This window comes from Scophthalmus maximus, chromosome 17 (genome assembly GCF_022379125.1).
Source record: "Scophthalmus maximus strain ysfricsl-2021 chromosome 17, ASM2237912v1, whole genome shotgun sequence".
NCBI lineage: Eukaryota > Metazoa > Chordata > Actinopteri > Pleuronectiformes > Scophthalmidae > Scophthalmus > Scophthalmus maximus.
Genome location: NC_061531.1, coordinates 6,914,716 through 7,200,000, shown reverse-complemented (window position 1 = coordinate 7,200,000; position 285,285 = coordinate 6,914,716). Strand labels below are relative to the sequence as shown.

Here is a 285,285-nt window from a genome sequence, read left to right as displayed (position 1 = left end):
CCCGCCGGGGAGTGCGACCCCCAAAACTTTGGGCAGCAAGCGGACGAGCCGTCGCTGTACGCCGGCGCGGACTGGGGCCACCTGCGGCGCGCCGCGGAGCAGCTCCGGCAGACCGTGCTGCAGCAGCGGGAGCAGATATCGAGCGACCAGCGCACCATCCGGGCGCTGACGGGCAAACTGACCGAGTGCGAGAGGGGGCTGGGCGGCCTGTGGGGGGCGGCCGGCGCGGCGGAGGACACGCACCTGGCGCGGATCATGGTGCGGGACGGCCCGGCGTCGGGACCCGACGGCGGCCACCTGCTCACCGCCCGGGCCGTGGACGAGCTGGAGCAGGCGATCAGTCAGCTCAAGGAGCGCATCGAGAAGCTGGAGGTAGGTGAGGAGCGAAGACCCCCCGCGACACAACACCGGGCAGAGGCTTCGTGCGTCTGTGGTCCCATCGTGACGCGCCTCCCCGTCACGGGATGCTCCATCCACCCGGAGTCCTTATCGTCAGAGTAGTTCGTTTCTTCTTCACTCTTTAGGATTTTCCGGGTGAGCGCAAAGTTCCCGTGTTTTTGGTGAACTAGAACATCAGGCGAACGATACAGCAGTGGCATGTGAAGGATGGGGGGGGGCTCTTCCATTGTTTTTCCCACTCGTAGCATGTCACCTGTTAATGCGTTGAATAATGCACGAGTTGATTGCTCTTTGCAAGCCTGCTCACCTATCAAATGCAAGATGTAGGCTACAAGCAAAATTAAAAGAAAGAGTGAGGCAGGTAAACAGGGGGAGAGGAGGAGGGGGGGGAGGATAAAGAGGAGGGGGAGGGGGAGGGTAGTGGCAGCAGCAGCAGCAGCAGAGAGTATAACAGAGTAACATGAATCTTGGGGCTTATCTGACCAGAATCAGATGATGTATAACCTCAATTTTGCCTAACAAAAAAATCCATACATAATTAACGAAGAGCCCATATCAGTTGAAAGCACAGACTAGAGGCATACAGGATAGGATACTCACTCTCACTCCGTGGGGATTTAAGTAGGACGCGTCTGCACGGGGTCATTTTCTTCGAGGATGGTGCGCCACTCTTGTTCCACAGATCCACTGAGGGTTAGACAAAAAGCCCCGCCACGCGTCCATCCAACCTCCATGTTCTGGGCTGCGTTTCCTGTGACAGAATGGGATGGGAATGGATTTCACGGGTCTCCTGTGTGACATTTAAACACCACACCAGTGTGTTCTCCTCAGCCCCGGTTCTGCCTGTGTACAAGAGGTGCCGGGCCTACTTCAGTAACACAGTGTGGTGTTTACAACAGGTCCCTGTCTACATGGTGACTATGCACCAAAGGGCCCTCATCTGGGAATATTCAGGTCAAATAACCACGTCAAATTCTTGACTTTCCTCCTGCATCATGCATACACACTCCAGCCTGTGTGTGATGCCAAAAACAAGGTGATGTGCGACATAGTGGGCTGAGTGTGCACTCAGTGGTTTTTCCATTCGGTGGCGTACACCAGTTTGAGCAGCTACTGTAACATCAGTATGGTTTTCACCCGCGGCTCCGTCGCAGTAAGCACTCTGTAATATCATGGTGATCGTGATGATCCACCGCTCCGTGCTTGGCACAGGCTGGAATTTGAACTCAGGACCAATATCTTCCAGCCCAGCTACGCATCTTATTGTCTATGTCACTATTGTAACTTTTTTTTTTTTCAACTGAATGAAAGATGACCTTATTTGAATGGAACTACAGGTAATTGTGGGCATGAATAGGTGTAAACCAACTACAGCAACTTTTTGGGTCATGCAGCATCTGGAATTCTAATTCTATAATGAATCACTGCTGTGTGTAGGTTCCCTACACGGTTTGTTTTATTTAGCACCTCAAAGGGGAAAAATTGCATAAATTACAGTTTATAAGAATACTCCAATTATTTACACAAAAATACAAAGGACGTACAAATTTGATGACTCAAGAACTGTATTGGAGATATGGAGGGTAATGTAATGTGATGTAATGAGGAAGCTACGGATGACACAACAGGCTTCATGGTGACTAAAAATTTGACAAATGTTTGACATTTCTTTTGCTAATTTGATCTCAAAATGTAACTGGATAAATGTGTTCCTGGGGACTGCCATTTCAACTGGAAAACCTACAATGGGGAAAGATGAACTGAGGATTACATTTAGGATACTAACATTCATCATGTGTCTAATTGGGGACAACAATGACATGACCTCTGACCTCTTTGTGTTATCATTTCAGTGCATCATTTGTAGTACTTTAACATTGTAAGGTGATATTACTCTTTGTGTTATCATAAAAAAAAAGTGTAGCATATGTAGGGATGGTGCACATTATATGGGTTTTATGTTTTGTTCAGTGTCAAGTATGGGAATTAGGTTATCTGTTTTTATCCCCCTGGGATCTCCGTGTGTCTCTACCGCATGCTGTAAGACAATGCACTTGGTGGATTTACTCGACCACATATATTTTATAGGACTGTTGCAGAGTCTGTATTTCCCACATTTCTTCCCTTGTGGTTCGGGTATGTTTTTCAGTGAGGAATTATGTGGCTGAGCAGAGCAATTTGCTGTTGGCTGAAATAATTCATTATCTTGGCAGCCTTTCTGACTTTCAGTTATTTGTTGTGTTATACTGAATTGAAGAAAAAGAATCTCTGTAGACTTAAGAGGATTCAGTTTAAGCAAGATTTGCTCAGACCCAAAACTGCTTGTATTTAACACTTGGAACATCGATTTTGTTATGTTCCACGTGAAATGTGTCACCACAAGAGATTTAAAGTGGCTATAATTCCTATTTCTATGGTAACGGTGTATCCAATGACAATGCAATGTGACAACATGTAAGGGTTCGCTTATGAACCTACACTGATTTTGTACCAGGATCTGCAATTCCCCTTGGCTTTACAGAGCTTTACAGTTCCAGCCCATTGATTAGCTGTCGGGCCAACAACTTTGCATCTTGGTCCCCTCTCACAGCAACATTTTCGGCCACAGCAGGCAGCAGTTTTTTTTGTGAAAAAAGCTCTGAACAACTCAGCAGCGGAGCATTTGGCAGCTTGAGAGTCAAATATTTTCCACAGTAGTTAGAGGCCAAAAAGCTGAAAGATCTAAAAAAGAGTGTAAATTGAAATCAGCAGGGGACCAGACACAAGACACGAAGTGAATGTTAACTTTGCCTAAAGTGGCCAAAAAATTGGTTACTAAGTACTTAGTCATGCCACTCTATTTCTATTATATTTTCACAGAGATCTCACTATATTGTTAAAAGACGGCAAAATCACTAAATATAATCCAGGGTTGCATACTACAGAATCAGTTCCAAGCAATGCTTCAAGAGCATGGAAATGCTCTATAGAGTAGCCTAGCAAAAAGGAAGCACCGTTGAACTTAGTCTAGTACAAAGACTGAAAACAGTGGGAAACAGCTTAGCCTCGCTTTATACCAAGGTAGCAAAATCTACCTGCTCACACCTCTAAACTCACTAATCGACATGCAAAGAAATAATCGGCGTTGTCTGAACATAAACCTGGTATTACACCAAGGGATCATGTGTGGGACAAAGCAGCCTCACTGTGACAGCACCCAGCCAAGTAATAGTTCTGTCCATAGCCTCCAGTAAAACAAATTGGCAGATCCCAAAGTGGCGGACTACACCTTGAAGTAAAAACATAATAAAAAACCCATTTCAAATTAGCTCCTAGATGTATCCCCGGGCATATTGTAATGTTTCAGAGAAATCACTCATTAATTGGGTTTAATTTGGTCTCAGACAGCCCTGCAACCAACACATACTGGTAATAAACACTGCAAGCAAGTGGAGAGATAACTTCAGTATTTTCCTCAGACTGTAACACCCACCCTCTGAACCAGTCTCCATCTTTGGTCTCCCTCCTCTACAGTCGGACATTGGCCCATTTCCTCACAACCAGACGGACGGTAGCACCTCAGGAGTGCCAGAGGAAGGCGGGATGTCTGGTGGCCCAGAAAGGCTGGCTGTTCCTGGGCACACAGCTGGTGCTGACAGGCCCTGGAGCATGGACGACTTGGAGGGCGAGCTGGAGAGGAAGGTAGAGCTGCTGGAGAAAGAGAGAAAAGCCCTGAGGCTGGAAACGGAGAAACAAAGACAGGAAATCGACCAGGACATCAGTAAACTACACCATCGAATCTCGGGACTGGAGGAAGGTAAGAGAACCTATTAAAAAGAAAGTACAAAATGAAGAAAATAATCAGAATGTATAGGTATGTGTGGGTACATCTTGATTATTTAAAATGAATATAGGACAAAAATATACAGAGAAATTATAAGCGACTGTGATTAATCCGATTGCATTAACTACTAATGATGACAAATAATATTATTCGGATCTAGCGACCGGGGTTTTATTCTGATAAATTACTCATCAAAAAAATGATCAGAAAGACCATTGACAATGGATCAGTTTTGGACAACTTACTATTTTCTGCATTATCTACTGGCTTCCTCTTTTGCTCTTATATTGAATCCTGTCCCAGGTGTCTCGGGGCACTCCTTCCCAGAGGGCTACAGACTCTCCTTCCCAACGCGGACAAACTACATGTACGCTGTCGTGAAACACTCCATCCCAAAGCTGCGGGCCTTCACCCTCTGCCTGTGGCTGCGGCCCACAGAAGGAGGCATCGGGACGCCTCTGTCCTACGCCGTTCCTGAGCAGCCGAATGAACTGGCGCTGCTGCAAGGCCTGCACACCCCGACCGAGTTGCTCATCAATGACAAGGTGCCGCATCAGTCTGTGCTTTGGCTGCCGGGTGGTCTTTGAAACGCAATGTCAAAAGAGCGAGCATGTCCTGTGTATGAGTCATGACCTGTCTACTGCTTGGGTACAAATATTGTTTTGTTTATCACTGAATACACATTGGTCATATAACCTTTTCTTTTGTTGCTTTTGTTCTGCAACTTTAATTGAATTATATTGAAGATGCAAATTATCATAAATTAAATGGAGATATGTTTTTTCATAACCTGTATGTCCATCGTAAGTACTGACATTAATTTAAAATTATAGTTACATATTGCATTTTGACAAGTCTTAATATTTCAATTACAAAGAGATAAGGAGAAGAGTGTGTGTGCTTAAACTTTGGACCAAGTGTTGAGTGTCAATATTTTTATGTCAGCAATGTGCACAACATGTAGAATCAGGTGCATTAGGTGCAGTTAAGCAGCCACAGAAACCTCTATATCAGGAACTTGTAACAGTGAATCTATCTGTACTCACATATGTCTAGGAGCATTTTGTTTTGCAATATTTCAGTGTCTTTTAAATAAAAAAACAACAACATTAAGTATAGGATAAAAAAAAACAACCAGCTTCAGAGTGCCAACTGACCATAAAGATCCTGTGTGATCCTGTCCTTTAGAGGCTCATCCGCCTCTATTGGATTACAACAGCTGTAGTGTATATACAATCCATTCTAGCCTCAATTTGTTTTTTTTTACATCTATTTCAGAATATCAAGTGCCTGGAATTAGCATACACATAAGGACAACAAATCAAATGAAACAGCCAATTGAGCAGACAAGATACAAAGCCTAATTTGTGTGTTTAAATGACAAACTTCAGTCCCAACTTGACAGAACTGCAGGTTGGTGTGTAGTGCAGTGGCGTAAGGTATAATTCTATGAAGTTGTTATGGCAGTAGATGGCTGAAAGAAAAGCTGCGTGTCCTCGGAGGTAGCAGAATGTCTTTGTGACTGGGAACATGCTATCTTTGAACACACAGAGACTCTTGGCCCTGATCCCACTTGGCACTGACATGAGGTTAGTCAATCACAAGGGGACAGTCTTAAGTACAGGTGTGAATGTAGCTAAGACGCACGGAGGACGCACTGACATCCGACTGCTCACACCACATTCAGAGCTGGTGCAGGCCACAAATGGCCACATTTCTTTACGCAGTGTCTAAGTGTCCAGGTCCACATTGAAGAACCACCTGCTCAAATGGCGTGTGATACATGGTTTATGATCATTGAATGATAAGTGGAAGTACATTCTCATTCCTACTCATGAATTCTTACTCCTATATCTCTATGAGCTTTAAAGGCCCTATATCTATATCTCCTGAGATGTATCCCTATGGGTTGTTCAAGCCCTTGAGAGATATTGGAGATATAGGAGGGGTGTATCAAACATCTCGGGTGATTTTAGCTTTTCCTGGAATGTGCCAAGGAATATACCCAGGTATGAATAAGGCCAGAGAGATTTAAAAAAAAAAACATTCACGTGTGTGAAACTTGAAATCACTTGAACGCAAAAACATCTACTTTACCTGCATTTCTCTTTTGCTCTCTCCTTCCCTAGGTGGCGCAGTTACCTCTGAACCTAACCAGAGGCAGCTGGCAGCACATCTGCGTGAGCTGGAGCCAGAAGGGAGGAGCCTGGCAGGCCTACCAGGGGGGAAAGCTGAGGGGCGAGGGCCACGCACTGGCCGCCGGACACCACATCAGAGCCGGGGGAGTGCTCATTCTGGGGCAGGAGCAGGTAAATGCAGGAGGGAGTGAAAGACTGAATGAAAGAATTCAAGTTGAAGTTGTTAGTGGAAGGTACGGCAGTTTACTGCTGAATAAATATAATATGGTGTGACCTTCATACAACTGCAGACTACCACCTGCTACTGAGACTCTCTGTTCGCTTGCTGATTTCTCCATGAGATAAAACGAATATTGTAACCAAAATAATCAAGAAGACCACAGGCTTACAGGGGGAGAACCCTTTTCATATGAATATCCTTTAGTCCTACAATCCTTCTGGTAACCTTGTATCGGCCTTACCGCAGCTTTGACTCAGGCAGAAAAATGCTGAAGCTGAGTCTGTGTGTGTTTATGGAAGTATACGTTTCTCCCTCCGGTCGCCATGCTCCCTCTTCAGGTTTCTACCACCACCTAACAACACTTCTTTCCTCCAGGATTCCCTTGGTGGAGGATTTGATTCATCCCAGGCTTTGGTCGGAGAGTTGTCTCAGGCGGGCCTTTGGGACCGGGTCCTGTCCTCCGGTCAGGTGGCCAGCTTGGCTCGCTGCGGCAGAGTGACCCAGGGCAGCGTGGTCCCCTGGACTGAGGACGGAGTTGAGGTTTACGGCGGAGCCACCAGGCACCCGGGGGAGCCATGTAGTAAACACAGCAGGAGCTCTCAGTGACCAACGGTGACAGGCTTTGAGGAGAGGGGAGGTGAAGGACGGTTAGGAACAAAAAGCTATGGTTCCATCGGCCCAATATTCGCATTGCATCAGTTCTTATCAACTCTATGTGGCATGGACTGACAAGTATGTAAATATTGGAAAATGAATGGCATACATTCACACGACACAGTAGCGGCTTTGCACTGATGCAGTCCATCACGGGGCTACAATGGCGAATTGTGCAAGAAAACAAAATGGGATTTCCTCATGAACACAGCTATTGTATATGTGTGCTGTACGTCACATTGAAGAACATCTCGGTTAGGAGACTTGTTTCGGATTCAGGCTACCAGCCATCATCTCACCTTTAAAGGAATAATGCGCCACCAATAAATACCCTGATGCATAACCCCTTGTAATGTGGAGAATTAATGATACAGCATGTTATATGTGAGGTGATTGTAGGCACACTCTTGACAAGATAGGCACACAGCTTATAAGTGGAAAAGTTGTCATTCAACAGGCAAAACTGTGCAGAAATTAGCCCAAGTTGTAACAAATTCAATGCGATGAGTAAGCTGATGAGTACCTCCTCTACGGCCACCTGAAGTTGTGTCAAGCCAGCTGAAATCCCCCGATGAATGCAGTAGGGTCGGACTGGAGTTGACTAAGGGCTGTGAACGCTTTAGAGTTGGGAGACACGGTAAGGTGAGGAAAAAATGGGGAGAAAGTGGAGAGAATATTAAGTAGCTGGCAGACGGCAGCAAGGAGTGGATGACGAAAGAGAGGGGAAAGAGGGAGGACAGCGGCAAATACAGATGGATGGATCAGGCACTTGTTTGGAGTGACGCTACATATTGTTTTCACCTCTGCATGATGTGTCAATGTACCTGTAATGTCTTGCCCACTGCAATGTGTTGCTCGCAAGTCGCACAAAAGAGGACAGTGCCTCCACGCCTAGGAAGCTGTATTTGTGTTATGTGTATTCTATGAAGGCTCTTTTTCTCACTTAATGAGTTACTGAAGAAATCCAAATCTAAGACAAGACATCTATCCCCTAAGGAAAGCAGCTCCACTAGCAGAATGTTCGTCTTCTTCAGATGCACCTGCACATTTCCTGACAAGACTTTGCCCCATCTAGTATGTCACATTTAGAAAATCAAGGCCGCCGAGGAAACATCTGTCTTACTCTTACAGTAAACTTTGAATTATGGGAATTCGTGGTCTCGAATGCAGCCTTCACACACATAAGAATCTGTTACTCACACTCATTTTCACATTATATATGGACTGCCGTTTCGTACATGCAACCACTCGGTAATGTGGTGTTATAACTTGACAACCTGCGACCTCCAGCTTTTCCAACCTTCCTACGTTCCATGCAGGGGTCATACTGTGTGTTTGTGACACGTCAAGTTGCATCCACTATGTTTCTGATCATGTTTTGGGTTTTTTTTACTGCAAAAACATTTGGACAGTTATTCTCATCTGTTCTATGAGACATGGTGTTAAGGGCAGACTGTGCATTTCAAAAATTTCAAAAACACTGGCTCTCCCCATTGCATAAAAGAATGATCCTTAGTGGAAAGTGCCTGTCAGGGTGTTTGTGCCCATATAAACAGATCATCAAACGTATTATACTGATGAAAAATTCACACTGACAGATATTTTGAACTCATTAAGCATCCGTGTCTCTGCGAATCTCCCCGGTGATCCTTTTAAGATTTAAGGGGTTTGACAAAATGTTTGAAAGCACCGATGCAGGACTTGAGACGTCCGTGCAGTGCTGCCAAACCGATGCTGAATCAGGTCAAAATCATCTTGCTGTGCTTTGATGATGCCTCTGTTATGATCAATGTTATGCCTGGTGTCTGTTCAGCTCATGTCCGAGCGTTTTTTGGGGGCTTTTTGATAGTGTGGTGTAGCATATTTATGTTTATGATCATTGAAATTGAAAACTAAGCTTTTGAACTCTATCTGCAATGTTTGTCTTTTCTTACACGACTATTCTGTTTATTTTTTTTTTTTTACTATATGCATTGGTATGTGTTTCAAGTTGTTGTTTGCATAAATACTGTACGTCCGTGTCCTGTACGGTGTTGTATTGTTCCGAATACTGTATGTGTCGTGTATAAAACTCTTTAATAAAGTCCTAACTTTTAGATGTAAAGAATTGTCCTTTTCTTAGTGTCTATGAGCAAATTGCTTCAGGAAAAAAGCCATAAAGACTTAAAGGACTCCATAAGAGCCTCTCAGAGCTGCTCTTCTATTCAAGGTCAGACACAAACACACAACACACACAATGTCAACAGTTGTGATTGCAGTGCAGCAGTAACAAAGACCTATAGCCTGGGACCCAGACGAATTCTGGGAGCTATTTTAAATTTGCTCTGCGAGAATATGGTCTGGATCCCCTCTTGCTGGTCCAATCACAACAGATTATCTGATAATAGGCAGGGTTTAAACCACAACGCGGACCGAAGCGACTATTGTAAAACAACCAAGACTGCCGCTGATGAACGAGCATTTGACAAAGAGTACCCGATACTTTCACGTCTCCCACAAAAACGACCACACTCGTTCACAGACATTGTGGAATCATCACAACAGGCATCTCCTCTGTGCTCCAGTCTGTTGACATTTGCACGTCGTTAAACAGACGTCACATGATTCGTCTGCATCCGTTGGTACTGCTCTTGGAAATCGAAAATGAATCGAGATGACCCAGCTGTAAGACCAAACTTTCCCATAGTAAGAGTGCTTTCCAGGCTCAACAAGAAAAATACTTGTTTTTTTCAATGACAGAAACAAAGCATCCTTAGTGTCCTCTGTTCATTCTCATTCCACGCAAAACAAAAGGAGAGACTTCAAGGAGAAAATCCTGGAGGCTCGTCCCTGGGGAGCAGCCGGTGCGTAATACAGCATGAGATATTAGTAAATGAGGCATCTTGGAGACACAGTGAGTCATCTGTTGTGACTCGGCTGCTCACCTTGATGTTAGAAAGCAGTTCGCACTTCTGTAGCACATGTCTGAGAGGCGCAACGAGTTCAGGACCTTGGGTTTAACGAAAGTGGAACATTGACGGCATACCAAACTGTTACATTGACCTCACTATGTAAAGTGCCTTGTGACAATGTATGTTGTGATATGGCGCTATACAAATAAAATTGAATTGAAAATTGAATTGAATTACTGTACACAGTACAACGAAAACACTTGAAGCAAGAGAAGTTCCCCACGTGTGTTACAGTAAAGGGTCTGCACGGTCAGCTTCATGTGCATCTATGCCTTACAGACATAATTAAATCATCTCTGTTCTCTTTTATGTGCTTTTGACATTTTGATTGTTGGTATACCATGCATATGTCATATAACTACAAAGCAAGTAGTATGCAGAACAGAATGTAGATAATAGGTATATGTATGCCAAACATTTCGAGTTGTGTACAACATAATGAATGTAGGTTTGTATGTGGTCACATGCAACCACAAACATTTAATTTGTAAAAAATACTATTCCTTGGCCAGGAATGTTAATGTGACGGTTGCTTCTGGCGAAGAAACAGTGTGTATTACGTGAATTCCCATAACATGTCATATTAACTCTCAGCAGTGTGAGCCTCCAAAAAATTGCAGGTCTATTTTATTTGAATTGCATTAAATTGAATCTATCGTTGTATGGGGCGCGATCTCCATATCTCCACTTTGTCTGTATTACCACAGACACGTTTAATTCTCACTCGCATTCATTCTCCCGCCCCGCTGTCACCATCCCTTCTCACCCTCCTCTCATCTTCTCACTTCCCAGAGGCAGACCCCGCATCCTCCTCTCCGCTCCTTGTCGACTGCCACCTGCTCTTTTGCTCGGCCCCCGCATTCCTCATGTCTAATGTGGTGTCAATTTCTTTTATAATCATGTCTCAACATATACTCTGCATAAATTGTGTTTCTGGTATGTGGGAAAGACTGTTTATGACAGGTAATAATTAGCTGAGCCTGGAGTAGAAAAGCAGATGAAGGACGCGTGGTTTTCAAGGGGTTAATGAACAGCTGGTTTTATTAGGGGTAATAAGACATTTGGGCCAGGAAGAAGAATTCAATGAGGTGATAAGGCCTGGCTATTTAAGATGTCTTTTCCGTATGATCTGGGTCGGAGCTCTGAACCAGCTGAACAGACTGTTCAGCTACTCTTGACTTTGATTCAATTAAATATGACTTGTAGACAAACTTGTTATATTTGAATGGTTATTTGTTAATTTCTCGAGGAAATCCAGATTTCCACCACATCTGATATCTCAACCGCCCCCACAGCCAGGGCGCCATCAGCGTGTCTCTAGACGAAAAACAAGCCAAACAGACACGACACCTGCGCAGCATGAGGCTCTGGCTTTTTCAAGGTTGCTGTCACATATCGATCACTTTCACAGAGATGTTGGGGAATTGTGGGCAAATACTGGGGAGCGCTGGCGTGCAGGATTTGTCAGAACAAAAGCAAAGATGAGTAGGGATTTGAAAGCAAATCCATTTATCTATGCTTCTCCGCCTCGAGACATACTGTAAGTCATGTCAGCATCATTTTTTGACTCTTGATTTTCTCTCTGGGCCTTGAGCACACCGTGGCGATGAAACGATAAGCCGTCAAAGTGACTGATGGTGAAAAGGCAAAGTCGTACCAGCGCAGAGAGCGTACAGAACATTACAGCATTGTCTGTAATCCCTAATTAGTGTGGGTCAATCTGTTCAACTATTCCTGTGGATGAGACACGACTCAGCACCATTTGTTCACGCAATCCTCTCTTTTAGCAATGGACTTACAACTTGAGTCCGTCAGCGGCTCTCCAGCTCGTGCCAGACGGTCACAGTCAGCTGGCCGGTGTCACACAACTAAGATGTAAAGCGAGTCAAAGTCCTGCTAACCTCATTACTGTGTGTGAGAACCTGCTTACACAGACTGATGGGTTATAACCTCTGTTACTGACGCTGCCCCATTAACACCCAGTTCAAATATTCTTCACACTGTACAAAAAAGCAAAATGCAGGTGTTTATTAAAAAAGAAAATCACTTATCAAATTAAAAAATAACTTCAATTGCTAACACAGTGATGAATTCGCTCTCAACGTTTCTCAGAGGCAGCAAATGGAGTCGGAGAAGACACAAATACAATGTCTTCTTTTTCTGCTTTAGCAACTCAAAGAACGTCATCACACGCAGGAGTTGGTGACATTGCTTTTCCCTCTGAATCATAAAAAAACTAAAACGACAGTGAAGCGGCAGCCTGCAGCATCGAATGTGTGAAGGATATTAGACACAAGACACTGACAGTAATGGATACACTGGCTGCAGATGGGATTTAACCTATGACCTTCCAGTTTCTGTAAAAAAAACCCTCTATTGGTCACCAGGCCGACCATATTTAGCATTCAATACTTATCATCCACAGTCGGAGGATGATATGCCCTGTTGGATTACCATCCTTATCTAATCCATAAAGTTTCATCTAGGAATGGACACATAGTATAATCCCATATAATCCTAGGAGTGGATGGACCAACAAGCAGACGAGCATACTAGAAGAACGCTCAGGCAGTTCGTACAGTATGATGGGGGGAAAAAAGATGAAACTATCCATTAGACCTATTTATTATGTCACTGCATGTGCTATTCTGGTGTGGTATTTAATTCCCTTTTGACACAAAAGACTTAAATTTTGGTATTCAGTGTGTTCAAGATTCCCTCACAGTGAATCAGGGGTTAAATGTGCTTAATTTTGGGATTCAAAAGCTATATATATATATATATATATATATATATATAGCTTTGAATATATAGCTTTTGAAGCTATATATATATATATAGCTTTTGATACAGAAAATTAAGCAGATATTCAGCCCAGAGGCAGCTTCTGACTCTCCTTATCAGCTCCAGGGGAGTGGTCTGTTGATCGGAAATGTGCTGCTCTGTTGAATCTGACTTGGGAAACTACTAATTTACAGCCTCAGCAAATATTGATTAAAGTTTCCCATTGTAAATGAAATTATACATTTTCAGTTTAGTTTAAGTTTGATAAATATTTAATGCTCTACCAGTAGATATTGCAGTAGAGTCTAAAACTCTTTAACACAATAACAGTAAAAAAATCGCTTACTGCCCCTTTAAGGATTATAATTTACGTATGTGGTTCCGAATAGAATTCACAATACACTGACTCATCACTTTCCATTTTGAATGAGCCAGAATAGGTGATCCACCTACTCAGCCTCCACATGGCAGGGTACCAGAATCATTGCTCCTTATTACACACACACACCCACCCACACACACACACACACGCACACACACGCACGCACGCACGCACACACGCACGCACGCACGCACACGCACGCACACACGCACAGTCCAAAATGCCCGCAGAGGCTCCATCTGGACAGGAACAGGCTTTTCTCTTCCTCCGCCTTTGTCACCCACCTCACATGTCATATTCCTCTCTCGCTTATTCTCCCTGCCTTGTTAGTGCAGTGCTCATTCATATACATGCAGGTGGCCTTGTGTAACTCCAGTCCATGCACAAAGCGTGATTGTAACACAGCCAAATGCTGGTGGTTTTGTTTCCTGTGAAGCCACTTATGTTAAAAATGCTGAACCTGCTGAACAACAATACATGTTATTGATGGCAGAGAAAGCAACAGAGCAGACTCCTGGTTATTAGACATGTAGCATCATGGGTCATGATATTTAATTTCTATATTATCAGTATTATCATTCATCAGTTATAAACACAGCTACACACTGTACAGTATAGTTTATCCAACTGTGCATTTTAAATGGAAGTTTGGTTTTTTTTAGGCTTGTTTAACACCTGTCAATGTTAAAAAGGGTTTTATTAATTTGATGTTTTTTACTCATAATCATTCATACAACTACAGCACTGTGTGACAGATTACATAAAAGCTTTACCGGACCACTCCTTGTATATGTTTCATATGCAGCTATGGGCCCTCTTGGATCCATAATAGAGGATTGATCAGGTATTTCCACACTAACCTGATCCCTCCCTCACATTTACCTCCGCATCGCTCTCTCTCCCTCTCAGCCTTTTGTCTCACACTCCTTCCTTTTTCGACGGGGTGATCAGTGTGTCTGTGTGTTTGATTGTGTGAGAGTGTGTGTGTGTGTGTGTGTGTGTGTGTGCACGCGCCAGGACGCATCCTGACTTATTAAAGTGAGGTGTGGAGATGAATGAGAGGGGGAGCGACAGGATGAATGAAAAGGAAGGAGGGTGAGAAATGCAGTGACCACAGAGAAAGGGACATTTAAACTAGAGACGGCAGACCATGTTTGTTGGCCACTATTTCCTGTAATTAAAGTAAAAAAGCAAGTGTGTACCACGTGCCACTCACTGAAATATGAATGTGTTCTGCACACAGAAACTCTTCAACCATCTCGAAAACATTTCAAGGTTTCGAGAATAGACCTGTTTTAAAAATGTATCCGTCTGCGTGTTTTGTCCTCCAAATATTGTCTGAGCGAGCGCATGCCGTCGTGTTCTCTGAGGGCTTTTCATGCCATCTGCGGGAAATAATTTTTTCTGCTGGGTAGAAAGATATACACCATCACAGGTACGAGATACATGCGCGCGAGCGCGCACGCGCGCACGCACGCACACGCACAATTTGCAGTCTTGGCAATTTGCAGTCGCCCCCCCACCCCCGCCCCTCTGTCTCTCTCCACCCATGTCCTCTCGTCTCCTCATTATTTGAAAAGTAATGTGAAGGAAAAAGAAGTACATTAACAAACAAAGCTAGACTTTGGTCTGACTTGATGATCACAAGCATGTGTTAGCAGAACTAGCCATCATGAGCTCAAAATGCTGTACAGTCAATAGAAACACACCTCGACAATCCCACATGGTCAGTTTTTTGGTTTCTTTTTTTCTCTGCACACACACCTGTCTCTTCTTTATTTTCACATTGTTGAGTCAGTCTGAAGCTGTCATCAAAAAAACAATTTGTCAAGGTGAGGCCTGGAAAGTGAGTTTGCTTCCACACAGGGTGGTGGAGAAGTTGCAAGTTCGGTGAAATGATTAAGTAAGAAACAACCACAGCTGACCGCTGGGCACTATATCCCCCTACTGACTGTGCCTCGCTGCTGTGAGCTATGCAGTTCAAAGGCAAACGTATTGCTTCATCACAGACGGACCGCCCGCGGCTCTGCCTGTGAGCTGCGATGACCTCTGACCTATCCTATATCTCTGTGGTAATGACGCCTGTAGGGCTCTGCTGTGAAACAGGCCCCAAGGAACAGAGGTGGGCCGTGTGTCCTTTCTGAAATGGACCAGAACACGGAGGAATGAGACAGGACTGTGAACAACTGTAACAAGACTAAAATAATACTGTCGGCCTTTAGTTGAGCAGGGAAACGTTAGCAGGTGAACTGGTAAGCGGACACACAAGAGCAGAGGGACCACACCAAACTGTTTGGGCGCACACTTTACCACATGGGTGCAAATATCCCGAGCAGCGAAAAAGGAAAAGGAACGTCCAATGAATCCCAAAGAAATCCCCAGCTAGAGCTAAAACAAGTAAATTTAACATTTATTTTTCCTTTTTCTTTTTATGAAGTGCTTATCAAACCAGCATCACAACGTCACAAAGGATCTAGCAGCTATCATTCACTTTGAGTTGCGTCTTCAGCTATACATGCTCCCTGTAGCTCTGCTGCTGTCTCCTGTTTGGCACAGGACAGATAATGTTGGCATGCATATCTAGTTCAAATGATCAGGCTAAGGGTTCCCTTGATAAAGATGCACGATAAGGTTGCATATCAAGCTGTGGCTGTACTGTGCTCTACTGTATGCCTGCTTATGTATTAGCCTAAAGGGGCAAAAATGTTTTTCCAACAGAGGCAACAAAAGTTGTCCCATGTTTTTTTTCACCCAGGTATGGTGGTAACTATTAACATATATATGATATGGATTACTGTTATTACTATTTGTGTAGCTCTCCACCAACAGTAAGTTCAGATTGTGTGGTGCTGCTGTCCATTGAGCTGCAGCTTCACGAGGTCGGCACATGAACTGTGGGTCAAACTCCCAAAACAAACAAGCACACCATCGATTGAATTGCCCAATCGCATACAAACATCTATTACTCCTCTGCGAACATTGACAAAAATTGTGGTCCATCAGCTGTGTAAACCTTATGGACTGTCCATCATCAATATTTGGATACTGTGAAATGTAACAGAATAAACCTGATCATTATCAGTATGGTTTCAGTTTAAACCGTTTGGCTTGAGGTTGGGCTTTTTTGCACATCTTTGTCAGGTCCAATCTAGAAGTCAAGTCAATATTCATACTTGTACACTTAAATGTTATTAAATTGTTTGAAATTATACTTTTACTTCTGGCAGACAATTACTTGTACTTCTACATGAGCATGGAGATTGTGTTCTCCATATTCACCTCTGATCCCCAGGGAGAGTCAAGAGTCGGTACACTGATCCACGGCACTTACTGCTCTGCCTTGTAGTGGTTTCGGAGAATAGTAACAGGCCGTGCGCATATTTAAGAGGACCTTAAGGATGGTTTACGGGTGGGTGGTGTCTGACCGACTGTGGTGGGCCGTAAAAAAGCCAGAGCCAGTCTTTGTTCCCAGTCCAGCCAATGAACTGCTGCACGTCAAGTGAAATTAATCACGGCACAGACCCTCTTACATCCACACACAAAGGTGGTCGAGTTGAATTGAGACCCTTGTTCAGTAATCATTAAATACATTTGCACATTTTCTGTATCAAATGTGGTGTTTTTATGGCTGCAATAAAGTCAATGTGACAAATGTTCACAGGATTAAATCAATGGTAAATAGAACAGTCTTCATACAATTCATGCTGTGGTTGTGCTCTGGTTCACTCTTCCTAATGTTTTGCCCTTCTTTCCTTCCCTACTTCTTTCCTCCTTGCTAATTTCCCCCATTTGTACATTCATAGACACAACACAGATCCACCTAGCGTGGCCTCAGCCGATGACAGATTGTCTCATGGGGAGCGATGCGGGATTGGATTATCCCACAAGCTGTCACCTTGAAAATGGACGACAGGGGGGAATAAGGGGAGAGAGATGCACGACAGGTAATGAAAGATGAATGGAGTGAAGAGATGTAGATGGTGAGAGAGATTAGAATGACTCCGCTGGGAATACTAGACTTCTTGGAATACAGAGGGTGTTATATGATTTTCCATTCTAGTTTACGTGTTCTTTTTGTACATTATACACATTTGTGCGCGTACAAAGGAGTAAACGTGTCCACACCATCATCAAACACATTGTTGCTCCAAGCCTGGTTGGTATTCCACACGAGTTCCCTCCTTGAGGTCTCACTCCCCTCCAACATCTATCGCACCTCTCCTCTCCTCTCCTCCTTCCCTCGCTCATGTTTCACGTCTAGTTTCCGTCTGTTCCCCATTTGCATTCGTTCCTCTTCATCGTAATTTGTGCCCATTGCTCTCACCTGTTTTGCTCCATCACTCCTGTCTCTCCCTCTCTGTCTCTCTCTCCAGCCCCGCCCCCATCCCACCAACTGAAATATTCATGCTCGTATGTGGCGGGAGCGTAGCAGCAGCAGCAGCAGCCGAAGCCACAGGAGTCAATGCTTTCAAAGACTCCAAGGCCTCTGAGCTGACAGAGAGACAGAGAGAGAGAGAGAGAGAGAGATGGGATCGGGGGGAGCAGGCAGAAAGAAAGGCAGAAGAGGTGAATATGGAAAAAGAGCAGGTGAAAGAGAAGAACAGAGAGATTCGGAGGAGAGGGAGTCGGAGGATGAGTGAAAGACCAAGAAGCACCTCCGTTACATCAAACGCATGATGAAACAGTCTTTATGCATTTCACAGGCACACACACACACACACACACACACTTGCAAACAGATACTGTAGCTTAAACACGAAGAGACCGAGAACCACAGAGGTACAGCGCCTCTGACTTCAAACATCCGCTGACACATGATTAAACACTTCACTCTCTTTGTATTCAAGGCTCACGAGCACCTAAAAGAAAAAGAAACAACTCCTTTACACCCAGGCAAATAACACACACCTACAAGAAGGGGCACTCTGGTACGTGCACGCTTCACATGAACACAAGCATGCACACACACACGCACACACACGCACACACACACACGCACACACACGCACGCACACACACACACACACACACACACACACACACACACACACACACACACACACACACACACACACACACACACACACACACACACACACACACACACACACACACACACACACACACACACACACACACACACATTTAAGGACAGAGAGGCTTTCATCGGTCAACCCTTAATTCACATGTTCCAACTGGCCCCTGTGCGGCCCATTCACCCTCTAATGTACCAGATGTGATCTGGAATTCACTTTGTCTCATTATCCTGAGTTTGCACAACAGAGTCGCCGTCCGCGCAGCTGCTGGATGCGGCACACGCTCGCTCCAATTAGGTGCCAAACTCTGGGTTGTTTCCAAGCAACCTACATTAAGCCGCGACCGCTGCAGCGGCTTCGCAGCTCTGAAGGATGTGTTCACCCTTTGAACGGGAGGGCTTGAGTGTGTTTTGTGCGAAAATGTAGAAAGGGTGAGAGAGAAATTGAAAGCAACAGATTTCAAATATGCTATTATACTTGATCTCCTGCAAATCCTGCAAAACAAAAGCTCATCAGCACTGACAATGAGCGGATTCAATGGACTGGGGGGGGCTGGTGCCTTCCGATCAGAGCAGCTTTGGAAGAAAAAAAGAAGAGAATAAGCACCATCCCTCCTTTTGGTGCGTGTTGTTAGGCAGCTGAACCTGAAGTGACCTCTGATGAGAAAAAAATGGAGGGATCCATAACATATTACATTACATAACACCACAGTGTTAGTGATACTGTCCAAGGCTGAAAATAGTTGCAGACAAGTGTACTATTTGTTGCCGCTTGGGTCATGTTTGATTAAAAAAATCTGCAGTCTCATGCTTGAAAATATCGAGCCTCTATTAAAAATGTAACTACAGCTTTTGGCTGCTTTTAAACTTTTATGTCTTCAGTAGGAACCAACAAGCTTGGAGTTGATTGTCACGGTGAATCGATCCCTGACTTTTCCTAGTGAGCCACCAACATGTTCACATTAGTGGAAATGTTCCAACGACAAGGTTGTTACACACGCAGTCGTGTTCCATTTTAATTACATTGATGAGTCCTTATTTTATTTTATTTTTTTTAATGTGGTAAAATGTACGGCTAAAAATAGTTCCAAACACTGAAATACATCCAAACACATCAGGCACCCCTTAATTAATTATTAATTATCACAAGTGGCTCATCAGACTGTGAATCATTAAAACCATAGCTCCACTTACATCCAAAGATCATTTCAGGTTTACAACTCAAGAACCTTATTCTCAATATGTATCATCAAAAATTGGTGTTTCAAGCATTTAGTGTTTTCAGTTTTTACTCAATTTACCCAAATATTTTGTTTGTGTGTGTGTGTGTGTGTGTGTGTGTGTGTGCGCGCGCGTGCCTGTGCGTGAAAGACAGAAAATTACTTTCCTCACTTCCTGTCATGTACACAATCTGCTGGGAGAACAGTGAGCTCTGCGTGTGTCGCCTCATTTGTGACATTTACCAGTTGTGTACGTGTTATGACACACTTCCATTTCCTGCGTATAATCACACCACAGCATATTACTGCAGGTTTGGAAAAACATCAGCCAACTGGGACCCGCTGCGACATACATAATACATTCTCTCTCCGAGCAAACGTACCTAATTAACAGAAACACACTGTATCGTTGGCTAATTAACAGTATGTGAGAGAACGATTTTTCAAACCTCAGAGGACAGAACACTGACAAGTCAGAGAGAAGGATTTAAAGTCTTAGCTGGAGATATAATGGATGATTTATGATAAAAAAAGGGGGGGGGCTGATTCAAAGAAAGACATAAGGAAAGACTGTGTAGAAGAGATGAATATTTGATTTAATCCGGACTCCTTCAGAATATCAATTCATTACTCTGCATGTTTCTCCCTCTGCACCTTAATGTGCTGCCAAAATTCAAGTGTTTTTAACAGGAGATGCAGCTCACTCTTTTTGACACCTCTTTTATTTTCAGTGAGTATTAAAGCATTAATAATTAAAAAAAAAGAAAGAAAACAAGCTCCGTGAATTCCCGTAAAGGAACAAAAAGCACACTAAGCACATCCTTTCTAAACCAGGGGACCACATTATTTGGTCCCTAGAATAAAAGAAAAGAGAAAACGTGTAGACATGGGGGGGGGGGGGGATTACAACAAGACGGAGAAAAGGGAAAAAGATGGAGAAAATAATAAAAGGGTGATGCATAAAGGTGAAGGAATAATTTGAGGTGAGAAGATCAAGTGTGAAACATTAAGACAGCCTCCCCGAAGTTGTGTACATTTGCCTCGTGCCTCCAAAACAGTACTGACCTGTTGGGGGTGTTTTGTGGTGTTGGGACACTGGCAGCAGATACTTTGGGTCCTGTGGGATTTTTTGGCTGGGGGGCCTCCATGGATCTGGCTTCTTCCGGCGTATCCCACACGCTTGGTTGGACGGGGATCTGGGGAGTTTGGAGGCCTAGCCTTCCACCTGCACCCGTCTGAGTGTGGCGGCACGTTGTCCTGCTGGGTGAGGCTGCTGCCGGCTGGGAGTGCCACAGGAGGGGGTCCGCTTTCGGGTCCGGTCTGCAACAATGTTTAGGTTTGTGTCAAAGTAACACCCAGATGAATGTTAGGACCCGAGGTTTCCCTGCAGAACATTGCATTATAACGAGATAATGGATGTTATCAGTGGTTTTAATGTGGCCGCTGATCAGTGTAAAGCTGCCAAGAGCAACTGGTTAGCCTCGCATAGAGAATCATACTGATTCAAGTTTGGGTCTGCCTGAAGGTTTTTTTTCAAAGCTCACTAATTAACACAACGTGTTTGTTTTAAAAACCAACAGCTACAAATCTTGCATCTTGCAACAAAAATAAAATATTAAAAAAAACACTAAAAGCTAAATCAGCTAAAAGCTTATTTTTTGAATTACACAATTAACATATAATAAGTTAATAAGTGATATTAAATTATCTGGTAGCAGATCTTGTTAACTTAAAACAGGGCCAGGCTGCTTGTTTACCTCCGTTTCCAGTGTTTATGCTAAGCTAAGCTAACTAGGAGGGGGGTGGGGGAGAAATTCCATATTAAACATACAGACGTGACAGTGGTAACAATCTTCTCATCTTGGCATGAAAAGTGTACTTTCCTAAAATGTGGGAAAATAAATGATAAGTTAAAATTGACAAAAAGTGTATTTTTTGTACACATTTTTGGTTGTTGTGCTGCTCGACCTACCATACCTGTGTTAGGGTGATCATTTTGAGTGAGGGATATTGTGTCGGCTCTATCCACCATCTACCACTCCGGACTGCCTGCATTGATCCAGGCAGACGGAAAGACAACTGTGGGTCATGCAGACACAGGTCACCGCAACCACAACACGCCGGCCCTCTCACTTCTGTTTGGATTGAACGACAACAAACAAACACACCGATGCAATCTTCCTGGAAAAGAAATAAAAAGCGGTAGAAATGCTGCGCGTGATTGACTGTGTCCCGTGAACAGGGGACAGGGAGCGGAGGAGAGAGAAGGGGAAAAGGAAAATCAGGTCTTGAAGGGAAAGAGATGTAAGTAATTCCCCCAACCTGCAGGTCCACATGGGGGTTCAATAATGTATTGATTTTCTTAGTGCTTCTTTCTTTCAGAATTTAATGCAAAAGATTATCTGCCAGTTTGTTGCTTCCATAATGGACTGCTGTGAATACATGTACGGGGACCTGTCTCTCCATCTGTCCCCCTGTCTGTCTGTTACAGCCTGAATCAGTCAACGGAGTGTTGAGCGTCGTCTCACCGGATGATGATGTGCAGGACAACGGCAGTCGGGGGTCGGCTGTAGCGCTCTGTAATTTACTATCTTCACGGTGTACTTGTTCCTAAATATCCCCCTATTACGTCCCAGTCATGTTAAAACAGAGGAGACGGTGCAGGTGTTAAACTGCGTCCTGATGATCACGAAACTGCTGATGTTATTCTGGTAATATGGGAGCTGCGATGAGGTAACGGCATTCGCTCCGCTGGGCTGTGTGAGTGGCGTCAGCTCGTTTGACTGTTAGACATTTTTGGGAACTACAGTAAAGGATCCAGCTATCGTGGCTCCCATACTAAGTGTGGAAGCGGTGACAGCAGCTGGTGATGGTCAGAGGAACCGTTTCTCCAAATGAGTCTGCCTTTGTCAAATTTGTCTTATTCTGTCCACTCCTGTATGTGAGTATTATAGGAACGCAGGGAGCTGAACCTGTTTGGTAGTGAACAGGTTCCAAGTGTTGCTAGTGTGCGTTTGGATTTTTAATGGCTGTCTCTGTTGTTCCTTCCTGCAGCATGGTGAGGCAGAAGCTGGGCCGACCCACCGGCTCCATCTATCTGGCTCTGGCGTGTCTGTCGCTCACTATACATCTCCTTCTGGCATGTTTTTGTCTCGCTGTCCTCCAGACGGTCTACGTCCTTCCCAACTCCTCATCCACATCCATTCCAAGAACTGATACCGAGCACCGTCAGTCCGTTTCCCGCTCCTCTTCCTCTGATGACTCCTCCTCACACAAACTGCCAACGGGCCCCCAGAATGGCGTTCTTCACAAACTGAATGCGGACACAACACACAGTAAAGGGAAATACCCATTCGACGGGGCCACGGAGAGGGAAGGGAAACTGATTGGAGCTGGAGAAGTGATTGCAAAGGCCAAGCGTCCTTCTACACTGGGGGCCCTGTTCAATCACCCTCTGTACAACCTGCCACGGCCAGAGCTGCACGGAGACGACTGGCTACTGAGGGTGAGGGCAAAGGAAGATGCAAGGGATACAGGGAGTGAGGAGGAAGAGGGGGAGGATGACCTTAACAATGACAGTCAGTGGTGAGTGAAACTCATTGAGAAAAACGCCTCTATGGGTGACAATGTTAGTCTGTCCACTACTTGTCCACGACTTTGATCCAGATGAAAATATCTATTCATCTTCCTTTCATTCTACATTTTTCTCTAATTTTCCGAAGGAAATATTGCATTTCACTTCATCCACAGTTTAGAAAATATGATGTATTAATAGATTAATACTTGAATGGTATTCCCATAGGTGGCTTACACTCTAGGTGGTATGTTGCTTTGGTTTGCTTTATCTGGAACATAAACACATTTTCATTACACATTTTTACCAACGATTCTGCCTACTGTCACCTCCACTTCCTTCCTCTCCTGAAGGCAGAGTGCCAGTCAGGAGGAAGGCTATGACCGAGTCGCTTGGACGAGCGACGCGGGGACCCACCCTCCCTGGCTACGCTTTCACCTGGGCATCTCTCGCTGGGAGCTGTACGACAGGAAGGATCCCGACCTGGCCCAGCTGACTCACTATTTGGCAACGCAACGTGTCCTCGGTGCCGGTGAGCAAATTGGGGGAGGGCGGGGCTGACAGATGTGGGGACGGGGCGAGTTAGAGTTAAAAGGTACAAGAAGCAAAGGAGAAACGTTAGAAGAGGACGCACAGTGAGGGTGGAGGATTGCCAGTTATTTTATTGCTTTCCCTTTTTTTTTTTATCTCTCTGTTCCTACAAATTTGAAATTCCTGCCAAGCAGAATTTCACTGGCACTGGGTAATGAAACAGAAATGATAGTGCAGACATGATTCTTTATATATACAGCATATACAGTGGGACATGATTTTTAAAAATATATTTCAGTGAGGCCACCTTCCCATTCTGTACATCTCTACACAGGCCTTGCAACAAACCAACTCATTAACTATGAGAAATATCTGGATCAGTATTCTGTGCCACACCTAGGCCTTCTGGAAACTGACCTCGTCTTTCCCCGGAATCGTCCCAGCAGAACAAGGGTCTAATTTGAGTATAATTAATCAGCTTCCATTTGGTTTAACCCAGCTACAACTTCGAAAAAATGCCGGTTTCTCATTTTTAACTCTGATTCATATTCATACGCACAAGTGAAGCTGTGAGAGCGCCAGAGGCTAAATGTGTAATGAAGTATTTACTGGTGTTTTCGCTCGACAAAGCTCTTATTTAGAAAAGGTAAGATCAGATTTTTGAGAAACACATCCGTGTGGGCACTCACTGGTGTTTTTACACAGGGCGAAAGAACAAACCCAGAAGGGTTCAGCACAATGTCTGACGACCCACAAACCCCTTCAGTCGCAAAGTGAGAATTTGGAAAAGGAATAAATGCAAACAGAGAGGAGGCGTGTGCAATTTGTATAAGACTGCATCTAATGGATGGACACAATTAAATGAGGAATATATTGTAGTCTAAAAAATCACTGCAGCAAACACTCAATGCAGCATGGCATACTCACTCAGACACAGACACAGACACCGGTGCTTACACAAAAAACAGAAGTAAAAGCAAAAGCAAAGTGTGATTCTAAACAGCAGACAAATGTCTAGTTCAAATGATCTCTCCGTAGTAGGGTCATAGATATAATCCTCCCACAAACTTGTCGTTGTTATCAGAACACCTACGCACCTACGCACGCGCACACACACACACACACACACACACACACACACACACACACACACACACACACACACAAAGACACACACACACAAAGACACACACTTGCTGGATGCACACTCACACACATAAACACACATCTTCACTTGCATCAGCACATGCACACGCTCAATCGGTGTTTGTTCTTCTCAGACGCCCTGTCTCCATGTTCAGCACGCTGCAGAATGAAGAATGAATAATTGAGATTTGTTTCAGACTTTGCAAATTAATCTCTAATCGCAGCTACAGGCGGATTTTTGTGCCATCCCCAGTATTTCTTCGAGGTTAACGCATATTTTAATAAGAATTATAAAACAGGTATGATGAATAAATATGAGAGAATTGAATTAGGGACGGCACGATCCAGCTGCCCCACGACCCATAAAGCGGTATAGATAATGGATGTATTTCTGTGTTTTGATTGATTATTTCCAGGACTTGCTCCTTCCTGCAGGGCATGCAACAAAAAAATCAGTTTCATTGTCTGAATGTCTCAAATCTAGCTTGTTCACAATAATAATGATAATCAATAATTGAAATAGTGAGGTTTTATTCATCCCCATTACCTAGTTGTCTGGAGTGTGAATGAGGTGGATCAACTGTGTTGAAAGAATGAAAACAAACAGATCTCAGTGGAGGTAAAAATGAGGCAAAAATAATTTGCAGTCCAGCTGATGTCATATTGATTTCCCTGTTCATGAGCTGCGGGGGCAAAATTGCTTCAAGCATGACAAAAATATTCCTTGGTTTAACATAGTGGTAACAGGCTGTGCAACAACTTCCGTGAAGTCAGATGAATAAAATGCTGCATTTAAACTTTGAATAATGTATATATCGCGGTAATGTCTACGATGGAGGGTGCAGTGGTAGTTATTGTAGTTGATGTTGAACTCTCTGAGGAGAGATGGGTGAAAAGGATTGCACTGAACGCCCAGTGCAGTAGTAGAAGTCTGGCGATTGTCAGAAACTCACAAGGTCACCAAATGTGTTCGGCTGTTTTTGTTTTTGCCTTTTTCAAAGTAAAAGTCTACGGGCCATTTGTGAAACGAACATTCGAGGCTGAGTGCCACACACAGGACAGAGAAGTGAGAAAGTTCTCAAAGATGGATCAGCCTCATCCTTCAGTTTAACCGTTGACATCTCATTGTTTTTCTGATGAATATGTTTGTGTAATGTGTATATCTTCTGATTGCATATGGAAGCATGAAGGAAATGTGTAATGCATGATCCTGTCCATCTCTTTGTTTTATCAATGCACTATCTCTATCCATTGCCTGCTTGTCGTTCAGTTCAGAAGACAGGGGGCACCCAGCTCAAACTGCTCATATCGTTCCCAAACCACGGACAAGCTCTGCTCAAACCAATGAAGTAAGACCCCACTGTCCTGACACTGACTGACAATAACAGACTGTGTTTAGCAGTGTGTGTGTGTGTGTGTGTGTGTGTGTGTGTGTGTGTGTGTCTCTTTTTCATAAGCCAACCCGGTACAGCAAGGCAAACTTTTACCTCAACACTTTACGTGCATCAGCAAATAGCCTCAAGCACTTGTGCTCCTCTGTGTGTGTTTGTTTGTTTGTACAGACAGTCCAGAGATGCAGAGACGGACGTGAACCTCTTCTACTTCTCAGACTTTGAGAGACACAACGCAGAGATCGCTGCCTTTCACCTTGACAGGTACAGATGGTTGTACGCCCTGTCAGCAGGCGGCCGGCACCCTGCTGGGTATAGACAGACCTCTCGGGAACCAACAGGTCACTGCTACGACACCAGAATCATTCATTCATGAAGCTTCGCTGCTGCTTATCTCAGGGATATGAGCAAAGAGTGAAGAGCTTCATTTAGCACCTGAAGCTTTACTGAGAGAAAATCACTAGGAAGTGCAGACATTCAACCATGATGTACAGACGTCTTCTGCACTGTTATAGTTCTCATTAATTCTGTCTTTCACCATTTCTTTTTTTTTTTGTATCTTTCTTATGTTAACGTTGGTCTCTGTTCGCATGTCTCCATCCTGTTCTGTGTCTCAGATTGCTGGGCTTCAACAGGATCCCTCCGGTGGTCGGTCGACTCATCAACGTCACCGCAGAGATCCGAGAGATTACCACCGACCGTAGGCTTTCTCGGACCTTCTTCACTTCCCCGGGTGTGTGTGTGTGTGTGTGTGTGTGTGTGTGAGAGAGAGAAAGTGAATGTGAATGTGAGTGATGCACTCTTGCACGCGTTTCCTTTGGATTTTGCTCCTTCACAAAGGAGTTTGCATTAGTTACTGCAAATAACATGTAACTAAACAGCTCTCCCTCTCTCTCTCCCTCTCCCTCTAGTGGGGAACGTGTGTTTCTACGGACAGTGTGAGTATTACTGTTCATCAGAGCATCCGGTGTGCGGCCGGCCACATGCACTGGAGGTGTCCCTGGCTGCCATGCTGCCCGACCTCACCCTCGCTCCCCGCAGGTCCTGGAGGTCACCATGGAGACGATCCTACAGCCGCACCAAGCTGGCACAGTGGGTTCACTGTCTGTCTCACTTAATACTGAAACATATCACTTTACACTCAAAATACTGCTAACTGTATGAATTACTTTATCATGTATTGTTTTATTGTATTGTGACTTATTTGATAGTGGGGGACTTGTATTTGAAATGAGTGTTCGTAGTAAGTGTACACTGCCCTCTAGTGGTCTGAAGGACTCGGTTATAACTACTTGGAATAAATAGAAAAATTGAGGTCTGTCAGTACAATTAAATCCCATAAAACACTTGAGATTTAACGTGCAATTTTATTTCCAAGCAAGAACTTGTGTGCGTGGATTGAGGTTAATCTAATAAACTCCCTGTCAGGAGGCCTTTGGAACACAGCACAACAATGGGGAAATGAAAATTTGACAACAGTAAAATAACATTAAATTATTAAAGGGCTGCACAAGGGCGTGAAAGTGCAAGACTTTCACTCGCATTTTTGATGAGTGACATTTACTTTTACCATTTAATAACAAAATGGATTGAAATGAAAACTATTTATTACACATGAATCTTTGCTTATTTTACTAACTCCTCATTAGATATATAGTTATGAGTCACCTGCTTAGTTAAAGTGTTCCTCACCGACTGCTCTGTTGTTCCCAGGTGGCAGAAAGACCCGTCCTACTGTGACACAGTCAAACAGACGCCTCCTTACAACCACGGCACCAGACTGGTGGATCTCATAGACATGGCTGTACTGGACTTCCTCATGGGTCAGTCTCGACTTTTTAAACTCAACCCGCTAGTAGGTTGGTTTGCAGTACAAAGGGGGGACTTTCCTATCTTTCCCGCTGTAAGAGCAGGAGCAGGTGAAAAGAAAATTTGTATTAAATTTGTACTATCTTGTGAGTAATTGCAGTGAAAAGTTTAAAGTTTACGTTTAACGAGAATGATTTTCCCATGGTGAATGCTTTTCATTCCAAGGCAACATGGACAGACATCACTATGAGACGTTTGAGAAGTTTGGCAATGACACTTTTCTGCTGCATCTGGATAACGGCCGGGGGTGAGTAGTCTCTTGACTCATGTCGGCTCAGTCGGTTACGGTAGAAACCACCATGGCGAAAGCCATTTTTATCAAGTGTTGAATCTTGTGTCACAAATCATGTTTATCTGACAAACAATAGAGATCATTCTGCAGGCAACAGCAACATCTGTTTCATATCTAACTCTGTTGTTTGTCGTTGTGGCAGCATTTTATTTAAGTGGCTCTCTGTGGACAATTTTTTTTTCCAGGTTTGGGCGTCACTCTCGGGATGAGCCGACCATTCTTGCTCCCCTGCAACAGTGTTGCAGGTAAACAACAACAACAATAAATGACTCACAAATGTCAAAGTGACAAATTGGAGAAACAAATAGAAAGAAAGTTCCAAAGTGTGGTGCAGAAAACAAAAAAACTCAGTGGATAGTATGTACAATTAGAGGGACCCAGAGTGGTTGGGGGTGACAAATATCAGTTATCAAATTCTCACTTACTTGTTCCATCCAGCAGCACCTCAGATTCTTTTTGACCTTGTTCTCCAACCCCCCGTTGTAGGATTCGTCGCTCCACTCTCCTCCGCCTGCGCCTCTTGTCCCGCCCTGGCTTCCGTCTCAGTGACGCCATGCGAGAGTCACTGGCTCAGGATCCCCTGGCGGGCGTGGCCCCCCTCCTGTCCGAACCACACCTCTCTGCTCTGGACCGCCGCCTTGCAGCTGTCCTGCGGGTGGTGCGGACCTGTCAGGATCAGCACAGTGATGTCACTTACAACGACTTGGAAGGATACAATGAAGAATATGATCAACAGCCTGACTGAGGAAAAAATAAATTAGAAATCTCTATCATTTAAAATGCAAGTGGTGCATCATCATTTGTAACAAAAAAAAAAGATTGGAAACCTATTCAAACCTTGTAAACTGTATATAAAGGTGGACAATATGGCAGCTCTCCAAAAGTGAAGGTAAAACATCTTGATCGCCCCCTGGTGGCTGGCTGCTCTAGTTTCAACATTTTGCTTTTTTTTCGGGCCCTTACAAGTTTCTTACGAACAAATATGAATAAAATGGTTCAACTCAATGCATACTGAGTCAATATAATAAAGTGAGTGTGGGGTGCAAAAGTTGCAACCCAGTGACGTCACCCACAGTTTTGTAACTATTGTTTTCAAGCCTGGAGTTTAGCTTTTTGGCCAGCGCCATGTTGTTTTTTTAAACACCTGCAACCCAATTCATTCCGTGTTTTATCAGCTATTTCACTCTAAATTGGACCATGATTTTTTTTAAAAAGGAACACCGTGCTGTATTGAAGAAGACTTGAAACTACAGATTGAGACCATAAACTCCTCAGGCAAATGTTTACTGACGTTATGAATCAGGTGAGAAGTAGGGTCATTCATATATGTCAACAATGTGCTGCTGGAGGGGCTGCAGAAGAGGTGCAGCAACGCCCCCTGCCGCCGCTCACCTCAACTGCGATTTTTACAACACAAGTACTTTCACTTTCCAAACGTCACTTGAAGGAGGAACCGAGAACGTGGGGGGGGGTTCAGATCCACAAGAGAAGCTTTGAACTGTCATAAAAGGCACCATCTTTGAATCTGGCAACTTCCTGATGTTTTGATTTCGATCACATACCGTGCACATCCTGTCGATCGTTTGTAGGGTTTTGTTTTTGTGTGTGTTGTGGTTGCTGTTTTTTAACAGTCCTCCGACCAGCGATGGACCCGATGGACTTCCTGGAGTCCAAGGAGCTGCTGCAGTTCTTCCACTGTCACAAAACAGAGATGTCCTGCATGGAGAACCCGCACACGTTCCTCAGGCAGCTCCGCGACCACAACCTGATCCCGGAGGACAGGTACGAGGTGAGCGGCGGACGTTTCCCATTGGCCCTCCTCGCACACCGCCACTTCCGCATGCGGCTCCCGCTCAAACCGAACGCTGAGGTGGGAGCGGGAAATGCGCGGGGAGAGGCGGCGTATGGTGTTTGTCAGGGCTCACAAGAAAAGTGACTGTAGAGATATTTTTAACACATGCTATCCGTATATGGATCACAAAAATCATTTATCAGAAAGCCCAGCATTAGACAGGGCTGGATTCGTCCACAAAGGGGCCCTGGGCAAAAAGATGTAGGCCCTTGTGATGTATGATGATGATCACTCTGAATTATTAGGGCTTATTTTCACAATAGATTAATCTGTCTATTATTTTCTCGATTAATCTATCAGTTGATTGGTTCATAAAATGTCGTGAAAAATTGTCGATCGTGTTGTCCAAACCCTGAGATTATGTTTTGTTTTGTCCGCACATCAAATATATTCAGTTTACTGTCATAGAGGAGCAAAGAAACCAGAAAATATTCACATTGAAGGAGCTGAAATCAGAGAATATTGACTTTCTTCCCCATAAAAACTACATGAACCAAGTAATCAATTATCCAAATCGTTGGCAATTCATTTAGTGATTGATTACATATCGATTCATCAATTTACTGTTGCAGCTCTATAAATTATTTAAAAAATACTTCTTGCTATTTACTCATATCGCAGTTTTCAATTATTAATTTCTCAATTAAATGATTATAATTATTATTCACTGATGAATTGAACTATGATCAACATTACACTACAACCATCACTCAGCCCACAGTCCAGAACTAATTGGTTTGAATGTGAACTGATACTATACTGTATTGAATGAATCGTGACAATTAATCATGATTTACAGTTAAGGCCATGTTATCGTAGTCCGCCACTTGATTTTCTCGATACGTTTGTGTGTGCGTACATTTGTGTGGGTGTGTTTGTGTGTGTGTGTGCAGAAGGTGAGTCGCATGAAGAGTAAAGAGAACTTGAAGAAAGGACTTTATGGTGTTCTGGACTGGTTGGAGAGAGAGCGATCGCAGCACATCCACCTGTTCTGGAGATGTGCCCTCAAGGAGACCATGATGAGCCTCTATCCAGCCCTGCGCCTGCTGCGCAATAGACTCATGGACGGTCAGACTCGGTTTTAGGTTTTTTTATGTTCAACACTGATCTGCGTATGATTCTGCTCACTGTTGATTTTTTTTCTTTTCTTTTTCCATTCACATTATTTTCGTACAAGTGTTTCAAATTGGAACATGCACGCTTCAGGTTTATAAATCTCTGCTTGCATGATGATCACACATATTCTCGGCTTTTAACATTTGAATCACTGCAAAAACTGTGCAGCTGAGCAGAAAGCCTGATTGACGATTTCTCAACAAACAGTCATGAGAGTTGCTCTCGCGTCATTCTTTCACGTACCACAACCTGTAAAGGGGTAGTTGTTTGTTTTGGTGTGTTTCCTGTTAGTCAGTATAAAGCTGGCCTTTAATGTGATTTGCAGGGTCTTTCCAATTTGACACACAACTGCCTGAGAAGGTGGAAAAAGACAAAGAGAAGGAAAAAAGTAAAAGGAAGGAGCCTTCCGTAGATGAGGAGGAAGAGGAGGAGCAGGTGAGCTCAGTGAAAAAGAAGAGAAAACAGAGGAGGAGTGTGTGTGACAACGAGGAGGAGCAGCAGCCCGGTCCATCATCTCAGTTGACTCAAGGTCGGAGGAAAAAGGCCGGCAAAATATTATTCTGCAAGTAACCTCCTTCTTATGTCTTGCTTCTGTAAAACACGACTGAATATTGCCTGAGAGTTTGACTGCCGTAAAGTGCACTATTACTTTGAGAACAATGTTCCTCCTTCGCAGTTTGTTACACTGTCTAAGTTGTTTTGCAACACATTCACCCGCTTTGTGGCAGAAACGGCAAGTGAGCCAGAAGTGAAAGATGAATAATCTTGTTTTCAAATTTCCCAGATTCTCCCTTGAAGAAGGGAGAGAAGAGTGACCTTTGGAACTGGCCCATTTATAGGTTTCAGCTGCCTGTGACCTGCGGTAGCCAGGAGGGGACCCTGTGCAGAGAGAAACTGGCCAAAGGTCAGAGGGACAAATTCAAACTCACTGACTGAAGTGACTGAAAATGGAATACTGTTACCATATCCTGATCTAAAAAGAATAAGAATATAATTGATTACATTTAATTTGATGTATTTTTGGATGAAACTACAGGCAGAGATTTTGCTTCTGATTGATGATGATGACGTGTATTCTTCATCACAGCAGAGTGTTTGTGTTTCAGGGGAGAAGTGCATTCTGTCCCAGAAACAGTGGTTTACTCCCAGTGAGTTTGAGAGGTTCGCAGGGAAGCAAAGCTCAAAGAACTGGAAGTTGAGCATTCAGTGTCAGGGTACCCCGGTGGGAAAACTTATAAAGGTTTGTTGCAAAGTAATTTTGATTTTAGAATATACATGTATCACTTCACATGTGAAAATGCTTTTTTTGTTCTTTTTTTTTTTACCCAATTTCAATTCAGGAAGGGCACCTGAAATTAGCAAGCTACAAAGGACGGCATGAAAGAAAACCAAGACAGGTGAAAATGAACAAATAGATCAACTCTGACTCAGTATCATCTTGTTTTACTTTTCCTCATCTGGACCATTTCCCCCCCCCCCCAGGCCAAGAGATCCCTGTTCCCATCGGGTCATGATCCAACAGGTTTGCACTAGTGTAAAACACTGATTATAGATAACCATGGTTGCATTTTTGATAGACATGAGAGTATCTGTTTCCTCACGTCAAATATTAAAACATGAAAATGTTTGTCATTAGAGCAAAACTGGCAGCCATGGAACCATGTTTTCCCTGGGCAGCAGTACATCAATGACTATGAATTTCCCAAATTGGGATCTATGAAAATTTGAGCTTCATATGTACATATTTAAGTGGGAAAAAATGCGTTGTGAGTGTCTTAATTTACTAATGTAGAAGAAATGGGGATAAAATGGCCTAAGATTTACCTCTTCTTTTTATTAGTGTCTGAGGGAGACGAAGAAGATGGTGGTGGTGATGACGATGATGATGATGATGATGAGGATGTGGAAAACCAGGGGGACCAGGTTTCTTCTAGCGACAAAGAGAATACCACAGGTGCTGGTTCCTATGAAGATAGCTTTATAACAACAAGAGAAGAAGTTACTGTAGATGTGAATCGTATTCCTGAGTCATGCAGCAATGTTTGTTTTAATCATACTCTCGCTGTGTGTCCACAGCAGATGAAGAGAGCGGGGAACAGTCGGAGCAGGAGCCAGAAGCGAATCAAGTCTTCAAGGTTACATGTGGCAACATAGCTGGGACCTTACACAAAAAACGATTTGGATCAGGTAATGTGGTGCAACAGGAAAAGTACGGTTGGTCACCAAAGTCGTGAGAACTCATCCTCTTGGAACCATCGATGTCTGTATGGAATTTAAATGGAAACTCATATGATGGTTGCTTGGATATTTCTCTCCGGACCAAAGTGGTGGACCAACTGACACGCCTACAGTCATGGTCGATAGCATGGCCATAAGAAGTTGTGTGTATCTGGACATCTTGTGTAGTAGTGTGTAATGCTCTGATATAAACCAACCGAACCCAGCATGAGGTGTCCCCTCCGATATTTCTTCCCCCGCCAGGGACTTGTGGAAAGTGTATTCGCACGGAGACAAGCTGGTTGAACCCCGTGGAGTTTATGATTATGGCATCAGTTCAGACAGACGCCACCTGGAGGAACGACATCATGTGTGAAGGACGACCACTCAGTGCTCTCATAGAGGTAATGTGTGTTTGCATTAATGACACTATTTCATGAATTTGTGTTCTAGCTCCTAGAATAAGTTTAACTGTAGCTAATGAGCGAGCCACAGGATTTGGTAAGTCTAAAAGATCAGAACTATGAAACAAAGAGGAAGAGGATGTCGATTTGTCTATTTCAGGCAAACGTCTTGAGGATCCACTCACTGCTGTGTAAGTGCAGACTGTGCAAGCCAGATATTACAGATCTGGTAAGTTCTTTTGATCAGTCACATGGATCTTTGCTCTGAATGAACATTATACAGAACCTTGTGTCTCTCAAAATGAGCTACAGTAAAACTCTGCACCTTCTGGTCTGTGAAAAGCTTAGATGTTTATGAACAAGGAAACCTTCTTCATACCAGTGGTCCAGCAGCCGTGCAGGAGGTTGAAACATGTTTTTCGCTGTCATTCACTCTATGTCCTGGCAGGAGGATGATAAAAATGATGACGAGTGTTGCGTCTGCAAAGAGGGAGTAGCAGTCCTAGTGGAGTGTGAAAACTGCCCTCGCTCCTTCCACCAGAAGTGTCACCTGCCGCATGTAGACGACGCCATTCTGGGGTGAGACATTAAACAAAACTTGTTTGTCACTTTGCTTTCTTCTCTCAAGTGCTATTTGCTGTTTGGTGTTTTTTTTTTTTACGTGTGTGTGTGTTATTAGTTTTAGCAAAGGTGAAGATTTTCAACCCATATGCTAATCTACTTCTATATTCTGAAGACAGTGCTCCCTACTTACATGTTTAATTCACTAGCCTCAGACATTTAAAGCTGCACTTATCAGTATTTTTACTGATGAGCAATTGATCAAATGATTTCATTTGGTGTACATAGTGACTGAGCAACAGAAGATTTCAACCAAACTCAGAAAATTGAGTGCCAGCTTAGTGTCTTTCAGCTCATTGTTTTTGACATTAAGGACCCACAATGTCGCTGTTTTGGTTCACTGTCGCTGCCCCGCACCGGCCTTTTGTCCAGTCACAGCTGTGACTGCCAACTGCTTTAACACACTGTGCGTCACCTGCCATCAGCAGACGGACAAAGTTAGCGACCAGCTTACGAATAAAATGGAACATATAGCAGCTAAAGAGCCAAATATTTCCCTCAGGAGTTTCAGTAGAGACCAAAAACAGAGCTAAAAGAGGGTGAACATTGAGCACGCCTCTGAATGAAAGCTAATGTGTCTTCTGGATGAGGAAATAAACAACTGTTTGCTAACACATTGGCCTTATCGATTATATAATGTTATGTTTACAGTCTGTACTCATTAAAAGTGGAGGCAGCAGAAGCAGCTTGAATCAGATCATGCCCTTTCCTAAATTTTCAAATATTTTACATTTACTTAAATTACACATTCTACAATCCCAAGATTGTATAAGTCTAATTTGTATATACTCTCTTTAACAGTGTTTTCAAAAAACAGTATCACACTGTGGAAACGGAACAAACGCATATTTTTTTGGAGTTTTATATTTACCTCAATTCATGTTACACTAGCCCTTAGACTGATGTGTGTTGTGTGTGTGTGTGTGTGAGTGCAGGGACGACAGACCATGGTTGTGTACCTTCTGCGTTACCAATCAAGAGTGGCGTTGCTGTGTCGCGTTGGAAATGGAAGCAGCCCTGTCCCGCCACATCTCAGGACACATGCTGGTGAGCACACTGTGTAACTCTCTGTCGACGTCTGTCTGCGTGTACAGTATCTTCATCTCCGCCACATTGCTGTCACTCATCCATCTTTTTTCTGACATCAACAGGAATGTCATTATCTCCTCCTGTGTCTGTACAGTGCTGATGAGAAACAAATATTCGCATTAAACCCGAGCCTCTACGTAAGTCTCTCTCTCCGCTGTTCCATACGACTGCTTACTGTCTTTCTATTCATGGAAAAGTACAATCAGTAACTCTCATGCAAATATTCAAATAATCAAAATATTATCTGGCTATTGAGGGAATCACACTGTTGATAGGTCTTCTTTTTACGGCGTGGTAGTCTAAAACAACCAAAGGTGTTGTTGCGTGTTGAACATTTCATTCATTTTTGTTCGGCACAGTTGGAAAATTACTCCACTGCAGTCGAGACGCCGATGTGGCTGGGCAATGTAGCAGGCAAACTCCAGAAGAAAGAATACCAAACGGTTGGAGATTTTGTGTCAGACGTCCAACTCATATTCAGCAACTGTGCCTCGTACAACCGAGTAAGAACCTGTCGTGGAAAACCTCTAACTTCTAAACCTCTGAATTTTCAAAGTTGAGATCCATTTTTGTACGGAGCCGTTGTAGTGACACGGACTGTTGTGTTTCTTTTTGCAGGCCAATCCCGAACTCCTTGCCATGGGCGACAGACTGAACAAGTTATTTAACAAAGAATTTAAAAAAGTGTTCAACATCAGTGAACAGAGTGCTGACTGAAAAACTGTGTTCAGTTTTCAAACTCAGTAGCTATAGGCGAAAATACTTACAAGTTGCCAGTGATCATGTTATGTTGGGTTTTGTGACTTGTCCCTCGTATTAATAAAAATAACTTGGGGGTCTTTTACATGTATTAAGTCTAAAATTATCCAACTTGCCTGGCAAGCCCATTCATTTTGTAATAATTAACATATAAAGTACACACTTTGAAAGTGAAACCTTTTGTTTATTGATGTATGTATCCCCTTACAACCCTACTCGCACCTAGAGATCCTTTACGCTGTTCCAGATTCTCAGCTGGAGACTAAGGGGGCCTCGATTTCTGCTACCGACTTACGCGGACGAAAACGCCTCCGTACACAATCGGATGGCAACGAATCATGTGACGTCCGATGAGCGATGCGAAAATGTCAACCTAGCGGAGCGTGCAGAGAGGAGATGCCTGTGATGATGGTTCCACAATGTGTGTGAACTGGTGTTGCCGTTTTTGTTGGTAAGATTTGAAAAATATCGGGTACTTTTAGTCAAATACTCAGCGGCAGCTGTGGCTGTTTACAAAAGTCACTTCTCTCCACGGCATAAACCCCCGGGTCAGCATCTTTTCTTTAAATCACAGCTTTAAACATACTTTTATCGTTGAAATTCTAGTTTTTGTTATTGTGTTTGAATTTCTGTGGGTTAGGGTGTATTTTTCCTTTTTTGACTGTGCCTTTATGTTATTTTTAGGTGTTTTTTCACTTTGTAAGCACTTTTGCAACTTTGTTTTGAGAAGTGCTCTATAAAGACGTTATTCGTATTATTTTATTGGTCCTTACAGATAACTCCCTAATTACTACTTCTCTCGCACGTCAACGTTGGACGTTAGACACAGAAGTTCACGACTGAAAACATCTTGCTCCCGTTGACCTGGTGCGTAGGTGCACGGGTGCAACACTGAAAAAATAAAGACAGTGCTCAGTTGGAATATACCTCAAATTCCTTAATTCCAGTCAAGTGCCGCTTGCTTCTTTTGTCACAACAAATGGTAGTTGGGGTTTAAACTGAGCTTCTCTTTCCGCAAAATGTCCCCGTTTTATTAAATGATAAGTGTGCATAATACGGGGAGTCTATTTGCGCGCCTCAGGTGACGTCACGGTCGCCGGCAGCGAATCTGCGCAGGGGGCTGCGCAGAGCGGCTGCGCAGCCGTCAGCCGCTCTGCGCAGCCGTCAGCCGAGGTGGACAGCGCAGCCATTTCCCCCGCGGCCCCTCGCGTGAAACCAACACACACGGGGGCCCGGCGTGTGTCCATCACGCACCCAACTGAGCCGTCGTGCAGGGGTGGGGTGGGGCGGGGGGGGTGACTCGAGCAGACGAACTCCGCGTCACCGACTGAATAATCCGCCGATCACCGAACGTCCCCCCCTCCGAACCAACGCCTGCGCAGACGGACGCGCGGGCCCCTCCACCCTGCCCGCTGGGCTCATGTCGTCGTCCGCGTCTCAGCCATGGAGGGGAACCTGCGAGGAGGCCTCGCGACAGTGCATGTGAAAACTGAGGCGGTGGATGAGAACACGTCTGCGCCGGTTGTGAGCAGCCGGGGTCCGCCTGCATGCGGAGGAGGAGGAGGAGGAGGGGACCAGACTGCAGAGGAGCTGGATGACACGGAGCTGCAGGAGGCAGCCGCGACCACTACCCCCGTGCTGCTGTGTGAGCTGATCCGTGACCACGTAGACGTGGCTCCATCTGCATTGCTTTACAAGTGCTGAAATGAGATAAGTCATCAAGTGTCCGATGGTCCGTTTCCATAATGTTTGAACACGTTTTCGATGTTGTCTGATCATCAGATCCTGTGAGCACTGACCGCTTCTTCACCACATCAGCAGATGGGAAAACTTACCTGAAGATAGCCCCAGGTATATATATTCGATTGTTGTCATGTGAGCTGCAGCTGAAATCTTTAGTTCATGGATCAGTTGGCCTCCAACTATAAATAACAACAACAAGTTATGCATGCACTTATGCGCTTGATCATCTGAAAATATGATCAGATCTCCATGTAAGCAGCAATAACTAACTAACTAAAATCCTTGTATTGTTCTTTTCATATTAAATTCTTCGTCCACAAATTCGGTGTCACAAAACATCCCACTAGACTTACAAAAATACTGGAGAGATGCAGGGTGATCGACAATGACTCCAGGGCAACAGGCCAAAGACATGACGGAATCACAGGAGCTGGTGAACATCTCTGTTTGTGAGTCTGCCAACAACAACAACAACACAAATCTGACCACGTTGTCTGTGGCAGGACACCCATCAGCTGCTCCTCAACAAATGACATGACCGCTTCGGAGCTCACTCCACAACACAACCAGGGACGGGTTTGGTGGACAGGTGACACCAGGGCACAAACAGGGCACTATAGGCAAGGTGTACATTAAGTGCCCTTAAAAAACCAACATGAAAACATCATCACGATGGTGAAGTACAGGGTGAAGGGCAACATCGTGATTTCTAGCTGCTTTGCTGCCTCTGGGCCTGGACAGCTCTACGTCGTCAAGGTGAAAATACATTCCCGAGATCATTGAGGTGTCTCTCCCAGGATCTAAAGTCAGGTCGGGCTGTCCGCCAGCCGGAGCTCAGTAGAAGCCGGATGATGCAGCACGACAACGTTGCTGAACATCAATGTAAATCTGCAGCAGACTTACTTTGCACAGAGATGATGATAACCCTTTTGGAGGGGCTCAGTCGGAGCCAAGACCTCGAACCAATAGAGACGCGGAGCGGAGCGAGACGTCGACACCAGATGTCACATCAGGTCTGAGCTGCAGCTGCCGGAGGAGCTTGTTGGAGGTTGTTGCTGCCAAATGAAGTTTGACCAGTTATTTCATGCAAGAGTTCACTTACTAACGGATAATAGCTGTGAGAATGTTTAATGGGTAGATTCAAAAAAGACAAAATATTTGAATTATTTTTGTTGTTAGCTGTGTTCGTCTCCACTTGTGACTTGGGTGGAGATCAGATCACATTTCATTACCAATAGATGCAGGAAACCAGGATACTTAGGGTTCACTTATTCCTGGCCAAATATTCTCAGGCTCTCAAATTAGAGGATTTCCTGCTCATTTTGCAAATTGTTGTTGCAAACAGTGCATATTTTTGGTTATTTTAGAGTTATTTTAATGCTTCGTAAACTAAACAATTAAACAATGAAGAAGAAAATTTGCAGATTATTAGGTGATGAAAATAAAAGTTAGGTGCAGCCCTAAATGGGTTAGGACTTGCAACAATTTGTATCATCAATTAATTGTTAATTTATTAATTTATTATTACTTTATCGCTAGTTATTACATTATTGGTTTCTACAGGCCCCACAATTCCAGTTTCGGTTGGGCCCTATAATAATAATAATATTAAATATTCCCACCATATTTAATTTTAATTTTTGGGTTCTTCTGATATTATTAATGAATATTTGAACAGCTGATCTGCTTCGTATGGATAACATGTCTGGGGTTTGATCAGATTTTATCGACAGCAACCAAACCACCCACCGACTGTCAACAGATTCGGATTGAAACGTTGCTCCATCCTGAATGGAGCGCAGAAGAATGTGACATCATCTCTTTTTTTAAATTAAGCCCCACCCTATTCAAACCAGTGAGACGAGCACAGAGAAAGACTGAAACAAAAAAAACATCTTCATGTGAAATTACTCAAACTGTTTTAACTTGAGCAAAACATAGTGTTGTATTCATTTCTATAATCAGAATCAATTCCGTTCTTCCCCAGCATCAGTGATGTCACCTGCACCTTCAGAAAAGATGCTTCCCTCCGGCTCAGATTTCTCCTCCAAAGCCGTCTTGTGTCTGATCGAGGCCGTCGGGCGCCGCTGGGGCCTGTATGAGACTCGGGAACGCTCGCAACTCTTCCAGAGCGTCCAGGAGGAGATGGCCTCAAAGGGCCACGTGCTTCCTGTGGAAAAGATCCGCCGCAAGTGGAACAACCTTATCGTCACGTACAAGAGGGTGAAAGACCGCAGCCGCGAGACGGGACACGCGAAAACTTCCTGGGAGTTCTTTGACGTGAGTCTAAAGCTACTTTCAGGCATGCACTGAAGTCTGGACATAATCTGGAACGTTTCCCGCCAGTTAGAGTGAGCCCATTTTTTTTTGAGATTACAGCAGGAAAATCTCAGAAAGAGTGTGTGGACGTGTTTTTGACTGTACAAAATGATGGACATGATGGTCATGTCCTGCCTCCTGCTGCTCTAAGCCACAGAACGTTTTTCCTGTTGACTGAATGGAATAAGGTTCGGACCGACTTTTCCGGACATTTTCCGTAGAGCAATTTATTAAAAGAAAAAAAAAGTTACGATCGACAACCTAGAATCATAGAACCAGTGTTCACAGTAAGTTAAAACCAGTGCTCTGTGCTTTCGTTGGTTCTTGTTTAGCAAATGATTTGTGTCCTACTCCTCATCCCTTTCTTTGTATCTGTCATTTCTCGCTCTAGTTGATGGACGCCACGCTCTGTGACACCGTTGGCACTCAGATCGTCAACAACAAAAGAAACAAAGGTGGCAGCACCGCCTCCACGCTGCCCTGTCCTTTGGCCAAAATCGCAGCAAAACCACAGCTTCCACAGCCCACCACCCTCGTCCGCCCTAATGGTGACTTTGCTCTGCGGGGTGCTTTGGAGTCAGCAGGTCAAGGAGCCAGTAGCACAGCTGCCATGACCTCAGTGGCTCCAGCGACCATTAACCCAACAAACGCTCCAGAGGTCAAGCCCCTGATCGTCCTTAACGGTGACATTGTTTCGACCAGTATTCATCCCGCCACCATTGTGCCATCTCCATCTTTCATCTCCTCACCTTGTTTGACAGAAACGGCCTCGACCTCTCCTTCCCTCGGCTCATCCGGTGGCACAGACCTCAACACATCGCGCTTCGCGGGCCGCACAGCCCCGTCCTTCTCATCAGGTGTCATACCTTTTCGTCTTAGCACGGCGCCAGTTGGCAACAGTCCAAATCTCCTCGGCCTCTCGTCCTCTTTCCCCCCAATGTCCTCCTGTCTCACTTCTTCCGCTGCCACCTCGTTACCTGCAACAAACATGACAGGGGGCGAAGCGCAGGACCGGAGAGGAAACGAGGAGCAGAGCAGCGCAGCTTTGCTCCAGGAGATCCTGAAGCGTCAGGAGGAGCAGGCCTACCTGGACCGAGTGGCTCGCCGCAGGGTCGAAGCCCGGGAGAAGAGGCGCGAGAGGAGGGAGGTGCGCATGGCAGAGTCCCTCGGGAGGATCGCCACCGCCCTGGAGCTGCTCTCCTCCAAACAGGACACGGTCATTGCGCTCCTGCAGAGACTGGCCGATCGCAAGTGATGTCGGGCGAAAGGCTGGAAAACAGGAGCTTTTTTTTTTTTACTATCCTCAGATCACGCTCGTGAAAACGGCCTGATATTCAGGCATAATGGAAATGAAGATTTAAACATTTGAACTCCTCACTTTTGTAAATTACGACTAGGTGAAACTATATGTTATTGTTACATGTTTTCAATTTGAATACATGCACTGCGTTAACAGCTAATAAAAGCATTCTCCTGAAATGCACAGTTAATGAGTATACATAAAGAAGTATTGTATTCTAAAATTTAATTCAATGGTATAAATTCTCAGATCCCTGAAACTACCATTACCACAATGTAAAAGCACTCCTTTAAAAGTATACGACCAGCGGAATTTACTGTTTCAGAAGTAAAATTTCTTACAGTACAGTTTAATTATAACAATTTGTTTTAAGATGCAACATAACAGATTTTGTCCTAGGCTTAATTCCATCATTGCCCCTGGTGTTTCCACAACCTGTGCTCACATCAACCTGGGAACAAGTTTTGTTTTCTGGCATGAAAAAATATTACACAATTAGCACAAAACATGGACAATTGAATATCAAAATCATCACATTAGAAAAAATGAAATAAAAAAACTGATGTGCTATAACAGCTACAAGAAAGCCAGGAAAGATTAAGCGGGCATTAAACACATTTTAAGATGCTTTATTCCTTGGCCCCAGATTACAGCGAAGTATTCTTGTCTTGGTCTTGAATCTATAAAGATTTGAACTTGATACACTGCCTCTGGTATTGAGGCTGAATTTCTCCCACCTGCTTAAAATAACTTCAAACGTCTTTCATCTTGAGGACAAAATTGGGATGCCATCGTTGAGTTAGGTTCACAGAACTGTCACCTGCCGACGTGACTCAAGTCTGAGGGGGAGTTTTCACCGCTTGGTTTTTGTGCTACTGTAAGGGTCCAACACAAGAACTGGCAGCACAGTCCGAATAACACTGGACCAGGCAGGATGTTAAAGCTTTTCCTGTCCAACAAATGCACTTTCCTGGCTAGACGTCATGTTCTTCACTGTACTTTGCCCAGAAGCGCCGGCTAGACTGTTATCAACAATGCAGCCCAGTTACGTAAATACATGATGAAACTACAGATGTTCCCACTATCTTCGGATTCCTGACGAGAATTTGATCCAAATAAGACTCAGTCTCATCTGAGTGCACAAGAAGCCTGTTAACCGACAGCCACCTGCTGAATCTTCACAACGAGACATACGCGGCATTCAATAGTTGTAGCTGGTTGAGGTACAAGTAGTTTTACCCAACTTATAAACAGGTGTACGTTTAGTTCAGTGGCACCCAACATAGGGCTCAGGCCCCCATCAAGAGTCACATGAAAAACTCTGGAGGGTCATGAGATGATTAATGTGAGACAGAAGAAAAATGTCTGCATCTCTACCAGTATTGATGTTTTTTTTCTCCAACCTTTTATCTATTTAAGGGGGGGAAATGTGTCTTTAGTGGAACTGATCTGGATCTCAGACATTGTACTTTGTCACGGTAAAAAAAAAAAACTATAGTCAGAAGCTGTGGCACCGGTCACATTCTCTCTAACAGGACATCTTCAAAATCAAATATCCTCTAGATGGCAGTTTTGATCAATGTTTTATATGACTAAATGAACAAAGCCATAGTCTGTAGTCAGTCTATAAATAGACACTGAGTTACTGTGAAAAGTTTTGTATCCCTACTTCAAATCCTTGTCAAAGGCAAAAGTTTTACGGCACAATACTTTCCTGTCTGCAAAAATCTTGCAGTCAAGTTTTAAGACTCTTTCACCAGTTTACTGACTTCAGGGGCATTTACCACCCAAACTTTCAGTTTCAATCAACTCAGGATAAACAACTTGTTCTACGGGGCACTGCAGCAAGAAGGGAGCTGGCGAGAGAACTGATCTGATCTGAGCAAAGACACTTAACAAAGGCCAGACCAAAGTTCTCTGTAAGTCAGAAAACAGCTCTGTTAGTATTTCACAACAGCTCTGTTGTGAAATACTTCCCTTCCATTATAAATCATGTCTTGCTTTTGTCTTGGTGGCATTACTCTTTTGCTTTCCCTTGCTAATGCAAATTGAAAAAGATTTGGCGTATGAACATATTAATATGGAAAAGTAAATTGTGTCAATTTGACAGTAAAACCTTCAGAAACAGTCCTATAGGAGTAAGTGAAACGTGACCTATACACTCTTCTTCTTCTGACCCCAGTTTGGCGCATCAATATGAAAAAAAATAGCATAAAAGAAAAATAGATTGTTAAAAATAGAAGATTTTGGAGCAATACCTGGAATATGACATCCTGAAATATTTTTTAAAGACCTATGTACGCTGCTGACTAATGGTTAAATGGTTATCGCCCCATTGTGAAATATACACTATCATATACTGCGTCATACACCACATTCAGTGTATCAACCTGTGCTGTCAGCAAGAACAGCGTAAAAGAAATGAATCTTAGTAAAATGTTTCTCTTTTGTCAGATCCGAAAGAGCCCCTGAGGATCATGCTTCTTGGGAAGAGTGGAGCCGGCAAGAGCTCGAGCGGGAACACAATCCTCGGTCGAAAGGTGTTTAACTCAGAGCTGAAGCTGGAGAATGTGACTCTGATTTGTGATAAGGCAGAGGGGACAGTCGGGGACATGAAAGTTGCTGTGATCGACACGCCAGGGTTTTTTGAGACAACGCAACAAGGAGGAAATTGTCAGGGAAATTATGAGGTGTGTCAAACTGCAGGAATCGGGCCCTCACGCCTTTGTATATGTAGTCCCTGTGGGAAGGCTGACTCAGGAGGATCTAAACACCAACGGACTGATCCAAGCAAAGTTTGGTCCTAAAGTGTGGGACTACACCATTGTGCTGTTCACCCATGGGGATCGTCTGGGAGGGAAAAATTAAATGACATCATTACTAAGAGCGATGACATCCTCCGCAACTTCCTGCGCAAGTGTGGTGGGGGCTTCCACGTCTTCAACGACAAAGACGTAAGTGAACTGGACCAGGTGACAGGCTTTGTTTAAAGATCGAGACCCTGTTGGCCCTGAACGGGGGGGAAACATTACGAAACAAATCTGTATTCCAAGAAGGAGAGGGAGATCAGGCAAAAACACGAGAGCATCCTGTCAGAGAGAAGTGATGCGATCAGGGCCGATGAGGAGAACCTGAGGAAGCGTTACAAGGGCGACGACCTGTACAAGAACATGAAGCTGCTGTGGAGAAAAGAGGATGAGAACTAAATTAATTACTAAATTAATAATAATAATGATAATCGATCAATTGGTTCAAAATTCTCTTATTTCAGCTCCTTAAATGGGAATATTTTGTGGTTTCTTTGCTCCTCTATGACAGTAGACTGAATATATTTGATGTGCGGACAAAATATAACATCATCTTGGAGTTTTGGGAAACGGGGTGGACATTTTCAGGTATCACACGCGTTGCTGCTGGGACTGGCTTTCATTTGTATTTGCATTTTCTCTGAGCAATTGATCAATTTTTTCAGAAAAACACCTGGGTTTTCTAAGAAGAATAAATAGGTGTGCTTTGACGGATGCAGTCATTTGCCAGAAATTACTCAACTCTATGATGGATGTTCATTGAATATTTTGATTTTACTGGATTCAAAGAAGAAAATTACTAGATGGGTTGTGACCCATGAGTGATAAAACATAAAAAAACAAACATTTATGTGATACTTTTCCTTTTCCTCTTATTATAATCTAATTAATTCAAGGTTACAACTTGTTTTACGTTTACCGTTTCCTTTATTTAAGTTTAAATTGTCTTGAAGACATTCATTCCTTTGTTCCTTATCAAAGATTTTTCCTGTTTGGTTTTTTCCTGTTCACATTTTGTTTCAAAGCTGTCTGGCCCCACCCCCAGCTGTGTACTTCATCATTTCTAAGAAGTAGAGTGTCACGCTACAAACATGACAAGGACTGTAGACACGTGTCAATCACTAATGTAAATAAACAGTCTGGAAATGCATCACTATTGAAATCTTTTGTGATGTCTTATCTGATTTTACAACTGTTAGACATGTTAGTCTCAGTAAGAGGAAAAAATTCAGAATATGAAAATATGACATATTAGCCAAGAAACTAAAGATACAGCCGAAAGCCTAAGTACTTGGACAGTTACCACTTTCAATTCAAAAATATGCAAAACTAAATAATCCGTAAGACTCTCACCTGTGGTCATGAGCTCTGTGTAGTTACTGAAAGGACGAGATCGCGAACACAAGCGGCCGAAATGAGCTTTCTCTGTAGGGCTCAGCCTCAGCGATAGGGTGAGGAGTTCTGACATGCGGAGGGAGCTCGGAGTAGAGCCGCTGCTCCCTTGTGTCGCGAGGTGTCGGTGGAGGTGGTTGGGGCATCTCGTCAGGATGTCACCTGGGCACCTTCCTTTGGAGGTTTACCAGCTGGGAGAAGACCTAGAGGCAGACCCCGAAACATGCTGGAGGGACTACATATCCCATTTGGCCAGGGAACGGCCTCGGGATCCTCCAGGAGGAGCTGGAAAGCGTGGCTGATGATGTCTGGATCACCCTGCTTAGCCAGCTGCCTCCGCTACCCTATCCTGGATAAACGGAAGAAAATAGGTGGATGGATACTTCTTTATTTCCCCTAGTTATACTCTTCTTGTTCTTTGTTCTGCTTCCGTTGAGATTTGTTAATGAAAACATAAAATGCTCTGCACAGCTTCACACAAGTATGACTTAGTTATAAAGCAAGACACTGCATTCTGTCTCAAGGCGGAGGAGAAAACTAGGTGGCATCTGAGTCATACTCTAAATGATCCATCTGCTGTGTACTGCCAATGAATTTCTCAAATTGCCTTACAAGACTTACAAGCAAGGTTTATTACCAGCTGTGACACAGAATACATATCCTCATGTTGTACAAGTGTATTTACAGTTTAAATCTGAGAGGTTAAACAGCGCTACAGTTGCTAGTCTGTCATATCTTCTTCTTCCTCTTCATCATTTTCCTCCTCCACCTCATCTTCATCAAAGTATTTATCCTCAGCGTCTCTGCTGACAATGTCCAAGTTGTCATAGTCCGGGTTCTCATCCACCTCACTGTAATGGACACACAAACACAAGGAGTCCCGTTACTACAGATGCTTAAAAACCCTCTGCACACGATTCTCTTAATTACTACTGAAGACGTTAGGTTCGCTGAGCGAGTCCTTTCTTTTCTGCAGTTGCTGCGACCTAAACATTGTCATTCATTCACTATTAGTTACCATGTTATGTCTTCACTACACCGACTAGTTCAATCTCTTTTTTTTTATTAGACAAAATTCTATGGTGTTAACACCAGCATCTGCAATGTGTTAACATTTAGATTTTGCCATTCATAACTTTTCTTCCATTGGTATCATTGAACACTGGATTTCAGAAATATATCACCCTAATGAACCCTAATGATGTAACATAAACATAACATTTTCCAAATTCCTGCTCATTTTAGTCACTTAATTAATAGCCACAAATGTCCTGATCAGGATTTAGTAGATGTCTTATTCATACTTCACTTCTGACAACTGTTTCTTCAACCAAAACTAGCTCTAAGCTTGTTAATACACCATCCAGTGTCTGCTTAGAATAGAAGCAGCCTTCATCCAGCAGATAATCTTATGTCCAAGTATAAAGGCCCAGTCTGAGGTGGAGTGACTCACCTGTAATTGAAATCTTTGTCTTTGCCATCTAGGAAGCGCTGGTGCATCTGACTGATGAACTCCTCCCTGAGCAGAGACTTCTCCTCAGAGGTAGGCTCCCATTCCTTCCCATGGACTCTATTATCTTCAGTTCGAACACACACAGAGAGAGAGAGACATGCTGAGAAAAATCAGAGAGATAAAAAGCAGTGAGAGCAACTTCCGCGTCAACCGTAACCCCCTCTCACCATCGTCTTCTTCGTCCTCCTCCTCCTCCAGTGCACCCTCCTCTCTCTCCTGCTCCTCCTGCAGACGACTTTGGATGAGCCGCTCCTGGTAGGAGTTAAGGAGGAGGTGCGCGAGACCCCCGGCACCGCCTGCCGGTGCCCCTGGTTCCCCCGCTTCGCCTTCCAACATGGCATCCTGGGAGCGCTCCAGCACCTGAGGGAATTAGTCAGAAGATAACAAATTTAAAGAGAAACCTCTCATAGGCTGAACTGAATTTAGATATTACAAAATAAAACTCACCTCCTCGTCGGTCAGGTATTGGCCAATATATTGCTCGTACAGTAGCGGCTCCCTGATTCGCATCTGTTCTTCACTGAAATACTGTCCCTCTAGGAGACGAGGTAGAGCAGAGGATCAGAGGAACACAGTTTCAGTTAAACCCACAGTCAATGTATGTTATCAGGATAAGTAAAAACCAAAACTAGCTGCATGACACCACTACAGGCAAGTGGAGCCCCTACCTTTCTGCAGGGCTCTGAGGGCAGCGTAGCGCTGGTTTCGGACCCTGGTCCTGTTCGTACATCCTGCAGCTCGTCTCTGTATCACTGTGCAGTAATGTTGAGCTCTAGGGTCTGGGCTGACGTGGGCAAACGCCAACAGGTGCTGAGGCTTCAGGCAGGCCTGGGAATGCAAGAAAGGGATTAGGATCAAGCCTGGTGCTAACACTACAGAAGCTTTTCAACTGTGTTTTGTTTTAGTATTCATTTTTTTGTCTGGAAATTGCTTATATGGCCGATGACAGGACAGCATGTGGTGGAAACGGTAAGGACAGTTAAACTGACACTCCAGTATAAATAATACCTTCTTTGCACTAGTACACAAGTATCCAAAGCTCATAGATCCAATATTTGGTGTGTTCATACCTGATGCTGTTGGGGTCTAATCGATTTGATTGTAAAGCCCTTGTAAAGATTGTAAAGATTAGTGGCTGCGAAGGGGGCTTTATTTAAAGAACGGTGCTCGCTTGCTGTGTGCACATACATGATACCTCTCCAGGAACACCAGCGGCCGGCTTCTGTACTGATGCAGGAGCTCCTCTCGGCGCTGCTCCAGGGTCAGCTCAGCGTCTCCTATCTGTTGGCTCTTCACGGGGCTCCCACTCAAGGCTATGGTTTCAACCATGGCGTCTACGCAACTGGACTCCGCCTGGTTCGAGTACTGAACGACACAGAAATGGGCAGGACGACGAAACAAAACTATGAGCTCAGGATGACGACTGTCAGGCGAGCAGCATCAGCGCACACCGGGCGGATATTTGCATTGCACGTTGATAAAAACAGAGCTGCTGATCTCACCGGAGCGTCATGCGGCGGCTGCTCGGTGTCTGTGCGGCTCTTGAAGTCACATCTCTGGGACCGTGTCCAGGGCTCCTCCGGTAATCTGCCCTCGTCTTCGCTCTCACACGGACTCCGTTGTGTTTCAACGGCAGGTTCGATTTCTCCCCACATTCTGTAAACGTGTCAACCGGTTAGCTGACGTGTTTCCAGTGGCTCTGTGTGAATCGCTATGGTTGACTGACTGCAACGTCAAGCTAGCTAACGTTTATCACCGTTGTCAGATGTTCTCAAACTTAACGTTACTGCAGCGAATGCACTGTCACTGTTGACACTGACGAGACATTTTCGATTTAATATTAACTTTCTCCCATGAAAATGTAAATAGATGACTTTACATCTGGTTAGCCTAATGTTTTGCCGCCATGTTGGTTCGTCATTGTTAACGACCCCCCTCCTCTGCAGCCGGAACAATGGTTCCGCCTGGTCGCCTGATTTTGTCGTCCTCTGGTGGTAGATTTGACCATTTGTTATTTATTTATTTTAAGTTTATGTATGCGTGTGAACAGAATACGATAATTAGAACAAATCAACTAATAAAAGGTGCTTTCAAACAAACAGCAGTCAAAAAAAGCATAAACGTTTGGTTTATAACGTGGTAAATATATCTGCTATGTACATCTAAAAAACACAACTATGCGAGATGTCACCACACTTGGTTATTTTGTGTCAGTGATGATTAGTTTTAGTACATTACTGATTGAAAGTAGTGACAATATTACAATAAAACCTTCTGCCTCCTGACTTTTGGACTCCACTGTAAATACAAGATTTGATCAAAAATGCCTGGATGTTGTTGCGGGGCTTTCAACTTTTATTTAAGTTCATTCCATCTGTGCTGGCAGATAAAGAGCAGCCAGACATGTATTGTTTGTTTTTTTAATTTTTAAATTTCAAGTAACCCACACGTGGAAGTAAGTTGAGAGTGCGTCCTCTCATCGTGAGACAGGTGACCCGGTCGGTGTGAACGTGGACGGGACACACCCCAACAGAAACGAACTTCGTTTGCACCGCTGCACCTCCCGCCTCGGTTCGTCAAGCGGAGGGAGTAAACAAGAGACACACAATGATACCGGAAGGTGGAGCGAACTCCCTTTCAAAACAATTGCAGCGCGTGCTCCCTCAGCCTGTCCCCCCCGTCGCGGCAGCGGTTGAGACGTTTATTTCGAAAGTTGTAAACAGGATATGCGCGTGTTTTCACCCCTGGGTTTCCTTCGCCGGTGTGTCGCAGTCGCACGAACTCGTCGCGCTCGTCGTGTCGGTCGGAGTTGGGCAGTGGACTGGGCTCCGCGCGGGGAACGAGAGGTAGAACAGTACCGAGGTACGTGTTCACAGCGGAGCTGGCGTCTGACTGCGCGACGCCGACGCACTTGCAGCGGGATGCTCTTGTCTTGCGGACCATTACTTTTAGGCAGTTGCTCTAGCAGGATGCTTTTTTTCTTTTCTTTTTTTTTTTACACAACCGTTAATCATTTCGTCTAGTTTAAGTCGAAAGATGAAAGAGAAACGGGGCCTGAATTGTATGCAAATGTGTTTAGTTTTTTCAGTTCCTAACTCTGGCTGTAGCCAAAGTTCTGACTTCCTTCCTCTGAGCTGACCACAACATCACACCTCTTCAAACTGACTATGGACCAAACGCAGAGTGTTTTATGTTGTCGTCATACATGCTGAGCACACAGTGTTGGTTCTAGGAACATCTCAGTCACAAAAGCGCAATTACAAAGAGAGAACTTTTATTTTGAAATGTAAGATTGCCTTTTTTTTAAATTTATTTTTTTCTGGAGCTTTTCGTAAAATGAAAAATGAAAAACACCATCTGTTTGCACAGAGCCTTCCTGTTCTCATTCAAAAACATGACAGGGGGATGGGTCTGATCGGAGCGTGTGCTCCACCTGTGTGTTTACACATCCCTGCCTCATCTTTTCCTGTTGTTCACTAGGTTCTTAGAGCAAGTGGATCCAGTGAGATGGAAAATCGCCGGGGGCTTGTGCTGACGAAGACCAGGTATGTAATGACCAACTGGCCTAAATCATGATGGATTTCCAGTGAACGTGCAGGGTTGCTGCTTTCTAGTTTGCGAGTATTCGCTTGGCCACTGACAAAGCTGCAGAAGGCCATGTCAAGTTCTCCTTTTGGAGTCGACGCACAGAATGGACAGCACTCAATACATTTTTTACGTTCCAGCACAAACGCACTGGCATATTCTGGATCTAAATTAAGCCAATGTCGCCCCTCCAGTCTCGCCGCGTGATGTCATATTAATGTAGTTTGAAGCACGATGGACAAGTCTCTGTGAGAAGTCTGTGTTCAGTGTGTTCTCCTGCGCTGAAATCAGACTCGTGCTGTGCCGTGGCCACGTTTCACATCACTACGGTCGAGGGGCTGAAATGAGTCCCAGACCTGCTTCGGTGGACCCAAAATAACAGCTGCAGCTTTTTTAACGATGCTGTCACCTAAAGCGAGAGACTGTCTCTAATTTGGATCATTAGCCACACCATGTTGCAAACAAAGTCTTTTAATCCCCAGAGGGAACAATGGGTTGACGCTGAGACACGCTAAAGCCATTTCTGGTCCAAACCAAGCAAGAAAATTGGTTAAATAACTGTCCTGGAGGATGACTCACTCCGTACAGCCTTTCTGTTTATCAACACTGTTGAACCAAGTTCAATGGGTAATTCGGGGCTGTGAGCCAGGACAGTTCCTCCGTGTGCAAAATGTCTGGCACGTCTTCATTTTTCACAAAAGACGTGATCTACTTTTACTTTCCCTAGACCAAGAGAGCTTAAGAAAGATGAAGAGTGAACAGTTACACAAGCTGGGTAACCAGTGCCGCATCAAATGGTGAACACAGGTGCATTGTGAAGCATTAACATTGTAACATTGTATAATATAATATATGTTTTATTTGCATTGATTGCAATGGTACTTACATAGCATTAATCTGTTAAACTGCATAAAAGTATGATTTTATTTGTCTCAGTCATTCTGTCTTTCTAGTGACGCTACAGTTGTGGGGGTGTGGCTATAACAGAGAACTTTCCTTTTAAAATGGTGGCGACTGCAGCTTCCACATTTTATGGCGACAAGGGAGAGTGATCCTTTTTTTTTTTGCAGATAGTGAGTTTCTGTTGCCAATGATAAAATGGAGTCTTAGCTGCAGTGTTATTCACAATTGTTTTTCCAGAAATGTACTGTAATTCTAACCCTTTAAAAATGACTTTCATACACAGTCCTTAGTAGTGGACAGCAGGACTATCTAACTCCTGTTTTTAACTGATCTCTTGTTCTTTAGGAAGCAGAGGGCTGAGCGAGGCAAAGAGGGTTTTACTCAGAGCTGCTGAGGGAGTCAGAGTGTCAGAAGGTGAGGCGGAGTAGGGCCAGACAGTCGTGACCGGTGACGACACCTGCAGTCCATTCTGGTGAAGAAGCAATGTGTCAGTTAGGGCTCTGACGTTAATAGGTTTCACAGATAGGCCTGCCACGATTACTACTTTTTGTCGGGTGATGTGTTGTCCCAGAAATGAACAATATTATTGTCATTTTTAAGACCATTTTTTGAGTCATGTCATCTGGTAGTCAGCCACTGCTTTCTTCTCCTACACACTTCTCCTTGATTTGTGTCACTGCTCGGAGAAATGTTTTGCCCTAACTGCAAATCTTCAAGCAGGTAACACCACAGTTAATGAGCTGCGCCTCCGACAGAGCGGATGAGAGGATAGAAGCAGCGCGACTGGCTTATGTCAACAAACAAAATAGTTACTATCTAGGTCAATATAATGATGAGTTCATGTTCACGTATCACAAGCTGAGTCTGTAACGTGATTATAATGACAGACCTACTTTCAGCATCTATAAAGGGAAATGAGAGGCACACAAACACACACGGTTAGTGCGCTTTGACATTATTTTCAAAGATCTTGTGTTTGAAGTTATCAGTTTACAAGTTAACATTGTCCTGCAAAGTACTTTCCTCCAAAACTGGGGTTGAAACTTAATCGGCAAAGAAAGGAGACTTGTAGTTGAATGCACTGTTAGCAACAGCAATATTAATTATACAAATGAACAGGTTAAACAGGTTCAGCTTGTTTCCCTTGCATGCATGTGTGTTCAGTCATGAGCGATTATCCCCCGTGTGTGTGAATTCAGACATCGAGGGATTTCCTTTCTCCTCCGAGTGGCCCGTGGTTAATTAAATTACGTGTTGCCGCGGACAGTGTTGTGTGTATCCTTTTTGTTGTGTTTTGTTTTCAGAGTGGTGGACACCAGGGTGTCCGTTTCCTCTGTTATGCCTTCACTGTTAACTCCAGGCTCATGTAAAGAGGAATGAGTCATTCAGACAGAGAGTGAGCGAGAGAGTGAGATGGAGGGAAAGAGAGAGAACATTGATTATGAGAGGCAGAACTAAATGGAGGTTAATATACTTTATGCTACAAGGTGATTTCTCTTGGCCTTGAGATTTGTGTGTTTATGTGTTCCTTTGCTTTCGTAGGTCTGTCTACAAGGCTTACTCTCGTGCTCTGGTAACCATGGAGACAAAGTTTGGAGAAAGACCAAACGCAGATGCCTGCAGCCCCCAGAGCGAAGCGGTGGCCAATGAGCTGCAAGAGTTGTCCCTGCAGCCCGCCTCTAGCCTCCTGCCAATCACAAAGAGGAGGAGCGGTAAGTTGCACCCCCCCCCCACAAGTACCAAAATAAAAATGCTTTTTGCTGAAGCAAATGAATCACGTTTGTCTGTCGGGTACAAAGACACGACGATGAAACATGATTCCAATCCATTAGATTCCTCTGCCTGGCTGTGAGGTTCCATTTCTCTGTATTTCAAGGAACTGTGGAGAAGATGTGTCAAGCAGAGGGAGGATGGTTGTTTGGGTGAAAAGTTTTTTTTTTTTAAGTATCTGTTGAGGCGCTGACTGAGAGTTTACATTTCAGACATGCTAGGTTTCCCTTTGCGATACCTCACTATAAACAGCAAGTGCTGCCGTCTAAGTGCACCCACTCCAATCTGAGAAAAACACACAATATTTCACTGAATTGCACTTTATAAAAAGATGGTTTAATAACACAACTAACTTACTCAACCTGAGTAAAACAAAAATTACAAATTTGAGGTACTTGGTATTGTTTAACTCTGATCGACTTGAAACAGTTTTTGCTTGGGAGGATTTTACAGCTGCAGCTGCTACTTGGAGCTTTTTCACAACTTGCTTCAGCTCGCTAGAAGAAGTGGAGTTAGTCAACTTTCAACTTGTGTGGCAGATTTGTTTTTCTCTAGACTGTGGTCAAGATATATGGATTGCATTTCACGTGGCTGAGATACAATCCCATTTCGAGCCAGACCAGACCACCTTCAAATGTTGGAGACAACATTAAATCTTCCTTCAACTTTTTAAATTTTTTTAAAGGTGCATGTCTCCACCTCCTGCCCAACAAAAGTACTACAACCCAGCATTTTATTTGTAAGACAGAAACAAATTTAAATCCATGGTGTCTGGTATATCAGTTCATGAACTAAATATCTGACTTAAGCAATAGACCTACCAATTTCATTAATCAGCCTTGAATACGCCCTGTGTGTGTGTGTGTGTGTGTGTGTGTGTGTGTGTGTGTGTGTGTGTGTGTGTGTGTGTGTGTGTGTGTGTGTGTGTGTGTGTGTGTGTGTGTGTGTGTGTGTGTGTGTGTGTGTGTGTGTGTGTGTGTGTTAGTGTGTGTGCGTGCGTGCGTGCGTGCGTGCGTGCGTGTAACCCTAGACCCCGTGTGCACAGATAAAGAGGCTCTGGATATAGCGATGTGGCCAGCTGGTCCTGCTATTTAAACCAGTTAGAGCCAGTATACAGGTTAAGAGGAAAGAGAGATGTAATGTCAGAGGAGGGGTCGGTTAGGGTTAGGGAAGTAAAGAATAGGTATTGGCTGAGGAAATGGGGAAAACTTTGGGGGCAGGGGTATTTAAGATGAACAAAAGTAGAATATGAGATTCAAAATCTCCTGATGAACAAATTGCTGTATGCTGGAGGGGCACTGGGCCAGTGGGCCAGGCACATCATTATCAATGTGCTCACAATCTGAAAAACCTTGAAGGAAAGACATTCAGCGCACGTGCCAAGACAATATGGTTCCGTTATTTTTCATAGTTTGCAGGAAAAGTGAGATGGACCTGATTTATTCTGACAATCTGAGTGCTATGGTCCAAGTGCATATTGAAATGGTGAAATGCTTGTTGATTTCAAGATTATAAAGAACTTTGTCAGACAGAGAAAAGGAGTGTTTATGTGCAGAAACATGATCATTGAACAGCACATGCGTGATAACTCCACCAGGGGTCAGAGGAGTTGGGGTTGGAGATAATTCGACACTTGTTTACAGCTTTCTCTCATTTTAGGAAGAGCTTAGGTTGTGGTAGGTGATGAGATGAGGCAGATGTGTAGCAATTAATAAGATCAATAGCCTTAGTTTAGTTAGGAAGCAAAGGGTTTTAATGGAGTTTCAAAACTGCTTCTCTACAACAACCAAACATTTCAACCCCTGGCTTTGATATAACTGTATCCAGCAACCAGTAGCATGAGCCGAATGTCTTGAATCAAAGAATAACTAATCCTCCGTGAGCTGTAACCTCACAGCCAAATTTTAATTTCCTTGGATTTTGAGCAGGGGTCGTTGGGGCTCCCTCTGAAGTGCCGAGTCAGGTTTTTAAGGAACACATGCTGACATGTACTTTACAGCAGCTGCCTGTGGCAGTGACCTTTTTCACTGACCTCCAGTCTCGTCATTTCCTCTCAGTGACAAAACAGCGAATGCTTTTAATAGATCCCTGAACTACCTCCGCACGCATGACAGGGAATATCGATGAAGTCATTGCCAAACATGTTGTGGGTTCATGTAGTTACACACGAGGGCCTGGAAGAGTCGTGGTTTGCTTTGTACAGGGTTCATTGATCATGGTCTGGTTGTTGCCGGGCCTTGATATTAAATTCCTTGTGTATATCACAACTGATTGCTTTATAAGCCATGCTACTGTAGCAGTTAGGCTGGAGAAATGGCAGATCAGTTGCATGGTCCATCACTTTGGTTCCCTTTGAAATACCTCATCAGCTGCTCAATAGATTTTCACAAAACTTTGTACAAACATTTATGGTCCCTCATGGATGAATGCCAAATACTTTGGTGATCCTAAACTTTTTCTTAGTGCCCCAATGAGGAGGACATTTGTGGCGAAATGTTGGATGGACTTGCGTGAAGTGTTGCTATGCTACCATTTGTCACAGGAGCGGTGGCCTCGAACATCTGTCTTAGATCGGACCTGGAATAGGGTTATTCTCTATTTTATGAATAGTTTCCTAAAATGTTCAAGAAATTTCCTGCAAAAGATATAATTAAGTACAAAATGCATGGGGGGAAAAGTGGTCCATAAAAAAAGATGATTGTTTCCAATTAACTCCTAGCATGTCATTGTAGCTCACACTCTTTCCCAGTATTAATGAATAATGAATGCATATTTACTCATTTAATTTATCCCTTCAGTTAATTCCATATTACATAGTTTTGTATCAGGAAACAACATACGTTGGACATTATTTGGTTTAAAACTTGGAAAATAAGGTGCTATAATAAAACAAGGAATTCTGTGGCACCAGCTCAGTTTTGCATGTAAGGTAAAAAAAAATGATGGAGACGTTGGAAGTAAAACGTTTGACTTTGGGAACCATAGTCCTGACTAAATCAAGATTCACTTACACAAATAACTCCTCTTTGGATCACATGGTGACAGTTGGGTCAACTCTATGATGGCTGAGCGGATACAGTTCACTGCAGTAGACCACTAGATTTGGTTGAAAGTCTGGAAGAAGCAAGTGACCTTTAGCTACCCTTTTCTTTCAAATGCTGTATGATAATTTAATGTTCATCACATGTTTCAGCCCCACCTGAAAACAGAAGATGTTCCAATATTGACCTTGGCTGAGCCTAAACTTTTTTAGTGGAGATAACGTCATCCCTCCAAACCAGAACGCTGGGATCTGTATCTGTTTATAAATAAACAGCGATTAACATCTGCCTCCAGTGATGCAGCAAGACTATAAGCTCCGTGGGTGGAAGTGAGAAAGAGAGTGATGGAGATTTACAGTCCACTTGGAGCCCTTAGCAATTTGTTAGTGTTTGTAAAGTGTGTCCTCATATCAGTCGTAAATGTTGAGATAAAGGCCGTGACCGAATCAGATTTATGCATACGGAAAAGGAGGTACACATTTTTAGATGCAGTTTTACTCTCACTTCCGCATATATTATAAGCCATGCATGGGTTTGCACAGAGATTTTGTACATAGACACACACTTTCTGAGAAAAAAGAATTGCACACCAAACATCCAAACACACACACACGCACGCAGCAAAGCAGGATAATCCCTGCCAGCATTTTGGTTATGACCTTATCTGAAATAATGGCAGATCAGAGCCCTGATTTATTTCCCCCTCTCTCTTGTCTGACTGAGGAGCGATTTGCCCGGGGACAGCACATCTTGCATATCGACACACTCGGTGCCAAGAAATGCACGCACAGACACACACCATCTTGCATATTCAACACAAACACGTTTGCAGAGTGTCATCCGAGTCGGTCACCGATATCTTTTGTTTTTAAAGCACTGCCGTCACCGCATAATTATTCTTCATCAACAGAACTTGAACATGACAAGCACTCTGATGCTAATGGACAGATGAGATGAGCGCACTTTTTTCACCTTGAAAGGGGCCCTCTCTCACCTTTTGATGTCATGTCATATTATCCGATGTCAGCCAGGACAGAGCCTTAATAATGGAGATGAATGTAAGTATGAATGGATGGGAGCAGGTCTTCTTCACTGACAGGCAGGCAGGACGAGGAGGAGAGGGTGAGGCTGAAAGAGAAACATAAAGGCTGTTTCAATGCAGGCTCACATCACTGACTTGCAGAAAGAGAACAGATCAGGTGGTGGTTGATGGGTGTTGCAGTTTTTTTCCAGGTAGAATACCCCGTGGCTGTAGGTACTCAGATTATTAATATTTGCCAAATGCAAAAACAAAGTCAATAGAGGGTTTTTCTTCGAGGCATGTTTGCTTAATTGACAACCTACAGGTGACAGGAATCGGGAAAGGAAGTCTGATGATAAAAAACAAAGACAATGCTGAAAACTTAAGTCGATAGGGACATGACTGTCTTGACCAAATTTGATGGCACTGCTTCCAAACATTGTCGAGACTTTTTTCTTTTACGAAAAACCTCAAAACGTCAACCTCATGGTGCCACTATAGATTTAAGCGATCAGGATTCCTCATCTGAGCACCATGAGTATGTGCAGTAAATTTCATCACAGTCCATTCCAATAGTTATCAAGAAAAAGTCTTCAGGAATCAAACCCAATCATAAATGTCTGTACATTTCATCCACTTGTTAATGTGGTATTTCAGTCTGGACCAAAGTGGTAACAAACGGACATTGCCATCCATATTTAGCAAAGGCAAGACTAGGCAAGTTTATTTGTATAGCACATTTCAACAGCAAGACAATTCCAAGATACAAAATGCGTCATGGCGGATTGTACAAGCAACACGAGACAATACAGAAAAGAAGCGTTACAGTGCAGTTTAAGAAATGAGTAATTATTTGATGTATTAAAAGGCAGTGATAAACAGAAAAGTCTTCAGCATTGATTTGCAGCAGCAGTACCAGGGTCTTTTTTTACAGTTGACTATGTCTTTCGATCATGTCATGAGACCATGTCTTTGGGAAGAACATAGTATGTTGGTGTTTTTACAGCACATGCTTCTCATATCTTTCACAGCAAAGTTGCCCCCAATCGAAGTTTGAGGCCTCGTCATCAGTTTTTCCCTGTGGAGGGGAGGTCATGCGAGTCATTAGATGAGGATCCATGGACCGGCAGTTGGGCGAGTCTGTTCTCTATTGTATGTTCAGTTGTTTGGGAGGTTTGATATTAACTCTCCCTTCCGCAGCTGTCCCCGGCCGTGTCCTGCACTGAACAGGAGGAGTTGATGATAATGTAGGCCAGCCAGGGTTCCTCCCTTTACTCCTCTTCCTATATTCCAGGGAAATTGTTTACTCTTGAGCTTTGCTCCAAGAGAGTTCCAGGAAGGACTGCCCACAGCCGCCCCGTTTCTTGGCAGTCTTTGTTGGTGCTTGTGAGATGTGGGTGAGCATTGCTCCTGTCCACAGTTTCGAGTCCATAGTAAAGTGGTGTCATTTCCACACAGTCCGTTCTACTCCACGTTCACTTCTGACTGGTGAGTTTTAGTTTCCAGCGCTGCATAACAATGGTCCAAAAACTGTACAAACTGAAATATCAATGGCCCAAAAGTGGCATTCAATATTTGCACCTTAGACGAACTGATACCACCGCAGCGAGTCCCTTCTACTTTATCCTCTTACCTGGTGTCCTCATTTAAACATCAGATAATGTTCCACCAGCAGCTGTTATCCTTCATGTTTTTGGTCCAGCTTTCCCTGCAGTTTCATTTGTCTTACAGTCTGTAACACCTTCCAGCTTAGACATTTTAGAACCACAACAACGGCTCAACCGGGGTCCCCGTCATTTGTCACCTTCTGGAGAACACGTGTGACTCGAGAATGTGAGCAGCGGCTCAGACCACAACCTGCCCTAAGTTCCTCCTAAGGCTTACTGAGCTGTTCATGCGCGAGGAGCTGCTGCCTATCTGACGTCAACGTCCATCTCTGTGCATCCGTAGGGCTGTGCCTTCTGGAGAAATGTCTCGTCGCTGAGTCAAGCTACATTTCTAGAGCGACGACGCCACCATCACAGCAAACACATAAAAACCCTTCGTTTTAATAGACAGACTTCGGACAGGGTTAGGAGGAGGATAAAAACACAAGAGTTAGACAGGTGGTAAAGAGCCAAAACCAAAGAAAACCAGCAGGCAGAAGAGAGAGCGGAGTGTCACCAGCTGTTTTTGCTGTTTGTGTGTCTAATGATTTTAGGCCTGAGGGCGTGATGGTCGAGAGGTGCCCCCACAGGTGCGTGTCAACCACACCGAGCTCAGATCAGTGGTGTAAAGTGAGAGGAATTTGGCGAGGAGTAAAGGGCCCCGGCTCAGAACGTGTGTGTGTGTGTGTGTGTGTGTGTGTGTGTGTGTGTGTGTGTGTGTGTGTGTGTGTGTGTGTGTGTGTGTGTGTGTGTGTGTGTGTGTGTGTGTGTGTGTGTGTGTGTGTGTGTGTGTGTGTGTGTGTGTGTGTGTGTGTGTGTGTGTGTGTGTTTGTGCGCGCTCGTGTGCGCCTGTTTGTGTCTGTCAATGGCTGAATGACTGAGCACAGCAACAGCTGTGACGGACTACTTGATCACAGACCCGCCGACACTTGACGCACACACATGAACATGCGCACATGCACCTCAGTCAGTCCTGAAGCTGCAGTTAAAGCTGTGCAGCAGCTCTGATAGCTTTGTGTTCTCACAGCCTTTTTTCGTTTTGTTTGACCACCTTTATAGAGGCCACCTGCAATGTTTTGACTCTGTCTAATTAAGGAGTTTTGCAAAAGAAGTGGGTGGAAACGCCTGTTTCAGACGAGAAGGGAGAATCTCTTTTGAGGATCTTCGATTCCAGAAACGTTTGCAGAACCCTTGCTCAGAAGAACTTTTCTTCATTTCACTTGATATAACTCTATCCAGCACCTTGGCCGCCGTCAAAGAGGACCACCTTGTGGATGTACGGACTGGCAACAGCTCGGGCCGACCACCGGCACCGCCTTCCTCTCGTTCTTGTTTCATGGACGTCTTGTTCAGAATTATAGTTTGACCACGCTCGCCATGCTGGAACACCTGCCCTGTGTCGGCATTGACCCTGCCCCATTCAGGCCCCAGCCAATCAGCAGCAACATGGACGAGAGAGCCATGCGGTTCGAGTTAGAGCGCCAGGCCTGTCAGAGTCTCAGACAAGGTGAGATACCTGCACACATGAGCAGTTATATAGTCACACCTCCACACATGCAGTGCTTTAAAAATGTATTGTGACCACATCCACAGTTCAAAGCAAAAATGCCGTTATTTGCCAAAATGTGCACTCGTGATATTTGTAGGTTTCTGTCAAAGAAAACCCAACTACTTCAGTTTTCTAATGGAAAGGCGCTCTTCAGAGTGTCATTCAGGTTTATTTTGTGGGCTGAGGTGTTAAGTGGATCAAATTATCTGCAAATGGCTGGATTACAGTTGGGGCTCAGCCAGCCTGGGCACACACACATGAACTCACCAACCTGTGGACTGTAGCGCCAAGGGCCTCGCACCGGAGTAGCTGGACAGAGAGCAGTGTGGACCGATTTAGGAGAGCTCAAACTCCAAGAGGCTTCCAGAGAAGGGTAGTGACATGGATGAGCCGACCCCTAAAACTAAGATTTAAAGAGTAATTTTTTCATTGAAACGTTTTGAAATTATAGCTGAAACTCTTCCATGGCCTCTGGTTTTGTTCTGATATGTTTAAGTGAAAGTATATACATGGAAGCAGGTGTGTGTTTAACAGAATTTTTCAGTAAGCCTTTATTTTTAAAGCATGCCTTTCACAGAGATACCTTATTACAGTTAAGCTTGGGACAAACCTGAAGACTACGCTCGACAAACCATGAAGATTATTTCCAACAACTTGAACAGATTTTTTTTTGTCAGGAAGGAGAATAAACCTTACAACTAATTAAATGCACTGGACAGCCCTCTGAAATATTGTTCACTGATGACTGAATTTCTGCCAGTGTACAAACCGTGTGAAAATGCCGGCTGTTGCATGTACGTGTAGCAAAACAAACATGGACGGCAACCAGCAGCTTGCACTGTTTATATGCAATGACATTTGTGCTGCAAAGGCCAAAAAAGGAGAGACATTTTTTGGGGAGTTTGGGTGAGGTCCAGGGTCAACTGTAAAGTCTACAGAGGGAAATGGAGGTGAGCGAACTTTGTAAAACAAAGCTGATATCGGTTGCCAACCATGTTTTGAATAATCTCTATGAGAACATCAGGTGGCAACGGGATCTGAAGATTGAAGATTATAGTCTTTACATGTCACACAAAAAAGACCTGAGCCAGACTGGAACAACCCACGTCCATCTTGGTCCGTTCAGTCATCACAGTTGTCCCTTAGTGGGAGACTGAAACAGATAAATTATTGACATAGTGACAGAATTTTAACCATGATGAGCTGGGACTCGGTCAAATCTATTGATTTGCCGTCAATCAAATGTGTCTCTTTCTTTCTTCAGAGTGAACTTGTTCATTTGAACGGTCTTTACTTTGTGTCAGCAATTTACAGTCGAGATCCTTTTAATTCATCCGGCTGTCCAGGGGGGTTAAGTTCCAAGCGGTTACAACGTGGTACACAAATAGAAAACTGAGTAGGAGAGAAAGGGGGAAATAGGGAGGAGGACCACAGGTTGGGGGGAGAAACGTAACGTTACAGTAAGTGCTGTATTACAGTATGAAAAAGGGCTGAGAACAGAAACACCGGCAAAATACTGCAATTGTAGAAACAGGCAGCTGAGGAATGATGACGATAAAGTAGAAGGGGCAGTAAGCGATCTTAATCCAATACACGTTTTGTAAAAATGCAAATATTTCCATTACAAAATGTTGGTTATTCGGCTCGGTCCTGGCTCTGTAGATTGAACATATAAAAAGAAGTGGTGCGGACCGCACCACACAACACCGCGAGTGCAGCTTGTAAACATCCCTCGCCGACAACTTACGCTTCGACCCGGAGCCCAGTCTGCGTGGAGCTGCTGCTGAGTGAAGAGCACACTTGCTGTTGGGGAGTCACATTTTGAGCAATGAGCACACCTTCCCAGAATAGATTCTGTATCGGCACATGGCATCGCCTGCCTGTCATCTCTTGGCACATCATTGTTTGCCTCGAAAACAAGTGATTTGTTGTTGTGCGCCCGCACGTGTTTCGGGGGCATAGTGAGCGAGCCGGGGCATGTTTTTCGTGATTGTGTGTGTATAATCACTGCACGGGCATAAGTGGAGGTATTCAAATGTTTATTCATTGTGCGCTCCTGTGTATGTTTGTGTGTGTCTGCAAATATGATGCATGCTTGTAATGAGAATCTGTCTTATTGTTTGTATTGTTGTCGGCTGGAGCCAGTTAAATCTTTCCTGCTGCCAAGGTGTGAAACTGCACCAGCCTGCATCAGCCACGTCCTCATCGCCGATATCAAAGGAATACAAATGTTGTTTTTTTTTATCTCAGGCTATACCTGTAGGACACAGAGTGGCTGTCTGCGGATTCGCCGACAGAGTCTGCTCTAATGATTTCCAACGCGGTGGTCGGGAAATGTGGGCAATACTCAAACACTCCACAAATCTTTTCTGTTGTGCAGAAAACCAAAAGCCACAAAGAGTTTAGAACTAATGTGGATGAATGAAAAAGAAAGAGATGGAAGGTTCATGACTAAGGAATAAATGAATGATTGACACTAGATTGTTTCTTTAGTTGTCGGGAGAGAAACCAACAGAAAAGAGGACAGCCACAAAGAGATGTTGTATCTGCTTGTGTCGAGATGGAAAGAGGATCAGTGATATAGTAATTTTATGCATTCAAACTTTGTGACCAAATGACCATGTGTAATGTGCGGAGTCGCTCATAGTGACAAACACACAGAGACATGATCACCCGACACTGCACCTCCAGCTCTACTGAGAGTTTTTGGTGTCTTTCAGCTCATTGTTTTGGTTTTTCGAGCTGAGATTTGGGGATTTGGTTCACTCTCACTGCTCTCATCTGTGTCATTTTTTGGGGGTCGCAGTTTTCAGGTAAAGAGCTCCACATCACACTACCTCTACAGCGCCAAACTGCAGACAGACAAAGTTGATAACTAGCTGGTGAGCACTGTGAAGCATTTAGCTGGTGGAGTGCTAATGGACGAAAACAAAGCGAAAGGGGAGAGTGAGACGTTTGGTTTCCATCCGGTGACCAGGAACACGAGTCCAAATTAATACCAGTGTTGTATGAATAAGCAACTGTTTGGTAACACATCAGCTGCACCAACTTCATAAGGTGATACCATATCAGTGTTGTGTTTTTTTGCTTGTTGCCTCCAGGTAACGTAAAAAAAGGGTTAGTACTGAAAAACACTTTTTCAGGCCTAATCCTTATACAAATAATTTGTACTACTTGTACTGAGTAACTTATCTGGTCCATGAAGCTCTTTACTGGGAACAATTCCTAAAAAATAATTATTAGTTTTTCATCAACTCGACTGCTGATCAAGTGACACCATGTCTCCGACCATGTTGTGGGAACCCTGTGCTGAGGAAAGAGGAGCTACAGTTTGAATGTCATTGGGTATGAACTCTGTACTTTTGTTCACACCTTGCGAGACCTTGAAAAAAAGGCAGTTTCTGACATCAGAGGCGAGGGAGGTGCACATACAGGAAATTAGGAGCAGCCTCGTCGAACGTAACCGTGTAAAATCTTTAACGCACACCCATACGTGCACTATTTTACCCTCAGCATCACCTCAGCCACCACAGCTCGGCAGTGCTGAGGTGTGAGCTAATACAGCGACTGCACATGGTCAGGGTGTGGGAGAAAGAGCCCTCTGCCCAAGATGTTTCTCCAGACGCTGTGTTGTGTTACACTTTAATGCTGATTTCATGACCCAGATTGAGCTGCAAGCTCGGTCCCCAGACTTTGTGTAAAAATGTGAGCTCGGCTGAGACAGAACAAGTTGTCTGACTTTTCTGGGCAGACTCCAAAATGCAAATGCCAATTAGCTTGAGGAGTTTAGCGATGTTTTTGTTATGTTTGATGAGGCCGAATTCATGCCTGTGGCATAAATAATTAAAATTGATTAAAAAAAAGCAGGATAGTTAAACTTATCTTCAGCTGTGCATGTATATCTATTTCCTTTATCTGTCTGTGTGTGTGTGTGTGTGTGTGTGTGTGTGTGTGTGTGTGTGTGTGTGTGTGTGTGCGGCCACTTGATCGAACACTTGAAACAGGAAACTGTCGGTGTGTGTCTCTTTCTGTCTGTTTCTCTTCCCTTTGTGAGGTGTGACACTAACTTTTGTTCGCCTTCTGACAGAGGACCACATGTCTGATCTCTAGCAGCTAACAGGGTAGATAAATACCTCTTGGTAGAGCAGTACAGCATTATTACTTGCTTCCATTTTAAATTCACAGGCTTTTATTTGTTTGTTTTTTAAAACTTGCATCCAAGTCATGAGCAGTGTCACCACTTCTGTAGCTTTCTGTGCCTGGCAACTGACGGAGGGATGATATATTTCGAATCTGATGATGCTCTCCATTCGTTGTGCAGTAACCGACTTTTGTTTCTTCTTTTTTTCCCCCGTATCTGTCTTGGTGCTCAGTTCTCCAGCTGAAGCTACAACAGAGGAGGACCAGAGCAGAGTTGATCAACCAGGGAATCATGCCGCGTAAGTAGACACTAATATATTATACAGAATAATAATAGTTACTATGTAAAAGATGCCTGATGTAAAAATTGTAAATGACTTATTAGTATACCACAACTAAAAAAAATGAATGAATTCATTCATTTTTTTCAGAATTTGAAGACAGTGTGATAATGACAGGAAGTATTCATTATTATATAATGAGGGGGTCACATTTCCACATTGTATTTAAATTGTAGATTTAAAGAAAGGTAAAGTTGGTCTTTCCAGCCTTTGACCACATAAAGACTGAGTTGAAGCTATTACTGCAATGGTCCGACCTTTTTTGATAAATCACCTCATGTACAATTTTGTTTATAAAACGGCACAAAATTGTTAAAATGCGTTCCACATCGCACACATTGAAGCCTATATTAGGCAACCATCAGGACAATTCCCAAAGACAATCAGATTACCAAAAATGACTATAACATTTAATATGACTGGAGTTTCAAATTAATTATCTACTATAAAATGTTATCACCCACCCAAGTGGAAAATGGACTTTGCCTCAACAAAACATAAAAAGCAGCATAAGAACATTCAACCTATAAAACAAGCAGCATTCTGTCCAGAACACCTAAGTATAGGGATCACACACAAAAAAAGCACCTCTCAGTATAATGCAACACAATTCAACATTCCCCAAAACGACAATTGAGATTAGTTAAAACCTCCATAAACACACAACTTGGACTGAACACGCACCCTTCATGAAGGGAGGATTTGTCGACGGGCCTCTGTATGAACTTGTATCAGTTTCGACTGGGTCTATCTATTGAGTTAGACACCAAGTTGTTTTTTTCAATCAGTCAGCACTATCATTGCCTGTGAGAATCTACTGTGCCGCTCTAGTTTTTAGCCTCATCGTGGTCTACACAACAGTTTCTGAAGTGATTTGGATTGTGGTTGAGACGATGCCAGCGTCTCCCGACAGACAGGCAGTTTCAGTCTTCACGGTTGGGTGAAGCGTGATCATACAACAGCCATCACCAACATCCGTCGACTGCTTTTTATCTGATCTAAGGGTTTCTCCTTGTACCGTCAAACGCAAACTGTTTAGACACTTTCCATTACAGGTTTTTTAGTTCTGCATACGTATATTCCTTTGAGCCCACACAAATTCACTTTTGTGAGATTCATTCAACAGATCCTGTTTCTGTAGGCACATGGTTTTCTGTGAAAGAGAATAATTGACCTGCAAAAATCGATGCTTGTAATCCCATGTTGTTTTAGGCTTGGGGCAGCTCACTTAAGTACACAAATGCTGAAGTTGGTTGTTGACCCCACAGAAGTCTCACAGGGTATTCATTTTCAATTTTTCATAGGTCGACACAGGAAGTGTGCTGCACTGTGCGTCTTATCTGCTAGTATTTACTCATATCTGTTCTTGTGGTGAATGCTTCAGTAAGCTGCCTTCCCCTTGCTATCGCAGGGGTATTTTCTGTTCTGCATCACAAATGCATAAACACATTATTTCCCCTGTCCTATATATATATATAACCAATGCATTACAATAAGCGGCTCTTATCTTTGTACACAGGCAGCATGAATAATGAGCATGGCTCAGACCTCAACTGGTTGGAGAGCTACATTCAAATGAAAAGATGCAAAATAAAATTTGACCAACGTTAACAATGAGACAAACTGTACCATTGAGTATCTTATTATCTGTGAGCACATGTGGGTGTGGAGAGAGAGAGAGAGAGTCTTGTTGTGACCAGAGGAAGTGTTATCACAGCTTTTGTCTGTCTGGAGTTTCCAGACAGACAAAAATGTTTGGTTTCAGGGACAAATAGGATGAGGATCATACGACTGATTGAGAAAGTAGGCTGCACGTTGCTTTCATCAGGCAAAGACTAAACCTCAACTCTTGGGCCCTGTGGTGTGATGTCATGTTGTTATTGACCGTAGTATTGAAAGCCACTGTACTAATCCTGCATTCATATCACATCAGAGTGACCCTAATTACTGATAACACCCTTGTAAATTGTGTTGAAGTCATCGTCTGAGTTGTTATCAGGATTGGGAAAGTCAAGTTTTTTTCTGAATTGCCCGTCACATACGACTTTATGCTAAAAGTCTGTGCCGGCAAAATCTATTGCTCAAGGTAATTAAACGCTGAAATCGAACAGATGTATTGCCACATTTGAACAAGCACGGTAGCTGTCGCTCAACATTTTTTACACTTCAATTCAAACGAGTGAGCTTCAGCAAAGCAAGTCAATTCGCTTGCTTGGTAGTTGGATGCTCTTTGAATAAATGCAGCTAACATTTGTGCATTTCTGTTTTTTTGTTAGTGCTTTATAATTACGACAGCTTGAAGATGCATTAATGATCAAGAAGCAAAAAAGGACAAGAGGACTTCCATCTTGATTATGTAAAGGCTCGCAAGTCGTACGCACTCAAGTCTTGACCATCATACTCCCCTTCTACACCAACCTAGTGAAAGTTTAGGTTGGAGGTTAGAAATGCATTAAGGGGTACTTCCTCAATTTAGCATTGATTCCTTTAACACTGTCAAAATCATGGTGGACTTTTTCCAGAGAACCAGAGATATCTTTTTTTTAGTTCATGCATTCTTCGTCCTTCATAACCTGGCACCTACATTTCCCACAATACAGCGTGACTGCGTACAGTTTGGTCAGATAATAATAAATATTCTCTCCTCCTCTTTTCCCATACCCCCGGCCTCAGACTAATTCGCTTCTTACATATGATTCAGGTCCCAATTCCACTCTCCCCATTCTGCCTTTCACTGACAGTCCACCTGCATACATATTACCCTCTTTCTCGACAATTTCAAGCTAGAAGAATGTTTCGGCAAAAATAAACAGCTGATCTGTTGGTCATGAAAGTAAAATACAGACGGGAGGGTTTTAAGCACAAGCAAGTTAGTTAAAACAAAATGCAAAAGAACAATTCGGGACAAGACTCAACGTGAAAAGACAAGCATGGCTAGAGGAAGTGATGCTGTTCTCAGAGTTTAAAGGTCGAGCATGCTGGTTAACTTTAGCAAGGTGGCGATAAGCCATGATGGAGCCACTCATGCACATAATGGGGTCTTTTCTCTCTGACCTCATCCCAGCAATCTCTATTTCCTCTCCTTCATTTGCCCTTCGGTCTGTTGTTCCATTTCTCTTCCAGCTGCCTTTCTCCATTTATCTCCTCTCCCCGTCTTCCCTCCCCGTCTTCCCCTCGATCCGTTTTCTGATTCCCCGTCTTCTTCCTATCCATTTCGATCATTCTCACTTTTGCCCCGGCTTTCAAAACCTCACCCGGTGCTCATCCATCCATCCGTGACTTCCTCCATTCCACCAATCATTTCCTGTGAAGCCGAATGACCGGCAGGTTCCTACACCCTCAAGGAGGCCACATAACCCCCCCGTGGATGGGTGAGGGGTCTGAGGGGGTTGATGTCCCCGGGGCGGGCAGGAGTGAGTGTGTACCAGCAGTGTGACAGTGCTCAGCGACGTGAACTGAGGCTTGAGCAGGTACCAGCAGTCTGGCCCCAGGGTTGCTAGTCTAATCACACCACTGATGTGTATGTGCAGCCCCTGCGTGTGCTTGCGTGCGTGCGTGTGTGTGCGCGCAGTGCTGCACAACACATTTGCTTTGTTTTAATTTGTGATCTGGTGCTCATCAATGGAAACATGCGTTGAATTCGGTGGAGGTTCGGTATATAAAAATGGACGTAGTCACAGGTTTCGGAAAATGAAGCCAATGTGGAAGTGCCTGGAGCCTGTAATCTCTGGAGTGACCAGCAGATGGCGACTCGCTGGTTCGGAAAAAGGAAGTCTGTTGCTATAGAAGTCTATGAGAAAAATGACTTATTGAGGGCACCAAATTGCACACACTCATAAATATCATTCCTCCCAATATGCCTGATTCTTTTCCTCAAGGATACATGCATCCTTCCCTGGGAAATTGGTGAAAAATGTCACAAACAATCTTGCAATATTAAAGAAAGTGGGGAAAAAAATTTGCACCCTTTTGTCCGGATCCGCGCCAAATTTAATGGGTTTCTATCTTGGCCCATGTCCCTTCCTTCCATCAAGCTACAAACAGACAGGGGCACAAACATGACCTCTTTGGCGGAGGCTAACGGAATAGACACATGCTTTTTGGCAATGAATTAAATCTCGTTGCCTTCAAGTACAAATCATCCAAAAAGTAATGGATTATCATCTGATTTAGTGCATATGGGCGTAGTTTTCTTTTTGCCAAGAAGAGATCATAATTACTTTGCTTTAGCCGGGAGTGATGCGGGATGAGTTGTGTTCACCACTGTGCTGAATATTTGTCAGATATTGCACTTGCCGCATGTTGGGGTAGTTGTGGGTCACCCTGGACAATACTTTCAGACTTCAGCCATGACTTTATTGTAAAAAGTGTCATCTACAATAAATGTAAACAGATCTGATTAAGTTTGATATAGGCCATTTTAATTCTGGTGTGTCCAAAGAGAGGCAAAAAATTTAGTTTGAAATAGTAGGCTTGCTGTAGTTGCCAAAGTTGCACAAAACTTAATGTAACATGTTATTTCCGTACACAAATATACAACAGGACAGTAAAGTATGCACAAGGGTCGGACCTAGATGTTGTGACGTTTTATTATTCATTCAGTCCCCCACAAGAACGCTTTCAACCTGCTCTTACTTTAGCTGCATATGTGGTGCTGCAGTCGTCTTCATGAAAGTGCTTCTTTCCCGGGTGTTTGGTTCTTTTCTGCGACAGTGTTTTCCATATGCTTTGAAGAACGACAGAGGCATGGGTGGCATTTAAAGTAGTAGCAACAAAAGCAAGGCAACTCGAGGCATTTCTCCTCACCTTGAAATGTCTACTTTGTGTCTTGGGAGAGCTGATTTATGCCCAGATGGCAGTAAACGTTTTCAGCCCTTCACGTATCTACTTGACTCTGTAATCCACCTGCAGAAAGATGGTAAAAAGTATCGTTGAGCAGATCAAATCTTAAATTGTCTTTACACAAGGCAGGTTTTGGAAGTGTCACTCAATCATTCAGAATTTTATTTCAATGGTCAATGAACAAGGTTGATTTTCCTGTGTACTCTGCTTCCTTATAAACTGCCTGAATATGTATTATTACATGTCATGCTACATTATTTAACAGTTCGAGATTCTCTTTTCTATTCAGCCATAACGAAGCAAAACCATAATGTCTGTGCTGATATGCTGAATTTAACTCAGCATGCTGGTGTCACCACCACCCTTTTGGGTTTTAGTTTTCCAGTAATCCCTGGGTTTTTGCATAATCGCAGGGCTGCAGGAAGTCTTGCTTGAGTAATTTGTGAATCCTCAACATATTCCATAAATTCCACTTCTTAAGAGAGGTCCCTTGCACTGGAGTACATCTCATTCATTTTCTTCCTTGACCTTGTGATTTTTCACCTTTTACACATTTCATTCTATGGCTCATGAGCATGTGCAGTGACAGTTAGTACACACTGAAGTGGCTCTCAGATGTGAGAAAGGAAGAGATTTGGCAATATAAGAGCAATATTCTGCACCATCAGTGAACCTTTTCAGACTGAACTGAAACTGAACCGAAGAGGCAAAGATGCCATTCAAATCATTCATTTGGCTCTCCATTTCCCCTCAGTGGACTCAATGTACACACACAACCATGTTAATGCTCTCTCTCTTTCTTTCTTCCTCTTCCTCAAGCTCTGAAAAGTTCAGCTGCCTTCCACGAACAGAGACGGAGCTTGGAACGAGCTCGGGTGAGTACGACGTCCCCAAATCGATCAAGCTCAAAACAAATCAAAATCAGCATGCACAGTGATTCTCTGCCCCGGCCTTGTCTCATGTCACACCTCAACAGTGACTCTTGAACAATGGTGTGATAGGGATAAGACTGCAAAAGAAAAAGAGAAGCCTCAATAAGGACATGTGCACAGAAAATGGATATTCTTTATTGGACTTGGAAAATTTGCAAATTATAGGCCTAAAAGTATTTACTACATCATTCTTCTTGTACTAGAGAGATTAGACTTTTGGACAAGGCTTTATTTATTTCCACATACTGAATCACCTGGCTGTAACACATGAACACTATGTGTGTAAAAACTATTGAGTAAACAGTTCAGTTATCCGGTTTAAAATAGTTAATGGCGCAGAGTAAAGGATAAATAAACGAGTTGGCTAAATGCAATGCCTGAACTGTAGCTTAAAGTAACAGCTGAAGTAGGCAGCTGCAATTTGAAAATGAATTGAAATAGATAAAGAAATGGGTAATTTAAATGTTTGGACTAGCTCGTAAAGGATTAACTGTCAAAATATGTAACTAGTAATAGATCATTGGTTAAATGAGTTAAACAGTTTCACAGTGGAACTGATGAGCTGGTATTGGATGAGCAGTTGAAATAGTTCGCTAAACGTTACACGTTGACAGCCAAACGTCATGGGTATATAGTCAAAACCGATAGCTCAATGTATGGATGAATGGATAATATATAATGGGTAATAAAAAGCGAAAATGAATGGATAAAGAAAACCCATTGAAAAAGTTTGCTAAACGCACGGGTTGACTAAGGCGAGGGATATTGGAGCTAATACAAAGCCTTGTTTTTGATCCACTCCCATTTGTCCTGATTATCTCTCTCGCACACACACACACACAACACACACACACACACACACACAACACACACACACACACAACACACACATCAGACAGAGTGAACATCAGAATTGTCATGGGCTTTCCCTTTTTTCCGTCAGAAGGTTTTCTCACGAGCTTGCAGATGAGCCGACCTCGGTCAGTCACTCAGACAGATGGCAGAGAGCGTTAGAGAGAAAAATAGGTCATTAATTAGTGAAAAGAAACTAGCTTACAGTGTTTGCCTTGCCTAGAAACAAGGCTTTGTTACATATGCACCCGTGGAAACCCTGAACCCTAGAGTCGCCCCACATAATGAATCCCAAATTAACGCCCGTTGGAGTACTTGAAGAAAAACAGGTATTGGCCGTAAAAAGAGGTCAGGGAGATGACGTGTTAGTGAGAAAACTAACTATATGTGGTTTGTTGCTTTCTCCAGACTGAAGACTATCTAAAGAGGAAGATCAGGAGTCGGCCGGTGCGATCCGAACTGATCAGGATGCACATCCTGGAGGGTGAGCGCTACAGATTGCTCCTTCCGTTCTGGAGCTCAGGCCAGTTTGACCAATAACCAACCAAGGATGCCAGCACACAGTTCAAATGTTCCATCACTTGTGTCTTGCATGCTTTCAGAGACGTCAGCGGAGCCGTCGCTGCAGGCCAGGCAGCTGCAGCTGAAGAAAGCTCGCCTCGCTGATGATCTGAATGATAAGATCTCCCATCGGCCGGGGCCCATGGAGCTGATCCACAAAAACATCCTGCCGGTTCACTCCAGCATTAAGCAGGTCATAGGTAAGCGCCGTCAGCAGCTAGGTGGAGTAGCTGCACCTTAGTTGTAGCAGCAGTCCTACAGTTTCTTTTCTCCCAGCCTTTTGCTCATATACACACAAGATATTTTGAGTTCATTCTGCCATTTTGTCCAATTAGATAAACTGGTAACTTGGACTCTGCTGTGTAAAGGAGACCGACATTGTCAGTTATTGATGGGTGATATAACTGTGAGGTACATATACAGCTGGACCGCAGTTAACTCCTCTCACGATGACTTCAGACCGGTGGAGACAATTATGATCTTAACATAAGTTATATTAGACAATCGTTGAAGCTAGGGGCTCCATCTCATTTTGATGTACGGTCCCTTTCAGCAGGTCATCTGATTAACCTGTTGACCTTCACTACAGGAGTTATATTCAGGAGTTTTCTTCAGTCCACAGTGACTATATTTAAATAATTTTGTTTCTTCTGTCTCTGGGAAGAGGCCTTATTCCATGTCAGTGCTATCGTATCATTTTCGAAAAGTTAGGCCTGAAAGCCGTCGATAATCTGTATGTTTGATGTTGAATCAAATGAGGCTATGGCGAACTGAAAGAAGAATGAATCTAGTACTTATTATGATTAAGTGGCTGAAAAATATGACTTTAAATAAAGACTCATATTGTTCCATACTGCCAGGGATAGTTTCCTAGCATGTCAGCTTGATTTCGTAGTGGCCAGTCATCTGTCAGATTGCTTTGGAGCTTTCCTGCCCCTTCGCTGGCCAAAAAAAAATCTGAAATCCTCTTTCAATAGCAGGGGAGGGTAAATATAATATTGTTATAAAATTCAAATGTGTAATATATCACAGCACACCCACACTCTGAGGCTCCTGACAGGATGTCTCGCTCGCTCCTCTCCTCCAGCTTTTGAGAACATACTGATGTTCCCTCTCCGACGCCTCAGCTGTGCTGGCCACGTGCACAGACATGCGCCCACAAGGATAAACACACATTTACATCCAATAGGCACACTTGCAACACGTCACACACCTGAATGTGCATTGCCTCAAACACACTGCTGGGGGTGTAGAAAGGTTAAACTGGGATACAGTAAATCATGCATGCCCTCTCATCTCAGCTCGACAGATGCAAAGTAAAGACACCTCCTCCTTCTCCGCTGTCAGCTTTGAATAGCCACAGTGTCTGTTAACAGAGCACATCATATTTTACGAGAAGAATGTTGTACCCATGTCTAAATGAGTTTTTCATTACAACTTTAATCTATAAAAGAAACAATCTCACTTTAATTGTATACCCTTAGTCTAGTGCCAGTGTTGTCACGTATTAGAGGACGAGATCAGAAACAGCAGGTCCGGCTGCTTGATCGATGTGCAGAGGGAAGAATGCTGAGATTCAATAAGATTCAGTGTCAGTGGATTATCCATCACTGTCAGCATGTCACAACAAGCACAATTGCATTACCGCCTCTCATAGTAGGAGCACTGGGAGTAACACAGAGTTGACATGCAGAACATCAACGCACACAGAGCATGACACACAGACGCACACCGGCACATCAGTGGGGGAGATATCACATTATTGGATCAGGGGGTATTAAATCAACCCCATGTTGTCTTCTTCATCATCGCCCGCTGATGGTAAATTAATGGCCAGTGGTGTATTTTACATCACGTCTGCTGCAGCCAATGGCATCTCCTGTCATTAGATAACACACATCCAGCAGCGAAAAGAAAAGTCTCTCTTTAAGTCCAGGGGATCCTAGCAGGTATCTTTACTCCTTAATCCCTGTAAAGACTCATAAGTCTGCCTAGTAATGAATTGATTATATGATATACCTTAGGGGGAAATTATCAGGAGAACCACAGCTGTGATTCTTTTCTACGCATATTTGCATACTTTTCCTTTACATACATTTGAGTTTTTATTTTGTACCATTTTATAAAGAGAATCCTCAGCAGCGCAGGAGGCTACAAGGGTGGGATAGGGACAAAGAAAAGAACCGTGACATAATAAACAGTTAATGCATTCATAGCTTAAATGACACAACCGATCCTCATGCAATTCTCTGCATGACGACGCTCCTCAGAGAGTCGCCATCTGTCTCATAGAAACTGGTATGAATGAGGTGGCTGGATTTATGTGGCTGCGCTGAAAGCGAATTTTAGATGAATGCAAGCCATCACAGAGATAAAGCTTGGCTTATCCTGGCCACACCACGGACAAAAGGGAAGATATCATCTCCTCCTATATACACATCGACTTTCATGGACATGACGTTAATGCAGACAGGGCCAGGTTTTTTTTAAGTTGCTCCGCAGCTGCCTTCGCAGTCTGCGTAGGGATAAACGCGCCGGTTGACATTTCTGGAGCAGACACTGGGGAATAAGCTTGCCGTAGTATTTCACAAAGTCAGATGAGCATTAACACACACATGCAGTGGTGCGTGGATGATTCTCTCTGGGGATAATTTGGAGTGATTTTGAGGCTGTCCGCAGTGCATCAGCTCATGGATTCTGGATTTACACCTATTAACACAGGTGCCAAAAACTTGGTGCACGTGAACGGCCGTTTTGAAGCCTCGAGTTTAGCATTTTTGCCAGCGCCATCTTGTTTTTTTAAAAACCAGTAGTAACCATATTTGGAGGACTGGGGGGGCTGACGGAGTGCCCATCCACTGCACGTCGACCTCCTCATCCATCTGCACCAATTGGACTGTGCTAGCTGTCAATCCCACGGCATCCATGCCCCACTACATACAGTGCTTCATCGTCTAATTTAAGTGGGATCATGCTGTATTGGACTTGAAATTAGCGATTGAGACCATAAACTCCTCAGGGAAATGTTTACTTATGGTAGAAATCCAGTGAGAATTAAAGTCGTTTTCTCAGATTTATATAGAAACTCTATATAAGAGTCACCCTCTGCTGGTCATTCCAGAGAATACAGGTTTTATACACTTCCCACATTTGCTTCAATTTCCAGAAGTCTACGTCCATGTTAGTCTATATGTGTGACCTGTCATTGCACACACACTCAGGCAAGTGTTTTCATATTTTAATTTGCCTAGTTCTTTCCTTTCTCCCTCTCCCCTCTCTCAGAGACACAGTTTCCAAAGGCTTCGGGCAATAACTCCTCATGTGACGAGGACAGCAATGACAGTCTGTCTCCAGAACAGTCAGTGGGACAGGAGTCACCTCTTGGCATGGGACCTCTGCCCTCTCCACCAGAGACGTTGGCTGAGAGCAGTACCCCCTCCCCTACACAGGTACAGTAGGAATCCTCTGCAGAAAAGACGGCAACGTGAGTGTCGTGTTCAAGATTGTAAAACTGGAGTTCAGAGATTGCAAAAGGGGAATTCAGTGTGTCATCTCACTGCTGGGGACTATTTAGTTGGATGTTCATCCTATGAAATGATACTGTGCCACACTTTAAAGGCCCTGGTGAAGCTGTCAGTGGAAAATGAAGCTCAGCCTGAGTATGTTTTAATCTGCTCCACCAGGTTCCTCCTTCAGCTCCTCTCCTCCCACCTCTCTCTGGAACCTCCCCCGAGTTGAAGCTGTCCAATGGGACGGTAACACTTTCCGCCCAGAGGATGGGTGTTACCTCTCAGAGTAAGGTGAGAGACATGTCTCATTGAAGGTCAAAGAGTTAAGGTTTAGCAGTGCTTGAATAATCCATCATTTGTCTGTGCTCAGATTTAAAGATGCTCTAATCAATATTTTTGTATTGATAATGGAACAAATCCTGGAAGTTTAACGTGACAGGCGGCTCCAGCTGCAGAAGTCAGCTCTGGTAAAACCATGTTAGACTAACTACTATAGCATCAAACAGCAGACAGACATAGTTAGTGACTAGCTGGCAAACAAAGATTAGAGAAGTAAATCTCTCCAGCAAAAGTAGAACAAATATGGACCATGGGCATTCATCAGGTGACCACAAACAGCTTGCTGCCCTGCCCTCGAGTGGTAAAAAAATAATTGACACAGCTTTAAAGTCCGTCATAATAAAAATACACGTTTACAATTATCAACATTTCTCCTTCTTTTTTAGTCCCATTCTAAACCATACTCTGACCGCTCCGCCCAGAGACACAAGAAACCCAAGGACAACAAGCCAAAGGTAGATTTTTTGCTTCTGTGTTTAAAATACTGTTGCTTTTACTAGAACAAGTAAGAAAAACACTAACACTAGTATTCTGATGAGCCAGCACATCTAAATGCAAGAGGAAACACATATAAGCCTTAGAATCAGCAATTTTCAGTTGTAAAATAATGATTTGTGCAATGTGTTGCATTCCAGATAAAGAAGTTAAAGTACCACCAGTATATCCCCCCTGACCAGAAAGGGGATAAGGAGCCTCTTCTCCATCTGGACTCATCTTATGCCAAAATCCTGCAGCAGCAGCAGCTCTTCCTGCAGCTCCAGATCCTCAGTCAGCAGCAGCAGCACTACAACTACCACGCCATCCTGCCCGCACCGCCCAAGTGAGTGCGGATGTTTTCTCTGGAAGCATGTACACTGAATGAGCCAGGAAACAGGAAAACAAAGCCACTCCTTCAACTCTTTGAGGTTGGAGGAGTTTCATGTCGACTTAATCTCAAGGAAACAGGGGAGCAGTTTGTTTGACAGTCAGAATTCAAGTTTGTGCAAAGTGTTCATTCGCATTTACTTTAAAAAGTCAGAAGAGATCAATATCCCTTTTCCTGCCTCTCTTCTCGACAGACTTGAGAAAAACCAGCAGCCATCTTCCACCTCCAATTCCATCACCGCCTCTTCCCCACCTCGACCTCTTGTTGCCCCCTCTAGCCAGGGCAGTCACAGCAGTCAAAGTTCTGCTGCTTTAGTTGGGACCAAGCCAGTGACTCTACCTCCAAACCTGGATGAGATGAAGGTTAGATCATAATCCCTCATCATGTCTTGTGTCTCATTCTCATGATGTGAGCAGCACCGGTAATGGTCAGACATCACCCATGCTATAATCCATTTTCAGTGTAAGAATCAGCACAGTGTGTGAATCGACAGCTCTCTCTGCTTCGCTTTTGGAGTAACTGGTGGATAAAACTTGATTTATTCAAAAGATCCTGTCATTGTAAAGTTGATAGAGAGAGACAGTGGTGGATTATTCTGTCTTTTTGTTTTCTCTCCTCTTTCTCCTGTGATATTTTTCTCTCATTTTTCTCTTCATCCCTTTACCCGTACACACTCTTGTCCTTCAATCTCAATTTCTCTTCTACTCCGTCTTCTGTCAGGTGGTGGAACTGAAGTCCCAGTTGAAGTTGCGCAGCTTGCCCGTGTCCGGCACCAAAAACGGCCTCATCGAGAGGCTGAGGACCTACCAGGAACTGAATGGAGGCGGTGACACTACCTCCTCTCCAACAGCAGGGGGTATCGCAGGGCCGGGGGCTGCAGGAACAGGAAGATCCTCCCAAGCTGCTGCAGCCGCCACCACCACCGACAACACATCACAACAGCAACAGTTTCGGTGCCGCCAGACATCCTCTCTGACAAGTCAGCTAGGTGACTGCAGATTACTGATGTTCTCCACTGGGCCCCCACTTATAGAGAGTGCATGTCTTTTTTGTTTATAATTAAACACAATCCCAGAATGATGTATTAGTCAAGGGAGTTCCCTCTGCAGCTGTTATTGCATATACACGAGCCCTAGTTGAGTGTGAATTGCTGATGAGGAACAAGCGTGTTCATTTGATTTCTTGTGGATACATTAGTTGTTAAAGAACAACTAAAATGTGGAAAAGTAAATAGACAAAGTGTGATTTTTTTTTTTTGTGTTGTCCGTCCAAATGTCAAATCACTCATTCTTTGATCTCTGTATGACTGATGCAGGTAGCACTGCCACTCCACCTTCAGCCTCTCCTCAGCAGCTTGTGACCTGCAGTGGCTTAGTCTCATCACCGGCCGTCTTCTCCCCCCTCTCTGACCGCCCGCCGGCCACCAGCAGCCCAGAGGATTCCAGCTTCTGCAGCGATCCTTCGGGGGAAATGGTGGGAACACGCTTCGTTGTCATGTGTCAAATTAACCTCGGAAGCATACTGACGGTCATTATTCATCCAACACTTTTGAATATGGCTTTTGAAACACTCGTAAACTGCCAGGTTATCACACAAGGAATGCGGTGAGCATTCGGTCTTGCACGTTCTATTAAGATCCGCTTAAACCATAACATAAAACCCAAATCTTTAATGTTACCTTTAACACAATGCCTTAAAAAAGAGACTTATTGTTATTAATTGTAAAATGTATGTGGGATGAAAGTGTGCCATTTTTGATAAAACAGTGCTGAAATTGTGAATTGCTGGATGAGGTCTTATAGTCTCATACATATATTCATTGATATATTTTAAACAGTAATTAATATGAATTTAATATGCATCACTTTAAAAGTGATCTCAGTTGTGTCTTAATAAGTAGCACAGGCAAGTGCATTTAAGTGTAGTCATGTATAATTTAAGTTGTTCTACTTTTGTACCTACAATACACTAAGTACAACCCTTTTTTTAAAAAAATGTTTTGAAACAGAGGAGTTTGAGTACAGATATCAAAACATTACCATTTTAGCCATATTAGTGCTGTGGCTCTTTGGTCAGTCCACCTGACTGAAATATGTCAACAAATATTGGATGTATTACCAAGCTCAATCAAGCCCTCGCACTTAAGTTTTTGTGTTGTTGTGTGTTTTTTTATTAGGTTTTCCCTTCATAATGAATTTTTTCTTCCTTTCTTTCTTTCCGTCTAGATGAGGTCACCTGTCACACAGTCGAACCTTCAGCTGTGTCCAGGTGCTCGGCTTCAAACTGATATCAAAGAAGAGGTCTCATGCTCCACCCCAGCTCCCTGCCAGTTCTCTTCAAAGCCGCCAGCCTCTCTGCAGAAACACTGCCTGGTCTCATCAGCTGCCCCCAACACTAAAACCGCCGCTCCATCACAGACTATTGACAAAGACAAGATGCTGCGGGAGAAAGACAAGCAGATAGAGGAGTTGACCATGATGCTGAGGCAGAAGCAGAGGCTGGTGGATGTGCTGAGGATGCAGCTGGAGCACGGCAAGAGAGTTTCGGAGCCAGTGGTTCTTGTAAGAGTGAAGCAAGAACCTCCTGATAAGCCCGGTGTACCTCTCTCGTGCGGCCAGCCCCCATTTCTCCTTCAAACATCGTGCGTCATGGATGCCACTAAGTTTGCCGTCAAACAGGAGGTCATCCAGACAGAGGACGTTGTGCCTGAGACAACTATGCAGTCAGTGAACTCTCGTGGATTACCGCGGCCCTGCAACCAAACTCAGGAGGCACAGGAGCAGATCCAGCTGCACACGAAGCCACAGAAAGAACAACACGACGGTCTCCAGCAGAGCCCTCTGCAGCTGGCCCAGCAGCAGGCCATACAGAAACTCTTGCTGCAGCAGCAGCAAAACATCCAGAGGTGTAACCAGGTGCTGGAAAATCAACAGAACCTGCAGAGACTGTCTCAGCAGAGAAAGAAGAAATCTCACAAACAGCAGCTCAAACTGCAGCAGCAGGAGCAACTGTTGCAGTCGCAGCAGATGCAGCTGAAGCAACAGATTCTAATGAAACAACAACAAAAAATGCTGTTTCAGCAGCAAATGAAGCGGCAGCAACCGACTAAACAACCACAGCAAATCCAGATACAGACCGAGATACATTTGACGCAGCACCCGGTGCAAACGCAACAGAAACAACAGGTGCCGCAGCAGCAGTCGCCACAGGTAACTTTCGAAAGAGGCGTCAGATAATGCTGCATGTTGTTGTTTTTAATGGCAGTGGACATGCGACGGAATCTGTATACGGACACATTAATGAATTAAATGTGCACAAATCAAGATTCTTCCTCTAAAAGTCAGTTTTGCACAGGTGTCTCAAGAGTACATCAAAGAGCAGTCAGGCTCGGCCCCCTCGTTCCCGCCCTGGTCAGACTCCACCCCGGCCCTGGTCACTGACGGCAACGGCAACCACTTCCTGATTGCACTGAGCAATCACCTCACTGAGAACCAAAGAGCTGACACACCCGAGACAACCAATCCAATCACTCTCCAGGTACGTCAACTCACTTAGAGTAGTGCACTTGCTTAATCTTTTTAGAATAAAGCCAGATCCCAAAAAAGAAAAGAAAAATGAACGTCAAAATGTGCATGTGGCCTTCCTTGTATGATGCTATAATAGTATTATCATAGGTTAAACACAATCTCCAGCATTCAAGTTTAATTGTATGATGTATTGTATTTTTGCACTGTAGTGTGTGAATTCCAAGGCTGATTCATAAAAAGCTATTTTCTGTTAGACTTTTAAAAAAATCATATATATATATATATATATATATATATATATATATTATATTCATTATTTTACATTTTACTAACCACAAGGTTTCAATTTTTTTTCTTGTATCAGCGACTACAGTCAACTGTCACAAAGCTGCCAGGCTGTAACCCTGTGCAGCTGCTCAGAGCCGACAGTCAGTCCGATCAGAGCGAGCACATGGGAGTTCAAAAACAACAGAACACAGAGGTTAGAATTAAATCAAGACGTGGGGTGGTATGACATCGCGTTGAGTAGAATTATTCAACAGAAAATAACGGGAGGATATATAAAGAAAGATAAGATAAAACTGTATGATGGTATGGAAAAGTATTATTATTTACTGACATACATCCTCAACATAATGTATAAAGATTTAAGAAAGGGTAATGCCACAGAACTTGCAGTCAACATCTTTCAATGGGAGCATCCACATTGACCACAGTGAGGTCTGTGTTAACAAGGAAAGCAGGAAGGACACGTTCAGGTGTCATTTTTTTTTTTTTCAATGCTTCGGCTGCAATAAACAAAGTTCAATTCACCTCTGTTGTTTTCGGGTTGACATTTTTTTGCGGTTTAAGTGGACTGACCTTTAAAAAAAATTCCAGATGGGTCATTTCTGCCGCCACCACCACCACTAGAAAGCCACTAAAACAACAGATGTGAAGCCTTAAATCAATGGACTGAGACAGATTTTAAAGGTTGATACCATCTTGTTTACATACTGGATGGAAACATGAAGCCCGGGGCCTGTTTTCACATCACAAGTGCGACAACGGGGAAACTCTGCTCATGCCCCCATGAACATGAGAGAGACAGCGTTAGAGAGAACCGCTTCAGCGAGTCTGTGGAAATTAACGTCTTCTGCTGTGTCATACAACGACAGCGGTCCTTGATAAGAGTGCCTGACACTTGTCCGATGCTGATTATTATTGCTTTGCTAATTGCTACAGCGACATCCTCCATTACTATGATTCATGTCGTCAGCGGAGGAGGAACAAAGACGCCGTCGCAGCCGGGCTAATTGAGATGTGCAGTACAGTGTCTCACGTGGGCTGCAGGTGTGCTGGTGCTCTTGGTCTTCCGGGCAAAGCCAAAAGTCAAGACGGAACACTTTATGCTGATTGCACATATTCCTTTAATCAGCAGTGTTTCCTCTTAACTCCTCCAATGACATTTTTAAATACTGGGCTGGTAGTGATCTGAAAAAAAATGTGCCTGCAAAGAGAGTCCAAGGTGGAGAATGAACATTTTGGGGCTTCTAATTGTTCTACTGTAGGCCCAGAATAGGCGACCTCAGGGATCTGTAGACGAACCACAGCAGGGAGCTGCTCAGTGTGTAACTGCACCGCCCAGTCTGCAGCCTTTCCTAAAGGACCAGGAGGCCGCTCCCTCATGGAAACACACCTCATCACCCTGCTCCCAAACTGTAAGTAATCTACTCATGACATGGAGAATCCTTCAATGGACAAAAAAAATCTAACTTTTTCCCATTTTCTGGCTTTGGAAAGTGAATGAAAACTCTCGTTCTGTTTCCCTCATGTCCCGTAGGAGGTCTGCTCTAGCCTGGACGTCTTGTTCAGTCCTCTGTCTCCGGCTTCCAATCAGACAGCTGCCTCTTCACCCGATAACAAAGTACGATGGGAGCACTGCATGCTCTCAATGCGTCACTGCACACACAAGCTATTTTCCTCAATACCTTTTTTACTCACAAGGCTGCAAAGTGAATCAAGTGTTTGTGATCCAAAATGTGAGATTTTAACTGCCTCACACCACGTCACATCAAATGCTCATGTCACGTAGTAGGAGTATGTCTTATATGGATGCGCATACAGACTTGAAGGGTCATGCTTTTCTTTCTGTGTGTGTGTGTCCTCAGGATACAGAGCATGAAGATGATTTCATCGACATCATCTTGCAGACAGGAGGTGAGATGCAATAACGTTGTCCGGTCCATTTGTTATCATAATTATTTATCACACCGGGGCTGAGCCGCCGCCACCGCATCATTTTGACATTTTAAGACTCTTGCGTTTCTCCTTATAGAAATGTCAGCCCCCTTCCACGCGGCACCTGACTCATCACTGGACCGTCTCGATCCCAGCTCCTGCGCCTCCTCCCCACTCCAGCTGTTGCTATCTCCCCCTGTCCCGCCCAGCTGTGACACCCACCAGCCCGCTCCCGAGGTGCAGTCCGAGCTTCGGGCTCTGGCGGTCACCACGGAAGAGGTGCAGTGCCTCGGTAGCGCCGGAGGCGGACGCCTGGAGGACTTTCTCGAAAGCACTATGGGCAAGCCTCTCCTGGGGGTCGAGCCTGGAGGTCTGTTGACTTTGATCGATGACCTCCACAGCCAAATGCTGTGCACCCCCAGCATTCTGGACAACGCGCCGTCTCCCATGGACACCTTCGACATGGGGGCTGAGGGGGAGCACGGCCTGGACAGTATGGATTGGTTGGACCTCACTTTGGGGAGAGAGCGGGGAGGGGAAAGCCCCTCGCTGTCGCCCCTGGGCCCCCAAACACCTCCTAGTGCCTTTTCCACAGACTTCCTGGACAGTTCTGACCTGCAGATACACTGGGACTCCTGCCTATAGCCTACCACGGTTACACACAAACACAAACATGTAAGCGATTGCTGATGTATCAGTAGTCGATTAGAGCACTCTCTCTGCATCTTCGAACACACTGGTTTATTGAATCCTCAGGCACTTTGACCTTTATTTTATCTACACACTGCAGTATTGACTTCAGTGCATACAAATATTAGGCAGGTCCTATATCTGTTCTGTGCTCTTCAGTTTTGTCGACACTAGAGAGGGACTTCTGTGGTCTTGGACCCAATAGGTGCTGAGGCGTTCCTAAAATGGGCCATGTACCTGTCACTTACATGAATGAAATTAATCTTTCCTCTGTCACAGACAACATGGAAAGGTTGAGCGGTTTATGTGACCTTTGTCGAATTAGAATGCAAAGTCCTTCTTAGCTGCCCTTTAATCCATGATTTACCACTGCAGGAAGAGATATAGGGTAATCAATAACCAAAGTAAAGGTGAGAGGTGAGTGATTTTCCAGCAACATATTAGTAAATAAGGTGGAGTAGCAAGGTTGTTTGCCCTCCGCTGCTTCATGGCCATTATTTTGAAATATTAAAAATATTGAGCAGTTGTTTTTTTCCTACAGAAAGAAAGCAAGCTGTGGAAACAGTGGGAGAACTGCACAGCATCGTCCTGTATTCTAATGTATGAATTTTCATGATTTTAGGTTATTCTTTAAGATAAAAAATACATTAAGTAAAAAGGAAAACTATTCAAGGATGGGGTCTAATTAAGTCCTTGATTATTTCATGCACAACACAACTTCCTCTAAACAAATCTCTTTAAAATGTTTTATGCAACCGACGACTCGCCAGTATGCTCTGGGAATTATTAAAGAGCATGCATTAGGTACTGAATCCTGCAGACGAGGAATACCAAATAAACTTAAATGATCCAATTTACTTTGCAAAATTACAAAGAGATTTTTTTCAGATCATTTTTAACGTTTCTTTTAAATTGCACTTTGATGGCAGCTGTCTTAACTTTTCCTTTGCCGCAATGCTTCTTTACAGTATGTACGTTGTAAAAACATACTCACATTTTTGTGAGTGTCTATGGCATGAAGCCCTCTGAATGTAAAGGTGGGAGTAAAGTCTATGCATTACTGCACCTTACTTAACTACACAGCCTGATGTAGACTGTACATCCATATTTACAATGCTGCATGTTCACATATGCCAGGTTTTCTGTGGTCATTGTGGATGCTTTAGTCTTAAAAAACTGCCATACTGTAGTTTCTTTCTCATCCCATTGGCACTTAATGGATAAATGCACATATAATACAAAAGGGAAGGGAAACTCCTGCAGCTTAATAACGTCTTGAGACATGATTTATAGTAAGATGAAATGCCTTCATACTGAGGCATTTGTAGTAATTTTCTTGTTCATTTTAATGGTGATAGTTGTGTCATGTACTGTATCAGTACCAGAGCCAGTGGGGCTAAAGAAACATTTTATTTCCCTCCCTGAGATTTTTCAGTGCTGCACTATACCAGTTTAGACACTGAAAACAGAAGATACATTTGTTTGTATAGTTTTTCTAAACATATATACCAGAGTGTAATACTCTGTATTTCGAATGTTCTGTGACAATTATCAGTTTTGCGACTCATACACAAGCTCATTTTTGATTCACACCATCTTTTGCATTTATAATTTTACACTTTTATGTGTAAAATCATTGTTAAAGCTACAGTGTGTAATATTTAGAGGAACTTATTCACAGAATAGGTGCGCCACCATAAAGTGTCCCCTGTCGGGTTGTGGTTTGCGGCTTTAAATTAAAGAAAGAAATTGGTTTAAGTGGTGGCCATATTTCATCAGCCAATCACCGGTTTTACTGGTAAATTTGAAATGTGACGGATGCAAATTGTCACAACTTAAAGTCCAAAATGTTTCAGTGTTGTGCTCTCTAATGGTTTGTGTGGTTCACTCTGTGGAGTTGTGCTTACTTCAGGTTTTATTGTTTGTACAACAGCCTGCCTTCTTTTCTGACTTTGCTCGTACTCTCTGCTTAAAGGAACACACTGTTACTACTGTGCAACAAAAACTATGAACAGTTACACTGTAAAAAAAAAAAAAAGCTCACTGAAGCTGGTATCTTTCTTCATTTGATTTTCGTAATAAAATGATATTTCACGATAGTGTTTGTTAAATAGTCCGGTACTGAGTGACGAGCCTTGGCTAAATACGGCATATCATTATTACTTCAGCTTTTTCAAAACCCCTGTTCTGCCAGGACTGTTTTTATGTGGAGCTTGCATGATGTCCCAATGTGCTCTGGCTTCCTCCAACAGTCCAAAGACGGGCGTGAATGGTAAAGCTAGTGTTTTATTTTCTGCTGTATTAGTCTGAATAAAGACATCCGACATTTTGGGGTAAACTGCTGGGACTTTTAGTGCACGTAAAGTGTAAGTACTTCTTTTCTTTAAAAAAAGGGGTGGGGGGATTATAAAAGGAAGAAAAGACAAGAAAAGTATGGTGTAACACCGTGACAATACTGAGATAGATATAAATGCGACATGTGCTGCCAAGTATGGATAATAGTGATTATATCTCCTATCGTGTGCGTGTCTCAAAGATGAGGATTAGAGTACTTTATGAGATGTTCATTTGTCTGTCCGTCTGTCAAGCACAGCAGAAAGTCGGTCACTGAGATGAAAATGAAGGCCGAGTTCAAGGAGTCATCACGTAACAATGAAGTATGACCACAAACAGAGGCCCTTTGTTTTGTTTGATGGTCCACAGCATGCCGTAACACAAGAAAAGCTAATGACATTGAACTACAAAGCTGAACATAATGGTATGCTTATGTGCATAGTTGTGTTTATCTTCACACCCACACACACTCATGCCACCATAGGCCCCAAGAAGAGCAGTGTTGTTTCTATAACTTTAGAATGCACTGATTTACAGTAGTTTCACCCCTAACTCCAATCACATCTCACCTCCCCTGGACCCTATCTTCAACATTTACCTAAAACTAATCTTACCCTAACTTTAAACAGAGTCTTCACTTTGAAATGTTTTGATTTGAGTTATGGCTAGTTGCTTTTCGGTCTGGTGAATGTGTAAAAATATTCATGTCCCAACAACATGAGTACAACGCACACACGCAAACACAATGTTCTTTGAGCAGGAGGATGACTGTGACTGTAGTGTTGTAAAAAAAAATACACAAAAAATTGTCGCAGGTGGGCGGAAAAGTAGATGGTTACAGCTCTGGGGAGAGGGTGCACGCACACACGCATTTGGTTAATGTTTCGGTGGGAGGCGGAGAAGCCCACTGTGGAATAGATGTTGGCCTGGCATCCTCTGCTCCCCTCCATTAGCAGCTACAGAGTTGTTATCAGCCAATCATCCGCCTCCCTTACATGCCCACCCATATCCTGTGTGTGTCACACTTGTGTGTGTGTGTGTGTGTGTGCGTGCGTGCGTGCGTGCGTGCGTGCGTGCGTGCGTGCGTGCGTGCGTGTGCGTGCGTGCGTGTAAATCCAGTGTACTGATGCTGGACCGGGAGAGTTTTGCATTTCGACAGCCTGAAATCATTCTGCAGATACTTTGATGCATCTGAGGACAACAGTGGGGGTTCTGCCTGTGGCGTGGAACATTTGCAAACACAAACACACACACGCACACACACACAAAGAAACACATGTATGCACAATTAGAATCAGAATAATTTTTTAAGTTCACAAATATATGCATGATTTATAACTCAAGGGGGAAAACTGTTAAATCTAAAGGATGCGGTGCATAGTTTAAGTAAAGAAACGGTTTTCATGCTGTAATGATTCATCCTATTTTTTAAGAGTGATTTGAAAATCCTTTCCTTTTATGATTCTGTACATTATAAATATAGTGATGTGAATCTGCATTTTAGGATGATATTTTATGATATATTGTATCCTGATTATATTTATTCATATGTTTTTTTTTCTTCTGTTGAGCAAATCTCTATTCATCAATGTAGAGTTTGTATAGACACAATGGTTGTTACTGCTGATGCTAGACTACTGTCTCTTACCACTGAGGAAGCATCATAACCCCAAGAGCTATTTAGTACTTGGATGATATTACTGGAGCTTCAGCAGCAGGGGGAAACTGATCGATATAGAATTAGAGAAACATCCTGGTTTGGATTATTGTAACAGTGAACTTGTTAGAATCAGCCATTGACATCTACGGTAACAACGTGCAAATGAAGTGCACAAACTCTGAGCGGAATTTCGCAGATTTACACAAACTCACCTAGTTGGTTTGTTTCATTTACACTGATGGCAAAAAGTTGTCACTCCGACTCCGGCGCTGACCAAAATAACCGAGTCCGCATTAAGACACACGACAGCCACACTCGTCGTCTTGTCGTGATGCCTGAGCCAAGCACACAAGCACCTACAGTCACAGAGCGCCCAGTGCATGAGATGGTGCGTGGCGCTGCTGCACTTCCTGATTAGATGTGACAGTCTTTTGAAAGCTGGGATTATTTCAGACCCAACATCACGACACCTCCACTGTGGATGAGAGGCCGGAATTAATTTGTTGTTCGCAAGGGGGTAAGAATATCTGCCTTCCGCAGCAGAGATGACGGATGGAGGAGAAGAAGAGGCGAACAGCAGTGTGGAGGTACGACATGTATTCTTACTTAGTGAGACCTACAAGGTCAAAGCAGTCTCACTCCAGATGACAGACAATGTGCTAAATGTGGACCATTCTTATGGAAACCTGCCGTGATGAAATCTTCACGCACGCACGCACGCACGCACGCACACACACACACACACACACACACACACACACACACACACACACACACACACACACACACACACACACACACACACACACACACACACACACACACACACACACACACACACACACACACACACACACACACACACACACACACAAAAACACACGCACACGCTTGACACATACAGTACGTATTTGTACATTAGTGGTATTGGCTCCCTCGGGGTCTTGAGATGACGTCGCCATTTAGTAGGGCCTCGCATGTTCAAGGGGCGGAAACGATGCACTGAGATCACGAGCGAGAATGGCTGATTCACAGTGTTTTAATGAATGGATTTCGGGATTCCCCCACTGACTCACATCTTTCGCCTTAACGTTGTATAGAGCCATGTGGACACAATTACAAGACGGGCACATCACATGAAGACGATGCCTTTACTGCCCTATCCGCATGAACACACAACGGAATGCAGCAGCGGTGTGTGTGTGGATTATGGTGATCTGCAGAGGTAGTAGCAAGGAAATAAAACCAAAATCATATATATAATGATTGGCTACTAATGTGTTGCCACCTCTCATCCAAACCGATGAGCTCCAGTGCATCCATTGCAATAAAGCTTCTGTGGCTCTGTCTAATTGGCCTATCTAATAGCTGACTGGTTGATACACTGCAGGCTTCATTTGGCCGTGACCGAGGGATGAATCAAATGCATTGTTACAATAACATCAGGATCAGTGACGATAGAGAGCATCCTCAGTGCAGACAAGCACTAAATTGTGTCATTAGCAACTGCATTGGTAGCCAAAGTTTGCAAGTCAATATGAGTTTCCTGTTATGGTTTTGCACACACACACACACACACACACACACACACACACACACACACACACACACACACACACACACACACACACACACACACACACACACACACACACACACACACACACACACACACACACACACACACACACACACACACACACACACACACACACACACACACACACACACACACACACAGGACATGAGGATAACTTTTCCGCCTGCAGCCACCAGCAAAACCTGACCAGACCTCGTTGGACACTGAAGGTCCACGGGTACAACGCCAACAAATCCCAGGAGGACAAACCGCCAACAGAAGATCGGAGTTGTTAACTAGTGTCTACCTTCGTCCCCCTGCCGCACGGAGGAACGCACTGACAAAACGGAACGACGCTGAGGGGAAACGCTGACATCACGTCAAGACACACAAAGGGAACAAAGAAAACACAGTTAGGAACAGTGCGACGGAGAGAGACAAGCTGCGAGAGCATTCGGGAGGAGGTGAACGGGGATCAGGAGAAAAGGGAGGATGTGCGTGCGTGTGTGTGTGTGTGTGTGTGTGTGTGTGTGAGACGTGGAGAGAGAGAGAGGGGAAGAAGACGGAGAGGTGAAGAGCAAGAGAGTGGAACAGAAATAGCTGCGCCCCATTATCATCACCTCTACCTGTCTGGCTGTCACACCTCTAATTACTGCTGCCACATCGCTGCATATAGTACACAATGATAGAATAGTGTGTGTGTGTGTGTGTGTGTGTGTGTGTGTGATGTGTGCATGTGTCTGTCCTTGTGCAGATGTAATGTGAACGGTGTATATGTACAGGAGGTGTGTGTGTGTGTGTGTGTGTGTATGTGTGTGTGTGTCCCTCCCCCCGTTTTTCTTCCTTTGCGAGACTGTTTCTGCGCCCAGAGTCGCTGTGTTTCCTTGCCTGTAGTTATTTTTGCGCTCTCTCTCGTGTGTGCACGCGTGAGTGTGTGTGGGGGATTATACCGCTCCTGTTAACCACCTGGAGAGAGAAGCTTAAGGAGAATCTAATCCCTGCCTTAATGTGACAGCAGCATTTTCTGTGAAACTACCATCATTATTAAAACTGTTGAGCCTCAGTGTGTGCGTGTGTGCGTGTGTGTGTGTGTGTGTGTGTGTGTGTGTGTGCAGGAGTGTTTAAGCAGACTAAACGCATGCAGACACACACATACACTGTTGTAAGCACACATTTTGCAGGAAGATACAGTAAGTGTGACTTCATGTGTCGTCTTAAGCAAACTGTGAGCAGCCGATGTAGGTCAGGCATATTGCAAACTGAGTGTCTGACTTATGCGTGAAACCAAATGTGGGGATTATACAGAGACAGTAGCAAGCCACTGCACACACACATACACACACACACACACACGCGCACATTTACACGTAAAGGGTCTTTTAAATCTAGGTCAGCCTGGTGGTGGAGACAGGACTGACCTTTTCCCGCGCACACACCTTACCTGACCAAAACTACAGGCATGAAAATGAAACGAGGTTAAGGATAAGTGGACATGAGTTCCAGCCGGGTTTGTGTCTAACATGTCTACCTCCAACCGACCGCGTTAGATTCAGTGTCCTCTGGGAGAACTCCTTACGTCGACATGTCCTTACCATCAATCTCCATTTCTGTCTCTGTGTAAACTGCAGAGGCAGCATCATATGGCCCCTGACAGCTTCCGTACTTTCTCCCTCTGCTCAACAAAACTGCTGGACCCTTGCCAGAGAGAGAGAGAGAGAGAGAGGCAGCATTGTTGCACTGATGCACAGTTTTCCTTGTCAGGGTCTCTCCCAGGTTTACTGTGTGTGTAAACTCATAAATTGTGCGTCCGTCTCTCCTTTGGCTGCATGCGAATTGGCTTCTGTGATGTGCGTCTGTACTGTAAAATGTGTTGGATGACATCGTCAGATAATCCTGCCAAGGGAGAGTACCGATACTTAATGTAAAAATCCTTGATTTCGAGTAAAAGTCAGTTATTAGTACTTGCTAAATGATGTACAAATATAAACACATCGCACAGTGTATGACATCATTATATTATGATTACCTAAACATCAATGTCAATATTAACAGTTGGGCTGTTTTAGTCCTGTGGTTCACAGGTTGTCAACACTGAGACACAGGTTTTTGTGTCTTGAGTATTTCTAAAGTAATCCAAGAAGTTTCGAGGGTGAATAACTCTTCAGTGGAACTACCAACAATTCGTACACGTGTGAAATGTCAGGGACTTTCGCAAGGTGCCAAACCGCGATTAAATAAAGGTGATGACACGGCTGAGACATGATTTTCCCGTCGCAGACGCACAAACGATAAGGAATATTGCATACATCGTGCAAATGTATGTGGCGACAAAAAATGCCAATTATACAGGTACTGGTGCTGATTTCTTTTCTTAAATGGAAAAATATCAGAAAACGACAACTGTGGTTACAGACAATGTGGGGTTTTGAAGCCCCTTTAAGTCTGTAGACCTGATTATACCTGACGAATAGATTATGACGATTATTTGCACATTGGACACAAAACAAACTGATCTGCAGTGAAACTAGGTGGGATGTTCTTCACCTTGCGATCAATGCTCCTTTTTTTGCATGATTGACCGGATTGATTACAGAGATTCCTCCCTAGAGCAGCTTTATGTTCAACTTTAGTTTTTCAAATGGGTGCTACCTCAAACTTTATTAGGATATGTATTCCTTCTGCACCCTCTCTCTCTATTTTATCCTTTTCAGAGTCACTGCATGAGCCGCCCTATCTGTCATGTGACGACAGCTCAGAGTTGGAAGACGTACGACTCCGGTGTTACCTGACCTGACTCATGTGGAGAGGAACACATGACCCCCCCCAAAGTCAAAGGAGCAGAAGGAGGACAGAGGAAGAAAAAAGAAGAAAATACAATCGAGTGACTACTGTTAATATCACTCTCTTTCGAGGAATTTTGGACAAAAACATTCTGTCTACCTCGTGACTCTTTCCCCGAGCCTTGGGCCGACGCTGTGGCGTCCTGCTGGCCACATCCTCGTTTTCTCCCACTGCAGCTCCGTCGCCGTTCCCCCATCGGAGAGCAAACTTAAATGATCACAGAAGCCAAACCTGTCGGCCCGCGCTGTTTGAAAACCCTCCGGCATGATCAATGAGTCAGATACTTTCCCCCGTGTACTCCGAGTCGAGCACATTAGGAGGCCTTTGTGATATTCCCAGAAGAGGAGTGAAGATCAAGGCGCAGAGCTTATCCTCCTCCTGTTCAGCAACCGCACATTTCCCCTGACAACAGACGGAGGGTGGAGTTCAAATCTTAATATTCTCTCTCTGATCTCGCCTTCCTCCATACAGGCCAAAGTTTTATGTGCTGCCCACAGAACCGCAAATTTCACATCGTTAAAAACTGCATGCAAACACATCAGCAGTTGTGAGTGTGGTTTGGTTTTCGTGTGTGTGTGTGTGTGTGTGTGTGTTTATCCTGTACTTGTCCACACTGTCCATTCTGCCCTCAGGGAAAGGGAAAGCTAAAAGGTCAAGCAGCAACTTAATGAGGTCAGCTTCACACACTGGCTGCACACAGACGCACACACACACGTCCAGCACAACACATTTTGCAGATGGCACATTCAATATCACATCGTGTCAGACCTGTGTATCTGTCTTCTGCAGCATCTGTCAGACTTTCTCGTCTTGTATGATTTCCCACGTCCCTCTCCGTGTCTCATTTCCGACATCTCATGCGTTTTCTCAGCCTCTCTCCACATTTGATTAAACCTGTGCATTGAGATAATGTAAGTTGTGGTCATGCAATGCAAATGAAATTGAATTGAATTGATTTTCATCAATAACGTAACAACCAAATAAGGCTGTGCAGTGAAAAGTACAATATTTTCATTTATAAAGGAGCCGCAGTACACCAGTGGAGGGTAGTAATCCACATCTCTGGTGCATTCACCTTTGTTATAACTCTGTGACCGTTCATCTGTTTTTACTGATGGATTATTTTTGCTACGTGCTGCTCGGGCCACTTGAATATTTCTGTCTTGACAGCTGTTTTATCACCGTCTGGCTAGAAGGATGTCGCAAATCAAACAAGTCAATATGTGAATACACCATGCATCAAACCTGGACTTTAACGCCCCTTAATTCTTTTAGTCATCTTAACATTTTCTTCACATCTGCCACTTAAAATAGTATTGTTTCATGATATAAAATCCTCATCTAAACAAGTATGTAACTCTATAACCAGCATTCATTACGTTTTTTCTTCTTTAAAAACTAGCGAACACACAACAATATTATATTAAAAGGACAAAAAAAAGAGGTGAAATAATATATGGAGATGGATTATACATCACAATGAAGAAAGAGATGAGAAGAAACTAGAGCGAAAGGAGAGAGAATTTCATTTTAGCGCAAAACTCTTCTTCAGGCTACATGTTTTTTGCTTGCAACAGGAAAAGGTGAAGGAGAAATATGCATGCACACGCACTTACACACACACACACACACAGACACACTCACACACACAAGTGTTCAGAGAGTGTCTCCTTTCTTCCCCTCCCTTTTTCATTTCATTATAATATTGCACATTTTGTATATTTTCACGTGTGATGTTGACAGATAAGGCTTCATCAACAAACAAACAGGGTAGCTAATTTAAATCCTTTTGTTGGAGATAAGACAGAATACTGTCGGTGCTGGGAAACGTTTGGTTTGAGGAGGGAGGAGAGCATTAGCGAATCCAACCGAGCAGGGTCAGAGTCACGGCGCTGGATCGAGTCGGAGGGAGCGCAACGAAATCACTTATCAGAAAATTGAGCGAGAATCACCTAATTAGAGACTGGGAACCTTTGAGGTCATTCTTTGCATACAGAGGCCTCTTGTACACACACAGACAGACAGACAGTAACGAATCCTTCATGCTTTCTCAGCTCTTCTTTAACATGATGCGTGTCTGTGCCGGTGGATTGACCGCCCAGTGCCAGCACCATCTTGGTTGCACATCCAGCTTCACCTGTGACCTGCACCGGTTGGATGGCACTACACGGTATCCATGCCCCAATGCATACAGGGTTTTATCATATCTATCTTTCATCTATTTCACTTGAAATGAGACCATCATTTACCGAATGAACATGATGCTGTGTTGAAGAAGACTTGAAACTAGCGATTGAGACCATAACCCTTCAGGGAAATATTTACTGAAGTTATAAATCAAGTAAGAATTATGAGTCATTTTCTCTTAAACTTCTACAGTAACTGACTTCTTTTTGCAGCCAGTGGACTCGCCCTCTGCTGGCCATTCCAGAGATCACAGGTTTTAGGCACTTCCGCATCAGCGTCACTTACCCAGAGTTGGGTAACTCAAGGGGTTGACCAATCACAACAAAGTGGGCCCACTGGCCAATCAGAGCAGACAGGGCCCTCGGCGGGAGGGGGGCCTTAAAGAGACAGGAGCTAAAACAGACTGTTTGTGTGATTCAGACAGGGGAGCTGCAGGCACGGACAGTATGAGGAAAGTGATGCTTCTTCTGAACATTGGAGCACATAGATTTTTCAATTAATAACCCAAATGAATATTATGAACCTGAATATTAGCATAATATGTCTCCTTTAATCGCATCTCCCAAGCCCCAGTTTTGTAATGTGGAGAGAAAGTGTGTGCTCACGTACCTTTCAGTTCACTGAAATATGGTCAATTGTTTTTGTCTATTGATTAATAGAGAAATTGTAATCGCAGCAATGATAGTGACAAATGGAGTCTCCACTACGGCGGCGTTCTTTACCTCCTCAGCACGTAGGGCAGAATATATGGCCTATGGAACGCCCCACTGCAAGTGCAGTCTGTGTAGATTGCCTGCACAGAATTGATTTCCAATACATGTGTCAGCAGAGACGGGGGAATCTGTGCCAGGCGCAACGCTGTTTAACCAGCGAGCACATTGTCAGATCTACCACAGATACGAGCATATGAATACAGGGCAGGCAATGATCCAGCACATTAGCAGGAAGTAATATTTTGCTTTGGGTTTTTTTGTGGATATAGTGTCCCATGTAACTACAGTGTGTTTAAGTGTGTTTAAACTGATGTGGGGGAAAATTTATTTGTGTACTTGGATTGTCATCAGTTATCACTGCACTCCTTTTGTATTTTCAAAGACGCTCACGTGGGCAGCTCGCTCTTTAAAGTAACCAACTGCTTTTGCTCGGATGCGTGATCCTCTCTCGGTCTTTCCAGTGCTTTCTCCTCCTGCTCCTTATCGTGATTAACACCACAGCTTTGTAATGTTGCTAATGCTGGCCTGAGAACTGCTGCCGTCATGTTATAAATGAGGGAAGTCTACGCCTACAAGGAAAGAGACAAAACCGGATCACTAAACAATACCCATCGGCATCCCCGAGTTGGTTTTACCTCTACGTAGTCTATGTGAAACAACATGACATATTGCCATGAACACGTGATAATATGTCAACGGCACGAATCACATTTAAAGCCACTTGACAGCAAAGTAAAAGTTTTCTACTACTATGTATTCTGAGCAACATATCACAGTTAATTCCAAACTGGATGTAATCTTCCCTCATTTCACAGCACGCGCTCCTTGCCCCTCGCTCCTTTGTTCGTGCTAATAGGAAACTACCGACGTGGTAATTACCTTGCAGACTGGGATGCTGTTATTCTAGAGAAATCTCTTCATGGTAGATAAATACAGTGGCGGGATGATGACATCCATTTCCGCCAAAGAAACGTGAACAATGGGAAGGGCATCGAGTCAGTCCTGTAGGCAGCAGCTCATGAAATGGTTTGGTCTGGACAGGTGGCATCTGTGAGGCCCTTACAGCAGAACAACAATCCAACCATTACCTCCAAGAGCAAGTCTGTCATAATAGTGAAAACCCACAAAATAATAACAGTGTCACGGGCTTGAGACACCAGTAAATTGTGCAGCAGCCTCTAATATAAATCACGTTCGTCAGCCCGAGTCTGGATTTCAGCCGCCTCGCTCCCTGCTCCCCCGCCGGCCTGCTCGACATCACCACCCTCGGTCCTCATCCCCTTCCCCCGAAGGTTTCATTAGACCTTGGTGTCTGCATTCTGGGTCCAGAATACGCTTGGGTATTTCTAAACCTGGGCGCCGTTTCCCCCATGTTTTTGCATCTAAATGATTAATGGGAACAAACATGTTTGGAATGGGTCCAGTGTTGCGCGAGAACGCTTTAACCGGCGACTGCAAAACAGCAGGAGTGTAATTTTACTGGGCATTTGTCAAAGTACTAATGCGGCCGGCGCGGACAAAATAACTTAAGCTTACAACATTACCTCCAATTTGTCTGTCTGCCCCTGTGTAAGCATTTTTCCGCAGGAAAAAAAGGGCTTTGGTGTAGTAATTCCTCCTCTACTCTCCCGGTCAGAATGGTCGCTGCAAATGCCACGATCTGCAGGGCACAGGCAGGAGCGCTTTCTGGTCCGTAAGTAGCACGACTGGCCACAGCGTCAGCTTGTCCCTGTCAGGCGGCTTTGCGAAGTGTGGTGCGAAAAATTAGCTGAGTGAGATAACACTTAATGTACGCCAACTCTGTGGAGTTACTCCACTCTCCGCAGGTGGCTCTCTGCAGCAAAGACGAGCCCTTTAGTGGACATATACTTTGACGTGGACTAATGCAACCGTTTTATACCGCTGGTAGCGTTCTACTCACTTTTGGACCAATTCCCATCATTTTTGTGTCTATTAATCGTTAGATACAAATAGATGGGGAAATGGGGTACAGGTTTAGAAACAGCCCTATGTTAAATCTGTGCCCCAACCTGCCGTTCAACCTGCCACTGATCTTTGTTAGAGGAGCTCAACCATTGTAGTGTGTTATGAACATTTATTTCTACGTTATAGATTTTAAAGAAGCTATTTAAAGTTATATTAAAAACTAATCAGCTTGAGCTGGTGCATGAAAGAAAAGGAGACTGAATTGGTCGCTGCCCGGAATGGCTTGTAGTTAATATTATCTTATCGTCTAACCTTCAACTGGAACAAGAGAAAGTGTCAGGAATTACAGCAAAAATATATAGTGAGATCCATCCCATCAGCACATTCTTCATCAGCTCTTACCGATGATAACAGACACTTCACGTACGTTCAACTATTTTTAATTGGCTTCTCTTAATATTCGAATGCGTGTCATGTCCGGGAACCAGAGCTGGGACTAACAGTTCTACACGACAGACGCAGATTCAACAGACACAAAGCAAAATGCAAATGGCATGCAAGTGAATCACCGCACATCGACAAGCAATAAAACTGAACGCACAAACATGCCCATGCATGCATAGACACATGCACACGCACGCAGGCATCGCACGCACGCATGCAGGCATCGCACGCACACACACACACACACACACACACACACACACACACACACACACACACACACACACACACACACACACACACACACACACACACACACACACACACACACACACACACACACACACACACACACACACACACACACACACACACACACGCACACACACGCACACACACGCGCACACACACACGCACACACACGCACACACACACACACACACACACACACACACATGCATTTCTCCTGCATATGCCAATGCGGCATACAACCTGTGAGAAATGCTGACACAGTGTGTGGTGCGGGGGGTGGGGATGGTAATAAGGGGGGAGTGGGGCCAAGCTACGTGAAAACACTCATCAAAGCCATTAGTATCGGTGTGACCCCATTGGCTGCCGTGACAACAAAAGCTGAGCTTGCAACGATCACAGCCCTGCAACGGCACAAAGAGGGAGGAAAAGAAACGGGCGCACGGCGTTACAGCCACAGCACGTTAACACGCGGCTTATGTCACACCACACTCAAATAAAAGAGGAAAAATTGAAAGGTTCAAACAGACTGGACCAGTTGGAAGCCACACTGAACTAAAAAAACAACAACGAAGGAACACAGATTAAAAAGGCAACTAATTTAAAATGGTCTTTCTCCGGCGAAGTGATCTGTAGGTGGCGACCACACAACATTCGGGCAATGAGGTCTTTTTACCTCGACACTTTGACCCCGTTGTCACCAGGCAGTAACATCCGACCTGAGTGATCAGCTCCATTCTCGACACGAGTGATAACAGTCATTGCCTTTCCACCGTGCGGACCACCACCACCATCATCTGTGTACAATGCTCCTATGAATGATGCGTGTGGCTTATCCAGTTCTCCCGCTCCTCCAGTAGCCATGACTACGAGCCGCTTCCACATCCGTTAACATGCCCCGTTCACGTGAACACACAACTTCCTTCGACATCTCCATAAAAATTTGCAACTAATCCGTGGATCACATGCCTGATCTGTCAAATTCTGTCAACTTTCCCCTCACACAGAGGGCATCAGTTGAGGAGGCTGTCCCTAATGTGGCCAAAAGTCACATACACGTTCTCACTGCTATTACAATGTGGACACATGCGGCTTTAACCACCACCGAATGTGGTTTTAGAGATCCGATTTCAATGCGTCCTGAAAATGTTTTCACCTGTACTTAGAGCAGTCCACTTGTGATCGGATCCCTCAGGACGGATGTTACCGCAAGGCGCAAACAGGGTCTTTTTGTTTAAGCTCCCATGGCTGGGGTCTTTTTTCTCCCCACTTTACAGAGGAGTCCCCTTGAACTCAGTTCTGCCCAGATCAGTAGATCAGTCACGGTTCTCTGCAGCAGCTTTGGCCGTCCAAAGGGCTGTCAATCACAGCACACAGGTGACAGAGTGAGAAGGGAATGAGATCATCAATTGAGTGGTTTACTTTACTTGTACTTTCCTTTGAGTTCCAGTTATCCTCCAAGTCCCTGGTGTGGATTTAAGAAGGGGGGGGGGGGTCCTTTTGTCCTCAGCACAGGTCTCTCTCCACCCTGGGCTCTGAAACATACAGGTGCAGCTCATCATGCACATGCTCATCACTAATCCCTCAAATGCTGTCTGGTATGTTAATCGCCACACTCTTCAGGGTGCTTTCAAATGCACTGCAAACTGTAGGACATACCAATGACTTAATTTAAAGTGACACATAGAAGGTGTTTGTGCTGGTTATTTGTCCATTACATGACACTTGTACACAACGTATGAGTTAAGCAAGAGTAAAGTGATGTGAAGTCATAGATCAGTTTTATTTTGTTGTTTTTTACATTTTCAACCAGTGACCAGTTTCCTTGAAAGATGAACCGATCATAAATACTTCTTGACGGCTATTTATTCACATCAGCGTTTGCTGAGTTCACAGTTCTTGAGGTATCTCATTGAGACTTATCCTGTTGTATTCACAGACGTTGACCCAGATTCCATGGCAACCCAAAGGCTGAGGATCAAAGTGATGGATTCGCAGACACAGTGCCATGCCTCTAGCGCGGCTGAAAAGATGAGACTTAGGGAAACGTAGGGAGGTTCGAGGAAGAAGTGTGCGATGTCAGACTGATAATCGTGTGTTTTGTGTGTTGAAGGGAGGTGAAAAAAGAGTGAGAAAGAAGGGTGAGGTGCAGTGTCTATAATTAGCAGTGGAGGTAATTTTTTTTTCCGTTTGTGGGGGATGGGAGGGGCAGGGTGGCTTTGAGAGAGCTTTCCTAGTAAACCTACCCAAATTGCAACATTGTAAGCTGTGTGTGTGTGTGTGTGTGTGTGTGTGTGTGTGTGTGTGTGTGAGCTCACCTCTTACCAATTCACGCCCAAGAAATGTCCACTGGCTTTGTCCCATGGCTGGGACGCATCACATTACAACGCTCATTATTCAGGAGCTGACCTTATCAGTCTGTGATTTATTGCTGACTCCAGTACAGTATTATTATCACCTCCCTCCAATCTCGCAGATTTGGTGGCCTGGCAACTCTGTATCTCCTCAGCCTTATTTAATGAGGGATCTGAGTCTGCGGATGAACAACAGCAGAGACGAAAATGGTGTGCGTGTGTGTGCGTGTGTGTGTGTGGGCTGAATCAGGGTCCTGCAGTCTGCGCCCACCTTAAGTCACCTGAACTGAAGCAACCCGCTATGTTTTTAATGAGTGGTAACATGACAGTGCAGTAAACTGGTCTGCATGTCTGCAGCAAGAAGTGTACACAGACACCTGTCAGTATCTGGTGCCGATCGTTTCAGCATCAGACTTTTGTTGAGTTCTGTGCAGCTCGACCAGTGCAATGCTTTAAATCAAAACTAGTGACCAATCAGTCAACCTTAAAAACATTATGGAATGAATACAAATGACTTCAACAAAACTTCACATATAGGTAACTGTCATGTGTCATGGGATCCATCTTTAAATAGAGGCATTGTCATCAGTGACCTACACTACTAATATTAAATTATATTATGTCAAACAAGTGTTTTGGGTCACCAGTTGTTAAAATTCAGCAGCTTTAAATTTTATTTTATTACATTACTTCAGTTTATTGAAAGGATTTGTACACCAGTTCCACATGATGTGAATTACTTTTTTTATTGAGGAATACACAAATTTATCAGACATAATAGTTAATCTCCAAAAGACACACAGGAATGGATTAAACGGATTATTAATGTTTATTTTGATTACTGTTTTTTCATGTACATTTACTTTTTCAGTCTGAAAACAGTCCTCATCGCCCTGCCGAAGAACTTGCGGATCCTCCTCAGGCGGCTCTTTCCTTTGACAGGTGCACATACATCAGCTGACCCATCAGGAGTCGACGTCTCCGCGGCCGGATCACTTCTGGCTGCATCTCGGCATACAGCTGGTTCCCCTTCAGCTGCGCCACCTTCAGCTCCAACAGATGCTGCTCCATCAGGCAGGTTTGTACAGTCTCCATTGGTGCAAGCCGAGGCCGAGACTGGAAAGGATGGCTGGAAGACCCTCAACTTGGAGCTTCTCCTCAGCCTCGTCGTCACGTTGTCTTTCCCGAGAGTCATCTGTCCTGCAGACCGCTACCTCTCCAACTGAGACTATTTCAACTGAATCAGGCAGGCTTGTGATGTCATTGAAGACGGGAGCTGCAGAGTCTTTGCTATTTGGACGTGTGATGTTATTGCCCTCTGAGTCATCCATCTGGCAGTCCGTCATTGTTTTAAATGACGTGTACACACTGAGTAAAAATTACAAGAAAATTCATGACTTAATCAATCCATTCATCCAATGATGCATCTATCCAACTTTACGAATACCAAAACACAGCCACTTACTACGAGCTGGGTCTTCTTTCCTTTTCCAGGTGGACCATGGAGAGAAAAGGGTGCGCCAAGGCACCGGTAGGAGTGCTCCTCCGCTCAGGGTCCATTTGCAGCAGACCTTTAAGGAGGCTGACAAATGTGATGCGGTCGGCCATCTCAATGTACTCCTGCACCATTGGGTAGATCTGGATTTGAAACAAAGATAATTAATTCATCTCATTCCTCTCTCAGCAACAGAATTTGAATCCATTTTTCAGAAATGGATCACTTACTGTAACCAGCTTATCCAGGGGACAGACTTTCCAAATTGGTTCTGGGACTTTTCCAGTTTCCTGCTGGTATTCCAACGGGGTCTGCGAGAACAGAATATATATAAAATACTTTACTCCTAAATGTGTTGACCATTTAAATCTGTCGTCTGATTAGGAGATCCAATATCATCAACAGCTCAGAAAAGAAAAACAAGGCTGAAATACCTTCAGTAACCATTTAGGGTGGTCCCAGTGCCGGTTCTCCTTAAAGAAAGTCCTGGTGAAATATCCCTCACTGAGGAGGTCGTAATCAGGTTGGCCCAGTACATCGACTATGCTCCTCACCTGGAGAGAAAATATAAAGAATCACATCAGCCAACTTCCAATTGCAAGACTTTGGCTGGGGCAGTATGTTAAAAGCTGTGCACTCAAATCTAAATATATTAAGTTCTTACCATCTGATACTCGCAGCATATCCCAAACATGTGTTCGCTGATGAACAGGAATGCGAGAACACAGCCGAGAGCCCAAATGTCAATTGCCGTGGAGATGGGGAGGCCCAGGATGATTTCAGGTGCCCTGTTTGTAGAGTACAAAATCCACAAGAGCTATTAAGCACATTGTCAATTTCAAAATTTGTATTGAAGGCTGACACAACTAGACGATTTACCGCCACCACACGGAACTGCAAACATGTTACAAGATGAGCTCTGAAGATTGAACCTACCTATAACCCAGAGTCTGCATGGTCATCCCACGTCCCATTTCCGAGGTCATACGTGACAAGCCAAAATCTATAAGTTTGACTCTGAAGGGCTGGTCCTCATGGTTGACCAGCATGATATTGTCTGGCTTCAGGTCACAGTGGATTACTCCAAGTCCCCTCAGAGCATCTATGGCTTTCAGCAACTGCGGGGAGAGAAAAAGAAATGTAAAATCCTGAGTACACTGCACATACCTATTTATTTCTTATATATAATACATTACTTGTACATTGCCACGTAGGGTTTACCTGGTGTGCTATCGGGCGTATCTCACCGACAGACAGTGGCTGATACTGTCTGTCTGCGAATAACTGGATAAGATTCCGGTCTAGCTTCTCAAACGCTAGACAGGTATGTCCTTTGTGCGTGAACTGCTCAAAGTAATGCACGACGTTCGTCTTCACTGGGTCGAGAGCGCTCAGGACGTCCAGCATGTTGATCTGTGAGAGGGAACATAGATAAGCGACGGCATGGTGTCTGCAGTTCATTTACTAAATCACAGAAAATGTCCTTACCAAAACAACTGTATTAAAATGACATGAATGATTTACCTCTCTTTTCGTGTTAAAGCCCTCCTCAGTTTTGAAAATCTTGAGGGCCATGTCCTGTGCCGTGATCAAATTCATACACAGGGCAACTTCGCCAAATTGTCCTTCACCCATGAAGTCCAAGATCAGGTAGCAACTCGAGCTGATGTTCAGAAGGTCGCCATTTTCGACCTCTATTTCCTCTATCTCCCTTGTTTCTGTGAGAAGGGATGAGAAAGTGTGAAGGTCACAACATGTAGTCAGTGGGGCTCATTAAGTCAACATGATACAAACATACAGCTGAGGCATTCACTCTGTCCATGTCAGTAAATGTTTGGTTCCTATTCTGTGACCGCATGAAGACAGGTAACATGTCAAACACTGAATGTAGCATCATGAATATTTCACTGAGCGATATTCACAAAGATTAAAAAGAGTGAAGTCGTCTGCATTAGAAAACATCAGATCAAACATCAGATCATGCATTAAATGTTATCAGGTCACTATTGTAGTATGTTTCCAAAATTGATAATCTGTAAAGTAAGTCGGAGCTTCAACTGTCAAATAAACATAGTGGAGAAGAGACTTTACTCTGTGTACCTACAATTTATTCTACTTTATACTACAATTCAAACTACAAACATGCGATTAATAACTGTCATGCTGTGCTTGCTTGCAGATTTCTTACCTTGTTTATCTGCTGTTAAACGGTCTGCCATTCTTCAGTTGACTGCTACTCAAATGAATCTGTAGAATTCTAGATGACATCATGAGGCTGTGATCTTTTGCAACATTCTAATGTTTTGTTTTAAACTGAAATAATGAGGGACAGTCACGTGACGGTTTGTTTCTGTGTTGTGTGTGTGTGAGTGTGCGTGCGCGCATGTGTGCACACGTGTGTGTGTGTGTGTGTGTGTGTGTGTGTGTGTGTGTGTGTGTGTGTGTGTGTGCTTTTTATTGTGAAAAACATCATTTTTAAGTCACAAAAGTTTTTTGGTGTTTTTTATGATATCAAATCAAAATAATTTTATAGATATCATTTTTTTTCCCTCCAAACTTCTCATTTGGCACCTCGATCTTAGCAGGACGTCATCATTTGCCAGTGCCTTAAAAATATATTTACAAAAACTGAGGTGTTTTCTCATCTGACAACACAAGTAACCAAAGCAGTTGACTGTTATTATAGGAATCTGTAGGTTTGTAAATGACATCATGCAGCTGTGATCTTTTGCAACATTCTAATGTTTTGTTTTAAACTGAAATAATGAAGGACGATCACGTTTCTATGCTGTTGATCTTTCTCTATCGAAACGGTAACATGCACTGTGCAGAAGAGAAAACACTACATACTGTGAACGCAGCCATTTATCATTTGCTTTTGCTAAATGAACCAATGATGCACCAGTTTTCCTCTGTTGCATGTCTCGGTGCTAAACCAACAAAATGTGTAGGTGTGTGTGTGTGTGTGTGTGTGTGTGTGTGCGTGTACGATGGCTGCTGGTTGAGGACGAGCACCGTGCATGACTCCATGCAGTCAGCTGGAGGAATTGATGGTCAGTCCGGCCTGATGTTACACAACCCGCGAGAGAGGGCGGACTCAAAGGAATCCCCCAGTGTTTCCCCGGGAGGCTTTTTTACTTCAGCGGTGTTGTGTGTCAGAGTAGCACTCCCGTCTGATGAGGGGAATCAATGACAACTGAAGCCCGTGAACTCTGCTATATTTGTCTTTCCTCTCAGAAATTCGCAAGCTGCGAGGAGAGAGAGTGAGATCTCTGAGCCGTCGAACTGCTTTGCTGATGAGCGAGACAAAGGTATGGGTGGAAGTCTGTTGGCTTTTTTCTTTTTTTTGACAAACCGACTGTGATGCAGAGGAAAAATACACAAACACAACCTACGTTTTGCTTTCTTGAGCAGAAAGTTGCCAGACTATGAATGAAAGCGACAATAGTGCAGCGTTATGCCTCGACGCAGAACGTGTATTGTTAGTCCTGACGCTCAGTTGGGTTGGTTCACAAACCAACACTCGCCTCTCAACTTGATGTCTACAACACCAGGCCTCAGGCCTAGGTACAGTAGGCTGCATGCAGAGAAGGTGTTGGTGAGTTTAAAGCAATCTTTTTTTTATATTATTGGATTCATTCTGATGTATTGAACCATAAATTACATAAATAAAAGAAGAGAAAAGAATCAAGCGAATTAAACCCCAAAGATAGAATAAATAAATAGGTAAATAAACAAGGTTCTACTTGTTTCACCTTCAAAAGCCAGCTACCCCATCCTCTCCTCCTTCATTGTCTTGGTTTCCATGGAGATGACTGTACTGTTACTTGAGGGCCACCAACCATGGCGGGGGCACGGAGGGCAAGAGGGTGCGCCGCCTCCTCAGGTTGAGTCAGGAAGAGAAGAAGAAAACAGAACATGGCACTGAGCCCCGTCTCAGCTGCTTCTTTCTTTCTTTTTTTGCTTTGCAGGGCCAAGTGGGTCCAAATAGAATAATCATCAAGAGATATATGGGGGGGGGACAGCTCAGAGAGCTAAAGGCAAAAGTATGGACACACATCCATTGCAGAGTAAGTGGACCTTGTAATGACCTACAAATGCCGTAACGCAGAATAATGCACATACTCTGACAAACAACAAATGTCAGAGGCTGTCATGACTACCTCATGACTGAGGTATCCTTATATGTAATCACAACTGTACTGCAGACCAGACCAGAGCAGGAGAGTATGGAGCACTGTGTCAGCTACTTTGCGGATGTATTCTCTGTTTGTTTCTCCTGCATCCAGGTCCTGCAGCAGGACTTTCTGACTGATGACAGATAATCAATCTCCACCCACGGAATATGAAACTTGCTATTTATGTTGTGATTTCTCAGGGAACCTCAGACATCTAACATCCTCACCGCTGAGGTCATTCCCTCGAAGGAAGAAAAAGACCCGATTCACTCATTTCATTAATATTATCGCTCCACCTTAATCAGATGGACATTTATATTGTGGGAATTTTATTCCTTTTTGCTGGGTGTTAGGTGAAAAAGCAATTATTATTTTTTTCAAAACAAATCAAGCACAACAGTTTTTGCCTAGCACTATCCAAAATGTAAAACTTTTCAGATGAAGCATTGGTGAAACACGTTAAACCCTACTAACTTTGTTGATCCTCTCACTGCCATCAACTTGGCGTTATCGTACAGCTGCACGGACTGCCATGACATTTGGCACAGACCGAGAAACTGCTGTCAAATCTGTGATCTTCAATTTTTTTTTACAATCATTTATGATAATCCACACCGTCTTGTAACACCACACAGGCGCCCTCATTACCGACTCCACAGATTGCCACACTCCATTGTGTTTCTCATTTGCCTTCTCTTCACATTATGATTATTGTTAAAAACAAATGAGCTTATTATTAGCCTTTATGAAACGGATAGCTCAAATCAAGCGATCTGATTGGCTCATGGCCGTGTTATGACGAGCGTATACAGCGGCTATGACGTTGAATCAGTTTGCACAGGTCGGTATCATTTGGCGACTGAGGAAGTAACGACGTAAGTAGACGAGAGTAGCGACGGATTGAAGTTAAGAAAACTTGCTGGAGAATCCAGCTACCGGAACGTTACAGTGTGTTGCATAGCAACCGTCGTGCACTGTGCAGGCAGCCAGGAGGGACTCCTTTTTTGTTATAAAAGTGCATTTTTGACGAAATAAAGCCTCAGCTGTACTGGGATTTGTCCTCCAATAGGATCATTTCCTTTGTTCGTGAAGATGTTCACGTTGATGAGGCTAAATTAATATTGATAAACATGGCCATTTAATGTCTCTTTACTGAAGCGTTTCATCCAAAATTCCGTATCCAATCAATTTTCACACCGCTTCATATTGCACAAAGTATTGCCCAGAGGAGAGAGGAGAGGAGGGGGATGTGTGATGAAGAAGTCCCGTGACGCTCGTTGAGTGCACTGTTTTCAGCCGCATAAATTGAAGTGATTGCACCGAGTCTGTAGCATCAATACCTTCAAAAGTGTGTGTGTGTGTGTGTGTGTGTGCGTGTGTGAGCGTGCGTGTGCCTTTGTGTGTGAAAACAAAAGCACGAACCACTTTCTGAACGAGCCCGCCTCATGTGCACTGACCCATTCACTCACACCCACCTGGTTATGTTGGCTGTAAAGCAGCCAGGGGAAAGTCCTGGTGTGAGAGCAAGGGAAATGAGACGGCTTTTCAAAAATCAATGAGGATATCAACAAGTGCTCCGCGTCTCCCCCGTCTGAACTTCAATTCCGAGAAAGAAATATTGAAAAACCCTTGAGTCTCCCTTAAAATTGAGGCACGCTTCTCTTATTGATGCGGGGGTAAAACTGCCTAAGGGCGGCGGCTTTCAGCGCCGCGTGGATTAACAAAGAAAAGAACAAACTTAGTAAGTCACACAAATGTGCAATGCAGTTGCACAAGTCCAAAGAAGACTTGTACTGTAAATATCAGCGGGAGGGCTGCACTTCTGTCTCTTGATGCTGCGGCAGAGACAACACAGAGACCGAAAGGGAAAGATAGAAGAGGGAAAACAAAGAGAGAAGACGCATTTAATTGCTAATTAATAGGATAATGTTTGGGCTGTAACAAACTGTAAAGCCTTATGGGACCTCGACAGTGGCTCCTTATGGCGCTGCCTTTAAACTGCCTTTGGAACACTAATTAATTCACACCCTGCTGCTAATTAATTTGCCACCGCTTATTAAACTGAAAGGCACCTTCCCTCCACCCGGTCCCCTCCGTCCCGCAGCTCGGCGCCCCTGTGCGGTTTCCTCCTTCTTTTGTGCTGTTGCCTCCCGTGATCCAGCAGCTCATCCAGCGAGCCCGAGCGCCTGCCTTCCCCACAGTGTCTTCACGGCTGACAGCTGATGCTATTATTGTGCCATACGCCCCGAGCTAAAAGTGAAACATCTTGCTATTTGTACCTTTAAATGGTTTCACCAGCAGGGGGATTGTTAGCAGGATGTCAAATATAATCACCCTCCGAATCCCAACGCCCCACTTCGCCCCACGTCTCCCACGCAGACAATCACTGCGATGTTTGTGGCACACGGCTCCCACAACCGTGCATTTATATAATCGAGCAATATTTTTGATAAAAAAACCCACTGCTAATCTCTGTTCTTTTGATGACTCACGACTTTTCACCACAATCCACAATGTGCTTCACCTTCATGCCTGTAATCTTTCCGTCAGACATCGTCACCGGGTGTCTTGCATCAGAAGCGCTGCACTGCAGCTGAACTGCGGGGTCGGAAGAGAGAGAGAGAGAAAGAACCTTGCACAGGAACCTTGGAGCGCGGCCGCTGATTTGTGCTTGTGCCATACGTCGACGCGATGAGTCAGTACGGCAGATGCATGGCAGTGATGTGTGATTCCGTCCTCGCGTGGATGAGTAGCAGTATGAGTGTAGGTCCCCGTGTGCACATGCTGGCCCCATGACCCCCTCCTCAATAACTCTGTCATGGAAATGCATCGCATGTCAATTCGACCAAGGCCCCACGTCCCCACGGGAATGAACGTGCACGACAGTTCAATCTAATGTGAACTCAAATGAACCCAGCTGAATTTAGAGTGAGTTGTGTGCATGCAGCGCGGTTTTCATTCCAACCAGTTAGTAGATATTGATATACAGTATAATGAGCAGCCACAGAGCTCTTCACTCAGTACACAGACACACAGCACAGCCCGGGGTTATCTTAACCCCGCGTTAATGGCTGGCTGAGGGTGTCTGACACAGACATTAATCCATGGTAAACTGTCAACTCCGGTCAGACAATTCTCGTGGACATGTTTTTATTTTTATTTATTTATTTTGCAAATAATCCTTTAATCTGTTTCACCCAGCAAACAGATTTTATTATTTTGAATGTTTTCCCAGTGTGAGGTGCACTAACTACAGGTATTATGAACAACTGAATGCCACTCTGTGTAATAAGGATGTGCAGAATAACACTTTTAGTTGAAATATACTTCATAACATATTTACTGTCAAAGACTGTGACCCAGACACTCCACCGTTCCTGTCGCTGTGGCACCGGAGATACTGTAGAGCGCGTTGGCTCCTAATTAGAAGGCCGGTGGTTCGATTCCCCAGCTCCTCCAATCTACATGTGGGAGTGGCCTTGGGCAAGATGCTGAACGACCAAAATTGCCACTGACGGCTGTGCCAGAAGTGTGTGAATGAGTTTATATATATATATATATAGTTTAATTTTTTTGTGTGTAGAGCACCTTGTAACTGTGTTTTGAAATTTGCTACATAAATAACATTCATTATCATTGAATGCACTGAATCAAATTTTCCTCATGACTGTTTCCTCTCGTCTTGTGGCTCTGACACGTTTAACATCTCTTTGACCCGACGGAATCACACAAGACACAACGTCGCCACAGTTTGTTCGCCCATGTAATTGAAACTGTATCACAGTTGTTGGAGCCCATCTTCAAAGTAAGCGGTCTTCCAGAGGGATGCGTGTGGTGCTTCCCTGTGCTTTAAATATCCGTCCACTTAAATCAGCAACAATTATGATGACGATGATTACGATGATAAAGGATTGTTCCCCAGTTCTCTTGGGCCACGATGTGATTATATTACCAATGACAAAGATAATGAAAGTCACACTATCGATTACGGATGAGATAAACCTTTACGGTCTTGGTGTAAAATGTAGGGGCCGAGAGAGAGAGAGAGAGAGAGAGAGAGAGAGAGAGAGAGAGTGTGTGTGTGTGTGTGTGTGTGTGTGAGTGTGTGTGTCAGACAGTCAGACACACACAGTGTGTAAAGTGTCATTACAGACATTACAATGACCTTGTGAGGGTCATTAGTGTTAATATGACTTGAGGGGTTAACTGGATGCAAAGAGAGATTAAGTGTGTGTGTGTGAGTGCGCGCGCGTGTTGCACGTGCTTGTGTATTAATGAGTTCCCCACAGACATTTGCCATTGAATTTTTTACTGCAAGTGGATGTTAGCAAAACCAGACGTCCACAGCATCAATGCACCTTCACATACTGCATATAGACACGTCACGTGGTGCGAGTGTGAAAACTGACAGTGGGTACGTGTGATCAGATAACGAGATCTGGGGGGGCTATATAAAGATGTGTCGAGTACATTCGCTCGTTTGGTAGATGCTTTTAACTAAAGTGACTTAAGGTACATCCATACTATGGCTTTTATCGAGAATGGGTATAGGGTCAGCACCTAAACCGCCAATGGCAAAAAAAGGATGCTGAGGGTACTGTGCTCTAGAGAGAAACTGCATTGCCACTGATAGAGTAAAATCGTCTTTAGAGAACCAGTGTAACTAGTTTATTTTCCAGTGTAACATCAGACTATACAACCAGCACTGCTTCCGGAAGACCGCATGCACCAAATTCGGGGGCTGCACTACAAATCCACTCAGGTGTTTCTTCATTTAACTGTGCAAGACTCATATGTTTCTACTTCTACTTCCCCGTTTGCGGCTGTAACACAGAAAATGTTCCCATAGAGGGACTATCGTAACTTATCGCATCTCATTTGTAGCCTCTGTTGCTAGACTACAAGTATTGTGCTTGTCCAGTTTAACCCGCAGGAGTTTTTCCGAAGGCGTAGCATTCTCCTGCCACAGAGGAAATAAATTCATGACGAGTGACAAGTAGAGATTTTTAGCATCTCCCCAGCATCTGCAGCAGTGGAACCGGGAGGAAAAGCTGTCAAACCGCCAAGAGTTACGGCTGTCCCCGGATGATGATCAGCTCCAAAAGGCTGAAAGTCTGAAAAATGTTGACTGTCAAGAGAAAATAACGGTGCAAGAGTGAGAAAGAGGGTGAGAGGGGGACTCGACTCACAACAGGTACTCACTCAGCTGATCAAGTGGTCACGGCAACTGTGAGCTGTCCACAGACAGTCCAACAAACAAAATCTGTCAGATGGTTACTGCAGGATGACTCCATCCACTACAGGTCTTGTTTTAACTTGATTCTTTTTTTGTGGCACAGTGAAAAGTATTTCTTCAGAACATAGCATTGCTTTTCTTTTTGCTAATGAGCGTACAACATAAAAAAAACCCTGTGTTGTATTGTTATAAATGTTATAATGACAATGGACATTTGCTGCAGTTTAGTGTGACAGTGACGATCTGCTTGAACACACATTCAAAATAATTCAAAATTCAAATGGTAACATTGAAGGTGGAGGGGGAGGTTTATTTTCTGGTTGCAAGCAGCATTTCAGTGTTCACACTTTGTTGTGAGATTGACAGTATAAATCAGATGCTGAACTATTAATATAAACCTACACCGTTTTTTGGGGTTGTTGTTGACATCCTGGGTGACTTAGTTATTCTTTGTATGTGACAACACTTAATCCCACCTACATGAAAATGATACTATCCCGCTCTAATGTAGAGCTTTAATGCCTCTGCAGCACCAACTTCCATATTAATCGAACCTGATATGTTTTTGGCCTTGTGCAGAGTAAATGGACTCTGGCATTGTAACCTTAAACAAACCCGTGCGCGTGGTAACCGCCGGCGGGGGTCAGATTGAATGTCGAGGTGCTGCCGTGTTGTAGAGCAGGTCAATTACAGCCACTCAGTGAAGGTTCAGTGTCACGCTCTGAGAGAATGAAAGAAAAAAAGGATCCACTCTCATGGTAAGTCTAGGAATATTATCAGATGTACAGCTTCGATTTTTAAAGCTGAAAAGTGGCACTTGAGCTATAATAGGACCACTGATGAAGAGTTATCGTGACAAGTCATAAACCCATCTCTGAGCCCTTATTGGATGATGTCATAATTGACTGTCAATTAAAGCTAATAGTGGGGAACATCGACTTTCCCATCTAATCTTTGATTCAGATCGTGTGAGATCATGTGAAGAGAGATCTTGTGATGAGCTTATTTCAGAGGAGCTTTGAAATTTGAAATGGATAACGGGGTACAGCAACTGCAGCGGGCTTTGATGATGGCGAGGAAAGAAATGTATCTGTCACTGTAAGTGAGCTCCTGTTGGCTGACACCTTTTTGGAATAAAAAGACAAAAGGAAACTACACCTTGTTGCAGTTTAATCAGTTAGAAAAGAAAGGGAAAAGGATGCAGCGTGTTGTCAACATCAGGGATTTACCAGGACCACAGAATAATTTGTGGTTCCAATAAACACACTGTGCTTCCTTCATAACAAACATGGGGACTGTGGACGAGGTTCTGATGATGTATATCTTGAGAAAGGGGCCACGGTGGCCTGCGTTGTAAACGGCGGTGGTGGAAATGTTTGTAGTTTCTTACCAGCTCGCAAAGTCTCTCCTCAAAAACTTCTGCCATTGATGACATTTCTTCCTCCTGTGGGACACAGGAAAAAGAAAGGACGTTAAAGCCCCAGTGTGTCATTTTCTTTTACTTTTCTGGCAGCATCTGGTGGTAAAATTGCAAACCACAAACAACTGTGCATCCGACGGGGGACACTTTATGGTGGTGCGCTGCTAATTCCATTTCCGGCTTTCCCACAGCGCTGGGAACATACATTGGTTCTTTGTTGCAGGTGATTATACATACATGAACACACAATAATGGACAATATATTCAATTTCTGTGAATACGTTCTTCTAAATATTACACTCTGTAGCTTTAAGGTAAGACAGTAACTGTAGGTTGATCAAACAGGTTTTAAAAAAGTATTTTAAGTTCAGAAAAACAAAATCTCAATAGGGGGCAGATCAGAATTGTTCTAGGTCAAGAGAATCCAGGTGGGCTTCCTCTGTCTCCTGAGATGGTTAGCAGGAGAACGTCTCCTCTCACTTTGTCAAGTGAAGAGGAGGACAAGATCTTCATCAGAGGATGTTAGTGAATCCATTATTCTTACTGAAAAAGGAGCTGGCACAAATCCATTCAAACATTTTAGCAAACATGTGTTGGAAGTGTCCGGAAACTTGTAATGCAATCGGTACGAGTAGTTTTATCAATGGTCTTATTAGTGACATGTCTGGTTAGTGAAGGCCTTTGTGGTTGTTCTCTCACCGCACAGACCCAACGAGGGTCTATGTCTGAACAATAAGAAACACACACACTTTGGAGGCAAAGTATGAAGACCACATTTGCTAATTATGCACATATGGTGACTAAAACAGGGCTGTCTGACTGAATAATGAATGTTGGACCTCTCACAATAAATATTTGAATAGACACTATGAATTATTTTGGCCAATTTTGAATATTTCAATGTTCAAACTGTAAAATAAACCATTAAACATTCTCACATCTCCCCCCTAAAGAGGATCCAGTAACTCAAGCATTGCCATAATCCTCCATGACTCAACTCTTTCCTTTGAAGGAGTTTAAAGAATCAAAGAGGAAGCCCCGACTTTGAAACTGCCATCTCAGTGTGAACATTTTAGATTAGATCAAGAAAAATATCCCCCCAGAAGCAATCTGCTCTCCAATATATGTCACGTATTTACACGCTGGGGGAATATATGGGATTTTTCTCTAGTTTACAGCCCTTCACCAAAGCTTAAGGCCGCTCGTGGGCTCTTCATGGCGTGGAGGTAATCAACTGCACAAGTTAGAATGTGTTTCTGTAAGTGTGATGAGCAGTAAATACAGAGCCGGATAAACAGCTCCGGGCTGGAGCGCTGTGAGATGTATGGTGATGTCATCGGCGGTACAAGACCAAATATGAGTCATCCTCAAGTCTAGGAGCCTCGGTGATGACAACATTGGCCCCTCAAGTAGGCTAATCCGCTAACATGCACAAATTCAAACTGCGCAAGCACAGAGACGGCTTTAAATCAAGTGTACGAATCACTTTGAATGAACAAGAGATGAATTACGAAAATACCACCTGTGTGAATAGATGCGATAATTCACACCATACACGTTGTAGCTCAAATGAAACACTAATTGAGACGGTTTTCCACATCCATGCATGTGTGTGCAGGCCCAGGAAACTGAGCTGCAATAAAGGTCATCTGGATTTTACAAATCCGCTTTGTGTCAAAACACTTGAGCAGGGGGAGACAGAGGGAGCACATGAGACCAGAAGTCAGGGGGCGTGTGCACATCAGCATGGTCTGCTCACTGCAACTCCAAACAGTGCTTTGTTTCTTTTTGTCCTTTATTTTTCTCTCCATTCCCTTCTCTCCAGCATGGATTAGTATTATTGAACAGACCGTCCTCTGTCGCAAAATTTTTGTCTTTTATTCTTGGCAGTAAAATGACTACAAGAGGAGGTAAAAACAAGACAACAACCCGAAACATCTATAAAAAAAAAAAGCTAAATGACTACCATGCAAAAAGGATACGGACACAAAATGAGACTCAAAACAACTGTAAAGACATAAAACAACTCCAAAGAGAAGTAAAAACACACAAAAAACTATGACCATTAACACAAAAAGAGATGCAAAACAACACTAAATGAAGCAAAAATATCAAAAACACGCATAACTACTGACCAAAAACAAAAAACAACTTCAAAACAACAGCAGGATTTTTTAACTGCATCTGTGCCTTATAATCCATCCATATCTGATGCATGTGCACCTGCTTTTTATTCCCCACTTTTCCCTCATCCCCTTCCCTGCCTTCATTTTCCCCAGATCATGAACCCCACCTCCGCCGGTCTTTGTTCACCTTCCGATGACCTTCATATCTTCCTCGCAAACGCACCCGCGCTCACTCACGCTCTTCTCCGACATCATCTCTCCATTTGGTCCCGCTTTCTGAGGCACAAGTGAGGACGGATCTCGTCTCTGACTGGCTGATTGAGTTACTGCCGCTCTCCCCCGTTGACACACAGATGCACACAGCGGATTGGCTTCGCGGGGAACTGAGACTGCATTGGGGCTGAAACAGAGACCGACAGTCGACAAAAAAACCACGGACCTCCCACAGAGACGCATGTGGGATAATCCTCTTGTCGATGTCTGCTGGCTGACTGCACCACGACTTTAGCTGGTGGCTCCTTGGGCTTCTTTGGTGCCGTGGTTTGCTGATCGGTTGCTCTCTCTCAAGATTTGTGTGCTAACTGCCACCAGTGTTACTGTAGTCACAACACCCATTATCAGGCCCATTATCAGAGATGCATTGAGGTCTGGACATTCTCCTGAACTTCGCCGGAAGGGGCTGTACTGTATGTGAGAACGCAAATCTCCTCAAATGAGCTTTTCCTTTCAAAATTTCAGGGGAAAATCTGAGTGACTGATGTTGGAATACAGTGGGAAAATCTCCAGAGATTACCCCGCGGGCAAATGGCCACGTTGAAGACTTCAAAGAAAAACGCTGCTCTCCGCAGCAGAGTCATCTTCATGTCCGGCCTCCTGCATTGCTCTGATCAGATACCACAGAATGTTCCGGAAAAGTTCAGGAAAACATCCGCACTTCTGTGCATGTCTGGAAAACAGCTACAGGAACAAGACTAAAGTTAAAACATCTGGTCAAGAAGAAGAGGCGATCTTTAAACGAAGAGCTCTTGTCACGAAGACAAGTTACGTCTTAAGGCAGATGTAGTTCATTTCTCCGTCAACCAACCAAACTCTCCATGTTGTTCGGGGGTACGTTCTTGTCTCCATACTCGACAATGGCATGTGTTGCTTTGTTCATTTTGCGTATCAACGTGGATTGTCGGGGTCTGCTCTGTTGGGTCAACTGCACCCCTCTCTGAATCCTTGGCCAGATTTGAACGGGGACGTTGCCCGCTCTTGGACGATGCCTTAAGAGTTAGAAATGAATGAGACAGGTCGTTTGGTTTTAACAGAGAGGAAGACATGAAGCCCACATGAATGTAAAACTGTTCATGAAATTTTAAAAAACAGAAAGCTATTGACAAAAAATGTATTCGATATTTTTCATGCACTTTCAAGACGGTCGCTAACTTCAGCTCATCAGTCTCCTCTCCACTTTCGAATTACTGAGGCGCCCAATATTGGATAACTCTCAATATCTGTGTTCAAGCATTCATCCGGCACCGAGTCGGACCAAAACTGACGATGATCACTGAGCGTGAGCCCTACAGAATGTTGAACTGGGAGCTGCATCCACACGTCAATGTTCTAACGAGGTTAAACCTGTTTCCTCTTTGTTTTCACCGGCTGCCTCTGCCGCCACGTCAACCACATCCCCTCTTCGCCTTCGCTGCATCCTCTCCTCGGCGTGTCTACATTCCTCCCCCCCCCATCTTCAAATCCTCTCGTCGAACTATCTCCTGTGGCTCTCAGATTACAGCATATGTGCCACGCCTGTCACTCCAGGTTGCCTCGTGGCTTTTTCTCGCTCCCTTTCACTTGCGATAGCTGCTCGTCTCTCCTGTACTCTCGGCCCGTCGCTCACTATAGATTAGTTCAGCGTGGAGGAGGAGGTTGGAGCTCCGTCAGGGTAAGTCAGACGAGTCCATGACAGAATTCGGAGAAGAGGTGGGGTGGGGTGGGGTGAGGGAATGCAAAATATGGGATGGAGATGAAATAATCTATAGGAGAGAGTTAAACTGTGTAAGTAGTGGAGTAAATATATACTAATTGGAAAGAAAAGATGAAAGCAAAGGAAGCAAGGGGTTAACGAAATAGATCAAGTGGTAAAGTTATATTAGAACAAAGCTCTTGGATGTCATCTATTGGGTTTTTTCTATATAATTCACTGCCCTGCTCAGTATCATCCCGAATCATTGCACTCCTACAACCTCGCCCATGACTGCAGGGACAAGAAAGCGTATAACTGCCAATGACACACACACACACACACACACAGACACACACACACACACACACACACTGGGCACTTACGTACATGGCTGCCGGGACACAGGTCGTTCTTCAGTGGCTGATCAAGTCAAAGTTTAACATGATGGGAAAAAGAAAATCTCTAATTTCTATCACCGTGAAACTGTCTCAGTTGATTATGTACATTAAGACCCCCTTTTTTGTATTTGCGAGTTTTATGAAATGTATGCATATGATGCATTATCTCATCTCAATATGCACTTTCCAGAAGAGAAGTGTCATCTTTGTTAAATAGGTTCAAAAAGCTTGAATATATTGTTTCATTAGATAGTAGAGATATTAGAGCAGAATGTGTTTATTTTATAAGTTTATGTGCGTGTTTATTTTTTTATATATATATGAATGATATATGAAGAAACCCCTCAGCTAAAAGCCTTCGTTATATCGAAAGGCATACAACTGGAAAGTGTGTTTTATCATGTGCCGATCGACCCCAGCCCCCCCAGCTGGGGGGACTTATTCCCCGCAGTGGCACTTTTTGTGCTGTGATCCATCTTAGTCTGTAACCTTCTCAGCTTTCCCTCTTCCTCAATCAAGAAGAACACAAAGAGCTCACCCTGTCCATTCCTCACGTCAGACCAAAACAGAAACGGCCCCGTTGTGAAAGGAGAGCCAGGCTCCAACCTCACTGGAAGACCACGTGGCTCAGTTTGACGGAGAGACTTGAAGTTCCCGTTGCAGACTTTTCATTTTTATTTTGGAGTGGATAACGTTGGAGTGGAGTTATACTCTGTGCGTCTAACGTATACTGTAGTATGGTGCATATCATGTCCCTCTTTCCCCGTGTCGGTTCGTATTTTACCCCACAACAAACGTCCTACCACGGGCGGATCAATGACTGCTGCTAATGTACTTAAGTATTGATGATTCCTTTTTAGCCGTCCGTTAACCTGCCTATCCAGTATCGCCAGTCAGCTATACAGATAGACATTTAGTTTGATGACGGGAAACAGGAGACTTACTTCACCTGTCAACATTTCTGCTTAACCCGTCAGCCGCTGAGCCAAGACGCCGACAAACCCGAAGACATACCAAGATGTTACTATATGTGTTCACGACTCTGGGTAACTCATGAACCAAGCTCACTGGTCAGACAGAGAGTTACATGAAACCTTGATTCCTGAAGCTTCTTTTCAAGCCAAACAAAATGACAAATGTCGTCCTGTGACTGTGACATTTGTACACTTTTGGGACATTCCTGTTGGATGCACAAGACAGACAGCAGAAGAATAGACAGGAGGTCAGGAAGCGTGCAGGAAAGTAAAGGAACCGTCCAAAAACAAGCAGGAGGTCAAAACAGGAAGACAAAAACTGTCATGGGAGGTAGGGAGGCTACAGCTCGGACGCTCAACATACACTGGCAGAATGTAAGTGGAAATGGACTCGAACGAATACCAGGGGGAAGTAAGACGAGTGAGGAACAGGTGAGTGGTTGGGTGGGGGCTGGATTGGGGCGCGTGCTGGGGTCGGGGGGCAGGTGGGAGAGGCAGGGCAGACCTCTTGGCTAAGGCAGCAGAGAAATCGAGACGTCCAGTGAGCAGAATTTGTATCTGTCACTGTCCAACAACAATCCACTAGTGGCGGCTTATTAAACCTTTAAGGATGAACATCTGTAGGTCCTAACGTGTTAAGTGATGATGCAGAATGAATGAATCACTGAACGAACTGCGACATTCGCGACATACGCCCTGACGCACTTGGCCAACGCCTTCAAGGGAATTTAGCCTGAGAGGCTTGGACGGAGTACAAACAGTGAGCAGAGATGAGCTGCAGGGAGAACAGCAACAAAAGAAAATGTGGCTCAGACACAGCGGATGCCTGTGCTGAGCGTGAGTGTGTGTGAGCGAGTGAAAATGAAAACTGAGTGAGGAGACAAGAGAGAGAGATTTAGAAGAAAAGGGGAGATTGTGAGAGAAATTAAAATTAAAAAAAATCTGCCATGCCCAAAAAAAAGTTTGGAAAATCAATGTTGAGGTTTCAGTCACTGAAAAACAGAACAAACTATCAATACCAATAAATATGAATGACTTTTCTCTGATGAGGGTCTGAGCATGAACACCCAGAGGTCACCCAAAGGCTCTACACATTATTAGTGTTTCAAATCTAGTTTATATTCAACATTTCACCTTGGATCTTTCAAAATCCATACCATAGTCTGTACCTCTCTTCAGTCATACATTTAATATTATTCTCTGAACAATATCCCCCCACTCTTTCTAATACTGTCACTTTCCCATGAGATAGCTTTTCCTTTCCCCCCCTCCTACCTGTCTGCAGTTCCTTCCTATCTCTATCTTCCTCCCACTCCCTGTCCCTCTGTCACTTCCTATTCCTCTGCTATCCTTGTGTTTTTTAATCCCCCCCTTCCCCCCTCCCTTCCCTGAGATAATTCCTCTCCTTCTTCCCTACTCCCTGCTCCTCTCTTTGGCAGCCGCTCCGATGTCCTCCTCTCTCCTCCCCTCCCTCTCTCCTTGCCTTCCTCTTCCTCCCTTTCCATCTCACTCTCACTCCCTCAATCCCTCTTCCTCTCCATCCATCCATCCATCGCTTAGCTCTCTGCCTTTCCCTCTCTCCCTCCTTAAAACACCCCCGTTGGACTGCAGCACCACACATGTTCCAGACGTGCTTACACAAAGACGAGGATGTGCAGGCGCATTAGCTCAGTTATTACGCACGGGCAAAAATACAAGCCACACATGCACGCACATACACATACGCGCACACACACACAAACACACACACACACACACACACACACACATGCATGTACAGATAAACATAGGAACATGCACCACACATGCATGCTGCCGCTCTGTCAGCACTAATGCTCTCATTTGTTGGACTGCCAGGCATTTTGGGGAAGGAAAGTAGCACAGAGGAGATAGAAGAAGCAGAGAGAGAGAGAGAGAGAGAGAGAGAGAGAGAGAGAGAGAGGGAGTCAGGGAAAGGATGAAAAGAGAAGAGAAGAGAGAGGATGAGAGCTGAGAGAAAAAGAGTGAAAAAAAGAATGTAGAGAACAGGAGAGGGGAGGCAGCCAAAGCAAAAGAAAAAGGTTGGATGGACAAAATGAAAACAGACATGAATGGATAAAAAAAACAACAGAGCAGACGATGGAGCTGAGACGGACAGGGAACATGAAGGAAAAAGGACAAGGAGACATAGTGAGGAGCCAAAAAGAAAACACAAACTGAGAGGAGAGAGTGATCAGTGACACATGATGATGGAGAGAGGAGGGTGAAAGAGAGAGTCAGCATGCGCTCATTTACTCACAAAAGATGTGTGTGTGTGTGTGTGAGAGAGAGAGAGAGAGAGAGAGAGAGGAGGAGGGAGCGAGAGAGGGAGGAGTGAGTTGGGAGAGGGAGGAGTGAGAGAAAGAGAGAGAGAGAGAGAGAGAGAGAGAGACATTGTCATCCCGTCCTGGCAGAGAACAGCAGCAGCAGCAAGAGCAGCAGCAGCAGCGGACGAGATTCAGACGCTCTGAGCAGGGCAGAGCGGCGGCCGCGAGGAAAACAAGGGAATACAACTGACGAAGAAGCGGCAACAAAGGAGGCGAGGATGGAATGAAAACAACAAGAACTACAAAAAAGCATTTTACTGCTTTCTACTTGCTCGTCCCACTTCTGTTTGGAGCATCCCACAAGCAGAGCACCAGTGAAAACACATACATATGATATATATATAAAATTCCTATACATATATATCAAATTATGCCTGTTTTCAGAGAAGCCGCAGCCGGACAAGGACTGAATTGACAGTAAAGTGAATCGATTGCATGCGACATTTGGGGGGAGATAATGTGCAGCATTTGCTTGAAAACTGTTGCATATTAATGCCCTGAGATTTTTTCAGTACGGGGTGGGGGGGGGGGAGAAAAATACATTGATGCCAATGGAAAATTGGATTTGAAAGACTGGCAGGAGAGTTGTTGAAGCAACAACAATATCAACAACAACAACAACAACAACAACAACGCTGCAGACAGTCCTGTATTTCCAAAGGGGGCTTCTTTTGAAAACAGGATTCATTTTCTGATCTGCCCTCGGTGCCACGCTGCTGTTCGGCTGTCGCATCGCCACTTGTCTTTGTCTCCCGCATGCGCTCGGGGAGTATTATTCCCCGCTGCGAGTGCGCTGCTGAAAGTGCAGAGGGCAGTCCACGGGCTCCCTGACCCCCCCCCCCCCCCCCCCGAGCTGATATTTCCCACAGGGCATGAGAGGAGAGGGTGAGGTAAGTAGTCGGAGAGAAGAGAGAAAGAGGCAGGGAGATTAAGGCGAGGGTAGATTGAGATTAAGACCTAAGAGACATAATCAAGAACTGAGCCAAAAAGCAGAGAGGAGAACAGAAGCATCAAAGAACAATCCGTTGTGTGGGACTCTTCCTCTGGTTAAGTAATTCCACCTCTTCTCTGTCTCTCTCTCTCTTTTTAACAGCTTCTGTTGGACGCAGCAGCACTAAGACATTTAGATTAGAGTTTCAGTATCACAACTGCAGCCCCTCCCCTCCCCTCTCTCTTCCCCCTCCCCTCTCCTCTCCCTTTCGTCTGAGCGACTTGGAGGGCAGGACTGAGCCGGGTGATAGACAGTAGTACCCAGCTGCATGGTGTCCTGGGTCTGTTCGAGACCCCGGGATCCACAGGAGGAGAAAAGGAGGGGTTTCAGTGGAGTGTGGCGCGGAGCGGCGGCGGCGGCAGCAACAGGAGCCCTCCACACGGCGAAGCACAGAAAAGCCATTGGATGCCTTGGGTGTCGCTTAAGACCTACAGAGTGACACTGACAGAGCACTGTCATCAGGGGGATTTGAGCTGTGTGGGAATGTGTGTGTGTGTGAGAGTGTGTGTGTGTGTGTGTGAGTGTGTGAGTGCGTGAGGTGCAAGAGGGACGCCTTTGGACAGAGGTCCCCATAGGACCTCAGCTAGACAAGAGACTGGAGTAATGTTTTAAAAGAGTAGTGAGCAGCAGTTTTTACCTGTTGGGTTAAAAGCTGAATATTCATTATCACTCACAAAGGCATCGGGGAACTGAAAGACCGTAACTGCACTTCTCAAAGAGGGAGTAACGCTCACCAAAAGTGGATCAAGGTGGCAGTGAAAAGATGCCCACCACCAAAATCAAAAAGCTTCCTTTGAACTGTGACCCCGAGAGTTGGAGGATGATAGACGCAAGTTGAGCCCGGAGAAGAAGAATTGGAAAAACACTGCACACAATTGTTTTTTTCCACCCCTGGACCCTTTTTGACTCCAGACTTGAGCATTAGAGTTGTTATCCACTCGGGAATATGAGTCCATCTCCGGAGTGAAAAGCTTCTCACGCGGGGAGCCTGTGACAATCTGCGAGTTTGAGAGGAATCTGTGGTGTCTTTGCTGCCGGTGCCGTCAGGAACTCCGAGTTCTCTCTCTCTTTTCACGGATTATTCATCCACTCGGCGGGGGGATCTTATTGCTGGAAATGCCAGAGGCAAGTTAATTCGTAGGTAAGGCACCCTTCTCGACTGCATCCCATCCAAGCCACTGGATTTGGATTTGTCTACAACCGCCTCTGCTGTGCGCTCATGACACATGGCTTTGTAAAAGGTGACATTTTCCTGAATTTTAGAAATATGCAATTGCTTTGATACAGGCACACACACATGATCACACACACACACACACACAGCTACACACATACAGTAGATTGCCGGGGACCTTGATGTGTCTGTGCACGTGAGCGCCTGCTCACAAGGGACTCATTCACTCCAATTAGAGGCATGTTGAGATGGGAGATTGATTTCTTTCAATCACTTGTTCCTCTGCCCTTGAACAACAATTCAGTTTTCTGTAACTGTGCGCTGTAATAGCTCCCACAGCACTAATTAAATGCTGTTTTATTTCTCTCCCAGGCATAAATATAGACTAAACCCATGCTACATGTCCTAAGTGTTATCGCAGTGTTTTCTAATAACTAAAATATTGATTCATTGACTATGATTTGAAGCTCTGGTCATATTTAACTTTCTATTTCTTTGTTGTTGTTGTTTTTTTCATACCTAGGAGCTTAAATTTGGGCCTGTAATTAACAATTACACATCCGCTCTGAGCCATCACAAGACACTGGATTAAGTTCAAGATGGCCGCCTCCGTGCATCCGCTCCTGATAAGCCTGGCGCTGGCCGTCCTCCTGGGCTTGACGTCTCTGGGTGGACTGAGCTCCCGGCCGTCGGGTCAGGCCATGGCCCAGCTTTTCACCAACAACCAGACAGAGCCCTCTACGGTGCCAGAGGCCGCCCTGGCTACGCCCACACCAGACACTGAGGACCAAACGCTTCCAACCAGCGGTAACCGATGCTGGGGTTATTACGACGTCATGGGCCAGTGGGACCCGCCGTTCAACTGCAACGCAGGTATCTACTTGTTCTGCTGTGGCTCCTGCTTCTACCGCTTCTGCTGCCAGTTCAAAATTCACAGTTTGGACCAGACGTCCTGCTCCAACTATGACACGCCAGTGTGGGCAAACACCGGGAAGCCAGCGGCGCCCGTCACGGAGGTCCACGAGGAACCCGACCGGGACCGGACACACATGATCGTGTATATTATCTGTGGAGTGGTGGCCATCATGGTGTTGGTCGGTATTTTCACTAAACTCGGCCTGGAGAAAAGTCAGGGAGGACAGACGGACATGACCAACTCCAGGTAGGAACTGAGAGATGTGCATGGAGGATTTTTGATGTAGATTACTGATATTGATATTGGGCAGGTAAGGGAGTGATCATTAATTGGTAGGTAATGGGTGTGATCATAATTAGGAGTTAGCTTAGCATTAAGACTGGAAACAGAGGAAAGAGCCTGGCTCTATCCAGCGTTAACAAAAATCTTCCAACCAACACCTCTGAATCGTTCTAATAAACATGTTCTATATGACTCATAGAAAAAAACACAAGATGGAGATTTACAAGCAAGTGTTTTTGCTATGTGTCCTACCTAACGCCCTTGTAACACAGGATTACTGTATGTACTGTTTACATGTTTACATTTCTGCGACTGAGGTGATACCATGTTAGTTAGACAGAGCTGCGGTTGGTGTTTCGCCCTTTCCCAGTGCTAATGCTAAGATGAGCTAACTGACTGCTGATTCCATCTACAGTACATGTTTATCAGATATCAATCCTCTGATCTAACTCTTGTCTTCCTTATCTATTTTGTCATTGTAAAAAAAAAAGAGAGAAGAGGATGAGTCCTTGGTGCCTGAGATTCAATTGGTTCATTTAAAAACACATGTAAAAAGCTCATTACACTTCAGACCAGCTTCTTAATTAATCTATCAGTCAGGGATGGGCAAGTTAACTATATGACTCATGACAAAAAAATTGTTACATCACTCCCCTAATTACTCAACAGCAAACATAATCTGTTACTCCATATATGACTTTCATTACTCTGCGTCATTAGTGACTGCACACAGCGCCCCGTTTGAAGTCAGGTCTGCATTTTCAAGTTAGTGTGTCTGTGTGCACGTGTGAGTAAATGCCTGCATGCGTGAACGTACCTGTGCGTACTTTTCTGCATATGTTCGAGAAGGTCAGTGGCCGGGTAATGAAGCAGATGTCTGAGTCGAGGCGAGGTGATAATGGGTGTGATGTCTGTTTGAAGCCATGAGGGAGCAGTGGACATAGTGACAGAGAGGAGGAGAGCCAGAGAGGGGAAGGGGTGGAGGTCAGGCACTGGGATGCAGATTCAAAAGGACAGATGTCAGGTGATGGAGGGGGAGGGATTTGGGGAGGGGGGTATGCAGTGTTGTGTTTTCTATGTATCCGTATAGGCTGTTTCACATTGATGGCTGATTGATCGCTGGGACACAACGATGACTTTCGCAGTGTGCGGCCTCCAGTGAACAATGAGAAGGGAGAGGACAGTTTTTTGGGAGGGTGGGATATTGAGCGGATCTCACTGGAGTGCAGCCAACGGCTAATTCTAGTACAGGGAACAGGGGAGTGTGCTCTGTGTTGGGGAACTGGAGTGTGTGAGTGGCCGGCCTATTAGGTGTTAAGAGTCGGGCAATGGGGGCTCCTTTAAAATCCTGTCAGCGCCGGATCTCCTCTCACCTTTCCAAGGGAGGATGAGGAGCAGTAGAGCAGGAGCAGGAGGAGGAGAGCAGAGGACAACGGTAATGTTTATACTGCACTGAGACAACCGTTTCACAATGAAATCTGGAAACCCTTTGGACATTTTATCGCCTGAATAAAACAAATGTGCGGATTTTTAATACCAGAATCAAGGGGTTGCTTTGGAGATATTTCTGATTTGTCGTTAGTCATCTTCGCCAGATCACCAGATGAACATGGTACTGTCGAGAGAATTTTCAAAATGTGTCTTGAAGTTTCCCAGAGGTGACGCCTCCAATCAGTTTGCTGGCATCTGTCCCACTGAAGAGTCCAGACACCGAAACTCTACCCGCTTGACCGTTCACTCTGACCTTCCTGAATGATAACAGCTTTTCTTTTCTTTTAATGACATAGACAATGATATGAATGAGATGGGGAATCGATATTAGAATTTTCCGCCAACTTTCTAATCAAGTAGGAAAGATAATGTAACCAAATTCAAAATGCGATTTCTTGACAAACAAAGTCATGTTTTAGTAGAAAGACTTCAAGACATGGTGTCACGTGGATTAATATAATGGAAATATGTGTGCGTGGAAATGCCCTGACATGAAACCTATTTTGACATTTTGGAAATACAGTTGCACTTTACTCGAGTGTTTCCATTTTTATTGTGCTTTAAACTTCTTCTTCTTTGTTGCTTTGAAGGTGAAGATTGTGAATGAAAACAAACATATAATCAGCTAGAAATATGACACGCTTTTGAAAACCTCCCAACACTATCTGTGCTAGTTCAAAGTAGCTCCACCTTGACCGGTTGTAATGTTTAATTGCTGTGTGCACAGTGATGCATCAGCAATAATAATCCTGTAGTATAATGCACCACTCCTGGAAGAGTGCTGCATTAAGAGTTTGACATTTTGAGTACTTAGGATCTCACAGGTTACACTGTAGTCGGCTACTTTACTTTATTAAAGGATCTCGACGCTTGTTGCATCGCTGCATTTCAAAATCAAGATTTGTTGCCTACAGCAAATCAATTTGTTTAATGGTCGTGTTTCAGCATGAGCGAAAAATCCAGATTTAATCCCCGGGTTTTATTGAACTGCTTCATAAACCAGGAGAGTGTTTTTATGTTTAACACATGGGAATGAAAGCGGCGTCTGAGACAAGACTGACGACCACAAGGTGGGGGAAAGGAGGAACATGCTACGGTTTGGTCGAGCAGGACCCAAAATGCCACCTGGCGTAGTCAGACTAATACTCAAATACGTATCAGTCTGGGACCTCTCGGTTCATTTTCGATTTCCCAGAGGCGTTACCAAACGGACACATACCAATCATGCGACGTCTGTTTATCGACGCCAAAAATGTCAACAGACTGGAGCACAGACGAGATTCCACAATGTCTGCGAACCAGTGTTGCCGTGTTTGTGGGAGAAATTTGAAAATATCGGTTACTTTAAGTCAAATGCTCGTTCGTCAGCGGCAGCCTTGGTTGTTTTCAGAAGTCGCCTGCGTCCGCGTCGTGGTATAAACCCCGCCCATTATCAGATAATCGGTCGTGATTGGACCGGCGAGTTTTTTCTGCCAAAGGAAATCACTTCTCAATGGAGGGGATCCAGACCGTACTCTGGCAGAGCAAATTTCAATGGGCTCCCAGAATTTGTCTGGGTCCCGGGTTACCAAACTGCAGGTTATAGGGGGGAAAAGGTATTTAATAACAGGAAAATAAGACCAGACCACTAGTCTTTAAAACAAAATCCAAAGATCAGAAGACCGCAAAACTTAATTAAAGAACGTGGACACAAGGTACTGAGGTGGGGCCACACTGGACTACACAGAGATAAACTGAGGATCCAACAAGAACAAAGGGACGCACAAAGACCATGTACACACAAGAGGGCACAGGTTACAAGACACAAGTGAGACTCATTAGGAACAGGAGCAGACGATCCCAGTTACAGAAAACCAGGGTGCGGTTGAGTTTTCAAATTGGCTTAGGAAGTTTCCTAAATCTTGACGTGACCGGGAAGTATTTGATCAGCACCATGATAAGAGCTGATTCTCTAAATGTATGGGATGGGAGCTTCAATGCTTCCTTTCCTATCTCCTTAAGCATAGGTCCACTGGAGCCTCCTATGTGAGAGTAAGGAGATATAGAAGCCCCACAATTCATTGCGGCAGCGATATTTAACGTGACACGCCATGCACCAGCATAAACGATTCAATCCAAAGTAGAAGTAGAGGAAGTAGAAGAGTATGAATATGACCCAGAAGAGACGCACGTCATCATGTCAGTTACTGTTACATACGAATCATTTACATCTGATGTCCGACGGTGGTAAAACACTGAAACATGCTGATGGGGCCGCTGCTGTTATTTGCTGTTATTAGAGAAATGTGTAGTTTCACCACGGCAGACCCACGTCAATAACATCCGCCGCCGCGTGATGACGTAGTATAGTGAAAGTCGAGTCGGATTCTCTGAGCAGCGCTGTCGGCTTTTCCTAAGTCCCATCAGACCTTTCCTTGGCCTCATGACGTTTTCCACTGAGGCCAAGGAATAGTGAATAGGAAGGACAATTCAACCTCACCCCCTGGCACAGGAGCACGGGAAGTGAATTACAAAAAAAACCCAACAGGAAATACAAATCTCCAAAATGCACAGAACACAAGGGATCACAAGAAAATAACTAAAACATAGACACACAAGGAAGGGGGCAAACACAGAAATCAGTCCACAGAGAAACAAAAGGTCTATAAAGAGTTCTCAAAGTTCATAAGAGTTTCAAACAAGAAACAAAGGTCTTGGTCCTAGCGGACCATGACAGAACGAGGAGATGGGGGGAATACTGTAGAAGGAAAGACAGGGAACAAAGGGAAGAAAGAGGGCTACACTGGGGAGAATGAACACTGAGATGCTGGTGGATTCATTTTACTCCGACATCTGTTTACACCTGTTGAAGCGGCTTTGTGAGGGAGGATAGCACAAGAGCTTACCACTGTAGTCATGTGACCAGAGCCCAGAGACCGTGAAAGGACAGTTCGCTGAAGCATCGAGAGACGGGAGATATGAGGACAGGGGGAGACATTTAGGAGAGTAGAAGGTGCTGATGGGTGAAGGGCTAGGCTGTTATAAATATGCTGATTCGCCAGTGACAGCTGTGGATGACTGGTCAGCTCTGTGATCAGGCAGCGTGGATAATGATTGTCTGAACAAGTCTGTCATAAGGGTTTCAAAGACAGTTTACCTCTGCGGGGCCTTTGTTGGACACATTTGGGGGTTGCCCCAAACTTCAGGGGGTTGTCCCTGACACCCAAATGCCAAATTCAGTTGCCTAAAATGTGGATGAGCAATAAAATAAAGATGTCTGTGAATTTGCCAGTGAAAGACAAAACCACCAAAGCCATATGTTTCTGCATATGAGCCCAGGTGGAATTGTTTTTTACATCAATGCAAGAGGGTCACATTTTAAATTTCATTCTCAACCCGAATACATTTGACGGCGGGACACTTTCCCCCCGGCAGCGTGCGGGACAGTGCATGCGAGTCTATGTGCAGTCGTGTGTGTGTGTGTGTGTGTGTTTGTGCCCTTTGTGTGTGTGTGTGTGCGTGTGTGTGTGTGTGTGCGTGTGTGTGTGTGTGCGTGTGTGTGTGTGTGTGTGTGTGTGTGTGTTTGTGCCCTGTGTGTGTGTGTGTGTGTGTGTGTGTGTGTGTGTGTGTGTGTGTGTGTGTGTGTGTGTGCGTGTGTGTGTGTGCGTGCACTCAACAAATAAATCCAGCCAGAAAGCTGCTAAGGTGGTATTGCGCCGCAACCCTGGGTCAGGCAATCACAACAGGCAAAGGCACAATGATGCCTATCGCACGTGCACACGTGTGCACGCGCACACAAGCGGAGCTCTCATTATAGCCGCACATACGCCGCCCCTCCCCTGCCCCCTCCGTCACACCACTTCGCATCTCCCAAGTGGCTGTTTGTGTTTTGCTCTCAGTCTGTCTGCGGAAACCGCTGCAAAGCAAAATTAAAAATTAATTATATCCTTTGAAACACGATACAGCTGTGGGAATTAATCTGGCAAATCACGTTTTTTTTCTGGCTAACGAGGGCTCCGCTCATGATGTTATTGACTGCAGCTTCTCTGAAAGAAAAGAGGGAGGGAGGGGGGGGGGGCATAGATGAGAACATGCATGGTGCATTAAAAAGGTTACTATTAACGCGCAAGTTTAAAGCTGACATTTTGCATCAGTGAGTCTGCGAACGATGAAGAAATGAACGGCACTAACTCAGGAGCAGCGCGATCGCGGAGGCCCTGCTGTGAGACCACCGTGCGCAATGCAGCTGTAATAATCAGAGCCAGAGCAATTACGGTGTGGGCCAATAAATATTCTGCACAGACACGTACAGCATTACTGAAAACATAGCAGTTGGTGCATTGAGCAGACTTAAAGACACTATGATGGTACTTAACACCCAAAAGCACAAATAATCCAGTTTTTACCAGCGCAAGCATCAGGTCAGCACAAACAGGTGACGACACTTTTGCTTTTGTTTGGATTGAAAAACTGTAAATGCTGCACTCGGCTAAATAATACATTTCATATAATATACAACATTTAGCTCATCGTGGTGGGGCCGGTATTAAAATTTATGGAGGTTTGGTACTAACGGAGACAGATTATCAATGACAGTATTAAGTTTGGTACCTTCATCGGTGACCTCATCAACTCAACTGATAATGTCTGTAATATCACAGGGATTATGGCGAGACATTAGGCAGCTCAAGTGCATTTGTGCTTTGGTTTGGTGGGACAAGTGACTGCTTCAGACCTAAATTTATATACACACACACACACACACACACACACACACACACACACACACACACAAACACACAGCATCACATCCCTCTCATTCCATTTTAAACAGAATGGTACCACTTATCATAAGTTAATTCCTCTGAAAGCGCCCTCCGTTCAAGGGCACAAACGACTGAACGACCCACTGGGGATCTACACGTCCGTTTCCCATCGGCCATTCTCTTCCTTCGCTGTGTTGTGTTTCACCAAACGCTGCTTTCTATTTCCGTTATTGTACGGCCACAGCGGCCACATCGCTGGAGACAGGTGTTCAGAGCCAAGACATGGACATGTGCACACGCAAGGTGAACGTCTCACCGTGAGCTGTTTGGTCCAAATTAAGGCTTTTTTAATGTGGCTGGTTTTGTGTGTGTGCGTGCATGTGTCATAGCTTGACAATGGAGAGCTTCACTTGCCTTTTTCATCTAGAACAGGAGTTATCACACAGCACAGAGACATGCCGATTAAAACTGTCTAACACAAAGTGAAGCAAATTACTAAAAAGCAGATCAAACATTTCCTCAAATTGACTTTGCACATCACAAGGAAACTCATCACTAATGTATACGACGTGTCTTCGGGCTTCGGAGCCGATTCCACCTCTACTGTTTCGAGCCGTTGCTTCAACAAGCGGTTCATCTGCCCTCTCAAGCTGAATTCCTCTGCCCGTGCTTAATCTGTACCCAAAATAAACTCTTTGATGCTACTGCACAGTAACAAAAAAAAAAATAGACTCAAGACTCCCAGAGTGCAAAATTAACTCAAACCAGCAAGTTATTATTATTCCTTTATCATTATTTTTTTGTTTGTGCCTTTCATTATAGCCCCTGTGCACATCCAGTCTCAGGGTGATAATTGCAAATGTTGAATGAACATGGGCTTTATTTCCGTGCCATCACAACGTGCTGAAAATTTCACTGCCGACTGCGCTTTGCCAAGTATCTCTACTTTTTAAAAAACACACTCCAAGTGCCAAAGTTCACTTTGGCACTTGGAGAGTCATTGAAACACACATTTCCAGCTCTAGTGCGCGCACACACAAACACACACACACACACACACACACACGCAGTGCAGTCGCTAAGCTGACTGTTGGCTTTCAGCCAGCCTGAAAGTTTTCTTTCACACACTTTACTTGTTGGATCACACACATCAAAATAACGGCTTTAAACCATGTGAACTGGCTCTGTGGAGGTAAACACCTCGGAGAAGCAGCAGCGGCGCCGCGCTCTTGGATGTGAGGCTGCTAATCTGTTGCCACAGTGGCTTCACACCACATCAGCTGATCTCCATACTTTTGTTGCTATTCCTGAGCACTGCATCTATTTCTTCCTCCTTCCTTCCGTTCGTGTGTCCCTTTATTTTTCTCTCCTGTTTATTCACCGTCTTTCTCCTCTGTTCTCTTCTGCGGTCCCTGTGCACAAAACACTGCGTCTGCCAAAACGCTGGCTAAAAAGTATGCATGGCAGATGGCTAAATTTTCAAAAAAAGAAATGACCCGATATTTAGCATTTTTTATGAGTATTTGTATAATCCCTGTAGGCACTTTATGCACATTTTTAAGGCCGAGAAAATTGGAAGGCAAAATAAATGATACAATCTTAATGTATTTGACAAAATGTTCATTAAAACTCAATAAAAATCATCAAAACATACCAATATTTCTAAGGAATGTGTGCACTTAATCATAAGTATTATAAACTGAATTTCAAAAGCCGAGGTTGCCCCAGGAGACTACTTGTTAGAGAAAAAGAGAACAGGATGTCATTGTGATTCTCATTTTTACGGTTACTTTTAATATACAAACTGTATTGAATTCAGCTCATGAATGGTTTTGGAGATTTGAAAATATGCTAGAATTGTTCCTGTATGTAGAGAAAAATCCTGCAAAAAAGTCATCATTACTGCTCAGGATTAAATGATTCTGTCCTCAATGTCTTTTCCTCACCAAAAGCAACAAGCTCTTACCCCTCCAACATCTTCCCTTCCTTTCATCACAGGAACATTTAAAAAAATGCTACTGCCACACTTGCACTTGCACGTCTCCTTTCTTTGACTTAAATTTAATTTCATGCCAAGGCAGGCAAAAAAAAAAACATCCAAGAAGTCATGCCTCCTCTTCATCTTCATATTTCTTCTTCTCAATCAGATTTCCATCAAACCCCGCACACCCAAAGCGCAGTTGTCCGATCGGGCTTTGGCTGATTGGATTGGATCAAACCTTTGAACAAACATGATTTGTTCAAAAGAGAGTCTGAAATTGTCTCACATCTCGTGATCTAGTTTTGGTTTTGATCTGGATTGGAAACTACAGTGTGTGTTTGTTCGATACCTTTTAGCAGGATTGCCTTTGACAGCTTTGATCCAAAAATATTAGGATCATGCTGATCCCATCAGAAGGTTATAGATTCATGGTTGAGTTCAAGAGCCAAATGGTATAAAACTCCAAAGTGGGTTACAGTAATATAAAATGAATAACACCAAACAGCTGTCAATATTTGTGGATGTTAAAAAGGCAATGTAGGACGGGAGGCAACATTTTTGAAATTTATATTTTCATCTGCATCCAGTCTATTAAAAGCTTTGCAAACTCTGGAGAACTGAGTGAACTGTGACTGGGTTGCTTTGTGAGTGTGTGTGTGTGTGTGTTAAGTCTCCTGTACATTGAGTTTAGGGACATGCCACTGAACGTGGACTCCATTTTCACTCCAGTGATCCTGGTAATGGTCTTGTCCCAGCGTGAGACTGACGCTGGCTCCAAGTTGTCCTGACAGAAAATCAACTGCTTAAATGTCGCTGTTTGCTGGAGCGCAAAGCAACAAGCACTATACCAATGTCTCTAGCTGGTCAACTCACCACTGACTCAGCTTTCATGTATCTATCTATCTTTCCATCCATCCATCCATCTATCTATCTATCCATCTATCTATCCATCCATCTATCCATCTATCTATCTATCTATCCATGCATCCATCCATCTATCTATCTATCTATATATCTATCTATCCATGCATCCATCCATCTTTCTATCTATCTATTTATTTATCCATGCATCCATCCATCTATATTCATTGCCATCTCTCAGATATGCATCTCTTAATTTCTTCGCAATCTGCCCTTTGGTGTCTGGGAACGTTTAAACAACACTTCAGCGTACAACCTTGCTTCCTTGCTCGATGCAGCATTGCAGATTTACCATATTGCCATCTCTGTCTTTTCCCGCTCATTTGATGCTGCGGGGAAACAGAAGGTAAAAAAACAGCGTTTTCTTGTGCTACTTTTTTTATTCAGTCTAACTTAATACTGTTAAAGCTACAGTGTGTAATAATAAGAAGAACTTATTCACATAAATTGAATATATTGTCCATAACTATGTGTTCGTATATGTATAATCACCGATGTTTAGGTTGAATAGTTATATAGTTACATGAGGTGGACCCGACCTCCGCGTGAGTCGCAATGTTTGCTACGTCATGTTGAATACGGTTGGTGCACAAAACGGTCCAGTATACATCGCATTTGCGTTGAATTTTCAGCTCTGCCGGAGAATCGAAATGGAATCAGCGGTGCGCTACCATAAAGTGTCCCCTCTCGGGTACTCAGTTGGTTGCGGTTGGCAACTTTACCATCTAATGCCGCCAGAAAAGTAAAAAGATTACACCTCAGCTCATATCTCTGAAAACCATCACATCTAAAATAAAGCTTAAACTTTACATGCAGATGAAACAAGAAAAGGAAGGATTCTCCCACCGTCTGGCCCTACTCCTTTCCTCTGCAGTCCAAAAAAGTAATTACCCCGCTCGCTCGTATTGCCCAAACCATCATACGTGTTCAGCATTGTGGAACAGAAATGAAACAAAAGAGGAGGACGAGTGTTGATGACTGAAAACTCCGAGCGGGGGAACAAGATGGCACAGCGAGGAGGAATTCACTTCTTTACTCTGCTCTTGACTTTCATCCCTCACCGTTGGCGTTCTGTTTGCTTTTCATACTCGTAGGCTTGTGCTCGTCTCATTCCCCGTTGGCTTCTTCCTTTGTCTCCTTTCTCTATTGATCCCGTCATCCGTCTCCCTGCTCCTTCTCCCAATCTGTCACGTTTATTTCCCCAACATTTTTTGTGTATTGTGACGTATGATGCCAAAGCAAAAAGCAACCAGACACATCGATGCAGCAGTCTAATGATCAAATTAAGAGCTGAACGCCACATGTCTAGTCAGGTCAAACCTTCCTACTCTGTCCATACCACCCACCCATACGACAACAAATGTATTTTAATCATGTCACTGGACATGTGCTTTCGACAGTTAATGGATAAGCCTTCCCTTCATTGTCGCCCTCTTTTCCTTCTTTTTTCTCACCAACACTGACAAGCACTTGCACGTATACACAGACTCGAGTTGCGACAGGCTGCAGAGTGCAGTTCCTGTTCTGAGGCCAAAGCTCCACTCTACTTTCTCAGAGCTCAGCCCGAAAATCAAAGTTATTTATCTTCCTCTCAGACGAGCTCAACGACAGAGAGGGGGAGACGAGAAAAATGTTCTTGCTGGTTCTCTCTCTAACTGTAACTAAGTACATTTACTCAAATACTGAGGTATTTTCTTTCTTTTGTCATGTCACTTTACACGTCTACTTTACTAAATTTCAGTGGTGGATATCTTTTTTCAGGGGCACTGCAACAGGGTAGGCAAAGCAGCCAATTGCCTGGGGCCCCCGAGCTGAGAGGGGGCCCCCCCACGAACGACTGTGTCCACAGCAATGACAATTTTGTGAGAACCCCCTTGAATTGAATTCCCTGTACCGAGACCCCTGGTTCAATGTAGGAGATGTAAAAGATCCCTTTTGCATGTGGCCCCCAAGTTCCTTGGAACACCCGACCCCTTTTAATATCTGGCAGCTTTAATTACTTCTCAAATTAGGATATTTGCATACAAAACACATGTAGAATTTATGAAATAGAATACTCAATTATAAATTAAACTAAGGAAAAATGCATTCAGGTGTAAAGCTGAAGCCATTAGCTTATGGCATTGCTCTTTTTACCTGAATAAAGGAATCGCTGCCTCTTCGTGCTCTACATCACACCAGAGGCGAAGGAGTGTCCTTGGCTATTTAAGAATATTTTATGTCAAAGTGTGACGCTATGAATATTATAATCTATTTGACAAATTTTGGTTTTTATTCTCTCAGTTTGTCAGTGACCAAAGGAAGAAAAAGGCTTGACCAGAAACATGATCAGTGTGATCCTACATTATTTTATTTTTTTCATTGCAAAAAGAAACAAAATAGTATAGTTGCTGACATCCAGCCTTGACTGAGTGTGCAACTGTTTTGGCATTTTAGTCTCCGTTTGTCTGTGGCAGCAAGAAAAAAAAGCATAATGGTTCAATTCAGTCAATGCATTTTAATCTTGTTTGTGTAAAAGATAAATGCAATTTGTGAAGTGACAGCTTTGAGTGGTTTCTCCCCGACACTAATCTGTTTTGAGGGGAGGATTTATAATAGACTTTTCAAATGACTCCCCGTAAAAAAAATAAAAGAAATAACATTCTGTACATACAAAATCGTCAAAGTATTCCGGTGAGAGATTTCTGCTCTGTTCGGTGATGATTCAATGACACACAACAGCAAATGGATAGTTGATTGTTTTCTCCTTCTCGCAGAATGTTATTACTGCTCCGCGGCGGCTAAATGAGGGTTTATTCTGTCGGCTGTTGGTCTAATGCATGTCATATCGATGAGACTGGACCCTGGGGGGCACTGGGCCCATAATCAATAGAGCTGCTGCATAGGATTTTTGTCGTCTTCTCCTCAACACACACACACACACACACACATACAGAGGTTCTTTCACTGTCACTTAAAAATGCAATTGTTGTTGTCTGTGCTGAATTTTATCTCAAGAAAAATATGCCTATCCCCCCGCCGCCCCCCCGAACAGTTGTATAACTTCGTGGCCCCCCTTGAGTGCTACCATCCAACCTTTAGTCCTATTTCACTGATAACTCCGTGTATATATTTGAAAACACAACTATCAGTTGAGTTTATTTCGCATGTCAACCAAAAAAGTGTCAGTTCACACGTACATTAAGTGTTCAATAATCTAAAGCCCCTTGTCCTTACAGAAGGAGCAGGGGGGGGGGGGGGGGGGGGGGGGCTGTGTCTCTACAGTCTGTGTCCTGAACCAGGGCTCGCTCTTTGCACTCTGGATTGATAATACTGTGTTTGAGCCACAATGAAAATCAATCAGGATTCAGCCCTGCGGTTACAACGCATGATGACACTATTGTAGTACACGAGAGCCACTGCCGCTGCAGGAGTTGTGGGGCGCCGCTGCTGCTGTCGGTGGAGAAAAGCAGCGCGTATGAAATTGGATATGTTGCCTATACCTGAATTGGTCTTTTGGAAGCCTCCCATTATCACTGGAGCCGTGCCCAGTTTTCTAACACTCCTGTCTGTCAACGCTTTCCAAGTTTTAATTTCCATTTCGTCTTACTGCTGTCTCAATGTTGCAGATTTGATGTCAAGCACTGTTTCAATTACTGGTTTTTGCACCACCAGTAAATCATGTCTTATTTGTTGTGTAATCACTGCAGCAATTATGTAATAACACCAAATATGACAAAATAATAGTGAGACACGAGGGGTTTTTCAATGTTAAAAAATACGGCACGTCCTTAGTGAATGAAAAGATGGCCGCAAATTTCATGTTTTAATGACTGAAACACAGTTTTTAAAGTGAGAGATGCGGGAAACTTATCAAGACTGCACTTTTGCAGTCATAAAAACTGGCATTAGGTTTCAATGTGAATTGTAGTGCCCACACACACACACACACACACACACACACACACATGCACTCTCTCAAACATACGCACACTCACATTTGGCAGCAGTGAAGCAGTCGATATGTGTGTTCTAATTATACTGATGTTGTATCAGCGTTTCAATGTCAGCATGACGCAACACTGACGCTGGCCAAGGGAACCCTGTCACTGCGAGAAAGAGAGGAAGAAAGAAAGAAAGAAAGGAAAGATAGGCAAATAAATGGACGAGGGAGCGAGTGAAGAGCAGAGAGAGACAAGGAGATGTTGATGTTTTGCCCTTGAGCTGCCGCGGAAAACGATGTGGGGCAACTGCGAAATAACACAGACTGGATGGAAAATGACGGGGGGGAACCTCGATTTCTTATCTCTGCTTGACAGCCTAGATGGTCAAAATACAGCTCAACTTATCCGTCCACTCCTCCCTCTCTCCAGACATTAGATTTTCAATCCATCATCTTCATCCCCGTCTTGCACATCCTCCCCCTGCTTCCCTTTCCTCCCCCTCGTCCCCTCCTCAGTGGCCTTCCTCATTAACACAGAATATTTGTATGTACAGCCATGACTGTGGACACACCCTGTGGCTCTGAGTCACCGACCATATATTGTCCGTGTGCTTTTTAACACGCGTGTGCTTGTCTAAACGCCAGGGTGAAATACTTAAACCCGCCGTACACAGCCGAGTAAACAGACGGCCGAGACCACCCTCTCTAACTGGTCATCACCAGGATCTGTTTCCCCTCGGGCTCGCTTGGCAGGCTGCTCTGAAGGGTCGCAAACATAGACATTACATGCCGCGTCGACTGCAGATCCCTACCTCGGAACATTCAGAAGGCCAGCGCCGGAGGACCGGAGGGCTGAACAACAAACATAATCTTCAAAGAGCACGTCTGGGACACACTGAGGCGGCAGAGTATTAGGCTGTTCGGAAAATAACTGGCAAGTAGAGTGGGAAGTGTTTCTCACTCTGCATCCACACGGATATATTTTGGTTTTGAAACAATTTCTGTTTCCGTTGTTAGCCCTCAGGAATAATCTCAGTCCATATTAACCCACCCGAGGACGCATAACACACGCGGGTTCACGTACACTGGGCATGCGTGTGCCAGGGTTAACAGGAAGAGGACTGCATATTTGCGGTTGGTTTGTTCGCTGCAGAAAATACTACAAACGAGGGCAGCAATAGGGAATAGTAAGGATTTCGTTTCCTGGACCGATGGCGAGGTGGAACTGTTTGTGACAGTAAGGGTTCGCATCGCTTGTAATTCGTTTTCCATGTTGTTTTCACCACTGATAGTCGAGACGACTGATTAGACCCGATCAGGAGGGGAAAGTGTGTGTCTACATCATTGTGTCTGAAAGTCTCAGTTTCTACCCGTCAAGACGCAAACGCAATCGCGGACTTTTCCAACTGAAATGGATGCCCGCTACATTTGCTTTAGGTGGCCTCAGACCACGGGGAAGCCGTTTCTTTCTTAACTACCTCCACTGAGGAGGTTATGTTTTCCCTCCTGTCCGTTACAGTAGTTGGTTGGTTGATCGGTTTGATTTTCAGCTGGATAATACAAAAACTGCAGAATGGATATCCACAAAAATTTGATGGAAGGACGGGACATGGGCCAAAAAAAAGAAAGAAAAAATCATTACATTTCAGCATAGATCCGAACAAAGGGGCAGTTCCAGGAATTCTCAAACAGTTTAACATTACAACATATATATTATTATTATTACTAGTATAAGTATTATTATCTATAATAAAGGGAAGGTTTATCCATTAAATGACGAAAACACATGTCCAGTGACATGATTAAAATACATTTGTTGTCGTATGGGTGGGTGGTATGGACAGAGTAGGAAGGTTTGACCTGACTAGACATGTGGCGTTCAGCTCTTAATTTGATCATTAGACTGCTGCATCGATGTGTCTGGTTGCTTTTTGCTTTGGCATCATACGTCACAATACACATATTCTTTTCTAATATGCCTAAAAAATGTTGGGGAAAATAAACGGGACCGATTGGGAGAAAGAGCAGGGAGACGGATGACGGGATCAATAGAGAAAGGAGACAAAGGAAGAAGCCAACGGGGAATGAGACGAGCACAAAAAATACATTTTCACCAGTGTTGCAGGTATGGATGTATGGATCTTGATGAGAAGAATTTACATTAAACAGGAAGTTTGCTGTTGCCATGGATTCTTTGAGTTAAAGCTTTTCAATCCGTATTCGTTAACACTTTGGACAATTGAAATTTTGCCAAATTAGCTGTTAGTAGCTCCTGTTTAATCTGAGCCCATGGGCGTCCAGACGACTGTCACCGATTCATCGCCGATTACTTTGATAGTGAAGAAAACATAAAAATGCAATACAAGCAGCGTTTCTGGACTCTGGAAAGGACTCTGGAAAGGAGTAATTGTGCAATTCGGCACTATGCATTTTAAAATGCCTTAAACCACGAGGTGTGTGTCATAGCCGCTGTTTCTGCTCCAACTGCCAATTAACTGGAAGTAAAATTCAAAGCACCAGTGTGTTTTTAACCCTCTGTGTTCGCGAGAAACTTGGCAGTGGTAAGCACGCTGAAGAATATCCGCTCGGGTACGAAGGCTACAGAGTAGACAGTCAGGTATTTACTGAGGCTGATGTGATACAAGCACTCTACTGCTCGGGGAAACAAAAGTCGCTTCATGTGCACTGTTCATTCTTGTCTTTTGTCCTCGGGGATGGAATAAAAACACTGGTTACCATTAGTCCCCATGACCAAATAGCTCCTGTCCTGTTTCCCAGTGCTCAGCTGCGTCGTTTAACCATATACGGGGTCTTCATGCTCCCTATGAAAGTGGAGCACGAAGGCGAAGAGACGCGGTTACATAACACGGGACGAGATGGAGAGTTTGGGGCGGGGGGGAGAAACAGAGAGCTTCAGGGGGGAGAGCAGAGAGCAGGCAGAGAAAATAAATGTGAGATAAGCTCACAGACGTGAAAAGAGAGAGAAGGTAATGACAAACAAAGACACGCAAGAAAGAAAAAGAAACAGGAGCAACCAAACCTGTGGCAACCACATCTACCTGATTAAGGTCCGTCATGCTCAGAAGAAACTGCTGTCGGCTGTTGGTGGCAGATTAGATATGAACCACAAGTTGTAGCGGAAAAATCAGACACTTCCAATATCCGACATGACCACGAGCCATTATTCTCCTCACCACAACAGGTCGCATGTTAAAAAAACTGCTTTAGGTTCTTGAAGACACGTCAGTTGACAACCTATTTCCATGACGGAAATATGAGGTTCTTGAAAACAAGCACTTGACAGAATGAATTACTGTTTTTTGTGTGTGAATAAATCTAAAAATCGTTCTTTACTTCTCTCCTCTCCTCGTTCATAACCCTCTTTTCTTGTCTGCTCACTTCCTTTTGACCCTCGTCGGCTCGTGCCCTTGCTACACTCATTCATCAGTCTGTTGGTGTGAAATGTACATAGCGACATTTACATTCCAGCCACATGGTTCCCCTCCTCCCTACTTTTGTACAAAATGACTGCGATAAATCTTAAGAGAGAGGAGGATCGCTGTATGTGCCGCATACATATTGTGGTAGAAAGGCCGAAGACGGCAAACCCGATGTTCTGCTGTTTTTTCGACGGGGTGTAACCGCCAACGCTGCAGCTCTGGCTGAAATGGCTGCGTCACGCAACCCACGGCGGTGACGGGAGTTTAATATTCTGAGTAGAAACTGGATGCAAAGCAACCTAATGAAATTGTGGCATTTTTTGAAAACGCAATCCAAAATTGATGTTGGAAAATGACGGGAAATGGGAGAAAATAAAGAGGGTAATGACGTGACAGCAAGGTTGAAAGATAAAAGAGTTCATTTGGAGTTTATGATAGGCTAAAGATGAATGTAGGCCAACATTCATTTTGCATGAGTTTATTATTTTCGACAAACGTTTGAGCTGCTGGCAAGGTACTTTGAATTTCTGCCTCCGTTATAGTTGTATGCAACAACCAAACGCGCTGTTCGGATAAAGGACCGGTCCATTGTCAATGTGTGCGCGCGTGTGTGTGTGAGAGAAAAAGAGAGAAAAATAGAGAGAGAGGGTGGGGTTGAGCTACCGAAATCAATACGCTGCCTACAGCTCCACAATAAACTAAGATTTCACCTGTTTTAAATTGAAACGTATAAATATAAGAAACATATAAATCACAGAAAATGGAAAATCAATATGTGGCAATCATCCTTCATACTGTGGCAGGACGCCACAAATATATACATTTATGGGAAACCCTGAGAAAAGTACAAATGTTTGTGGTTTGTTTGGAAACTGTAGTTGAGTAGGCGGCCCTTCGGTGTAGCCAATTGCGATCACATTGCTTAACATGCCACATGTGTAATGGGATCTCAAATGCTTTCTCAGTGTGTGTGTATGTGTGTGTGTGTGTGTCCAAAATCCTACTGCGGTTTTATTGATTATGGGCCCCCTGTACCCCCCAGAGTCCATTCTCCAACAAACACCAACAAACCGACAAAATAAACCCCATTTAGCTGTCGCCACGGAACAGTCATAACATTCTGTGAGAAGAAAAAACACAACTATCAACTATCTGCTTGCTGTGTCATATAGAAGTAGTAGTTGAAATGTCCTTAAATAGTGAACGAAAACCGTTTCTAGCAAGATTTGAAACCAGTCAGTTATTTATTCCTGTAAAGTGAAGGCACCATCATTTAATTTTTAAATCATAATCCAGTTAAGAGAATGACAAGCTTTTCATTAAGTCTCATTAAGTATCTAGCTATTAGCTACATGGCTCGGGTGCATTACAATATTTGGTTTAAGCTTGGTTGTGTTAACGTCTGTGTTACCTCTCATTCTGTTGCAGTAGGAAATGTAATTTACAAAAAGCATGTTAAGTGAGCATTTACTCTATTTTGTGAAAGTATGTATCAAATACATGTGTTAAACATTGACTTGTTGAATATCACCATCATTACCATCACGGCAAAGGCCAAGGCAGTTTTCCATTGCAGACGCTCCCTGTCTTCTTCCTCATTGACTTGTATCTTCTTTCTTCTATCTACGCTAATGGAAGATGCTTTTTCTATTTCATTTTTTTTAAAAGGCACTTTCGCCCTTCTGACACCCCCCCAACATGTCTAAGAGAAGAAATAAAAAAAAAAAAAGGCAGAGCAGCTAGGGTCCCTGCATCACAATCAGAGCACTACGCAATTGAAGTACTACACTCCACTCACATAACATACCTGCTGCTGTGAGAGAGCGGGGACGATAGTTACACGCAGTTTCAGTCCCGGAACGCGAGCAGAGCAGGAAACGGGAGGGCAGAACAACTCACTGTGCCACAGCGATGAGAGAGGAGGAAGATATCACGTGGCGCACAGCAAGCACATGTACGCACACACACACACATACACACACACAGAGTTGGCAGAGCAGGCGGGGATGGTCATTACACACTGTGGCGGTCCAAAAACCTCATGCTATTAAGTTTGAAGAGAGCCTATGGGCATAAAACAGCCTGCAGTAGTAGGCCACAACATTTTCAAATGGTTTATTGTGTTTTCATGTACGAAAAAAGATCCAAAATGAACACTGTGAGGATGATGATGATGATTATGATGATGATGATACTCTCAGCAGTTTTTTGCTAAAACAACAAAACCTTTGCCCACGTTTGGTAGTGCCACACAGGTCGTAATGAGCTGCTTGAACAAATGACCCTATGTGGTCGTTTTTTCGATAGAGGAAAGTCTCATATAAGTGGTTTCCACTGTATCAGTCAATTTGAGATTGAATAGGGACGAGCAGTAAATCCTGTGTTTTACATTTTGTTCTGCAAAATAGTTATGGCTATGTGTCGGGAGAGTGCAGCCTGTCTGTGTATGTGTGTGTGTGTGTGCTGTGCCCTCATCCCTACATGTGTATAGGCATTCCTTTACGCAAGCACATACTGTAAGCGTGCAACATATAATTAACGGCTTTCCGTTGTTTACGTCCCCTCTGTGAGTGTGTCTGTAGTTACCTCCATCCATCTCTAAGTGATGAGCGTCCCACCAGCTAAGCTCACGCTAGTATCTCTGGTCATTAAGTGGATTTATGGCCGTTCCTTTTTCTTTGAGAGCTATAGGAACCTTTTGGAAGACGACCAATCAATGCTCGTTCTCCCTACACATCTGCCCCACCTGATTTCATTATGGAGAGGGGGAGGTAACCACAACGTGAAGGGGGAAGTGAACACAGCACACACATGCATTGTTGGAATTCGATGGTGAGGGAAAATGATAAATCAAATTTGAAGAAAAAGCATTTAATAAAATGTCTATTATTGCAGTTCTACCACTGGGCGGATGAGGATTTGAAAGAGTTGAAGAAGAGTTTGCACACTATGATATAAACTGCAGGAGTATAAAAAAACAAAAAAGCACACAATTATTGTTGGACACTTTAACCACTACAGTGCAAAGGGGGGAAATGTACTAAATTTGTAGACTTGCAGTAAATAAACAGGACTATTTCACCTCTATAAGAATCAAATATCAGCAAATACTGTAGCAATAGCCCTTATAGGGCACATACACACACACACACACACACACACACACACACACACACACACACACACACACACACACACACACACACACACACACACACACACACAGCCACATATGCCACATATGCCACATATGCCACTCGTCAACAACAGCAAGCAGTACCTGCAATATTATTGGTTGTATTGCTTCAAAGCACGTACTTCCCAGATAACATTGAATGGTTAATGGTCCTTATTATGGTAAAAAAAACAAAACTAACACATCAGCCAAGGATGAAGGCAGATTTATTTGTGTGGCCATTTCCGGTGTGCAACACTTTGCTTCAACACTCTGACAAATTAGAGTTGCACTTAAATTTAGTAAGAGTCCTCAGTTTAATGGAATCTAGCTGTTACTGTTCCACAACAGCTCTGCTACATGTTATTTCTAGTGTTATTTATATCGTGTGCACCAATCAAATCAATCCAGGGACACGTGGATGATTTTGGTGTCATCCAAGATGATTTTCACGTCTTGAAGCAAAAAGGGTTGGCCGGAAGGTAACAGTATATTCCTTTAAATTGTCGGTACAAAGACGGGCCTGCAGGTAACTGCAAGTGTGCATGAACACAAAGCGATAATTCAGTGAGGGGGGGCGGTGGTGGTGGTGGTGGTGGGGGTTGGGAAGGCGGCTGGGGAGTGGAGGGCGTGTTCCTGAGAAGACGCTACAAGTGTGTGCGCTTACATGTGTGTGTCTGTGTGCGTGTAAGTGAATCAGAGGGCAGTTTGTCATGTTGCTGCTCCACAGCCCTGATCCGAGCTGACAGGTGAAGCTAAGCGCAGCTAAACAGCACACGTAACAGAGGGCGAGAGAGAGAGGGAGGGAGGGGGAGAGAGAGAGGCAGTCAGGAGGCAGCGGAGATAAGGGGAGACCATTAGAGCAACAAAAAAAAGAAAAGAGGGAGATGAGGAAAGAGGGATGGACACAAAGTCAGTGAAAAGGAGAAAATAGAGGGATGGGGAGATTGTCGTCCGAGTTTGAATTTGCCATCACAGAGGAACGAGAATGAAAAACAAGCAGCGGGCACAAGAGGGAAGAGAGTGAGTGTGAATTTGAGCCAAATGGAAAGCTCCGAAAATGAGGAGATTTAGATCAACTGCTGAAAGACATTGAGTAATTGGCATTTAAATAAAAACAGACAACTGAGCGAGTTAATTTTTCATATCACCACTCCATTAATCTATCGCGCCGCGCCCCGATGAAGCAGCATCGTGGACGAGCGTAGGCATCGAGTTTTGTTTAAAAGGAAACCTCCTGATTTAAGGACACGAAAAATTACACGAATCACCGTTATTGTCCGCTGAATATTAAGTGGTTGGGGAAAAGGGTCAAAAAAGGCTGGAAAGGCAGAGAGTGGAAAAGGTAGGGGAGAGAGGCAGATGTGCCACAGCGGAAAGAAAAAGGTTGCAAATGGAAAGAAAAGTGTTCAACTAATCCAAAGAAATACACCATGTATAATCTTTAAAATATACAGCAATTGAGGGATTGGGGGATGAACGCGGACGGAGGTAAAAAGTGAAACAGCACCAGTGAAACGGACAGCTCTGAGGAATAATATACATTAGAGATGATGTGGAAGAAGACAGAGGTTGAGTGATTGGGTCGGTGGGAGGTGCAGAGACGGTGGGAGGGAGAAAGACGGACAGAGATCTGAGTGGGGATGGACGTTTAGACGCAGTCGAGACGGACAGGTTGATAGATTAGAGTCAGCGATGTGATCCATCCAGTAGGTATACGCATTCGCTGGCGTGAAGGGAAAAGCCGAGCTCAGCCTCGTCGCACAAGTGTGTGTGTGTGTGTGTGTGTGTGTGTGTGTGTGTGTGTGTGTGTGTGTGTGTGTGTGTGTGCGTGTGTGTGTGTGTGAGCGCATGCCTGCGGTTGATTTCATGACAAATGGGGAACAGGAATTGGCAGTGAGAGTTTCTTATACATTAGTATATTATACTGCACTGTCAAGATACGCTTGCACTCTCTTTCTGTGTGTGTGTGTGTGTGTGTGTGTGTGTGTGTGTGTGTGTGTGTGTGTGTGTGTGTGTGTGTGTGTGTGTGTGTGTGTGTGTGTGTGTGTGCGTGTGTTTGTGTGTGTGTGTGTTTGTGTATGTGTGGACCCTGTGACACACTACATATTGCACATGGATTTGATTTGTGTGTGTATTAGGGCTGAACTTTGAACTGAATGCAGTGTGAGGGGATTATGTGTGAATATCTGTGAGCTAAACACAGGTTGACTCCTGGCTCCCACTTCTGTTGCGCTGCAACGCAAAGCCGTTTTTGTGTGTGTGTGTGTGTGTGTGTGTGTGCGCTCGTTGCATTTCATTGCATTGGATCAAATTTATTGTACCGCTTTGTGCTGATGGATAAATTGTATTTTCATCACCACGATATGAACTTATCACAAAAGATTGGCTCAAATGGATGGATAGGTGAAAACGTATTTACTTCCACACGACATTAATTTACAAATGGTTTTTAACACTATTATTAACACTGAGGTGCAGTACCTGAAGCAGAAAACGAAAAAGCTATGCTAAATGTTCTCTACCACGTTTGTTGCCCTTTACTATCAAGCTGAAGCCTCCTCGTCTGTCGGTCAGGTTGCTTCTGTCACCTGACAAAATAACACACTGATCCACTACGACACGAGCAGTGGAGAAAAAAACATTCGTGGCTTAGTCGACCACTATGGCTGACTCCGTACACGCTGTAAGCAACTGAGAAAATTATTCAGGTGTCTTGTTAAGTAGCTACTTGTATCCACTTTATTTTGACTGCCATCCTGATTGGGAAAATCACTTAATTAGTCTAATTACCAAACACACACACACACACAAGACATTGAGCATCCGTGTCACCCTGGTAGAGAGAGGGATGAAGAAGAAGAGTTGGCTGGATGGTGAGGGGGGAAGATGGGGGAGTAAGGGAAGAAGATGATGGAGTGAGGAAGGGAGTGGGGAAGGTTACAGGGTTAAGAGAACAGGGGAGGGGCTTACTCATTTCTTCTTTTCCTTCCCTTTTCCTCTCTCGCCTTCCTTTCCTTCTTCTCGGGTTTCTCTTTTCATCCTTCTCTGCCCTTCTTTTCCTCTTAAGCTTCACCTTCTCCTTACGTTTTCTGAGCGAGCTCCTACAAAGAAAGACAGCATCAATTTACCATTTTTATCGATAAAATGCTGAATCTTGCCCTGGAATAAGCGGAAATAATCAGACTGGTCGTGGTTAAAAATGAAAATGATCAGCTGAGGTGATGCAGCTTGAAGCTTCATGTTGTTCAGTGTCCGGGGGCTTGATGTTTGAGCAGCCCCCTCTTCGTTATTTTTCCGTCTTGCCAGGCCCTGTGCTTTCTGGACGCTCGCCTCCTTTGCAGCCAACTCACACTTCAGCTGGTCTTCCAGGGCTTTGAGATTTTCTTGGCTCTCTGATCTCTGTTTCCTTCTGATGCAGCAGGGGCTGAGCTCTCCTCGAGCTCTGCCTCAGAACCCTTCCTCTCATTCATCATTTTAAAGATCAGATCGTCCTTTTCCAGGAAGACGGGTCTCACATCCCTGCAGACGTTTTAGTACTGTCCACTCTGCCTCGTTCAATTACCCCCCTTTATTTTTCATTGGGCTTGGCTGAGCTTTTTTTGTTTTCTTTGTTTTACAGTGAAAACATTCTTTCCGTTTGTTCTTCTGAAGATCAGATCATCAATTTTACCTTCCTGTCTAGTTTGTCCTGCAGAGATCTGAGCTCAGTGGCGATCTCATCCTGCCTTACAAACCACCAGCTCTCCAGAGCCTTAAAGCCTAAAAGTCCACTGGCCTTCGTCTCCATCTCCCGGGTCTCTGTGGTCTCTCGAGCTCTTCCTCTTCCTCGTCCTTGATTTTTCCTCTCATTATTTTTCGTCTGGCTCTTGCTGATTCTAGAGACTCCATTAGTTTATTCTTTTCCTGCTCCCAGTTCACATCCGCGGTGGCCATCTGCTCCTTCAGAGCCGCCATTTCTGAGACGAAGCTTCTTGTTCAGTGTTTCAGCTTCCAGAAGGGCTTTTCTGAGAGCATGAACGAGTCTGCTGGGAGTCTACTGGGTCTTTTCGATTCTGGCTATTATGGGCAGCGTCTTCAACCTGCTGAAATACACCACTGAAATACACTGCAATACAAGTACATGCAAGAGGTAGAAAAATGCAGCCCCATCCCGACATTGGATACATACAAAAGACAGTTGATTCCCTTATCTTACACACACACAAAGTGTTGCTAAAGCTGGGTTCAGTCTGCAGGAGTTTTAAAAACCTGACCCATTTTAAAATCGGGTTGCATCACGCACCAGAAGGAGAATCTTGGCAGATATTCTTTCTCCCTAATCTCGAACATGCACAAAATACCAATTGTGAAAATAATGGCACATCACTTATTATTAAGATTATCGCTCCAGAGCGGTCGACGCAGCGCCTCGCGTCACTGGATCGGGTTTTTTCGATCGCCCCCCCGAAATTGCTGAAGTCTGAGCCCACCTTAAGCGTGCCATTTTTAGACCCATGTTGTTTCAACAGCAAATGCTCCTCCGTCTGAGCGCCAACAGGCGTGTTGATCTTAAGAAAGAGGTGTGGTCAAGCGCATTGGTACCTTGAGGTAGCGGAAGATGATTGTGTAATTGACAGACAAAGACTTTGTCTGGGGTCCGTGGCATTGCTTTTTCATAAAGGTGACATATTATGCTCGTATTCAGGTTCATACTTTTAATTAGGGTTAACACTTGAAAAGGTTTACATGCTCTAATGTTCAGAAAAGGCATCAGTGCTCTCATACTGCCCATTCCTGCAGCAAAACACTGAAAAAGAGACCTTTGCATAATATGTCACTTTTAATACCTGGCAAATGTGTGAGTAAAATAGCAATTTACCAAGTTGCAACCACACCTGACATTTAAAGGAAATGGGACTAGGCACGTCTGATTAGTTTGTTGCATGTTTCGCTGAAAAACATATCCATTATTTGGAGAGAGAGTTCAACCTTTTTGAGCCATGCACTTTGCAAAATGTGCTTTACACCATGTGCTTGGGTCATTGAAATAGCCCCAGTGGTAGTTCACCTTCGTTAATTCACACAATAAGATTTGCTGTAGCCAATTACATGTTTAAAGAGCACTGTAAAGCTACTTATTCTTTAGCATACTGTTACAAGAGTGTAGCTAAATTCAACTTTATGCCAGAGTGGCATCTTCATACTGCACTGCACTGTGCAAAAAAACATTTAATTTGGCATGTTTTTTTCTTAGAATAACAAATCATGGAGCTTAATCATCACATCAAAGTAAACTGTCGCCAGTTTTCTTTCGAATTGCAAAAGAGCCATAACTCTCACACAATATTTTGTCATTTAAATTACAGTGACTCAGTAGATGAGGTGAAATATGCACAACAATAACCAATTCAATCAACAACAACCAAAGTCAGTCCTTTGTTGTTATCAATTCATCAGTGCTGCCCATGACACGTTTACAGGTTGTGCAGTGGGTGCATCCATAAAAAGCAGAACTGATTATTCATCACTCATGTTTAAGGAGTGGATGGTTGAGATGTTGATGCTTTTGTATAATATAAAATAGTCATTCTGAACTAGTTTTGGATACATGTACTTTTTTATTCAAGTACAAGCTACTTTATAGTCTCAACACTCACACCGTGAGTTTTTAAAAAACAACTAAATAAACAAATATTTCGCAATACATAATGAATTATTTAAGAAACAGCCGCAAGCTGCATCACATAATGGCTGCGTACAGTACATCACAGATGCACAAATTCTACTGTATTCCATTCTGTTTGATTAAGACCTCTAACAACTTCTCCCACAGGCTCCGCAAAGACCGGTCGGGCTGATTTGACAGAAATAGATATCTAATAAAATGGATCGATAACCTCTCTGTCTATTGCGCTGTAATGATGGATGATGGCGAGATGAGAGCATGCTGAGTACTTGTACGAAATCAATAGCGTCAAAGGCTTCGCGGGGTGATAGATATTTGGCAGACAAACGTGTGCGTATGTGTCTGTGTGTGTAGGTGTATTCATGCATGGGTTATGTGTGCGTCACACTGATGAATGTTTGAGAACAAATCCCTTGAGGAGAATTAATCGTGTGTGTGTGTGTGTGTGTGTTTGGTTTCTAAAATAAAGACAGCCCAAAATAATGAGTGCAGGCAGTGACTCAGAGGTTGACATATGGTATTTTTTCTGTGACATCATCTTCAGCAGCACCACAGCTTTAGCACTGAGACCCTGCCAGCGACTGGTTCCAACATGCTGGCTGTGATTTTTCTTTTTCTACTTAGATGCCTGTTTCGAGTTCTCTCTCTGTATATGGCGATACATTAAATTAGAGATGAAACGATAAGACGATCAACAGAGGGACATTCAGCCACTATTTCCATAATGCCGCCACTGTCGAATCAAAGTTGACACGAAGACGAAGTTAATTAATGCTAACCCTATGTTTAGTTTCCATCTTCTGCAAATTGCACACCTACAGTACATACGACTGTGCCCTTATTGTATTTCCTTATATTACAAAAATTACCCATCATTGTAATCTTAATTTTAGATATAAGAATATATTTTAATAAGAAGCCTAACCAGCAGGTTGTGGCGCGGACCCCATCGCAATAGGATATTACCATACATTATCAAATTAAAACGACCACCGTTGAAACAGTCTGAAGCATCAATGAGCACTGTCCACACTCCACAGAAGTTACTGTAAATAACCTGGTTTCACCGAAACTTAGTTAGAACTGGAAAATGCGTCTTGGATGAGAGGTGTCCAGTCCAGTTGCTCCTGGTTCCCTTAATTTTAGTTTTTCAATTACAATGATGTTTTCAATTAAAAAAAAAAACAATTGGTCCCAACTTGGCTCCGTATTACACATACAAACAAACACAATGAGAGACGACAAAGAAACACAAACAGGCTCTGGCATGGTAGGCACCCGGCCATGCCAAGGGACATTATTTGGCAGATGTCAGCTCTAATAGGAGTATGGCAGTGTGGGAAACAGACCCAGGCTCTGTACCAAGCCTACAAGGGTGCACTATCTGGCAGCTAAAACGTATCAGCATGTCTGCTGTGTGTGTGTGTGTGTGTGTGTGTGTGTGTGTGTGTGTGTGTGTGTGTGTGTGTGTGTGTGTGTGTGTATGTGTTTGTGTGTGTGTGTGTGTGTGTGTGTGTGTGTGTGTGTGTGTGTATGTGTTTGTGTGTGTGTGTGTGTGTGTGTGTGTGTGTATGTGTGTGTGTGTGTGTGTGTGTATGTGTGTGTGTGTGTGTGTCTGTGTGTGTGTGTACACACATGTATCAGTGCGTGGATGTTTATGTGTCAGAGTGATTGGTGTATCAGACCCCATCCGAGACAAAGCTTGCCACCACTTGTGCCACAACAGTGCCCATTTAGCCTACTATCTGGGATCTGTGTGTGCGTGTGTGTGTGTGTGTGTGTTTGTGTGTGTGAGAGAGAGAGAGTGAATTACTGATAAAGAGAGACTTCAAGCGCTGGGTCGGTCGTTTCATAACACCACAAGACAAAGAGAGGGATGGAGAGATAAAGAGACGAAGAGACTAAACTTACACGGCACGTAAACACACACACACACACACACACACACACACACACACGCACACATGCTACATCTGAATATCTTAATCTGGCGTCAGGCTTTATTTCACATTCTGGTTCAAACTCATTCTCCTTCGGAGGCAACAGTTTCTCAACAATGATTATGGACCTCATCTTAATTTACATAACAATCACACAATCTGCAGAACTGCTCATTGCAACAGACTTGGGGAAAAAATGAATTGTTGTTGTACTTAATCCTGACACATTAGTGAAGTGAATAAAAACAAAACACTCAAGTAAACAGAACGTAATATTCCCCAAGTGGGCGGATGGTCAGATTGTTTGGTCAAAAGGCCATAATGGAGTTGTGCTGTTGATTTGGAGTGCCTGATTTTTAATTACAGTAAAAGTGAAATATGTTGAAGAGGTGCAGAGAGCACATCCCCCCTGCCTGGCTAATTTGCTTATTTTGAAATTCACTTCCCGTGCCCCTCAGGAGTTTTTGAGCTATCCCTTGTTTCCACACACAGACCCCCATGCCAATGCAATCCCCACCCACTGTAACCTCTCCAAATTACCACCCATGAGAATTAAAGTGAGTCACTCCCCGCGTGGCATCAGATAACTCCCTCTGGGCACGACTGTAGGTAGGAGACCAGCAGCGGCGTCGGTTCTGTTTGGCATGCGCAAGTCGGTGCGAGCGGCATCCGTATTGCTGCGTGTGTAGGTTGGTCGGGTCACACAACTGTGCTGTTAAATTGTGCAGCGTTACACACAATTTTTCCGCATTACTGTTTTGAAAAACAGCGGGGTTGTATCTCTATCCTCGCTTCCACACTCGGTCACAGGGCCCTAGAATCATCCGAGGGGTGCCCCATAATGTAAACTAACCTGCTGTGACAGTGAGGAGTGACTCAGCAACGAAATACTGTGTTATGCACCCAGGGGAGTGGATGTGTTTGTGTGTGAAGAACAATAGTGAATGTCTTATCACATGGCCGTGGGATCTTTTCCCGCTTTGACTTCGGCTCAAAATGCTCTTTGACAATTCGAAAAACAAAAGTGCTAATTCAGGCAAAGGTTGTGCTACTCTACCAAAACACAAACTATGGATGCGGTGATTTTGGTTTCGGTGTTTGGCTGCATTAATACAACATTTCACTGCGGGAGCTGTGCGGTAGAGCACGATGTGTGGTGTCGGACAGCCTTGACAAGTGTGTCTACTGTAACGCTTGGAAATTAAAATCCGTCGCAGTCCACTTGCAACGTTCTCATTGCAAATGAAGACTTTTCATGCAGTTGAATGAGAGAGCAAGTGAGTGAATGTCCGTCATGCTGGACTCCTGATCACCTTTAAGAGTTCTGCTGTGTTGCGGACAACATTTAATGTGTTTTCAGACACTTTAATATAAAAGTGTCACATGCATTAGTTCGGGAAAACAGCTGACCCATTCCAAAACAAATAAATATGAGTTGCTACAACGATTCACAATGTGAAACTGATTCCATCAGTAACAACAGTCACCACTTTCCTGCTGAGTCTCTCTTTTTTGACCAATATTGCTTTCATACTTTATTTAACAGCAGTTTTTCTATACTGTACTTGTGACCGATATTAAGCGACCATAACAAAACTCGAAAGTCCATGATGTCTCTGTTTTTTCATCATTTACATTACAGCCAACCTCTAAAGGACAGGCTGAAAGACTTTTAATGTCATCATTTTTGAAACAGTGTGGAGTTAATGAAAAGGCCTGACGCTTGACATAACCCTTGTCGTACTGATTAGTGCTGTAGACAAAAGGTTAATTGTACAGAATTTATCAGGACAGCAGGTAATGGGGATGCACAGTTAAAGCAATTTCCTCAACCAAGTCGGCCACCATGTTAACAATTAATACTCAATAATCATTTGTACAATACAGTGGTCTTTTTCCTGTAATGAGATTATTGTTTAAAGCAACATTACACAACAATTGCACCTTCAAATATCACACTCCCGTTAGAAGTGTATGTGAAACGCTCTACAGCACAATGTCCCACACCACCAACAATAAGAAGAAGCCAACTTAGCATTCTCTGTATAGTATCAGAGGCGGAGAGATTCGTTCCCCACATCTAAAGTCAACCAAACACCAGAAACAACTACCAACTAATGTCCATTTTGTCATGGATCACCAACACTGGGACCTGAACAATGTTGTATTCGTTTGCCTTCTGGTGAACCACTCATCTGTCTGGTGAAACAAGGAATGCTCAGCTTTCATTCACGCACAGACATGAACAATCTGAACTCCCACTTTACCGTATTTCCCCTGACACTTTCGACACCCTAGAACAACATACCCTGTCATAAAAAGTCTTCTTCGTGTACAATCTCTTCTGCTTCCGTCCGATTGAAATTGGAGGGGAGATCTCAATAAAGACTTCCTTGAACTGCCACAGCCCAACCAGGCGCCGCGTGTTCAGAGGGTCCATGCTGACTGGATATCAGAGGCTGATTGTTTCTCCCATGGACGTCTGAATGATCACTAATTGCGCCCGATCGAAAAGGTTCCACAGTGGTAGATGGCCGACTCCATTTGAAGCAATTAGCACAGGTATTAAACAGCTCCACTGCTCAGTCAGTGGGCCCATGCAGACTTTTAATTTGTCACTGTTATCAGTTGGAGCCGCACCACGGCTGCTGCCTATTTTTTAGTTGTGTGTGTGTGTGTGTGTGTGTGTGTTTTATCAAATCAAATTTTGGGGGATACCAGGTACGCAGTTTTTTGTGTTTTCTATTTCTGCAATGTCTCAGTCGGGATAAAGCTGAGCATGTGCTGCTTTGAGCCTGTCAAATCGCCTGGAGATGTTTCTTTGGAGTTTTTTCCAGTACTTCCACCAATCCTCGCAGGAATTAAACCCTCTGTGCTGGATATTTACTGCCCTCTGTTAAATAGTTTTTGTTTGAGAGTTTGTGAAAAGTACAGTCTCTGAACGTCGGCTTTTGTTCATTATTTAATTCATATCCTGCAACGCAGGGGAATGCAAACCTCGTGAAATCCCTTAAAGGGGCACTATTGTGCTCATTCCAGCTCTATATTCTTATTTTTGGACTCCACTGATTCATAGTTAGGAATCCTCATTCATGTCAAACTGCCTGTTATGCAGCCATTCAGTTAACTCAGGCCTTACCAGGCCACCTTAAAAAGCCAACTTTTTGTAACTGATTGGCCAAAGAGCTGGACGCACTTGTCTCATCGACTAACCAGTGTGGAGGTTCTAAGAGCAAACTGCCAAACGAGTAACAGAAGATAATCCATCCGTTAATGTTTGAGCCAAAATCTGATCTGGAACACGAGAGTGGACAAGCACTAACATCTGCAGCAACAAATATTACAGTGCAACATAAGTAAATATTAAGCCAATCACCTGCTTTTTGTGGGACATAACAGTATGTTTAGTCTTTTAATCACAACATATATTTTTTTCTATTTTTGCCCCTGGTACGTCCTGGAGAATTCGTTAAAATAAAGACTCAAGTCGAAAACATCTGCTGTCAGGGAATACAAAGGCTAATAAAATGCTATTTCTATAATTATGTGTATGCCTCTAATACAAAAAAAACATGCAATATGCATGGACAGAAAGAGAGTGGATGCTACTGTACTTTAAGGGTCAAAATGAAAGGTAACACGACAGAGTAATTCATGACACTTAAATATAAAACATTAAAATTTTCTTATTCCTGCAGGTCAACCCTTCTGTGAGAAATAACTTTATGGATTATGGATATTACTTTATTACTTTGTAATATCCATAATTCTGTCAGCCGCGAGCCAGCTAGCAAAGCCTTTGTGCTCTGCAATCCTTGCAGCAGAATCCCTTCCAAGCCAAGTCATTAAAGGTGCACCACAGTGGTTTGGTATTGCATGTCTATATACAGCAGATGCGGGACTCGTCTCACGCAGACGTTCATCTAATCAAATGGACCGAATCGAAGCATCGGAGGCAGAGATATACTGATTTTTTATTCCCTTCTATGGGTCAAGCTCAAGAAACACTGAATCCATTTCTCAAAGCAAATTAAGGGAAGGCCCCGTCTCCCCCTGATGTCAAAGCAAGTTTTTCAATATAACAACAGAGGATAAAGCGTGACTGTTTAAGGCAAACTGTTTTAAAAGGAATGAGGATTGAAGTGGGAGCACTGGGGTGTCAGGAGTAACTGTGGCCATGGCAAATGGTGTGTGTGCGCTTGCTGGGCTGGTACTGTGCCCTGATGTCACAGTGCCCTGCATGATCTAATATCGCAAGTTGGAAGAGTTTATGTGACAGTTTCCTGAAGGAGGGCAAGAGAGAAGTGGGGGGAGGGCTAATAATACTAAGAAAGAGAGAGAGAAAGAAAGAAAGAAAGCCGGAGAACATAGGAATTGGGCTAAAGGGTAAGAAGCTGAGAGACGGACCAGACACAATGATGAGAGATTGCGAGAGAGGCGGAATGAGAGGGCTGAGAGGAGAAGAAAGGCAGAGATGCAGGGTCGAGGAAGCGATAACAGCGAAAGATAAAAGGCTCGTAGCAACATAAATGACAAAGGGCGAGAGATAACAGGAGTGGGGGGGTCGAGTCGGACGCGGAAAGTTGAGGGGATAAGACAGCCGGGATTAGAGGAGGAGAGAGAGAAGATGTTCCTCGGGAGATGGATGGTATAGAGAACAACAAATACCCAGCAATAGCGCTCTTAAGTATTCTGGAGGGGTGAAATCGAGAGAGACGCGGGGTGGTTGGGAGAGGGGGGAGGGGGGACGGGAGGGGGACGGAGACACAGCTTCAGCTCACTCTATTACCACGGAGAGTGAGAAGGGGGAGAGTGGAAGACAAATGAAGTAGTGGCATGGATGTGGACAGATATTAATGAGATGAGAGAGAGAGAATGGATTGGCTGGCAGGCAGAAAACGCAAAGGTCAATTGAGATGTGTGGGTACAGTGTGTGTGTTCTTTACGAAGTCCTGTCGATATTATCCATTCCTTGGAAGCCTTTTGAGTGCATGTTGTTTTTGTATACAGTAGGTGTATGTTTAAACGGTCCGTACCCTAATTTCCCCGTGGAAACAACTTCTTTAAATTCTGTCAAATTTCAAGGTATGTGGGTTCTACTGTGGAAATAAATTACACTTCTGACATTTTATAGATTTACACACTTTTTTGGGGGGACAGAAGAGATTACTTATCAATCCCAGCAAGACTCTAATTTAAAATAAACGTTTTGCCGAACATTAATTTGTCCTGGAGAGGTCTTGCTGAGCTGAAAGCCTTTTCATCAACACCCCTGCTTCACACCGACGCCGGGGAGCTGCCCAGAGCACAACCACAGTCGACCGGCACGTCGCTGTGCAGCTCCACTGGAGCAGCTGAATATTGCTTAATGGCACCTTCGCAGTGAGAGGCGCGGCGAGGGAAAAGGGGAAGGAGTACCAGTTTAATTTCTTTTTCTTTCTTTTTTCCCCCACCTTGCCTGATCCTTTCGATTGTGTGCTATACTGTGGAGTTGCAGTGGAGTCTGCTCCCTGGCTGGTGGAAGGCCACGTCTTTTAGGCTCCACACCTCCAGGTTTTACCGTCGCACGTCGTACACTTGTAGTTGTCCAAACTTCATCCAAGATAATCCGGATGACCCCCGTCACCGTTTTCTCAAACTTGACGGAGACAGAGAACACATTATACAACTGTTTTTTACAAGTTGAGATGGTCTCCACGTATTGAGTCGATTGATTTCGATGTGTCCACCTAAGTAGTGACATATTATTATTATTATTATTATTATTATTATTATATGATGGAGTGTCAAAAGTCATCATAGCAATGTCAGTGTGTACCAATGTACCAATTTCCATTTGGTGTTTATACTATTTTGTGTACAAATGATACAAAAACAAAAAAGGAAAAATGGAATGTAAATTATACTTAGTGCCGATTGCAGGTCTACTGTTTGGTGTTGCGTTATATTTTGCTGGTGTTATATTTTCCCCCCTTTATTTTAAGTCCTTGTCAATAGGTGCAAACAGTGGAAAGTTTAAAGAACCAATTCCAGACGTTGGAGTCAACAGTGAAAATATGAGCAGATTTAAGTGCAGCATGTGTGGTGTCATTTTAGGCTCTTCATTTTTGTCTCGTCATCGTTAGTCTGTCTGTTTGTCTTACGGAATGTCATTCAGGCAGTTTTAATCCAGTTTTGTTTAAATTTGGCAAATTGGCTGTGCTAGGGTCAGGACCTTCGCTATTGATTTATTGTGTTTATATATTTATTTCATTTTTTCAAATCCATCAAGGGTCAAGGTCACAGCATGCAATTAAAGTGTTTTTGCCTACTGCATGGGGAATACGTGGAATTGTCTTTAATTCAGTTACAGATTCATAAACATCTACACACATAGACATAATAAGCAATTTACCACGTGAGTGGTGATATGGGAAAACTATGGGGTGTAGCATTTCTCTGAGGGCATTTCGAGTTACAGCTAACCATGTTAAAAAGGAAAAGAGGAGGGATGTTTACTGTGGCAATTAAACTGTGATTACCACGGATGAAACCGCCACTTATATGCAAAGCACCTTTGTCCTCCACCATCCTGCACAGGCTGTGTGGATCCACTTGAACTGAGAGGTCTCTTTTACAGTCTGTTAATGTAAGAACAACAACTCAGAATTTCAACAATGAATGATACACCACAGACGAATAGTCATTCCGACCTTAGGTAACACGCAAAACCTTAAAAACATTATATGCACACTGACAACATAGCCATGACTCTCTTTGAATTCGGTGAGCTACTCCATACGACCCCTAGCCACTACACAACCAAGGAGCCTTGGTTGGGAGTAACTGAGCTCAACATTTTATAACATTTCAGTTGAATACAATCTGCCCAGTAGCTTTTATCTGACACAAGACACAGTCGATCCCCGTTTACTTGCTGCAGGGTCTGTGTGCTGGCGAAGAGGTAAGTCTACAAGCTGGAAGACCGTTTCCTGCCTGCGTTCCACTTTTGTGGAGGCAACGAGAACTTGTTCAAAAGGCATCAAACAATAAGAGAAACCAGGGGGAAGTTGTTTTATATATATATATATATATATATATATATATATACAGAGGTATAAATGATTGACGTGCCCAGTTAGCAAATATCCAGAGACTCTTCCTTTTTCATCCTCCATTCCGCTGCCTTGGATCAACTCTGTTTGGGTTTGTTTTTGTAGGTGTTGAAAAATCTTGTTTCAAACCGTTTTTGGTGCTCAGGTTGAGCGATTAAAGATGAAGGCTGATTTGATACGTTAAATGCTTATGAATAATGGATTTTCACCATACATCGGTATAAATATGTGCATCTTTTTATCATCTTCCTTACTCTCTCCCAACTCTTTCCCATCACATCTAACACTCTCCCTTCAGTCCCCCTTCTCTTTTCTGTCATTTACCTTTACCTTTATGTGTTACTTTGCGTGAGTACACTTCTACAAAAAAAAAAAAGTTCTACAATCTACTCTGCAGGAAGTTGTAAGTGTGTCTTTTCTCCTCCCCCCCAGGACTCTGACCGAGCTTATGAAGCAGCCAGGGGAGGCAGGAGTAGTGGACGGACCCGGGGTTCATCATCCCATCGGCACCAACGGCATCTCGGCCAGAGCTCTGCGCTCCAACAATGGTCAGTCCCCAGTTTGCGTCTGTGTATGTGTACACACGAGTTTGCATGAAAACTGAGCTGATGTAAACTGGTGGCTTTTAAGGTTGCGTCACTCAAACACAAATCAGCTACAGGTTGTGTCCAATTGGGTGAGTAGTATAGCCTTCTTTTTTATTTACAGTTTTTGGCTGGTGACACTGACATTTATTCAAACCAAATCATTTATGTGACTATAATTAATACTAGTTCACATAAGGTTTACTGTAATTATTAATTTTAGCTAACTATTAACCATATATCAGTATCTTGAAACTAAATACATTTCAACTGTTCATACATTGATTTTAATTTGTGAATATGTTTACATTTAGTGTACTGTAGTTCAAATGTATAATCCATTCATAATTTAGAAAACTATTTATTGAACACCCACTCTTACTTTTTAGACTTGCTCACTTGCTAATTGGTTTTCACACGCTCAATGTTATCAGGTGTTACAGCTGTATTTCTATTTTAATCTAAATCATCATCATAATCTCACAATTATTTCCACAATCTCTCCACAAATTAACTGCAGAAGTGCCCCCCTTGGGTGCGAGTACCCCCTGGTTGGGATTCACTGTCTTAGAGTGACACTACAAACTGAGAGTAATTCAGAGACAAGGAGGTGGATTAATTGAGAGAACTGGGGCAGAGCCTTAATCTCCACTGGGAGACGCCATCAAGACCCCAAAAATGTACATAAATCCTCCATCAGTACTCTTCCTGTCACACACACACACACACACACACACACACACACACACACACACACACACACACACACACACACACACACACGTGTCATCGAGGAGGTGCAGGGACAGACAGGTCATTTTTAATCAAGATGTAATTAGCCATGCTCCAGCACCAAAACCACAGAGGGAGCACTGTGTGACCCATCTGGCCCCTTCTTTAGATGCACTGCCCACACACACACACACACACACACACACACACACACACACACACACACACACACACACACACACACACACACACACACACACACACACACACACACACACACACAGTGCACACATGTGCATGCTCAACATAACCAAGTGCGTCTTAAGTGTGTTGAGACTCAAATTAGTGTACATACAGTATTTCCTGGGGTCTCTTTTGTGACAAGAGTGATGGCATGTTTTCAAGGACAATGATCCCCGTTGCCTCACAATTTCATCCTCCTCATTAGGCACAGCAGAAAAAATGCGAGCCGTCCCTTTCGTCCGGTTGTATCTGTAACACGCTTCACTCGTGTTACTCCGTGTAGTAGATGAAGGGGCTTTATCGTAGACCACTTAAGATCAAGTTACTCACCAGCCCTGTCCAGAAAGCCAATGCGATATCAATTACCACAACTAAAATGCACATATACCGTCAAAGATACCAAATGCTCTGGCTCATAAAAGATGTATTCAAGGGTAGAAGTTTTTTTTTTTTCTCCTTTTCTTTGAAACACAGGCATGCAATTACACGTGCAGCATTTATCCACACGTACGGCCAAAAAGGAAATTGCCGCGGCTTATCCCTTTTACTTTCATCTTCCCACCATTGCAATAAACAAGTTTTTGGCCTCTTTTTCACCCTGCGCTGTTCTTATTAGCACTCTGCTGTTTTCTGCATCGCTTTTCCTCGCTCCTTCCATCTCTTCCCCTGCTATTAAACCGATCCCCCCACCCCCCTTTTTTTACTTACTCTGCTTTCTCACATTGCTTTGTCTTGGTATTTTTTTGTAACCGTCAACATCGTTATATAATCAGACTTTATGAGCCATGCCCATGCATTCCAGTACTCACAGGCGATAGAAGCATTTTTCTAGCTCTTTAATATTTAGTGCATGTGAGATAGTTGATGGGGTCTTTTTCATGTAATGTGAATGAGCCACAGAGGATAAGTCAGATATATATTTCTCATTTTTGGTTGTATCAACGAAACACCAGAAGAGAGAGTGAGAGAGACGTTAAATAAGGGATGACCGAGGCAGACATATGGAGGAGGAAGTCTCGGCATGTGTTGGGGGGATGAATGGGGGAACAGGGTCATGACATCCGGGACAATGGGACGAAGCCACCCTGATCCTGCTGCGTCAGCAGTCTACACATAATCACCTCTTAATTAAACACTTTTAATCCTCCCGGCCAATTAGAGAGAGAGGGAGAGACAGAGAGACGGGGGGGGGGGAGTGATGAGGCTGAGTGAACCAGACAGAGAGCAACAAGAGAGGATGGTAGGGTATAAATGTTAATGAATTGTTTACTACTTTACAGTACATGGCAAAAAAAAAATGTTTTTACAGAGGCGGTAAATGGTTGTCAAAACTGTTCTCCTTCTTCATGATTTGAACTTTTGGGTTCATCCAAAAGACTTTCCAGGCAGTATGGCAAAATAATCGACTTTCTCCTCTTGGTCCATTATTGTGTCTGGATTCAAACTCACAGTCAAGGCCTTCCTTAAAAGATACGTTTATCATCCCCCAGAAATCAATCAACCGCGCCGAATTGTTCAAAATACGGCTGCAACCACATTCCCATCACCCTCAGCTGCACGATGCGTTCAGGGGCTAATTGGCGAATATAATAAAATGATGACTTCGGTAAATATAACGCTGTACCTTCTGAACATCACAATGTTAGGATGCTGACACATAAAGCACCATGTACCTTTAAACACCTTGTATCTAGCCTGATGCTTCACCTGCATGTTCACATTTACACCTCTTTTTCTGCCCTTCCCAGTTTGTTCCTCTGTTTCTATAGAGTGAATTATTAAACTGAAGGTACATTTGTGGTGCACTGCAGTATTAAACAAAATTACAATTATTTACCCCAAACTTGTGGATGTATATAAGAGTGGTTCTCATCGCATCGTATTCATTAGTCCAACGTGCTGACTTCAACGCGCTTTGGTTCGAGATGCCCGAGTTCGAGAGCAGCGAGAGTCATGAGCTGATTAGGATGCAAATAGACCGAACAAGTCTTGAGCCCACGTCCTAATGAAGTCAGCAGCCAAATCCTCATGTTTCCTCCCTGGGAAAAAAAAATGTTATCTGCCTTCCACTTCTCTCCTGCACTCATTTTTTCAAGGCAGATATATTTTTTAATACCATGTAAGAGCATGAACGGACTAAGGCATAAAAGTGGTGTGGTGTGAAGTCAAAAGGCTGAGAGATGGAGAGGGAGGAGAGAGAGGGAGATGGGATGGCACATGGAGGAAAGGTATTGAGGTCACACGGCAGTTACAATGACGGAATCGGTGGAACGGGAAGACAGGAGATTTTGCGCGGTTACAAATGACACCTGATATTGTGGAGAGCGAAGTGAGGACGAGGAAGCTGCGGGGAGAAAGTTATTGAACACAGTCAAAGGATGAGGTCACGGGGAGTGGAGGGAGACCGGAGGTAGGAAATAAAAATGAGATGAGGTCAAAGGGGACATGCTTTAACAGTGACAACACTGAGGTGGGGAAGAAGGGGAGGCACCGCAAGCAAGGCAGGGGAGGAGAAGGATAGAGACAAGAGATGGAAGGGATGTGATGATGATGATGATGATGATGAGTGGTGGGTGTGTCCGACCCAAAGAGGAGAGACTGAGGAGTATGACAATGGTGGATAATGAGGAAAAGAGGGAGGACAGAACCAAAAAGAGAGAGAAAGCGTGTGTCGGAGAGAGAGAGAGCCAGAGCACAAGCAAAGGAACGGAAGAGGAATAAAAGAGCGAGAGAAAGCTGGAGAAACAAAAAAAAAAGGCAGGAATAGAGAGAACGGATAGAAGAGACAACACGCTGCTAGCTGCGAGGGGGACAGCTGGTCAGTTGCTGCTCCGCTCTGTTCTGGTGTGGAGATCTGCCCCGAGGGCGATCAGGCCGCGCGCGCAGGCACACTCGCACACACACACACATGCACACACACACACGCACGCACGCACACACACACACACACACACACACACACACACACAGACAGACACACACACACACACGCACACATACTGTACGCAGATGGTTGCATGTATGAAAAATTGCCCGCGTTACCTGAGTACAACACAGGCTGGCATACGTGTTTCACAAAGCGGTGAAGGAAATGTGGAGGATATGTCATAGCGGATGTCAACCGTGCAAACGCTGCTTCTAATCGTGTTTCTCCGGCTGCGGCGCAGGGAAAGCACAGAAGCTCGTCTTTCTCTGTTCGGTCAAATCCCGCGTCGGGTGATTTCAGCCCCGCCGACAGCAGCGGGGGAATCTGATGGGGGAACTTCATCTTTGCCTGTATAACAGCTGTTTTAAAATTGACCACGATAAAGTCGAACGTACAACAAGTTTGGCAAATCGCCTGTGAAGTGTAACTAACATTTGTAAGCATCCTCTCACAGCTGCTGTAATTTCCTTTTTTTTTTTTTTTTTTCTCATCATGACGGATGTTTGTGCGACCTGTCACCAGAAGGCCAATAAAGTTAGATTCTGTAATTGTGAAGTCCCCCCCTCCCTACCCCCCTTTAAATGCGCTTTTCATTTTATGAGCGCCTCCTCCCCATGAATAATGCAGGACGTGTACAGTGCAGGAGCTGCCGAGGACTACGCGGGTGTTGAAACAGCACAAACAAGAAGTGAGGTTTAGCGAGACAACGCCAGCGAGCAGAGCTAGATCGCTTTCTGAGCAGCGTTGCAGAAGTTAAATCAGGTGTTCCTACCAAACTGGTAGGAACTCCTGATTTCCAAAGGGGAATGTAGATCTGACAAACAAAAGTCTGCACATAATCTAAGGTTTGTGTGCTTGCTGTATCCCCCTTTTCTAGGCTGCATGACTATGATGTCTCCAGTCAGTAGTCTCCTCTAATCTCTCAAATGAGTTCAGGTTCTTTCCTTACACTTAAAGTGGAAATTAAACAACTGTTTGGCGTAAACTTGTCATTATGATGTTAAAATTGATTGCATGGTGTAAAGGAGATACCATCCGCGCTAATATTGGTCCCAAATACACCTTGCTGTGACCGTGTAAGTCTCTTGGCCACCAGGACACAAAAAAGAAAAGAAAAAAACGCAACGTTCTCCTGGTAACTATCCAGTAACAGAAAATGGCAGACGTTGGAACAGCTGAATTAACAATAACAGCTCAACCCCGCAAGTGAAAAGGAACCCAATTGACAGAGGAACAAAAGCAGGTGAAGGAGGAGAGAGATAGAAAGAAGAGATAGAACGAGACGGGCGTTCAATCCGTGGAGAGAGCTCCGGGACTGGAGAGGCTTCAAAAACGACCTGCAGTTTGTGGATCAGTATAAAGTAACACAACCAGCCGACCACTACAGGACGTTTATCTCGAGGTTATTTGTTCAAATTGTGATTGTTATGATCGTAAGATGCTAAGAAAATCTGACATGGATAACAATGAAAACATAACCAAACATAACTCCATAACTACCATTTAAAACCCATTTAATAATGACACCTTAGGCTGTGTCATGTGTATTCCATGTGTAGTTTTTATGTAGTTCTCACCAGTAAGCTTCAAACGACCCGATGCCTCTCTGTTATGGAAGGAGAAGGATCGAGGGGAGGTGTCTGTGAGCTCGGCTGACTCCACTGTAGGCCGCTGGTAGGGAAGGATTTGCATTTGTGGGGCATAATTTGCATGTTGCCGGCCTGCGAGAGGGAGAAATAAAAAACATCAGAGTGAGGGGGGGGGGGGCTGAGATCGATGGAAATGGAAGAGGTGGAGCAGGAGGAAAAGAGAGAGAGGGAGAGAGTGAAGGGATGTGCGTTTGATGCAGAGCGGGAGCAGAGGAGGGAGACGGGATCGGTGTGACATTGAAATCAAAACAAGGAAATGAGTATCATGGGAGGCTGCAGGACGAGTGTTAAGTGAAAAGACGCACTATATAGGCAGGGGGTTTGGTGCGCGTCTGTCTGTCTGTCTGTGTGTGTGTGTGTGTGTGTGTGTGTGTGTGTGTGTGTGTGTGTGTGCGTGCACGCAGGAGTGTGACAGAGTGTTTGTTTACATCTGTGTGCCCTTGATTTCAGCGGATCGTCTCCAGAGTGCCACACAGGGCCAGTGCCAATTATATCTGCATTGACACCCCACCAGAGACAGAGAGGGAGAGAGAGGGAGGGGGAGAGGGGGAGAGAGGGAGAGAGAGAGAGAGAGAGAAACAGAGCAAACATGCATTAAGAATGTGTTAGTATACTGTACATGTGTGTATGAGTGTTTGTTCATACAAGCACGAAAACAGGCAGTCAACCATAAACGTACTGTACAGTCTGTACATCAGGTGGCCAACTTGTCAAATAATGCAGCTGTAGTTTTTTAACCTTAACGTCTGAATGACTGACAGGAGTATTGCCGCGCGTCTCTTCGTTTTTTTGTTTTTTTACCTATATCGCTCACGGGGACCAGAATTGACCTCGCGCGACCTTCTGATGGCCGCCGTGGCCTCTGACTGACCCCCAACCGCCCCGGCCTCGTCCGACCAGATTTAGTATCGCGGAGTAACACATTTCATGGGATCACATGCGGGGATGTGTTGAGCCAGACTTGGCAGCTGGCAATACATCAGCCCAGATGCCAGTGTGTGATGCGATGCCAGCGCCCGTTCGCCTTAAATGTAACTGTAAACAAGTAGCAGCCACCCAGAACGTGGGGTTGACGCCAGTGCAGAAGAGCAAATACAGTCGTTTCTTTTATAAATCCATGCTCAGAAAAGCTGAGATGACTCTGACTGAGGGAGGGAACTGTTTATCGTACCAGCTCATATGGTTTTCTTATGGGCAGTAAGTCACACTGCACTTCTGTTTTGCTGTTAGACTCCACGCCAACCCCGTTCACTCACCCCGACACGATGAGCTGGTTTAGTAATCTCCTTCTCCCAATCTCTGTTTCCTCTTTCTCCCATTTCAACCCTTTTCATTTCATGTCATTTTGAATATTTTGGACCCTTTTATATAAGTTTGACTTGAGTTTCTTCCTCTGGGTCCTAGTTCCTTTCTCCAAAACCTTCACACGAGCCTTGAAATAATAAATTACTGTCCGACAGAGGAGAACTATGAGTATACATTTCCCTCCTCTGCGTCAATTTCAAACTCTTTCTCTCCCCCCTCGGGCCAAACTATCTCTCTAACCCCCTCCTCCACTCCAACTATTGACATCCAAAACACCCACGGAAAGTTCCTTGGTCCCAGATTCGTCGGAGTTGCGGTTATCTGCATTTCTCTTGATGGTTTGTCACGTCACAGAAAAGTCTCTCTCTCTTTGGAAGTGGTTTGTGATACCCGTCTTGAATTTTGAGTTTCAAAAAGGGATTTGAAACCTTCTCCGAAGGTGGAAACAACACTAGAAGCCAGATAGACAGCTGTACCAGTCTCAAGAGACATACAGATTGTTGTTGGTAAATCTGGTGCAAATGTGGCTGATAATTCTGCGGCGCTTCGCAGTCTCTTCTCCGGTCTCAGCCTTCCCTTCTCCGGTTCCCTCTCCTTAGCCGCCAATCTCCTCTTATCTTCTGCCCTCTTTCTGCTCACAGCCCCGCTTCCCTCGAGGTCCCTCTCTGTCACTCTCTCCACTTTTTTTCTTTCTTTCTGCCCTTCTCCGCCCTCTTACTCCCTTTCATTCTGTAAATCATAGCCCGAGTGTCCGCAGACGGGGCCGCCTGATCCCACATTTTCCCACTGAACTCTAAAGCCGCCGCAGAAGATGATCACAGAGCTACACCAAATAGACCTGATGTTCCTTTTGGTGGTTCCAGGAGTTCAAGAGTCGAGTTGCAATGAGTCGAAAGCAAACTGTCGGAGCCGCGGGGACAAGACGGGCGGGCGCAGTGATGAAGAATACGGCGAGAAAAACAAAGATGAAAACTGTGAGCAGTCAGTAGAACTAATAAAGTAATGCTTTACCTAATTTCATATAAAAATAAATAAAACTATTATGATTAAAATGAAGAGAGGACACGGCATTGCAACAGAATAAAATACAAACCTATAAATACAGATTTTTAAACAAACATTCAGGACATTAAGTCACTCCAGCGACTGAAGGCACACGGATGGACCCGCTCTATTCATCTCAGTTCTGTGAAGATGTGTCACGACTGACGAAAGTCAACCGGCTCTCACAGAAGGGAAATATCCGGAATAGGCTTATTAGTAAACCAGGGCAGCGGCAGATTACAGTTTTAGCGAGCCGCCAAAAACAATGACTACGAACAAGACACAGGCAGACACAGTCGGAACGGCTTTTAAAGTGGGCACATACGATAGGCGTTCTGACAGAAATATTGACTCAAGGACAAACAGAGAAGCCGGTCTTTAGAAACACAGGAGTAAATACTGTAAGTTGAAATGCCTATTATGTACAAAACAGCACCAATTTATGTCTGGGATTTTATTTTCTGATTCACTCAATTATTATTACAGATTAATTCATTTGTGTTTTTTTGCGGCCAACTGCTTTTTCTTCTGATATTCTTCTCCGGTCAGTTCACAAGACATCATGGAGCTGCCTTTAATGCACAGGGCTGCTTTGAGCGAAACGCTGAAGTCAGCCGACACGGCCACAATGAAAATTAGCACCAAGCACAAAGTGGCGCGGCGGACACTTAGTCTCGGACAACATGAACGTTACATGACCCCGTGATGGCGCTCATGTGGAAAATGAACAGGGTCTCTTGTAATTTTTTTTCTTACAACAGACCCTGGAAGGTGCAGCAGAAGACGTTTGTGGTGACAAACATACGCAGCATGCGTGAGGGATTGCAGTGTGTCTTCAGGCATATGTGTCGAAATGTGTGTTTGTGTGTGTGGGTTCATTGATCCAGTGCGGTGCGGGGGATGTTTTCTGTAAGTCGTTTGAAGGACACCAGACCTGCCTCTGTAGCCCCACGCATCAAGCAATCATGACAGCCCCCTCCCCTGCACGCACGCCCACACACACACACGCACGCACGCACACACGCACGCACGCACGCACGCACAGCCATTATTGATGGACAACTTAGAAATTGCAGCCCAATAGAGACAAATGACGGTGCACATTGGCAAGACATTGTTATGGTGTACACTTTGTGTGTGTGTTCGTTGAGACGCTATATTGGAGACGTCAAGAGAGGCTGTGGGAGGTTTGTTGTGTGTCACCTCGTCCGCCTCTGGCCAGCCCCAGGTTCGACCGATATGGATTGACACATTTTTAAGCATTTGACCTTAAAAACACAGTGCAGGGAAGGTGTGTGTGTGTGTGTGTGTGGGTGTGTGTGGGTGTGCGTGAGCAAAGACTGTCAATGTTTTTTTTATTATTCTGGGCACCACTGTGTGAGCAAGCAGGGGGTGGTATTAATGTGGATTTCCATGGATGTGGAAAGTGTGTGAATGTACGTGTGTGTGTGTGATTGTGTGTGTGTGTGTGTGTGTGTGTGATTGTGTGTGCGCGCGTGTGTGCGTGTGTGTTGGATACTGATATGAGCCGCTGCTGAGCCCCTGTGCGAGGTGCAGTGCTTCGCTGTACATTAAATGTCCAGGATTAGCCTCGACTGCTGCAAGCTCGCTGATGTTGTCACTGTTATGGAGCGACTGGGAGGGAACAGGCTCCATTTTGGCTCTGTTATTCAGTCGTAATGAGGCATAACCCCTCTCACAGAGGACTAAGCGGTTTCCAGGTTAAAGCGCCAGGCCAATAGCACTTGTGCCGACTACAAGGGCGGGAGATGCAGAGGATGAGGGCGGGAGACAGAGAGCAAAAGTATGCCAGGGGAAAAATACATTTACAGTAAGCATGGTCATTGTAGTAAGTATTACAATTCTAAGTTCATGAGGTGTCTGAGAAAGGCCGAGCTAAAATCCTACGGGACTTCCAGAGTGAGAAAACCGGTTGATGGCTAACCAACCGGACATTGTGGACATTCTGGTGTTCAGAAGCAGGCATTAGTGACAGACGAATCCCTCGCGACAGCAACATCAAGAAGATGGAAACCCTGGAACCTCGAAACCTTACCAAGGGCTGAATGAGGAGCTAGAGAAGTTGTGGAGAGTGAAGGCAGCGGAAACAACAAGTTCAAGATTAACCTTAAGTAATCCCTGTTGAGTTTTCTTGGAATCAGTTAGATTTACATTGATTTGCACGCGCCAAAATTCAGACCGAGACTCCTTGCAGCCAAACAGACGTGTCCTTCTTCCGAAGTGTATTTTTAATCCAGAGCTGTTAACGTCCATGTTAACTGGCTTGCAGACTTTATTCTTCCCTATCTTTGTTTGCACATTTCCACCACTTGTGGTGCAGTACGAATCAGTACGTGTACGCCCTGTGAAACAGGGACCTGCTCTCAGGGAAACAGCACCGTAGTGCTGGTAGAGGTCAACAACTCAACAGGGAACCTTTAAAACGGCCATAAAAGAATGATGTGCTGTTTAAATATTGTGCATGTGCTGTGCAAAACTGCAAAGGATGGTACACATACTGTCGTTGAGAAGAGCCAGTTTGTCACAGTACCACCTTTATTAATTTGGGTAAATAACCAAACTGTGAAATAAAAGTTCTGATGACAATGGGTCAAAACAACTCCTGGTGGTGGGTAGTTTTCTGCCCATGCGTACCGGGTCAACTCATTTTGTGTTAACTCTCTAATGACTCAAGTTGGGTTACCATTGAGCAGGTGATTGTTTGTGTGTGTAATCTAAATTATAAAAAAGCACATTGAAGAAACTATCAAGCACAAAACCACCTCAGCGCGACAGCAATGTCTCCTGGTGATTACCCATCCCGTCGCTCCACTTATTTATTTATCTTTCGCTCCGCTCTACCCTTAGAATCTGTACACGTGTCCTGTCATGTTCCCTGTCAACCGGAGCAATTTTCTATAATCAAACCAGCAATCTCGTACAAGCGCAGTCTCACGGCTACAAGCTTGAAGATGGCATCAGATTACGGGAAGGACATTGTATCTCCACGAAGGAGCTTAAGAGACGAGACACTGGTTGTTTTTCGTTTCAATTTTCCTCCCTTTGGGCAAATAGACTGCGTCGCTCAGCGTAAGGCTTGGTCCCGCTGTCGCGGAGCGCTTTAGTCGGAAGATTGGCAAATGACCTGTTAGAGCGAGATCAAAGGTGCCAGGTTTTCACAGGACATGACTGACTCATTAGCACAGCTTCACAAGGGAAATCCAATATCAAGTAACCGAGGAGGATTTGCCTTTGATAACGATGTATCCTTGTGTCAGCGAAGGTTTCTCCTAAATAGCTTTAATAGACGGTAGTTATCACTAAAGGACAAGTGTCTGAGCTGCGTGAGTGTGTGTGTGTGTGTGTGTGTGTGTGTGTGTGTGTGTGTGCGTGCGTGCGTGCGTGCGTGCGTGCGTGTCCAAGCTAAGCCAAATGATAGTGTAACATATCTGATTAAAATCAGTCTTACAACGGAAAGCTGGAGGTCTTGGAAATCAGCATGGAAGTCTTTGGCACACACACACACACACACACACACACACATATAGAAGAACAAGGAACCGCAATGTGCCCTACACAACTCAAGAGTCACAAACACACAAACTCCTGCCTGCACACGGCACGAACAATGACAACTCATGAAAATGACACATACAGTACATTCTCCCTCTTTTTTCCTTTCTGGTCACGCGCGCGTGCGTACAACGTACGATGCCACATCACATCACGTCACTTCAGAGAGCGTGTTTAACCTAATCCCACTCAACCATGCGCGAGCCTCAGAGGGAGAGTCAGGTCTGTTATGACAGCCGATGTGGTGTGTGACGGCCATGGGGGTTTAGAGAGCACCGACCAGCAGTCTGCTTTTAATACACACACACGCACACGCACACACGCGCACACACACACACACACACACACACACACGGACACACACACACGGACACACACACACACACACACACACGGACACACACGGACACACACGGACACACACACACACACACACACACACAACAAAGACCTGTGCAGGCTGAGAGGAGAGGCAGACATGTGGACAGACAGGAGAGAGGCCAAACAGACGAGACTGCAAGGCAAACCGGGTGACTAACTGTGTGGCTCATTTCCATATCACTAACCTGTGTGCAGACGCACATGAGAACTGCAGCTCCTACGTCCGATCACATTAGTCCCATTAAAAAGCCTCACAGGGAGATGTGCTGTGTGCAGTCTCACTGCCCTCCGTCGTTCACCTGTGGGGAGATAACAGCGTTGAGACGGAGGCCTGCATGGGAGGAAGGAGTCGTATCTACCATTTTGAGAATCAGAACAATCATCTCTGTGAATATTAGAAAAAAACTGATTCTCAGCGTTAAGCGTGGCATCAAATAGAAATAAAAAATAACTTAAAATAATGTTCCTCAGCTAGTTACTTATTTCACTGCATTTTCCTTGGACACTTCAGTATCACAAAAACATTAAGTTTAATGTAAGGACTGTGGGAATGATTAATAAGCTGTATTACAGTAAAAGGTTGCTGCTGCAATGTGGCCAAAAGAGACTTCAAACGTCAAAAAAAAAACGAACTTTGCTGTTTCTGTATTTCTCTGCTTTTAAGAAGCAATATTGGATTTTGTTCAGTAGTGACATGGACACTAGAGTAGTTACATCAATCATGTGTGTGTGTGTGTGTGTGTGTGTGTGTGTGTAAGACAAGGTGAGATTGTCATGTAACAAAGTGAAACCGTATACCACTGCCAGTACACTGCTGCGTAAGTGACAGATAACATATATGTAAAGGCAGCGGAAGGAGAGAAGTGATCCCACTCTCCCATTCTCTTTCTCACTGTCACACACACACACACACACCCACAGTCATATTTTTGTCTTAATTGAATCATTAATCCACAAACATTAACACAATCCCCCCTGTTGGATGTCATTCAACCCAGTGGGCAGGGGGCGAAGCCGTCCTCATTCCAACCCTCTCGCCATATGTTGCACCACACTGCTGCGATCCCAGCCTGCCAATTACTAGATTCACAACGCAAGGACAAATCAATGCATCATCTATACGTCACATTGAACTGATCTGGGTCCGGACGCTGTCGGGATAATGAGCGGCTGGAAGCGACCTTGTGTTCACACCTGACACACTGACGCGCTGCGATGCTGCCAATTTGTCCATGTTGTGATTAATTCTAATTTTTTCAGAAAAACACTCTTGAATCCAGACACCTCTGAGGGAAAGAGGCAATCAAAATTAACTTGATTAATGGCGGCGGTGATGTCATTGCTTTGTATGTTTGCCTTATTGCTGCTCAGGGAGCTCAGGGCACATCTGCTCTGAAACACTGTGCAACGCTGTTGTTCTGTATCGCGCTCTCGAGAAGACAGAACATGAATCACACTGACATTGAATGAGAAACACCATATCTATCAAATATACATACTCATATTATATGTATGGAGCTTGGTCATTTTGTAGGGCTCTGGCAGTGCTCCTCCCGTTCCTCCTCAAACAAAGGAGCAGATGCCGTTCCTGCTGCCCTTCTGTCCTTATAACTTGTATATATTAGGTGGAAATAGATGCGTTTTCACATTTTCATGAAGTTCATTCAAGTTTTTTTTTTATATCAGCGTGGAACGTGCATAACATATGTGACCGTCTTTAGCACGTGATATCTGGACTCAGACGTGTCAGCCATGTCTTTAACGTTTGTAGCTGTACATTCTTGCAGTGGTGAAAGAAGTATTTAGTTGATTTAAAAGTGCCAGTGCATTCATGTAAAATACCTATAACGCCCTGCGAAAAAAAACTTGCCCAGTGGCTAATCACAAAGTAAATCTGAGCAGTTGTGAGATGAGGAATACGAGAATATTGTAAATACATATACACATATGGACTTTTCCCTATTATTTGATTTATTTTTTCTTCAAATATTGGATAATTTTACCCCTTTGGCCCCTAGTAGACAGTTGGTTATTCAAAGTTATTCTTTTGGGGAACTGCTAACAACTCATAAACCTTTGAAACATAACAAGGGGCAATATGCAGGCACTGCTAACATTACATTACCTCTCTGAGAAATGTAATGGAGCAAAAAATACAATATTTAGCCCCTGAAATGCATCAGAGTAAAAATACAAGGTAGCATAGTTAGGAAACACTCAAGTAAAATATTAGGCCCACAAACGTATATTTAAGTACAGTGCTTGAGTACATATACTTCTTTTATTTAATTGTACACGCCAGAGTAAAGTATAATTTCATTATTATATTATAATAGTTTTATTATGTGATGTGTCTTTGAATTATATAAAAGTCAATCATGCGCCTCCTCCAGTCTGCTGTGCTCAGTTGTATCAACTCACATTCAAGTGTGTAACTACGACTACTGTATGGTTTGAAAATAGTCACTTACTACAATGGCCAATGTTATTTGTGCTGGCTCCAAGTAGGTTGTAGTAGTTGGCGGGGGGGGGGGGCGGGGGAAACAACCTGTAAACACACACATGGACAATTGATTTGAACTCAGTCGCACAACAGAAAACAGCACTGTTGCTGCTGGAACACTGGGACAGAGGATTTGTTAATTTTTAATAATAAGACCATATCCAATGTGCACTGAGGCGTCCCTGCTTGTGCGTGTGTGCGTGGCAAGAAAAGAGCGGGCAGGTGGAAGAGAGAGACAATAAATAAATCACAGACAGACAGATGACAAGATAGCGAGAGACAGCACGACGTGCACAGGGTGGAAAAGGTTGCAGGAAGTGACAGAGAGATAACAGCGGTGGAGGGAAAAAGAAAAGAGATGTTGAAGAATAGTGGGGGAATGAGATAATCAGACGGACGGAGAGGGGAGGGAGACAAGAGGAGAAGACTGTTCCCTGGCGACACGGTGATATCGATCTTAGCTTGTTGCAGAGAGAGAGAGTTTCTCTGAGATCAGGGTGAGCGCTGACAGAGCCATCACAATGCATTATGGGGGATCAAAGAGGGGCCAGCGTTGGCCACTGTGCAAGCGCTGACGCTTTTTTGGTGGGGGGGGGGGAACAGGAGGAGGAAACACACACTGCTAAACAGGATTTTCAATCACAACCTGTCATTCGCTGTGGCATCTCAATCGTTCACCACGGCACAGGAGGGACGGAGGGGGGAGGAGGACTGGAGGTGGCGAGGGCGAACATGTGAGAGTGGAAAGAAAATCGGAGCGCGAGAGCTGAAGTAAAGGAGCTAAGATTCCAAAAATGAAGAGATATTGGAGAGAAAGTGCAATGTGGCAGCACGCTGTGTGCGCGCGTGTGTGAAAGATGGATGTGTGTGTGTGTGTGTGTGTGTGTGTGTGTGCGTGCGACAGATGGAAGCAATAGGGTGACGATGAGGTGAGAAACACGGTGGGAGTAAGGGAGTGAAACTTGGAAGAGGGAGTGAGAAGGACGAGAGGCGGAGAAGAGTGCAGTAGCTTCAAATAAAGAATAGTCTGTTCGTGTTTACGCCTGAAAGTGAAACGTCTCCATCGCGGCCCTCGTCTCCTCTCACTCCTCCTCCCGCTCTCATCTCTCGCGCCTGGCTTTCGCTCTTTATTTTCTCTCCTGTCTCCGTCTATCCCTCCACAAAGTGTGTGAAATGTCACTGGACAGCTTACATGTGCTGGCTGCAGAGTGAGAGAAATGTCAAGCAGCATAAAACTGCTGATGCATTTCATTACATGCATGGGACGTGTATGGAAAACACTGTTGTATGGTTTTTGAGGCTGAAATAAAAGCAACTGAGGAGAGAGGTTATTAAATTAACATGATATTAATGTTGGTTTTGGACTAAGGACGAGCATTAAGGTTCGCCAGGCAGCAGAGACAGTGAGTAAAAATATTAACTCGTTTTTTTAATCTGCTAAAAGTCCTAACATGTACCTCACAAATGGTGAATGGGTGGATGCATAGTGTGTGTGTGTGTGTGTGTGTGTGTGTGTGTACGTAGCGCAGACACGTGGCTCAGTGCAAGGGTGTTTTATAGCACACCCTGCGGTGGTACACTTCACCCAGCCTGTCTCCACCAATAACAGTCTGAATAACATGTTACAAATGTCAAAGTCCTGACCTTGGCATATGAAGTCACTACTCCTCCTTATTGACTCGCCGCGCTGTTGTGGGGGGATGTGGCGAGCAAAAGTGGAATTTTATATATTTGATGTTTAGAGGAAATTTCAGAGCCAGTGAAAGTTTGGCCACAGTGGAAGTCACTTAACCTCCACTCGTTCCCACCCAGGAGCTGCCCCCTGCTTGTGCTGGGCGACTCCCAGGAGTGACTGCTCAAAAAACCTTATGAATGAAAATGAGCGGAAAGATGGAAAAGACGGTCACAAGCGTCCCCCGGCAAACAAAGGTCACAGAAAGGTCGGGAACAGGTCACCGAGCTCAGTTTGTGCGGTTGGATTGTGTCGACATGTTTTGCCAAGTTGACGCGGCACACGTGCGTTTACGGGTAACAACTTAGATGTCAGTTTCAAAAGCAGCCCTGCCTACGGAGGTTTTTCTGATGTCGTGTAAACACCGGCTCATTGGAGTGGCTTTCAGGGGAACACTGCTGCCCTAAGAAGTCAAAGGTTCGGCTGTGAAGAAGGTGTCCTGTCATCCGCTTGAAGGGAAAACATAATCCAAATCACCAACAGAGAAGGGCCACCAATCCCAAATATGCAAGGATGTATGGTTACGAAGAGATAAATGGCGACATCGGGCAGCCATCGGTGACTCATAGTTGCTGGCAAAGTGTGGGTTAAAAAAAAGGAAACTGCTCAGCTTTTTCTTAGAGCAATTTGAACCTGAGAAAATTAATTATGTCGAAGGTTAATTGTTTCGAACAAAGAGCAAAGTCCCGCTACAGAACTCTGAACAAGAGGACAAAAGACTCGTTGACATGTGATTGCAGGGGAGGACCAGGTGTAATTAACAATTATGACAACGGGTGTGTTAGGCCTCTGCGATAAATGGTTTCCGCAGCGGACATTCGGACTGAACGCGGCAGGAAAAGAACGGGTATAACAAGAATAAACAGTGGCTCTGTGCGGTTCAGTCGCTCTATTAAAGAGGGAATCTTCAACCTTTTGGCTTAAACTTGGATTGCACAGGCAAAAGACAGATGACACCATACACATTTAAACATGAGCCTTGTTTTCACCATTCTATTCTCTTGGCCACCGGGAAGAAAAATGGCGACTCGATTTGCAGCTCAAAGGAACTGTCACCCATTGTGTGACCAACAGAAGGTAGATCCTCCGGTATCTATCCCCCGTGATGGAAACGGCAGACGGTGGAACAGCCGAATTTATAAAAACAATTCAACCTCACAAGAGAAATGGAATCCATTTGACGGAGGAACAAAAGCAGATGAAGAAAAGGAGCGATAAGTCCTGCAGGGTCTTGCCACTGCACCGTCTTTACGACAGTGACCAAACAACAATACCACCTGGAACCACTAGGGGCACCAAAGCTGTCTTTTGCCTCTTAAAGCCAGTGCCAGCTTCTCCATCCACCTATTTTCATTCACATTTTCTACCTGTGCTCAAAACTGATATAATATAAATAAATAAACATAACAGGGGGGGGGGGGACAAGTGCAAAAGAAACAGACAGAATTCATAACGATTTAGAAAATGTCTGCTCTTCATTTGTCACTCGCTCTTCCGCTCCTCTGAAGAGACGTGAAATGGCAGACGGAAACGTCCGACCTGTGACAAAACAAGACAAAAGACAAAACAAAAGCCATATCCCCATCACGTTTCTCTACATTGTTTTTTCCGCCGTTTGAGGTTTGACTGGTGCTCTTTTAATTACCTCACCTCATTACTCCCTATTCTTCCTTAATGGTTTCATTTACCTGGGAGGATAATTAGCAGCACGAACTGTGTGACTCCATGTGTCCCGACTCAGTAGTGGATGCAAACATATAATTTTTTTGGACGACACTCCAAAATTACATTAATATCAAGTCTGCATGTTTGGGGCAAAATGTGAAATGATGGTCCGACTGTCGTAGATTATGGAGCCGGACCCAAATTTCAGGTTGAGGGAATAGGGTTGTTTGATAAAAAGTAACAAAAAACAGCCTTAAGGAAAATCCTAACTCAGGTAATAACAGGACAAACTGATGAAGACAAGGACACGCAGAGACGATATAGTGGATATAGTGGATATAGTGGACAATCACAGGGGCAGGAGACACAGGAAAATGTAAAGACACCAAACACAAGAGAGGAGAACAGGAAGTGCAGAGACGCGAGCGAATGGCCGTCAGAATAAAACGGTAAATAACAAACTTAAGATACAAAGAGGCGATAAAAAAGCTAACTCAACTCAAACCGAGACACAAGGAAGGCAAATCGAGCCATAGATGAGCAGAATGTCCACCAACAAAACCCAAACAGTCGCTCAAAGTGTTCTCCTAAGTTCATAAAGAGTTCAGGACACCGACACGCATGTACAGATGTTTGTGTGCAGCTGGACCAAGTGGAATCATAAATAAGTGTTTTTTTCCAAAGCTTTTTGAGTTTAACCAGGTGTTTTTTCAGAATGGAGAAGTCATTCATAAAGAAGGAAGAGCAAAACCATCTCGGGCAGTCTGGCTTATTTTTAGTATGGTGGCCTACATTTCACACTACCTAAAGGATGACAGCGCATGGAGGAAGTGGACGTGTAATTATTCAGAGGTGGCTAGACCCTAATGTCCTCTCCTCCTCTCTCTCGTTTCTCCGTCTCTCCCTGCGTCTTATCTCCCCTTTCTCTCCTTCTCCACCTCTCTCTCTCTCTAAGGGGATCAGACAGAGGATCGAGCTGTGACAGAATCCACAAATCACTGGCTTGGGGGAGCAAAAAAGTGGGGTAGAGACAGATGAGGTGGGGGCAACGCAGATAGTGTTTTTAAAGGTTGGAAAGGGGAATATAATTGGAAGTATTTTGGGGGGCTGTTAGAAAATAAGTAATGCACGGCGCGGTGTCTAGAATGCAACATTAAAAAAGGGGACAGATTGCTTCTCTGCGACACTCAACAGCAGCTGGATGCAGCGATGTCGATTTCTTCTCTTTTTGTCACACTCGTGTCATCCGTTTCTCCCCCCCAAGCCATCTGCTCCCTCCCTCTCTCCCCCTTTCCTTTTATCTTCCCGTCTCCCTCATGCCATCACACCTCTATTCCAGCATAAATCACAGTCTTACTCTCGCTTTGCTCCGGCCTTATCTTAGCTACTCTCTCCATCATTGTACTCCCACCTCTTCCTCCACCCTTCCCTCCCTTTTGTTCCACCCTCTCCGCAGGGTATACAGCAGCCAATTAGCAGTCTGTGCAGAGCATGCTAACAGCCCTCACCTCATCCACCTCACCCACCCCCAGCTCTACAGTCCCAACTCCCTCCCAGGTGGCCTTTGCGGCACTGACCCACTCCACCATGTTAATCGTGGTATCGGACAGAAGGGCCAAGATGGAGGCACAAACAGGGAGGCTGGGAGGTGATGGCGGTGGTGGTAATGGGGGGGTTGTTTGGATGGAGGGTTATTTGAAGGTCAAACATAGGAGTGCACACACACCAACACTCGCACGCACAGAGTTTGTCGGAGAGTGCGTCTGTGGAGCATCAATCACTGTTAGACATGGTGGGTGGACACACCAGCAAGAGATTCACGCTTTAGGGAACACAGAGAGGAGCTGGCTCCTGATACGACAAGACAAAGGGACCGAGAGAAGGAGTGGCTGTGTGTGTGTGTGTGTGTGTGTGTGCGTGTGCGAGTGAAATGCACATACTGATTATGCACGAGTTGTGCGTGTTTGTTGTGCAGTCCTCTCAGAAGGTCCACGTGACCGAGGTGTTTGTGTCGTGTTGCTTCTGAAGAATGTGGCAGAGTTAAACCCACAGCACGATGTAGCCGTCTAGTTCGAGCGCAAAGTGTGTCTCACGCACAGTGAGTTGTGCTCTTTCTTCTGCTGTGTCAAATCTGTTTTAATATGCATCATGTTGGAATAGAAAGAAATACGTCTTTGCGCTTAGTTCATATATTTCTTCTTCTAGTATTTTCTTACTTGTGACTGAGCTTCTCCACCACATCAGTACATAATTAATGGGAAGATTGATAGACACCATGCACACCAAATATTGGGTCTGTATAATTCTAATCATCACAACTAATCCATGGTTTTTCGCATTAAAAAAAGTAAGTAGAGTAAAGTTGAGAAAAATAAGAAATCAAAACAAAACCTGGGAGTGCTTATGTGCATCGTGAATGTCCGAAGTTACCCAAGCAACAAGCAGATACATATTGAGAGAGCAACTTCTGTTATTCTTTATGCTAAGATAAAGATAACTGGCTTCTAGCGATGTATTCAATAGAGAAAATTGTGAGTTTTATCGATCGTCTCTCCTCCAACACTCAAGCAAGGAAGCATTGCCAATTAAAACTTCTTTCACCGCCAATCTGTTGGGACCAAGACAAATATCTCAACCAGTGAAGCAGACTAAAATATGTGCTTGACTCTGATGAAGGGAACGATTGGAAATATCATGATTATTGTCCGGACAATTCAGTCTGCTGTTGTGAGTGAGTCCACTTAACCACTTGGATAATAGGGTAATCATTTGGATTATAGCGACAGTTCAAATGTATAGAGATTAGAAAAAACAGTTTCTGTGTAGCTTGTGTGGGTACCAACCCTCAGTTCAGTCCTCGGTGCATGTCACCATCTACTGATGCAAAGTGGCCACAAAAAAAACGTTGTTTTCACTCACTGCCACTCAAACCATAGGACATTACAAACATTACATCAATCCTTTGGTCAACTTGGACAAAGGTGTCAAGTCAAGTATTTGTCTGTGTGATATACACGCATCAATGTCCCTGCACTTCAAATGGTGAACATGCAGAACAGAAGCAGGTTAAAGACTGAGTAGGTGCGTCTCTGCTTGTTGCATCTGTGGAGGCCATGGAAACAGTGGAAAACAACACCCCACACATGCACGTCTTTTGTTACCAACGCAAAGTATAACGCAGATGGACAATGAGCTTATTTCCCCCGCCCCACTGTAGATTTGCAGTTAATATTCTTGATCAGTCTCCCCTTGCCGAGTGTTGTAATGGGAGCCACTGAGTGAAGGACAGCGCTGGCTGGCTGGCTGGCTGCGTTTTTATGCTGCGGTGTGAAGTCAGTGAGCTGAGCGATTCCAGCGCCGCCGCAGCCGCTGCCTGGAGAATATGGATGAGATCATTTCCCCACAGACACAAACAAAAGGCCTGCGACATAACAGTTTATTAATGTGTGTACATGCACCCTCAGAGAGGAGAGTGGTCAAACACACACACACACACACACACACACACACACACAGAGGGATTAACATGATGTATGTGCTCACAGCGAGTAGCCAGGCATCTCACCTCTACAGTCACATTACAGGCATGACACAATTAGTAAGGAGGCACCAGCACTGAGCTGAGAGGAGGAACACACACACACATACACACACACACACACGCACACGCACCGCGCATACACAGAGAAAATATATTCCCTTCCTTTCTGGTTTCCTTCACATTTTATTGGCAATTTTCCATTAAATGCAGAATTTCTTTTCACTTCACCAAGTCAGTCTAAATGTATATGTGTGCTGAGTGTGTGAGAAAAGTAGAGTTGTAGTGTGCAAATACGAGGAAAGTGTGTGCGCTTGTGTGTGTGTGTGTGTGTGTGTGTGTGTGTGTGTGTGTGTGTGTGTGCGCGTGTGTGTGTTGTGGGACTGTTGATGGTTGTCTAGTAAATAAGGAGTAATCTGCTAACAAGTAGGGGGTTAGTCAACTCTGAAAACCACAAAACACACCCACACACCCACACCGCGCACACCGCACACACACATCATTGAGTATTACTGTCATCGAGAGTTACACATCAAATTATATCACAAGAGATTACTTTCACTTCAGAAACCAAAACTATTAAAGTGACACTGAGCAATGGCAGCTCTAGTGTAATAATGGGCTTCAAACATGTACAACATTTATACACACACACTCTCTCTCTCTCTCTCTTCCTCAGACATACATGTGTATACAGTCTCTTATTTCCTCAGTATCACTCTCACACTTCCTCTGCACCCTTTCTTTCTCTCTCTCTCTCATCCCTTATTGCTTTATCCCTTTGGCTGTATCAAAGGTCTGTTCAGTAATATTTCATAGAGAAACTAATATGCATACCCCGTGCCCTGACTTCCTGTCTGGATGAATACATAAATAATTAAGTCCACGCTTGATGCCCTTTTTCACAAAACGTGTGATTGGAGAGAGTGTGTCCATATGTCAAATCATACGTGTGTGTGTGTGTTCTCCCTGACCTTGACTATTCCCGTCCTCTTTTTAACCCTCATTTACAAGCAATAGCTTTTTTTTTTACACACTCTCCCACACACCAAACATCCATATTTTAAGCTGTTTGTTTTCATCTTCACTCTAAAACCCGTCAGTATTCATCTTTCCAACATTTAAAATCACGATATGATATAACCGTGAGAAGAAACTTGTTTTAATTCACTCTTAATTATCTCTCAAATACTTTCCATCGTAGTAATATTGTCACTTATGACTATGACTGTCTAATATTGACCTTTATTATGCTAATCTGTTGGATATTTTTTGGGAGTTAAACTGGTCACGTCTTGTCACTGGTAACTTAAAAAACAAAGGGTTAAAAAATGTTACGACTCTGGTAAATGCAAAGAGTCGTAGCCCCCAGAGTGACAAAAACCTATAAGAAATTAGATGTAATGATTTATGTACAGTATCAAATCATTTACAACATTAGCCCCAGGCTCCAACTTAAATGGGTTTATAGATGAGGAGAAATAATCTTTAAATCTCCTTTATCGGGCCTGACATTGGCTGTGATTTACACTCCTGTAGGAAAAGATTGCAGAGCAAGAAGAAAACTAAAGAAAACAGAGAAGGATTAGAAGTGGTGGTGAAGAGTCGGACATAATTAAGTTGGAAAAAAAAACAGTAAAAAGGTTAAATTTGTATTAAAACCCAACGCCTGCAGCCTTCTTTTCAAGCTGTGCACACGACCTGCAGCGACTTGGTAAAGCAAACTGTATGAAGTCTGAAAGGCAGCCAGGAGGGAGAAGCCTTCTGCACTGCTCACTGAGGCCCGTTTAGCTGATTGTTCACACAGTGACAACTGGACTCCGATGATGGAAACCAATACGGTGTGTGAAGACAGAATATGAACAGACATAGGGAAAATTAAAAGTCAAAGTCAGAGAAGGTATTTCGATAAAAGTATGTCTTAAGTAGAGCCTTAAAAAAAGACATCACCGACTCAGCTGACCTGATCTCCTCGGGCAGATCGCTCCGGAGCCTCGGGGGCCCTGGCTGCAAAAGCCCTGCCCCCCTTTTGGTTTTCAGCCGGGCCACAGGAACGGACAAAAGACCTCTGGAGTACAAGCTGGTGCATATGGTACTAAAAGATACAGTGTAGCCTGGACAGAGCCCATGGAGAGCCTTCAAATGAACAGTCAAATCTTACAATCTATTCTAAAACAGACAAACCAAAGGAGCCAGTGTTCAGGGGCTAGAACAGGGGTGACATGATCATTATTGGATTATTGGGGAGTTTGTGTGGCATCAGTCCTGGCTCTTGCAGTGTGGCAGGAGTTCAGCGGTCGTGTAAAAAAACAATTGCACATTTTCTGAAAAGGGAATCCAGTATAGTTTGAGCACTGAAGGACCGTAACGGTTTGATACTCTTGAGGTGAGCCTGGGAGAAGAGTTTTAGAGCCACTGTGATGAAAGGACGTGTTGAACACGCAGATTAGCTCAATAATTCACTGGTTATCTATAAGTACGGGGGAAAGAGTGTACTGTACTGTAGCTGTATATGCACGCACTGTGGTGACACAAAAACATTGAAGAACCTGCACAAACGACAAATACAGGTACACAGACCTACAGACCGCTTATTATTATTAATTCATTAGTTTCGCAGGTACAGAGTGACTGTAATATCTCTACACTACACGGAGCTTCGCGGCGGTACAATATGAAATGGTGGAAAGGAGCCGAGGCTGTTGGGGGGGAAAAGGAGTTTTCTCACAATCGATTCAAAAGCTGCGTTTTCAGGGATTGCTCGGGGATTAGGAGGTTTGTGTGTGTGAGGAGGTGGCGAGCCAAGGTCATGGGTTTTATTCTACTGCCTTATATTATTCTATTTATTAATCTCCATCCTATTTATTTATTCCTCAAGTCATTCCACATAGCTCTTGCGAAAAGGCTCCGCCGATTTCGTTGATTTTATACAATGACAATAAAGACTCTGGATGTTTGGTCCAGAATATATCTCATTTGAAATGAAGAGTGAATTGTAGTGAAATGACCTCCGAGGACAGTAACGTGCTTTAAGCGACAACAAGAGACAAACCCATTGAGCCTTAACCTTCACAATGTACGAAACACAGACAGAGAACGTGTTACTTCATCACACTACCTTACGCACACACACACATACAAACACACACCCACACACGGTATCAGTGTCAAAACTGAAAAAAAGTAGGATTGGAGCATCATTTCTTTTCTATTTTTCATTAAATATTCATTCAGGTAAAAAAGCTGACTGTACTGCGTGAAACCCAAATTGAGTCCAGTTGCATAACGAGGTTTCTTTTAGCTCCCCAAATTTCTGCAGCTGTTAGGGGGAGCTGGAGATGATTATGCAACACACACACACACACACACACACACACACACACACACTCTTAGACACACACCGTGCACATGTAACTTTTGCCCGAACACAACAAGTTACACGATTGTTGTCGGACACAAACATGAGGAAAAAAACGATACACACACAGGAAACATCCGACCGCCTCTGTGGGTTAGCGAGTGACTTTGAGATGACGGTGCAGTACAATTACCTCTTTTGATTAATTGAATCCTAAGAAGTTAAGAAGTGCTGGCCAGGGGTTTGCTTTGTTGTTCCTTGAAGAAAAAATTAGACGGGGGGGGGGGGGGGGGGGGGGGGAATGAGTCATGGTGACTTTGAGGGTGGAGGGGGGCAGTGGAATAGAAAACGCCTGTCAGAGTTAAAGCAGCTCTTTGTAGATAATGAAAAATGAGACGTTCACTCACACTGTTTCGCAGTTATATAACGCACACGCGCGCGCACACACACAAAGACAAACGCACGCCCTCATTCACGAACAGCTGTGACAAGCACTTATCACTCAACCGTTTTGATCACATCTATGCCATGTTAACAGAAAACGCCTAATTAATATCCCCCTGTTTTCACCAATCAGTGAATAACAGCAGATTGGCGGTCTGGATATATGACATTTATGTACATGGGGATGTATGGGTGCTGTATCTGGAAGCGTGAAGGAAAGAATAATGGACAGAAGCGAGAAACAGGAGCGCGGAAACCATGGAATTAGATTATTATTATTATATAAATGCTGAAAGGTTACGGTGAAATGACTCTCGTCACACATGGTGTGTCGCTCTTCATGGTCAAAACGGTCCAGCGCAGTGTCGATCATGGCGGGTTAGACATACAGCAGAGCTGCGTGAATGGACAACGACGCTGTCCGTGGTGCTGAAAAGACACTGGTGAAGTCAGTGGGACACGCGATGGCTCTTCACTTCACTCTTCCTCAGCTGTTGTTTGTTCTCTCTCCCTCGTTCCTATATCTGTATTCCATATGTTCATCTCTCACTCCATCACCTCCGTCACTAAATTCCTTTAGCTTTTACACTCTCCATCTTCTGTTATCTGTTTTGAGCAAAAAAAGGGCCGATATTATTTATGTTACAGTACCGGGGATAAAAATCACAACATGGAAAGTGCCCTAATTGTTACGACTTATTTTCCGACTTGAAATAAGTAGTGATAAAAACTCACATGAACAATGGAATAGAGATAGGTTATTTTATTGAGAGGTTTCCGGTATTTGCAGAATGCTGAAACAATTAGAACACTCTAATCTTAATTTAATTTGGGCGGATTATGTCTGTGACCTTCTTTTGTTTAAGGTCAATATAAAATTCTTTATTTTGCCTTTTGCTTTTGCTTTCATAACTCCATTTATTGGTTTCTCTCCTACTATCTTCCACAAGGCCTCCCCATCCATCTCTACAATGGGAATGTTTTAAAAGCAAATGAATCGGGTCCATCCCCGTGTTTATTATCAGATTACCAGTCCTGTGTGTGTGTGTGTGTGTGTGTGTGTGTGTGTGTGTGTGTGTGTGTGTGTGTGTGTGTGTGTGTGTGTGTGTGTGTGTGTGTGTGTGTATAGCGGCGGTCCACTCAATTATGTAAAGTGCTGAACAGACAGTGAGGCATAGTTCAATGCATTCAATGTGTGGGCTAAAGGCAGAAAATAATGGTGTCATCCTGGGATAAGTCTTCGTTTACTCTGCAAATAGAGTGTGTGAGAAGGAAAGAGAAGGGGTTGGGGGGGGTTGGGGCTTCCACGCTGGTGCACTGAAATGACTCCATTTAACACACACAGACAAGAGAGACTTGAGTGAGGCAGAAGTATGTGAGAGGGGATTATTAAAGAAGCCAGCGAACCAGGGTGCAGCTCCTCTTTCTGGTCATTTCATCAGTTTCTCTTAATGTGTCTGTTAGCACACTTAGTCACTGTGTGTTCCATGTATTAATCCAGACAATTCTCAGATATTTGACTCTGCTTTTCTCCTTTCAAGGACTGTCCAAAGTTAAAACATTCAAAACATTGTATTACTGGTTAGCAGTGAGTTGCCATTAGTCAAACCACAGCAACTGCTAACCTACATGTTAACTTACTGTTAAAATAAACGGCAGTGCTACAGTTCTTTATCATTACTGCATGTTTACAGCAAAATTTGCGAAAGTACAAACACGTATTAAAACGATTCATTACCGGCCTTCATTTACACTATTTACTGGATTTATTTGAACCAACAAGTCGTACAACCTCAATGACCACATGACTCATTTGTCCCTAACCTCTGAAGCGACCCATTGGGTTGTCCAAAGAACTGGCGCAGCATTCTGCAGCGGGCATACCTTTGTAGCCATGATAATAAACACAGAGTGTACTGGCAGTGGCATACCACACCTTCCGCACCACACCTAACTCCTGGAGAAGCTCTAATCAGAGTTGGTGTCGTTCCAAAAATCGGGGTCTTTATAGAGAAAACACAAAGGTACAAAGACAAACTGGCCAGACAGTCCCATGAGCGGAGAACACACAAGGGCAGGAAGTGAGATCTGAAACGAGAGGGGAGTTTAGGGACGTAATAGGAAAAAAAACATGAAATGCAAAGAATGGAAAACAGTGAAACGTGAGGGGCAGAGTGGATCCTGGCAAATGGTTCGGTTGGGTTTAGGCACAAACGCAACTTGTCTGGGTTTAGGCATTAAGATTGTGGTACTTTCTTGAGGTTAATGGACCTCAGTTGTGGGCTAGGGTTAGGGTTAGGTTTCAACAATAAACTGAATAGTTAAGGACGTGGAACAGTCACAGCTGAAAGAAACAACGCTGGCCCTCGGTTTGACACCGGAAAAGGTCTCCATGTACGGACGTGTTTTGGCTAAAACAATTTTTATCATTTGGAAACATGGACTCAAGCTGTCATCTTTGTAAACTGACTCTGATCCTTGTCTCAAATTACAGCAGAGTTGTTGAGAAGCCACAACAGTAGACGAGGAGCAGTCACCCAACAGAAATATGGGAAAGTAACAATAATATATCTCGTACACAAAGATATTCTCAACAACGAACATAGACTGAGAACGTTCCATTCTTATCTGCTTCCACTATACTAAAATCTAACGTGGTCGAAAAGAAGAATTTAAAGGCGGATGACTGTTTTCCTCACTTTGCTTCCGTTGCTTCATTACAAGACAACAGATGGCCCGCCTCATACTGTAGTCACTGAGAGAGAACAAAGGGTAGAAGGGGTTACAGGAAGAAGCAGGTCACTGACAAAGGAAGAAGGATGGAGGGAGGGAGGGGAAAGGGAAGCAGGAAGAAGCAAGGAATTCAACAGTATGAAAGCAGGAGGTACAGAAAGCTGAGATAAAGATGAGTAGACACATGGAGAGAGGAGAGGAGGAGGGGAAGAGGAGAGGATGGGAACTGAGCTCCGGCAGCATCTGCTCACGCCCTACGAGTGTGTCGCGTGCGTGATTTAGAGGCACTGCAGCGTGTTTCTACTCCGCAACACCTCAGACAAATGCGTGTTTTGCTTCTACTGTGGCACGTTGAGACCGATATAAATGATGGAGGCCCATGTGTCACACACATGCCACCCACTGAAAGCTTTGACACGCACGGAGTACGCGAGTTACCTCATACTCCACGACAAGGGACGGTTTGGAATAGTGCCAGCAGCAAAAGTAAAGATAAAATAAAGTTGTTGTGTCTTTAATTACAGGCATGTTGTGGACAGCTGTGTTACAATTGATGCTCCCGTCATCATCAAATTTTTACAATATAGATGTAATACAACTCGACACTGACTTGAGGAGCTGAAAGGCCGGGTTTAAAAAGAAACAACTGAAAAATGAAGATTTATGCATATTTGACACGTTTACAGCTTCTAAAATCCAAGAGGAAAATCTAGGTCATGCTGTCTTCAGCCCCGCATGATACATAAAAAGAGGGATTTGACAAAATACAAAAGGTGCGAACAATAGTGGGAGAATCGAGGTGTGTAATCAGTTATTGATCCGCTGTGCGCCGACGTGTCTCCCCTCAGACCACCATAGTTTGATAACAAACATGGGCAAAGCTGTTCATCAGTTGTTCATTTGATGTATGTTTAGACTTCTCACCATACTATTCAAAAGAATAGTTTGACATTTAGGAAACAGGTTTATCGTCTTTCTGCATGTGTTTGTTAATTAAGCTGCAGACTTCAGCAATAATCAAGAAATTGGACAACAAGACAATAACCCGACATATAAACCTTTATAAAAACCACATCTATTTTTTTCTATTTTTCTTATATTAAACAAAAGCAAGGTCTAATTTCCCGAAAGCATCACTAAATAGAAATATGATGAACATACAAACCAATGAACTTTTTCTACTAAACACATCGTAGAACCTCCCACCCACTCACGGGAGGCTAAAAGCCTCTTCAAAGATCCACAACCTGCGGCAGGAACCAAAAAGTACATGATTTAGTTTTGTTATTGTTTGTTGTTTGTTTTTGTGAATGTTTGTCTGCTCAAAAGTTTGCAGATCCAACTACAATCGTGCATTTTTACATCTTGTGCTCTAATAGTTTAATGTGCACGCGGGCCAACATGCAGACCAGTCTATTAAACATCTGGCGCAGTACTGTCGGAACATGTGTTCTGTGTTACATGCTCCATGAAGAAAATGTGCTCTCCCTGGTAAAATATCCAGAGAACAATTTCACCAACATGTGTCATGAAGTAGTGTGAACTTCTCTGCTGACCTGTCCTGGCCTCTCAGTCCCTGTTTTTTTTTCCTTCCCCTCTGCTTCTCCAGTACAGCGAAGCTCCAGTGAAGCGATGTGACATATACGCCACTTGGCTGTTCATCCCACTGTGCCCTACAGTTCCATAAGTGCACTCGCGTTAGCCTAGCGTGGCTAGCGGGACTTGAACTCGTATCCCTTCTAGTCGTTCAATGCTCTGCGCGCTAGCGGGGCGACTTGGAGGGACAGAGGGAGTCAGCAGTCTGGGTCCAGTTCATTCATGTTCTGTATATTAAACAACGCGGGTCTCTCCTCTCCATCTTTCTCCCTGCGACCCACACCGCTTCATCCTCCTGCATCTATTTTCCTTTCTCCCTCATTCTCTCTCTCTGTGTGTGTGTGTGTGTGTGTGTGTGTGTGTGTGACAGTAGTCATGTCAGAGTAAGGCTGGCTGAAGCCCTTGCAGCAGTCAGCCTCTTTGATGTTGAGCCCTGCTGAATTAGGCCATCACCCAGCGGTGTTCTGCTGCTTGCCTGCAAACACACACACACACACACACACACACACACACACACACACACACACACACACACACACACACACACACACACACACACACACACACACACACACACACACACACACACACACACACACACACACACACACACACACACACACACACAGAGCTTGCAAGCGCATGCATACAAACAAAAACAAATGCATGCTGGCAGGAGAGCATGCATATGCAAAACAAAATACACATGCTGCTATACTCACACAGCAGTAGCAGACACACACACACACACACACACACACACACACACACACACACACACACATAAGCCATTGAGACCCTCAATAATTTGCACTGAACCAGGTGCACAAACATTTCCTATTCTCAGTCTCACAGTTTCTTTGGACACACACACACACACACACACACACACACACACACACACACACACACACACACACACACATTGTGAACTGCATTCATATACCTCGTTTCCTTCTCTGCTCCTCTTACATAAACATAAATTTGAATTCTTATGAGCGTCTCTCCTCTGAGGCCTCTATACTACAGCACAATAAAGAATTATGCACACTCTGATGGGAGCGCGCGCGCACACACGCACGCACAAACATAAACACAGGGGGAAATGTAGGACATTCAGAGGGAAGAATTTATTCAAGAATATAGAGAGAACAGAAAACGAACGTTTGTTGTTTTCTCAACCTTTCAGTTTGTTCTCTTTCGATTTTGTAGTACGCTGGTTTGAATAGTGCCCAAGTGACTAAGGTAGGGCGCTCACTCCCGTCCAGATGAAAAAGTGGAATCACGGAGCTGAGGATCAACTGATAAAATGAAGAAATACGTCAAACCATCCGTTTCATATCAATATTCCCTATTCCACCCAGTCCTTTGTTTGCGTTACTCATTATGTATAAAAAAGAGAACAAATGGTACTCGTCTCTCTCTCTCTCTCTCTCTCTCTCTCTCTCTCTCTCCCTCTCCCTCTCCCTCTCTGATGGCCAGGAACAGCCCTGTGGTCAAACTGGAGGCCGGCCAGGGATCTTTCCATCAATTAGTGGATTTTTTTTTTCTCCCAGTCTCTCCCAGCCTTTAACTCTCTCTCTCTCTCTAGCCTTATCATCTTCACTCTACCTATCCCTCTCTGTCTGTCTTGTTATTTCCACTGCTTTGGCTCCCTGGATACCGGTCATGGACACAACATCCAAATGTAGGGCACACGCTATTTCTTTGAATGTGATTATTAAGTAAACACTGAAAACATCCAGAAAATCGTACTTATGAAGTGTCATCTGTTTGTGTGCATTAGTTTGGACGGTTCAAGGTCGCGCTTCACATATCTACTTTTCAAATGACGGTGATGATGAGCAAGGGAGGAGAGCAGGTGGTACCAGGGGGCTTGCATGAGACAATAACAATTTTACATACACACACACACACACACACACTCACACACACACGCACCCATAAAACTACGACACACAGTTGTGCTTCCCCGCGCTCCACGCCGCACACAGCGTGTCATCGCTGCATATCAATTACACGGGGAAGTGAAGATCTATTTCTAATTCAATCAGTCAGCGCTGGTGTCACATCCCTCGCTCCATGGCTTGCTCCGTGCCTCGCCCGCTCTCGCTGGCTCACCCTCCCATTTTCCCCTCGCTTGATTCTTACTGATGCGTCTCAGTCATCGTGGGGCTGGTGGACGCGGTTGTCAGGTTTGAGTGTTAGTGCGTGTGTGCGTGTGTGTATACTTGTATTCTCCTGTGGAAGCAGTTTGAGAATTGTGGAGAGGCTACAGTTTTGAAAAAAGAGGCCATCCTGTCCTGACCTTGTTTTCTTTAGAGCTACTGTAGGAGCCTTTTACAATTGCATAATACAACAGGCGTTTTGGAACATTTTCAAGCATCGTCGACACATTCTTTCATGAACTTTAATCCCATGTTTCTGAAATAATATAAGCATAAATAGAAGTGTGTCATCTGAAATGATGATAATTTCTTTACCTTTTTTAGATGATAGTGCACAACACTCAATCTACCAAACGTGCCATTTAGTCAACAGTTAATATTCACACCCAATCTGGAGGAAGATTAGATCACTACCATCACACTCTCCTTTTTGCTCTATTTTGGCCTAAAACAACTCCTGAGAAAAATATCTGGCTCTTTAACTCCGAAATGCTTGTCTCTGTTCACCAGAGAGAGAGATGTTGCTGAAATCAGCAGAAAACTGCTGCTACAAAAACGAATTTGATGAGAACAGTGGGACTAGATATAAAAAGCCAAGTTGTAAAACCAAAGATGAAAGCTAAAAACTGGAGCGCTGGGAGAAACTGCAGCCTGGTGATATTTTCATATATTTTGAAGTGGCAACCCATGGTTACGCCACAAATTGGTTTGTGAGCTGCCGTTTTGAAGGTTTTTATGAAAGCAGAAGTAACCATATTTTGAGGAGCAGGGGGCGGGGTCTGACTGAGAGCTCGTCCCCTGCACGTCCACCTACCTGCAAACTGCGCCTACAGTATTAGGTGGTTCTACTTTACTTCAAATGGGACCATAATTTACAAAATGAATGAAATTAACATCATGCTCCTATTGAAGACTTGAAAGCAGAGATTGTGACTTGAGCTGCAACTGCAACGATTATATTCATTGTCGATTAATCTGTCAAATGATCATTCAACAAAATACACAGAACCTTCCAGGACTCAAATCCAGAACCTCTGTGCACCAAAGAACATCAATATTGGCATCAATCACTGGGATCATTATCAGCAATCGTCTATGAAATTACCATCTATAACAATTACCCACCTCTGCCCGATCAAGGACACACACGAATAAAGAGTTGATCAGTAGAGCAGCAATAAGAAGTGTCAGTCGCCATGATGTACACCTGCATGATGCTCAGTGGCCCGGTCGCCACGGCGCTTATCAGTCAGCCAATGTTTGTCAAGCATGAATCAACCAGCTAATGAGGTCACTCCAATGCTCGACCTGAGCAAACTCAAACGGGGAAAGTTCAAATCTTTGTTAAAATATTAAAAAACGTGGATAAATAAAAACCTGTGCGAATCATCAGAATTGGATTTACACTTGGCTTGATATTGGCACCACAACATTCCACGAATGAACTTGTTTTTTCTCTCCGATCTGCCTCTTGCTTTTTATGCCATGGGGTAGTGGGCGTTTTCACAAAATTCAACTCTGTGACACATAACGTGCATTTGTGAGCCATGGCAACATATGTCTAACGTAAACTGGGCGTGTTCACAGTATCAGTTAACAAATTTCGCGTGACATTATGTTTGTGTTGTGTGTTATGCTGTTATTCTGCAGCATCTGTAGGCGTGTTGTTAGTCTAGTTTGCCTCCGTCCTGGGTAAGCTGCACGTCAGGGCTTTATTTATTGTTATTTACATTCATTCTGCCCAAAAGAGCTTCAGTATACAGAAGACTCACAAAAACAAATGTTCAGTCGGATCCAGTCATAAAAGGATAAGATGTACCAGAGAGGACTTATTGGTGCTCTTTTAATTGTGTGATATTTGTTGCTCCCTCTCCATTTCCATTAACCCTAGCTAATGGAAACAAACCGCTTTTGATTCGCTTTGGGTGACTTTTTTCAAACTGTTTAATACATTTTTCTCTCTCTTTCTGTCTCTCTCTCTCTCTCCATTAGAGCATAACCATTTGAATAATGCAGCCTTGCCTCCCCTGGGTCCAGCCATGGCCTTGTCCCACCCTCACAACAACCTGGGGATCGGCTTCAACAAGTACACCTCGCTCAAGGCAGTGGGTGCGTACTGTAGGTTCACACACACACACACACACACACACACACACACACACACACACACACACACACACACACACACACACACACACACACACACACTCTATACAGACATACACACTCTATACAGACATACACCTTCAGTCAGTCGCCTACTTAAACTATTGAGGTGGACATAACAAGACAGACATAGTACACAGGCTGTGTGTACTGAGGTCAGAGAGGCCGAGTATTGTAGAGTATAAACAAACCTGAATTAGGATGATGGAAAATACAACATATCCACACGTTGCACACCCTGAGAGGGAAAGTGGTTAAGGGGGGCAAGCTCTCATTGAGATAATGGATTTTTTATGAGTCTGACTCTCATCTTGCCATGTTGGACCATGATTCATGTTATAAGTGCAGTGCTTTATACCTGATTTTTGCAACCTCAGTACAGCTACAGTAACCTAAATTTTATGATCAAGTTATGCTGCTCACAAGAAACTGCGGATTTGAATCTCCCCTTCCCGACTACTGTACAGTATGTGTTTGTCCACCAGGGTGAATACATCACAGTATCCCCCAAAAAAGAATGCAAATGTATAAAAGGGGGGGGCAAAATTACGTACCTTACCACCTTTCCACAGTGCTGTAGCAGATGAAGAAGAGATGAGCAACGTAAATACAAGACTGGAACAAAACAATGTTCCAGAACAGAGAAGGGGTTATGACTTAAAAGGGAAATTGAATTTAAAACAACCTACAGTCCCAACTACTCTCAAAAATACATGCATCTCAGTTTGAGGAGTTTCTCTTTGGAACGACCTTGATAAGGAAACAAAAAGTAGCAACATAATTAAAGTTTTCAAAAAAGATACAAACGAATACTCATTGACAAGTATAAGATGGAGCAGCTCAATATTTAAATTTATTGTATTGTATTATACAATAGACTTTTTTAATAATATGTCATTTGAAGCTTCAAAGAAGGGGCATGACCAGATAAGCTTCTGCTTCTTTCTGTCCTTTCTCGAACCCAAATAATATACATACAAGATTTATGTTGACTGGAGATTTATGTCATTTTATAATTTATATATTGTGATCAGTTCGAGGTAAATAAAGTAGTACACGTAGTACAATATCACACCAATGTAAACTTTGATTCTGTTGCAGCTAAATTCAATATTTACTCAAAAGCTGTCAATGTTTAGCAAGAGATTATCAGACACATTTGCACACACACACAGGATCTATCATCTGATCACTGACAGATAAGGACACAGTGATGATGATGATCAGGAGCGACAGCTCGACGCGTGTACACATCCTGTTCGCTGGCACAATGTGGAGCAGAGGCAGGGCTGCACAGTATCAGCCACAGAAACTACAGAGCATGAGACTCACACAGTTTCGAAGGACAAAACTGTTCTCGTCATCTGTCCGTGAGTTAAAGAATATCCAGCTTTACTGCTCGACATTCTTAATCCACTTTGCAGCACCGGGTCCTGAACTTCAGACAGGGTGGGAGACGAGACGAATTTCTAGCCAACGGCTAAATAAAATCTGGGACTAGTAGATTTTAGTAGCATTCGTACCAGCATCACACACAGTCTTAGAACAAAATGATTGCATGGCCACAAAATAATTACGCATGGGAGCTAGATCCTATTCCCCTCTGCAACATCTCCGTCCCTCATGCCGTGAGAATTTATCGACATCGGCAGCACCTCTGCTGTTTTACCGGCCACCTACTGTACACGGAAACATGAACGTGTTCACGATCCAATCATCTTTTCACACGTGCTTATCAGCTCTCTCGCTGGGCAATAAACAAGCCACCGGGTCCAGAGGTCCCGGCTGTGTGGACAAAGTCATGGCTAGGACACGCAGCAGCTTGGACGAAACTGCTGAGCATTTTCCGGTTGAGACCGCGGGTAGCGGGTAGACCAAGCTTGCTTTGAGCTCTTAGACGAATCGCCGCAGTTGGCGGCTTGTTTCCTAAAGTTTTCTCAAATCCATCTTAAGACACAAGAGGTGCAATGGGGGGTGGGGGGGGGGGGGGGGGGGGGGGGGGGGGGGGGGGGGGGGGGGGGGGGGGGGGGGAGGAACCAAGTGGTACAAAAGGAATATGAGACGAGAAAAGAGGAAGGGCGAGACCGATCTGACAGGTCGGGGAAGTCAGGGGCTGCAAACACGTGCCCGGCGTGCATGACGGGACTCTGGCCCGCGCAGCAGAGATATCTATCTTACGTGCAGTGCAGAAGGGAGGGCAGGTGGACTGGCAGTGGGGAGATGTGGGGTTAACATGCCAAAGGTTAGGGAGTAAGAGAGTGAGACAACGGATACCGTGAACAAATCGAAACTCAGAGCAAGAGGAGGAAGAAATAAACTTGGATATTTCAATCTGGGCCGGTCCACAGCAGCCACAGAGACACACTCATAAATTGTGGATTTTGTGTTTTTATTTATTAACCTTGCATTCATTCGGGAGTCATGGAGTGTGGAGCTGTTTTCATCGAAGTAACAGTTCGAAAATGCGAACAAATACTTCGCAGGTCTTCTTCGGTGAGCGTGCGGTCTACAGGAAGGAGAAAAGATGACATAAAACAGGAGGCGAAGGGATTTACCTAAAAAAAAGGGTGTGAACGTGTTCTGTGCCAGGACGCCAGGACTCCAAGTTCCGGGCCAAGGCAGCCCCAAGTCTTTAATTAAAGTCTGATGATCCAACAGTCTGAGCAATATACTGGAGAAAAAAATTGGCTGTGAAGTTAATTAATATTCAACATTTTAAAAAGGTTATGGAAGCTGGAGTTTTATAAATTCAGTCATTCAAACAAACAAAATCATCCAGACACAGACGTATATAATGTTTAAACTTTTTTTAGGGGGGGAACATTTTAAGACTCAGTGAGAGTTGAAATAATTTGATATGTCTTCAGTGTGGATGATGCATTTTTATTAAGTGCCTCAGGTCAGCGAATACGTGAAAAGGGGTTTGGGGGAAGATTTTTAAGACTATATGAATCGGAGTGATCTCAAATTCCCCCAAAAGATGACTTTAAAGATGAAGGCGCTCCTCCAACCTTCTCTGGTTCAAAGTTGTTTTGCGTTTTTTTTTATGTTTTGCACTTCAGAGTAGGGTTCCTTCGCAGGCAGGCATCAGTGGAGTACCGTACGGGCTAATGAGGAAAGACCTGGCGGTTTTTGTTTTTTTCTCGTCAGAAGTTCTTCTGCTGGGAATTTTACTGTGACACCTTTCTCTTTGTTACACTCAGAACCCTCAGAACACAGGTTTCAATTCCTGAGGACATCCCGGAGTATCTAAAAGTACAAAAATATCAGTTGAAATCTGCATCATGTGGTGCAAAAGCAGATGTAGAATCTGATCTGATGCAATGGTTTGAGCTCTGAGAACATTGTATCAGGGGTTTCAATATTTCAATCATCGTAAGATATGATATAGTTGTGTTGAATTATTGAACAAGCAGCTATTGACAGCAACTGTCATCAAAAACATAGGCCCGGTTGAGAAGCGCAAATTAGATCTTTTTAAGTGGTTAAGGCTGCAAATCAACATTAAATTATCTAGAAATCATCTCAAAGTTCTTAAATGCTTTTAAATTTCTGGCTGGAGGTCGTAAAAATGATCACAGAAGTTGTGAAATCTACAATAAAATATAAAAGATAGGCCACATGCAAAAAGAACCACAAAGTATAGATTACATGAGAAATAATTATGTGATAGTTCCACTGTGGTGTCTGTTAAAATGCAAGAACGTTCCAAAATTAAATGGCATTAAAAATGGACCAAATAGAATCCCGCATGTTGTCAAACTCTGGGCCCAATTTATGCCGTTATAATGCTCTGGCCCAGATTGGGCCCACGGGCCTCACTTTAGGCTGCTGCTGCCGGATAGAGAGCGAAAAGCTGATGTTGTCGAAGAGCGTTAGAGAAATTAAATACATGAGGAAAGGATGGAAAATGAGAGGGGAAAAGAGAAAGAGCGAGCAGATGGAGAGTCTGTGAAATGGAGGAGAAGGCACATACAGTAAAACTGGCACAGAGGACTCTGCTGTCAGGTGCCCCGGCCGGCAACCTGTGTGGAAACACTCCAATGAACAGCAACAGCAGTTCCCGCGGGAAGATAGTGTGTGTTTAATTCATTGTTCCGGGGTCGTCCCCGTCCCAGATTTGGATTAACGTCAAGGTTTGTCACTGTACTGTAGCTTCAGCTGCACTGAGAAGACGGAGAGTGGCGTACACAACAATAAATGAACAGTATTCCTGGAAAAAAAAGGGATAATCAATGAGACTGCACAAAATGTTCCTATTTACGAACATCTTTCAGAAGAGCTGACGTGTTCCTGATATCCAGGGCTCGCGCGGCAGTCTGTATTTACAGCCCATCTATCTGTAGCAATATCCGCCGACATCCAACGGCGAACAGGCAGCTGGGGAACGGCCAAAACCATGCGATGCACTTTACTGCACAGAAACGTAATACTGTACAGCATGCAGCTTATTCCGTTTTCAATGAGTGAAGAATGTATGTAAATGCGTCCTTTGTCGCAACAATGCCTGCGCTGCACACACACATGCCAAAAACATATGGAACCACAGACACACACACACACACACAAACACACGCCCAGAAACACAAATGCACACTAATCCTCAACACGTTCCTATCGTGCACATTTGAAAATGAAAGTGAATCTGTTTTTTCTTTTCATTCCCTCAGTCGCCAATGTTGTGAGACTTTATTGCTTCCTGGAGACAAATGTGTCCCCTCAAATAGGCTTTGTGATAGAGGACAATTGTTCCCACAATGGCTCTCGTGTTATTTGTTCGCTCTTTAAAATACTCGGACCGGCATCAGGGCGATGATGCAACTCTGTCTCCTTCGTCAGCGGCTGCTGTTGGAAGTGCCACGCGGTCACACCACGGAGCCGAGTGGGAGGTGTTCAATAAGCAGTTATTATGGCACTGTGAGCACACTGGACGGTTTTCTGACACGTGAACGTGGGACTATACTCCTTCAGGTGTTTTCTGTAAACACAAACATGAGAAGGTCCCCTCAGTCAAACTCAATGAATCCAATAATCGGGAAGATCTCTTGTTTGCCATTTACTTTCATTGACTGGTAGCCCGCTTTGTTTCTCCTTTTTTTCAATTCGCCTTTTTCCTGCATCTCTACTACTTTACCAACCCTGAACCGGTGCCGATATACATCAGCCCAAACATGCCTTCAAGTGCAACTTGCCTCGTTTTGAGTTGCATTCATGTTTCCTGAATTCAGAAATCACACATGCACTCAAACACCCGCAAATAGCCACATTCTTTGAGATTCACTTCAACGGATTAAACTCCACTCCATCCTCTGACCAAACTGTTGACGTAACCCTATTATGTTCCTGTTTGGTTTGTAATAATGATACGATCAGATGCACAGACAAACATAATCTGTCACACTGTCATTCTAAAAAAAAAAAAATACAACACGGGCTGATAGCAGCTGTGTTTTTGTTATATTATGAGGGAAACAATTCTAAACATATTGAAAGATGCCACGTCAAAGAGGAAGACAAATGGTAATGAAGACACAAACAGTGACGCAGTGAGAGAAAAATGTCTCGTATTTCTCTCCAGGAAAAAAAAAGGGGGCTACGCAAACAAGGTTGTTGGTGTCTTTAGGGCAGAGTGTGTATGAGGGGTGGGGGGGCCGTGGTTATGACCGCACAACAGAGTCGAGTTCCACTCAGGGAGCTCACGCTAATCTGACTCGACATGCTCTATTTTTACAAATCTCCTGTTTCGCCCGACACACACACACACACACACACACACACACACACACACACACACACACACACACACACACACACACACACACACACACACACACACACACACACACACACACACACACACACACACACACACACACACACACACACTCTGCTTCTTCCCCTATTTTGCTGGTTCTTTTCAATTTGGTGCTGTTGGTATTTTTAGGTTTCAGTGGAGAGAGAATTCAGAAGTCAGTTGCACAAGTATGATGCAAACACCTTACGTCCTGGTGGATACACAAACACACAACCACACACACACACACACACACACACACACACACACACACACACACACACACACACACACACACACACACACACACACACACACACACACACACACACACACACACACACACACACACACACACACAAACACACACACACACACATACATGCACAGAGACACTGGCTCATTGGCTGTTTAATATAAAGGTTATAGGTGTTGAGGTCAACAGTTTCATTTGTACAGAAAAATAAGGCGGTTTATCATTATTATATTGCAATTACAGCTTCATACCTACATACACCACTGATTCCTTTTATCAATAATTGTCTTAACTTCTTCTCAATTTAACCATGTCTGTGTTTTATTTTCCCCTCCTCCCTTGTCTTTCTGCCCCCACCCATCATCCAGACACGACCACGAGAGACTACTACAAGAGCTACCCGATGGTAGACTACACCCACCGCCAATCGCCGCCCACTTTCCAGCCAATCAACTTCCATCCCAAGGACAAGCCCTTCCTGCCGCCGCCCGACATCCACGCGCCGCTGGCCATCACCATCAACACCACCCAGATCCCCAAGCCCAAGATCTCCAAGACCAACACCCACCCGCTCACCTCCAGCTCCGCCTTCAAAGTGTGGGACCCCAGCAAGAGCCATGCCCCCCACCCGGTGGCCACCCACATGGCCCTGCAGGGGCAGCAGCATCACCCCGTCCAGCAGCAGCAGCATCAGCCGCTGCACCAGCAGCAGCAGCAGCATCAACATCAGCCGCTGCACCAGCAGCAGCATCAGCCGCTGCACCAGCAGCAGCATCAGCATCAACATCAGCCGCTGCACCAGCAGCCGCATCAGCATCAGCCGCTGCACCAGCAGCCGCATCAGCATCAGCCGCTGCACCAGCAGCAGCATCAGCATCAGCCGCTGCACCATCAGAACAGCCGTCGCCAGGCCTACTCCAACAAGAGGCAGTTCAGCATCGAGACGCTGCCCGAGCTCTTCTCGCAGCCACTGGGCTACGGCCACTCGCCGCGCATGCACCCCAAGCACAAGGGACTGCCCACCAACAGCAAGACGGAAGTCACTGTCTGAACATGGGGGTGAATGGGCGAACAGAAGAGAAGACAAAAAGAAAAACCACGCGGGGTTGTAAGGGAAATGCTCAGATATCTTTTATATCCACAGCCTTAATTGGCGAGACGAGGGCAAGAAATATCGTATCTGGGAGTTTTTTAACTGTGCATTTTCCTCATCATTGTTGACTATACTAATAATAATAATAATGTGAGTGATATCTGTGTACTTTTAAGACCGCCGGATCAAAACGACCACAGCAGCAGATGAGCTGTGAAGGTGGTGGGTAGACAGGTGCTGGCTGTGACTCTTTGAACCCGACGGCTCTCCTAAATAATTGAGTGGCCTCTCAGTGTGTTGGCACAGCTCTGTCCCCCATCTCCTCTCAACCTACAGCCCCCTCCCCCCACCCCACGACTCAATGACACCACACGAAAATGTTCAAATCCCACGCACAACGCATATTTACTCCACAAACTAAGCCACACTCCAAGGCTGTCGGCGAGGCCGGTGGGGGAGTGTTGCCCCCTCAGACTTTGGCTTCCAATCAGCACAGACAATGCCATCGGGGGCAGCAAACGAGATGAGAATGATCTGAACCAGCATGCGCACACACACACACACACACACACACACACACACACACACACACACACACACACACACACACACACACACACACACACACACACACACACACACACACACACACACACACACACACACACACACACACACACACACACACACACACACACACACACACACACACACACACACTACTCACTCGTCAACGTAAAGGTTCCCAGCACTGCCACTGAGGCACAAACAGACACACACTCTTGTCCCCTTCTCTTGTCGTAGCTAATTCCATCCACCCTCCGTTGTGTTACTGCGGATGTTTACCTCTGAAGAAACCCCAGGATGTGTCATGCTGCCCCCCCCCCCCCAAAAAAAGGCAAAAAGAGCTCATGTATCCAGAAGGGTCATTATAAAGTCATTGCATTCTCTCACCGCCCACCTCCGCCAGCTCTCTGTCTCACCGTCTCTCTCACACTGTCTCTCTTCTCCACACCGAGTTTCACAGATGAGAGTTTGTTGGTGTCACAGACATGTCAGCCGGTGCTGCATGCCGCTACAGGCACCGGGTTATACCTGGAGGTGAAACATAACATAGATCATGTAAACCCTGCAACATCCACTCAACTGTTTTCTAGGCAACAGATTCATTTGTTTGCAAAGAAATGATCTCATAATCAGATACTAACAATACCACCACGGTGTGTGTCCGGGCGTTGGGTAGAGGAAGCGGCGATGCGTCACAGGGACACTGTTTCCCCCCCGTGTGGCTGTTACTATACACAGCTGTGGGACGTCTGTGTTCACTGCCGCAGTGCTAACGTAATCGGAGAGGCTCAAACAACTTGTCAGTGAAACTGCAATTTACTTCACTCCCTGTTAATGAAGCGCCCCAACGCCCACCACGACTCCCAGCACCGGAGCAAAGAGCACTTCCCGAAACCGAAGCCATTCGAACGCAGCTCGTTTGTTTGTTGGGGATGGAATTTGGTCAAATACTTGACAGCATTTTCGAGATTTTGTCTCTCAGTAACGAGTAATGTAACTGACTACGATTTGAGATTTTTTACTCATCTTCGGGTACCGCTGCAGACCTGGGAGTCCCTCTCGAAATTTAAATCACTGCCCGCGTAGCTCCTTGTCGATGATCGTCATGACAAACATGATGTTCATCTTTTCCTGCGTTCACAGACCGTACTGAGAGCTCAATGGTATATTTCAAGCTGGCGTATTTCCCAGGTGAGCGGTGACCCCAGGAACACCACCAGATTCCTGAGGAACATTGTTTCTCAGAACGGTGCAGGACAGGTGCCTTTATGTCTCTGCCTCAGTTCTTCATCTTTCCTCTTAACAAAGTCCAAGATAGTCCACGTGCCGTGGTAATCCGCCTGTGCATGTGGTATTTCTGAGTCTCCTCTCCTTGGGAAAGGGTAAGGGATTGTCAGCTTCACGCACGTAAACAAACTGTCACATGCGGACGAATATGCAGTCAAATGAGTGCCCCCCGGTTGTAGATCCCTCTGCAGTAAGCCTAATGGCCGCTCCAGGAGGCCAGTCACATTCATTTTGAAAGCTGTGGGAGACCCTTGTGCTAAATCCTGTTGCGATACACGTTGTTTTGCGCGAGTCCTCGACGCCACAGTAATTTAGCACATCAGTCCCAATAGCCACATTAATGGGAAATACACCAGGATGAAATATACTGGAATGAGATTTAAGGAACCTGGGCTGGGTAACACAAGTGTAATGACTACTGAAATTAAAAACCTTTCCTGGTGAGTAAGTATTAGTTACCTGATAAATAAAATTACAGTTTTGTCCAACAGTGGCTACACTGTAGATGGCCTCAGTTCGGAAAATCTGTATTGCCCTTGGCCTTCAAAATACCTCCACTGCACGTGTGCCTCAACTGCACCGTACAGAACAGCACGAGTCCCTGATTGAATTCACCTTCCTTTGTTATCACGAGGACAGCAGATGTGCCGCAGTGCATATGCCTGGCACATGCTACGGCACATCAGACAGGTGGTGGAACCTAATCAAACTGTAGCGCGCGTACCAGTCACACACTATTTAGCTACTTTTTTTCTTGCTCATTTGCCCTCTGTGTCACTGGCTGTCTCCCTCTTTCACTGGCTCTCTGTCTCTCCCTCACGTTCTCTGCCCCCCCCCCCCCCCCCCTCTCCCGACCTCCCATTGAGCATCTCTTAGCATCCATCTCCGCAGAGGGTCGAGCGCCTGGTACAAGCCACTTGTCTGGCTCCTGGTACGCAGTGCTCTATGATATTCTCACTAGGTCCTCTTAGTGTGTGTGTGTGTGTGTGTGGGGGGGGGGGGTTATAATTAATGACAGAGTCAGCCACAGCATGGCAGGCTCCAGATTTCCTACCCGTTTCACCATCGCACTCACACACATGCAATCACTCACAAAAACTCAAGCAGGACTCACACTCTATACACACACACACACACACACACACACACACACACACACACACACACACACACACACACACACACACACACACACACACACACACACACACACACACACACACACACACACACACACACACACACACACACACACACACACACACACACACACACACACACACAAAAGGAAACACACACAGACACGAACACAGCCAGGGGACGTGTGATGACCAGATGCTTGCTTTGCGATACATTATTCACATTTGGAGATTTTTTTTTTCCACTGTCAACATGCTACACTTAAAATGAACCGAGTGGATTTTATTTTATTTATTTATTTTACTTACAAGCAGAAATGTCTCTCAGCCAAATATCCCAATTTGCAACTCAATTTTATGGAGCTGTGCATGAACACAAGCAAGATAAAATGAGCAACGGAGTCAAACTTTAATGAGAGAGAATAAATTAGCAATATAATGCGTGTTTGTGATGCTGCAATGGCTCCTCCACTTACCTCTCCAAGATGTGAAAAAAACCTGTTCAGCAAGCTGTTGGATCGGTGCGCGGAGCTGCTGGCACACTATTGTGATACGGGATCGGCGGAGAAAGGGGATCATGAATACAAAAGCATCGACGTGAATATGCATCAGACGCATCTGTGCTTACGCTCTCGCCAGTGCTGCACAGTATGTAATGTACAGTACCATGTTGCAGGAGGTTTTCTTCTCTATGGCTTCCCCGTCTCTTTGACTTTAATGCCCGCGAGGTGCCACACTCTCAGTGGGTCACTTGATACCTATTGAAAAGCTTTCTGGCCCCTCGAAGCCCCACCATAATATTCTCTGAGGTCTGTCCTTACTCACTTGAAATGCATTAGCAGTTGAGAACAAAATGAGGAATGACAAGCAATATGCGTCAGTAAAGCAATCAGCGCCCCAACCGTCCTCACGCTCTCCTTATGTCTCCGTCTGACTGTCCGCCGCAGAGTTTAGGAGTGGGTGCCAATGATGGTGGGGGTGTAAAACCGCGGGGAAGGCTGAGCAAAAGAATGGGCTCTGCAGAGGCCTTGGAACCAGATGAAGGAGATGACACCGGAAAGAGGAATGGCGTTGCATGGACGCAGCCGATACGGCAGCGGTTGTTTTTCTTTCCGATTTCTCAGGGCCGTCTGAAAAACATTAATTCCATGTTTTTATCTCCATGAACAACGAGCTTTCGCAAGCATTCTGAGACTTAAGTTGAAAGGGAAAGTAGGTCTTTACTCTTGAGTTGCACGTGTTCCATTTTCAAAAGTGTTGTTGTGGTTGGGTTCTCGGAGGAACAGGATCCGCTCAAACGCCTGAAACACTGGCTGGCTTCTGGGGTTGTAGTGCCCCTACTAACAAACAGCACTGGATGTTTAAGACAAAGGCAACACTTGCACCAGGATTTACAGATAAGAACTGGGCTCAAATGCAGTCTGGGGACCAGCTACCAGCAAAGAGACTGACAACTTTCTCTGAACTTTCTTCACATTCTGTTTGCTGACACGGCTCACGGATGAGAAACGCGCGCGCTGTGAATGGCCGAGTCGTCTTTGGGACGTCTGCATCAAAAGAAGGTGTCACAGTCGCACTGAGAGATCATGCTTGACGTGCTGGAAATCAGTGACACCTTTTCATGTGAATTTCCCCGTGGTCAGACATTCTTGATCCAGGATTTTTTTCTCCACCCCCCCCCCCCCCCCCCCCCACCTTCAATCCTGGATGGACTTCTCGGACTCCAGCAAAGCAAGGGTAGAAAAACAGCTGGTGAAGCTGAATAAATTAGACTGAAATCGCCTCTGATGAGCCACCGTTTTTTCCCTCTGTCATGGATATGATGGTGTAAATACTTGAACACATGCACAAAATCTACATGCATATACGCGGGGGAAAACAAGGAGCCACAGAGGTGTAGTACTAATTATATCTTCCATAAAAAGTCCACAGATTTGTGGTGTGAAACAGGACCAAAAGCCTTGAATCAGGAGAAACTGAGTACACCTAACTGATGCTCAGACATCCAAAACAGTGGGAATGCTGAGACTGTTTTGGATCATCATCTTAGCGTGCGTTTTACTCAATCTCTCCTGATTGCCAACAGACTATGGCGTCGCTGGCTCGTCTCAGAGCTAACTGACTGTTGTTTGTAAAACTTCCTCTATATTAAAAAGAAACAATGCAAGTATTCTACTGCAGGTTATCTGAATGCAACCTGGTAGACATACTTGGGCTCCATGATCCTTAGCAATATATAGCTTATTGTGTATGGTTCAGTTGTTTCTTTGTTTACTGTCAGTTTTGTTTTTGTACCGTGTTTCTTTTTTTTCAAGGATTGAGCTCCTGTCATAAACAAAAAAAAAGTTATTTTGACGAATGGAAAGTTACAAGTGCTTCCAGTTTTTCGGCTGCGCAGCCTTCAGCCCCCCCCCCCCCCCCCCCCCCCCCCGACTCACCTCCCTCACCACCAGAGGATGTCATACTTTTGAAGCTTGTGATCGTTTGAGTTACATTGTATGGTAACATGCATACATGTATTTAATGTTAAAAAGATATTGCATTGTATCTAAGTGCTTTGCCAACACATTAGCTGAAAGACAAAAGGGAGATTCAGTGATTTGTTGTACAGCTTTTGCAACTGCAAAAAAAATGAAAAGAAAAAAAATGATAATAATAATAATCATGCATTGTTTCATGATAATTTGTAACAAGCAGCAATAGGCTGCCTTGGATTGCTATGTACTTCTTGTGTATATATGTATGCTGTACCACTTGTCTGCTGTGAAATTTGTTGACTACTCAGCTTATATAAAGGGCTTTTTATAGTTATAAAAGCAGACTGGGAAATCTGACGTCACTCTCTGTATCTCGAAACAATTTTTTTCGAGGCAAACTGAATTTTCATGCATACAAAATGCTATTTAATAAAGTTTTGACTGACTAACCGGCTGAAATGTCTATAGGCACTCATACAACGTTGGCCCATGTGTCCTGTTTGAATAAATCTTTCAAGAAATAACGCAATCATTTGTTAATCATACCTGTGTATTCTGGCTGTTTCTGTTCAGGAGTGTTGAAATCTAGATGAAGAAGGGTATATTTGTCTTTGTTGAAGTCCAGCTAATAACATTTACCCTTCAGAGGAATAGTTCAACATTTTAATTAAATGTGGCTCTTCTCTTTCTAGCTGGGAATGAGTGCGGTTTTCGGCTCATCCCTGGCTCTGTTAACCGAAAACAAAAAAAATGGTGCCGACCGCAGTTTGTAAACATCACTCCCTGACATCTTAAAGGTGACATATTATGCAAAAATCACGTTTTCAGTGTTTGTGCAAATAAATTTGTGTATCTGTGGAGCCTGCCAGCCCACAAACTGCGAAAAAAGACCACCCTGTCGTTTTTTTGTGAGCTGGCTAAACCCTACAGCCTGGCTCTGAACCACTGGTTCAGATTTCTTCCCCACTGTGATGACATAGTTGGACTCTTTTGGCCCTGCCTGCAATCTGAGAAACTCCACTTCTCTGGTGAAGGGGCGTGACTTTTCCTACACATTTTGAAATCGGTTGACCAATCACAACAGACTGGGCCAGTTGGCCAATCAGAGCAAACCTGAATATGAGCATAATATGTCACCTTTAAGAGACGTGCTAGAGACAGACGCTACGATTGAGGAGTTTTAACCTCTTGGTTAACGTGTTGGTCTCACTCACTGCCCCTTTAATGCATTAGGAACAGTAAAAAAGACAGTTCAGTGATTTGCGAGTGAGAGAGGGACGATGCACATTTACTGCAGGAGTCATAATCAATCAGCTGTTTATCATCAGCAAAATCTTAATCAAGTCTGGGCACTGTGTTTAACTGATATTCTGTAACTAATTATTCGTACTTAGTGCAGCGGCATCTTCACGGGTGGATCAATAAACAAATCCAGTTAAGGATGTCCGACTCATTTAATTTTCAACCTCCAGCTTACATTAAACAGTTTTTAGATGGATGAGTTAATGGATTTTGACGCTGATAAAATGATTGCCCGTTTATCCTGCAATAAAGACACACTGTTCAGTAGAACCATAATCTGTTTTGACCTGGAGAAATGTTACACTACAGCAGGAGGAGGATAGACACAGAGGAAATGGGGGTATGAAAATGATTATTAACAAGAGGTCAAAGGTATTTGACCTCCAGTAGCATTGTGTCATCTTTATATTGACTGTATTTGCATGCAAACATTAGAATAGTTATGGCTGCACATGGCCAAAAAGCAACATAAGCATATCCAATGCAAAGTGTGTTCAAGATGTGAGTTAAATGAGCACAGAATGCCACAGAACAATATAGAAAACAGTGTCATATTTACTGTACATGTGGGCAAACATGTCAACTCCTGCACAAGGAGGTGAAACAGGATATTCGTCTCTGGAGGCAAATCTAGCCTTAGAGAAAGACATGTTTTTAACATACAGTAGCAAACTTCATGATGACACACTTTCATGCTCTGCCAGAGGCTTAAAAAGACAAATTTGCAGCCTTTTACGCATATTTTATTTCCAAGGGCTCTTAAAAACCTAAAAAAAATGTTAGAAGTACAGAATCAACCTCTAACACAGAGTCCGCTCGTGTGCTATATTTGGAAAAGCCTTGTCCCATATTAACGCTCATCCATTGTAAAGACTGTTTACATGTATTTATTACTGTACAACACAATAACACACGTGACAAATATAGTAATGGGTTACTGTGTGTGTGTGTGTGTGTGTGTGTGTGTGTGTATGCAGCCAGGGCAGTCGTGGGCATCATCTCCAGCTGCCATTGATGTCACAGATCATTTGTGTCTCAGGGGTTTGGACCAAATCCATCACAAAGAGCAAAAAGCCAAATGCCACAAATAATTCTCTCTCTCTCTCTCTCTCTCTCTCTCTCTCTCTCTCTCTCTCTCTCTCTCTCTCTCTCTCTCTCTCTCTCTCTCTCTCTCTCTCTCTCTCTCTCTCTCTCTCTCTCTCTCTCTCTCTCTCTCTCTCTCTCTCTCTCTCTCTCTCTCTCTCTCTTTCTCTTTCTTTCTCACCCATGGCGGGGAACCCTGGGGCACAGCACCAGTGTATAACTGTTCTTATTCAGGTCATGGAATACTGGAATATTGCATTATCATTACTTATGCAGCCAACCCGCTATTAATACCAATGCGGAGATGAAACCCGTCAAGGACATTAAGGTCTAGAGGAGGGAAATGTTCAGCGATATCATCAATTTATTACCCAAAACAGTATGATTCTTTATCCAATTAATAGACTAGTTGACTTGTCATGAGCAGGAGTTAGCACTGGGGGTCACTAATAACATTAATAATGGTTCAGTAAGTTATGACAGTGGGCCAGCATATTTCTTAAGAGTTGTTGGAAACCAAAACAGTGTTAAAGGAGGGTGAATACTGAATTTGCATTTGCCTGGTTGCCACGAACACGAGTGAAAATGAATGCTAATAATGTTAGCATTATGTTAATATGTCAGTGTTGTGCTGCATATTGTTTGCTGAACCCAAATTGGCCAAAATGTGAATTCATGTAGGTCCAAAGACTCTTTGACATTCGTAATAAAAACAGCGAAAGCACAGCGATACACAGATACAGTAACAACTCTTCCACTGGCCGACAGGTAGATAGACAGATGCAAATAAACTGAGAGAGACACCATTAGTGGCATATTGTGTGTCAAGCAAAAAAATATTCCGCCCATTGCAATGTGGAGGCAGCGCTGGCCTTCTACCGGCCCACCACCCGCCGATGAATGGATTTCAACCGGCACCTGACAGCACCAGATAAGGTAGGAGCCGCCACACAAAGCCACTGACTGGAGTTATAATAATGACAGGACAGAGAACCATATGAATGAAAGAGGAGGAGGAGGAGGAGGAGGAGGAGGAGAGGGGGAGGAAGCAGGGGAGGACGTATTCCCTCTCTGGAGAAATATTGTCAAAAAAGAGAATGAGACTGCGCCAGATAATACCGGGAGAAGAAAGGGAGGACAAAAGAAGTCTAAGAGAAAGGGGAGATGACATTTCTAGCTGTGCGGGGGGAGAAAGCAGGCGAGGGGGCGTGCGTGTTTGCCGCAGAACTAACAGAATAGCACACAAGCTGTGTGGAGAGAGAAGGAAGCCCAGGACTGGCGGGGAGACGGGAAGAAGCAAAAGGGACAGGTTTAAGTCTGGTGCTGCGGGACAGACCAGCAGAGCGAGCAGCAGGCGTGTGGAGGGTAATCCAGCTAATGCTGTGCTCCACTGGGGAGTTCACAGCTGGAAACTGGGGGGCCGCGGGGGGCCGAGGGAGGGCTGAGCCGAGTGGTTCGCCGGGCTAAGTGACACGGAGAGCCTGAAGCATGTGGATTTGACTTGTTTTATGTCCACTAAGCTGTTTTAACTCGGATCCTTGGCCTCCCTTCCCCTCTCTGTTTTCATTTTTCAGTAAGAACACGGACAAGAACATCTCTCCGTGAAAGCAATACGCCATTCTCTTGAATGTAAATCTGAACACATGTTGGCAGCCCTAATTGGTTAATAAGCTGCTGCAGATGGATGAAGAAAAAAAAGAAGAAGCTTAACAGAACTGGAACGCTTGAATGACAGTTAATAAGAAGTATCAAGGTAATAAGATGTGTGTAAGGCGGGGAATTATAATCACAGCCGTAACAGTGTGACACCGAATATCGTCAGGGGCAGAAGGAGACTGTCAATTCCTGTGCACACGGAAAGGAAGACACACACGCACGCGCACACACACACACACACACACACACACACACACTGGTGATCACTAGCGCAGGACTTTTCCCCTAATCACACACACATATTCGCTCTCTGCTCTTTTATTCATACAATATGCAGCCATTAGCATATCATTTTCCCACTTTCACATTGCTCCACATCCCAGAGACACCGCTCTCCTTCTTCCTTGCTCTCTAATCTTCAATCAGAGAACTCTCTCTCTTACAAGCGCGCGCGCGCACACACACACACACACACACACACACACACACACACACACACACACACACACACACACACACACACACACACACACACACACACACACACACACACACACACACACACACACACACACACACACACACACACACACACACACACACACACACACGTGCGCGAATCTGCCGACAGCTCCATCAATCTGGTCAATCTGCTCTAGTCTTCAACCAGCTGTCAACACGCATTCGGGAGCGTAACAGGCTGACAAAATATGTTTCAGGTGCATGCGTGTCGGCACACGAGTGTGTAATCGTGCGGCCAACTGAACATAAATATGAGGTAACGTTTTAGAGGATGGGCCGCAAATTACAGTGTGATTTAATACGCGTCAGCTTCATCGTCCAATTGGTGCTTCAATAAAATATTTACCAGGTACCTGGGGGTTATCAACACCATGTCTAATGAATTAGAATCACTACATTATTATTATGACCAGTAACAAGGCAGACTAGATGGGACTAGTGTGGACATTACTTATGAAAGTACACTATGAACAGAATAAAAAACTGATGAATACAAACACACAGCAGACAAACTCTCACAGACACAGCTGGTACATCTATACAGTTAGTACAGCACGGACAAACAAAAAGAGGGTGTGCGACGAAGGAAGAGAGGTAGAGTAGACTGAAAACAGTGGTGAAAGGAGGACATTTAGAAATACAGAGGGAGATGGTTGAAAATTGAAAAAAAGTGGTGATGGGTTGTGAAGGATTTGGCAATTTAAGAGATTGTGTGAGAATGCACTTGAGAGAGAAAAAGGCAAAAAAGAAAGAAAATGAGCGGACGAGAAGGGAAGAGAGACAAAAAGGCAAGACAGTAAGTGAGATGGATAGAGGAAGAATAAAGGAGGAAAAGGGGATGAAAACGATCAGGTGAGAGATGGAGAGCAAGAAGGATGACAAAAGTTCCACAGAGATCACGGTGCTATTAGATGGATGTCCTCCATCAATCCGCTCCGTCCACTGCTTCATAAACTCAATTAAACTGCAGGTCTCCTGAGAAGGAACACTCTCTTCCTCCGTCTATCTATCTAAATCTCTCTGTCTCTCCATCCCTTCCCCTCTAACCTGGCGGGAAACCTACCTGTTTTTCCTTCACTAATTCTCTGGCCTTTCCCTCTTCGACAACCGAGGAAATTAAAAACATCACCGCGGTTCATAGATCATCTAATCTACACTTGTTGTTGACCTCATTCATGATGATTCAACACACACAAAAAACAAACAGATCCAGTCTTTTCAGATCTTCTCTTATTCTCAAGTGCTTAATTTCCTTTCTCAACTTCCTTTCAAAAACAAATTTCATTTAAGGCCAAACTTCGAGGCATCGCAATTTTTATTAGCACAGTGACAAGTGACATTCCGCCTGTCTTCAGCGTCAGAACAACAGGGATATAAAAAAGGGAGGAAAAATAGAGACAAGCGCCCTGGACTACTTCATAAAACGCAGACAAGCACCGATCAATACATCTGCTTTAAAGGGGGAAATGATAGGAGATGGAGAGGTGGGCGGCAGACAAGCGCATAAAACTGATGGATGGATGGAGCCAAGACCTGCAGCACAAAATTAATTAAACTTAAGGGAATTCCTGGTGATTGGACACATCCATAATTACTCTGGCTTGATCCGCGTGTGCATGTGTGTGTGTGTGTGTGTGTGTGTGTGTGTGTGTGTGTCTGTGTAATGATGGAGGTCTTGTGTAGATGAAACATGAATGCAGAGTGTGTTTTGTGTGTGTGCCCCCTTTTGGAAGTAAACTCCCAGCCAGTAAACCGGTCAGCGGTCGGGCAGCAGGCCACTCGGTCCGTCTGGTAGTCAGTCACTCCGCCCTGACCTGGAATTCACCCACAATTAATCAGGCGGTATCTGCTGGGACAACGATTCCTCCCATGTGTTAACTTTTATTCTCTCCACTGAAGCTTTGCTGAGTGTGCTCCCGCAGCACTATCGTGCTACATAATCAAAATGCTCCCGGAGAACCTGCTGATGCCCACTGATCAGCCGGGAGGTCTGTATTTAAACTGCTTTCAGACAGGAGCTCTGGACAACGTACGCTAAATGGCCTTCAGACACCTCCCCGGAGTTCGGCGTCCACATCTGACGAGCGGATAATCTCCGGAACATTCTGTGGCGTCTGGGTAGAGCACCGGGAGGCCTACGATAACTCCTTTTAACGCTTTTCTTTACAGTCATCAACACGCCCACCCGCTTGCTGTGTGAATTCTCCGGAGATTTCCCTGCTGTATTCTCACGTTGGCCCACTCGGGCATTCTCCGGAGATTTGACTAGGGGGCTGGCAGAGAAAGTTCTGGAGAATGTCCTCTGGAAAAAAGTTCAGCGCATGTCTGGAAGCGGCTTTACTGAGAGAGGGAATGTCCGTACCCTTCACTGGGATTGAACCAGAAAACTGTCAGGGGCAGAAGGTGTGTGTTTGTGTGTGTGTGTGTGTGTGTGTGTGTGTGTGTGTGTGTGGGTGTGTGTGTGTGTGTGTGTGTGTGTGTGTGTGTGTGTGTGTGTGTGTGTGTGTGTGTGTGTGTGTGTGTGTTCCTGTCGACCTTCGATGACTGACCTTGAGCGTAGCTCTACTGAAGGTAATGTCGGTCTACCCATTGGCCAGCTAACAGTCCACAATTTTAGCCAAGACTGAAATATCACGTTGTACTCTGATGGTATGCAGAGGAGGAAATCCAACTGTTGTTCACGATTCTCCAATTTTTCCACACAGCAACCACCGTGAGCTTTTTTTTCCTAGTGAAATAGCAACTGTTGGATGGGTTGCAGACTTTGGTGCATCTATATTATACATGTAGATCTAGCTATGTAGTATCTCTTTTCCCATCAGAGTCAATTGTCATATGTTTGTTCAAAATTGATTCATGACCAAATACATGCAGAAATTAAACAACGCCCATGAACTTCACACACTGAACTAAGATTGTGAACATGGTAAACACGTTGAATTAAAGCATGATAGCGAATTGACGTAAACATTTATCTCAACACACCACACCTTATGGCTGCAGACCCTCACTTTGTCTAATAGTAATGAGCTTTTAACTAGATTATGAAATCTGTGGCTGAATAGTAAATAGTTGTTATAAATTACGGTGTTACTCATATTGTGCTGGATTATCAAATCAACAATTGCCCTGAGGAGTAAGAAAATCTTACAACATCAAAGTCACTGGGGTGAAACTAGGGTGAAATTCTGTGTAATTAGTTGGAGAGACTTTTTTAATTATTATTATTCCTTTGAAGTAATTAAAATAAAAAGGAACAAGTGCGTGTCGGCACCAATGCCTGACTGCAGGTGTTTCAACAGAGCCTCACAATTACTGTGATTCATGTCCACACAAACAGAAAACTGGAAACATTAGCTCAAAAAACTGACTCAAATTAAATTTGATGCGCACATTAAAAAGCCATCTGCCAAAATGTCTTCGGCAGCTTCAGAGTATATCACGTGCGCTTTTACAGAAACCTGCTGTTTCTGTAAAAACATTGGCCGTCTTCCGGCTTTTATCCGTTTCAAAACAAATACCCGAAGCTCTCACATACAGAGCTTTTAATACAATATTCAGCTTGATATGAATCATCAGGGAGCAATCGCGCAGTGATTATGATTTCATCCTGTCACTCTCCATCACTCCTCCCTCAGTGTCACTCTGAGCTGATCCACCGCTGCACCACCGACATCTCTCCCCATCGCAGGAGCTGCAGTTTTTTTCCACTCAATTACCACCATTTATCTGCTTCGTCTGAAGCCGTTGTTCCTGCTCCGACCACAGCTCACACGTCTCCCGACGTTCGACATGACGAGCAAATACGTGACATGTAAGAAGATCTAAGGACAGAATTGATCCGGTGTCTTGAATTTGTCTCTTACAATTCATAAGCTACATCCATAAAGTGTCAAGTGTCAAGGTTTATACCAACATGATTGGAAAAAGTCTGGGGGCACGTGCGACGCCTTCAGTATTTTTCCAAGATTCGTTTTCAGTTATTCTCACTGATGAGACATATTCGCAGACGGGACTGTTGGGTTGAGTTATGTTGGAAGTTTGCTGTCACAGACATGCACATTAAAGTTGTACTCGAGGTGGGAATAAATTGAATTGACTGTTAAAAAAAAAAAAATAAGGAACATTTCTGTTTATCTCCGTCTCACCAAGAAATTCAACAAAAGCCTAAAAATGTACATTCTAGTTAGAATTGATCTGTTTCTAGATATTCTAGCAATATTCCTGCCAAATATTAAAGACTTGAGCTGCTCTTACCAAAGTTTGAAAATTAACTTATGGATCAAACGATTGTGTGCAATGTGAAAGGAAGAGGAGTACGACTTGACAGTGCTACAGCAGACAGACATAAGTGGTGAAACCTAGTCGAGCACCGAGCAGCCCACATATCCCCTTCAGTAGATTGGTGGAGAACCAAACGGAGCATCAAAAATAATATTGATAAAAATATAACATTGGGCCATCAGGTGGTCACAACAAGTTCTGTGAATAAATGCATACAATTTCAGTCATCATCAGTTCCTCACATTGATATCATAATATTCTATCCAAAACAACAGAGGACAGAATTAGGGATGCACCGATCTTGTCAATCACAACACTACTGCGACACTGCAGCACCCAGTTCCACTTTACGGCACCGTGGCAACTTGTAGACAGCTGTGCAGGTGGACAACAGTTCCGACCCCAAACAAACCTTCCGACACCGGAAGAGGGCGAATCATAAGACGTTGTGCTAGCATCACATGCTATATAGCGCGTTAAAGCCACGACTCCACAGATTCCAACGCTGTGTTTTCTTATCTCGCTGCGACCAAACCTCAGTGAACCAGCAGCCAAAGAGGAGCAAAAGTTTAGTTAAAGCATAAACGAAGTCTTACCTTCGCCGTTTTGTCGCAATGAATTCTGTTCAAGGCCATAGACTCCGCGAAAGGCGGCTAATCCCACGTCTCGGTGTCACCTCCAAATGATTCCCGACAGTTTCTGTTCGTTCTTTTATTCTTTATTCCGTGTTCATGTTTCTACTGCGAAATAGGTTCGGCCCATGGTTATATTACATGGCCTCATGTGTAATTAACAGGAACCATCGGTGCTGTAATGTGAACTGAATCAAAAAGTGAACTTTGAAGTTTGATTAAATAAACTGCTTTGCAAAATATCTTGTTAAAGCCCAAAGAAAGAGTGTGTGACGGAGGTGAAGTGGAGAGAGTCTTATTTGGCTTCATACTGCACAAACTATAATGATGTGAGTTCACTAGTTGTAGAACTTTAAAAAAAAAAAAAGTTTGATTTGCCAACTTTGTCTCAAAGGCTGGGCTTTCTCATATTCCCACTACAATTGGTATGTTTATGAATTTTGTTGCAGAAAATGATTCATCCATATTAGGGGGAAAAAGGGCACTCACTCAAAGTATCACGAGAGAGAGACAGCCTGCATCGTCGAAGATTCCTCGTCAGTTTGGGATTTGGAATAAGTCTACAAACAATATTTAAACAGTGCAAGAGAATCCCACGGGGGGGAACGTCTCCAAACACTGAATTCAAAGTTTAATTGCTTTCATGCCCATGATAAAACCATCGTACACTTCTCCCGCGTATTTTCCGTTCAAAGTGGTCTCTTGTTTAACGGCACGCCAGATTGGATTAGCATTTCAGATTTACAGAGCGTCCCCATGCGGGTCCCACCTATTACTCGGCCACACTTGGCAATACATCTGACACCTGTGAGCAGCAGGATGAATCCAGTACACTCAGCTGCTGCGCAGTCAGTCGGCCCGCCTGTCCCACAGCGCCGCGAAGAACGATTCCATCCCAGTCAACTCGGGTGAAATCAATCCAGTTTGTCTTCGGGGTCGCTGAATGAAACAGTAATTCAGACGCGTGATCAGAACTGTCTTAGGGGCCAAACGAAACCTGTCCGTAGGTGTACAGCGCAGTGTAAGAAATTACAGACTGCAGCGCGTGAATGTTGTTCTGGGGTCAGCTCGAGAGGATCCGACCGCTGTGTTGTGCAATTATAAAACTACAACACTTGGCAGCGGCAGAATACACAGTCAGAGATCCTGCAGCTCAGTGTCTTGTATACTCCCTGCCATCCCATTCTCTCTGTGTTTTTCTTCCTCTACCCCCCTGTCTCTCTGTGATAAGATCAATCTTTCATGATTGCAGTCGGGAGGAAAATGCCTCGGAGCGGCGAACAGCGAAAGGCTACTGCAAAGTAAAAGTTTGTAAGAACTGAGCAAAATTGGGCGAATGAAATATACCGCCGCACAAACACATATATAAAGAATGAAATCAATTGCACAGCAAATGATAAAGAAATGAGGGGAAATGAAAAACACACTGTGTGCAGTGAATGCAGACGGACGGAGATAATTACAGTGCACTGAGTCTAAAGATTTGAGTCTGTCCGTGTTTAGTTTGTATTTTTCCCCCGCAGGTCTGTTCTCTGTCTGCCTCTCTCTGATTCTGTTTGTGTCCCCCTCCTCTCGTTTCGCTTGACTCGGCTCTCGGTTTTCCCACACTGGGCCTCCCTATCTTTCGCCTGCTGCGCTGTCACTCGGTTGCTCAGGGCTACTTGTTTCAGCTCATCAGTAGAGTCAACCAACACACAGCAGGCCTTGGCTTTCTGGCATTTCGCTTGCATCGGGAAAAAAAGAAAAAAGAACACATCCAAACTTTCCAGCTGCTATTTTTATCCATCCTGAGCAACTACATGGTTTACTAAAAAAATGTTTGTACAAAACCGAAACAGCTGCGTGCCCTGGTGGCATCATGATTAAGGTGCATACTACGTAACAGCAACATCCGAAGTTTGACATTAATTACCGTCATCTCTAAACCTGCTCAATGGTAATTTTCACATTTTTCAAAATGCTGCACGCCTCATTTGGGACCACAGCCAAAATCAGCCAACACTGAGAGCTATGGTTGTAAATAGTAGTTAGCTCCCTATGAATAATAAAACCTACCTGCTACAGTCAATAGTCCATGATTACAAATGAGACGTTTTGTAGTTTATATCTTCATGAAATGAAGGTTTGAAAAATGCCGCCAACACATGATCAGTGGTCACACCCCTCTGCGTTGCCATTGGCGCCCAGCCAGGCGGAAGCGCTACCCGTGGCGTCACGCACCGCCTGAAATCGCCATCAACCGCTCCACTCAAAGTTCAAATCAAACATTTAAACAAAGGTCAACTTTGACCCCGGCTGCTGTTGACCTTTCAGAGCGCAACCGATGAGGTAACCGCTGCGTGTGATGTAACCTGAAGGGACAGGCAGAGGAGATGGATGGATGGAGAAGAAGCGCATTCTGTGTGCTCCATACCGCTCACCCTGCAGAGCGAAGACCACATTTCTCAGCATCTGAAGGCAGCTTAATAATACTGAGCAGAAAAATCCATTTTCATCGTTAACTGCAGTGTGAGAACAGAGAGCTTGACGGGAGTCAAGAGTCACTTCTCTGATTTGCAAAGTGAGGTGCAGAATATATGTTTTAGTTGCATGACTTTTAAAAAATTTTTTTTTACATCATTTCTGTTGATGTTGAAGTGTTAGAACTTGCAGTGTATTATTTATGAGTGAAGGAAAAAGATGAGACAAATGATTTTTTTTTCCCCCTGTCCCAGAGTGACTATGATATCTTCACACATTCATGATCAGCTGCCTCTCACTATTTCAAAAGATGTCATTTGGATAGATAATCAGGCGGCTTGCTGCGGCAAGACGGTTGTGGTTTGGTCGGAAATATAACTTTTTCTTTTACAGCAGTAAGGACTTTACTTTTCCAACCTACTCGTACTTTTGGATGGGGAAAATGCCCATAGTTAGCATTTGTGGAATTCAGCACAGACTGTAGACTATCCAAAGTCTTCTCAATGTTCTCAAAAAAATCAGGACATTGCTGAAATTGGGCTGGACAAATATTGTACAAACAGTATATAGTAGGACCTTCTTAATCTGGGGACATCTGGGCATTCTTTTATGTCATCTGTCAAACTCTTTACACATTTATCCTCTTGTAACTTTCTATTTCTTTGTGCACTTCTAATGACCTTCCGACTGCTTTGTGCACGCAGTCATCTGTTACTGCGCATCCTCATGACTTTAGGTTGATTCTTTCACCGTTCCAACTTGACAGCCACAGTAAATACTAGATTTTTTTTTTCTTGAAGGTAAAATCCCCCACAGCTTTCCTGGGAGGTCAAATTACTGCACTTTTAATCTCCATCGCACCTGCTGTAAATACAATGCACTGACTTACGGGCTGAGCCCGGTTTACATCAGTCCTCCTTTTTCTGGATCTCTGATGAAACCACGTCTGTCAGGATGTCGCTGCATGTCGTGCCCTCATCTCTCTGATGGACTGGCTCCAAAACGCTTCACTGCCCTCCCTGTCCATGTAAATCATTTACCTTTGGACCTAACCCCTCGCCTGTAGCCGAGTGTGTGTGCGTTTGTGTCTGTGTGTGTGTGTGTGTGTGTGTGTGTGTGTGTGTGTGTGTGTGTGTGTGTGTGTGCGTGTGCGTGGGATTTGACAGTGTGACAGCTCCTGATGGTCTTGATGCACTAGCGCCTTCATCACAATCAACAGTGATACTTTGTCAGTTCAGGTTTTACACCTGAGGAGCAAAGACATGAGTGGTGTCATTTTGGGACATACATCTATTGACTTTCAAGATCGATATATCACTTGAATGCATGACGCTAATCATAAAGCTTCAGCCACGAGAAAGCTCATCCGTCTCTTGGCAACAGTGTACATGTGTACGTCTTCCAAAACATTGAACTGTTCCTTTAAACTTGGTTCGGAGCAGGGAAAGATTGGAGATCAGACACTTAGTTGTGATGTCAGTGATATGGGAAAGTAACTTAGTACATTAACTTCAGCTGTATATCCCTCAGGTATTTTTATATTAAACTACTTAATACTTAAACAACCTTTTAACAGGCTAATACAGGTTAATACAACCATATATTATCTTATTAGATTTAAGATTTATATTTGATATGGGAAGTGCACTATCAACCACTCTGAATGGGGTTATTCAACAAAATTAGCTCTTTTTGCTTTTCATACTTTACTTTGCTGGCAATTGTTGTACTACTTTTACCCAAGTTGAATTTTTGATTCAGGACATCTTGTACATGGAGCACAGTATTTTTACATTGTGGTACGCCTGTTACCACTTGAGCTTAAATAAATGATCTGAGTACTTCTTCCTCCACTCTGGGTTGCAGCTTGCACTATGTAAATGAGGGTCCTCAGACTTGAGTGCCCTGTCTACTCTCTAGTGTAACTGGCAGATTCAAATATTGCATGTAAAATGTACGTATTTTGTGTAATATCTTTATGGATATACACCATTAAACTGAAGCTATTCATGACTTGGACTATTGTATTAAAGTCAGAAATAAGTGGGATAAGGTTAGGGGGTGCACCAATCCCGTTTACAGGATCAGCGTCAATGGTGATTCAAGTATCGGATCAATCAGCGTTCATCAGTTTCACTGTTAAACTCAGTGTCTCGGCTCTCAGTTCGACTCTGTTGTGTTTTCTGAGCCGCATCAATCCCTGGCCTCATATAACATTACCTATGAGTACCACGCAGTTGGATATACAGATTTTAAGATTACGACAAAAGACGGCGCTGATATTAGTTTTGTCTCAGATGCTATCCAGAGAGGGATCATTTGATCAGCACATCCACTTGGTTTTATGGAATAAATGTCATCGTTTGGACGTGCCACGCGTCGTCCAGGCCAAACTGCAATGTGTATCATTAGTGAATCTGATCGTGTCCCAGCATCAACCCAAGAGAGTAGAATTGGTAGAGCACTTTTTTGTTTCATGTGGGTAAAAAGAAACATAGTCATCTTAGTAACACTCAAAGTAAATTGCCATAACACACTGGAACACACACACAAGTGGGTGTTAAAGTTTAAATTATCCATATAAAACTGGAGGATTGTTTCTTTGACACTTTGGTTTGACAGAAATATTTATTGTGACTGAGGCCGCAGCATAAAATACCTCTTGAAAGATGGAAAACAAATCCTAATTCTAAAATGTTTATTTGCTGCGTTTCCAGTTCACGATGACAAGGGCAGTTATTTTATGTTATCTGAAGTTGCAGTGCGTAAGGTGCACATAGAAAGAACGTCTCTGTGTTATTTTCTGGCAGATGTGATGGAGCCATTTGAAAGTAAAGTGTCACAGATAATAGAGCTGCTGCGTTTCTCATCCACTTACCCCTGTTGTACAATAATGTCACTGTATTCTGTGAGCCAATTGATCTTTACAAGAGGGCAAAAAATTCAATAAAAGATAAAGAAAGAATTAAACAGACTTTATTCCTTAAAAAAAGGATCTAAAAGTGTTGTAGCATTTCTTTTTTCTCCCCGCCGGTGCCCTTCACTTGACAAACGGACGTAGGTTACAGGTTGCAGACTTGGCAGCGTGGTGGTCAGTGTTCCTGTGGTTGATCTTGAAAAACAGTACACCATTGTCCATACTCTATTTTTTAGTGGTATTTTTTTTTGAACCATTGTGAAGGTTTTCTCTGAGGGCACATAACAGCGCTGGACGGAGAGCGGTGCCTCCACGAGGGGCTGCCAGCTGGCCGGACTTCTCGTCCTTCTGGTAAAATGCCCCAGAATCTGTCCACTCGCTCTCTCTGTTCCTCTGGTGGAGTATGTCCCTCCTGTCGGAGATCCGCTCGCCTACCAGCTGCTGTCTTCTTAGGATAGTATCCTCCATGGCCTTGTCACTCTAAACTTCTTTTTTATATAGATATATATGTCACAATGCTGCCAAAAGAGTTGAAGGTTGTGAGATAACTGCATGGAATTTTGTGAAGCGACACTTTCCTGGTGAAAACTTGTGGTTGGACGAACGCACCATTCTGGTTGTCACCCTCCAGTTTTATGTTTTTTCAGAATTCGTGCAGATGTCGAAATAAGCGTCTGACAGTCTTGCTTGCGTGTGTGCCCGGCCTCAGCTCCTGCGTACTTTTCCCAGAGGGAAGTCAAATCATAAAAATATGCGGCCCCTGAGAATTCGCAAGAATAATTTCAACCCGAGAAATGGCCTCAGTGGTGCTGCTAACAAGCTCAGGGCAGTCCGAGCAACACCGGACAGACTCCAGCATTTAGGATCCTAATAAAAGAAATGAAATCTTCCAAACAAGGCCAAATTCCCAGTGGATTTTTAAATATATATTGTGATAAGCTTTCGTGGTCTAACAGTGTTTTGGTTGTCAGTGCCCAGAGTTATAATAATAATTGAACCACTGTGTCGGTGCATTTCACTGGGATTTGTAAAGATAAAATCCCCCGCCCCCCAAAAAAAAAAGATTTGAAGGGACATATTGTTCCTTCAGACCAACACATCCGCGCGCAGATGAAATCACCACAGCAGCAGCTGCATATTATCTCTGGAGCCAGCGTGTATATATATATATATACTGTATATATAGTGCGTGGTTGGTACTGCTCTGAAATGGTGCCATCGAGTGGAAAATGTGAGTAATGCAAAATGATGAACCGGTGTTGTTGCTGCTGAGGAAATTTAAAGCTTCCAGACTCGTTCTAATTTTACTGAGCTATACCACCGTTTGAATCAGACTATGACGTCTATTGGAAACCACGCAGATGATATTTGGTAAGAGGGAGCCCAAAGTGAGCAGTGAGTATGTGATCAGTATAAAATCTCGGCCTCTTTGAGGCGACGGCCACCGTCTCCATTAACACCCATTCAACCCTCAGGTGTCATTAGTGCCACGCTCTGTTATCTCCTGCTCTTTTCTGTCTTTCTTAACCTCCTCTCCATCCAGCATCTCCCTCTCTCTCTCTCCCTCTCTCCCTCTCTCTGTCCTCCACCCTCCCCTCTCTCAATCCACATGAGGCACCGGATCAGCTCCCTGAAGACTCGGACACAACAGTTCTGTGACATACACTCTCTTTGTAATGATGGACAAAATGGGTTTGCAGCCCCGATTCAACCGAAGAGTAATTTAGCCATGTGTGTGTGTGTGTGTGTGTGTGCGTGCGTGTGTGTGTGTGTGTGTGCGTGCGTGCGTGCGTGCGTGCGTGCGTGTGTGTGTTGTGGTGATGGTAGGTACCAGAAAGAAAAATACATAAAGGCAATTTCCTGCACAAGGATAGCATACCTGCTGTGTTTTTACATCATTTGACCTATACAGGATACTTTTCAAAAGAAAAGGGGGGGGGGGGGGGCGCTGTTACAGTAAATGTTAAATGATGTTTGACATTTTGGGAAATGCATGTCAGCGCTGCTCTTGTCCAGAGTTAAATGAGGACATGTACACTGGTCTCATGCCTTCCGCTCTGCAGCAGCTCAGACTGAATCACCTCAGTTAATCAAGTGAGCGTCTCCAAACTCTGTGTGTGTGTGTGTGTGTGTGTGTGTGTGTGTGTGTGTGTGTGTGTGTGGCTTCACATTTGCTGGTCATCAGGAGCTGGATTTGCTCACTTGTCAAAAATTAGGTGATACAGAAATGAGAGTAAAAATAATAAGAAATAAGAAATTCGCCACATCTTTGAAAAGTGGGTCCCCAGTTTGGGAAGAAAGTTTTTTGTTCTGTAGGATGTTGAATAAGACTTTGCATTAAAACTTGTTATTTGTTGCCAAAAAAAAAGTGATACATTTCCTCAAAGTCCTCGTTTTCAAAGGTTACATTTTTATTTAGTCTTGTGTAAAATAGGTTCGTCGATTGATATGTTTTGTCACAGTTTTAGAAAATCAACACTGGCCGGCTTTAAAGCTTCACTTGCTTCCCAAAATTTGAAACTTTTCTGTCTAAGTCACTAAAAGTTCTAAACAGTACAGATCAAGCAGAGATAAGTCACCATGTGCACACACGCAGACAGATACACGTCCCAACCGACACACACACAATGTCCAGATGGGACAACCCAAGGGCATTGCAGGAAACAGCTGCAAATGGGGAGTGATGCGGCAGAAGGTCTCGGGGACAAGTTCACATATACTTACCCATCTATGTATTTATGCAGGGGCATGGCAGTTATCCTGGACCTTGGCTCGACACAGACAAGGAGCACACAGCAGCTGTTGACCCGACTGGTTCCATAAAGCGGTGACCCGGCCAGCTGGTTGGCCGCTCCCCGGCTGGTTGCCCGTGGTGGTAGCTGACAAGTTAGAGAGAGGTGGGGAGGGGGTAGACAAGGCGGGGTAGAGGTGGTCTGAAGGAACAGACAGGAGTAGTGTCACACCCTTTATTGTGTCGCCTTCTTCTGCAACTTTGTGTCGAACACTGACGACCGTTCTTTCATTTAAGACTCGAGATAACACCAGAGTGTAACACGTCGCTGCAGGAGATAACAAACAGAGTCGCAGCAACTCAGGAATAACTAAAATTTTTAAAAAAAGAATATTCTGGCTGTTGGTGCATGAGCTTTTCACACAATAACAGTGACTCCGGTCGTTTATATGCTCATTTGCTTCGCATGAGTGTGTTTCTAAAGTTATCCTAAAAAAAAGGAAGAAAAAAAGACAATGCAATACTCTGTAATAGCTGCAACGTCTAAGCCCATTACCACTAGAAAGCAAAAATGGGTGATGGAAAATGAAAGAGGTTAAGGAACAAGGTCGAGGGAGTCAGAGCAGGAGGCGATGGAGAGAAATTAGGGGAGGACGGGAGAGCGGAGGAGGCGCAGCCAGGCAAAAAGTCCCTGGGTGATAATGGATTTTGAGAAGGAGCAAATGAGGAAGGAGCGATGAAACGGGGGAGCAGCCTCAAAGAGAGAAGGGGGGGGGGAGAGAGAAAGAGGTCTGTGGAGAGAAGAGAAGGTGAGCATTTCTGTTGGTGGTCGAGGTTTTCAACAAGGACGTGAAGTAGGCCAGAGGATGAAGAGAGATATTACAGTGTGACGGTTGACAAATAAAATGTGTCAGAAGGAGAGTGAAGAGGAGCAGGGAAAAGAGGGCGGAGTCAAAGGGGGGAGAAGAATGAGATCTTCTTTTTGTTCACGCTGAGAGAGGCTGCTGGGACACGCTGACAGGCACTCGGACAGCAGAGAGACGAGACCGTGTCTGAGCAGGCTCGACTGGACAGGAATACTCATCGCACTTACAGTACCGACGTGGCCCCCAACGCTGAGCCAGACTCCCGCGAGACCGGACTTGGCTAGACGCGGTCACGACCGTCGTGACAAAACGCGGGAAAAGTACGTGCGTTTGCGAGCAACGTTGGAGAGAGATCTCAAGAGTCTATCCTGCATCGTGCGGGAGATTCTGGGATCGTCTTCCCGCAAAAGACCGAATGCAGGAAGCGTGACGAGATGTTACTTAAAACAAGGGACCCTTGAAACTCACCGACAGTAGTGCTGCACTGCGTACATGGATTATTCCATGCTCAAGGTGGCAAGGTAACCTTCAAAAAGTCCTACACGAATCCCTTAATTATGCGTATCAGGGCTAAATGAAACAGTGACCCGGGGAGATGTCGTTTTTTCTGTTCCGTTTGTTGCTGAGGAGGTAAAGGGCATTTGAAAAACGTTAAAACCTCAGAATTATGCAAACTGATCTGATCGATCGATCAACTGGGGAACAAGACCGGCGCGGAGCCAAACATGATTGAACACATGTAGAGTTTGTGCCAATGCTGATAAAACTCCATTAGATATGCGTTCATTGTCACTCGGCGTCTTGCATGGTTTTCTTCCTTTTGAAGATATTTCATAATCCGTATGACGAAAGCGATTACTAGATTAAGTTACTCTGTATCTGCCGGATGTGTAAATGAGCATTTGTTCGCTTACACATTCAGAGTATACATCTATAAAAATGTAATGTGTCACACTAATAACGTGTTACATGTAACAGATTGTAAAAGAGCCACTTTCATCTATTTTGGACCGGCAGACTTTGAAAAATGGAGAGATAGATGGTTGGGGGAAAATGTAGTTGTTTTTCGAAGACATATTAGCTGAGCTGCAGGGTGTCGGGCCCACATTATTCAAATTGCCTCTATATTTTTAGAATCTCAGTAGTAATAGTAGAATGGACTTTGCACCACTGCTCAAATAGCCGTCAGGAGGAGAAGCCAAGTCACCTCTGTGTGTCACGGAAGGATATGTCACCGCAGCAGGAGGGTCGGTGTTCCTCACGGGGCTTGGTCACTGAGGTACTGCCGTGCACTGAACAACTTTGGCCCGGGCTGACAGTGACCTTGAAGTCGGACGGAGAGGTTAAAGTTTGTCAGGAGACACACGGGGCTCACGCGACTGCGCTACTTGCCTGAGCTGACTCAGCTTCTCACCCAGGGGTGGCAAGGACAGGGTCGGCCTGGGTGCGTTTATTATCAGCTCCCTCTCCAGAGCGGTGCTGTTCTAAATGCCGCGCGCCAAGTCTGCTTTCACAACAGTTTTAGCTGCACAGTGATATGTATATTTATATTTGCCATCAGGGGAAAGTGATGCCTTCTTTTAAGCCGTGATCCATACCACTGTCCAATGACTGATTCGAAGAAGAAAAAATCTTTGTTTGAACTTGTGTCGCATGTAAAAATGGATTTCTCCATTTCCGAAGAAGTTGGTTTCAAGAACACTGCCAACGTAATATCTTTCCTTTGTGTTTTTTTACATTCACCGTCATCGCTCATTCATCTAGTTGTTTTGAAGCATTAGACTAGGTGAAAATATGATTTGTACATTTTTATTTTGAGGGCATTTGCTTTTCTTACCGACCTTTTGCTTTTCCCTGAGAGGACCTGGTTGTGCTGAGCATTCACTCACAACTGGATGCTATCGCGACATCATTTATTGTTGGTTTGAGCCTTTCTTATTGCTTCTTTATGAAATTTCTGGATATAGGGTAAAGTGGTATTCACTATTTGGGTTAAAAGGTTCAATGGTTTTCCCTGGGTTTTGAAATCACAACCTCCTGATCAAAATGTGTCTGTGTCATGGGACGCGTCTGAAGATAAGAGACAGAGCAGCACTGTCTCTCTGTGGCGGCTCAAAGATCTGCAGCCAGACTAAAAGTGAGCACAATAGTGACTATATATAGTGACTATATATATATATATATATATATATATATATATATATATATATATATATGTATGTATATATATATTTGAGCATTACCAAAAATTCTTGCAGAGGGAGAATTACTGGATGTACTACCTGAACATCTTGTCTCCTCATGGTTTACATGAGGACCTGAGAAATCAGCCTGTCTATCATTATTATAGCCTACCAACATATTTTTCTTGTACCTCTTACACATATTTTTGTTACCTTTTTTCCCCTGATGGATTGTGGCAACTGCTTGTTATTGTATTTCTATCGTAGCGTGTTTAAAAAAATTTAATAAAAAAAGGAATACACTAGAGAATCACAAATTTTGCGGTCACTGGCTTTATGTATTGGTTAAATTACAAAAACAATTACACAAAACAATACAAACAATACGCATTAATGTATATATTATAGCTTAGATAATATAATAATAATATCCATAAATATATCCATTTCAATTTTCACAGCGCAGGTAACAGCCAGCAGCAACACAGGTTACAGCGACAGAGAGGGGGTGACTTCATGTGCAACGATACATTTCAGTGGTCCGGTTAGGCATGAGTCAGTTAGTCGGTTAGCAGAAGGCAAAAATGACAGAACCCAGATTTCACCTGAGCTGTATCGCGCCTCTTAAAAAAACAGGGACTCGGTTTAACGTGTTAATCCCTAAAAGTAGCCAAATACTTACATGTGTCGGGCTAGACTTCCAGCAGAGGCTTCTGGGAAGGTAAAGTGTGTGCGAGGTTTGATTTTATTGCAGGAGAACATGATGAAAGTTATGATGCTGGTTGCTGGAGACGACTTATTGTTCGTCTGTGCTTCTTTCATCCCTCACTCTGTCTGTTTTAAGCGGCGAAAGGCTCGCGAGGTTCAGCGTGTGTCACATCATCGTAGTCAGATCAAGCACGCGTGCATTATCTTAAATATGAAGACAGCTATATGTCTCTCTGATGGCAGAGTGCAGTGGATAATGCCGCAAGAGGCTACGCTGGGTCCAGATGTTGCTCAATCTGGAACATGTTCAGCTGCTGTTAAGAACTGAATTCATTATGTGCTTTGCGTGATGGATATTTGTCAGTTTTAAGGTTCAACTTTCATCTCATTTGACCATTTTTAAGATTTTGTACGGTTCCTGGACCTTCGTACATTAACAATCTCATTTTGTTTTTAATTCAGACTGCATGGCAATGCACCGCCTATGCTATTCTATATCCATGCCGAAACCCCCGACAGTGTGACTGCGACCAAGCGGAGGGAAATGAAGGCACAGAGGCGCGTTGTTCATCAAACACACTCTGGTGGCTGTTAAAGGACGCGAGCAGGTTGTTAGTAAGTCAAGTGTGCAGGGCATCGGCCTGCATACGGTCACCTATACGTTAAAAAATATCTCTGGGTGTAGTGTACAGTTAAGAATTAACCCACATGGCAACTGGAACATATGTATTTGAAATAAAAAGAAAGAAACAAAGTGTATCTATGATCAGCATCTACCTCTGGAGCTGTTGGCACCGGCCAAGAGGCACAACTTACGTGATGGAACTGGGCTGTAGTTAACTTTTATTATATCAGAAAGTAGATTTAAAACCAAACACACGTGCTAGGTTATGTCTGACAAAAGAAAACTGTTTTCCTTTTTCCAACACGTTAAAATAAAACAAAGCAGAATTGTCTGGTAAATGATTTTACGGCGTCGTGTAACTTCATCTTGTGTTTTTTTCTTGCCCTGCTTCTAGATTTCCCCTGGGATCAATAAAGTATTTTTATCTATCTATCTATCTGATCGCCGGGCACTTACATCTTCCAGGGTTTACTTTCGTATACGCAGACACAACTGAATTTATGGTGAACTGATCCCAGTCCTGCTATAAAGACAAACACTTTATGTAATCTATTATGTAAGCTTATAACCTCTCTCTCTCTCCGAGGCCTCAATCATCCAACTGCATAGCATATCATCAGGACCACAAACTCTGTGACAAATGGAATCATGATGCACGGGTACAGCAAGGAAGCGACCAGAGAGGAGCTGAATCCGAGAGAAACACAGACAAATGTTACTGGTACAAAACGATTTCTGATGCGAAATGCAGGCTGCCAAATAACAAAACGTTCAACCAAACATAAAAGTGCAAAATGAAAATCGGACATTAAAAGATTCAACCACACTTTTCTTTGTCTTCCCCACCCCCATCCATTGAATTGAATATTAAACATGCACTCAGATTAATTCCATTGAAGTCAGCAGCAGATGCTCTTCACTGCAGAAACCTGATATGTCGGGAACTAAAATCCTCATTGAATAACTACACAAAAGAACTAAGATATTTTTTTTTCCTTTACAATGAATGAGAAAAGAGTTTTACAGAGGATTTAAAAAAATTATCATATAATAAATTAACTTGCACTAATGTGCCAAGAGCTATTTTAAGGTATTTCATAATTACAGCTACCAGATATGCAATATCTTGTTGAGTATCAGTAAACTAAATAAAGTTGCAGTGCCTAAAATCTCTTCAATAAAATACCTAGTGAAATATATATGTATTTATATATTACTTCGGGAAAAAATCTCTCCACAGACATTATTTCTGAGGAGGCAACATCCATCACACTCATCAAACGTTCAGTGTAGAGAAGTAAATGTTCATGTCAGGCTTTGCTGGTCTGGTTTAATGCACCTATTTTTTTGTTTCTTTCAAACTGTTTATCAGTTCATCGCAACTGAACAAGGCGAACGATCAAGTTCATGAAGTGGGCAGCGAGTTGCCACTAAAGTTGTTTTCACCGACCCACTAGAATTAAAGGAGGAAATAACATTTAATCAATGATTTTTACGAATTAACTGGTCGTCTATCGGTTATAGCTTCCAAAGTTGCAAGGAAAGAAAGAAAGAAAAGAAATAAAGACTATTGTTGAGACTTCTACAAAGACTGACTATGATGGAAGTGACCTCGAGAACGTTCTCTCTCTCAGGTTAGAGGTTCCTGCCGCCGTTGATGACGTTGCCTCCTGGAGGGGCGATGTGGATGGAGTCCAGGATCGGCCGCAGTATCTGGCCGAATGGTCTGGAGATGGATAGAAGAAAGATATTTGATATGATATTTTGAACCAAATCATAGGGAAGCATATTGCTGTCACACCAGAAAAACAAGATATACAAGATAAATAAGATATACGTGATACAAGTCATCATCAGTCAGAGCACAGATTAATTTTGTTTAGAATTTATATCAATCAAATGGTCTCATGGCACGACAGCAGTTTGAAACAGAAGTGTTTCATAATGAATCCACTGGGTTACATGGGTTAACTCAGGCGATCCGCTCCGCGTGTATCACTGCGTCCGCTGAGCCTCTGTCTTGCTCAGATTAGATCAGATCGGGGACAAACTTTGAAACACTTTGATCACATTGTGAGTGTGAGTCAGGGGCGGCCGAGGGACCGAGGTCTACACTCACGTGGAGAGGACTTCGGACGGAAGGTCGGTGATGTAGGACGGGATGGAGTGGCCCGTCAGAAACTGAGCCACCTCGTTGGTGAAGGTGTTGCAGTTGTGCTCAAACAGACGATACCGGTCACCTCTGAACCAAGGGAGGAATGGAAGGGAGAGAGTTAGCAACAAGCATAAAAACCCTAATGATTATCATTATTATATAAAAAACTAGAAGCTTTTTCTGCCCCTCTGGACATATTTACGAAGGGGCTGTATGTGAGAATGCAAATGTTGCTCTTGTCATTTTTTTGGAACTTTTCCTGCCAGGCCCCCAAGTGAGCCAATATGAGAATACAGAAGAAAAATCACATCGAGCGAAAGGACGCATTACCCAGGCACCACAACTCGACTGACTGTTCCGGAAATTGTTCCTGCTGCGTTCTTCATATGTTAACGGCAAACTCCGGACAATGTCTGGATGCATTTTTCCGGACATTTTCCGGAGTTCATCTTCGAAAACAAGCTTGTGAGAGAGAGTCACTCCACCTGTATGTGCTTTCTCCCAGGGAGGAGAGGTAATCCATGAAGATTTCCTCGGACACCTCAGTCTCGCCCAGCTCCACTACTGTGTCCGGAGGTCCCAGCATTGTCCCGCCCTGACAAACACACAACATACAGTAACATGAAAATGTTATGTTTGATTGATCTGAGACTTTTGTCTCCGAGAGCGAAGATTCAAAATCACAGGATCAGAGGACCTTGATCCTCAAAGAAATGAATTTGTATCACTTTAATCTAAGCTCTCGACAAATTAGAAGAACGGCAAATCTAGGCATTTGGAAAAACACGCAGAGGGGAAGATACTTGCGGCGCAGTTGGAACGATGTTTGACAGTAGAAAGACTTTCCCTCTAAACTACAGAGATGACACTTTCTAGAGCTGTCAATCAAGAAAATAACAGTTTCTCTGCCAACTTTTTTTTCCCCGTCAGGCCTTATTATTACAAACTTTAAAAGATGATGTTGGCAGCATTCTTTATATTTTTCTATCTTTCTATTGTATTTTCTTATTGAACTTGAAAAGAACTAAACCACCACAGCGTTTATTGCGCAAACAAGTTTTTCCTGTGTAACCTAAATCTAATGGAGCTTATTCCTCTCTGCCATAAACCTGCATCATCTTCCACAAACTATTAAAAACACACAACAAAGTCGCACTAGGTGACATGTTCATTCGCTGCAGTGAACATGGATTCTGTCATTTATTTTCCCTCCCATCGATCCCGTCTTCACTGTCCCGCTGGAAGGCATAATACCAGCTGAGAATCATTCATTTGAATCATTGAATCAGCATGTGAATCATTCATTTGCTGATTTGCTGGGAGGATTTCTAGTGATTGACAACATCTCAAAATAGTAAACTTGTAACCTGGTGGTGTGTGTGTTGCACATGACAAAATGGATTTCATCAATCGATGGATTTTATAAACACAGAGTCCATACGAATTTTTAACTGGAAACAAACCGAGCGCTTCTCTGTCGAACCTCTTGGTTTGCAGGTGTAATGTGGCTGTTTCACTTACCAACAAAACAAGTCTGGTGAAAGGGGCCCACCGGCTTTGCACTTCAAATGTTTGACAGTGTGTTACCCTCCATGTGTGTGCTACGTTTTGAGAGAGAGATTGCCTACATCTCCTCCTCCTCCTCCTCCTCCTCCTGAGCTAGTTTGATGAGACTTTGGCAAAACAGGAGTCAGGCCGACTTACCGGCGAACAGCTGGAGATGCCCTCCCCTCCGAAGAAGAACTCATCGCCGTATGCCACTATAGCTGTGTGCCTGGAGGAGAGGCACAACATGAACACGGAGGTGCAGCCAGGTCAGAGGAACTTCATATGACTCAACAGTTTCTGTGGCATTTATTTAAAAAGTACAATTCGTAGACAAATAACAAAACCACAAACCATTTCGCAAATGACCAGGATTCCAGTATTACAATGATGGCATCATATGAATAAATATACTTGACTTAAGAAGAAAGAGTGCAGCCTTGGATAGACTCATGCCAGAGGTGTTAGAAGTGACAGAGTCCTTGAAGGAGCAGTAAGTGATTTTGGAGAGAGATTGTGGTCTCGGGCTCGGTGCCGCAGCCTCGGGTACGGGAGGCGGACCGGACGTGCCAGCGGTGTCGGGGAGTGATGTGTTCAAACTGCACACATAGTGTTGTGTGGTGTGGGACACCCCTTTTTTATTATTTTTTTCAATTTAGCCAGGGGTGCGCTTACAAAAAAGTGTCTTCAATTAAAATCGCTTACTGCCCCTTTGATTGTGTGATGTATTGTTTTCTGACAAAGTGTGTGTGTTTTACAGGAGATTTTGAAATGCCCATCTTAAATGGGCCCCTGACCTACTTCTGACTGAGCTACACGTTACACAAGAAGCAACGTTTTCATGAGTCAAGCGGACAAATCAGCAGAAAGGACAGATTCATACCATATGCCATCCAGCTGTTTACCTGGAAAAGAAAAGGAAGAGGAGTAGGTGAGAGGAGAAGCACGGCAGCACACGATCTTCAATTCAAGCTGAACTGACACTGACACTGAAGCATTAACATGTCAACCCCCAGTTAACACTGGTACACTGGTACACAGCAGTGGGACATTTTAATCTAGAAAGTTTCCGTCCAATAAGGCGATCATGATCTCAGGTCACACACTCACTTTCAGGTTTAGTTTCATTTAATGACAAACACACGCCTGGACAATGCTGCCCCATGATTTGTATGCACATTGTGCACTTGTTGTATTTATTGTTGATGTTGCCATGTGGTGTGTGTGTGTGCGCGCGTGTGTGTGTGTGTGTGTGTGTGTGTGTGTGTGTGTGTGTGTGTGTGTGTGTGTGATGCTCACTGACCACGTCTTGACGAGGTCTCACGTGTAAAAGAGGTGTTTTATCTCAATGTGACTTCCAGGTTGCATTGTGGTTACACGTCAACCCCCAGTAACGACCGTGACAAACATAAAATCAGCCACGATTTACGAAATTAGATGATTCAAATAATAATGATGATGAAATAATGATGTCTCAATAAGTGTAGATCGCTTGAGAGCAGAGAGAGGGCATCGATCTCCACCCGGCGTTTGTTATCATCACCTGTGAGATCCCGAGGCCAGGCTGCATCGGATTCCTCTCCGGTCTGTACTTACCTAGCATGATGGGGCTGAGGCTGCGAGCCATTCCTCGCGATAAATCATAAATATACAGCTGGACATTGTACCGCGTCGTATTCTTGTCCATACTGTACAACCCCTGAAATGTCTTCTTTCTTTCTTTTTTTTTTAGCTGTGTTTTTCTGTTTGCTGGCTCGGCTAGTAGGTATCTTTAACCGCACAGCTGACTGGGCGGGGCGCCGCGAGATGACGTCAACGCGCCCCAAAGATCACTTGCGTCTCGATCTGCTTTTCAAAATAAAAGCTCCGGTGAGCTGTTTGAACGACACACCGAAAGCTTTCTTGGTTTACAAAAGGGTTTTATTTTGAAGGGAAATCGTTTCCGGGTTTACGCCGACTGTCGCTGAATGACTTGACACAATTTCATAGGAGATAACAGATGACAGGGATGTTTTATTGCATAATTATGTACCATGGTCCGTTTACAGTATGACCATACTAACTAATATCTAAAGCTCCACGTGTTGTTGTTGTTGTTGTTTTGAGAGGCAATGAGAAAAAAAATATTCTTAACTTTCTAAACTACACTATGAACTTTTTACTATAAACTTATTTTTTAATTAAGTAATTTAATTATGTAACTATGCTAATGGTTTGTAGTAGAGTATTTCTGCAGCAACATTAAGGATCAGCCAAGTAATAGTCCAGCACATCACCTCTGTAAAACCCCAACATAGCATTTGGGAACTCATGTAAAATATATTTATTCTTTTCTTTCTTTTAAGACTTGCATAATAAAACACTTTTGAACAGATAGCCCTTTGACAGAGCTAGGACACACATATGCAAGAATAGAATCAATATACTTGTCTAACTCTTAGCAAGAAACTCAAGTACACAGTATTTTCCTAAACTAATCCAAGAACACGTCTAATACCTGTGTTAAAATCCTCCTCAAAACTAATTGCAGTAACCAAGCCCTTGCTGAGAATGTTACAAAAAGAAGAAGGAAAAAAATCCTTGTTCTCTCAAAGTATCAGTGTCTGTGACAAAAAAAACCAACCTCTCATAAAGTCAAAAATGCAGACCCAGCAAACCCACTTCAGGTTCCACAGGCCACAAAAAGACCCTGCTCTTCCTTTCTGCAGGAACTTCCTCCAAGAAATCCAAACCTGATTAGAAACCAAGTCAAGAGACCGAAGACACCTGCCCTGAGGAGTCCCCCTACAGGTGTCTCCATCCGGTAAGTGTCCGCCTTCCAAAGAGACCTGGCTCGCCTGTGCTTTAAGATGCTGACCAAGAAATCCAAATGTCACGAAGATCTCCTGCCGACACACTCCACTCCACTAAACTTCCCAGCGTGCAGTCCGATAAAGAAAGTAGATGCTCATAATGTCGTTGTCTTACCCCGCTGCCTGCTCTTTCCCTCTCAGTCAGCCCTCTGTCGAGCTGTCCGACCTGCAACTCAAAGCATCTTACTTTTTCAACAAAAAAAACCAGCAATTAGAAGTAAAATCGTCAGGTACAGCACAAAACTGCTCTGGCAGCACATAGTTGTACTCTCTCCTACCTTGTCCTGCTCTCCACATGACTCATAGAGCACATAGGATGGATCATTTAAGGTCTGTGGTGGACTGAAGGAGCTGAGCTGGAGAAAAGTCATGTGGTTCCACCACAAGAGAGCAGTGAAGCCTTCCTAGGGGCCCTCTGACACTATGCAGCAAAGCCACACACTGATCAGAGACCAGTCAGGTGGTGACAGTAAACGCTGCTGCTGCAGATTTACCTGCAGTGATCACTGGCAAATGCCTCTGTCTTCAGTGGAGGCACATAAGGGTTTTGAATGTTTGCATTTGTTCATGTTGATGTTGATTTGAAGACCAGATACGAGTAGTGAGCTCCTGATGAATAATGTTGTCATGTATTTGTGATGATGATGCTGCTACGCGTTAAGATTTTGATATTGTTTTCTTTGGCAGAGTTGTTGATGCTTTTCCTTAGAGTGCACAACGCACATCATGGTGTTTTTGTCAGTCGCCCTCTTTTTGTCAGTCTGCTGTCTGTGATTACCAGTAATTAAGGAGGAAGGAAAGGAAACGAAAAAACATCCCTCATTATTTTACAGTGATTGTTATCGGCTCTCTTTTTTGGGGGGGAGGGATGGATAGGATGAGGAGCAATAAAGCAGGTGTACCTGCTGACGGCAAGACGGATCTCATTCTCATGCATGAACTGTTGAATCGTTTTGAACAGGACACCCCAGAAAATTACATGAAATGGACATAAGACATATGATGAAAAATAAATGGGAAGTGGGCTCAGGGTCCCACTGAACATTACTGTCACTTTCTTGCTCCTGACCAAGAGGGGGAAGAAAATTTAGCCTCCATCACCAGCCTTTTTTGAATTTTTTGTTCCTGTTATGTTTAGTCCCCATTGCTTTGGAGATGTTAAAAAGAATTGCATTGTGTGATGTTTTGTACACACCAAATACAATTGTCAGGGCTTGATTTGAGGAGGAATGGTACGGGGTGAAAACAACTTGATGAAGTTCATCCCCCTTTTAAATAAATCTTCACAAATATGATTCTTCATCCTGTCCATCTTTGAATGAGGGTTACCAGATTAACATTTTGTAAAACTGAATTGTCATTTTTTTTGTGTCTTTCAATGCCACAACAGTATTACATGTGTCCAGTGTGTGTGGTGGCCACGTTTACAATACTTTTCATGCTCAATCGTCCACAAGTCGCCCTCATTTTTAAAATTTCTAAAATGGGTGGTATTTCCTGTTGAGATTTTTCTGTGCTCCACTGATGGTCGTTTCCTGGACCTTTGCCTCCCCCACTTCCAGCAGGCCTTCACGTCAGTCCACACGAACCAATGCGACTGCCCGGTCCTCACGTTGTTAAGACAACACCATGATGAATCCTTTCTCTGAAAATTTCTGATAATATGCTAATATGGCAGGTCAATATTAATTCAGTGCCAGTATAGTCTATTATGAATTGTATAGATCTAAAGCTGAAAATGGATCATTTTTTTTTATTCATTTGAGACAAGTGACGTGCACAAACAGAGACTAATAAATCTTCCATCATGCCCCACAATCTTTATTTCTCAAGTATGAAGACCAGATGATTAATGGCATCAAAGTACAGATGACACTGCATAAAGAGTTTGCATTTTTCCCATGAATGGGAGAAGGAACGATGCATGTGTTACAAAAAACAGATTTTGGTGTGTGCCTCTGTTTGATGTGAGGAAGTGGAATGAGGTCAAAATGTACAACAAAGTTTGGTGCTGCAGCTTTGACAAACATTTAATCTGTTAGGATGAAAATATTTATATATATATATGCACATCAGCAGCCAAACTCTTAACAAAGGCCTATTGAAACGGATTCCCCCATTACAAAAGCAGAATGCACTCATGGGTTTTATTCTGTTAATAAATAAACAGTTGTTGTTGGTTTTTTTACCTGACAAAATGACTCCATTTTGCACTTTGCACAGGGGGGAAAAAAAGCGGCAGAAAAAAATTAAAAGAAAATACAATTGAAAAAACATGAAAATACAAAAGAGATATGAAAATACAGTTTACTTGGCAAGTCAAACACTGGTAAGGTGGGAATGTGGGATGACGAGGCGTGTTTTCTTTTTTTTGTCTTAGCATTAACCTTCTATGGAACAATCAGACACAAGGGAAAAAACAGACATACGCACAGAAGCTGATGCTCTAATACAGATATCCAATTCATGTGCGAACTGAGCCATTAAAAAGTGAAAGTTTGATTCAAATGTTTTTAAAAAAACACTCTGATAAAACATCCCACACTCACAGGAAACGAATAAAGAAAAGAAAGGCCGCGAGACCACACCGAGTAAACACAGACTGAACACGTGCGTCAAAGCAACTTGCAGAACAATGTGGCGCAGAGCGTGTCCGTGACATCTGGTACAGAACAGACCAACACAGTAGTCCACTGTGGTAAAGGACACGCGGAGAAATTCACCAGACACGACCGCATAAAAAAAGTCCTCACCGTATCAGGAATCCTACAAATCCCCAGACGGACCGTCAGGCGCATCTGCTTGGAGGGCTCCGTAATTCCCTTTTTTGTCCCAAGTAATAAACGCACAACGTAAACAAGGCCCGGCATATCAAATGGACCTCGTGGCAGCCTCATACAGCTCACACTGTATTGTGTAAAAATGAAGTCCTTCTACAAAAATACTTTTTTTATTTTTGCTGTGTAAACATATGCAACCGAAGGCACTGTCTTCTCATCCAGCTCGTTATATAAATCATATAAACCGACCTGTGTCCATATCGTGACGTGACTGAGCCTGACTCTTAACACTTTGACGTTAATACTGACCACAGCTTCGTCTCCCGCCGACTTCACGGTTGGCTTTTTATAATGCTTTGCGTCAACCCAGCCTGTGGAGTGATGTATGCTCACAACAACGCATTAGCATTGACCTACTCAATAACACTGTCGGCTTTGGGTAATGCGTTCATCTCTTTGCTACAAAACACTGCATCCCATTAAGATGCTGCCCTTAAAAACCGTTCATCGTATTCAGGGGTGGGGGGGCAACAGCACTGCTGCAGTCTCCAGGGTTCTCCAGTATAGTTCCGCGTAAAACAACTCCAGTTTGTGCATTAAAAAAACCCCAAAGATGATCGAATACTGTTAAAAGAAAATGTTCCCTTTATAAAAAACGGTTACATCCAGGGTGGGGCTTCACCTGTGGATGTGTGGCTGAGATGACATCAGAAGAATGTTGAAACTCCAGTTATCTGATCAAGGACAAGCAGAAACAAAACTGGCTATTGGGTCCAGTGTTTACCGGAGCTGCTGTGCTTCTGCGTGTCGGGGCAACGGGGTGGCGTTTCTGTCTGCATGCTCGGGAAACGCCGCTAAAATGTTCAAACAGAAATGATCCTGGCGAATAAAATTTAATGGAACCTAATGAACCTTGGTCTTAAATAGAGCAGGAGGCTTCATTTTTGTGTTCTGTAATACATGAACATCTTTCTAGATCTGTGTACGAGGTATAAAACGATTCTGATAAAAATCCCTATCATGCTTGACACAAACATTGCACTTGCACAACGGGAAATAAATTAAGGTGACAGCCAACACTGGAGTGCAACTACATAATAAACTGATCTAATGACACCTTGTTTAAGTAAATCGCCCACTTTTTACAAAGCCACCACGTCTGCGGCGATGGCACGAACCGAAGGGGGTTGCTGTGACACCACGCGCGTGGAGCACGGCTCTGTGACATCACTTCGGCGAGGCCTGTGTGATCACCACAGCTGGTCACAACAGAGCTGTGACATCACAAATCGCAGGCGTGGGGCGTGACATCGACATTCGGAGTGTAAGACACCGGAGTATGGAGTTTTGTGTTTGGGACTACACTAAATGTTGGGGACGCCTGTTGTTTGCACAAGCCGTATCCCAACTGTCCCACTCTCACTTGTGTGCTTCTCATTGTTGTCGTGATTCCATTAAGAAAAAAACAATATAAATAACAGCTGTTACCTGGCTTCACTGTTTGTGTGTGTGCTTCCTTAGAGAAGTGGGTGTCCCTAATGATGTGGACATTCAGTGTGGAGCAGACAAGACTGGAGAACAGATCTGCAAGGCCAGAACAAAGGGAGGTGTCACTGTTAGGTAGGAGTGTAGGATTATTTCATTACATAAAAGAAATTTTTTTTGTATGCGCATGGAAATCGAGTCACTCGTTGAGGATCGAGTCGGGTCTCTCGTAGCCAAAAAGCCTGAAGTCGGGTTCGTACAGCTTGTAGAGTTCTCTCCGCGCCTCCACGGGTACGGCGTTGAACCAGTCGGCCTCCCAGCTGCTGGCCGTGAGGTTCCGGTGGGTGGTGGGGAACTCCACCACGTTGTCCACCCGCAGCTGGCGGAGGAGGTGCTCGGCATCCTCCTCTGCCGTCTCCAAGTGACCCACAAAGTCGTACTGGATCTGGCACGGATGGCAGAGCCGGTACACCTGCCGCCAGTGCTCATTGAAGGGCATCTCCTTCTCTGTCTGAGGGTCCAGCAGGTACTGGACGAAGTGGGAGAAGGAGGGATGGACACCAACTGCGAACGCCTCGTCCACAGAGGCGGGGGGCGTTGGCTGGTTGGCGTAGCGGCGCAGCATGACCTGTGCAAAGCGCCGATAAAAGTCCTCGTTGCGCAGCTCAAACTTGTTCCGGTAGGCGGAGATGAGACGCACAAAGGGGTCCCGCACAAAAAGAAACTTGGTGTACTTCTTCAGCTTCACCTTCAAACATTAACACATAACGTATCATTATCACACATACAGTATAATGGATGATAAATAATAAGATGCTCGAGGACATGGCAGATTACTCTACAGCTTATAGAAACAACAGATCTCTGTGTGACTTTTTTGTAGCAAGATGTTCTCTTATTCAAGTGACATCTGCATTCGGGTGCAGATGGTTTAGTGAGGTGAGGAAACTGTCCTGAGAAATTCAATCCAAAAAAACGTCTCAAAAAGTAACATTTTTATGAAAGTATAGGAATGAACAAGAAAGAGAATATGACACTGACATCATAACATGTCAGTCGAGAGATATTAAACCCCAAATGCTGAAGTGGTGTAATTGTGCAATGCTTTGCCAGATGTATCTGCCTCAAAAATGTCTCTGTGCGTATAATAGCTCTGTGAGCCATGCGGCTGTTTGGTGTGACGCATAAGAGTGATAGATTGAAATAGTGCCGCCAAATAAAACATTACGCAAAAGCCAATCTAGAGGAGCCATCTCTGGTCGTGCAGCACTAAACGGTTAAAGCAGGTGCCACATTCACTTTGGCACAGTCAAGTTCACAATTCATCAAAATAATACCAAAGAGGTGAAGCTCTTCATTAGGGCTGCAACTCACGGTTATTCTCATTACCCATTAATCTGTCGATGACTTCATCAAATAAAACGATTAGTTGTTCGGGCCATAAAGTGGTGAAAAATGTTGACTGTGTTTCCCCAAACCCCAAGGTGATGTTTTGATTTGTCCACACACACAAAAGATATTCAGTTTGTGTCGTACAGGAGCAGAGAAATCAGAAAATATTCACATTCAAGACGTTGAAATCAGAGAAGGTTTCCATAAAAACTGCTTAAACCGATTAATCGACTATCAAAATAGTTGCATATCCATTTAGTTGTCGAATAATCGATTAACGGTTGCAGCTCTGCTCTTCAATTCTGTGCACAAAGCCTCACCATGCAGCATCACGAAATGCCAGTAAATGTCAATGACAACGATATGATTTTGTTTTCTGCTAGGCCGTATTATAAATGACCACATGATGCACAATACAGTACAGACCTTCATGAGGTGCCTTGCGAACTTTCCGTAGCGTTTCCAAAACTTGTTGAAGGTGAAGTGCATGCTACTGTTGTGGACCAGGTCCCTGGGGATGGTCAGCGGGTCTCTCTGTGGGACGCCGTCCTGCAGCAGACTCTCACTGAGGACGATCATGATCCGCTTCCAGTTACTGCACGCCACCTGAGGGGGGCAGGGGAAACATACGCAGTCAGGTTAACAGGTAGTCTTAAAAAAAAAACAAAAAAAAAAAAAAAAAACTCTAATAGTGCGTAACTAAGGTCTTATTTTTTCTGAAAAACCAAAGCCGAGGGCTTCAGCTTCTGGTTGATGTAATAGATTCCAACGCGGATACTCGCGTACCTTCGGGACGTAGCAGTAGATGATGCCATGCCTGTCGTCCACGATCAGGTGGTCGAGCTCCTTGTTAGGGATGTCATCGAATGAGCGGTTTTTGCCGGGAAACGCCACGCTGTCGTTGGAGCACATGTCCTGCAGTAACCTCCGCCGCTGCTCCTGAGGAAACACACGACTGTATTATCAGCGACTAAAATCATCTGAAGTTCATGAGCGAAGACAGAAAGAAAGAAGTCAGCGAAAGAAGAAAGAAAAGAAAAGAAAATGAATCAATATTTCAAGGCTGAAAAGCCTTCATTGATTCTCTTCCATTATAACCGTTGTATTGTATCAAGTTGACAATATTTGAATCAGAGTAGCTGCTGTTGTCAGTCAATTAGATTCCATATATATTTTGCATTTGCAAGGTCCCCCTCTTAAATACAGATATTTTGACTTGTTCTGTTTATGTTTTGTCCTTATTAAGGGACCAATACCAGCATGAAATTGGTTCCTATCATAACTATCATTAATTTTTATGACATATCACATATCATGTTGTATATATCATGTTGCAGAGGGAAAGGACTATAAAACATTGACTACCACAACAATTATCAATGATATTAATATTCAGAATAATAATGTCAAATATGAACCTGTCTGTCCCGGAGCTCTGCTGCCAGTGGCGTCAGGTGAATCTTCCACTCCTGCCGTGGGACATAGCGCTCTTCCGCCTTCTCCGATTGGTTGCCTGTGTCAACAGGGGCGGGGTCTGTGGGTTCACCAGTTCCCGGTTCTAAGAACTGGTTGACAAAGGCGTCAATGTCGGAGAGGAAGGATGGGGTCCGAGAGGTCTGAGGCCGCTGCTGGGCAGGGGGACGCGGGATCTTTGGCCCCGGCGACACGGGCGTGTGCAAATACAGATGAGAGGCGCCAACGTCGTCCCAGTAGATGATGATGAGGAGGATCATGAAGGCTGAGCCCAGCACGACGAAGATGCGGAACATCCTGGACGTTCCCATGGTGACTGTTGCTTTGTTACAGGTTCACCATAGCAACAGGCTTACGACTTATACAGGGGGTGTCTCTACTGCATCGCCATGGCAGCAGATTGAAATTGTTACCTGGATCTGTTCATGTGATCGCCAGGGTTCTTGCTAAAGGGTCACCATGGCAACTGAGTCAAGGTCCAGAAGCTCTCCTCTCAGCATGGCGATGGATAAACAGCCATTGTAGCGGTCTGTGGTGGGAATGGGCTTGTCATGATGCTGGTGCACAGCAGGAGTAGAACTGGCCATCCGTGGATCAACATTCAGCTGTTTTCCATGGCTGCAGCAGCCTGCAGACAGAGACAAGAGAGAGGAAACCATCGTTATTCATTTCAACTTTCCGCTCCCATTCCTGAAAAAGAAAAAACTTATTTCATCAAACCATTGAACGAATCTGTAAGAGAGCCCGACCGATATATCGTTTGGCCAAAAATATCGGCCGATATTTGCCTTTCACAGATATATTGGTATCGGCCGATGTGTTAAGAGCCCGACCGATGTTACCGGCCAACTGATATGAGCCTTTAAATGTGCATTTGTGATTACATTTTTGGTTAAAATAAATGTTTATTTTCTTAATTCAAGTTCTATTTTTTTGTTTGTATTTGTAATTTTTTTCAATTTATAGTTATTTATGGTCAAATTTATGCTTAAACTAAAATATGAAGCACCTAATTACATTTCTTTGTCATAAAGGTTTGATAACGCCATCTTAGAATCATTGACAGATTTAAATATATACAAACACATACATATCGGCCTATGTATCGGTATCGGGAATCTTGTATCCCAAATATCGATATCGGAATCGGCCCCAACAAATCCATATCGGTCGGGCTCTAATCTGTAATTTTGTAAGCAAAGTTTGAACATCAAGAAACACTGACAAACAGACAAACTCATGCAGAAGCGAAGAATTCAGCAGTATAGTGGGGGGGGGGACTATAATAGCGAATCAAGTTAAATGTAAAACATAATAATAGACTGAGGTTTTGAAGCAAGTGTTCAGGAGGATGTCTGAATTCCTTGCCTCTTTGATTCCCTTCTTATTCAGGCACCTATGCGGTGCGGTGGTGAACTCTTCCAGACTTCTTTCAGAAATCCTTCATGTGTGTGCGAGCGTGTTATTCTCGCTCTGCTGTTACTAACTGGAGTGAAGGAGTGAAGGAGTCGGAGCGTTTCTTGAGCTCAGCTTTTTTTGACAGGGCACGCAGTGAATGTCTCCCTCACCTCGCCGAGCTGACCCAACTCCCACTCCCCGCAGTAAAAATCACAAGTGGTCGTCAAATATCTGAGCGCTGTGAGGCTTTGCACACTATGAAGTCATATATACGCTTTGCACTGCACAAGTGTCCTGCTGTACCTGCATCTGCCGGGCTGCCTATGGACAGTACAGTGTTGGCACACTTTTATGCTGAGCTGAAGTAATAAAAGCCCCTATGTTAGCCAACCTTTGAGAGGAGGCCAGAGGCAAATATTTTATAGCGCTTACTGAGACGCGTCCTGTGTGCACAAAAAACCCCACCAGAGCTCACGAGGCTCATGCGGCCTGCAAAATAGACTTATTACCCCGTGGAACGATTTCCTGAACTTTACGGTCTAGAAGACAAACACACACAGTCTGTTCTTACCCGCCGCTTATCTCAATCACAGTTCACGTTTCTTAATTACACCTTTATCTCAGGTGCATCTTCTCCTTCCCGTTCCGAGTTTGGCAGTCAAAGGGTGCCTCGTCGTTGCCGACGGCTTCTAAATTTGGAGTTCTTGTGCAACAGTCCTCCTGCTATTCCCCCTTTCCTGGAGCTAAGAGAGGACCATTGACATGGAAAATCATCATTCCCCTCTGCACTCCTCCTCCGCTCTGCTCACCAACGGATCAACTGCCATCCAATAATGTGCGAGGGGGAGCAAATATTATGTATTAACCTTTGTTAGTGGTGGAATTAGAGCTGCAACAGTTAATCGATTAATTGATTAGTAATCAACTAATAAATGAATCGCCAACTATTTTGATAATCGGTTAATCCGTTCAACTAGTTTTTATGAAAGGTCAACATTTAAATGATTTCAGCTTCTCAAATGTGATTATTTTCTGGTTTCTTTGCTCCTCTATGACAGTAAATTGTGTGTGGACAAAACAAAACACGATCTTGGTGTTTGTGAAACACAACAGACATTTTTCACCATTTTGTGGGACAAACAACTAATCGATTAATCTGTCGATTAATCGATAATGAAAATGATAGTTAGTTGCAGCCCTAGGTGGAATATAACAAAACACATTACGACTGTACTACTAAGTTACTGAGTATTTCCATGGCATTTTTACTTCATACTCCTACTCCATTCTAACCCTCTACTTTTTTTTAAATCCAAAAACACACGATGACCATAATGAAGTGTTATGTGTTGTAAAAGAATAAACAGTGTTTAGAATTGTTAAAATGAACTAGTCCTCAATGAACAATAGTAAAATGCTTCTTATGCACAAGCACAAGAGTATAATAGGATCAACTGGAGTGTAATAAAATACAATATGCACTGAAAAAAGGTTTCACCAAAACCAAGCTGGTAACGCAAATGACTTAAGTTCCTCCAACTTAAAGTTAACAAGTTAACACAATTAATACATTTAATTTGAAAACACGTTATTCATTTGTTTTCAGTGTAATACAGATAGATAGATAGATAGATAGATAGATAGATAGACAGACAGACAGACAGACAGACAGACAGACGGACGGATGGACGGATAGATAGATAGATAGATAGATAGATATATAGATGGATAGATAGATAGATAGATAGATAGATAGATAGATAGATAGATATATAGATGGATAGATAGATAGATAGATAGATAGATAGATAGATAGATAGATGGACAGACAGACAGACAGACAGACGGACGGATGGACGGATAGATAGATAGATAGATAGATATATAGATGGATAGATAGATAGATAGATAGATAGATGGACATATGGATAGATAGATAGATAGATAGATAGATGGACAGATGGATAGATAGATAGATAGATAGATAGATGGACAGATGGATAGATAGATAGATGGATAGATAGATAGATAGACAGACAGACAGACAGACAGACAGACAGACAGACAGACAGACAGACAGACAGACAGACAGACTGACGGACGGATGGACGGATAGATAGACAGACAGACAGACAGACAGACAGACAGACAGACAGACAGACTGACGGACGGATGGACGGATAGATAGATAGATAGATAGATGGATAGATGGATAGATGGATAGATAGATAGATAGATAGATAGATAGATAGATAGATAGATGGATAGATGGACAGATGGATAGATGGATGGATAGAAGGATGGACAGATGGATAGATAGATAGAATGTTATGGACAGTAAAGGCTGAATACTGAATGAGTATTTTGGGATGCAGAGGAGAACCGACCCTTTTACATTTCTCAGTTCTGTGTTGACCTACATGCTCGTGTCTCTACTCCCTCAGTGTCGACATCATGTCAAGGAGTCTCTGTTTTCATTTCCATCAAGTATAACACACACACACACACACACACACACACACACACACAAACACACTCTCTCCCACTGTACATGCGTCCTGTTGCCCGCCCGCAGCAGGATGCCAGACGACCGGCGCACAATCTCGCCTTTGAACGGGCTGTTCCTCGCGCTGCCGGCATGTGGCGGGGAGCGGGGCGGCCGGCCACACGAACGCGGGGACCGCGAGGAGGAGCAGCGGGCGGAAGGGAAGGAAAGAGAAACAAAAGCAAAACAACAACAACAACAACAAAAACCCAACCACAACGAGCTGCCGCGCACAGCCCGACGCTGCCTGGCGGCGTCTCGGAGGAGTCACGGCGCGGAGCCCAGGGGAGGGACGGCGGGGAGAAACCCCCGTGTCGCTACCGGGCGGGGGGGCGGGGGGGGGCGACCTGTCACGGTGCTTTTTGTGATAACGGTAGAAAGAAAGGGAAGAACAAAGAAGAGTTAGGATAAACAAACGGGACCTTCTCACCTCCTCTCCGCGGCCACAGCCTCCAACCAGCGCCGCGTCAGCTGAGTCTGCCTCCTGATGATGATGATGTTCCCGTTCTCCTTTTCTCTTTTTTTATACATCTCGCCCGAGAGAAGGAGCGCGAGCGCGCGAAGTATCGCGAGAGTTCGACGGTTGGCGGTTTCTGCAGAGAGAGAGGGAGAGAGAGAGAGAGAGAGAGAGGGAGAGATAGAGAGAGAGCTCGTGAGGGGAAAAATTCACTCTTCTGGGTCAACTCCGGCATAACACGTCTCCACTGTTGGATGATTAATGTAGACAGCTCCCTCCTTCCCTCCCTCCCTCCAGGTTCCATCCCACAGAAGCAGTGTGCTGAAAATAACCCTGCTGTACCTGCAAAAATACAAATGTCACAATCACTCCAAAAAAAAAAAAAGGTTAAAGAAAAAAGAAATAGGCCAAAAGAATGATAATAAGGAAATGTGGCTGCGGGGGGCTGTGTCTGTTGCTTTTGCTGCTTCAAGGCCGATGCGGTTGAAATCCTGTTATTTCTGAGCTCTTTTCATCCTGTGACATCAAACGTAGCAAGGCGCCCCAACAGAGCACAACACACACACACACACACACCATCTGCTTTCAATCAGCATCACATCGCCTAGTTAACCCCCGCTCCTGATTTTACTCTGATCGCTGCGTTCTCATGAATATTCTTAATATAGCTGTGTACCCTGGCTTCTGTTTTGATCACACACACACACACACACACACACACACACACACACACACACGCGCACACACACACACACACACACACACACACACACTCAACACACACTCACTCACTCACACACACACACACACACACAGCATGAGCACACCAATGTAAAAAATATTACATAAAAATCAAAAAAAAAGAGGAAAAGAAGTTGCCATGGAGATGTTTGTCATTTCTAATCATCATTCTGTCAAACCAAACTGTGTGTAAAAAACAAAAAGTCGAACATGCAGTGTGGTAGGAGTAGAAATGATCAGCCTTCGTATTTCACTGCATGGATCAAAATCCACTGGCAGGGACTATAGAGTAAGGTGGATGCAGTGGTTTGGGATTCCTATATGCAATGCATATGCCAGATATAAGTATTTGTCTCTCCGTGTCTCTTGTCATAGATGGGATTATCTTTCAGCCTCATGAAAGAGGTTACTCTAAATCCCCTTCTGGCCCGCACATTTTTGTCGAAGTGAGCGGCCTTCTTTACGGCTATACACGTAGGTTTGCTGTGTTATGGATGACACCGCCGCGTAAAAAAACACACGTTCCAGACTTGAAAGGGTTTTACTCTGCTTTGTTATTAAGCTGACTGATGGTCGATGCTGGCAAACTGAAAAGTCACCGTTTTTTGAGTTTACTCATCACATTGGATCTAAAGTATTTGCATGTGAAACACTCATAGCGACCGTCAGCTTCTAGTGCAGAGTCTCAGAGACGGGCTTCAAAGACACGAAGCAGCCCACCCACAAGAATTCAACTCACATAATGTCAACACTTCCACAATTGATTGACAGGCCTTTTAATACACAGACTAATATCAGCTAATAAATTAAATCAATGTTTATGTATACATGCTTGTATTGGTTTACATCAGTGGTCCCCAACCTTGGGTCAGGACCCCTGTAAGATCACCTTTGTACAAATTAGAGGAAAAAAGGTTATCCTCACAATTCTTTCCGATAAATGCTGGTAGAAAGAAAATCAATAAAAAAAAAAAAATAATAATAATAATATAAAATCAGAGGAATAGCTGACTATCCCACAAAATGTAGACATTCGACTGGTGACAAGGGGTCACAGGGAGATACTGCTTCATATGAAGGGGTCACAACAGAACAAAGTATACTGATTAGTATTTAAATATGTCAATTACACATTTGTTGGCCATGATGAAAAAAAAAGTTCTCTAAAATATTAAATTCAATTATATTTTACTTTATTCTATTAAAATTGTAATGATTTATTTTTATTTTTACATCTCTCTCTCTATTTATGTAACATTTCAGGAGAAAATGCAAATAAAGACTTTCATTAATAAATAATATTTATACAGTGTGTATTGATTTAAGTTTTTACAGTTTGAAAACCTTACTGTAGCCTATAGAGGTCAGTGTGGCCCGGGTGAAGGACAGAAAGTGAAAGTTCAGCTCACAGTAGTGCTTTTCAAGGAGATAATAACCATATTTATGTTTTCAATATGTTTATTTCTCTCAAGGAAATGCACACAAAATATATAATCCATTCATTTTAAGTCTAAAACAATTTGAGTGTCCATTATTCAGCCGGAGTACAAAGGCATGATATGCAAGAGTTTTTTTGGCTTATGGTGTTCTGCTGCACATTGTGTGTGTGTGTGTGTGTGTGTGTGTGTGTGTGTGTGTGTGTGTGATTGTCTACAGGAGGTCCTGCTCCACCCAGACCATCTTCTTCTGCTCATCTAGTATTCGGTCTTTGATGGCCCTGATGAGGTCCTCCGTCCCTGCCCAGGCCTCGGGCTCCAGGCTGGCGTAGAGGCAGGGGACGCCCTCCAGCTCCTTCTCTGTCACCCGACACGATCTGACAAACTCCTCCTCCGACTCGATGCGCAGGGGCAACTTCCTGTGTGGACAGGAAACAGGAAGGAAGCAGCACTGTGGCGGTGAGTGCGGTGATGTTCGGCGCCCAGTATCTCTGATCTGTCACGTAGACAATGTGCAACAAGCGGTTTGTGTGATTTGATGTCATGTCTAAAGAAGATAACGCTGACTAAACTGGGTAAACTGTTTTTCTTTGTAAAGACAAAACCCGGCAATGTCATTAACAGACCTACTTGTATTTTAAGTAAGACACACAAGTCTCACCTTTGTGGACAGGAAAAAGCTCTTGTTCCGCTACTAAGTTCAGACCTATTGTCTGCGGGCTGCTGGATTTCATTGTGCAGTAAACCTCCTACATAAATGCCTTGAAAACCGTTTAAGAGTCAAACGGCAGACTTGTCCTTCAGTTGGCCCAATCTCATCCCCTGCCTGGATTCATAAATCTGATGAAAGGATTGCTGTGCAATTTGCATTTGGAAAAAGCAGTGTGGTTTGCAGCCATGGGGCAACAGGCGTTGGGTAAACTTGTGAGTGGGTGAGGTTTTGTCCGGCCTTACCGTAACTTCTTGACATTTTTCTCGCAGATCTTGACATAGAGGATGATCGGGTAGATTTCCCTCCGCAGCAGGTCTTTGACGCAGCTCAGCTCGGCCTCCAGCAGGCAGTGTTTACCCTGGTGATGCACGGAAAGAGGAGCTTTGGAAGCAAATACAGACACACGCAGGCACGACTAAGCACATACAACACCTCACATACTGCATCACGCAAAAAAAACCCCCTCTCTTTTTCAGAATGCATTTTTCCCCATGATTAGATTTAAAAGCACAGGGTGGTACTTTTTATTTAAGAAGAACAACAAAAACTAAAATGTGAGCAGGGTGACATACAAAACATGCCTATTTGTTTTATCGATGAGAACGTTGATACTGCCCTCATGGTTACTATAAAGCTAAAGCCAGCAGCCTATCTTAGCTTAGCATAAAGACTGGAAACGGGGGGAAACAGCTAGCCTATAACTCTGTGCAACAATAACATGCATGAGGGTGAGATTTCAAACTGTACCGTCAGGTGCCGACCCTTCTAATTGTGAGGGACATTTTAGGGATACAAGGATCTAGGGATACAAACAAATAAGGACATACAGGAAAGGAAATGCATGTGCACGCACACACACACACACACACGCGCACACACAAACTGCACGCTCGTGAATAATAGCCGACCTTGGCAGCAACAGCCTCAATGTTTTCTCGGGTGATGCATTCAAATGTGGCTTGTTTCTCTTTGTAGTGAATAAAGGGCTCCACATTCTGTTTCAGATGAAACTCGTCTTTGGACAGGGTGTCTGTACAGGCAGAGAAGAAAAGAGAGCGAACATTACGCAAACTCCGAAAAAATTAGTTGAGAACGTCTCAGCAATAAAACAGAGAGAGGAAAAAAAAACATGTTCACGTGTTAATGATCACCGCAGCACATTTAGCACAGGAGGAACAGAAACTTTCAAGGTTGTTGCCCTGGGGAATCTCCACATAATCAAGAGCTCACACAGTCTCTTGGTCTCGCCAGATGTTTTTGACTCTGTCCGGCCCCACCTGCCCTGGGTGCATTCGGTTTGTCGTGAGACTGGAGCGCAGATTCTCTGTGGGCTTGACGATACGACCAACTCTTATTACAAATATCTCTAAATGGAGATTTGAACTCCTCCCGCCCCTGCCGTCTCTCTGGTTACACTCTTAAACATTTACACCACTGTGCGGCACAATGCCTGACCTGAAACCCAGTAGTAGCTCCGTTGCCTCTCCTTCTTCCCCATGACACTACTTGTTATCTTTCCCATCTTTGATTCACAGTGCAGGCGAATCGACTGGGGCATACCACAGAGTAGACATATTCCTCGTAAAATACATTAAGACCACGTGCTTTGCATTGGGATTGCCAATTCCCATCCTGCACTGACCTGGTTTGCAGATGTCAAAGTCCATGGCTCCCCCCATGTTCAGTATTTTCTGGATAATGGTCTTGGCCAGAGCAGTGGGGCTGAATAGGACCGGCCTCCTCCTCTGAGTCCTCTGGGGGGTGACGGGGCTGTAGGGAATCAGGTTCAAACTCCTGCTCAGCTCATTGTCTGGGTCAGCAGCATCTGTTTACAGCCAAGTCACCACACATACAAAGACACAGACAGAGAGACATATCAACTTTATTAACCAGATCATCCATTCAAGACATTTTGAGATAAGTCATTAATGCTAAGTCATTTAAAAAACATTTACAAACCATATTGTGTTCAAGGACCATATACAATTAAATAAAAAAACTTTCTTTACATAATATATCTAAAGTTCATATTGCATTCACTCTTTCATATATTTCTTCTTCTGGACACTCTTTTGGAAGCGTCCAACTTCCTTATAACTTTCTCGAGAAACTTGAATCATGTTTGAAAATCAGAAAATACAAAATGAACATCCATCCATCCATTGTCAACCGCTTTATCCACTTAAGGGTCGCGGGGGGGTTCACCCTGGACAGGACGGCAGTCTATTGCAGGGCCACATACAGAGACGGACAACCATTCACTCTCTCATTCACACCTACGGTCAATTTAGAGTCTCCAATGAACCTAACCCCATTCTGCATGTCTTTGGACTGTGGGAAAAGGCCGGAGAACCCAGAGAGAACCCACGCATACACGGGAAGACCATGCAAACTCCACACAGAAAGGGCCTGGTTGGTTTGAACCAGGACTCAAACCCAGAACCTTCTTGCTTTGAGGCGAAAGTGCTAACTACTACACCACCATGCAGCCCCCCAAAATTAACATGCAGGGGAAAGAAAATCTTCACATTGGCATTTATATCAGGGTTGTTGATCTAACACCTAACAACTTTTAGTCTGATGTGTGTTCATTTGTACTTTCTGTGCCACTTTGCTTTTGCTGTTCAGCGTTTCAACTTCACTCAGCGCCCACACTACAACTGAAAATCAAGCTTGTTTCAGCAGCGATCGCCGTCGAACCGCCACGTTGAGTGTTTCCGCATTTTAACTGTACATCAAAACTTTCAGCTGTGAATTTCTAGCAGCAAACACGGAACACGTAGCTTTTTTTCGAGTCATTTCTTGTGGTTGCTCGCGTGGCGTTCCGTCAGCCCTTTTTGCGTGCGTCACTTTGTACCCACCTTCTGGTCTCAGCATCTCAAAGCCTTGTCTGGGTAGTGTCGTGCTGCCTGAGTTGACGAGCCTCACGCGCTCATTGCTGTTCATTCGCTTGTACTTGATGTCCACCCTGCTGACAAACTACATATCAAAACAGACGCAGATAAGTACCCTATTCTCAGAGGCACCCAGATATGCAGCTTTGTAAAATGCAACATTAAGCCACATTCCTCATTATTGTTGGAAAAAGACCAAAAGGTTTTCTAAGGGTGGTGAGGTTATATCTGTGCAGGCTCCTGATTGCATTGCAATGAAGAGACTCAGACACTGAACATTACCTGTAGAATCTGAGTGAGGAAGATGCTGGCTCGAGACAAGCGTGGGCTGGATTTAGGGTCAGGCAAGGGGTTGGCTTCTTCTGGCTGTAAATTGCTCTGCGAGCAGTTAAACAATAAACACAGTAGACTCAGACTACAGACCCCAAACAAATGTACAGTACTGACTCAACGCAATGCAAGAAAGTGACACACATTTTTCATTTTTTTAAATCGATCAAAAATACTCTGCAGAGAAATTACACATGCGATATATTTGGTCTAAAATGAAGCATTCATTAAAAAATATTCTTTGGCAACATCACATCCGGAATGCAGAAGCTCTCAGACAGCTCCTTATGCATACAGTGGATACCTATTGATGTATCTGGTCAGCTTGAGGCACATATGTAATGTCTGCAAACAACTGCACACTGCAGTGCGCCACATGTGGAAGTCTGAGGCTCCCACCTGCTGCCCCCTGGCTAAACACCTACAACCAGGTATCCTAACTATGAGAAGGACTTGTTAAAGCAGCCGCAAAAAACATGTTCCGACGTCCACTTTACAAACTGCAAACACTGCCAACCGCCGTACTTTCAAATCTGAAATATCACGTGCCTCAGAGGAGTTGCTGGAGCATTTAGTCAAACAGGAATTAGGAGTCGGAGTCTAAACGCTTCTTACCCTACTGTTGCGCTGGATTTCATTTTCTTCTTTCCCGCCACGATACACTAACTTCTGAATCTTTACAAGGAGCAGCTGCTGGGCCCTACACACGCACATATTCGAACACACATGTACCATTCATTATAAATTGTGTTGAACACAAGAAAAACATGCATTATCATTGAAGGGTCTGTCTGTGTGTGTTGCTGGATATTGCTGCTTCATCAGGGCAATTATTGAGACTTTTGAGCAGACTGGTCCACTTTGCATGGCCGCTCGACTGTTGCAGTTCATCACTTTAACACCATGCTCACTCTCTCCAGCATTTAAAGGGTCCAAGACTACATGCTGGTTTGTAAGGGCATATAAATGCGCAGGTCTAAATGAGAGGTTTCATCAAACTCAGAGGGTCAGTGCTTTTTTTTTTATTTCTGAGATATCTGCTCTGTACCGTGAGTTGCTGGGTAGTGTGCCGCACTCCGGCTGGTCCAAGCCGGTGTAGGTGTCGACGCGGCTGCACAGCCACTCACAGCGGCCCTGGTGCCTGGTGTCCAGGACGCGCACCACCTCGTCGCAGCGCACGCTCAGTGAGCAGCTGTCCGATTGGACAGAAATGTTCAGGTTGACCCGTATGTAGAAGGAGTCTCCAGAAGCCAGCTTGCCATCTGCTAGGTCACTCTGAAGGCGCCGGTAGGCTGGACAACGCACACATTTGTATATTATAGTTTATGAATACACCACAAACAAACATGACGCATTCTTAACTCCAATAAAAGAAACACTTGCAGTCAAAGTTTGCTCGATAGTGCAGGCGAACTGGTCCAGAGCAGTGCGTCAGCGTCCAATGGGCTTCTTCCTGAGTGCTGGTATCCAATGAAATGCTTTGGCTCTCCCCACGTATGCAACCCTCCAGCTGGTCAGCCAATCACAGCATAAGACAGATGATCAACGCAACAATGTTTTCGGTGCATTCTAACTAATTCTTTGCACTTCTGCTAATCATACGGAAGATGGAAAACAAACACACAACTAGATATATGGGAAAAAAAGGTTTGTGATGGCAAACATTTGTATGCTTTTTGTACAGACAACAGTCGTGCAGTGAGCGCGACTGTCGATGCTTCAGCAGCAGACTACATACCAGCAGGAGGTGGTGACCCTCTCGTAGCCCGGCCTTCTCAGCGATGGATCCCGACTGGACAGCCGAGATGAAAATCCCGCTGTCGTTGCCACCAACCAGACTGATGTTCTTCAAAATATTGTCGCCGAGCAATGACAGCTCCTGCACCGGCTTCAGCGACGAGCTGTTCCTGGAGAAGGATGACAGAGACGGACGGAACGGCCTACACACACACGCACACACACAACACAACACACACACAAATAAACACAAGTGTGACAGTAGTAACATGTTTATAAGTATGTTTGGCTCGCATTGATTCTTGTTTATGTGAGCGCAGCGGTCTCTGTGCTGTACCTCTCCAAAGAGAGTTTCCTGAAGATACTGTTGACCTGCTCAAGTTCATAAGAGTCCATTCCCTCTGACTGATGGGAGGAGGAAGAGGAGTGGACAGAAGGAGGACCACGCTGGACTTCGTCCCCTGAGGAAAAGAGGAGACGGGAAAGAGACAGAATAAAAAGAGATTTCTTAAAAAAAAATTAAAAAGAGGCAAGCCGAAGATAAATACAGATATTCGGGTCGAAAACATAATTCGTGCCATTTTGAGATGTGTGTTAAGGTAAACTTTACCATACTCCATATCCAAGTTATCACTATCCGAGTTCAAGATGCTAAAAAGAGACCAAACATCAGAGTGTTTTTAAGGTATTCATTACAGGAAATGAAACACAATCCAGCCCAAATTCATAAAAAGGGTTAGGGTTAGGGCAAAATGAAAATAGGTTGGATCTCCATCGACATGACTGATAAAGACTGACTGGTTTGTTAAATGGATATAGTGTATGCGCACCACTTTGATTTGCTGACATGATTCAAGGCTGTGACTACCTGCGAGGGTGGAAGTCGTGATCCTTCTCCATCTCTCTGCGGTACAGCGATCCTGTCTCCGGCGGTTCAGGGAGCGTGGACAGGAGACTGTCGTTACGGTAGCGAAACTGGAGATTTAACGAGTGAACAAAGCAGAATGTTGACAACTTCCAGCTTGGAAACTCAGCAAAGCAACGGGACAATTGTTTCGACCAAACATGGAACGGAGAGACACCGTACTGCAATCTCCTGGTAACAAGGAGATGCATCATTTCTTTCTGCATCGCCCTGACAGATTCAACTCTGGACCTCACCATGTTCGGCCTGTTGCTCTGCCCCACCATGCTAAAAGGAAGTGTTGAGGGAAAGGGACAGGAGGAGGATGAGAGCGGAGGAGCGGAGCAGGGAGCATATGTGGGGGACATCGGGTAGCTGGGGGAGGGAGGGAGGGAGCTGTGATTGAGGCGCGGGTTCGACGTGTGAATCTCCAGAAAATCCCCCCCGTTGACTGGCGGACCTGAGAGTTGGAGAGAAACGTGGATATACTCAGACGAGGGACGTGTCGTAGTCAAGGTTTGAAATATGAATGAGCCACGGTTTATGACAGTGGGTTACCTGCAGGCTGAGCGGCGTCTGAGTTGACTTGACTGTCTCTTTGTAAACAGACGGGAGACTTAACTCTGTTCTATAAGACAAAAACATTCATATTGCTGCATTGTGTTTACTAGTGGTTGCATGAATGTTAAAATGTGGATGTTAAATGGCCATTCATCATCTGACAACATAGACTCTTTCTCTATACACGGAGAAGTGTTTGCTTACTCAGGAATAAAAGCTATTTATTAAAACTTCTCGTGACTTCAAAGTGTTCTCAAATTTAAGACAAGGTTTTTTTTATGCAGGATTCTCTCAGGAGTGAGGATATAAAGAAGGCATTAGTTATCATGAATTATATGTTTGTTGGTGCAAAAGTAATTTGCTACTGGAGCTATAAAAACAAGAGAAAAATAAATATGTGGTGTGGGAGAAAACATCACTGAGTAAAATGTAAAGATAAGAATAAGTAAGTGAGAGTGAGTAGTGGACGCTGGCTGACCCCTGCTTTGAGGTTAGGTCTGCGTTTCAGCCGGGACTCCTCAGAAAAGGGCCTCTCCTCTGGCGACTCATCGCTGGACCATTCTGATTGGCCGGGGACACGTTTAAACTCCTCCCCCTGAGAGACGATGGTCGGGTGCAAGTCCTTCAGCTGAGTCTGCTAACAACATCAGAATGTCTTGTTTTTGTATTGGACATTTGAACAAAAGAATGAGATCATTATGGAATAACCGTAAACACCGAGTTTACTCTGCTGTGTCTAACCTGGTCCAAAACAATGTCCTTGGACACCCGTCGTAGGCGAGACTCCAGGGTGACCAGCTTGGCCTCTTTGCGTACAATCTCGATCTGGAGTTCATCGCTCTTCTCCTCCAGCTCCCTGATCTGCTTGCGATACTTGTCCTTGTCGACCAGACTCTGGGAGAACTGGTGCTGGGCCTCGTCTCTGGCACGAAACGCCTGTTGTGATTATGAGATGGAGGTAAGTAACAACCAAATGTGCAAAATGTGAACGGTCATAGTGTGCACTTGCAAAACTCTGTGTTTTGTGTGTTTCCACCTGGTTCCTCTCCTTCTCCACCTCATCTAGCTGTATGGTGATGGTGTCCATGCGGTTGCGATACATCTCGCAGTCCTTCTGCAGGGTAGAGCTCTTCAGCTCCAGATCCTCCTTCTCTTCCAGATACTGCACACACACACACACACACACACACACACACACTCAGAGTTTAATCGACAGAGAAAGGTAGAGAGGGGGAAGAGAAACAAAGAGGAAGGGAGAGAGAAGAAAGACCATGTTACGTAGAGAGAGCGAGGCCTGAGATGGGGGGTTTCTGCACAGGGTGTGTTTCTCACAAATGGAAACTCATGGGCATGCAAATAGGTTTATTCCCTGTCTGACTCTGGAGCACATTCATACGGCTCCACACAATCACACATCCGAACAAGGATTCAGACAAACAACTGCTGTCATGAGACAACTAACTTTTGCATATATTACCTTACTTTATGAGCATGTCCTTGCGTGCATGTGCGTGTGTGTGCGTGTGTGTATGTGTGCGTGTGCGTGTGCGTGCGATGTCTTTGTTACCTTATCTCGTAGTTCCTCTGCCTGTCTGACTTCTTCGTGTAGGTTGTAGAGGCGGTTCACCAGATCCTGTCTGTCTTCTAGTGCTTCCTGCCTGTCATGCTCCAAAATATCGAGGATGGCCTTGTCTGATGCAGGCAGGGGACCAGGCTGGATATAAAACACACACACACACACACACACACACACACACACAGTTAGCAACATGCGAGTGGAACATTCAGCCAAAGCTTTTGAGTTTTTTTCTTTATTATTGCAGATTTAGGTTGTAAGCAGACTGTAATATAGTTCCAGGTAGTTGCGTGCCGTACATCATATACACATAGACAACACACACAGTAAGGATTCATTCAAATCATCTGCACAGCGACCACAAACTGGCACAGTGTCATTGATTTGCCTCTGTCTTATACCAACAAGTCCTAATGCAGTATAATAAAGTCAGAGGTGCTCTTGTACCAGATCCTCCATCCATGTGTGTGTGTGTGTGTGTGTGTGTGTGTGTGTGTGTGTGTGTGTGTGTGTGTGCGTGCGCAGCCGCACCTGTATGATGGACTGCAGCTCCTGTAGCTTGATCTTGAGCATCTCGTTCTCTCGCTCCAGCTCAAATATCTGCTCTTTCTTGGGCCGGTTCTCGATGTCATTCTTCAGCTTGAGACTCTGCCTCCGCTCCATCTTACACTCCTCCTCCAACTTGTTCAGCCTGTGCTTCAGCTGATCAATCTATACACACGGAGGGGATGGATAACAACAAGGTATGGAGACACTGCCCGATCGATGCCCTCAAATTTTGCTCACAGCTCACTGTCAATGTTTCAGTAATAATCATCATTACTTATGCATTCTTTTCTCCATCTTTACCTCTAACTGAAGGTCTCGGCTCCTCATCACCGCCATGTTCTTCTCCTCACTCAGTGTGGCGTACCTCATGGCCAGTTTGTAGTTTTCGTCCTTCACTCTCAGCAGCTCATCGCTGTATGTGTTTCTCTCTTCTCTCAACTTATTGTATCCTGGAGAAAACAACCACCGTCATTTTATAGTAAATGGCCAAAAAAACTGTGAGTGGTAGCCATTTATAGCAAAATGTTAGGACTATTATGCCGACGTCAACTCTGCCAACTCTGCAGAGTTTAACCACACAGGACAATTGGCACAGTGTCATATCAATAGGCTTTAGTAGACAGTGTGATCGAGCAGGGTAAACACAGGTGCAGGGGGGTCTTGCATGTCATGATCAGAATATATCTAAAATAATAACATGTGTTTTTACTCTGTTGGAAGGCCTGGAGCTCCTGGTTGGCCAGCCGCAGCTTCTTCTGCTCGTCTTCCAGCGTGCAGTTCTTCCTGGTGAGCTCATCCCGCTGCAGGGTCTTGACTTTGGACTGCTGCTGCAGCTTCATCACCTCGTTCATCAGGAACTGGGTCAGGACCTCGTGACCCTCCTCCACTGCTGGTCGGATGACAAAAAAAGAACTCACATCACATCTACTCTAGATAGTGTAATAAAATAAGAGTACGTCCACGCATGGATGTGTCTGCATCCAGAGGTGCGTGTCTCACCTACGATGGTGGAGAAGCGCCGCGTCGGATCGTTTCCCGTGACCAGCTTGTACTGGTCGGCGTAGTAAAACTCCAGACTCTCCAGAAACGCCACATAACCCCGCTCTCCTTTGGTGTGGAGGATGTCAAGTAGGCGGCCTGATGGGGGATTAATGAACGTATCGTATTTCAGGTTCAACACAGCAGAACAATGAACAATTATTGTTTTATGAACAATATACAGCCTCAGATCAAAAGAGGAACAATCCGTAATTTAGTCTTTGCATTGACAGTGAATCAAGTCATTCAAGGAAATACGTCTAGAGCTCCAGCTCCACCATCGAGACACAAACAAACACATACATCCTTCCACCTACTCGTGCGGTTTGCTTTGGAGACCAGCAGCATGGAGTTGAGGATCTCATCCTCATCCTGCTCGTCCAGGACTTTGCACTGGCGGAGGTAAGGGGTGAGCTTTGCCGGGGAGATGATGCGACACAGCTCGTAGCGTTTGCTCTCCACCTCCTCCCACAGCGTCTCCACGTCATCAGACGTCCCAGAAGTCCCGTTCTCCATCGCTTCCACCCTGAAAAAGGTTCAAAAAACAAACAACAGGGGTCATTCACTCTCAGCAGCTCATCACTGTGTGCGGGGTCAGTGTTTATTGAGCTTATGTAATTTTGCATCCACAAGTGAATCAAGGAGATGCTCACTGCACGGATATGTGTCTGTCCTAATACAGATAACAGGGCTACAATACAGTGCACCATTTTTAGGTTGACTGAAGAAACTGGCATCTGTGGTTGTTCACTGACGTATTTGTCGGCCCCAAAAACATCTAAGTGCAAAGAAAACCCCAAAACAGTGATGACAAAGATGAGATTGTTGGCGGTTCTCAGGAACCACACGCTGACATCAAGTCATCTCAGATGACATAGTTAGTCATCAGAAATACTAAAGAAGATTAAACGAATCCAAAAATGGCGCCCTGACACACGCTTTCCCTCTTCCTCTAATTCAATTGAAGCAGGCTCATGTAATCCCACTCACATGATCAAATAATTGGCAACAACTGCTACGAATTTGAGGTGTATCCTTTCGGGCTGTATTTTTTTTTAGCTATGTTAGGGGCACGGAGCTAAGAATAGAAATGTTGGGTCCGTCCCCCATTTTGGTCCAGACTGAAATAACTGCATATTTCAAAATGAACAGCTATTACACAATGTTAAAACACATCATCGATCATGTACGCTTAAAGGCAAGGGAAACCTGTGAGTCTTCATGAAGCAGCAATAACTTAGCCGACCCACAGTGAGATTTTGCTCATTCGGGCTCCAAACATCTCCCAGCTCATCTGTTTCCTTTATAAACACCTTAAGTTTCACCAACTGACGTCTTTCCATTGCTTCTCCAGTTAATTTCCATAAAGGCACATTTCGTCTCTATCTTCCTCTTACTCCCACTTGATTTCCTCTCTCCATCACTTCACTCTCTCTCTCTCACACACACACACACACACACACTTTGCCCATGCATCATAAGCATTTGCATGCTGCCCGGCTAGTAGCTGTTATCCTATAACCCTGCTTTGCGACTTGTAGGCAAATCAAGGCATTCTGATGTCATTACTCCTGTAAACACACGCAATGACACACACTTTTGCATAAAGCTGTCACCTGCACCGTGCACATGTAAAAAAAAAATTAAAAATCAGCCAGCGCCTTCATACTTCAGGACAAACACGTAGACGGGGTTAACTGGAGGCAAACGGTGCAGCAGAAAGAGAGAAGAGAAGGAGTTTTAGTACATTTCTGTCGCGCAGTTAAACAACACTCATATTTGGAGGCAGTTCGGCTCCCTTCAGACTCTGACAATCCGTGAAACAGAATCAATTTCACGCCACATTTTTTAAATGCAGCCCGAGACACGGCGAAATACCACACTCTTTCAAAACTTGAAGCTGGTATTTGTATTTTGGGTGTGAATAAATACATACTGCCACACTCAGAGCAGATGATGAAGCCTCAAGCACTCACATCAACAGACACCCATGCACACTACAGATCACACACACACACACACACACACACACACAAACACACACACACCTCAAACGCGCACAGACCTGTTGAGTAACCACATACATGTTTCCTCTTCTCTCTTCTCTTATTTTGGAGTCCATTACCGAGAAACCTCATCCTTGCTTCCTCCTTCTCAAACCAGATGTGAGCAGCACCTCTATTCCTCTATTCTCTTTTCGCCTTCTTTTGTTTTTACTATTGTGGTCAGGGGGAGTTGATAGTCCCTTTTAGAGCTGTGTGTGTCCACAAACTATTCTTTGCATTTTCCTTTTTTTCCCAGACTCCACAAAGGCAGACACACAAACAGGACTTTATAACTTTGTAAAAAGGTTTTATATTGCATTTTATAAGGGAGCACAAGGAAATCCCTGCATGACTAAACATAAACTGGATTCTATTCTTTTTTGGATTGCATCACTAGTGCCAAAGATGTGTGATTTGCAATATACCCTGAATGTAAAATGGACGCCACATTTGCATTTTTACTGTACGTTTTTGAAATGAAAATGGAATGATAGACTTTAAAGTTCGATTATAGTTATTTCAATTTATATGAGAAATGTCTCAGTGGTTCCTACAAATAAAGACAGTTATGGACTTCTGCACCGTATTGTCTACCATACTCTTACAGTCGTTTTCTTTTATTATATGAGAATACTTGAAATGAGAAAAGACTGATGCATTTTCCCATCAAGGTTTTTCATTTGGACATATATGTCATGGTCAGCTAGCACCAAGACCTCTTGTGAACTTTTGAGAAGACTCTGGTGAATTGTATAGTTGTTTTGGTGGACTTTATTGCTCATCATTTCTTTGAAATCCTTCCTTGTGTGTGTGTCTCTCTTGAGTTTGGTAATTCCTGTTTTATATTGCGTTCACTTCCTGTTGTCCTGTGTCATATTTGGTCCAGAGCCGTTGACACGGAAGTCCAAAATGCTTGCACGTCGCCTGATTCATGTAGACTTCAGATAGTTCCCGGAAGTTCTTGGTGCGCAATTAGAATCCATTATTCAGCGCGACGGAACTGCAATTTCTGGTCGTTAGTATAGTCAATAAATGTATTGATTTACAATATAGCAGACCCGACACTCCTATGTAGTTACTCTACATTGTTAGTCAATACATTTTTTAGTCCATAAGTAAAATTGTTTTCATAGTTAAATGCTTTAATGCGCACGTGGATTTGATTCAGATATGCTGATAGTATACAATCTGATTCATTTAAACGTCTTAACCCTTCATAAGTGCAACACAGACGGTCCATTGATCCATTCTGCTACTTCTCTAATGAGCTGCTGCTCACATCCGGGAACTATTGAGAGGCTCCATGATCCGCCATTACTGGGGAAAAAATGGTCCATTGGAGTAAACGGAGTTGTCGCTACTCTCTCTCTCAAGGGCTCTGGTTCGGTCCCTTCCTGTGATTGTCCGTATCTGTTCCTAATGTGTCTCATCTGTGTCTAATTATCAAATTATCCATTATTATTTTGGAGAGAACCCCATCAAACGCGTGGCAGTATAATGGTAAACAAGCACCCATTTAACACTGGTTGCAAGTGTTCCCCTCTCTCACATCCCTCCACTGTACTGTTATTTATATCACTATCATTTGTTGTGGTTTGACTTCTTTTGTTGCTACGATTATATTTTTGGTTCGTTGCTTTGGGGCGATATTGGAGGTGTAGAGGAAAGATTTGGTGAACGACGAATGGCTCAGTGGAAACCAAACTGACTTTCACTGATTATTCTGTCTTTTTAAAAACAAAAATCAAGCTGTTGATCTGGTCACTTATACCAAAGTTACTGTGAGAAAAATGAGAGTAAATCCCTCTTTGTTTTCTCTAAAGTGTAAAAAACAAACCACACAGCTAAATATGTATGAATTTGTCCCACATAGCATTCATCATTGTAATCTTGATTTTACTCTCAGTCAACCACAGCTATTTTCTGCACACACACACACACACACACACTCAGAACTTATGTCGGGGATGGGGAGGTGGCAAACTGTCCATCACAATGGAAATGTAATGTTCCGGCAGACATGTGAAACGGAGTGAGTGTAGATTATTGTGCACATGATAGTGCAACACATACACAATTTTTTAAAATCATGATAGCACATAAATTATTATATTCTGCACATAGATTATTATACCTTGCATGATTCAAAGACATATAGCTTTGGCCTCTCTTAAGGCTTCACACAAATTCAAACCGATGCAATCTCAGTCCTTGTGCGTACGGTATAAGGCTCAGTGGTCACATAGGGCCTTATTCGTCCTGGCTCACCGTAAGTGTGCTGGACTGGGATTGGCTGGCCCAGCGAGCTGATGGACAGATGCGATTGGTTCAGGTGTACAAGCCCTCATAGAGACTCCATTGTTCAGCAAAGAAAAGCTGGAGCCTATAGGAATTTGATATCGGGGCTCTGTCCATGCGCTCTCTCTTGCCGCTTGTATAGCTTCCATTTGCATGATTGTGAAAAAAGTGAGGCAGAGTCAGGTGCAGGAGGCTGCAGTGAACCATCCTACATGTTCGTTCTACTAACCCTACACACACAAAATGTGCATTTTCCATTGTGTGATTATTATTTTTTTAAAGGTTACTTTCATCTTCTTATGGGCCACTATCCTGTTAAGTTAATGCACATTGGTTTTAAAATGGTGAGTGGGAGTGGCTGATTCCTTAATTTAAATGTCCCATCTTAATGTGCATTATGTTCCTTGTGGCCACGTGTTATCGCGTCTTTATCTCGTTGACTGCATTTTGTTTCATTTTATGTAGTTGTAACCATATTATACTTGCACGTCCATGGGCTAAGTGCTGTTTATGTGTGTCACGGTTTTTTTTATTTCTACTTTCTTTTTACCTGGAAAACCACTTAGTGCTTAATCTTAAAAAGTGCTATGTAAATAAAATCTATCACTATTATTATTATAATTATTATAACATATCACCTAATACTGTGAATGTTGTTGTCATTGTGAATGACCCCTGTCTCCCTCTCACTGGATCCCATTGTCTTCTGCACCTGCTCCATGGAATCCCAAACATTTTTGTGTGATGCCAGATTAATGTGCCAGAGATGACAGAGGTTTCTGCTCTCCTGTTACCGATCTGATAACTTCTCCTCGTCGTACGAGGAGCGGAGAAGATTACCCTCAAATATGTATAGCCGCTCATAAAACCTCACGGATCTGCTGATTGAAATCAGGAAGGAGGAAAAAGAAAAGACAAATAAACCTCATAAAAAACAGGGGACCAAACTGGTTCTCTCTCTCATCCTGTGATTGATTCATCAGCACAGTGATGAACCCACGTCAGCAAATTGACGTGTGGTGTGTTTTTCACATTTCTCTAGTTAAACACACACACACACACACACACACACACACACAGTGAGTTGCAACAGTCGGTGGAACTTTTATGTTGTTCACGCTCCTCGGCGCACAGTGGCAGTTTGGATGAGAGTCATTTTGCCTACCTGAGTTGCGGCGACGGAGAGGAAGAAGATGAAGAAGAAGAAGAAGAAGAAGTCCGTCGTGTCGCACAGGGGGAATCGAACAGCTTCGACCTCGAGGCGTGGCAGCCCTGCTCGGTCCAGTTGTTTACTTGTCGATCGCAGACGCTCAGGTCGTCTCCATGTGTCCGACAGACAGAGAGGCCGTGTCCAAGACGCGCGCGCGCCTGCGTGTGAGAGAGGGAGGGAGAGAGAGAGGGAGGGAGAGAGAGAGAGAGAGAGAGAGAGAGAGGACGTGGGCGGTGTGTGAGTTCTCATGGAAATAACAAGTTCACAGCAACAGTGCAACAACCCCTGTCTGCGATCACGTACTGAGAATAGCACGATATTCACCCAGTGATGCGCAGGGGACGTATCATTGGTTCTTCTATTATAGCAGAGAGCGTGGAGGGAGACTGTTACTCCATGAATGGTAAATATATATATATATATATATATATATATATATATATATATATATATATATATATATATATATATAAATAAAAGAATTGCATGCATGGATGTATTATTATTATTATTATTGCAACCTCAACGGGAGCTGCACACTTCCTCCGCCAGGCACTGTGCACAATGAGCACGTTTCACTTCTAGTGGCTATTTAAAGATACATTCTGCCTTCCGGTGGCTCTGACACTCGTTGCTCATTGTGCAGAAATCTACTGTACAGAAATCTGAACGCAGGGGGTTTCAACGTGTCGCCTGGTGTAGGATAATAATGATCTAATAGGTAAATGATATTTAAAAAAAAGAGAGAGAAAAGAAGTAGTAGTAGAAGTATTCTCCCACAAACTGGATAGCAGAGATGGATTCAAATCCCAGGGTCTTCACCTGTTAAGAGAAAGTCACCATCAGAAAAGGCCTGGATTATTTCCACCTGAAATCATTATAGTTAAAGTAGTTCTACTTTACTTTTTGGAGTGGCTGCTATTGTAATCTTTATCTAGCTTCGTCAGTGTTTCCGGCAGCCTATGACAACCTGTTACCTATTTATTCCCCTCCCCCCAGAGCAGACTTTTTGACTCATCACAGCAGCAAAAGTACAGGTGTACCAATGGCTCTAGTCGAGTCCATCGAGTGTCCCAGTGAACCAGCACATTAGCCAAGGCCATGGGATGCTGATCCAAAGGGGATGCGGTTGTTATTAATGTTATTGATCACAACAGTGCTTTCCCCATTCATCGGGATGATTAGAGTGAGAGGTCTGCAGCAGCAGGTGTACAGTATAGTAGCCTGGTAGTAAGTCTGAAGTAACCAGCTGTAAAATAGCCCCAACGAAGCAGATCTCATCACGACCACAATCATGGAATTTTCTCAAGAGTATTTTCTAGAGGGGGGTGTAAATAATATATCACCAACGTATTTCCGATTTCACAGAGACACATCCACAAATGCAGCACCAGACATTTTCTGAAGATATGCACGGGGGTTTAGAATGTGTCAGTCGTCAGTAACCGTGTGGCAGGTTCTTGATGAGCAATGATAACAAATTATACAACAATTAGCTCCAACCAATGATTACAATTGAGATTGTGCTTTGCCTCATTATTGTCACGTCAGCCGTGAGGGCTTCATCTTCCCCCTCCTCTTGAGTAATCAAAGGTTAAAGTTGACAACCTGTGCACAACTCCTTACAATGAGATGTCCGGCAGGAAACACAGTTTCAAGTTGTTTGACCAATCCGCTGAGCGTGCTGAAAGGAATACAAGTCGCCTTTTGTGCTCGAAGGGTTTTATAGTGTTTATATCTATTTATGGTGTTTTATGGTCAGTCATATGGGACCAGGTGCATAGATAAGCAAGCTGATCATGTTTTTTCTATCATATCCTACCCTAGCCCACAGTGTGCAGCTACAGACCAAACCTCCCTTTACACACAATCATTTAATCATCAAGGTTAACTTGTGTATTGATTTCGGTCGGAATGAGTTGCCATGCAGACAGACAGACAGAGACTGGGAGGGCTCCTCCGCGACTCTCCCCCTCCCCGCAGTGAAAGCGGAACTAAAGTGAAGTCATGTGACTTCCACTCGGGACCTGATTAGGGAACGGACTGTTTACCTTCCGCTGCGGACAGATGCGGTGGAGTGATGCCCGGCTCGCCCTCTCAAAATGTACTCGCACGGCTCAGAGAGTTTAATCAAACAAGCACGGTAAGAGACCGCTACAGGAGAAGTTGTTCCGCCGCCGTCGGCTCTCCCCCTCAGCTCGTGTACACTGTTTTACTCCTCCGTTTGCGTTTGCTATGCTAACTAGCTAGCTAGCTCGCCAAAGCCTCACAGTGCGTGTATGTGACTATTGTTTTAAATGTTTAAATTGATAGTTTTAACAAACCTTGATCGCAAGTAGTACTGCACATTCAAATGTAATTTCTGTTCTGCACCTGTTTACTTTCATATAATATCACATTGATTATAGCAGTATAGAAGCGAGCTAATGTTGTTACTTTAGAGATGCAAACGGCCAAAAATATTCAATCAAATATGGGCTCGATTAATGTCGTGACAATCGTTCAGGTGCTTTGAAAAAGTGTGAACTTCAGAGACATAAGCGGATGTCATTGTCACAGGGACATTCAGGAAGCTGAGCTGAAGAAGTTTTACAGGAGATTGGCGAAGCTGCTCCAAGGGAAGGAGTTGGGCCATGAGGCGATGGACTCGCTGCAGCGGCTGCACCTCATCCTCTCTGCCACCAAGTTCACCAGGACGTAAGATCTCCAGCCTTCCCCTCTCATGTCATGTGCATGAGCCCCTGTCAGTCCCTCCCTCTGTAAGCTCGAGTCACTGTCAGTGGTTCATACAGAGCCCTGCATAGGGCAACTTCCCCTCAGTCTCACGCTTAAAATATATTGGAATTATTTTGTGTGAGTGTGTGCCACATTTTCACCAAACTTGCTGGGGATATTACTTAGGAGGGCATCTCCAGATGATGAACTTTGGGAGCTGATCGGTCGTTGGAGCGGGAGACGACACAAAGACACAGTATGCTCTTCTAGAGCAGGGCGGGTGTTGAGGACTATACGCTTGTCAAGTAAACGGCCATTGCAAAAGGAGCATCTGACTAGTTTATGCTGAATGCTGCCAGTCTGCCAAACTTTTTTGGCAGACCGGCAGCCTTCCCTGTGATGCCTTTCATTATGATAAGCTTTCAACAGATTGATAATGACAAAAACAATCAAAGCTCACTGGCCCTGTAGTGTTCTTTGATTTAGAAAAAAATAAACCTGTCTTTTTCTGCTCCAAACTATCAAATATCCAGCATGAGCTTCTATGCCTCACCTCTGCCTCCTTGGTTGTCCGGTCCACAGTTTGCCCGCGGAGCTGCAGAAGGGGCTTTTACCTCTCCTCTCCTCACCGGTGGAGCAGCTCCAGCTGCTGAGCTCGGCCGTACTCAGGGAAACACTGCCCCTCTCTGGGGAGGAACTGAACTACACCCAGGAGGACGTCCTTCAGTTGAACAGCCACACAGCCGCCCTGCTGCTCTCGCAGGTGTCTTGTTCAGCCTAATTCATCATTATTGTTGAGACATTATTAATCACATTATAAGTGGCATAAGTGACATATTGATATCTAGAGGAGCTCGCTTCTAAACTCATCACACGATTTGACCCCTACAGGCCGGATCCAGGGCTGATTTGTCATCTCTATGCGCTCAGCTCCTTCGCAGCCTGGAGAGCCGTCAATCAGATGGTCCGACGCATTCGCTCATGCAAACTCTGCCGATCCTCAACACCATCATCACACACAGCCCAGAGTGCCTCACTGAAGGTAACAGGCAGACCAGTCAGAACAAGTTTCCAGCAAACATGATGGACAGAGAGGTTCAATTAATTGCCTAAACTGCAATCTAATGATTATACAGCCTTTGTTTTGTAAAGTTGTGCTCGTGCACTGGGGAGGTTTTCACGCCATTTCACCTCTTCACCTGACTTGCTGCAGATCACCTGACCCTACTGAGTAAAAAGATTGTTGATTGGCTGCGTTATGCGAGCATCACACAGGGAGGTGGTGCTTCCTCTGGAGGATTCTTCACAGGACCCAGGTCACGTCAGGTAAATCTTCACTCATATTCAATACCAGTCTTTAAAAATACTCTTGAGTTTTCAACCGTGGTCAGTTGTGTGTGTGTTTTATATCAGCCGGTACCTACAGCGGAGCTGGATGGGACGGTGTCTGGGGATTTCTTCACTGTGCTGTGTGTGGGTCAAGGCTTCACCGACGACCAGTGGATGAATGTTTACTCCTTTTCGATGCTGCGCCATTGGCTTCTCACCTACCACTCTGTTCCTAGTGGCAGCACCATCGCAGATGCTGGTATGACTCTACGCTGATACAAACCACAACCCTTCACCTTCCATTCACTTTGTCACGGCCACAAAGTGCATACAAGGAGTTAAAGACTCAGCCACGATGGCTGTGATATATTCATATCGCTCGTGTCAGATGACCTGTGCTGTGTTTTCAGCATCTCCAGCAAACAGGCCACAGCTCAGCTTCTCTCTCTCCCACTCCCACTCATTTTCTAATGGTAAGAAATGTGAGTTTGTGGACCTTCCCTGCATGTTCTCAAAGAAGCTGTCACTCCTCCGTCTTCTGTTTAACTCCAGGGCGGCACAGGTCCACTCATAACTCCTGATATGATCTTGACGCACGGCTACATTTATTTTTAACAAATGATCTCTAACCAGAAATGTCATGTGACTTCTGAACGACACCCCCAATGGTGCGTGTACATGCCTTGCCTTTCCTTTTAATCTTCTGATGACTTTGTAAACATGAATGAATCACTGTGGTGAATGAGTAAAAGCTGCTCTCACAGTAAACCGCTCCCGATACTACTATGTTAAACATACTCAGATTCTTTTTCTTATGACTGTGTTTGCTTTTTACTGCCTTGATTGGACGTTTGTGATATTCAGATCAACTCTGATCAAATTATACTCTCTGTAATCCATATAAATATTTGTTTTTCACTCGTGAAGTAGCTCATCACAATATTGTTCTTGTTGCTTCTTGCGCTCTCTCTAATGTATATATAATTTAAATAAATTAGAATCTTAATATAGGTCATTATCACTTAAAGTCTTCCATTGCAATTCTACATATCTGGGCATATTACCTCCACCTGTAGATCAGTTTGGGGGACAAAGTACGAGCTTTTGCACATGTATCCTCATGCACATGCAAGTGACAAAACAAGAGAGGACCTACTCTTAAAAGAAATGCTCCACGGTGTTACTAGTGGTCAAAAACAGACTCAAGTCTGAATCCAACTGAATCTTTCATTATAGAGTATATCTCTTTCTCATCTGTCGTCTACTGCACAATACCTTTTTACAGAACATGATAAAGTTGTTGCTGAACCGTCTTTGTTTCTCTTGGTGGCTATAGCAACAGTAGTTCAGTGTCTTTCTGTAAATCAAGGCATCCACTCATTTTGCATAATCAAAAACCCTCTAACAGACTACTAACCCCTGATCACATTTGGAGAATCTGTGGACTTTGACTATTTAAAATCATAGCCTCTTTGGAAGGGTTTTGAATCGTGACCTCTCATGTTGCAGATGACCGCTCGGAGGTGGACGGCTCAGTCGTATCCATGGTTTCTGCAACTTCCTCCTCCAGCCGACTGCTGCCTCCGAAGGAGCGTCTGAGGGAGAAGGCCTTCCAGTACTGCCTGCGCCTCATCGAACAGAGCGATCGCAGTGAGTGTGTCTGTGAGACGAGGGGGAAAAAGACGTTGGTGCAGATTGTGAATCAAGTTTGCTTGTTCTTTTCTGACTGTACATTATATTATACATATATAATATATTTTATATAGTAGGCAACATTTTGATGTGTTTTTTCCCCTTTGTGTCAGAGGCACTCAAGAGGACAGATACAGAGCTGCAGAAAGCGGTGAGACCATTTTACATGCATGCAGCACAATTATACTCAAAGCAGGGTTGTGTAGTACAATCAATCCTTACAACGATACTATCCTACAGATTCTCTTTGTCCCGTCCACTTTGTCATTTTTTGGCCATTAAATCAATTTAATGCACTCACCTTATCTAATATCTTAAATATACCCAGTGATTATGAGCTTAGCATCTTTTTCCATCTTCCAGTACATTGGCATTAAAAAAAATGGCCATCAGCTTTAGAAGTTTTTTTCTTTTGTTCCTCAGATTTACCAAAAGAGTCTTGTGTATAAAGAACATGGTTCCCCAGCTCTTCCTGAATTGGGGAGGAATGTTGTCTTTTCAATCAATACAGTTTTATTTTTATAGTCCATATTCACAAATTACAATTAGCTTCATAGGGCATAACTATTTGTACAAGATGCAACATCCTCTGTTCTTAACCCTTGACCAGCATGAGAAAAAAACAATACAAAACTGGGGGGAAATGCAGAAACCTCAGGGAGAGACACAAGTGAAGGATCCGTCGCTCAGGAAGGACAGAATTCAAATAAATCAACAAAATAATAATATTTACGACACTTATGAGAAAACACAAAAGAGATATAACAATGTTTAAAGCATTCATGTAAGGTAAAATATCTGACAGAGACGGAGGGCAGGCAATTCTGTTCCATTGCTCTTTCACACTGTACCTACAAATATAAGGGCTGAATACAAATGTATGAAGTTGTTTAATATCTAGTCAAACTTAAAGAAACAGATTAGAGTTGAGAGTAAAAACACAGTACAAATATTTTCCCTTTACTCAGGGCAACGCTGTAAACTATATGTTATACCGGTGCCCTGATTGTCTGTGCTGTTTCCTAGTGTCTGGTGGAGGCAGTGTGTATCCTGGACTGTGTGTGTGTGGAGGACACCTCGCTGGTCTACCGGACATTCCCGTGTGTAAAGGCGCTTTTTGGTCGGCTCAGCTCAGACCTGACATTTGCCAGAGTCCTGCTGCCCATTGCACAATTCTACCTCAACCACGGTATGTATATGCATTAGCATGTAGTCAAGAGTCTCTCTCTGCTAATACAGTCGCAAAACATGTATGTGTGCATTTCATTTCTCACACATGCAGTATCATCTTTTTTAAAAATGGCTAAATGCGTCCTGGAACCTGTGTAGGTGAAATGGCGGCAGTGGACTGTGAGAGTGTGTGGAAGTTGGTGTTTGGCCGGTTCCCCGCCGAGCTGTTCAACAGCCCCTTTCTCGCACATGAGCTGCTGCGCTTCCTGCGACTGAACCTTGAGAGCTTGCAGCTCAGAGTTCCAGAGTATACCCGCTCATTCCCCAACCTGCTGAAGGTCACTACCACAGAAAATGCATCCACACTTTTCTACACTCGGCACGTACGCGTTAGACAAAGAGTGGGATATGCAAGCTTCTGTCTCATGGTCTCTCTCTGTCTGTAGTTCTTAGCGTGGGACAGCCCGGCTGTGGTGGATGACTTTGTTGATCTGCTGCCCTCTCTGGTGACGGCTGAAACTGCTGTGGAGCTGCTCCATACAATGCTGGACCTGCCCTGTCTCTCTGCCACACTGCTCTTGCAGCTCAGGTGGATTGTACACATCAAAATGACCTACCGCCCTGGCGTAGTAACTGTTCATATTCACATCTCTTACCAACATCTCAGTGATTGTGTGCGTTTGCGTGTTTTCGCAGGTCAACATGCTCGCCCATCTCCGAGCCAGGCGGCCGCGGCCTCCTGTCACTGGATGCATTTAGAAGCGCCTCCCTCAGAGGCCTTTTCCTGTACCTGCTTCGAACGGAAGCTGGATCAGGTCATTACAGTAACACGGTTAAAAAAAATAGTTTGATGATTAAGCAAATTTGCATATGCACTTTTTGAGAAGTTGGATAGACTGTCTCTCTTGTCCATGTAGATACAAACTTATCTGCAGGTAATAAGGCTGTAGCCAGCAGCTGGTTAGCTTAGCTTAGCTTTTTATACAGAACTCCTGCCACAGTGATTTATATCATAAATGTATTTTCACATTAAATACATTTGATGCCACCTTGGTTAAGATTGTCCGTTTCACTGCTCATTTGGCAGATGTCGATAAAACTGGTTACTCTTGGCTTTTATTTTGAAACCTCAGCTAATGAAATCACTGAGCGTCTTTTCCTTCTCCCTCCACAGGTGACACTATTGACAGACTGAGCACGCTGCACGAGCTGCTGGCGGAGGCGGCTGATTGGCCGAGGGTGGTTCAGTGTGCCCAGACTGTCCCTGTGCTGTTGCACATTTTCTTCAGCGCAGTCGTTATGGTGAAGAAATTAAATGTCCCTTGCAGAAATATTACAAATTTGTCTATTCTACCTTAAAGTGCGTGCTGTTTAGTTTCAGTTTTATATAAAACAATATAATGTATGTGTTTCTAGATAGCTGACGAGAAGCTTTCGGCCCATTTGATTCTGGTGATGCTGGAGAGAAGCAGCCTGCTCCTCAACATCCCTACATACATCAAAGAGATACACAGGTACAACTTCACACGCACTGTGGAACTCACGTCCATTTTGAAGGCCTGTTTCACTGTCCTCTCACTCGCCCCTTCCCCATCCCTCTTTCTCTCGCTCTCTCTCTCTACAGGGTGTTCAGCTGCCACCTGCTCAGGCTGTGCAAGCTCCGCCCCTCTCTGGTGGTGGACCAGTCTCATGAGTTGCTGGAGTTTGCTGGAACCACAGCCAATGTCTACAGCAAAGACGAAATCTACACACATGTGGTAATGAAATCTGCATTTGTGTCTTTTTTAAAAATCATGTACAAAACTCTCATATCTCTAGCATTTGTCGAATCTTTTCCAGTGTATTTAAATGTGTCTTAAACCTCACACTAAATCAACAGAATATGACGAAAACCTGACCGAGAAATAATATTTAACGTGTTTGGCTCTCAGGTGTGGGCGCTGGGAGAGTACCTCTCCGTTTCATCTGACTCTCGCTGCTCCGTGCGGCTCATCACTTCCTGTTTCGAGGCGTTGGAGGCGGTGCTGTTTGAAATAACATCATCTGCCCCGCCACCTGGAGCGGCTTGCCCTGTCCCTCGAGTCATCACCACTCTGATGAGTGCTCTTGCCAAGCTGGCGTCACGGTCACATGACCTCATCCCCAGGTAACAGACAGGCGAACATATCAAAAAGATTACATTTTTCATTTTTAGAAAAAAGAGGTGTCTGAAATTCTGTGTGATTGTATGTTTTTGTTGTTGTAGGGTTTCTCTGTTCCTCTCCAAGCTGAGAACAGTAACCAGAGGGGGATCGGTGGCCTGGTGCACAGATGAGGAGGATCTAGTTGCCATAGTAATGCGAGGAGAGGAGTTGTGGTCGCTGCTGAAGACCCCCGGTGTGGCTCAGAGTGTCCTGACCCCGCCTCCACATGTCACCACACCACAGTGGCACCGAGATACCAACTTGTCCATGCCGTTGCAACTGCGAACCCTCACCAGCCTCACACACACACAGTGACACACACATGCACACCACACTTCACCTTGCATTGGCATCTAGACATGCATCAGAGTAAAAAAACAAAAACAGAGCCCTTGATGAATGGGCATCTCAATGAATGCTGTTTGATTTTTGCACATTAATTTTGTAAATAAATTATGATATTTGATTGAAACTTAATGTCTCAAAGCATATTTGGCATCAACAAAATACCCAGAACCTCACTGTGTAATATAGTGGCTCTTTATTTAATACAGTGATTTCATAGACATACAATTTTACAAAATAGATCTGATTTTAAAAAGAGAAAAAAAGAAATGCTCACTTCCTGAGTAAGTAACCTGTTAAAACAACAGAATTTCTTTAACTACTAGAGGTAAGGGAAGACCTGAAAGTGTGACCTAAACTGTGCAGGAGAAGTATAAAAATAGTAAAAATTTGCATATAAATTCTACCTATATTTAAACCCTATGTGTTCATTCATTTTAAGGGGATTTCAAGAAATTCTTCTTCAATCGCCCCTGCTGTTGATAGAAAAGTGCTCAATAATCAGAGTGCATCAAAAACACAAAAAACTTGCTTATCATAGTCCTCTGAACAATTAGCTAATGTGCACAGTTTTGTCAATTTAACATTTGGCCAAGAATACAGTCGTCTGTGTAAATTAGAACTATGATCTCAGATTCGACTTTTCATCTCTCCGATCACATTACAGTAAACCACAAGAGTCAATTTTGTGCGATTCACGATAAATATAACTCACAAACAGAATCCCAATTCAGAGGCCAAATCAATTGACCTCGTCCTAGTCCTATGATAACCTTATAATGACCAGAGGCAGCAAAAAGATGTTGCACAGTGAGAGTTTTTAGGTCCAAATGCTCTGAGGAGCAATGTATCAGCCTAAAACTGTTACGGTAAGCGTTGACGGAAGTTTTATGTTGGCTGACTGTGTTTTCATATTTTGTAGATGTGCAAAAATGGTGGAAAGTGAAATGAATTCCGTGCAACTGTGACACTGAATTCCACTTCAATTTGGCACGTCACTTTTGGTTGGATGACAGAAGGGCAAATACACGTTCTTGTAAAGAGTCAGATGAGAAGATTGATACCATACTTGTGCACGGTCTATGTGTGTGTGTGGATACAGTAAATACAAAGCTAGAAGCCTTTTAGCTTAGCACAGCGGGCAGTTTCCATTGGCTGGCTGACGAGACTCCAGGAGGTCGCCGCTGCCAGCTAAGAAATGGTTAGAAAAAACACTTTCATATCTCATTTTCAGTACAGATTGCATTTTGTCATCTTTTTTAAAGAGTGCCAGGCTAACTCTCTCTCGAGGAGAATCGTACCAATTTGAACATGAGAAGACATATTCCACTGAATGCCCAACTACAGTATACTCCTTCAACTGAACAATGATCGTCGAAACCTTCCGGCACATATTGTGTGTCCCCATCACGTACAACGTCAGAACAGTACTGTTAACTCAGTTGAATTCCACGCATTTTCTCCTTCTATAGATTGGCGTTTCTTGTGACAAGTCACACTAGGTGGATTAGAACGCTTATCCCACTGTACAGCACAACATACCCTATCAGTCATCACGAGTTTGGTGTAATTACGCAATAATTGGTCAGTGAAGGGTTTTGGTCCCACCCGGAGAGAGAGACTCTGTCGGTGCTGCTGGTCAGATCATCCCGGCACCATTTCTACACGCGTCCCCTCGAAGCAACAGGTTAACTGTTGTCAAAATGACTGTGATCTACTGACTATAATACACTTGAGTTGATGGTGTCACTTGGTGACTCAGGTCACCTCGCCGTCTGCAGCGGCGGCCCAGGTAAGTACAGGTACCTCCAGATGGCGTAATAGTGAATGCCCGCTCCGGCCGCGACAAAGAGATGCCAGATGGCGTGGGCGAACGGGACGAGGCCGTCGCTCTTGAAGAAGACCACCCCCACCACATAGAAGACGCCTCCCGCCGCCAGTTCACGCACACCTGAACGCTCCACCTGTTACACAGCAGGAGAAGTTGGTAGAGAACAGAATGTGGTCCGATTTTTCTTTTGATTAAGCATTTTTAAGAACATTTATTTTAAAGGCGCAAAACATGCTTGGTAGAATCTGCAAATGTGAATTAATCTGCAGGAAATCGTCCAAAACAAAGGTTTTAACTCTTGTTTCAATGAAGTTTGCAAAAGACTTCAAAGCGCAGCTGCTTCCTCTTTTCTTTTTTCAATTATATATTTAGGATCTATTTGTTTTCCATCATTTTTTGATCGCTCCTTTAATGAGATATTATCTGGAAATGTTAACATTATTTATCAAACGAATAAAAACAAGTATTGGACATATCATGATTGACAGATAGAACAGATTGGGGTTGCACAGTATTAGAATTCATCCTAGATGTCTTAGACTTCACTCTCAAAACCATGAAAGTGAACCTCACGGTGGCGCCAGAGGAAGGGTTGTGGGTCACCAGGTCCATTAGGACAAGTAAGTGTTACACAGAAAGTCTTTTAATACTTTCATATTTCAGTCTGGACCAAATGGCCCCAAACTGGCAGTGCAATTCATAGCATGGACATTAAGTTGTATCGAAGAAACGTTTCAAGTGTCCGTGAGTTCATACTCAAGTGGATGTCAGTGCCATGTCAGACATTTGGAAAATGGTTGGCGATTACGTTTTTTAAAAAACGTAATCGCTTTTTTTTAATTTGCTTTTTTAATTTAGCAGTTCTGTCCAGTTCCCCACAGGAAGTCTGCTGCAGCAGACAACATGCTCACACTGGGAAAGCTCGTGTTTGATTTGTCCAAGCAGAGCAAGACGTTTGTGACACGGTCTTACCATGGACAGGATGACCAGAGCAGGAACAGCCCCCATGGCCACATATCCCATCAACTCCAGCAGCTTGTACCTGCAGGTAGACAACTGGCACAGTTCTCTATGTAGTTGTTTTTGCTTCAAACAACAGTGCACTGTTTGCTGTAAGCACTCGGGGACAGGAGTTTGGTTTCAGGTTAACTGTGTGAAAAGCAGGACACACGGAGCAGAGGGACAGAGGGAGAGACTGTGTTACCTCTCGTGGAAAAAGAAGACATACATGGATCCCACACAGGCCATGACCCAGATCAACCAGCGCATATGGCACGTCCACGGCCCCAGCTCCCTCAGCATCAGCCTAGGGGAAACACATCACACGTACATCAATATTTACCACAAGAGCTTTGTCGTTCGTCTGACTGCTGTATGATTTTTTGTCGGCCGCAATCACATGACCCACCAGGGCGAATAGGAGGCAGCGATGAAGAAGTAGATGGCGATCCTGTCACACATGTGGAAACGCTGCTCCACATTTCTACACAGAGACAAAAGAGGAAAGACGCACACGAGCTCTTTTCTTAAACAAAAACAAAATATTGTCTGTTCATCATCCCTAACCTGTAAAATATACAGTAACCACTGTATGGCAATATCACCATTCAGGGAATCCAGCCATCTAGGAGCCTTACAGGGTTTGTTTTGTTATCTAGTACACGGCAGGAGAAATCTGGTTGTGAAAGAACACACACAGAGTCATGTCACCATGACTTCAGATGGCATTACATGTCTTTCACCTCCATCAGTTTCCAGGAGACTTACTCAAACTTTGACCTTAAGACAAATGTAAACAGATCTGGGTGTAATATCAATTACACACACACACACACACACACACACACACACACACACACACACACACACACACCGGAGGTGGCTAATTTTCCATGCCGCAGTGTGAAAGAGTGTTGAGGTGATGAACAGGCCGGTGAGCCCGCTCCCATAGAGCCAGGCAGCCACACGATGCCACTGGTCCACGGACAAGAAGTAGAGCACCGACCCGCCCACCAGACTGGGGAGGATCCACAACTAGAACAGGATCAGAAAAAACACAAAACCTTAGTTTCATGTCATTATTATTTTTTCCTTTAGACTTTGCCCTGTTGTAGGTAAAACACAGCCGTGACCTATGTCAAAGTAATAGTTTGACGATTTAAAGTAAAACACATGTCACGTCTTGTTTCTTCGATTCACACGAGAACCACAGTGTAAAAAGGACACGTTGTGTTTTACAGGGGGCGGCGTGCCGGACAATTTCTTACTATATAGCTTCATGGTTGCCCGGCAACTTCATTGTGACAACAAACGTCTCCTCGAAGTTACTGTGCCCGGACAAGAAATACTTCCAACAGAGCCAGGTTAGCTGAAAAACCCTGCCCCGTTTGAGGCTTTGTGGTAATTATGGCCATGTCCTCTTCTCTGTGTTTTCTTGGTGTTTGTCTGTTTCATGCTGTCTTGCTCTCTCGGGGGCAGACGTGCGCAGGGATTACAGCAGATTAGAGAAAGCGACAGGATAAATCACAGATTATGGCCTGCTGGCTCCACAGTGCAGCCAAAAGTCCTCCCCATTTTGCCTCATTCCTCGCAATCCTGTCCATCTTTTCAGAGGTTTCCCTTGACTGACAAACACTCTAAACAAACAAAACACAGGAGGATTCTGGGATAGAGAGAGTAAACCAACACAATATTGCCAATAGCCTTTACTCTGGAAGTGTGTGTGTATGTTTTCTGTCTCACCCCATGTGTGGCACAGTTTGCAGCATGTTCATAGTCGGTGGGCTGGTATCTCTTACTGGCTGGCACCCTGCAGTTCATGAACCTGAGAGAGAGGAATCAAGGAAAGAAAGACAGAAGAAAGGAAAGAAAGATGTAAGGAAAGAAAGAAAGAAAGAAAGAAAGAAAGAAAGGGAAAGTGTGTGTGTTTTGTTCTGAAGGCTTTATTAGTTAATAAGTTACTGTGTGCTGAACCCATGAAGGCCAATGGTGTGTGTGTGTGTGTGTGTGTGTGTGTGTGTGTGTGTGTGTGTGTGTGTGTGTGCGTGCGTGCGTGCGTGCGTGCGTGCGTGCGTGTGTGCGTGTGTGTGATAGTCATTCTTGGGAGATTTACAGTTTCTAATCCACATCACGTTGTCTGAATTTGAGTGCTTCGCTGGTACTGGGGAAACTGTCAGCGTTGCTATGGTCACCACTGATGTCACTGTCTGTACTCCCAAGAAAGGATACGTCTGACCACTAACTATTAATAATTTATCATATAGCTACATATGACTAACTATGTGTGTGTGTGTGTGTGTGTGTGTGTTTGTGTCTGTGTATGTGTGGTGTAGCCTATTCAATCAGGAATAAATCTCTCAATCCCTGCTTACAGGAAGAACACATCTGGAGATGTTACGAAACCACATTATATATGTCAAAATGAACACACATAACACACACACACACACACACACACTCTTATTTGAACGTAGATTCTCGCGCAGGGCCACAGGTGTGTCTTTGTCGGTCAGCTGTGTTATTTGATTGCACATTTAGGCCGACTGCGTTTGTTGCAACGGTCCATTAATCCTGCACAGTGAAGAGAGCAATCAGGAGAACGTAAAGCAGCAGCAGAAGAAGAAGAAAACAGAGGAAGGTAAAATGGCTGCTCCTTCAGGTCAAGCTCCATGCTCCAGCACCACGACTTGACACAACTCCCAGCTAAAAGTCAGTCAAACACTAGACTAACAAAGCCCTCCCTTGACATTTAAAAAAAAAAAATTTGATTTACAATCGCTGAAAACACATTTTTCAACTACTGAGTTCATTTTTTGGAAATTCCTCCCACAGCTAGTACTGCAGCAGTCAATGTGGATCCATTTGCATTGCTGTGACACACTCGGGTGAGAGCGCAGCCAAATCTGCAACACTCAACAGTGGTCGAAATTGTCTGACATTTCTGCAAAACCAATTTGATAAAACGTCATGTATTTCCCACTTGGGGGCAGAGGAAGGATTTTCACCAGTGAGCAGGAAACCGCAGTCGTGGATATGGTCATGATGAACCGTAAAGCGCAGAGGAATTCAGGGCAGTGTTGGCAGACAACCTGACTATTTCAAGCCTCAAATCAGGAAAAGGCAGCCGTCCAGTGCCCCCTTCTAAAGGTCCCTGATTATGTAGCTCAGACACGAATATGTCCAGATTAGATTTCAAGACAGAAGATGTTATGGAGCACAACCAAACCATGCACTCACAGCCACATGTTTATGTTTGATGTATCTCGTATGTTTCCTTTATTCTAGGACAACCAGAGCAAGAGCTGGTTAGGCATGCTAGCGTGTCAGAGGTTTTTTTTTTGAAGGAGGTACTCTTGGAAGGGAGGAGTCTTAAAGAGGTTCTTGAAGGTAGAGATAGATGCCTCTGCCCTGACGTAATTTTATATCTCGTTCCATCACCAACTAGACCAGGCTAGACTGTGATTGCCTTGCGTGCAGGGATGGCAAAGCCAAATGATGTTCTGTGGAGGAACGGAATGGCTGAGGCGAAGCATGAATCCATATGATTGAGTTCAAGCCCATAGATACAGACCTATTTACAGTCACTCTGTAGGCAAGCGTGAGGGAATTTGATTGGTGTGGCCATTGCAAAGCAGCCAGACCAGGATATTTTGGAAAGAGAAGGGGCTCCAGCACTGAGCCTTGGGGCCCTCCTGTGGGGACCAAAGGGCTAAGGATGTCTGTCTGTGCAATGACGCACTTAAAGAATTGCCAGTGATAAAGGATTCAAATCAAGAAAGCACTTTGCCCGAGAGGTCCATGTTCAGAGAGAACAGATAGCAGGACAAGTACAAAAGTATCAGCATCAGCTAAATGTACAAGTACCATTAGTAAGTATCAAGTATCAAAAACACTGTGCAGAAAATGTTTCCTGTAACTGATATATTATTATATATCGAATTATTAAATTATCAATCACTTTATATACTGTTTATAAGTTCAGTCCAGAGGTTCCAACCCTAAATGCATTACTAAAAGAAAGTAGATAAAGTAGCGTATACTTAAAAAACTAAGTAGAAACAAAAGAAACAGAAAGAAAAAATGTTCTTATACATTTACATCTTTGGTGGAAATGGTAATAGTCGCTCACAAGTCATACAGATGTGAGAGGAGCCTCTGGGTTCCTGCGTAAACACAACATTATTTATGAATATGTACCTTGTCAGAACCACGTATGGGCTCGTAAAGATTTTGACACAGGGCCATGTCATTGGCTAATAAAGCAGGACCTGTATTATTATAGTAGTCAGACACATTGTCGCTTTCAATTCATTTCATTCTATGAACGCTGACAATGTTTCAGTCAACTTCTATTTTGAAGGTGTCTGTTGACATAGTGAAGCAGCAGCAGTGGTTGATAACAGGAGTCAACGTTTGTTGAATATTTATGTCATACAGTATATGTTAGGCCTAACAACCTGCCCTGGTTGTCTGCCACTACCACAATTCATGCTGGGGCAGTTGACCCAAACAGAACAACCAGTTAAGAAAGAATGGACGGGTGACAATACAACCCTATACATAGATATTTAAAAATGGGTTCATAAATACTAATGCATTCCCATTTCTTTTACCCAAACCTTAGCCATCACGACTGCATGCCAAACCCTAACCCTTATCCTAAACTTACTCACCTGCTTCACTTAAGTCTGCAACCCCCCTTAAGTTGCCTCTTAACAGAAAATTACGTTAGAAGCAACTTTCCATAAATTAACATTCCTCACTCTCAAGGTTTTGAGACTGACCCCAACAAAGATAGTAGTGCAAGTGTGTGTGTGTGTGTGTGTGTGTGTGTGTGTGTGTGTGTGTATGTGTGTGTGTGTATGTGTGTGTGTGTATGTGTGTGTGTGTGTGTGTGTGCGCGCACTCACCACCACCACAACCCTCACAACAGGAATGTCGGTGTGTTTTCCTGTGTGTCTGGTTTGGCGTGCAAGACATCAGGGCTCTTTAAAGTGCAAAACACCTCTGTCTGTCACACACACACACACACACAAACACACGCGCACACACACACACACACACACACACACACACACACACACACACACACACACACATTTCCCCTGCACTTCCTTTTCCTGCCTCTACTTATTTATTAAGTAACATTATGTTATTTGTCTTTTTCAGTTTTATGTAATAATCTTTTCTGGACTTAATATCGCTTTATCAATGATTAATTATCACCTTGGATGTCTGCATGACTCTGTATGAAGTAAATGTTTTCACCATCGAGCTTGTGTCACATGCTCCATCGTTCTGAAGACAGACAAATTATAGAATTTTCTTTTTTTTCACTGCAGCCCCACATGCTGTGCCAAGTGGATAACAAGGGAACAGTATTTTTCTGAGTACTGTTGTGGTATTGTAGGGCTATCAATGAACCTGAATGTGGCACTCTGATGTCCTCTAATCGGTTATGACTGAACCCTGTGTGTGTGTGTGTGTGTGTGTGCACGTGTGTCTGTATGTGTGTGTGTGTGTGCACGTGTGTCTGTATGTGTGTGTGTGTGGACGTGTGTCTGTATGTGTGTGTGTGTGCACGTGTGTGTGTGTGTGTGTGTGTGTGTGTGTGTGTGCGCGTGTGTAATGAGCTGAAAGGAAGGGATAGGGATTCACAGGCTCTGATCAGAGAGGACATTGTTGTCATCATCAGCACACTATTCTCTCTCATTCCTCCCTCTCTGCTATTTGAATTCTGTCCTGCCACACACTTGTTTGTGTGTGTGTGTGTGTGTGTGTGTGTGTGTGTGTGTGTGTGTGTGTGTGTGTGTGTGTGTGTGTGTGTGTGTGAGAGAGAGCCATGTTTTCACCTCATAAAGCAAGTACTTAGTTATAAAAGCTCTTTACAGCACATTCCATACATTAATAGGATCGGTTGCATTTAAGAGGATCAGAAACTTTGGATCCAAGTTGGATAGAGTACACTGTAGGAATGTGTGTGTGTGTGTGTGTGTGTGTGTGTGTGTGTGTGTGTGTGTGTGTGTGTGTGTGTGTGTGTGTGTGTGTACTCTCTGTAGCTCCAGGACTATTTATTTTCCAGCAAGATCATGTTTATCTCCTCAGGGAACTCTCTGGTTCTCACGATTATCACCATCTCACACACACGCACACACACACACACACACACACAGGCGCACACAAACATACCGACAAACTGATGAATGCTCTCAAGAAGAAGTAAACGTGATATATACTGTTAACCGCTGTCTCTGTCCGTGGGTCTCAACCTCTGTGAGCTGATGTTCCCCACCACAACCTTATCGGATGAACTCAAGAAGCTCCCTCCATCAACACCATCATGTTCCAAATATGTTCTTTTGAATGGTGCATAGACAAAAGACACCAAGATGGACAATTTAAATCATGTTTCAATTACTTTTTGCTAATATTCTCATGTCTTTTCTTCTTTTTTTCAGCCATTGAATCTATTTATCCTTCACTTGTATCTACTTTAACTGTTCATTAACTTTATCTTCAACTGCACTTTCCAGTGTTTTCTTTTTTGTAAAAAAAAACAGTATATGTGTATCCATTTCTTTTAGCTAACTATTTCAAGTATTTATGTATGCTTTTAGCTTCTGAATTCAGCTCATTATTCAATATTTCAACTATTATTCCATAATATAGCAATTTTTAGCTAAATTGAACCCGTCTTCTCCTTTGCTCACAGCTTTCACGCTCAGCTCCAACATATGGTCAACATGCCAATTACAATTTCACAGATTATTTCCTGCCCTAACCTAAATATTCGAATATATTTCTTTCTGAGTCAATACATTTTTTCAGTGCATGATGATTATTTGTATTAATTTATTATTCAGTTCCAAGGAACCACTCAACAATTGTTCTGGATAGAAAAGAGATTGATGGGTCGATAGAGGGAGAATCCTGGTGCATGAAATTAAGAGATCCTGACAGTGAAACTTTAAATTAAATTGTTCATCAGAACTGGAAGATAATGGTCCCCAATCTCTCTCCCTCTCTCTCTCTCTCTCTCACACACGCACTCTCTAATCTATAACATCCCTCTGCGCGTCATTGCGCATGGATGCACAGGATCTGTCACACAAATTAAAAAAAAATACGGTGCCAGCAACTGGCAGTCCAACTTTCCTGTCAAACTACAATTACCTTCCATATTTAGTCTTCCTCAAGTCCATCTCATGCGCAGTAGGTCGAGGGCGCGCGAAGCGTCGGTGCGCCCGCACGCCGTACACCACACCAGCGACCTTCGTCCCCTGGCTACGGAGCCCCCATTCCGGATGTCCCACCGCCGTGCGTCCGAAACACAAACACATAAGTCCTCCCGGGGCCAACGACCTGCAGCGTCGGTCCACTGTCCCAACGACAACAACTACTCGACTTCTGACCGAAGAGTTGGGACCAGAGAACGAGCCATCCCGTGGCGCGGAGGCGATGCGCGCAGCAGCTCGCAGTGAGGAGGGGGGGGCGGGGGGAAACTGTGCAGAGTTTAGTTACGAGTCTCGGATGTGTTTGCAGGATGTTCCGCGGGACTGGGCTTGTAACCCCTCCTCTCCTCCTCTCCTCCCCTCCCCTCCCCCCTCTCCGGGCTGATGATAACACAACAGCAAACAGCAGCCCCTCCCCACCACACGTTTCCAACTGGCTGTGGGTCACTGCGACGTGAACGCTTCTGTTGTAAGAGAGTGGAACATGCAGGAAGTTGAACTACCTTTCATATTCCGGTGGCTGGAGGGAGACAAAGGGAACATTTCATTTATTTCAGAAAGGTGGGAAATGAGCACAAGCTATTTGTCAGCTACAGTATATACAGTCCGACACAGGGCCATAGCCAGGACTTTGGAGTTTCAGGCCTTTTCCTTTTCTTTGGATCTTTTTGTTTTGAATTGTTCTGTCACCTGTAACAAATTGTATTTTGTTATGTTGGAGTAGAAAAAAGACTTTTAGCCTGTAATTAGCTTTAGGCCATTTGGTCAAGAGGACAAAACTATACACTGCACATAAAGATGGAGCCAATGCGGAAGTGCCTTACACCTGTTTTCTCTCAAATGGCCCGCAGAGGGCGACTCCACTGGTTGCTAAAAGAAGTCCGTTTCTATTGACGTCTATGAGAAAATCACCCTATACTTCTCATTTGATTTTTGACTTAGGTAAACATTTTCCTCAGGAGTTTATGAATCTCTCCTTTCAAGACTTCCGTCAATACATCATGTTCTCTCAGTCAGACAAACCTGCTGCTGCTGCAAATATGGTGACTTCTGGTTTCAAAAAACGATACGGCGCTCGTTACAATGCTAAACTCTGGGCTTCACAACAGAAGTTCACAAACCAATGGGTGACGTCATAGTGGGTTGCCACTTGGTCAAACCCTTACTTAGCCTGTATAGAAGTATATTATCACCAAAATGTGCCCCCTGTATCAAAACGTAAAATGATTCATGCAGAAAATTGGATAGCATACATATATATACACTAGCATATTATACAAAGTATATCACTGTTGTTAAGGTGAAGCTAAATTTAACTCTACTTCATATATATATTTCAATAGTTTAGTGCTGCAGTTTAACAAAGAGGTCACAAGTTAAATCAGAATGGAGGAGAAAAGAAGACCCACGCTGTTTCACAGCAAAGATTCACAAGCCAAAACAGTCTGGGACCACTGGTTAAATCATTAACCTGATTATCAGACAAATGTGGTACAGTAAAAAGTACACTATTTCCTCCTGGGGCAAAAGTTACTTACGTTAGGACACACACATTAATGGAATATGTACGTTGATGTTAATAAAGATCCGGCTCCCGCTTTGCATTTCCAGTGTCTGTTTAATAGGAATGCAAATTTCATTTTGCAGATCCACTCATGCAAACAACACACACACACACACACACACACACACGCGCGCAAAAAAAATGAAATGTTGTCCAACAATAACAGTGGACAGCAGAAGCCCTTTTGTGGCTTGTGTTCAGCAGCTGTGTGAAACAGAACAGATACAATATGCAAACACACAGAGATCCAAATGAGTTTCCAACAAAAAATGTTACACATTTACCTTCTGCAGCTGTGTTCAAAGATAACAGTGACAGTGGCCAGGAGCACATTTGCACAGGTAAATAATACTCCTAAACACACAAAAGTGTGTAAGTGTGTGCGTGTGCCTGTGCCTGTGTGTGTGTCTGTGTGTGTGTGTGTGTGTGTGTGTGTGTGTGTGTGTGTGTGTGTGTGTGTGTTTTTCATGCATTGGATCACAAATTCAGGCCATCTCACGAATACAAATACGTATTTATTTATTTTCAAACAACATATTTTTACACTTTGTCATTGGATACGACATCCATGAAGAAACAAAACACATAGAATGCATTTCTTTAATATTTCTGTTGGGTCTCAAAGTATACTTGTGTCACTCTGGCAAGTTACAACATACATTTTCCCGCCTCCTCACAGCAACTTATTATTATCATCATCATCCTCATCATCATCATCACCATCCACATGAACATTTGCCTCACTAGTGATTCTAAAAGCTGTGTTCTGCAGCCTTGCTATCTATTTACCAAACTCCACCTCTGTCTCTGTGTCCATCATGTTTGTTTGGAAGCTTGTGTAAACCAAAGGCCGGCACACAGTGTGTTGGACCTCCGCCTGGCAGCCTCTCTTCCTCGTAAATCAAGTCGCCATTTCTCAGCAAAACCCGCATCCCGGTGGCCTAGAGGGTGAGATGGTGAAAGCCAGGCTCATAGGGGAACATTGTGTAAACACGATGGTGTCGTTAGTTCTATTGCCATCACACTGTGAAATCAGTTTTGACATAATAATGACAAGTTGAAGCCAGTAATGTGTTCACTATTGAGTTTTAAAAGACAATGTATGAATTTATAAAGGGTCTGGTTTAAAATCTTTTTTAGGACAACAGGGGTATTTTTATTTGGGTAAT

General features: G+C 44.0%; 13 protein-coding genes and 2 pseudogenes across 31 annotated transcripts in view; 8 read left to right on the top strand and 7 right to left on the bottom strand.

The window, feature by feature from the left end:
* Positions 1-4,006, bottom strand: part of baiap2l2a (BAR/IMD domain containing adaptor protein 2 like 2a) — a 24,133-nt gene extending 20,127 nt beyond the window's left edge. Inside the window, exons 1-2 of the mRNA XM_035614886.2 lie at positions 3,872-4,006; positions 1,000-1,150 (exon numbers count right to left, since the gene is read on the bottom strand). The gene's annotated coding sequence lies outside the window, so the exon portion shown is untranslated. The remainder of the gene's footprint in view (positions 1-999; positions 1,151-3,871) is intronic.
* Positions 1-9,330, top strand: part of cbx6b (chromobox homolog 6b) — a 9,938-nt gene extending 608 nt beyond the window's left edge. Inside the window, exons 1-5 of the mRNA XM_035614885.2 lie at positions 1-372; positions 3,913-4,195; positions 4,526-4,767; positions 6,352-6,531; positions 6,956-9,330. The exon at positions 1-372 is cut by the window's left edge and continues 608 nt beyond it. Of these exons, the coding sequence (XP_035470778.2) occupies positions 1-372; positions 3,913-4,195; positions 4,526-4,767; positions 6,352-6,531; positions 6,956-7,186 (1,308 nt within the window). The 3' untranslated portion in view covers positions 7,187-9,330. The remainder of the gene's footprint in view (positions 373-3,912; positions 4,196-4,525; positions 4,768-6,351; positions 6,532-6,955) is intronic.
* Positions 9,331-22,661: 13,331 nt separating this feature from the next.
* Positions 22,662-29,187, top strand: LOC118288613 (annotated as a pseudogene).
* A 663-nt stretch (positions 29,188-29,850) lies between these two features.
* sp100.1 (SP110 nuclear antigen, tandem duplicate 1) lies at positions 29,851-36,643 on the top strand. 4 transcript variants are annotated; one of them, XM_035613995.2, is made up of 16 exons: positions 29,851-30,198; positions 31,155-31,329; positions 31,703-31,906; positions 32,162-32,281; positions 32,484-32,617; positions 32,718-32,774; positions 32,860-32,899; positions 33,218-33,331; positions 33,454-33,564; positions 33,859-33,998; positions 34,159-34,227; positions 34,447-34,577; positions 35,555-35,666; positions 35,771-35,845; positions 36,068-36,211; positions 36,327-36,643. In XM_035613995.2, the coding sequence occupies exons 1-16, from the start codon at positions 30,055-30,057 to the stop codon at positions 36,423-36,425; spliced, it is 1,869 nt and encodes a 622-aa protein (XP_035469888.2). In that variant the 5' UTR covers positions 29,851-30,054; the 3' UTR covers positions 36,426-36,643. The 4 variants fall into 4 exon arrangements, with proteins under 4 accessions (XP_035469888.2, XP_047184315.1, XP_047184313.1 ...); XM_047328359.1 differs by having other exon boundaries at positions 31,703-31,939; positions 33,457-33,564; XM_047328357.1 differs by having other exon boundaries at positions 31,703-31,939.
* Positions 36,644-37,616: 973 nt separating this feature from the next.
* Positions 37,617-42,008, top strand: LOC118288189. Of its 2 annotated transcripts, XM_035614001.2 has the most exons (5): positions 38,064-38,112; positions 38,250-38,318; positions 38,558-39,258; positions 40,198-40,490; positions 40,921-42,008. In XM_035614001.2, exons 4-5 carry the CDS (start codon positions 40,206-40,208, stop codon positions 41,782-41,784), a joined length of 1,149 nt encoding a protein of 382 aa, XP_035469894.1. In that variant the 5' UTR covers positions 38,064-38,112; positions 38,250-38,318; positions 38,558-39,258; positions 40,198-40,205; the 3' UTR covers positions 41,785-42,008. The 2 variants fall into 2 exon arrangements, with proteins under 2 accessions (XP_035469893.2, XP_035469894.1); XM_035614000.2 differs by lacking the exon at positions 38,558-39,258 and having other exon boundaries at positions 37,617-38,112.
* Positions 42,009-44,267: 2,259 nt separating this feature from the next.
* LOC118288953 lies at positions 44,268-45,786 on the top strand (annotated as a pseudogene).
* Positions 45,787-46,631: 845 nt separating this feature from the next.
* Positions 46,632-214,515, bottom strand: ccdc97 (coiled-coil domain containing 97). 3 transcript variants are annotated; one of them, XM_035614003.2, is made up of 16 exons: positions 214,418-214,515; positions 170,644-170,757; positions 164,084-164,227; positions 146,293-146,423; positions 112,461-112,514; positions 98,964-99,342; positions 70,344-70,442; positions 70,173-70,263; positions 57,835-57,968; positions 49,044-49,197; positions 48,730-48,906; positions 48,210-48,369; positions 47,989-48,077; positions 47,709-47,901; positions 47,482-47,605; positions 46,632-46,879 (listed from the first exon to the last, which is right to left on the bottom strand). In XM_035614003.2, exons 10-16 carry the CDS (start codon positions 49,194-49,196, stop codon positions 46,750-46,752), a joined length of 1,026 nt encoding a protein of 341 aa, XP_035469896.2. In that variant the 5' UTR covers position 49,197; positions 57,835-57,968; positions 70,173-70,263; positions 70,344-70,442; positions 98,964-99,342; positions 112,461-112,514; positions 146,293-146,423; positions 164,084-164,227; positions 170,644-170,757; positions 214,418-214,515; the 3' UTR covers positions 46,632-46,749. The 3 variants fall into 3 exon arrangements, with proteins under 3 accessions (XP_035469896.2, XP_047184317.1, XP_035469898.2); XM_047328361.1 differs by lacking the exons at positions 98,964-99,342; positions 112,461-112,514; positions 146,293-146,423; ... (1 more) ...; positions 170,644-170,757; positions 214,418-214,515 and adding an exon at positions 91,040-91,147; XM_035614005.2 differs by lacking the exons at positions 57,835-57,968; positions 70,173-70,263; positions 70,344-70,442; ... (4 more) ...; positions 170,644-170,757; positions 214,418-214,515 and adding an exon at positions 53,591-53,625.
* Positions 50,253-85,973, top strand: LOC118288952 (myocardin-related transcription factor B). Of its 5 annotated transcripts, XM_047328353.1 has the most exons (20): positions 50,253-50,403; positions 51,022-51,086; positions 53,572-53,741; positions 65,430-65,495; positions 71,199-71,254; positions 72,572-72,647; positions 72,766-72,924; positions 76,007-76,173; positions 76,408-76,524; positions 76,959-77,027; positions 77,208-77,392; positions 77,631-77,799; positions 78,158-78,425; positions 78,753-78,910; positions 79,663-80,646; positions 80,792-80,974; positions 82,515-82,664; positions 82,787-82,870; positions 83,115-83,163; positions 83,282-85,973. In XM_047328353.1, exons 2-20 carry the CDS (start codon positions 51,049-51,051, stop codon positions 83,827-83,829), a joined length of 3,696 nt encoding a protein of 1,231 aa, XP_047184309.1. In that variant the 5' UTR covers positions 50,253-50,403; positions 51,022-51,048; the 3' UTR covers positions 83,830-85,973. The 5 variants fall into 5 exon arrangements, with proteins under 5 accessions (XP_047184309.1, XP_047184310.1, XP_047184308.1 ...); XM_047328354.1 differs by lacking the exons at positions 50,253-50,403; positions 51,022-51,086 and adding an exon at positions 53,076-53,493; XM_047328352.1 differs by lacking the exons at positions 50,253-50,403; positions 51,022-51,086 and adding an exon at positions 60,747-61,014 and having other exon boundaries at positions 53,616-53,741.
* On the bottom strand, positions 100,898-104,024 carry LOC118288191 (homeodomain-interacting protein kinase 3-like). Its single transcript, XM_035614006.2, has 9 exons — positions 103,845-104,024; positions 103,181-103,374; positions 102,878-103,069; positions 102,593-102,774; positions 102,321-102,444; positions 102,091-102,210; positions 101,887-101,967; positions 101,627-101,799; positions 100,898-101,529 (listed from the first exon to the last, which is right to left on the bottom strand). The coding sequence occupies exons 1-9, from the start codon at positions 103,873-103,875 to the stop codon at positions 101,232-101,234; spliced, it is 1,395 nt and encodes a 464-aa protein (XP_035469899.2). The 5' UTR covers positions 103,876-104,024; the 3' UTR covers positions 100,898-101,231.
* Positions 121,133-200,390, top strand: LOC118288187 (protein shisa-8). Its single transcript, XM_047328362.1, has 6 exons — positions 121,133-122,413; positions 122,970-123,608; positions 158,454-158,569; positions 192,188-192,304; positions 198,780-199,224; positions 199,312-200,390. The coding sequence occupies exons 2-6, from the start codon at positions 123,046-123,048 to the stop codon at positions 199,460-199,462; spliced, it is 1,392 nt and encodes a 463-aa protein (XP_047184318.1). The 5' UTR covers positions 121,133-122,413; positions 122,970-123,045; the 3' UTR covers positions 199,463-200,390.
* Positions 214,516-225,925: 11,410 nt separating the features above from the next.
* Positions 225,926-232,458, bottom strand: LOC118289451 (desumoylating isopeptidase 1). Its single transcript, XM_035616480.2, has 6 exons — positions 232,240-232,458; positions 231,527-231,548; positions 230,803-230,872; positions 229,584-229,693; positions 229,063-229,185; positions 225,926-228,669 (listed from the first exon to the last, which is right to left on the bottom strand). Exons 1-6 carry the CDS (start codon positions 232,328-232,330, stop codon positions 228,579-228,581), a joined length of 507 nt encoding a protein of 168 aa, XP_035472373.1. The 5' UTR covers positions 232,331-232,458; the 3' UTR covers positions 225,926-228,578.
* card11 (caspase recruitment domain family, member 11) lies at positions 231,905-263,241 on the bottom strand. Of its 7 annotated transcripts, XR_007029903.1 has the most exons (26): positions 259,588-259,640; positions 257,821-258,029; positions 257,465-257,602; positions 257,175-257,354; positions 256,766-256,914; positions 256,448-256,627; positions 255,908-256,054; positions 255,377-255,502; positions 255,082-255,276; positions 254,819-254,977; positions 254,338-254,407; positions 254,037-254,239; positions 253,744-253,850; positions 253,486-253,526; positions 253,213-253,336; positions 252,877-253,078; positions 252,522-252,648; positions 252,187-252,430; positions 251,754-251,838; positions 251,091-251,186; positions 250,776-250,893; positions 249,557-249,739; positions 248,823-248,944; positions 248,157-248,272; positions 247,366-247,621; positions 231,905-231,934 (listed from the first exon to the last, which is right to left on the bottom strand). XR_007029903.1 is itself a non-coding variant. In XM_035616468.2 (25 exons), exons 2-25 carry the CDS (start codon positions 258,017-258,019, stop codon positions 247,417-247,419), a joined length of 3,516 nt encoding a protein of 1,171 aa, XP_035472361.1. In that variant the 5' UTR covers positions 258,020-258,029; positions 263,012-263,241; the 3' UTR covers positions 246,527-247,416. The 7 variants fall into 7 exon arrangements, 6 of the variants coding, with proteins under 6 accessions (XP_035472361.1, XP_047184274.1, XP_047184276.1 ...); XM_035616468.2 differs by lacking the exons at positions 231,905-231,934; positions 259,588-259,640 and adding an exon at positions 263,012-263,241 and having other exon boundaries at positions 246,527-247,621; XM_047328318.1 differs by lacking the exon at positions 231,905-231,934 and having other exon boundaries at positions 246,527-247,621.
* Positions 235,301-245,688, bottom strand: LOC118289449 (carbohydrate sulfotransferase 12-like). Its single transcript, XM_035616477.2, has 5 exons — positions 244,999-245,688; positions 240,571-241,253; positions 239,939-240,091; positions 239,579-239,758; positions 235,301-238,508 (listed from the first exon to the last, which is right to left on the bottom strand). Exons 2-5 carry the CDS (start codon positions 240,934-240,936, stop codon positions 237,960-237,962), a joined length of 1,248 nt encoding a protein of 415 aa, XP_035472370.1. The 5' UTR covers positions 240,937-241,253; positions 244,999-245,688; the 3' UTR covers positions 235,301-237,959.
* A 1,480-nt stretch (positions 263,242-264,721) lies between the features above and the next one.
* Positions 264,722-272,617, top strand: ap5z1 (adaptor related protein complex 5 subunit zeta 1). 3 transcript variants are annotated; one of them, XM_035616475.2, is made up of 18 exons: positions 264,722-265,199; positions 265,616-265,753; positions 266,354-266,534; positions 266,663-266,813; positions 266,985-267,097; positions 267,185-267,359; positions 267,520-267,573; positions 268,610-268,750; positions 268,906-268,943; positions 269,819-269,981; positions 270,122-270,300; positions 270,409-270,551; positions 270,659-270,777; positions 271,137-271,264; positions 271,379-271,476; positions 271,587-271,719; positions 271,894-272,108; positions 272,208-272,617. In XM_035616475.2, the coding sequence occupies exons 1-18, from the start codon at positions 265,159-265,161 to the stop codon at positions 272,458-272,460; spliced, it is 2,463 nt and encodes an 820-aa protein (XP_035472368.2). In that variant the 5' UTR covers positions 264,722-265,158; the 3' UTR covers positions 272,461-272,617. The 3 variants fall into 3 exon arrangements, with proteins under 3 accessions (XP_035472368.2, XP_035472367.2, XP_035472369.2); XM_035616474.2 differs by having other exon boundaries at positions 264,727-265,199; positions 267,511-267,573; XM_035616476.2 differs by lacking the exon at positions 267,520-267,573 and having other exon boundaries at positions 264,735-265,199.
* Positions 272,618-272,667: 50 nt separating this feature from the next.
* Positions 272,668-282,856, bottom strand: mmd2a (monocyte to macrophage differentiation-associated 2a). Its single transcript, XM_035616478.2, has 7 exons — positions 282,494-282,856; positions 277,064-277,145; positions 276,195-276,355; positions 275,730-275,804; positions 275,526-275,627; positions 275,294-275,363; positions 272,668-274,454 (listed from the first exon to the last, which is right to left on the bottom strand). The coding sequence occupies exons 1-7, from the start codon at positions 282,658-282,660 to the stop codon at positions 274,254-274,256; spliced, it is 858 nt and encodes a 285-aa protein (XP_035472371.2). The 5' UTR covers positions 282,661-282,856; the 3' UTR covers positions 272,668-274,253.
* Positions 282,857-285,285: the final 2,429 nt, after the last annotated feature.

What these genes read in the sequence shown, in the direction of transcription:
- card11 (XM_047328318.1), bottom strand. Translation starts at nt 259,625, where the DNA reads ATGGACTCCAAAATAAGAGAAGAGAGAAGAGGAAACAT. An exon ending in CACGACTTCCACCCTCGCAG is followed by an intron (nt 253,527 to 253,743) that starts GTAGTCACAGCC and finishes GTCTCTTTTTAG; the next exon opens with CATCTTGAACTCGGATAGTG. An exon ending in TTGAGGCTGTTGCTGCCAAG is followed by an intron (nt 248,273 to 248,822) that starts GTCGGCTATTAT and finishes GTGCATCACCAG; the next exon opens with GGTAAACACTGCCTGCTGGA.
- mmd2a (XM_035616478.2), bottom strand. Translation starts at nt 282,660, where the DNA reads ATGTGTTTGTGTTTCGGACGCACGGCGGTGGGACATCCGGAATGGGGG. An exon ending in TGGAAAATTAGCCACCTCCG is followed by an intron (nt 275,805 to 276,194) that starts GTGTGTGTGTGT and finishes GTCTCTGTGTAG; the next exon opens with AAATGTGGAGCAGCGTTTCC. An exon ending in GTCTTCTTTTTCCACGAGAG is followed by an intron (nt 275,364 to 275,525) that starts GTAACACAGTCT and finishes GTCTACCTGCAG; the next exon opens with GTACAAGCTGCTGGAGTTGA.
- LOC118288191 (XM_035614006.2), bottom strand. Translation starts at nt 103,875, where the DNA reads ATGGCAGACCGTTTAACAGCAGATAAACAAG. An exon ending in ATGCAGACTCTGGGTTATAG is followed by an intron (nt 102,445 to 102,592) that starts GTAGGTTCAATC and finishes CTCTACAAACAG; the next exon opens with GGCACCTGAAATCATCCTGG. An exon ending in TATGCTGCGAGTATCAGATG is followed by an intron (nt 102,211 to 102,320) that starts GTAAGAACTTAA and finishes TTTTCTCTCCAG; the next exon opens with GTGAGGAGCATAGTCGATGT.
- ccdc97 (XM_035614005.2), bottom strand. Translation starts at nt 53,610, where the DNA reads ATGGTTACCAGAGCACGAGA. An exon ending in CCTCAGAGCCCTGCAGAAAG is followed by an intron (nt 48,078 to 48,209) that starts GTAGGGGCTCCA and finishes CTCGTCTCCTAG; the next exon opens with AGGGACAGTATTTCAGTGAA. An exon ending in GGAGGACGAAGAAGACGATG is followed by an intron (nt 47,606 to 47,708) that starts GTGAGAGGGGGT and finishes TTCGAACTGAAG; the next exon opens with ATAATAGAGTCCATGGGAAG.
- LOC118289449 (XM_035616477.2), bottom strand. Translation starts at nt 240,936, where the DNA reads ATGGGAACGTCCAGGATGTTCCGCATCTTCGTCGTGCTGGGCTCAGCC. An exon ending in CAGAGCTCCGGGACAGACAG is followed by an intron (nt 240,092 to 240,570) that starts GTTCATATTTGA and finishes GTGTTTCCTCAG; the next exon opens with GAGCAGCGGCGGAGGTTACT. An exon ending in TCGCAAGGCACCTCATGAAG is followed by an intron (nt 238,509 to 239,578) that starts GTCTGTACTGTA and finishes TAATGTTTGAAG; the next exon opens with GTGAAGCTGAAGAAGTACAC.
- LOC118288952 (XM_047328352.1), top strand. Translation starts at nt 53,643, where the DNA reads ATGCCTGCAGCCCCCAGAGCGAAGCGGTGGCCAATGAGCTGCAAGAGT. An exon ending in CTGTCAGAGTCTCAGACAAG is followed by an intron (nt 61,015 to 65,429) that starts GTGAGATACCTG and finishes CTTGGTGCTCAG; the next exon opens with TTCTCCAGCTGAAGCTACAA. An exon ending in GTGTTACCTCTCAGAGTAAG is followed by an intron (nt 76,525 to 76,958) that starts GTGAGAGACATG and finishes CTTCTTTTTTAG; the next exon opens with TCCCATTCTAAACCATACTC.
- LOC118288187 (XM_047328362.1), top strand. Translation starts at nt 123,046, where the DNA reads ATGGCCGCCTCCGTGCATCCGCTCCTGATAAGCCTGGCGCTGGCCGTC. An exon ending in ACGGACATGACCAACTCCAG is followed by an intron (nt 123,609 to 158,453) that starts GTAGGAACTGAG and finishes CCTCCCCCCCAG; the next exon opens with GACTCTGACCGAGCTTATGA. An exon ending in AGCTCTGCGCTCCAACAATG is followed by an intron (nt 158,570 to 192,187) that starts GTCAGTCCCCAG and finishes TCTCTCCATTAG; the next exon opens with AGCATAACCATTTGAATAAT.
- LOC118288189 (XM_035614000.2), top strand. Translation starts at nt 37,911, where the DNA reads ATGGAGGGGAACCTGCGAGGAGGCCTCGCGACAGTGCATGTGAAAACT. An exon ending in CACTACCCCCGTGCTGCTGT is followed by an intron (nt 38,113 to 38,249) that starts GTGAGCTGATCC and finishes TCTGATCATCAG; the next exon opens with ATCCTGTGAGCACTGACCGC. An exon ending in CTTCCTGGGAGTTCTTTGAC is followed by an intron (nt 40,491 to 40,920) that starts GTGAGTCTAAAG and finishes TTCTCGCTCTAG; the next exon opens with TTGATGGACGCCACGCTCTG.
- sp100.1 (XM_047328357.1), top strand. Translation starts at nt 30,055, where the DNA reads ATGGACCCGATGGACTTCCTGGAGTCCAAGGAGCTGCTGCAGTTCTTC. An exon ending in GTAGACGACGCCATTCTGGG is followed by an intron (nt 34,578 to 35,554) that starts GTGAGACATTAA and finishes GTGTGAGTGCAG; the next exon opens with GGACGACAGACCATGGTTGT. An exon ending in ACTGTGCCTCGTACAACCGA is followed by an intron (nt 36,212 to 36,326) that starts GTAAGAACCTGT and finishes TTCTTTTTGCAG; the next exon opens with GCCAATCCCGAACTCCTTGC.
- LOC118289451 (XM_035616480.2), bottom strand. Translation starts at nt 232,330, where the DNA reads ATGGACAAGAATACGACGCGGTACAATGTCCAGCTGTATATTTATGAT. An exon ending in AAACAGCTGGATGGCATATG is followed by an intron (nt 230,873 to 231,526) that starts GTATGAATCTGT and finishes CCTCTCCTCCAG; the next exon opens with GCACACAGCTATAGTGGCAT. An exon ending in GCATCTCCAGCTGTTCGCCG is followed by an intron (nt 229,694 to 230,802) that starts GTAAGTCGGCCT and finishes TGTGTTTGTCAG; the next exon opens with GGCGGGACAATGCTGGGACC.
- ap5z1 (XM_035616474.2), top strand. Translation starts at nt 265,159, where the DNA reads ATGTACTCGCACGGCTCAGAGAGTTTAATCAAACAAGCACG. An exon ending in CCGCCCTGCTGCTCTCGCAG is followed by an intron (nt 266,535 to 266,662) that starts GTGTCTTGTTCA and finishes TGACCCCTACAG; the next exon opens with GCCGGATCCAGGGCTGATTT. An exon ending in CAGCACCATCGCAGATGCTG is followed by an intron (nt 267,360 to 267,510) that starts GTATGACTCTAC and finishes CTGTGTTTTCAG; the next exon opens with CATCTCCAGCAAACAGGCCA.